The sequence below is a fragment of the Podarcis gaigeae genome (genome assembly GCF_964106915.1).
Source record: "Podarcis gaigeae genome assembly, chromosome: 10".
Taxonomy (NCBI): domain Eukaryota; kingdom Metazoa; phylum Chordata; class Lepidosauria; order Squamata; family Lacertidae; genus Podarcis; species Podarcis gaigeae.
The window spans coordinates 72,507,321-72,751,113 of NC_139686.1; the positions used below are offsets into that span (position 1 = coordinate 72,507,321).

At 43.4% G+C, this 243,793-nt stretch overlaps 2 protein-coding genes and 2 long non-coding RNA genes across 53 annotated transcripts; 2 read left to right on the top strand and 2 right to left on the bottom strand.

Moving 5' to 3' along the window:
• The first annotated feature begins 95,323 nt into the window (after window positions 1–95,323).
• Window positions 95,324–115,849, top strand: LOC310826555 (NADH-cytochrome b5 reductase 3-like). Its single transcript, XM_083701645.1, has 9 exons — window positions 95,324–95,490; window positions 103,974–104,105; window positions 104,747–104,819; window positions 107,522–107,628; window positions 107,936–108,065; window positions 109,626–109,709; window positions 109,829–109,914; window positions 112,092–112,191; window positions 113,798–115,849. Exons 1-9 carry the CDS (start codon window positions 95,470–95,472, stop codon window positions 113,968–113,970), a joined length of 906 nt encoding a protein of 301 aa, XP_083557771.1. The 5' UTR covers window positions 95,324–95,469; the 3' UTR covers window positions 113,971–115,849.
• LOC310826619 lies at window positions 115,595–119,401 on the bottom strand. The gene is made up of 2 exons (XR_014555896.1): window positions 116,050–119,401; window positions 115,595–116,019 (listed from the first exon to the last, which is right to left on the bottom strand). It is a non-coding gene; the product is annotated as an uncharacterized lncRNA (long non-coding RNA).
• A 1,981-nt stretch (window positions 119,402–121,382) lies between these two features.
• PPFIBP1 (PPFIA binding protein 1) lies at window positions 121,383–242,314 on the bottom strand. Of its 50 annotated transcripts, none has more exons than XM_083701353.1 (31): window positions 242,111–242,289; window positions 176,660–176,743; window positions 173,147–173,352; window positions 167,874–167,960; window positions 165,573–165,686; window positions 163,847–163,978; window positions 161,770–161,862; window positions 160,850–160,942; window positions 159,211–159,325; window positions 157,312–157,344; window positions 155,341–155,402; window positions 154,881–154,965; window positions 152,937–153,094; window positions 150,964–151,073; window positions 150,443–150,496; window positions 150,247–150,297; window positions 147,100–147,157; window positions 146,342–146,374; window positions 145,187–145,343; window positions 143,354–143,386; window positions 140,790–140,931; window positions 140,225–140,353; window positions 139,973–140,123; window positions 138,013–138,124; window positions 137,432–137,520; window positions 134,403–134,525; window positions 132,395–132,520; window positions 131,854–132,042; window positions 129,258–129,452; window positions 128,045–128,110; window positions 121,383–124,238 (listed from the first exon to the last, which is right to left on the bottom strand). In XM_083701353.1, exons 2-31 carry the CDS (start codon window positions 176,721–176,723, stop codon window positions 124,152–124,154), a joined length of 3,147 nt encoding a protein of 1,048 aa, XP_083557479.1. In that variant the 5' UTR covers window positions 176,724–176,743; window positions 242,111–242,289; the 3' UTR covers window positions 121,383–124,151. The 50 variants fall into 50 exon arrangements, with proteins under 50 accessions (XP_083557479.1, XP_083557487.1, XP_083557494.1 ...); XM_083701361.1 differs by lacking the exon at window positions 242,111–242,289 and adding an exon at window positions 194,217–194,336 and having other exon boundaries at window positions 146,342–146,371; XM_083701368.1 differs by lacking the exons at window positions 128,045–128,110; window positions 242,111–242,289 and adding exons at window positions 128,613–128,663; window positions 194,217–194,336 and having other exon boundaries at window positions 129,273–129,452.
• Window positions 158,353–158,677, top strand: LOC310826595. The gene is made up of 2 exons (XR_014555873.1): window positions 158,353–158,444; window positions 158,536–158,677. It is a non-coding gene; the product is annotated as an uncharacterized lncRNA (long non-coding RNA).
• Window positions 242,315–243,793: the final 1,479 nt, after the last annotated feature.

Consider the following 243,793-nt stretch of genomic DNA (forward strand, 5'->3'; position numbering starts at 1 on the left):
GTGGCAGCTGTGCAGTATCATGTATGACTTGGTGGTATTCACAGATGCAAGCTGTGCAGAACTGCCAAACGTTGAGAGAGCATGTTTGGTTAGGTGGCTAGCATGTGTTTTGCATTTGTGGGCCTAGCCAGGGAATTGAAATGGAAGAGCAACTGGTTACCATGGAGTGCGTCCTCCAGCTAATCCATTCAGCGGCTACCTTCTCATAAAACATCAATCACGCAGATGCTCTCTCTAGCCGTGAACTGCCATAGCAACAGGATTTCAGCGAAGAGAAATGGGTAGCATGAGTCAGAAAGCCTTGGACCACCGGAAACAAAAAAGAGGCATTGTGCCAATAAGCTGATATAATTGCAGAGCTGCACAACCTGTGGCCCACAAGAATGTTCTGTACCCTGGGAATGGGGGAGAGACTTGGTTTGGTCCCCGTTTTAAAGCAAACCTGCCTAAAAGGCACTTCCGAAACACAGTGGGTGGGATTCCCTTGAGGAACTCCTCCATGGAAGCCCTCCTGCGTCTTTCATTAAATGAGTTCAGAGAACTTGCTTAAGGCACAACATTACCTTCCCAGGTTTGTAAGGGGGTTGAATAGCACAATCCTATGCACAGGAACATAGGAAGCTGCCTTCTACTGAGCCAGCTCATTGGTCCATCTAGTTCAGTATTGTCCACACTGACTGGCAGTGGACCTCCAGGATTTCAGGCAGGGCTTAATTCCATATAAATAAGGTGCTTAGTAGGGATGCAGGTGACGCTGTGGGCTAAACCACAGAGCCTAGGACTCACCGATCAGGTCGGAGGTTCGAATCCCCGTGACGGGGTGAGCTCCCGTTGCTCGGTCCCAGCTCCTGCCAACCTAGCAGTTCGAAAGCACGTCAAAGTGCAAGTAGATAAATAGATACCGCTCCGGTGGGAGGGTAAGCGGTGTTTCCATGTGCTGCTCTGGTTCACCAGAAGTGGCTTAGTCCTGCTGGTCACATGACCCGGAAGCTGCACGCCAGCTCCCTCGGCCAATAAAGCGAGATGAGTGCCGCAACCCCAGAGTCGTCCGTGACTGGACCTAATGGTCAGGGGTCCCTTTTTAAGGTACTTGGGCTGCAGCCTGAACCAGCTGTTCCTTCATGAACATTTAGCTCTATACAAAATATTTTTTTAAATGCAAACAAAAAGCAAGAGGCAATATTCAGAGTTTGACATTTAGAGAAAAGCATTACTCCTTCCATGTCTTTGAGAGAGAAAAAGTGATGAGGATCATTCTGAAGCAAAACATCTTTCTAGCTGGCATACTAGAGTCCTGGCTGCGATGCCTTCATTCCAGTTCATTTGTGTGAGACCTGTAACAAAATGTGGCATCGTGGAGTGCTCCTGTTCCATCAGGCATGCTCCCCCTTCCAGGTTCTTTAATTCAATTCCTCTTCCAACATGGTCACTCCCCTAGTCAACCAGCATTATTGTTGTTGGGTGAGTATGTCTACCCTTGGGGTTGTTTCCGAAGATTGCTTTTGTTCCCCCAAACTTCCTGATACCTCCCTTGGTTGCACGGGTGTGTGTGTGTCTGTGTGTGTGTGTGCTGTTTCGACTACCTAAGTATCCAAACTCATCTCTTCATAATCAGCAATGATACTAGGACCCAGGTGCACGTCATGGTGACCAAACATAGGGTTTTCATTTCGTTTATTCCATGGTTGTCCCTAGGTGGAAGCTGTTCACAAGATGAGGTGCAGGAGCCCCCATAAGAAGGGACACATGGGAGGAGGCGTTCTGTTGCAAGCAGTCAAACCCTATAAAAACCCCTAAGTCTGTCGTAAATAAAACTCAGGACCCGGGAGGAAATAAAGTCCAGCCATTTATTGATCCATCAGGGTATGTTCCGCCAAGTCTCGACCCCCTCCCCGTGGCAAGAGGGGGTATTTATAACTGTTTTACAAAGCACTTTAATTTCATCCAATCATATACATCAGGGGTCAGCAACCCTTTTCAGCTATGGGCCGGTCCACCGTTCCTCAGACCTTGTGGGGGGCCAGACTATATTTGGGGGAATGAACGAATTCCTATGCCCCACAAATAACCCAGAGATGCATTTTAAATAAAAGCACACATTCTACTCATGTAAAAACACACTGATTCCAGGACCGTCCGTGAGCTGGATTTAGAAGGTGATTGGGCTGGATCCGGCCCTCCAGGCCTTAGTTTGCCTACCCATGATATACATCATTACCTCATTCAAGTTGTTAGATACATTTCAGGTGAGTACACTTGCACAATAAGCACTGGCTCTTTCTGCTGACACATCTTTGATTCCCCCCCATGGCCTCCACGTTGTTGCAAAAGCCCCTGTGCTGTATGGGAGCCTGCGTTACCTGTAGCTGTGCTGTGTTTTGTCTTGTAGCAACTTATGTTCTAGCTTTGTGCTATATCTTGTGATTTACGTATTAGCTGTATTTCTGCCCCAATGGGGTGGCGACAATGAACTTGCAGAATCAACAGTTTCTTAAGGCAGCAATTTCTTAAAGTGACAGACTACCATAATTTCTCTATTAGCGGCACACTCAGGGGTTCACAGGGGTACACATATTGTGGCCCTTTGGGCTACCCCCACACTTCCACCCAAGACCCTCCAATTTCAACCCCCACCCGCCCACCACTGCAGACCCCATGACTCATCACTTGCCATTCTGGAGGATCCCACCATTCTTGGGCTCAGAAAGGGCATGGGGGGTTGCTGTGAGGAGGGGAGGCTGGAAAAGACCCCTAATGCACGTGCCACATAAGGTTATTTCAATTCGGCAACGGCTGCACTCTAGACTCCCTGCTCTTTGACACTAGCCAGGAGCCCTCACTGTGGTCAGTGCCAGCTAAAAACTCTTGCTTAGACCAGCCTCCCTGGATACATAAGGCTGGCATGTCTTCTATTACATAATTTTATTTTACAATATTTATTGGTTTTGCTTATATTTTGATTTTTTTTAAGGTTAGCTTTTTTAACTCTGACTTTTAACAATAATTTTAATGTATATTTTATTTTGTGTCAACAGTTTAGCACTTTTTACTATTAAGCGGTATTCCATGAAATAATAAGCAAATACTGTAAAATGTCATTCCACTCTGAGATTTTATCACTTTTGGGTACTTTCATAACCACTCTGTTTGTTCATCACAATTCTCAATTAAAATACTGATTTAAAATAAATCTGAGGAAGTACAGCTTTTCTCACCACTTATCCCAATGCCAGAAGAACCTTTCTATGTGCAACTAAAGCAGAGCCAGCTAAACGCCTATGTGTGTTTCTGTGTGTGGATGGCATGTCTGTGGGCCAACAGAAGTGATATGTAAAATCCTGTCAGCCATTTTCTTACTCCAAGAGCCAGATAAAACTCCATCTGGATATGTAGCAGCTCATGATCCAGTTTTTATTCTCCCTCGCTTTGATGGAGAATCCCTGTGAAGCTGAAAAGCTTAGTACATATTTTAATTAACTTGAGGTGGACCAATGAAAGGAATAGCCTTAATTTTGTTGTTGTTTCTGTCAGCCAGCGGGTCAGAATAGCAAGCCAAGCTGATCAAAAAGAGACTGTTCGAAGCCATCTTTTATGCTTTAAAAGGGATGGGGGAAAGTCACACTTTGTCATGATAATGATTAGAAAGGTGTGAAACTTCTAATTTTCACATAAGGTATTGCTGGTTGAGTGGCAGTTGTCACCTACAATAGGCTCCCAACGGAGTCAATATGAAAGGCAGAAGTGGGAGACCAGAATTTATTAGGAGAACTTCTCGAGAAAGAAATTGGTGTCAATTCCCAGGGAGCAGAGAGAAAGTTCCAAGAGAATATTTTAAACAGATAAGAGACTCCTGTCGTTGATGGCTGGTTTGTTCAAATCAGCGCATGAAACAGAGCTTCACCATCTCCCGCTTCCTGACCTCCTTAGGGTTGCTGACTCACAAGTGCTACAGTCAGACTAGCAGCCACAAGCAGAATCGGGACCCATTTGTGCAAATCTTAAAGCAGGGTGGGGAGCCATTGTTTACTCCAAGGCCACCTTCCCTAGGTGAGGCCAATCCAGGCAACACCAAAGCCTATACATACAGACCCTAGTCTCTCTCATGCAGACTTCGCAAGTACATCTCACTTTGACTCTGGTGTTGGCATCTGCCTGCCTCGAGCATACCTCCCAACATTTCTTAGATGAAATCGGAACAATTTCATCTGAGGAATGTTGGATGGTGTGCTGCCCCTTTCATCTGAGGAATGTTGGATGGTGTGCTGCCCCTTTCATCTGAGGAATGTTGGGATCTAGTCCAGTGGTTCTCAAAGGGTTTGATGTGCCACACTGGTGTGACAAGAGAGGATGGCCAGTGTGATGGGAAGATCCAAGGACAATCGAAGAAACTCAGATCTACAGATGGAGGGTGGTATACAAATTTAATAAAAGTTATTATTAATAATAATTTAAACATTTCAGAGTAGTATAGTATAATATAGTACAGTATCAAAATATTATTATTATTGCAGAATATGGGTAGATTTCTTTTCAAAATTAGAGGAAGACCTATGGTTATTCTTCTACAGTTCTCCATGGCTAGGGCTGCCGAACATCCAGGATTTCAATCCTACCCATGGCATATTGTTGTGAATAGGGATTTTCAACTTTGACAAATATGAAATATCAGAAAGAGAGAGGCTTTTTGTGTTGATGAGCAGATGAGAGCTTGTTTGTTTCAAATTAGATGTAATACAAATGAGATTACCCAGCAAAAGCAAGCTTTCACCACTCACTGAGTTTGTATACAGACCACATGCACTGGGTTCCACCCAGCTTTGGGGGGGCCCGACACATGCACCACAGGTAGGCCTGGTGGCTGCAGGGAGGTTCAACGGGGGCCCCCGCAGGGCACAGAATACTGAGAGGGCCCAGTCCCCTTCTGGAAAATGTTACAGCCTATAAGCCACCCAGAGTGGCTGGGGAAGCCCAGCCAGTTGGGCGGGGTATAAATTAGAGAATTATTATTATTATTATTATCAAGCACTGTTGGGAGTTGTTTCTTTTTCCCCAATGTAATTTTTATCAATAAAACTATATGACGTGGTGTGGGCAAATGTTAATTCAGAAAGTGTGACCCAGAGAAAAAAGTTTGAGAGCCACAGTTCTGTTCCCTCTTATGGGCTGCTTCCGACCACCAACTAGGCCACTCCTAGTCCTGCTCTAGACCAGGCATAGGCAAACTCTGGCCCTCCGAATGTTTGGGACTACAACTCCCATGATCACTAGCTAACAGGACCAGTGGTCAGGGATGATGGGAATTGTAGTCCCAAACATCTGGAGGGCCAGAGTTTCCCTATGCCTGCTCTAGACCCTCACTACAGCTCAACCAAACTGTACCATAGGTTTTGGCCTGCAAACACAATCCGATCTAAATGCACACAGAGGTGCAGATAACTAGAGCATTTGGTAACAAAATTAGGGATTCTAGTTTACTCTCCCCCCCCCTCCTTTCCTGCATTTTTATTCATTCAGTATTGATAGTGACAGTCTGGAATACAGAGCTTTATGCTCTGGTGTTATCACTCACAAATATTTCAACCTATTGATCCACGCCTTAAGAGGTACACTGAAAAGAAATGAACCTTAATAAACAAACAGCCTAAGGAGGCAACATTAAGATACTGGCGCCACCTAGTGCCAAGAAACATAGAGCATTGGTTCCATGAAGGATGGAATATTAGGTGCTTCCATGCCAGGGAGTGAGCAAAATGTTACTGGCACATTTTATTCCCTTGCTTGTTGTCATGGTCTGGTTGGACACAGAGGAATGGTGGGAGGAACTAGCTAGGTGAACCACCAAGGGGAGAAGGCTCAGAGCCCAGGGAGGAGCAGTGGTAGGATGAGGATGAGAGGTCAGAGGGAGAAGAGGAGGTGTCAGAAGCTGAGGAGGCAACATGGCTTAGTGAGTGGGGGGAGTCTGTGGCAGAGAGGAGTCCAGAATCAGAAGCTGAAGCTGAAACAGGAGGAGGGGGGGCAAGTGGCCAACATGAGTCACAGGTGTCTCCACCCCCTGCTGTGACAAACTCCCCTCCCCCGCAAGTCCCAGAGCCAGGAGAGGGATAAAAGGGGAGGAGCAAAGACAGGCTGCACACAGGCACAGTCTCCAACTGCATGCAAGGAATGCTGGTGCGGAGGAGGCATAGACAGCTGTAGGGAGGCAGGGACTTGTAGTCTCGGCAATTGATTTCATGGAGTAGGACCTACAGGGCCTGAGCTCCTGTGCTCATTAGGCTTGAAACTCATCCAAGTCTATGAAGACCATGATTTTGCTAATAAAGAGTTAACTCCAACATTGAACTGTGTGATCGGCTTGCTCTGTGACACTTGTACTGACAATCCTGAGCCTTCCTCCCAAACAACTGCATTTGGGTGATTCCCTGCACCATCATCCAGTCTTTTTTAAAAGTGCTGGTTTATTCACTGCAATTGTCACACAATCCTTGATGGTGTAAATTGACTGCCACAGGTGGAGCAGAGCAACATTCAGTGACTTGTAGCTGATTGATACGGTCTGCAGAAGCAGCTTGCTGGGAGGGGCAGAACCACCAGGCTGTTTTCCTGGAAGAGAGGTCAAAGATGTTTACTGGGAGGAAGGGAGCTGAGTCTGCAGCGAGGTCCATGCAATGCAATTGCACCATGCAAGAGCAACAGATTGGCTCAGCCAGTATGTGTGCACTACCCTGACCTTACTGCCTCCTCCACGACTGGGAAATAGCAGTGACCCATCTGCTGCGAACGTAGTGTAGTGGTTCTGCCCAGCCCAGGGAGACTAAAGAGGCTTCAATTTTTCTGCCTTGCTCTGAGGACACTTGAGAATTCCTTTAGCATTTCAGTCGATGGATGGTTTTGAGCTTACCTTTGTTGCTGCAAGGTAGCTGAGGGTGCTGGCAAGGCGGACATCTTTCCACTCTGCTAGCCTTCCTGGGTGCTTCTCCTTCCTGATGTGGGAGAATTTACCTTACAATGCCTTCCCCTGAGCTTTGATGGATTGCACCTGGCAAAGCTCCAATGTGCAGAGCCACAGGTGGTGAGGTAATTGTAGAAGGAAAGAAAGGACATTAGTACACACACTCGCCTGCCTCAAAACCAAGGTAAGCACATCAAAAACCCTGCACCCAAACCATGACATTTTTCCGGAAATTTCCCCCCTTTGATCATTTTGATTGCATTCCCCCCACTCATTATCTGACAGAGAATGAGTTAAATAAAAAGAGGGAGAGGTTTTTGGCAGAACACCTACTCCAAACCTATGGAAACTTATGCAAGTTGTGTTAAGTCAGACGATTGGTCCATCGAGCTCATTCTTGTCTAATGACTGGCAGTGGCCTCTTGGAGATATCTGGGACCTCCTGTAGTCAAAGGAGATGTTCCACTGCTGAGCTACAGTTGTCCTTAGACAGGACTAAAGGAAGCTGTTTTGCAGTTGGGATTTTAATACACTCAGGGGTGGGGTGGGGGGTGGGGTGGTAGTTTTGTAGCCGGCTGGCAAAAAAGGAGCTTTGGGAAGCCACAAGACTGAGCTGTTGTTTGGGGAATACTGATGCCCTTTGTGGGCACCTCCTTTCACTGGTCTGCACATATTTTCAGAAACAGGTAAAACAAAAACATCACAAGTTCTCTTTCCTCACTTGAGTATTACTGGAAAGTATATCAGAATAAGATTTCTGGAGGATTTGAAATATTTGCTAAAACTAAGTAATGAGCATTAATAATGATCTCAGGAGTCTGAGCCTGGAGTAAAGGCTCCCAAAGAATTGCCAGATTTAACAGCATATATTTGGCTATATTTCCAAGTCATAATTAAAACAGATGAGCATGTATGAAACAGGAGAGAGACATGAATTTAACGCCATCTCCATTCCGCTTGGAACAGTTTCAAACTGCAACTCAGTTTCTCCTGGAGCCAATTATAGGCAGGCCATCTACAGTATATTCCCAGCGCTATTGTTACACATTGCCAAGCTAACACCTAGGCACAAAGAACAAAGCTATGATCACAGTTTTGCAGCTTTCCCCCAGTGATGGGGAGCACCCCTAATTCAAAGCTAGGAATGTAGTGTAGGCAGAATAAAATCTATGAGCTCGTCTCCTCTCCATGGATTCAGTAAGAAGGTGTGTATCTTTGACACAGGGTGCAGTCCTCCTGAGCAGTACAATGGCATTGCGTTTATTCAGTTTCCACGCACACAGTTTCTATATGCTGCACCAACACAATGCCTAATATATGCACATAAGGCAAAAGCAAAAGTATGCTGCCTGTGAGAGGGGGATATGTGGAAGAGAATCACAAGTATTCTATTCTTAGGGCTGATTCACATTTTAGCTGCCTTCTAAGTCCACAAATTACTACAGGAACAGTTTATAATTCTGTCTCATTCTTGGGGAGAACAGGATTCTGGACAAGATAGCACCTTGGTTTGACCCAAACTGACATTTAGTTTTTGTTTCATATTGCATATACTGTATGAGTATACTTGCCTAAATGCAGACAGATAATGTCCTAATGCCAACTTTAAAGATTCAAAGTCAGTAATCCTGCTTAATATATTTACCACCTGAGTTCCACATATTGAAGAGGAATCATTTTCCCCAATGCGATGTTGACTCTTTGTTAACACTGCATGTTACTGAGGCTGCAATTCTGTTCCTATGCACTTGACTTGCAACTAAACCTCACTGAACTCAAGCCTGTATGCCCAGCCTTATGGTCAAGAAATGTGGGAAGGAAAAGAAAGAAAAGATTTCAGGATTCAGAGTTCTGCCCAAAATTTGTTCCTTCTTGGTGTAATTATGAAAACACAGACTATTACTCAGCTCCTGTTTTAACCCAGTTAAATTAAATGTATACCTAATGGAGAATATGACTCTCATAGGAAATTTGGCATTGAAGTGTTTTAAAAGTATGAAGAATTGCAGTACATGGCTGTGAAAATTATCTCCAATGTTAGTCCTACTGAGTTCAGAGTAAGTGTGAACAGAACTTAGCTGTTTCCCACCTTTTGATTCTACTTGATCCCAATCTAAACATCCTGTAGGCTTCCTTAACTCTGTGGAGCATAAAACTTCAAGTAGTTTCCTGGAAGATTTAATCTTCTTCCACTTGAATTATACCAAATGTTACCCACTAGAAGTCCCCATAGCCCAAAGGGATATATTGTTCTTTTCCAGAGCATGAACGTTTTTTTATGCTCTCACATAAAATGAATGTTTGTGATCCTTTCAGGTACCCCCAAAGTCACAGAAAGGTCACTAAATGTCTGGCAGTGATCAAAATCTTCTTCGATGTGTATGGAGGTACATGAAACTTGTTGTTTTTGTACCCCACCCATCTGGCTGGGTTTCCCCAGCCACTCTGGGCAGCTTACAGCACAGTAAAACAGGCATAGGCAAACTCTGGTCCTCCAGATGTTTGGGACTACAATTCCCATCATCCCTAGCTAACAGGACCAGTGGTCAGGGATGATGGGAATTGTAATCCCAAACATCTGGAGGACCGGAGTTTGCCTATGCCTGCTGTAAAGCATCAAATATTGTAAACTTCCCAATACAGGGCTGCCTTCAGATGTGTCAGATATCCCGGACCTTGGCAAACCATTCAATAGTCCTGCTATGTTTTAGTGCTCCATTTTCTCTATAATGTGAAATTGGTGCATGTTATAAATAAGAGTCTGTCTTACCATAAGCATATGGTGTTCTGTACCTGATCTCAAATAAGCACACTAATAATCTCTCCTGGCAGAAATGAAAGCCTGTATTCAATAGTCATTTGAGCAGCATCTATTATTTTTTTTGTCAGTAAGAATAGTCATAACAGAACATAATCCAAAAATAATGCAAAAATATGGAATCAAGTGTGCATTGGCTTGCAGCGGTTACTCTGCAATAATTAATATGTGGGTGATTTTGAACAACTTGTTCCTAGCGTATTCATGCTGTTGGATAGCAATCACCCCCTTTCCATAATTTATTACAGCTTAGAGGTAATGCTAAAAACAGGTTTATTCTGGTTCTGTTATGTTCCTTTTTGACAAGGCACTGTATCTTACTTTGCCTGGTGCCTCCTTCACCCACAATTTCTGTATTATCGCTGACAGTTCAGAGATCTCCTTGACTTGTACGTTAGGAATGACTTTGCTTGCAGAACAAGGTTTTCATGATGATGCTTAGCTGAGAATTCAGGAACACCTAGTGAAGGTTCACAGTCCACTTACTCTTGCATGATGTCATGGAAGTATCATTCACTTACAGGACATTTCCAGGAACTTAAAAACCCTGAAATCACATGTGAGAGCTTAAAGGTTTTGCCCCTGTTTTTGTGAGCATCGGTATAGTAAGCAGCCATGTTGTCAGTTCTTCCCTCATGGCCTTGGCATTCCTTCATTACAAAAGTAGTGGAAGCCAGGTTAAGTGTGATTTCTTTAACTCTGCAGTCTCTTAGGAACATAGGAAGCTGTTTGTCCATCTAGCTCAGCATTGCTACACTGGTTGGCAGCAGCTCTCCAGGATTTCAGAAAGGTCTTCCAGCCCTACCTAGAGGGGGCTAAGGACCCTGGGACCTTTGGCATGCAAAGCAGATGCTCTTTGTCACAACCCTTTCTTTGTTAATTAAATGTGGTTGCCTGCAACTTTAGATTTGTTTTAGGGGCAAGGGATGGGCTTCATGGAAAATTAGATAATCTTCCATATCACTGCAAACATTTTGGATGTTTCTCCTGGCTACTCATATTTTTAAATAATTTCCAGGTGATCTTTGATTATTTTCATTCAATGCTACATCTTATTATTTTCTTTTATTGCTACATCTTAGAGCAGGGAGTGCCTGCTTTGCTGTGCTAATTCAAAGACAATTGCTTTGCAGCAATCCATCGCTAGACAGGGAGAAAGGTTGTGTGTTTGAAGCATATAATTGGTTTGATAGTAATTGTGCGATAGTGATTTTCTCATACAGTGGTACCTTGGTTCTCGAACTGAATCGGTTTCGGGAGTCCGTTCGACTCCTGAAACCATTCAAAAACCAAGCCGTGGCTTCTGATTGGCTGCAGGAGTTTCCTGCACTCAAGAAGAAGCCACATTGGACATTCAGCTTCTGAAAAAAAGTTCGCAAACTGGAACACTGGAGCTGATTTGTTCGACAGCTAAGCCGTTTGAGAGCCAAGGTTCCACTGTATAGGCAACTGACTCAAAGCCCACATTGCTATTTTCTAAAACTCATCAGCTTGTCATTAAATAATGTATTATAAGAAACTGTTTTTATTGCAGAAACAAGTATAAAGCATTAACAAGTATTAAGCAACATCTGAGTAATAAGGCTTTGAAAGGTTTGAGTCATTAACAACAGTATAGCAAAATCCTGACCCAAAGACCTTTTAAAAGAAAATGATGGCATTTTAGCATTGTGGTGATTCCAGTGAAATACCCCACCTATGGCAGTTCTTTTGAGACATTCAGCAGCATGAGCTTGTGCCAATAGACATTGTATGTTGGGTAGGTACAAATACACTGTGTTTTGCAACATAACTGGAGCTGAATATAATCATAACATTCCAGTCATACGAGTTTAATATTCATGCATTCATTCCCAATGCTGCATTGCAGGCAAAAGTTACTATATGAGACATCCTAAGAAAATAAAATGATGGGAGTGATCCAATGCTCTAAGTGTTTACGAAACGTTTCTCAGCACAGCAATATCCCTCCATGTCATTTGGAGAGGGAAATCTCCTCCTCTACCAGGTGAAAGAGAGTAGCTCTCCACACATAGCCTGCTACTGGGGTTCACTTGCTGACAAAGGGTGAGCTAAAAATATATTGACAAAAAATACGTCTCCATCCATCTTAGCTCACTGATGGTCCCTCTCTTGCTCCTGCTGGCAGACTGCTTCAGAAGAGAAAGCAGGCAGGCAGACCTGCAGAGACATCTGACGTTGTTGCAGAACATGCTTCCAGTTCCACCAAATGAACCCAGGATGCTGCCTTCTGTTGTGGCACTCCAAACCATTGGCTAATCTAACCCAGTGCTGTCCATTCTGTCAGCTCTCCCTTTTGGACTACAGGGACCCATTTCTTCTGTGGCTGGGGGAACAGCATCTTAAGCTTTGGGTTAAGAGACAGGAGGGTGTGAAAGCAGCAGCAAACAAACACTTTGTAATAGGGAAGTGAATAGTGATGTGCTAGAGTTGAACGATGCTCTCCTCAGTGAGGTCCTTGCAATGCAGACCCCTCCCATTCATAGTGACGGGCATTTCATAGTGACGGGCATAGAAAAAAATCAGATTTCCATAGTTAGTGAGATCTGCCATTTGGAATGGCTCTGCTGTTTTGAAATTTGCTTCCATGCTTTTCTTTTAATGTTTGCAAAGCATCAAAAGATGTGAAAGAAGGCAGGCATTAAGAGTTATGTATGTTAGGTACATATGCACAGCTGGCACGATGTAGGAGGAGGAGGAAAGAGTTGTTTTTATGAGTCACCAGTTCCACATATATTTATTCCAAAGTGCTTTGATACAATAAATGCTCCATTTCACCCAAGACTTCCCCTCCCCTGTGCATTATGACTTTGCAAGATAAGACTAAAGTTCAGGAGCAAACATCTGGCCCCCAGGCAGAGGCCTGGCCCTTCAGGGCGCGCCTCTTATGGGCTCTGCTCCTCGCCTTCCCTGAGTGCTTTTTGCCTGGCTGGATGAGTTCTTGAACTCTGATAATGCCTCTTGCTTGCCTGGATGTCGCATGTAGAGGGTGTGTGTGTGTGTGTGTGTGTGTGTGTGTGTGTGTGTGTGTAGTTGCCTTTGCCTTTTGCATGGCTAGAATGCAACCTACAGTGCAAAGGTAAGTGTCACTTCCATTGCTCCAACCAGTTTCCCCTTTCATCCAGCCACCACTCATGCTTTCCAGAATCATAGAATGGAATCATAGAATTGCAGAACTGGAAGAGATGTTCCCACCTGGGAATGCAGCTCTTGGATTGAGTGGAATGCCACACCCGTGAGATTTAGGCCTTGTAAGGTTTATGGCTGGCATCTGTCTGTCTTGGGAGATTGTGGAGGAGTCCGCCTTTAGGGGTGAAGTCAAACTGTTGGAAGGTTGCTGCTCCTGCTGTGGCTGTAGAGACCAATACAGGAGGCATGTTTTGTTGCAGCTGCGGTAGATGAGGGGGTCCGGTTGTGCTGCTGCAGATGCACCATGGTGTTTCTTCTTTCTGCACTCCTCCCAGCAGTCATTCCTCCTTTGGTCACTGCTATGAATGCACGACCTGACTGCTTGTCTGCTGGTGCTGCAAGGGATTACCACACAGCGGGGTTGATGTTGCCAACTTTCACGTTTGTATCAAGGAGCTGGTTTGCCAACTGGCCTGGTGCCTGAAGCCAGTTCCCCATAGAGCACCTTCCATTCTGTGGGCATGATCAAGTCAGCACAGACGTTGCTGAACATGTGGAGAGCACCAGGTTGAGAGGCTACGCTGGACATTGAACTTGGGCCTTTGTACGCTGCGCTATACAACCCTCCTCCATTAAGCTAACTTGCTTCTTTTGTTCTTCTGTTCATCTTGTGTGACTGCAGTTAATGCGAGAGAAGATTTAGTACAGAAATTACTACAGTGTTAAAATGTAGCTTTATGTTGGTTTTCTTTTAAAGGCCTAGAAAAAACCTTCAGGTCAGGCCATAGCAATACAGTTGCTAATGGCTCAGACATTAACTGCCACAAAATGCAGGGTTTTATACTTCTTAAAGACTATTTTTAAAAATGCAATTTAAGTTATATGCGTGAAAATGGCAAAGAAGCAACTAAGTGTGGATATGCTAATGAAACATTGGAGCAGTCTGGGGAAATGAGGGCAGAGTCAAAGGTGTTAGCTAGCTTTAATATCATTTGGAGTAATTCCTGAGAAGTCTTAACCAATCTTGGTAAACTCAGTTGTTTTATATTAGAGACAAAAAGGAGGCTCACTTTCACTGAGTGCTGAAAACATTCAAGCATTCAAGGTACCTCCCATGTATCCACACAACAGCCTTGCACAGTAGGCCAGTAGTATTAGGCCCTTGTTACAGTCATTGCTGGGAGAACAATGATGTCTCTAAGAACAAATAGTCTGTGTACACGCCATGCATTTAAAGCACATGGTTTCCTTCAAAGCATTCTGGGAACTATAGTTTATTAAGTGTGCTTGGAATTGTAGCTCTGTGGTGGGTACACTAGAGTTCCCATGATTCTTTGCAGGAAGCCATGTTTTTTTAAATGTATGGTGTCTAGTAGGTTGACTGGGGTCACAGTTGTCCTGAAGACCTCTAGTAGCCCCCATGTTGTGACACTCGTAACTGCTGCAAGAGAGTTTGAAGGTGAGAAGTGCTCTAGTTTTTTAGATTCTGCATCTGGTGTTAATGGTTGCATTTGTATTAAATGCCGCAAGAGGTCCTGCTGTTTCAAGCTTTTGGTTTGTCTGGAAGAAACGCTACCCATTATGACACTTTTGCCAGATGATGCAGGAAATTTATGTGCTAATAAAAGCTCAGTGGGTGAAAGAATGAGACCATCAAATCACAGCACAGGCTTTGGGTATACAAGGCTGCTTTGCACCCAAGGCAGAAAGCAAAAGAAATGAAAATGCACACAACAAAGATGTTCCCATGGCTATTGCTAGGATGGATTTTTAAAAATTAAATTTCTTCAATGCCAAATAATTCCACCAGACCAGTTACTTCAGATACCCTGTAAGAACTTGTTTTTGAGCAACAACCAAAATGGAACCATACCCAGCTTTGGAATTATAGGTCTGTTTTTACACTGGGTGGGTGATGGGAGTAAAGGGATGGGGTTCTTCCACAGCAAGAAAAACTGACCCAACCAGGTAGACTGACTCTTGCCAGCTTCCAAGTCCAGCATAAGAACCAAAAAACCGCATGTGGCAGCCAGAGGGGAGGCTAGCTCAGCTGCAGAGCTGAGCAGAGAGAGACCTTCACTCAACCCAAACCCCACACAGGCTGGCTTAAGGAGGAGTTGGAGTGGTTTGCCAGGCTCCAGTCCTGAACATCCATAGATGCAAACCTCACTGGAAGCATTCTTAATACTTTAGGATCAGAGTGCAAATATGCAAAGGACAGAATTACTTCTGTTTGGAATTGTTCAATATAGAAAACACAGCTATGCTTCTCGTAATCTACTTTTACCGTTGTTCTTTCCCTCTCTGTGTGTTTTGTTTCTTAATATTTATTTTTCTGATTCTGTCACTGTTCTTCCAGTATTTTTCCACTACCAGCATATGAAATCATATGAAAATCATATAATCATAGATTAATTTTGTTTGGAAGCTTTTGGAGTTCAGTGAACATCTGTGTTCACTGTTTTGAAACTTGTCTGAACAGAAATAAGCAAAATTAATTTCTGCATAGAAAATGAAAATAATAGAAAATGAAATGCATAAATTATCTTTAAAAAAACCTACCAAAATGTTTTGGATATCTTTCATAAATAGAGGATTCTTCTTCTTTGGTGCTGTGATTAGTAGCTGAGTAAGATTGTCTTCCATGAATATGGTCTTAATGGTGTGTCCATAAGTGACTGTGGGGACCAATTCCACACGTCCTTCCACAGTGAGGACATAGGTTTCCGGGTGGAAATTGATCACAGTGAGGATTTGCCGAATGTGCCTTCCTCTTAGCTCATTTCTCCCTTTTGTCCTGATTCCATGCTGCTGCTTCTCTAGAAGCACTAGAGGACTATCAATAGAGGAGCTACTCAGTAAATATGCCAAAGCTTGTGACTTCATACACACCATCCATTTAAAGCACACACCCCACCTGTATCCTGGGAACTGTTGTTTGTCGAGGGTGCTGAGGACTGCAGGCCTGTGAGGCGTTCACTATGGTTCCCAGGATTCTTGGGGAGGATGTGCTTTAAATGGATGGTGTGTAAGCAGCCTGTCAGGCCTATGTATTCAGCTACATTAAACAGTAGCCCACTATTATTTCTTTAAAAGCATTGCAAATAGTGCCTATTATATGCACAGGTATCTTTGCAGGAGACTATTAGTTTCAATTTAACATTGTTCTTTCTCTTCCTGCAGTCTAAATGTCAGATGACCTCCCAAAGTTTGAAATTGCATGAACTTCAGAAGGTCAGTTCTCCTGATCTCACTTGCTTGACCTTAAAATCTATGAAGTGTATAAACGACTACATTCCCACCCATCAAATTATGTTCTGCTTTCTTCTTCGGTCAGCAAATTGGAAATCCAGCTCAGCAACTCTGAAGAAAATAAAAGTTCCCCAGCTCCTGAAAGATCACTTGTGTCAGGCTCCCATCCCCAAACACAATGGCTGGCTTTTACTTGTAAATAAGGAAGATTTTTTTAATTATTCAGACTAATACCTGTACAGACTCAGTAGCAAGCACAAGGTCCAGAAGCCAAACTGCCAAGGTTCATGACCAAACAGAAGCTATGATAGAGGACACAGCACTCCTGCCAAACTTTTAAAGAGGAGGGGGCTCAAGCTTACTCACAGGACTCTCTCTCACTACGTCTAATCCCACCTACCAAGGCAGTGCCTGGTTTTGACAACAAGCGTGTGTCCTGCCCTTCAGCCTCCAGCTCCTCCTCCACCACATCCTCCTGTCCAACCTCTCCCTCTGGCTGGTTTAAGTGCTCCCCACGACCTGACAAAGCTCTGCACTTCACCGGAGGGTGAAGCAGCTCTGCTAATCCCTTTCTGACATCTAGAGTCACAAGAGGAGGACCTCTCTCCTCTGACCCTAGATGCCAGTCTTCCAGCCACACTCCATCTGCTCCTTCTTCTTCTTCTTCCTTCTCCTGGTCAGCTTGGAGCTGCTAAACCAGGCCAGATCCTGGTGGAACTGAGGGGCTCATAACACCTTGCTGTAAAGACTGTTTAGGTTCCTGCCAAGTTTCTATTTCAGATGTTTCAACTGGGTTTGGTAAAAAAATCCAGAGTAGCTTTATAGGCTCAGTTTACTCATGAGGAGAGAATACCAAAAACTGGTGATGTGTTTGTCATGTCTGTATGATTACAAATGTCAAGAGGTGCAGGTTCATTTCAGGACAAATAAATAAATGAATCAAATATAAATAGGGCACATTCACACCATACATTTAACACAGTCTTATATTATGTCCCCCCAAGAATCCTGGGAACTGTAATAAAAAAGAAAGAATAAAAAAAAGAATAATACAAATATCTTAACTTTTATCCCATACAGAAAAGGTGTGCCCTCCCAGCTCTCACCTGGGAGCATCCCTTTCTTCCCCCAGCCTCTCACCTGGGAGAGCTCCCCTTCCCTGCCTCTTATACAGGGTCCTTCACCGACAGTCCATCACCATCTGCCTGCAATTGTAACTGAAATACAATAAGAGAGACTATTAGAGGAAATAAGAAGAAAGAGAAAAAGAAAGGCAAAAAATAACAACAGGTAAAAATGACTTCCAGCTACCTATCTGTCAGTTATATAAACAATAATTCTTCAAATTAGTGAAATATTTTATCTATTTTCCCCAAATCATTTTTATTGATTATCTCAATTATAACAAATCAACCACAAATTAAAACAAACTTGATACAATTTTTCCAAAAATCAGCTTCCTGTATTCCATCCTCAATGTGTCCATAATTTCCTCTTCTTCTTGCATTATTTTCCCCAGTTATTTCTAATTCACATTCCATTCCCTATAATTAACCTTATATTACTTTTTTTTGTTATTTTTAATTTATTATCCTTATCCATCAGCTCTCCATTTGCCAATTCCTGCATGTACAATATTTTAACATATCTGATATCTACAAATGAGGTTGCTCATCAAATTGTCAATCCACAATAGATTCTTATTTCTAAAATAAATTTCTTATTTCTAAGAAATTCTTAAAATAAATTTCCTTCCTTTTGTGTCTAAGAAAACCTAATAGTTCACTTTTATTAGATGTCTTTCCAATACTTCTTAACTGCGCAGTCTACTTGGTCCAAGATTCTTCTTGCCAAATCCTCTTTAATTTTCAGTCCATGTATCTCCTCTCTGTTGTCCATTTTAAAATATGAATTTCAAGGATGACCATCTGACTCAATTATCTCACAGGCATCTTCATAACAACAAGCCCATAATATCAGAGAAAGGCAGACCATATTTCCTTGAGAACTTTGACAATTCAAACTTTGATTGCCCTCCATTTAAACTAGAGATGCCATATACCCAGAATTTGCGAGACATCGCCAGGATTTGGCGGTCGGAAACCCAAGCTGATCTCTCCTGCCATTGAAATTTCCAAGTTCACCTATATATGGATAAATCCACTTCTTCCTGGTCGTATTCCACCCTGTTCTCAATGATATTTTCCAATGCTCCAAACTTTAATTTTTGTCTTTAGTTGTTTAATTGTTTTAGCTTCTTTCAGTCACATCAATCTGAGGAGGGATAGGTAGTACCCTCCAAACAAAGCTGCTTGCCACAGAGGGAGTAATTCTTCCAGAGCATTTGGACGCTTATCCCTCTGTATCTCAAGAGGTGTTTAATGACAGGCCGCACCTATTGTAACCCTTCACTTAATTACATCTGTTGGGCGCTCCCGGCAGATGCAGCTGACTGGTTATGGCCTCAACCCGGAAGCCGGGAACTGTAGTTTGTTAATGGTGCTGAGAGTTGTTAGGCAACCCTTAACTAACTACCATTCCCAGAATTCTTTTGGGGAAGCCATCACTGTTAAAATGGTATGAGAGTGCTTTAAATGTATATTGGGAACTGTTGTGGACATTCAGTGCTAAATCATTAGCTCAGATCAGAAACCAAGACAGCCAACATGTCAGCCTAACAGAACCCAACAGTTACCTCAGAGCTGCATATGTCTTCACAATCCATAAAAGAAGGCTCCAAGCAGACATTAACATAAAGGGGCCCTACCATTTCTCTCGTGTCACAGAATCCGACTGGCAGAGCAGGTCGTTCACACATCCAGTGGCATAGCGTGGGTTGTCAGCACCCGGGGCAAGGCAAGTAATTTGCGCCCCCTAACCTGTGGATTTGCGCCCCCTAACCCTAACCCCCAGATGTTGCGCCCGGTGCGGCCGGCCCCCCTGCACGCCCCACGCTACGCCACTGCACACGTCAGAGAGAGAGAGAGAGAGAGAGAGAGAGAGAGAGAGAGAGAGAGACAGAGACGCTTGGCTAACTTGCAGTTAAGTTTCTTTATTAAGGAAAGCAAAACAAAGACCACAGGGAAAGTTCTAAAGGAAAAACTTGCCAAAATGAAACAGTTGTTGGAACTGAGTTGCAGCCCCTCCTTCACTCTCTAGCCCTGTGCACCAGGCCCCTCCCTCTGTGGTCATTTGCTACCAAGGGACTCCCTCTGTGCCCGCCTGCTGGGCAATATGCAGCAGGCACCTTGGTCTAGGAGGGAGGGGAACTGGCAAGCTGTCAGCAGAGAAGCTGTCAGGCCGGCTCTGAGGGAAAGCTGCAGGATCCGCCTCCTCTCTCTCATTGCTGTCAGCGCCTGCATCCAAACTGGAAGCCTCACCACCCTGCCCTGTGCTGGGGCACCTGTCGGCTTCCGTCTCTTCACTATCCCTCAGACACCTTGCTTCTAACACTTCCCAGCTCATCTCTTCCTCTGTACCTTCCCATCAGATGTCAGGGAAATAAACAACTACCTGACTTTTAGAAGACATCTGAAGGCAGCCCTGTCTAGGGAAGTTTTTAATGTTTGACGTCTTGCTGTGTTTAAATTTGTTGGAAGATGCCCAGAGTGGCTAGGGTAACCCAGTCAGATGGGTGGCATATCAACTATTCTTGTTGTTATTATTCTTGTTGTTCTTGTTTTATTTATACCCCTCCCATCTGGCTGGGTTTCCCCAGCCACTCTGGGCAGCTTACAGCACATGTAATTCCCTGTAGGGCTGTTGGTTGAGCCGATTCTACCCCTCTTTCTCATCCCTGACACCTCAAGACTCTGAGCAGTTGTGTCAACACCAAGACCATCCAATTAGTTTACCAAGAGCTTGTTTGTGACTGTTTACACACTCTCAGACTTGGTGTAAAAGGTGATATTGTGGGATTTGATGAGATTGCAGAGGCGATGTGATGAGAAAGGGCTTGTAAATGTCAAAAGCACATTATAGGAGTGGAAAGCCAAAAACTTTCTGGATGAAAATAGAACACCTTTATTGAAAGTGCAGATTTTTGGCATGGCTGTCAGAAACTTTGAAGGATGAAAATGAAACTGCATGTGACACGCAGGCATGCGTACCTTTCCCCAGCTCCCCTGCCTGCCACCAAAAGCAACCTTGGGAGGGATAGGGAGCCTCAGGCCCAGGGGCGAAATGTGGCCCAACCCACCACTCCTCAGGCCACACTCCTGGTCTGCAGCCCTGTTTTGTGCCCTCCCTGAGTGCTTTAGCCTGGCTGGAATGTGTCCTTCAACTGTGTCCATGCTTCTTGCTTGCCTGGAGGAAAGAGGAATGTGAGTGTGAAGCCTGCTGTACAAAAGATATAATTCATACTTGTTGATCTGTCCACTTCTGCCTCTGGCATGTGGCCCCCGGGAAGTTGCACAGAAGGGAAAGGGGCCGTGAGCCTGAAAAATATCCTACATCTTTGATTTAAGCAGAGGATGGGGGCCCACAGAGAGATCACTTAACCATTGCATTAGAAATGATATATTTTTGGCTTCCAGGTGGAAAAATCAAAATTAGAAACAGAACTGTTAGAACTCAAAACTAAGAATTTGTCAAGGATGTTTAACTTGCTGTTGAAATGGAATACTCAGGATGAAACGGTGAAATCTGTCATGATTAAATGGGCACAAGATGTTGGACACAATATTATGTTCGCTGACTGGGAACAGTTGTGGAACACCGGTATGAAATTTACGGCATGTAATGCCTTAAGAGAGAATATTATGAAAATGATTTACAGGTGGTACATGACCCCAGTCAAGCTTGCAAAAATTTATCATTTGCCTGATAATAAATGTTGGAAATGTAAAGAAAATGAAGGCACATTCTTTCACCTTTGGTGGACGTGCCCAAGGATTAAGGCTTTCTGGGAGACAATATATAATGAATTGAAAAAGGTATTTAAATATACCTTCTTGAAGAAACCAGAGGCCTTTCTTCTGGGCATAGTTGACCAATCGGTGTTAAAGAGGGATAGAACTTTCTTTATGTATGCCACAACAGCAGCAAGAATACTTATTGCAAAATATTGGAAGACACAAGATCTACCCACTCTGGAAGAATGGCAGATGAAGGTGATGGATTACATGGAATTGGCGGAAATGACCGGCAGGATCCGAGATCAGGGAGAAGAGTCAGTGGAAGAAGACTGGAAGAAATTTAAAGACTATCTACAGAGACACTGTAAAATTAAAAGCCTTTAGTGTATCTTTCATCTTTGTTGGAAGCCGCCCAGAGTGGCTGGGGAAGCCCAGCCAGATGGGTGGGGTACAAATAATAAATTATTATTATTATTATTATTATTATTATTATTATTATTAATGAATCTTAGAATAATGTTGGATTGAAATTAAGTGGTTTCTAGCTGTAATGGGTTAAAAGAATATGAAAAAATGGGTTTATATACCGGTAAGTAAAAATTCAAGATTGTAATAATTTAAGATGAAAGATTTGGGTAGAATAAAGAGGGGAAGAGATTGCTGAGCTAATATATAGAATTGGAATACAAAAAAGGGAGGTATGAGGAGGTCCGAGAAACAAGTAAATGAAAAATAATATGATGAGAAGATTGATTGTTTTTTTAAAAAATTCTTATTTTGTACTTTTTATTTTTTCTCTCTTTCTTTTCTTTTTCTATTTTGTAATGCAAAAACCCTAATAAAAATAATATCAAAAAAAAGAAATGATATATTTTTACTGAATTTCCAAATGTTTACAAATTAGCTTCAAATTAATTACATTGTTTCCCATTCCCACCTCCACAGTGTTTTTATTAAAACTTTTCTACTTCATTATATATCAAATTCTCACCAATATCCCTCTAGTGCAATTCCTTTATAATTTTTCTTCTGATACTCCTATCTTGAATCCTACCTGCAATTTCATTTGTTTGTAGTGCTTTTCCAGATAATCTAAAAAGGCCTCTATTCTTCTATTAAAAGTTCATCATTCTGATCTCTGAATATTGCTGTCAGCTTTGCCATTTCTGCATAGTCCATAACTTTTAAAAGCCATTCCTCCTTCATTTGAACCTTCTCTTCTTTCCATTTCTGTGCATATACTGTAGAATTCTAGCTGCTATTGTCAAATACATAAATAAGTTTGTCATTTTCTTTGGAATTTCTGTCCCTATTATCCTTATAAGGTCCTTTGGGAATAACCCATTTAAACATCTTATTCATTTCACTACATATCATTATATATCATTTCCCAAAAGCCTTTAGCTTTTTTACACCACATATGAAAGAATTACCCTTCTGTTTGCTTGCATTTCCAACATTTATTTGATACATTTTTAGATATTTTGGCCAATTTATTTGGCATTAGGTACCAACTGTACATAATTTAAAATTGCAGGCAGTAAATTTCATGTCCTTTCCCCATATTTTCCCCCAAGAGACTATGTCAGAAAGGTGTAAGTCACATGTAAAGAGCTCAGTGTTCTGTGCCAAACCAAAGACACACCTAATATTAAATGCTGTCCTTTAATGAGTCTTGAAGGCACACTTCCAGTCCATGCATTTTGTAGAGTCCTTTGTTGAGTGGGAACTTGCCATTGCAAAAATGGCAACATGGACCTACATTTCACAGCTTTCTGGTTTAAAAACAAAGTATTTTGGCACATATAGCACATTAAATAATAAATTAAGATGAGTCACAGCAATAACAAAGGAACAAAATCCCTATAGCAATTCAACTACACAATGCAAATGTTCAGTCTGTGCAGCATATCTACATTCTTAAGAAGGACTTTGCTTCATCTGTGCTTTGTCTTAAGAGCTCATAGGGACTTCACAAAATGTCAGTTGCCAATGATAAGTAAAATATGTGTGGTTGGGGTCAAGGGATATAAAAACACCAGATGCTTTGTATGCATACTCCCATTTGTTGTTACACAGAACTGCTTGTTTTTCCCCTTCCATTTCATCAGCCTCACTAGATCTCACCCACATACAATGTTCATGATCTGGAAAGCCTTTAACATTTACTTGTGGTTCAGCAAATGAGGCAAGTTGGAGGGATATATTTAATCCTGAACAATATTTGTCTACAGTGACTAGCAAAGTTAGACCAAGCTGAAGGATAAATGGTGCAGGCTCCCTAAGCCCCAAACCTGAATTTGTTCTCGTACTCTCCCTCCATGGGGAAATGGAATATGGATAGTGTTGCAATCAGTGCTTTTGGGGGGCTGTACTCACCTCCCTCCCCCCCCCCAGATGCTCAACTGTATGGGGAGATGCAGCATGAGCAAAGTCCCGCTGGAGCCTGGCCGCCACCACGCCCCACGGCTGGCCGGAGTGCACAAATCCTGCTCCCCAAGGAGTGCGAGAGTGGGCGGCACAGCGTTTTCCATGCCATGTACCACATTCTGCTGCTGGCCATGTGTGCCCTGGTTGCCTTGCTGGCAGCGCATGCAATGGTTCTGGGAGGGCAGGCGCAGGAGCCACCAGAGCACCGAAGTCACTAGAGCCATGGTGGTGCCACGGCCAGTGCCAAAATAAGCCCTTAATGGAACACCTTCATGGTGAGTAACGACACCGTTTTTTCCTTGAAAAAAGGCACTGGTTACGATGTTATGAAACTCCACTTACATTTACAGAAAAGACTTTTGAGCATCACACGAGATTCCTGCTTACAAAACAGACTTTAGTGGAGAAATATAGCCAACAGATAAGAGACTGTTATCATGATAAAATTAGCAGCATCATACAAAAGGGAAGAGCATACAAGCTACAAAGCCAAAACTTGATGCATTCATAGGTGAGCTATGGAAGCTGTAGATTTTGCTGCAAGGCTTAATAGACAACTTTGGGGGCTAGTAATTTTACTTTAAAGCTGTTACGAATGTTGGGACTGCTGAAATTAACACGAGAAGTAGGTGGGTGGGTGGTGGGGAATCCCACTGGATCCCTGCCTAGTTCAGAACCTTGTTTTCCACAGTGGACAGCCGTATGCTCCCAAGCAGGGCTCAAAGCCAGCAGCTCCTCTCCCTCTGCTTCTCCCCAGCAGCTGGTATTCACCACGGCCATCTCCTTGTATGCGGCTTTTCCACAGTGAAACCTGCTCAAGGCAGCTGCCCCAAGAAGGACAATCATTTGAAAGTTTGTTTCTTTACTGGCAGAGCATTTAGCTCCTAAAGTGCAAGGGCTGTACACATCACCCTTGCTTGCTAACTAGCTGCCTAGGCAATAGTTCTACAGGCCTGTGCTCTGACCTGGACAGCTGGAGCAACAGTGACCATGCCCCTTTCAGTTTACGCAAGCCCTCTTGTCTGGTGCAGTATGGGTAAGCACCCTACGACTCCCCCTGGGCGAGTCAGTTGCTCCCATCGCTTTAAGCCGCTCCTTGTGCATAGAGAAAGCAGTGGGGAGGATGGGGGAGACTCCAAAGGCACAACTCTCCCTGGGACTGAGGCAGCCTCTCTGCCCCCAGAGACTCCCTGCACCTCTTCTCCTGCCTCCCCCCAATCTCTGGCTGCCCAGTGAATCCCTTCTACCACCACCCCAACACCTGCCTCACAGGTTGTGCAGAACCCCACAAATTGCTGGTCCCTCCCCCTGGATCAGCCTCCTGCCCCACTGCCTCCCCAGCCCACACATTCCCCCCACACATCAGACTCCTGCCTGTCCCTGACAGCAGCTTACAACATTAAAAAATGCATTATTAAATATTAATAAATGATAAACTAATGAAAATATCACAATAAATGGTTGTTGGCCATCTTAACATAATGACTGTGCCTCCTGTGGCTGCAGAGATTGGTAACTTGTAACTGCCGCTTCCAGCGCTGTTTTTGCTGTGTTGGCAGCAGCAAAGTGACCTCTCTGGGGCCTGAGCCCGGGCAGTGTGTATGGAGATCTGGGCTGCCCAGACGATAAGACCTCACTGATGTGGCCCAAAATAATACATTTGGCACCAGCTTGGCTGCAGGAGTCGCCAGCAGGAGGCCTACAAGGCACCATCCAACCATCTTAGGGACTCCACTCCAGATTTGTGTAGGGTTTAATCCTTAGCCCTTGTTTCTCCTGAAAATGTCCCACAAGGCAGAGGGTATGGATTTTTCTTTGGGGTTAACTCAATAAATATACAATACAAATTAAACGATCCCCACATAATTCATCTGAATATCTAGCAATAAAAATACAGTGGTACCTCAGGTTACAGACGCTTCAGGTTACAGATTCTGCTAACCCATAAATAGTACCTCGGGTTAAGAACTTTGCTTCAGGATAAGAACAGAAATCGTGTGGCGGCAGCGGGAGGCCCCATTAGCTAAAGTGGTACCTCACGTTAAGAACAGTTTCAGGTTAAGAACGGACCTCCAGAACGAATTACCACTGAGGTACCACTGTACAAAACCATAATGCATCTCCAGAATAAAATCTTGACCCCCAACAAGAACTCCTAAACAACATCCTGCCCCCCCTCCCCCGTCTGGACTAGCAGCAAGATGGTTTCTGGTCCCTGGACCAGCAATAACAGTAACTTTTGTAGCTACAGATAATGTTTCAGGTGGAAATGTTTGGGACTCTCAGGTAAGATGGTCCCTTGAGCAGTATTCAGGTAGGTACATGCTACCTCCTTTCTTGGTTGTGGTATGGTATATAGCCATAATGACTAGGAGACATTGATAGAAGCCTCACCCTCCATGAATTTGTCTAATCGCCTTTCAAAGCCCCCTAAGTTGGTCCCACATTGTGGTAGCAAATTCCATAAATTAAATGAGAAAGATATTGTTGTGAGTTGGGGGGGCAGCATGACACCTGAGTCCCTTCTAATCCCTGGAGTCCTGTATCCAGAAAGGGTTAAAATCTAATGGAGGATTCATTTGTTAAAGTAGCCAGGTCAGGTTCTCAGTAATGGGCCTAAGGATGGTCTTTAGTCTGACAAAGGAAGTGGCTTTGTGCCAGAGGGCGAATGAGTGGGGCCCCTCCCTCACCTGGCTGGTAGGGAGAAAGACAAAAGCCAGAGGTGTGTGGGCTGGGCTAGAAGCAGGCAGAAGCCAGAGGAATGAGCACCACCCTTGATTTCTGCTGGAACCCAAGGCTGCGACTATGGGAGAAGCAAGATCCTCTGGGGTGTCAATGCTGTGAACTCCACCATCATAGTCTCAGGTTGTATATATTTGTAAATATACCGTAAGTCATAAAGACACCAGTCTCTGCTGTCCTTCATTCCATGGAAGCCAGTCTCTGGGTTAGTGTCTGGAACCCCTGGAATCTCTCACTGCTCAGAGATTGGGGCAGTGTGCAACAATATGTAAGATTTTGTGGAAGGATGCTTATCCTAGGAATATGGAACATGGAAGTAAGCACAGCTAGAAGAATATGGAATGGTGGGAAAATTTAGCTTCAGAATGCCAAAAATAGGGGAATGCAATTAAAAAATAGTATGAAAATATGTTTCAATGATCATGGGTGTCTATGAATTAAGGATTGGGAGCAGAAAGTTTGGAAGTATCTCTTTCCAATCCAAACCAAATATACAGAACATAAGGATTTAAAATAAGGATTTTAAAAAAGAGCAAAATAGTACAAAATATGTGTTTTCAGCAAAAACTTATCTTCAGTGAAATAAAAGAGGCAGAATGCAAGAGAGCCTTCTTCCTAGAATATGCACGCTTGCACAATAAAAATTATTCCCTTGTTCATCATACTTTGTACTGCGCCAAGGTCTGAATACTGAATACATTGTTGTATGGGTCTTCAGATCTGGTTTTAAGACAAAACTTCTGGAAGTGCTGGAAGTTCATAAATTCTTATGCACTAAACCAGCATTTTAGAAGAACAGGCTTCTGCTCCTGAGTCAAAGCAAATCACAAGTGGCCGAGATAAATGACAGGAAACAGGTAAATAAGAATTCTTTTAATTCCTAGCATTTGTGAGAAATGCTCCATCTGCCACTGTGCAGTTAAAGTTATTGGTGTGTGTACACACACACACACCAAAATACATATATATGACAGCAAATACCAGAAATGCTGCAATGTATTCATTAAACCACAAAGAAACTAATTAATATGTATCATTTGAGAGCATGCAGTTCTCTGATGTCTGTGGACATGTGACTGAGAATCTTCTTTAGGAAGAAGAGGTAACTACAGGTATAAACTTTCATTACTTTCTACATGTGGTGATGGACAGGTAAGATTCCTAAACCTAGGATTGTGCTTCCTTGGGTGGAGGACAATACTCCACTTATTAATATCTTAAATTGGCCTTTATCTGCCTATCTTCTCTCTTCATCTCTTCCAATTAAGTCTGCTTGGCACTACTTGGGATTTCATTAGGCTCACAGAACAATCATATCCTCATTCATCTATTCCTTGTGCAAACCCTGAGCATCTTCCAGAGCAGATGCAGATTAAGCACTGAATAGCTATGCATAGCAGACTGTTCTCTACAGCACAGCAGAGGAATTGCAGCCTGAGCCTGCAAAAAAACATTACAGTGTGGACTGCTGTTGCTCAGGATTCTAGTCCCTCCATTTAATTCCCCTGGTTTTTATTTGTGTCACCACCACACCCCAGCACAAAAAGTGAAGCCAGCATTTTATGGGCCCTGAGTGAGCACACTCCTCATTAGGTTGTTTGGGGGAATATATTCCCCCCCCCCTATATTTTGTCCTAAAAAATGTGTGCTTCTGCAATCTTCAGGGTTCCCTCAATCCTACTGATACATGGGTGGTGCTGTTTTGGCTACATGAACGATGGCATTCACAGCCTGAACTCTGTACTGGTCTCCTATCAAAAATCTCATGAGCAGCAGACTTAAAAGACAAGCTTTGCTTCTGGTGAATAAAACAGTGAAGTCTCTCGCGCCACTGCAGTCTTTTCCTTGAAGAACTTCTTTCACTTTCAGTGGCTCTGCTAAGCCAATAAACAAGAACATTTAAAACTCTGAGTTGATCTCATCAGTCTATTTAAATACCAGGCTGCTGAACTTCTTAAACAGACACCAGAGCCGCAGGTGCCAGCTGCCTCATTCACCGCCTCCCCGAGGAGTGTGTTGGCTTCCATTAGCGCAGGCACTACTCAGCCAGCTGGCCATGGAGGGGCATCAGTTGCCCTGGCAGACAGATGAATGAAGGTTGTCATGTATAGGTCACCCACCAAAACAGAGTGAGTAGGAGGGAGAAAGGGATTCAACAGTCTGACAGCAGGCCTTATCATCATCCCATCTGCTTATTGCACTTGCTTTATGTAATATCAGGACAATATCTGAGGATTTATACAGAACAAAACCTACAACAGCAGAACAGCTAAAAAGTAAATACTGTATACTTCTTTTCTTTGGGATCATTTACTTGTATGTCTTCCGAGGATAGTCAGAAATATTGCACACAATGTAAGTCTACACATTCTTCAGCTCAAAATCTTTGGACATATTAGAGATGGGGAACCTGTGCCCTTCAGATGTTGTCAAACTCCCATCATCCCTGACCCTTGACGATGCTGGCCGGGGCAGAAGGGAAATAAAAGTCCAACAATATCTGGAAGATCACAGCTTTCTCATCCCTGGACTAAAATAATGTCATTGGTTGGTCTGTCAAATTTAAGAGTTTCTGTCTATTTAGCCAACCAACGTCACATTGTCAGGTTAGTATGTGTGACTTAGTTTATCTTAATTTCTGTTTTGGTTGGGAAAGGACCGCATTAGCATCACTGGATGGACTTGTCATTACTGATGAATTAGGGTTTATTCTTGCATTACCAGAATGATCTGATTCCAGATTCACTTTGGCCCCAACCCATTCTGTTCATATCATATGCCTTTTACCAACTTTAGCTAGCTCACCAGCTGTCACATTTTTCTGGAGAACACTGATATTATCTGTGCCCAAATTACACCAAGGCAGATTACTGTGATGCTTGGTTGTGGTGAAGCATTTAATGACAGATCAGAAACTCCTATTGGTCCAAAATGTAGCAGCCAAATTATTATATGAAGCAACCACCCCCCAAACCCTGGAACAAATCTACCCAGTTTTGCAAGGTCTGTTTTGCTTGCCTATTCGTTTTGAAGCTCAGTTTAAAATTTTGGTTTTAGCCTTATCTTGACCGAATCTGTTTAGGTCTTTAGTCTTTGGGATTATCTACTCCCACGTGAGTATGTCAACCACTTAATTTCAGTATGAGCAGCTTTGCCCTGAGTCCCATGCTTACAGAAGGTATTTAAGACAAAGCCTTATCAGTGGTGGCATCACAGTTAAGGAGTACGCTCTCCAGGAAGATCTGCCAGGTGCTGTATCTCAGTTTTTGGTAGTTGCTTGCTGAATACTGCTTTTAAAAATTCAGAGTACATTTATTATTTGATCTTAGTTTTCCAATTACAACTCTCTGTTTCTACTTTGGCTGTTGGCTTAGGTTTTATTCTTGTTATTTTTATTGATTTTTTGTATTTTTTAAAAAATACAGTAAGCTGTTTTGTGATAAAATATTATTTATTTCAACATTTTAATTCAACAATTGAGCAATTCATTGGGGTTTTCCATTGGGCTTATTGAAAGCAAGGAGAGTGTTGTAGCATTAGATCATGTGAGATGTATTGGGTTGCAAATCTCAATTTTGAAGGTAGTTGCCTTTGAGTCTTTTCTCCCAAACTAAGTGGAATGAAGATGTAGAATGAAGGGAGAGTAAGCAGGCTGGAATGCAGGCTGTGGAGAGGGAGCTATCTTTGCTTATAGGCCTGTGCTGGACAGCACAAGATGTACAAATATTTTGGATGTATCATTTGATATGTTTTGTTTTATTTTAAAGAGTTATATGAGTAAAAGTTTGAATAATATTTTTATGGGTCTGGACGATTATTTATTCCAAAAGGAGTCAGTTCTTATGCTTCCTGCTTTCTCCCTGGGTCATCAGATCAGTTCCCCCCAGCGCCACTGGGATCTCTTGAAGCAGGATGTTCAAGTGTTAAGGGAGAACAGTTTGGCTTTTTACGACTCTCGAGTGACAATGGCATGCTGGTTCCTGAGGTTTATTCTTCACTAATAACAGTGAAAATGTCACAGGGATAATAAGATGGTAATAGATATCTCAAGGGACTAAAACTAGAAGAACCCAATTTAGTTAAATGCCAACTAGACTTTTAAAAGACATTAAATAAGGCAGCTCATCTCCCTTGCCATACTTGAGTCACCTAAGAGATTAGACTTCTAAAGCTAATGGTAAATATACTTATATTCAGCATCATAAAGGACCAACTGTCATTTAGTGCCCTGCCTAAGGGTAGGATGACCTGGGATCACCACCATCTTTGACAGTCATCTAGAAAGATGCATGCAGGGCTCATGGCTTCAGGTAAGAACTGCCCCTCAAAGCAGAATTTTGTAGCTAATGTGGCTGTTCATGCTCTAGAGAAACACCCAGATAGTTATTTTTTTCTGCCTCTAAATGTGTGAGGGGAAAAGTTTACTAATATTAGAAGTTATATATTTCAAAAAAGTTCATTAAACAATAGAGAAACTCCATCTTTTATATTTTTATTTTTAAGTTTTCCAGTTAAACAATTACACCTTTTTTCCATTCTTATACAGTAAGACTATTTAACTTTCCAACCAGAATTTCATGACATGTCTTATTACATCTTGATTGGCTGCATATACATTAATTCGTTCACCTTATTTCCCACACCTTCGTATCTTTAATATTGTCAACTGTTAGTCACAAAGTTCCCCCTACTTGAAATTTATATTTTAGGTTATATTTTTGTAAATATTCCCCCAAGTACTCCTACTCACTCCTCGTAAACTGAGAAACTCAATTTAACTTAGTTATGAGTGGACGTTAAGTTGTGGTCATTGCATGGTGTCACTTGACTGAGAGTATGCCTTCTATCAGTGGAAGAGGGAATAAAGCCATTTGTGACCATTACCGTACTTCTCTCCAATGAAGCCCCCACACTCAATACAGAGACTGGAGCCAGCCAAAGCAGACATATCTCCCACTTCTCACTAGTCCTATGGAGAGGTGAGGGCTAGCAGCTTTTCCACATCCTGTTGAGTGTGAACACGGTTTTATTTTTTAGGCTTTGATGCAAATTGCTACAATTCCAGTCTTCCATGTAACGTTACCTGATGAAGCCACAGAAATTCACTACAAGCAAATAATTCTGCAGTTTTCCAACTTCTGTTCACCCCCCTGCACATCTTATGCCCACAGCTCTGTATCTTTTGTTCCAATGTGCAGACTGTGAGCTGTAGCTGCACAGAACCAGTGTCTGTATTCAGTTGCTAAGCAACCCCCCAAGAGACCCGATCCCCAAGGTGATTTCTTGTTAGCGTGTATCTGTCCACATCCTTAGCACATTTGCCTAGTTGACAATTTGCTTGACCTGGACAGAAATTTGACAGGGATTCATTAAGAAGCCACCCACACTATGTTTCACCTAATAGGTTAATGAAGCAGAATGGGGCTTCATTGACTTTCATGGGCAGCATCTTGCAGTAAAAATAAGGGATCGATGGCTCATGAATGTAGCAGGAGTTGAAAACAGGCTGCCATGCCTGCCTCTTCTCATTGCAAAGCAAATGCATTCAAGGCGCCACTTGCATTTTACATGACACACAACAGCACCGTCTTTTTTAAATGGTAAACATGCTGTGTGTTGCATAGTTACATGAGTAAGGGCATTTTTCCCACACAGTTGTTTTTCTCTCATCAAATGCTCATTCGTTCTAGAAATGCATTACTATTAGCAATAGTTTTTTGATTTAAAAAATCCAATATAAAAATCACATTTGCAGCTGCAAATAAGTTTTCAAATAATTCTTGCAAATCCACCAAGATAGAAGGAGTGGCAGTATCTGCTTCTGTGGGTCAGTAAGGCTGTCACCTGAAAGGAAACCTCACTGAATTCAGTGGGACTTACTTCTGAGTAAAGTTGCAGGCATGCACTGTATGCAAAATGACGTGAGAAGAGGAAGTTGGTCGGCCCTGTGCATGGAGAACTGTGATGAACAATAAACTGGGACTCTCTAAAATAGCATGCTAGTGAAAGGAAAAATAATCTAAGGCTACTGAATCAGTTCAAATTTGAAAGCAAAGACAGGTCTCCCTGCCTTTATGTGACCTTTATTGACCTTAAAGTGTGCACAATAATACCAGTTGATAAATTAATGTGCAAAATAACAGACAAAAGAAGCTGAAACACCTCATTTTTACAAAAATTGGATCTCTGCTTCGGCAAGCGTATGTCTTAAACATGTCGCATTCCTTTTCATAAAGGCAGAAATATCTTTTGGAATTATAGGGAGGTTTCTTACACTTCTCTCCACATGCTTTTGGGTGTCCTGATGCAGTTAAATCATTTGTAGACAACCTGTTTTTGGGTCAGGATTTCTTACTCAGCAGAGCAATTCTCTTGCCATGACCAATTGTCCAATTGATATCACTGCATCCAAGAATTTGGCAAAACAAATTCATGCCTAAAATGAGCATGATGATTTTATACTCTATGAATTACCGGTATCTGTATCCATTCACCACATTTTAAGTAATGAGTCATTGTTTATTAATTTTTTTATAGTCATACATCATTTTGGTCAGATATGCAAATGGTCAGATATGATATAAGTCCAGGGATTCTGTTGGCTGGATGATCACCAATAAAATTCAATTGTAATTAAAATTATATTTTCAAATTACAGTATTTAGTAATATAAAGGTAAAGGGACCATTAGGTCCAGTTGTGGCCGACTCTGGGGTTGTGGCACTCATCTCATTTTATTGGCTGAGGGAGCCAGCGTACAGCTTCCGGGTCATGTGGCCAGCATGACTAAGCCGCTTCTAGCGAACCAGAGCAGTGCACAGAAACGCCGTTTACCTTCCTGCCAGAGCGATACCTATTTATCTACTTGCACTTGATGTGCTTTCAAACTGCTAGGTGGGCAGGAGATTTAGTAATATACTACTTACAAAATGGCTGCCTACCCAGTCTCAGGATGGGCAGCCCTCAGCAAGTGCCAGTACCACACATTCATTCAGAACTCATCTGAGATTTCCCAGCTTTGGAGAACAAATTATGCATTAAAACGCTTTGTTGAAAGCTCCACTCCTTCCACAATAGATTTTTTAAAAAACACATCTGCTAGACGTGGTGCCTAAAGTGAAGTCTAACGCCTCTCCAACAAGCACTAGGTAATGTGCCATCAAATGGCTGCAATGAATCATCCTAAGAAAAGCATGTTATTCTGCAAGGATTCTCTTCCCACCAGCTTAATATTATCTTGTAGGAAATATAAAAAAATGAGACCCAGTTTGTCTCACAAAAATGAAAAATCTGTTAGAGTAAAGCAAACTCTGAACAGAGCCCTTACACTTAACTCCTGCTAACAGCTCTCTGAGGAGGCATGAATGGTGTCTTCACTGTGTTCCTTTCACTGTCGTGTAAATACATTTTCAGTCAGGTGGGGTTTTATTTTATTATATTTATTACTCACTTTCCTCAAGTCTCGAAATGATTTACAAAAATAAAACACCAAGAGCACAATTCAGATCCTCTTATTCGGATCTAGTCCTCACACTACCACACAACAGTTTAAATAAAGCGAACTGCATCTCTTTGAAGAAGTGTGCATGCACCTGAAAGCTCATACCAATAACTAACTTAGTTGGTCTCTAAGATGCTACTGGAAGGAGGTTTTTTTTTATTTTTATAAAATAGCACAAGTCAACAGAAATAGACTCAGACCCAAAGAAACTTACAATTCTGAATTTTGCTGACTGATCACAGCACTCCCCTTTAGAAATTTTGTTCCTGTTTGAACAGATGTTCAAGTAAAATAAATCTATGCAAACCTGAATAAAAATCTGTAAAATCTGAATGTAAGAGCAAAATAGACTTACAATTCTGAATCTCCCTGAGAAGAAACAGCAAGATGTTTTAATAATGGCCCCCATTATCAGTTACTGCATATAGAAAATTGTACAGTCTCCAAAGTTGTGGAGTTCTGAACACAACAAATAAATCAGTGGTTTAAAAAAAACACCCCAAAACCAAATAAAGCTCACTTTTCACAGCATCAGAGCACAATCCAATACAACATTGTGAAAAGTGAGTTTATGTGGATTTTATAAACCAATGACTTTCAATTAATCAAGGGCTTAATCAAACTAAGTTGTTGTTGTGTGTAGAACAACTTTTGAGTAAAAAGGTGCACCCACAGCCAGCATTGGAAGTCGTGTAAAGTCTGTGCCAGAAGCACCTTAGCAGGAAGGCTGCTCCAAATATGTGGTGTCACCACACAGAAGGCCCTTGATAATTTGGGGGCTTTTTTCATTGAATTGCTGTATATTCTTCTGCAATCATTAAATCATTTTGAATATTTCAAGTGACAAATGGCAGCTTGTTTTAATCATTATTTTTATTTATTTTTATTTTATTTTAAATATTCATGCACCAGGCGGCTTGCAACCTCGTCCTGTGTATCTTTAGGGAGAAATAATTCTCAGTCATTTCAACCAACCAGGCTTGTAAGTAAGTGTGCCTTCAAATCATATTGTTAACCCAGATTTTACTCTCTGCTTAAACATTCAAATAAGCAGATGGCTACATGGCTGGACATTGGCTTAAGAATTCAAGGGCCAAAATCAAATGCTGCCCACTCCTTAAGGCTGAGGTTAAAAGCAAAGGTTATACATAAAATAATTACCAGCCTGACTGGCACTAATTGCTATCCCTATTGGCAGCTTCAGAACAAAGATCCAAAGCAGAATGGACAGGATCAAATGCCCTTTTTACCCTTAGAGATACTATCTGCAAGCGAAAGTTGAGATACTGTGGTGCTGTGAAGTAAGATCATGTGCACTGCTACTCTTTCAGCCTGATAGCAAAATGTCTTGTTTCAGTGCGGTTGTATGGAATTTCCCTTGAAAACAGCCCATAAATCATAATATGCAAGCCCAGAAACAGCCTACGCCTGTTGTGGTGTTCATATTTTAGTAGGGTGGGGTAGTATTTGTATTTTTAATCATATTGCAGGATGAATGCTTTTATTTATTTAACAAAATTTGTGTGCTGCTTCATCGTAAGAAACCTCCAATCCTGAATAAAATATGGGGGTAGGCAGGTAAGCCCCCATCAATGACATGATGCAATGCACACACACTAGCTGAATGGCAATACCCATCAATGTGGGGGGCAGCTCCCTCAAATATTGTATTTTGTGGGCCGAAAGAACCTCAGCCCCTGGGAGTTGGCTCCTCAGCCTCCAATTGTTGAGATTAAATTTAAAATATAGAAGTCAGAAGCATAACAAAGATTCAAAATGTGACCAAAACCAGTCATTAAAAATACACATTTTATAATAAAATTACCGTACATATTGAAATACATGCCAATTTTACATGTCTGGAAAGGCTTGTCTAAACAAAAAGTTTTTTTGGAGGTGCTGAAAACAGGAAAGCGAAGGTGCAGGTGCCTGGCTAATGTCAATGGGCAGGTGCTGCCCCTCTAAATATCAATTCTTTACATGTGAGGAATGGACATGTGTGTGCTAGCTCCTCAGGTCAAGCAGGCAGATGTGGGGTTTTAGTAAATTATGTTCCTTTGTTTTTTTATGCTGTTTTAAACTTCAGTACAGTATTGGCATGTGTTAAGTTGCTTTGAGAACTTTTTATGTAGTAAGCAACAAATGCGGGTAAATAACAATAACAACAATAGCTAGGTTATTAATTGGGCGTGTTAAAAACAGCTCCAGTGCCAGTTCGGAAGGGGTCATGGGGACAACAGTAGTGTTGCCAGTGGCTTTGGGTTTTTTACTTTAAATTTTTTGCCCAGTCTGCCTGACTCCCACCTTCAATTCCCTTCCCTGTCAGGAAGAGAAACAACAACAACAGATCCTTCCCGCTTTGTACACATTCCTCACTTTAGAAATACTTCCTGGTGGTTTATTTTAAAAATGTAAGAAATATGTAACATGAAGATGAAACCTCCTTGTGTGGCATAACTGGACCAATTAAGAATGCACACAACTGCTGCAGCATGCTCCTATTAATACTATGTGTTTTTTGTTCCCTCTTCTTTAGTTTCCTGTTTGTTAAATGATCAAAAATGCAATAAAGTTCTGGAACCATTTTCCCTGTCAGGCACCAGTAACAGAATTTAAAGACCTGAGCAGGGACACAAATGTCGGAGGCAGTAACCAAGCAAGTGTATCTTGCAGGGCATGAAGGAGCCCAGAGGGACAGGGGGGAAGAAGCCAACCCATCAACGTCAAAGAAAAACATTGCATTTTTCAAATAAAACTTCTCTCGAACATTATTTTAACCATTTTCCTTCAGCCCTTTTATGTGTACTTTCTACAGGGGGATGATAGACTGTGTTCAGTCAGATAGACAAATGCACTTTTAAAGATGAATGCATTGAAAATATATCATTCAAAATACCATACTGCAGCTATAATCAACCAGGGGGCCATTTCATTCCTAGGGACTGTTTCAGAGGGACTCAGAAATTGGATATTTTTATGTCTAAGAGTTAAAATGCACACTGAAAAATTTACCTCATAATAGCTGTCAACACTCCAGCAGAGAACAAATCCAGTTAAACGTGTGACAGAATTCAGAAAGTATAGTGGCTTTGTCACACATTGGAATCAGCCTTTGGTTTCAGATGAGGAACGTATGGAATATTTGTCTGAAATCAGGACACGTAAACTGCGGTGACACTGGGGTCAACCCATCATATGGGTTGCTACTGCCCCACTCTATAGCCAAAAAGGCCCCCTGAGCAGCCTTACAAAATTAACCCCCCCCCAAAAAAAACCAGTTCCTGCCCTCAGGCTTCCAATCTAAAAGAAAAAGGGATGGAGAAGTGGGGGCGGGATCACATTTGCTAGAAAATGCACCTAAATGTTTTAAAGCATTATATATCATCATATCACCAACTCCCTTTCCCCCTTTTTTATTTTCATGGACTATATAAGTGAGGTTCCCTTTTTCAAATATTAACAGCCTTTAGACCAGGGAGAAAAATCTCCAGTAACAGTCACGAATGTATATGCTTGCAATACACAAGTCGTTTTTCCTAACATATGTTAAAATGAGTGTGCAAAATTGCTGTGAAAACTGACAATCACATAGGAATGCTGACAAACCCAGAGGAATTTTGTGAATCCAAATTCTCCACCCCTTTTTGGACATCTACCCATGAACGCTGACAATCACATTTAGATGTTGCCAACATTTTGTGACTTGGAAAAAATGGTCTGGGATACAGTGACAGCCCAAGACATCTGTCTGGCTGCCTCTCCACCCGGCACCTTCATGAAGCAACACTTTAAAAAGTCTTGCAGGTATTTCTTACTGGTACACAAAGATACAGGAATGAGCCCTCCCAGACAAATTGACATATAAACCAAGAACCTCCAGAAGTCTAAAAAGTATTTCTGTTTGGTTTGATTTAATTGTTTACGTTAATTATGCAGAATATAACCAATCTCTCTCTCCAGCCCGGCCTATAAATGCCTGTGAAGAATACAATAATGTAGGAATACATGCATAGCTTCGCAAATGAAAGTTCACTGGAACTGCAGCTCATCCCACTGAAAAAAAGGGCTATCCATATCAGTGGTTTTATTTTTAAAGACTTGTTATCATTTATATTATAGCCAAAGTCTGGAACGTATTACTGATGTCTCTAGCCCCTTGTTTGTCTCTGCTTCAATATTTTGCACCTGTTTTCTGTGGTGATTTTGTTCTATGCTTCATTCTGCATTTAAATAAAGTATTAACAGAAAAAGACTTGTGGAACTTTTTTAAAGAGAGACTTGTGGTACAATTCAGACAACAATTTTATCATCTATCCTTGACTAACGGTGGTGCCTAAAGCAGATCACTTCACCCTCATGCACAGCTAGGATAGTCAACATCCATATGTGAACAGTGACACTCATAAGCTTCTAACCTGTGCAGTGTATTTGTCTATCTTCACAGAAAGAAGTCCCATTGAATTCAATGGAGCTTACTCTGATATGTTGGTACATGACTGCAGTTCTACACTAGTCAATTATGGTTGCATTAGGTAACCACAATACTTTCCTGGCTAGTTCTACACAAATAAATGCTCCTGGTTGCTGCAACAAATTCTCCCAAGGCTAGATTTGTGAAAGAATGGTAGAATTAAGAATGCCTGGCTTTCTATTACATGTGGGGCCTGGTGTTCTGTATGAGGGCCCTATTATCCTTATTTGATGTATGGAAAACAGATGTGTCCAATAAAGAACTACTTCGATTCATGCTCACAGTGGCCAAACACTGCAAGTCAGCTGAAAGAGACTTGCAAGACAAACTGGCGCCTCCAGAGCAGGATCATTGCTTTAATAGAATAATTAACAAATATACACAAGCCATAGGGACACGGGTGGCGCTGTGGCTTAAACCGCAGAGCCTAGGACTTGCCGATCAGAAGGTCGGCGGTTCGAATCCCCGCGACGGGGTGAGTGCCCGTTGCTCGGTCCCTGCTCCTGCCAACCTAGCAGTTCGAAAGCACGTCAAAGTGCAAGTAGATAAATAGGTACCACTCCGGTGGGAAGGTAAATGGCGTTTCCGTGCGCTGCTCTGGTTCACCAGAAGCGGCTTTGTCATGCTGGCCACATGACCCGGAAGCTGTATGCCGGCTCCCTCGGCCAATAAAGCGAGATGAGCGCCGCAACCCCAGAGTCGGTCACGACTGGACCTAATGGTCAGGGGTCCCTTTACCTTTACCTTACACAAGTCATATGCAATCCAAAAATGAAGGACAACCTTTCTTTACTGAATACATTAAAGTATAAAGGAACATGATTAGCAACCATCTCATCTCATGGAAACCTTTGGAAAAACAGTCTTGCTTATGAAGGACAATTGTCTGGAATTATAATGCTGTTTTTGAAATACTACTCATGCCTTTCCCCTCATAGCCTTCCTTTCTCTTTCTTGCTTTGATATCTCCTCTTTCTCTTTTTTTCTGTTGTTCTCACTGCTTTTTTGTTAATACATGAAAATGAAAGTAATTATTAAAAAATAGAATTGGTGGGCAGAGTAACCCTAGGCTGCAGGGGGTGAGGATTCTGTGGTGGAGAAACCATTAATTCTGGTCAAAACGTGGAGGGGGTGGATTATCCTTCTGGCCAACTTGTTCACCCATTTGAAATTTTTGCTCTGGTGGGGAATGGGCAGGCCTTTTGATCTGGCAAATCCAGTGCCTTCCCCCAGTCCAGCGCTGACCCCAGCCTCTGAACGCACCATTTCTTGCCCTCTTTTCCTCAGAGCTCCACTGACAGCACAGGAATGGGGGCAGAGCTTTCCGGCCCGGCACTGTGGCAAGCCTCTGCCTGTGGCCCTCCCTCTCCAGCTGCAGAGGGGGAGCTCTGAAGCATCCATTAGCATCTCAGCCCCTCCCTCCCCCAGGAAGCATAGGATTGCTCCCTAAATATTATTATTTTTATTATAACATTAATGTGCATACCACATTTTCCGACTCACCGCACAGTAGGTCAATACTAACTGGCTGCAAAATGTAAGTTGCAAAATTTGCATTCCTCAACTATATCACTAGTGAAGCATTTACACCGTGGCGCTGTGGGTAAAAGCCTCAGCGCCTAGGACTTGCCGATCGAAAGGTCGGCGATTCGAATCCCTGCGGCGTGGTGCGCTCCCGCTGCTCGGTCCCAGCGCCTGCCAACCTAGCAGTTCGAAAGCACCTCCGGGTGCAAGTAGATAAATAGGGACCGCTTACCAAGCGGGAAGGTAAACGGCGTTTCCGTGTGCAGCTCTGGCTCGCCAGAGCAGCGATGTCACGCTGGCCACGTGACCCGGAAGTGTCTTTGGACAGCGCTGGCCCCTGGCCTCTTGAGTGAGATGGGCGCACAACCCCAGAGTCTGGCAAGACTGGCCCGTACGGGCAGGGGTACCTTTACCTTTACCTATTAGTTACAAGCTATGCATCTTTTGCCCTAAAACTTTAGATTTCTGAAAGCAAGCTGTGGAAAGATAGAAGGATGAAGATGGGATATTTAGGCATGGTGGGGAGAATTCAATCTGTGAGGGAAAGGGCCTGAAGAAAAAGAGAAATGGCCATTGTGAGACCAGAATGCTGGACTAGATGGGTCACTGGCCTGATCCAGAAGGCCTTTCTTATGTCCATATCTTCCTGACTGAGCTCCAGACCTGTGATACAGAACTGAAAACAAAACCTGATGAGGCTGCCTTGGACTGTGGAATCCTAGTCATTTATGAGTTTGTTCAATGGACAGGATCCAGCCTTATGGTAGGTATGTGGGGATTTTCAGTGTTTTGTTTTTTCAAGGCAATAAATGAACACTGTATGATAGTTCTCCTCCTCCCATCTCCACCCCCTTTATTCTATCCTTGACCTCAGAGGTTGTTTCCTGGGTGATCGGCTTCAGCTTTTTGTAAGACATAGCCTTGTCCTCTAAAGAAGATGAAGTGTGAGTTATTTAACTCTCATCCTTGTCACTTAAGCTGAGATTGTGATAAATGGAACTAATTGAATTTATTTTAGATTGGAATTGCATCGATTCGGGGGAATCTAAATAGGCCAGATTCAGTTTGGTGAGCCTAATTGGTATCTTGTCAAGTGGGAGAAGTTGTCTGAAAGCTTCTAGAGTTTTACTGTCCGTTAAGAATAAAACAAGACCAGCGCAGGCCAGCCGGGGAAAGAGTAGAAGGAAGGTTTTCCAGCGCGGCTCTGAAGTACCCCCTGGTGGAAGTTCACATAGTTACATGCCACAGCCCGCAGCAGACGTAGCCAGAACGTTTCATTAGCTCTGATTATTAGTATCTGTCTCCTGTTTATACACTCAGGAGGGAAATGTGTAATTATCAATTTATATGTTCAGCGGTTTGATACTTTTGCTGCTTCACAGCTGTGGTACAAACTGTCAGCCTGGTATGCAAGTCTCATAGTACAAAATTGGGCAAATTTAAAATTATGACTCACCCACTCCTGAGATAAGGTATGGTTATAACAATGGGATTTTACTAGCATGGTTTAAAACTGGAAAACCTGGAAAAGGAGACGCAGATTCAGAATAAAGGGGCTAAATGGAAAGAGACAGTTCACTTACACAAAGAATCAGGCAACAGTCAGAGCACAAAATCTCTGCACTCTAGGAAAGAATTAAAAATAGGTTTATTTAAGTTTCCTTGAAGAATTTCTGTTTATGGAACAGCATGCAGAAGAGTGGACAGAATTTCCTTTATTGGACTTGATAAGAATTACTTTATAGAGTACTGTAGTTTTGTGGCATTTATGTTACTGTTTCATGCAGTTTTGCAGTACTTATGCTAACATTTTATACATAGGCTTATATAGCTAATATTCGGGCATTTAAAATGCAAGCAGCTTCTGCTTGGTGACTATGTGTAATAAATTCAATTTTGCTCTTGGCATAGAGGGTTCCCAAAAAGATTGTTCCTTCTGTTGCTGTCTCCATAACAAAATATGAAAGAGACAAGGTTGTCTCAGAGCAGCAACAGTCCTTCTGTGCTCATGAAAATGTATTGGTTTTGCTTACACCTGGGCATATTTGCCACAATACACATGTTGAACTCACACTGGCTTTTTACTCAGTATTACCAGGAATTACTGGCACATTAGCCTGTGTCACCACCACAGTGGGCAAGCGTCAAGGCAGCCTTGCAATTTATTTGAAATCCTCCCACACCTCCCACGCCTTCTCAGATTGCAGTCCACCTTCTGCTTAGAATACTTTGCACACGGAGGATACATTTGCTTCCTGGTGAATGAAAAATAGAACTGAATGGAAATAAATATGAATCAAATGGTTCAACTTTCGTTTGTTACTAAATTAATGTCATAAGTAACAAATGAGTGACTAATGGGTTGTTGTCCATCATTCATTTGGATGATTTATTTCCCCCATGGCAGGAATTAATTTTGGTATCCACTTCTTGGTAGCTTGTGCTGGTCCTGGGGGAGTTACCGTTGGCGTAGTCAAAGTCCGGTCCTGGGTCACTAGCCTGGAAACAGTTCACAAGGAGCGGGGCGAGGTCCGAAGCAGGAAGCCGGGCGGGGACAGGAACACTGGAGGATCAGGTCTGGGTCCGGGCAGGAACAGGTACTCAACAACGACGTTGCTCCCGCAACCTGGGACCGGGCTGACTGGCCTTTATCTTCTCTGAGGCCAGGGGCGGTCCCGGCCCCCAGGAGACCCGCCTCTCTTGGCCTTAAGTCGAGCACTCCTCCTGGGAGAAACCAGTTCCCTCCGCCTCTCTGCCCTGAGCCTCTGCAGTTCAGGAGAGCCTGAAGGGTTACTGGGCCCAGGGGGAGACTCACCTGTAGGCAATGGGCCCTCAACCACCTCTGGAGCCAGAGTGGATTCACCTGGTGCCTGCTCCTGAGGATCCGGGACAGGTGCAGGCGCTTCAGAATCAAGGCCCTGCCCCAGTTCAGCCGGCCCTGGAGGCGGGGACTCCTGTGCAGGCTGGGATTCCTCCGGTTCAGCCTCTGAATCGGATTCCCAGGCCATCACATAGCTACTACTTTATTATCTCAGAATGCCCTAGATCAGGCACGTCCAACTCCCAAGAGACTGCGATCTACTCCTAGTATAAAAAGACTGGCAGTGATCTACCCCTTGCCACTGGAGGGAGGAGGAGCGTGCGTGGGGGGGTGGGGGGTGGATTGCCCAGAGTTCTTCAGCTTTTATCCCACGATTGATAAGGGTCCCATGATCTACCATGATCAGCCTGGGATCTACCAGTAGATCGTGATCTACTGGTTGGACATGCCTGCCCTAGATGGTATGTCATTCCAGAACATTTCAGAGGGGTGGGGGGTGGCAGAGGGGATTGCAGTTTTCATTGGCGACCACCATTTCCCTCAGAATGTCCAGTATTGGAAAAATTGGCCATACTTGGAAAGTGAAAGGGCCGCCTCCAGAAGGCACCCATAAAAATTAACTGTTCCTACAGGTGACAAAAGAAAAAAAGTAACATACATGTTAACTAAATTAATGAATAATGAGAATTTTAAAATAACAAATGGACTAGCAAACAAGAAAAAAAATTCTTGCAAACCCTTGCTGTGCACCCAAAGGGTCTGGAGATAAACAGGCTGTTGGATGGTTCGAGGTGAGGTGCTACAAGACCTCTGCTTAGACTAAATTACTTGGCTTCATTTGAACATCCCCATTATAGAGGGAGCAGCATTGTGACAATAGTCTGCTGCTGCATCTTCATGGTTAGATTATATGAGCTAAAATTCCATAAATGTCCTGAAGACTCTTCAGAAATTGTTGGTAGCAGAAATAGTCCATTAGAGCGGGGATCTGGAAACCACAAAAGGGGCTAGAGCATCATAAACACATACCCAGTAAGTGTCCCAGCAAAACCAGAACACCTTGCTTTTTCTCATCAGAGAACAGCGCCCATATTGGGCGCAGTGATCTTGCATGATTTCATGCCGTGATTTCCCTCCGAAGAAAGCACTTATTTCAGGGCCATGATCTTGTGTGCCATTGTTGTGCGCCATTCCCAAAAAAGTCCTTTTTTCAGTGTATAATTTTGGTGCGAAATCACACAAGATCACAACTCCCCAAATGGCCACAGTGCTCTTGCGAAAAAGATTGGGAAGATGGCATTAAAGAAGATGGTGCCCCGGATGTGTGTTTCTGCTTTGCAAATGTACTGGTTTCGCTCCCCCCCCTCCCAACACACACCTTCCCGCTATTTTCCTGAAGAAAGTGACAAATATAAAACCCAACAACTACACAGACATATAGAATCACAATAAAAGCCACTGGAGTAAATGGAAGCACTTCTGTAGGAAAACAGTCATGGTTGAGGGTGGGGTCTGAATATACCTATTTTAAAAAGAAATTATTTTAATTTATAAAGAATTCCTTTAATTGTTTGTTAATTGCTGTGCTTCAGATGGTTTTTAGAAGGCATTTTCATTATATATTTTCATAAATACTAAAGGATACTCTTATAAGCACTGTGAACAATTTGTAGTGCAGAAGCTTTTTCCTGTAATAAAATAGATCCTCATACCTTTTGAATCTTTCTAATGCTATTTTATGTGTATATCAAGATTGTGTTTGTGGTTCTTCATGAAAGGGAACCAGTCAAGTCTGAAGGAAGATTGGTCAGGAAAAATTGTGCCAGGCGATTTGGTTCATTGTGTCAACAGCTCCATAGTACCCAGTGATATAGTCTGGAATCCTGTACACACTTAGGCAAAGGGACCCCTGACTATTAGGTCCAGTCGCACATGACTCTGGGGTTGCGGCGCTCATCTCGCTTTATTGGCTGAGCGAGCCAGCGTCCAGCTTCTGGGTCATGTGGCCAGCATGACTAAGCCACTTCTGGCGAACCAGAGCAGCACACAGAAACGCCATTTACCTTCCCGGCGGAGCAGTACCTATTTATCTACATGCACTTTGATGTGCTTTCGAACTGCTAGGTTGGCAGCAGCTAGGTTGGCATGGTAGCTCACCCCATTGTGGGGATTCGAACCTCTGACCTTCTGATCGGCAAGCCCTAGGCTCTGTGGTTTAACCCACAGCGCCACCTGTGTCACACTTACCTGGAAGTAAATCCTATTGAACTCAGTGGGGCTTACTTCTGAGTGGACATACATTGGGTTACACTTTAAGGCTGCCACCCTATGGACTCTTTCTCAAGAAGAAACTCATTGAACGCAGTGAGGCTTACAGATTTCATTTACAGGTAAATAGAAATCCGCCGAACTGGCACTTCCCAAACTGATACAGGATTCTGAATGTGGCTAATCTTTGATTTTTTTAAAAAAATATTATTTTTGTGCAAATTTTGCAGTGCTTTTCTCCAGCCAAAAAATATGCACAAAATAATGTGTAAACTAGTGGAAAGTACAAAAATTCACTCTGCTATGGAAATTGCTTGCAAAATATTAGGCAAAAATTGTTCTTTAAGTGATGATGCATTGAAATTTAAATGAGGACCCTGTTGATGTTCTCTACTTCAAAGCAGAGTTTGCTGTCTTTCTTGCACCAACATCCAAAAAGTTCAGACTCAAGGCTGCTTAGAGAAATTGGTTAAAAGCAAAACAAAAAACAGTGCTGCAAATTTCTCAGGGTTGTAGCCAATGTTATTCCTGCTCAAAGTAGACCCATTTAAATTATCAGACATGACTAACTCAGGTCCATTAAGAACATCAGAAAAGCCTGCCGGACCAGGCCCATGAAACATCGCATCCAGCATCCTGTTTATACAGTGGCCAACCAGATGTTATGTCATGAAGCAATGATCCTGTGAGCAAGTATCACTAGGTGGTGCCCCTCAGGAAGGTGGTAACAATTAGTCCCCAAAGTGATGGGGCTGGCTGGTTGCCAGCATTCCCCAGCCCCTATAAATATTCGAGTTAACCTGCCAGGAGAGAGAGACAGAACATGCCATATATTAGACTTGCTCTTTGATGCTCTGTAGCTGGTGCCAGAGAAGAAGCCAATAAGCCTGTAACCCATTAGGTGCCTGTGTGTGAAGGATTAGAAGCTTGGAGGGAGAACTGGGGAAAGTGAGCCGCTCCTTGACAAAGTGAAATGGTTTAATGCACACAGAAATGAAAAATGTATGTGTGGAAATGGCTAAATGTGTGTTGCTAACATGGGTTTCCAAAGTCCTTCGGAAAAACAAGAGTTTTTCCAAAGGACTTTGAACTCTTGCTCTCTAGTAGCTACTGTAACATGTGAGGGTTGTAAGCTGGATTGTGTGAGAAGGTAAAGGTAAAGGTACCCCTGCCCATACGGGCCAGTCATGTCCGACTCTAGGGTTGTGCGCCCATCTCACTTAAGAGGCTGGGGGCCAGCGCTGTCCGGAGACACTTCCGGGTCACGTGGCCAGCGTGACGAAGCTGCTCTGGTGAGCCAGCACCAGCGCAGCACACGGAAACGCCGTTTACCTTCCCGCTAAAAAGCGGTACCTATTTATCTACCTGCACTTAGGGGTGCTTTCAAACTGCTAGGTGGGCAGGAGCTGGGACCGAAAGACGGGAGCTCACCCCGCCGCGGGGATTCGAACCGCCGACCATGCGATCGGCAAGCCCTAGGTGCTGGGGTTTCACCCACAGCGCCACCCGCGTCCCTGTGAGAAGGTACTGGATCGCAATCTCCATTTTGAAAGGAGTTGCCTTTGAGTTTTTGCCTCCCAAACATAATGGAGTGAAGATGCAAATGGAGCCACATCTCTAAATGTCACAGTGAGAACAATGCAAGTAAATGGCTCTCCAAAAGGGAGAGGGAGGGAGGGAGAGGGAGAGGGAGAGGGAGAGAGAGAGAGAGAGAGAGAGAGAGATTTACTTATAAATCTGTTTGGGTTATTTTACATTTTGTAAGATACTGAGCCTGTGCTGGAAAGCACAAGCTATTGTATGGATTTTTTTTGATGCTTTAATTGTTTTAAAGAAAGTTATGCCAGTAAAGGTTTAAATAATATTTCTCTGGGCCTGGACAATGTTTCATTGGCAAAGGAGTCCATTCTTTTGCTTCTAGTCACTTCAAACTGCACAATATTTAATTTTTGCAACACCTGATGCCTCAAAGGGAAGTCCACAAGCACACCATGAACATGACAGCATTCTCCCCACTTGCAGTTTCCAACAACTGGTACCTAAAAACATACCACCTCCAACTGCACATTAATTTCAGTGGATCAACTCCAAGTAGATTTAGTTGGATGCAACCCCTCAGTGCTTAAAACTTCAACATCAGTAGACTAGCAAAAGAGTGAAAGGCTATTGCAGCGGATCTGCCTAGATAAGATTCATTTCCTTAGCCTTTATGTGACACAAAAACAGATGTACTTCTGTCATTGCTCTGACCTCTCTGGCAAGATGAACAGCCTGTCTGATACATTTATTGATCAGAGAAAGGAACACTCCCTGGGAAATAAGCAATAGATGCTGTGCTGGGAAACCAAGGATTTTAACATCTGTCCCATGCAGATGGTAATTAATCTGGAATCTCTAATGCCTGCAGTCAGTTGGTTGTTTGGCAACGTTACTTTCTTAATCCAAGCACACAGATAAACAAATTTATTGGAGTGCTTGGTGGAAAACATTTTATGAATGCATTATCATTGCATATGCAACTCATAAATCAGCAAGATCTCTCCTCTACACTCTTAATTGTGTATATTACTGAAAACATCTCTCATTTTGCTCTCAGCTTAATAGCTTATTTCCCATCTCCCTCATCTAACTCACTTGAATTATAATGTAATGTTCACTGGATCCCAGGATTGCAGATATATTTCTTAATAAAATTATCATAACTGAGCAAGGAAATTCCTCTAGATTTTAACTATCCATCATTTAGGTTACCCATGAATGAATAAATAAGCGTGCAAAGCCCATAGGAGAGAATTGACAAGACCTACCAAATTAATCGGGATGCGGGTGGCGCTGTGGGTAAAACCTCAGCGCCTAGGACCTGCCGATCGCATGGTCGGCGGTTCGATCCCCGTGGCGGGGTGCGCTACCGTCGTTCGGTCCCAGCGCCTGCCAACCTAGCAGTTCGAAAGCACCCCCAGGTGCAAGTAGATAAATAGGGACCGCTTACCAGCGGGAAGGTAAACGGCGTTCCGTGTGCTGCGCTGGCTCGCCAGATGCAGCTTGTCACGCTGGCCACGTGACCCGGAAGTGTCTGCGGGCAGCGCTGGCTCCCGGCCTATAGAGTGAGATGGGCGCACAACCCCAGAGTCAGTCACGACTGGCCCGTACGGGCAGGGGTGTTGTTGTTGTTTAGTCGTTTAGTCGTGTCCGACTCTTCGTGACCCCATGGACCAGAGAACGCCAGGCACCTCTGTCCTCCACTGCCTCCCGCAGTTTGCTCAAACTCATGCTGGTAACCTCAAAAACACTATCCAACCATCTCGTCCTCTGCCGTCCCCTTCTCCTTGTGCCCTCCATCTTTCCCAACATCAGGGTCTTCTCCAGGGAGTCTTCTCTTCTCATGAGGTGGCCAAAGTACTGGAGCCTCAGCTTCACAATCTGTCCTTCCAGTGAGCACTCAGGGTTGATTTCCTTCAGTATGGAGAGGTTTGATCTTCTTGCAGTCCATGGGACTCTCAAGAGTCTCCTCCAGCACCATAATTCAAAAGCATCAATTCTTCGGCGATCAGCCTTCTTTATGGTCCAGCTCTCACTTCCATACATCACTACTGGGAAAACCATAGCTTTAACTATACGAACCTTTGTTGGCAAGGTGATGTCTCTACTTCTCAAGATGCTGTCTAGGCCTGTCATTGCCCTTCTCCCAAGAAGCAGGCGTCTTTTAATTTCGTGGCTGCTGTCACCATCTGGAGTGATCATTGAGCCCAAAAAAGTAAAATCTCTCACTACCTCCATTTCTTCCCCTTCTATTTGCCAGGAGGTGATGGGACCAGTGGCCATGATCTTCGTTTTTTGATGTTGAGCTTCAGACCATATTTTGCGCTCTCCTCTTTCACCCTCATTAAAAGGTTCTTTAATTCCTCCTCACTTTCTGCCATCAAGGTTGTGTCATCTGCATATCTGAGGTTGTTGATATTTCTTCCGGCAATCTTAATTCCGGCTAGGGATTCATCCAGCCCAGCCTTTCGCATGATGAATTCTGCATATAAGTTAAATAAGCAGGGAGACAAAATACAGCCTTGTCGTACTCCTTTCCCAATTTTGAACCAATCAGTTGTTCCATATCCAGTTCTAACTGTAGCTTCTTGTCCCACATAGAGATTTCTCAGGAGACAGATGAGGTGATCTGGCACTCCCATTTCTTTAAGAACTTGCCATAGTTTGCCGTGGTCGACACAGTCAAAAGCTTTTGCATAGTCAATGAAGCAGAAGTAGATGCCTTTCTGGAACTCTCTAGCTTTCTCCATAATCCAGCGCATGTTTGCAATTTGGTCTCTGGTTCCTCTGCCTCTTCTAAATCCAGCTTGCACTTCTGGGAGTTCTCGGTCCACATACTGCTTGAGCCTTCCTTGTAGAATTTTAAGCATAACCTTGCTAGCGTGTGAAATGAGTGCAATTGTGCGGTAGTTGGAGCATTCTTTAGCACTGCCCTTCTTTGGGATTGGGATGTAGACTGATCTTCTCCAATCCTCTGGCCACTGCTGAGTTTTCCAAACTTGCTGGCATATTGAGTGTAGCACCTTAACAGCATCATCTTTTAAAATTTTAAATAGTTCAGCTGGAATACCATCACTTCCACTGGCCTTGTTATTTGCAGTGCTTTCTAAGGCCCATTTGACTTCACTTTCCAGGATGTCTGGCTCAAGGTCAGCAACCACACTACCTGGGGTATACGAGACATCCATTTCTTTCTGGTATAATTCCTCTGTGTATTCTTGCCACCTCTTCTTGATGTCTTCTGCTTCTGTTAGGTCCTTTCCACTTTTGTCCTTTATTGTGGAAATCTTTGTACGAAATGTTCCTTTCATATCTCCAATTTTCTTGAACAGATCTCTGGTTCTTCCCATTCTATTGCTTTCCTCTATTTCTTTGCATTGCTGGTTTAAGAAGGTCTTCTTGTCTCTCCTTGCTATTCTTTGGAAATCTGCATTCAATTTCCTGTATCTTTCACCATCTCCCTCGCATTTTGCTTGCCTTCTCTCCCCCGCTATTTGTAAGGCCTCATTGGACAGCCACTTTGCTTTCTTGCATTTCCTTTTCATTGGGATGGTTTTCGTTGCTGCCTCCTGTATAATGTTACGAGCCTCCATCCATAGTTCTTCAGGCATTCTGTCCACCAAATCTAAATCCTTAAACCTGTTCCTCACTTCCACTGTGTATTCATAAGGGGTTTGACTTAGATTGTATCTTACCGGCCCAGTGGTTTTTCCTACTTTCTTCAGTTTAAGCTTGAATTTTGCTATAAGAAGCTGATGATCTGAGCCACAGTCAGCTCCAGGTCTTGTTTTTGCTGACTGTATAGAGCTTCTCCATCTTTGGCTGCAGAGAATATAATCAATCTGATTTCGATGCTGCCCATCTGGTGATGTCCATGTGTAGAGTCGTCTCTTGTGTTGTTGGAAAAGCGTGTTTGTGATGACCAGCTTGTTCTCTTGACAGAACTCTATTAGCCTTTGCCCTGCTTCGTTTTGATCTCCAAGGCCAAACTTGCCAGTTGTTCCTTTTATCTCTTGACTCCCTACTTTAGCATTCCAATCCCCTATAATGAAAAGAACATCCTTCTTTGGTGTCACTTCTATAAGGTCTTGTAAGTCTTCATAGAATTGGTCAATTTCAGTTTCTTCAGCACCAGTAGTTGGTGCATAAACTTGGATTACTGTGATGTTAAAAGGTCTGCCTTGGATTCGTATCGAGATCATTCTATCATTTTTGAGATTGCATCCCAGTACAGCTTTCGCCACTCTTTTGTTGACTATGAGGGCCACTCCATTTCTTTTATGGGTTTCTTGCCCACAGTAGTAAATATGATGGTCATCCGAACTGAATTCACCCATTCCCGTCCATTTTAGTTCACTGATGCCCAGGATGTCAATATTTATTCTTGCCATCTCATTTTTGACCACCTCCAACTTACCCAGGTTCATGGTTCTTACATTCCAGGTTCCTATGCAATATTTTTCTTTACAGCATTGGACTTTCCTTTCGCTTCCAGGCATATCCGCAACTGAGCGTCCTTTCGGCTTTGGCCCAGCCGCTTCATCAGCTCTGGATCTACTTGTACTTGCCCTCCGCTCTTCCCCAGTAGCATGTTGGACGCCTTCCGACCTGAGGGGCTCATCTTCCAGCGTCATATCTTTTATATGCCTGTTGTCTTTGTCCATGGAGTTTTCTTGGCAGGGATACTGGAGTGGCTTGCCGGTTCCTCCTCCAGGTGGATCACGTTTGGTCAAAACTCTCCACTATGACCTGTTCATCTTGGGTGCCCTGCTCGGCATAGTTCATAGCTTCTCTGAGTTCTTCAAGCCCCTTCGCCACGGCAAGGCAGTGATCCATGAAGGGGACGGGCAGGGGTACCTTTACCTTTACCAAATTAATAATGAGGGGCAAAATCTTCAGAAACACAGTGTAGTGTTTTGCCTTTTAAAATTATGTGTTTTGCCTTTTAAAATACGCCCTGTCATAATTAGACTTCGGTTTCCTCTCCAGGTTCTACAGGTTGGCTGAGGCTCCTGGATGTTTAGCATGTGCTGCAATGCACACAGAAGCCTTTCGAATGTTGCAAAAAAATGTATTTTCAATCCTAGGTTAAAATAGACACATGCACCATCTCTACTGTAACTGAGCCTCCACAGTTAAATACCAATGCAGCACTAAGTTCCTGTTCCATCATTGCAAGGATTTCTACTTCCACAATGGGACTTTCCCCACATACTAAGTGCCCCTAAATCTGTTCTGGGTTCAGGAGGGAAAGCCCCATTCTGCAAGCATATTAACATGAGAAGAGGCTGCTGGATCAAGCCAATGGCCCATCTAGTATAGCCTCTTGTACTCGCAAGGGCCAACCTGGTGCCCATGGGAAGTCCACACACAGACCTTTGCACAGGACCACTCTCCCCTCCTGTGGTTCCCAGGAACTGATATTCAGAAACATTACTGCCTCCAAATGTAATTTATAGGGCTAATGCGAAACCTGCTGAACTCATGCATTTGCCTAATTGGAGAACTGGAGCTTTTTCATACATCCAGCTTGGGCATAAACCCCAAATTGGAGTCTGCTGGTTTGGGAATGGGGAAGAGGATGACAGCAGTGGCAATTTTCACTTCTTTCCACCCCATTCTTTTACATGCTAAAATCACAACCTTTACGATTAAAACCAACTTATTTATATGGATCTACAAACCTGTAAGAACTTTGGGAATTTCATAAATTTGATTAGAGGATTATGTGCATTATCAGGATACAAAATTAATCTCCCAAATTGAGAATGGAGGAACTTTAATATGGATAATATTGCAAAAGGGAAAAAAAATAGATAAACAATACTGGATCCCATTGAAAGACACTCCAGTAAGATACTTTGAAATAAGGATCACACAGATACAGGAAAAGGAACTCGGTGTAACCGTGAAAAACAATAATGAGCTCAGATATTAACGTGACAGCAAAGTGACAATGAGCTCCTCTTTTTTTATTTTTTCTGGAGTACCTGTTGCTCATCAGTCACCTTCATCCTGCCTTAAACCTGTTATTTTGCATGGCTAATGGAGAGCCAGGATTAGCAGGGCCAAGGATCTTTCTCCTCCGTGTGTGACTGCATGTCCTCATTGTGCATGTTTATGCCTCTATTAGGAACTAGATGAAGGTGAAAACACTCCATAATGGAACCACAAATGAGATACAAACCTTGACATTTCCCATTCTGCTGCAGCACTTGCTTTAAAAAAAGCGAGAGAAAACGATTAAGCCATAGAGTAGACTTTCTTCCCCCTTCCTTTGTGTCATTTTTTAATGGAGGGATATTGCTCATCGCGCAAAAGCATTGCAGTGACAGAGCCATTGTGTGCTCAGGTCCTCTCTGCTCCAAAGTACATTACAGAAATACTGTAAAGCATATTCCAAATGGCTAACCTTGTGTCTAGATTTTCACCTTGAATTCAGTTTAGTTTTCCATTCAGACTCAGCATTTAGGAGTATTCACCAAATTTTCTGCTACGGACAGCCCTAAGAGGTGGCATTCTTTCCTTGTGTAATCGTATTTCTCTCAGCCTGAAACTCCCTGAATATTTGTGTCACTGTAGCAAAGACATCTGCTTTAAACTTTTTGAGACTGTACATGCCCTACATCCAAATGCTACTCAATCCAGCTCAGTACTATGTATTTGTGTATATTTGTAGGTGGATAGGGAATCACCTGTACCATGATGTGCATGATTTTCCAGCCCAGTCCAACTGCTGTGGCTGCATATGCACAACCCTGTTTAGGAGCAGAATCAGGTAATAGATTAAGTCCCCCTTCCCCACCCAACTGCTGATTGGTTGGACTTCAGCTCTCTCCCCATCCATGGCAGTAGCCAGGAAGGGCAGGGGGCAGCTGCCTCTCAACCAAGTAAATAAATAAAAATATTTAACTAAAAGTAGAAATTTTAGAAAGATTTTGACAGATATTTCTGAGCACTTGGGTTCAAAAGAAAGTAATTTGAAATAACTGTTGTTGAGACATTTCATTCTGAATTTGCTATACAGAGCCAGAGGATGGCAACAGGTGGGTGTTCTGCCCCCGCTAATGTAAATCCTGGGTACGTCCATGTCCCATCCCTTTAAAAAAGTCTATGTATATGTTAACCTAATGCTCCATGCATGGTTCATGTCATGGCAGCTTCCTTGTGTGAGAGACTGCAGTCAAACATAACTATGCATGACTGCTAGTTAGTGCACAAAGGAGTAAAGGACCACAGAGTTGTATTGCAAGATAGACTCAGCCAAGTCACATCCCTCAGAGTGAAACCCCCCCCCCCCCGCATCATGTAACCAATGAAGGAGGATGTGTGTAAGCTTGTTCCTGAGCTTACAACAAGTGTTTGGAACTATATTCTGTATTTTCTACCCAAGAGTACTTTGCTGGTATCATCCTTAACTGCTGTATGGAACAATGCATGACTGAGACCTTGAATCTGTAAGTAAAGCATCTGTAAGTAAAGCATCCAAATCAGGGCTCCTGTGTTGACAATTTGTGTTGTTATTATTATAATATTATTATTATTCGGTATTATTCAGCAACTGTTATTCAGATGCATACTGCCTCCCACAGTGGAGGTAGAACAGAGCCATCAGGTTGCCCCCCCCCCATTTACCTTAACCCACACAGCCCAAAATGGCTCTCTGGGAACTGTGCCTTCTCCTCCCTGGTCCCCCCCCCCAGTACAGTTTGTCAAAATGGTGGACCCCAGAAAATTGCTTTTATAGGTATGATAAATATACCCAGGGTGCATTCAATGGGTGGAAAGCTTTATGTCAAGGTTTATATACTGCATAACACTGCTGAAGCTAAGTTACCAGGGATATTTTTATTACCGTTCCCAAACAAGCATTTCAAATGAACCACATATTTATTCAAGGAAAGGCCAGGGTCTTTCATTTTGCTTTTGTGATATCTGTAAATAGGAATCTGTGGAGGTCTGATTAAATAAGCCTTAGAGCTCATCTATCTGTCAGCCTGTCATCTGCCTCACCTCTTCTTCTTTTTTTCTTTTCCATCAAAAAAATAAAACCTATTGACTTCAGAACCTGCTGCAACGTCATCTTATAAAAAGTGGTTACTGGATTATAGGTGAATAACGAGACTTTTCCAGGCAGTGTTACAGGCATGAGGTGCCATCTGTGACACAACTGTCATACTAAGACTGCAAGTTGACATAATAATTTTAGACTGAAGTCCTTAAAGAAAGAACTCCAGCCTCACAATCCAACCAAAATGAGTGTCAAGAAACTGTATAGGTCATATTCCTAGTGCGCAAGAAAACAGAACAGCTTCTCACCAAGAAAAGTATTAAGCAAGTGGAATGAAACTCTTGCTTTGCGTTGAAGGACAGCAGCTGAATTCTAATTATGGCTATGGCAGAACTTTTGTTCATGAATCTTTTGGGGGTGGAAGGTCTCCCCCCCCCCCAGCTTATTCACATTTCTGTCCCATGGTTTCCAGGTAAGGTCCCAGAGGTTTTTCTTTTGTCCTGCTGCTCTCCCCAGCAAAACCCACCGTTTACTGCTGAATCACAACCAATATCTGCTGAAAACCCAATTGATGTTTGTTCTGATTCAGCAGTAAACAGCAGGTTATCCCAAGGAAAGCAGGAGGACCCACACTGCAGGGCCCCTAACACAACTTCCAAGGTCTCACAAGGCCTTGGAGATGCTTTCCGAGGTCACGCAAGACCTCAGAACCTGACTTCTGATGCCACCAGAAGGCCAGGGGGCGCATGTGACGTCATGATGTCACACGCAAATTGGCTCCCCTGTTACACAGGCAGCATATTTATGTCACATCATCATATGATGAGAGATTTGGCATTGGCACAAAGTACATCTGAGTGAGGGCAGAAAGCACTTCCCTCACTCTGAACAGCTTTTCTACTGACACCAAATAACATCAGATTTGGCTACATGATGACATCGCAAAGCCAAACCAGAGCAAGGACAATGCTTCCTGGTTTCCCTCTTAATGGGTGAACATCTTTGTCTTGTTTTGCATTCTCATTTCCCATACTCTCCAATATTTCTTTGGTGAAAATAGGGATGGTCCTATTCCATCATCATCTTATTATTATTTATACCCCACCCATCTGACTGGGTTTCCCCAGCAACTCTAGATGGCTTCCAACATATATAAAAACATAGTAAAACATAAAACTTTTAAAAACTTCCCTATAAGGGTTCAGATGTCTTCTAAAGGTTATATAGTTACTTATCTCCTTGGCTCGGGGTCACATAACTCCATACCCTCCAACATTTATCCAATGAAAATAGGGGTTTCCTAAGGAAGAACGGGACATTCCGGGGTCAAATCAGAAAATGGGAAGCCTTCTGTAAATCTGGGCCTGACCCTGAAAAATAGGGACACTTGGAGGGTCTGATTTCCACCTTGGCTACCCAAGACTTGGTGTGAGCTGGTCTGCAAGTTAAACAACAACAGAAAACATAAAATATGTTCGTGGCAGAGCACTGAATAGCATTTGGCCAGAAGTAATAGAAACACTTGCTGGAAATGATTCTGTACAAGAAATGGTTCAATGACATGACAGCCTGACGTTACCAATACATCAGGAGTTTGGCAGGAATAAAGGACTTTGCCTTGCCTGAAGTGTCATGTTGCCTAGTTGCATTACCTTGTGCTATATTGATCACACAGTGTATATCAAACAACACACGGTTGCTATGTTGCATCAATGAGCCACTTGTCACAATGAATATGGCCTTCCATTGAAGCCAGCTAATTACCCATTTGTCCAGTTCTGCTATAAGCAATGGGCAAGGTGTTGTGAGTCTCAAATAGCCAGTGTGTCATAGTGGTTATAGAAGCCTTCTCCAAGCACTGCCTGGGGGTACTAGATTGGTGAAGGTGGATATTGGACTAGCACTGGGGAAACCCAGCATCAAATACTCATCAAGCCATGTGACCTCTTGGCCAGTCACTTTATCTCATGTGTTAGTCTAACCTACCTCAAAGGGTTGTTGTAAGCATAAGTGGTGGGGTGAACTAAGTATGCCACATTGAGTTTTGGAGGTTTTGCTGGATAATAATGTGATCAGTAATAATAATAAATATAAAAATTCAAGGGTCCCACAAACTACCTTGACTGAGACACACACTCTAGACCAAGAAACCAGATTCCTCAGACGAATTTGGAAAATGCGCTAATTTATAAATTTATAAATTTTCCAACTTTGTTTAAAAAGCTGACCACAGCTGTTTGCCTGTTAAAGGCAAGAACTGTGCCCTTCGGGGAACGTAGGAATCAACGTGCTTGTTTTACAATCAGTGGCAAGTAACATCTTCCAGACAAAAGGAAAGCTGAACAGCAGGCGAGCTTAATCTGTGACGTCAAGGCTGCCTCTTTCTCAGCTGCTTTGTGTTTAGACAGTTCCATAATAAGCAAATAAGGTTCCTGCCCAGCAGCTGTTCAAGGCCTGTGGGGAAAGAGAGCGTGGTCTCAGGCTTCCTCCGATTAGGCAGATGTCCCCATAACAGTTGTCACCATAGCCATTAATAGACAATGGTTTAGTCTGTAATTTGAATTACACATGTTTGGAGAGGCACCAGGACAGGAAAGGTCTTCTGAGCAGGAATAATCAAACTCTGGGGGAAACGTGGAAATGAACTGTGCTATAGACAAAATGGCTTCTTCCACCTTTGGCCTCAATGTATCTTGTCTACTAACCTTATTAACTAAGAGCCTGTTGATGTCATTCATGCTTTTTAAAAAGCATGTTTAAATAAGCCACTTTTATTTTGCCAGAAAGACTGCTGGGTGCGCCTCTGACCTGTTCCTGATCTGAAACCACCCCTCCTTCTGCTTCCATTTGCTTCCCTCACAACAGAAAATGGCAGCACCTTCAGCAGAGGTGATCCATTCTGCTTTGCCACTTGAGGCGAAACAGGAATTGCCGCCTTGCCTTGTTTTGCTGCCGCTCCCTCCCCCCCGCCTGCTCCTGCCACCACTGCCCATCCTGCCTCCGCTACACACCCCACCATATCTGCTGACAGCAGAGAAGAAGTGCCATCATCAGCACCAATTTGGGGCAAGATCACACAGCTTTTAGGTGAAATCTTGAACAAAACGGATACAATCTTGCCCCAAATTAGCAGTGTGTCTCTTCCGCTGGCAGAGGTGACGAGGCAGACAATGGGTGTGCTGCCTGAGGGGTTTCTGCCACCTGAGGCAGTGGCCTCACCCTGCCTAATGGCTGGCCCAACTCTGTCTTTCCTATTCAGTTTTAATTCTCCAGATTTCCACATCAGTGTGCAATTTATTTATTTTTTAAAGGCATCGTGATAATTCACCAGCATTTTAGTGTGAATTTTGCTCAATATATATTTAAACTGCAATTTTGCCTAATATACACATTTTTGTATGTCATTTTCACCAATATGTGCATCCCACATACCTGGACACCTACTTAAGCATTTTGCTACAGTAAAATAAAAAACCATTGGGCTTGCAAAGAAAGATTTGGCAGTGGGAGACTTACTTACGGAACTGTTCTGAGGGGGCCATTGCTCATAAATCAGGCCCAGGGTGTTGCGTAATCCATGAGAGAAGCAGCCTTTACACCAGAAATATATTGGCCATGCCAGGGGTAATTAAATTTCACATTTCACACAGTCTATACATTTCTAATGGCATTAATTTAAAGCAGATCAATAGATGCAGAAGAAACTTGCTTAGAGTACTTTAGGAGCTGCTCTTTAAAGTATGACAAATGTCCCTTCTCTCCAGGCTCTCCCTCTTAGGTCACACACAAAAGAACTCGGCTCAGCACTCCCTCCACCTCTGAATGTTAAATATCTAGAAAATGGAACTTTAAACACTGTAAGTCTAAGGAAATGTGTTCTTTTCCTCTTACTCTGTGACCCAAGTCTGCATTCTTTCTCATGCTGAAACTTGTTGGAAAAGCATGATGTAGGGCTATTCTCTGGCTGGTTTGCACAAAATGCTAAACCATGGTTTAGTACACAATGATTTATTTCATTGTCAAAACCCAGACCAGTGGCTTAATCATGGTTTGATAACCACAACTGAACCACACTTGTCAGCCATGAGTTGTTGGTTTATAGGCCTTGGATTAGGTTAACCATGACTTAGTGCTACGTGCAAATGTGGCCCTGTCTTTCTAGAGGGTGAAAACAAGTGAAGAGTCAGTTGTGGGTAGGATTGCCCCCTTGAAATCCAAAATATAGTACATACTACAGTATATCGTACAGGGACATGGGTGGCGCTGTGGTCTAAACCACTGAGCCTCTTGGGCTTGCCGATCGGAAGGTCAGCGGTTCGAATCCCCGCAACGGGGTGAGCTCCCATTGCTCTGTCCCAGCTCCTGCCAACCTAGCAGTTTGAAACCACGTCAAAGTGCAAGTAGATAAATAGGTACTGCTCCGGCGGGAAGGTAAACGGTGTTTCCGTGCACTGCTCTGGTTTCGCCAGAGTCATGCTGGCCACATGACCCAAAAAAACTGTCTGCGGACAAACGCCAGCTCCCTCGGCCTGTAAAGATGAGTGCCACAACCGCAGAGTCATCTGCGACTGGACTTAACTGCCAAGGGTCCTTTACCTTTTTTTTTTTTTTAACAGTATATAGTACCGATTAGACTGGTACAGGGCTAGGCAAAGCCCATTTCGGCTTCTGTAAATTTTATCAACTCCAAGATAATCTACATTTCCAAATATTTTATGTTGACTCTTAATTATTTGAAATATTTATCCAGCCCTGGGCTGGGATATTTATGACCTTTCTCTAGTTATGCGGAGGTACATTTTGCTTTTCTCTAAATTCCCCTACAACAGGAGCCTCCAAATTTGCCTTAATGTTTTTGCTCAGGCAACATTTGTTAGCAACATGAATCCTAGATCAACTTTGCCCACTCAGTGAAGAGTTTCTTCATCAGTGCAACATTCACTCCCATCAGAGTATCCAATGTCGGTGAGGAGGAAATTACACCCAACACACAGCTTGACTAGCAATCTATTACAGAAGTACCATCAGACTCCGTTCTTTCTCCACTCAAGCAAAAGGCTGCCTAGGGAACATCTGACTTCCCAGCAGAGAGGGGAGTGCAAAACAGGTAAAATCAAATCTCTCAAAATAATGTTTAGCCATCTGCAATTTCTCAGTGATGGAAAACAGCCAACAGTGTTGTTAACATTAAGTAGAATATGTCATGCTTAAATTGTTCGGGGGGAAGAAAAAACTATCCAGCCCCTTTAATTACAAAAAAAACCCCACCATAAATTCGCCAGAAATCTAAGATGTGGTTTAAAACAGAATGTGGGAAACAGCAGTGACACTATTATTGCACTGAATCATTTTTATGAAGATATGATAAAGCCATAAAACAAAGAACAAACAAGAAGGCAGTTAACAAAGCAAAGCAGCTCTTAATGTACTTAGCACGACAGTTTTATGAGCGCAATACACCCAAATCGCCATAGCAATAAGAAATCTAATAAATGTAAGTTATACTAAGGCAAAAACGCACCTCGGTCTATAGCTCTCTGAGATTTTCATACAATGTGCCTGGTATAGAATGATACAGTTTTTCTGCTGGAAAAATGGCAGGCATATGGAAAGGCTGCAGTATGTGGGCATTTTACTTGAGATCATAAAAAAAGCTAGGTGGTGCTCACCTTGAAGAAAAGAAGGCAGGCAAAAGCTTTACACATAAAATCACATTCTTTTTTGAAAATCAGACAAAAAGACTGCCTTCCTAGCACAGTAAGTGCCCCAAAGGACTGTTATTGCTGACCTGCCAGCTGGCCACCAAGTATAAGCCTCGTGGGTTCCATTTTGAACTCCATATTTGAACAGCATATGCAACTTGCTTCCACAACCTTCAGCGATGACTAATCTACCCCAAGTAGATGAGGGTACCTCAAAAGCATCCTAGTCTGTTGACTATCTCTCTAGGGATGACAGTATCAAAACATTCTCAATTCATGGAGCAAGGCTATGTACGTTTCTGTTGATCTATCCCTTTGATCTGGGAGGCTTTCTCAGACTTCTCTTTAATATCCATAGACATGAAGGCCTCGTTTGAACATAACATGAAACCAGTTTAATGTCACGTTACGTACCACCCCCAGTCTCCAAGAGCTGTGAGGTTCCAGGGGTTCCAGACACGCTTTACCCAGAGTCTGTGCTTCCTTTTGGAAAATGAGACACAGCATATATGATCTGAGCCTATGATGGAGCACTATGCTTCAAGAGGTTCCGGTTTCCTCCATAGCCATAGCTGCCTTGGATTTAAGCAGACCCCATGTTATGTACTAAGCTTGGATGCTAGAACAATAGGCAAGTAGGATCCTAGAATGCAACAACTGATTGGCTTGCAGCAGCAGCCCAGTCAGACCCCAGGAGGAAGCTGGTTGGTAGGATCGTAGAATGCAACAACTGATTGGCCTGCAGTAGCAGTCCAATCAGGCTCCAGGAGGGAAGCAGAATCAGCCAATCAGACGGGACTCATTGTGTAAAGAATGTATATAAAAGCCTGAGGTTTGGGGGGGAAATTCAATCACTGTAATAAAGAGCATGAAATCACTGCAGGACTCTTTTGAGTATATTTCACCCCAAGCATTGCTTTTAAATGTTTCTCTCTGACTCTCTCTCCAGCCCACTCCACACTAAGTCTGTTGCATAAAACCTTACTCTCCCTCACTAATCTAAGCTCTGGCCTTTTCTAACATGGAAAAGCTCCATTCCTTTGATCCTTTGTTGTGCTGACAGATCATACCCCCCATCACCTCCAAGAAAATTAGTCTGACTTGGGGCTGCCATATTTTGAAGAGCTAAAAAAGAAGGCACATTTGCAGACTTCTGCTTTTAACTATGGATCCCTATGACAACTCTACCCATGAAAAAGAGGGCATGTCCTGGGAAAAGAGGACATATGGCAACCCTAGTAAACACAATTACTAGGGTTGCCATATGTCGTTGATTTTCTGGGATCTGCTATTACAGTGGTACTTCAGTTTAAGAACAGTCCAGTTTAAGAACAATTTGGTTTATAAACACCGCAAAACCAGAAATAGTGTCCTGGTTTGAAAACTACCTCAGTCTAAGAATGGAATCCGAACGTGGAAGGGCACCGCCAGTGGGAGGCCTCTTTAGGGAAAGCGCACCTCGGTTTAAGAACGGTTTTTGTTTAAGAACGGACTTCCAGAATGGATTAAGTTTGTAAACCAAGGTACCACTGTATTATTATTATTTATTGAATTTAAATATTGCCCTATACCCAGAGGTCTCAGAGTGCTTCACAGAACAGGGTGTGTCTAGACACTTCTAGAAATGTCTTGGCTTAATTAGCTTTTCACACATGTTAATTCCAGAGAATTAAAAACATCTAACATGCAGCTCAAATACACATGGGTCCTGATTAGATTCTAACACAAGGGAGTCAGATACACAGTTTTAACACACAAGCCTTCATTAAACTCTAGCACATAGTGGTTCTAGAAGTTTAGGGGAAGTCTAGCTGAGGCTCCAATACTTTGGCCACCTCATGAGAAGAGAAGACTCCCTGGAAAAGACCCTGATGTTGGGAAAGATGGAGGGCACAAGGAGAAGGGGACGACAGAGGAGGAGATGGTTGGATAGTGTTCTCGAAGCTACCAGCATGAGTTTGACCAAACTGTGGGAGGCAGTGGAAGACAGGAGCGCCGGGCGTGCTCTGGTCCATGGGGTCACGAAGAGTCGGACACGACTAAACGACTAAACAACAAGGACCCACAAGCTCATTAACAATAAGAAAACCAGAAGGGTCTGCTGGATCAGGCCAATGGCCTATCAAGTCCAGCATCCTATTCTCACAAGGGCAAACCTGATGCTTATGGGAAGAATGCAGTTAGGACTGAGCGCAAGAGCACTCTCCCATACTGTGGTTTCCAGCTACTGATAGTTTAGCATTATCTGTTTCCCCCTCTGGCATGGCCTTGAGAAGGAGATCAGAAACTTACACAGATAATTAAAAAGTAAAAGTTTCCCGTCTGCTACTCGTGGCCATGAATGATTGCTTGGGCATTTTTATTGTACTGTATAGCATTTTTCTTTATGCCTGATATACAGTGACCCATTTCAGAGATCTATGAGAACAGCTCCCTTTAAATGCTCAGAACACTGCAGTGTTGTGAGTTTGGTGTTTTGTGCTTTTTTGCGGAGAATGTTGACAGCTTCTTCTGAGCAGTGCTTTGTGAGGGCCAAATGCACCAAGGGTTTAACTTTGCTTGATTCTGGTCTAATTTACACAGGGAGCAAATTTGGCCAGATGTGATTAAAAACTGAACAAAATGCAAAGGAATCAAGGGAAATCAAGAATATTCAATGGATTCCTGATGCGGGTGTATCACTTTATATCCTTGAGGGCTTATTACTGATGCACACTTTTTGTTTGAAACTGAAAGATGTTCAGGATTCAGTAATGTAAAACAAAGAAGGAACCATACCATGAAGGATTATAAAAATTATCATATATATTAATCTTATGCAGTTCTAGAGACTTCTGCCAACGTCGTAAGCTGGTTAAGTAACTGTTCTCTCTTTCCCCATCAAATGAGAAATATTTTAGGCTTCACTGATTGTGAGGATCTCAAGTTGCAAGATGTTCTGCCGTATTCACATTATTCTCACATTTCATCTAGCAGTCTGGTATTCTTGAGGGATGGAACTGGGATAATAGCATCAAAAAGTGCTGCCAGCAGCAGCCCAAAATCTGTTTGCGACAGTTGCTGTGACCAGCTAATCAATCTCAAGCTGAAATCAGCCATATACCGGTATTTTCCCCAATTACCCTGAAAAATAGAAAAACTAAATCCCCACTCACCAGAGAGCCAACAAGGCATCACAAGAGAACCAGCCATTCCTAACAAGAAGTCAGAGACTTTATTGTTACAAATGATACTGACATGTCACTTCTAAACACGTTTACCAGGAGGTGGGGTGGAGGACCCCTACTGATTTTTGTGTTATTTAGAGCCAATCCACGTGCTTGGAAAAAGAATGGAACAGAGCCTTCCTGGAATGCCTGACCCAAGAATGGGAACAGGGCAGCAGTGACTGGCAGCCATTAGAACTGGTAGGGTGGAAGGCAAGGAGTCCAACAGCAGGTGGCGCCAGAGCCAATGAGAGGCAGAGTCAACTACTCCAAGATTCGCCCCCATCCTCCTCTTGGTGAAGTTCTACTCTTCTCCAGTAACAGAAGCAGAGCTAGGAAGCAGGGAAACTCCTCTCTCCTAGCCTTCCTTTTCTCTCTAGAAATTCACAGCTCTAATGCTGCTGTTAACCCTTGCGGAGCCAACCAGCAGGAACCTCTTGGCTGCTCCAAGCAGAGAGCAACGAGAGGCACTCAGCTGGCAGGGTATGCATTAACTGGGGGGGGGGGCTCTGCCCCCTCAAATATTTTATTCAGGGGGGGGGATGAAGGGTGCTCAGCCCCTAGGAGATGGTGTCTATGGTGAGAGCCTTAACCTTGTGCTGTATACAGTGGCATAGTGGGGGGGCGGTTGAGGGGGCAGTTGCCCCGGGCACATTTTTTGGAGGGGGACGACTAGGTGCCGCCAAAACAGACTCCTACCAGAGTCTGGCTCTGGCATGTGAGGGTGCTGCCAAGGCAGCTTCCTCACCCCCAGCCGCAGCTCTGCTCCCAGGTTAGGTCTGAGCTGGGGGCGGAGTGGAGGAGAGTCAGTGGCAGAGCCATCACTCCTCTCCTTGGCTGAGCTGCTGAGGGGGCGGAGTGGAGGGCCTGGCAGCAGCTTCTCTGCCTCTTGGTGCTCCCAGGCACTGGTGGAGGAAGGGGTGGGTGCGGTCCACCCGGGTGTCATCCCTGAAGGGGGTGACATCGCCGCCCCACCCCCCTGGGACACTAGCCCCGCCCCCAGGTGTACCACTCTGGGTGCTGGAGCAGCTTGTTCCGCCTCTGCTCCCAGGTCAGGTGTAGAGGAGAGTAGGGGGCAGCGCTGTCACCCCTCTCCTCTGCTGGGCTCCACGCCCTGCCCCTCTTGGGGTGCACCCTGGGTGGTAGACACCTACACTCCACCACTGACTGTATACAATGTCATTGAATGATGGTGTTAATCTGTGTTTGGGTGTCTGTGTTTCAGGGAGCTCCAATGATCTTGCCTCAGTTTTGCTGGTTGTGGGGAGAGTGAGGTATAGTTTCAGTGGAGGGGATGACTACCATCTTGGAGGTCTAGATGTCTGGTCTCAGTCTCCCTTCTCAACGTCTCTGCTCCTCCAGATGTTTCTGGTCGTTCATCCACTGGGCTCCTGTGTACTGTGTACTGTCTAAGGTACTCAGTGGGATAGATCTCTGGCCTCGTTGAGCACACGTAGGAGAACTCTGGTGACAGGAACTATGGAAAGAGGCCACTTTATAAAAAAATACTGTCCTAAGGGCACAGATTGAAATAACAGGTTGCTACCAGACATAGTCTCAGAACTAAGTTACACTGGGGTTGGTAGTGTGGCTGGGATTTCAGGATCATAGGGATGTGGGTGGCGCTGTGGGTTAAACCACAGAGCCTAGGACTTGCTGATCAGAAGGTCAGCTGTTCGAATCCCTGTGACGGGGTGAGCTCCCGTTGCTCGGTCCCTGCTCCTGCCAACCTAGCAGTTCGAAAGCACGTCAAAGTGCAAGTAGATAAATAGGTACCGCTCCGGCGGAAAGGTAAACGGCGTTTCCGTGTGCTGCTCTGGTTCGCCAGATGCGGCTTAGTTATGCTGGCCACATGACCGGAAGCTGTACGCCGGCTCCCTCGGCCAATAAAGCAAGATGAGCGCCGCAACCCCAGAGTTGGTCATGAAAGGACCTAATGGTCAGGGGTCCCTTTACCTTTACCAGACATAGTCTCAGAACTAAGTTACACTGGGGTTGGTAGTGTGGCTGGGATTTGAGGATCATAGGAGTGTTCCGCTCAGCAGATTTAAGTTTGTAATGAAAATGATTAATTAAAGAAGATATTACAAACAAGTTAAGTAGCAGCTGATCATCTGCCAGCATTTATACAAATCCATTCTCCTCAATTAATAAGGTTTTTTTTAGCTCTTTCTATAAAGTTAGCCATGTTAAATTCTGGGATGATATTTGAAGGTTCATTATTCGAGAAAGAAGCAATGACTCAAAACTGCAGAAATGTGGCTGCAATTCTAAATCAAGCAATTTAGCCAAGTGGGAATAAGGGGAAGGTAGCAGCTCCTGACTATAAAGTAATTACACTAAAGTTTAAGGGAAGCATCGTAGCAAAAGGTTAAAGCTCACTAAAAAGTGCTATTTTTCTAGAAAAAGAGGTGCCGGAACTCACCATGAACATCTCTCTTATCGCTTATAATGGCAAAAGTGCCCACCTGAGAGGGGACGGAACTGAGTTCCGGTGAGTTCTGGCTGGAAAAAAGCCCAGGTGCAAACTATTTCATATTCTCCACACTAGTGAATATTGACATATATAGTCTTCATTTCAGAAACAGGAATGGTCAGTTTTCACATTAGAGGTCAGAAATGATAAAATTGGTCTGCTAGAAGCACAGACTCAGATTTTGTTGGTGGTGAAGATGCTTTACCTTTCATAGTGCATCTGATTGCACATGGGTGATCTGCTTATAGACGTGAGAAGGAAAGCAAACTCTGCACAGTTCAACACACCCACCCTACCCCCATTATAAAGGGGACAGGATTGTGCTGGGAAACAATAACATTAAAACACTCTTCCAAATAACAGTGGGCTGTAGCTAACACTGGGTGAGCAGCATTCCCTTCACACAGTGAGACTTCCCCCATTTCTCCTCTCCTCATGCCACCCCCATATCTGTCCCAGAGGCTCCCCTCACGCTCTGGAGCAGATTTTGAAGGGGGGGGGGGCTGCATGGAAAAAGAGGAGAAGTTCTGTTCAGCAAACGGAAGTCTCTTGAGCAAGTGAAATGGCAATGTTGAATACATCATACTACCAATGAAAATATAACACCACAACTGGAAAAATATATTAACCCAGAATCAGGCTTTTTTCTAGAAAAATAGGTGCTGGTACTCACCATGAAGTTGTTACAGTAAATGTCACACTTTTGACAACTACATAAAGGGGGTGCCGGTAGTGCCTTGAGTACCCCCTAAAAAAAGGCACTCCCCAGAATCAATATAACCTTATTTTAAAAGTTCATACCAAAGACAAACAACTTCTGTATTCCCAAAGATTCTCTGTGACAAGTGTCCTGATCCCATTAAAGGTGCTAAGCTTTGGTTTGGGGGGAAAGTTTGTGCCCATTAGTAAAGGTAAAAGGTAAAGGTATGGTGCCCATTTGTAGGGGCATCCTAGTAATGACACTGAAATGTTTTGGCATAATTATCATGGCATTATAATCATGGGATGAATACATTAGCGTGGCTAGGCCAGGGCAGTGTATGCAAGCTCAAATACAATTCTAACATGAAATTACCGTATTTTTTACACCATAACACTCACTTTTTTCCTCCTAGAAAGTAAGGGGAAATGTCTGTGCGTGTTATGGAGCGAATGCCTGCGGGTGGCGGGGGGGGGGATCTGCTGCAGTCGTAAGCAGAGGATCTATGGTTCCCCCTTCCTTCCCTCCATGGTTACAAAGCATGGATCCACATGGATCCTCAGGATTTTTGCATTGGGCTACTCCAAACTCACTGTCAGATCACATGTCTGTGGCCACAGCATGAACCACAAAAATCATATATCCACTATTTCGTTTAGAATATTTTTTTTCTTGTTTCCCTCCTCTAAAAACTACGTGCGTGTTATGGTCTGGTGCGTGTTATAGAGCAAAAAATACGGTAGTTTCTATTTCCTTATGAGGGAGTCTGTGCTTGATGGGCCAGGTCCCAGCCAGCAGGAGGCTAGTTGGCGATTCCCTGTTGAATGCGTGCTTTAACAAAGCCATTCAAAATCTCTCCAGAATATATAAAACAGCTGCTCATTTTGTTGGACTCTAAAGATTTATAGATGCTGTACAGATGCACTTTTAATTCCTCTTTACAGTTATAGAGCTCCATTATTTGCATATCTTTCTTAGACCCCTGGGGTATGTCGGAAAAAGCGGGTTGAGAGTGTCACTGACTTATATCATGCAGTTAACACTTAGAGACAGAGGGATGAGAATTGTCTAATTTGCCTCCAGCAGTGTTTAAATTAGATTCCAGATGGAAATCTCTGATTCCCACTTTAAAGACCTGCTAGCAGTAATCTAGGTCAGATGGGATGAATCCCACAAATCAATATTTAAAACAAATTTTGTAGGTGTTATTCAAGATGAGAAAAAGCACAAAGTCTTGATTGCAGACAGAAGCCTTTACTTAGGATGAACAGCATTTTACTCCCTATATATAATTTCATTATGATTACTGTAAAAAGAGGACAAAACAGGCAAGGTGATATAACATTTATTCACCCAAGCCTCTGAACTAGGTCTAATTCTTCCTTGGAATGGTCCCAGACAGGGTCTGAGTTTTCTGTTACATGCATTTGGCACGTGAGCTTCCACATATTCCTGTTTAGTTCATTCCTAATATTCACTGTTCTGTTTGCCGTCTACATCAGATGCTGGAGTTTCATGGAATATATCTGGGCTCTGCGTGTCTTTTGTCCCTCCTCTCCACCTGTGCCCTCCAAAACCTGCATAAAGGTGTCTGTGCACACCAGTGGCGTAGCGTGGGGGGTGCCAGGGGTGCCGGCCGCACCGGGCGCAACATCTGGGGGGGCGCAAGTCCAGAGGGAAGGGACAAGTTCCTTCCTCCGCCGGGCTCCCCGCCACCACCGCCAGCCTTGCGCCCTAGCGCGCGCGCGCCTGCCGCCGCCGCTGCGGCTGCGCTCCACTCACCATCCCCTCGGCCCAGCCACAGGCGGCTGCTGCTTCTGCCGACTGGGAGGGAGGAGCCAAACCCTCCGAGAGGAAGCCGGCGGGCGGGCGAGGGTCTCCCAGCGGAAGGGGGCGCCGCTGGCTCCGGCTCTCAGTGCAAGCCTCAGCCGCAGGGGGGCGGGGGCGGCGGGCGAGGACGGAGCGCGGCTGGAAGCCCCCGGACCACGCTGGGGGGAGGAGAGGCGCTCGCCAAGCCCGGATCTGGAGCGCCTCGGAGCGCCCAAGGAGAGGAGAGGGCGGGGAGGCGCCCGAGGGGAGGGGGCTTCGGCTGCCTCGGCCCGCGGGGGCTCCGCAAATAATAAATTTAATAAATTCCTGCTGAGCCTTAAGGGGGGGGTCCTTGGTTCCTTCACTCGCCCCCAGCCTCAATGGCGTAGCGTGGGGGGTGCAGGGGGGCCGGCCGCAACATCTGGGGGGGCGCGCTCACATTCGAGTGCTAAAATCCAGGGGTTAGGGGGCGCAAATTACTTGCCTTGCCCCGGGTGCTGACAACCCATGCTACGCCACTGGTGCACACAGAACCTGCCTATTAAAAACTAATAAAAACTAATAAACTAATAAAAAGAATCCCAGGAAGAGTAAGTGTTTCCAGCCTCACCCAACCAGGTACCATGTACCACAACAGGCAAAATGGAGGCTTAGGCTTTTAGTAGGTTGTTAATATTAACCTCCTATCTATATCTATCTATCTAATACTGAGTCTTGCAGAAGGGTGAGTGTAAGTGTGATAAAGGGGTATTGTGCAAAACCTCTGGAGTATGTATATAATTTTTTTAATGCCTGATATAAATATTGTTACAAAAGTTGGGTGCCTCGCCCACTTCTGCAGACACACTAATCCTCACGCTGCTCCTGGGCACCCTCTTCCACTAGGGGAAATCCCACATGAGCCAGCTATTCCCCTGGTGATGTTGGTGTTTTCCTCCATTGAAGAAGGCACCATTTCCCCTGGCACACAGGAAACCACTGTCTTCTCCTTGGGGACTCACGAAACTGCTGCCTTTTCTGTAGATGCTGGCTTCTCCTCCAACTCTTCAAGGAACAGTTTCCAAATCAGAAGGACCCCTCTTCTCCCCTCTTTCTGGTACCCCCACAGGCCCTGGTTCCTCAGGCAGGGTCCCTGACACCTCCATTTTCTCCTTTTTCTTCCACTGCTGGCTCCGGTCTTGGAGTCACACTTCGCTCCCCAAGGAAATCTCTTGCTCTGATAACCCACTTTGGTTTTGGTTCATCAGTTCTGTTGAAAAGCTGTCTCAGCTGTTTGTACAATTGCAGGAGCTGCTCCAGCCTTTGGTTACTTCACTGCCTGTGCTCCTCCCTTGCCTGCTTCTGGTGCTACTCCAGCATCAACATGGACTGCTCCAACGTTGCTGCTGTTTCGCCCTCCATTTTCAACTTCAGGCACACGTTGCTCCTAGTCCTTCTCTCCAGGAAACACAGATCCCACTCTGACACCAGTGATTAAAAGTTGGGTGCTTCCCCCTTTCTCTTCTCTGCAGAGCAGAGGCAAAAGCCCATGGGGTTCCAGGCACTCACCCAGGGCCTGTGTTCCTTTGGAGAATAGAGACACGGCAGAGACTGTTGTAGCTTTAAGAAATAGGGTTTATTCACCTATTTATACATTCAGTCTGCATGGAGCCCAGGTCTTACAGGATTGTCATTTCAAGAGGGGCTTGTAATTATTATTATTATTATTATTATTATTATTATTATTAATTTCTACCCTGCACATCTGGCTAGGTTTCCCCAGAGTGGCTGGGTGTTCAACAGAACATAAAAAAGAATAAAACTGCAAGCATTAAAAAACTTCCCACAGCAGTGCAGCCCTGGAGTCCTACAGGCAGCTTGCCCAAGGTTCCAGGCTCTCTTCACAGCAGTCCTTGCTCAAAACTCTCCTTTCCTGTCAACTCACACCCAGTTACCCTGGCAACCTCCCAAACACCTATCTCTGTTCGCACCACAGGGTAGTGGTGAGGGCAGTTCTCCTGCATTGCCAATGGTCCAGGTCATTTTGCATAGGCTAGCCCTCTGCAGCTTGTATTTCTCCATTCACAACCTAAACCATCAAAATCACACCATTTATTAATGTATAGGGTTTAGGGGGTCTCCCCAGTCTGTAACACAATATATATCATAATTGCCATCTCCTAGGCAATCCTCTACATTTACTGTGGAGTGAGACCTTGGGATAGTATCTCCCTCAATGCATATATGTATGCCTTGGGCCTGTGGCAATAAGTGGAAATAACCTTCTTTCCTTTGGTACAGGGGCTGCTGGCGATGAAATGGTGATGATGTTGTGCTCAGGTGTCCTCAACAGATATCAGACATCTACTATAGTGCATGCAATCCATATGAAATTAAGCATGCCTAAATCCCACTGGTAAGCACTTAAATTCCAGTTAATCCCATGCAATGAGTTTTTGATATTCATGTTAAAGATGCTTTAGTAATCAAAGTACCTTGACAGCATGCAAGTAGAATATGGTGTACGGTCATAGCCGATAGGAATTTGTTTCATATTGGACTTCAAAATTAGAGCATAAAGCCCTCCATCATCTCTACATACATAGTAAGCATTAAGATGGTCGGGGAAAGTGTTGGTAGTCTCCCTCAGAGCAGCGTATTCAACAGCAGCCACAGGGGCCATTATTTCTCTTGAAGACAACAGCAATGTCAGAATAAATCAGCCAGTTTCTGACTGAGAGAAGCAGGATAAGCAAATAAGACAGAAAGGGGAGGGACTTAAGAAAAGTGCAGGGCCAGGAAGAGTAAAGTTTGTTTACAATTAATGCTCGTCATAGTGACGAGCCCTTTGTTAGTAATCTAATAGTTCAAATGTCAGAAGAGTAGTGGTGTTAAATATGGAGTAGCAGATTTACAGAATATACAGAAATTCCCTTCTGTATATGGGAATGGTCCTTTTTGAGCCTGTAGATGCAGCTGAACAGCAATCTTCTGGGATGAAGAGGAAAGCGTGTGGACCCTTGCTCTAAAGAAAACACAATACTAGCACCTTGAGGCTGCATGCATGAATTACTTTTCCTGAAGTTGTTCCTTCTTTATGCCTTGGGCGCAGTGGCAGAGTAAGCCCTGACGGTACCAGGGGCGTGTGTGTGCGTGTCAGCTTGTGCTGCCCCATGGAGTGGGGCATGCGGGGGCAGGGCATGCCACCAGGGTTGCATCTCTCCCCAGAGCCCCCCACCTGGAGGGTGGCGTGGTGTGCGTGTGCTGGCCCCACGCTGCCCCAAAAATCAGACTGCCTCACTCTCAAGCTCCCTCTTGCTGGAGGGCATCTGAGAGGGAGGTGGTGGGCAGAGGCCCTACACTGTCTGAAAAAGCAGCACGGGGGCTGCAGGGAGGGTGCCCAAGCCGCTGCGTCAATCCCAGACGCCCTCCAGCTGAAGGGCGCCTGGGAGATGTGGTGATTCGGACGTGCTGCTTTTGGGCACAGTGCGCCTGGACACCAGTGTGCTATCCCCAAAGGTAAGTGCCGCCAGGGACCCCCCACCTGCCCCCTTCCTACGCTACTGCTTGGACACTTAGTGTTCCTTTGTCTCGAGAATAAAAATGGAGATTTATGCATTTGATACGTTGGTTTTAAGGAGAATAAAACTGTAGGCAAACTACTGCTGTCAGCCTGTTAACTTATGGATAATGGAAAGTGATTGTTTTCTTGGGAGCATCTTTTAGAAGATGCATGGTGAAAGGGTTGGAAGCCTAGCAGTGTTCCTCTGAAGGGGTGCCCATTCTTTGAAAATCTACCTCAGGGAGCTAGAGACTTGCTTTTATGCGGCTTTGTTCACTGGTTTCCCTCAGAAACAGCAATTTGCATGAGAAAATGACACCGCTCTTATCTTTTTAATTAAAGTGTGTAATGCATCAGTGGCTGGCTAAAAACAAGCACCACAGTCATCAGCTTCACAGCCACACATAACATGTGGAACGAAACACCAGGCCTTCTGCTCTAGACTGCATGAAGCAAAGCATTGGAGAGCTGGATTTAGCATGCCCAAAGTCGGAGGAATATTTTTGGCCTGCACCTCCTCAGTCTCCTCAAATGCCACCAACTTCTGCCTACACAGAAATCTCCCAATATGCTCAGTAGGCCTCGTCCAAAAAAAATCACTGAAATCTAAGGAGAATAAGATGATATGTCTGTTTGTGTGGAGGGCATATTTCTGCTTGAATATGTAGACTTTGCTCTGGGTACCAAAGCTCATGGCTATGAGGAGGAAGACCTCATTGGTGGAGGTGCCAGGGAACTCCTTGAGACATAGCTGTCAACTTTTCCCTTTTCCTGTGAGGAATCCTATTCGAAATAAGGGAACTTACCTTAAAAAAAGGAAAACATTGACAGCTATGCACTGAGAGAGGCTCATCTGGCTTGCTCTTCTTATATGTTTTCGGCAGCCTGTGGTGGGTTTTTTGTGGGGAAAGGGGGGTGAAAATCTGAAATATCCATTATTTGGTGCATGTATTGATATAGTGATACTTGTGTACATGGCAATTTCCAAAGAAAGGTTCTGGGAAATGATTTATAATGAATTGAAAAAAATGTTGAAATACACCTTTGTTAAAAAACCAGAAACTTTTCTGCTACGAATACTAAGAAATGACATAAAAAAGAAGGATGAGAAGTTGTTTTTATATGCAGTAACAGCGGCAAGAATTTTGGTGGCACAAAAATGGAAACAGGAAGAAATCCCAACGAAAGAAGAATGGAGAATGAAGTTGATGGAATACGCAGAACTAGACAAGCTTACGGGGAAAATTCGGAACCGGCGAGACCAGAGATTTACCGAGGACTGGAATAAATTTACAGAGTATATTAAGAATATATGTGAAGCTCAATTAACATTTGTAGGTTTTCAAGAAGCTCTGTGATAATAATGGAAAGAAATGTTGTTTTATAATAATTGTTAAGATTAATTTGGTTAAAAAAACAACAATACAGATGCAAGAAATGTGAACAATTGTGAAAACATGAAAATTTCCAGAAAGGCTGAAGGAAGTCTGAAAGTGGAAAGATTAGAATTGGATGTATAATTCAAATGGAATGTTTTTCATTTATTGTTAAATTTGAAAATTTTATAAATAAAAAATTTAAAAAAAATTCCAAAGAAAGGTCTGACAGTTCCAAGAAGAGGAAGGAAATAGAGGCAAGGTCATCAGGGGATGAGTTTCAACTGCACATACTTCAGTTTATCTGCAGTAGGCCTATGCAGGCGTGTAGCGTGTGCTGCTGGTGCCTGGGGTGGGCGCATGCCCCCAGTTGCAGGGGGTTAACGGAGCCTGTGCTTAGCCCTTGCCATGGACACCCTGCCCACCAGAGCTTAGTGGGGCTGAATTGTGCCCCTGCTCACCCGCAGCCCCCCACACACTGCCCTGCCAGCCCCCCACTGCTTTGCGATTCTGAAGGGCTGCATGAAGAGGATGCACGATCCTGTTGCACCATCCTCACTGTCCGGATCCCCTGGCCCACCAGGCAGACAGACAGTGTGCCAAGATGAAGTTCCAAGCAAAGTCCAAAGATCAGGAGACGCAGTCCAGAGTCAGTCCAAGTAAGCCAAGGTAGAAGTTCAGCAGTCAAGATATAGTCTGGAAACAATCCCAAAGTAGAATCCCAGGCAAGGTCCCTCTGCTGCCGTCTGACACTGTGCCTGCTGATTGCAGCACCTGGGCTTGATGAGGCCTGTGACCCTCACCTGCTCTCAGCTTGCCTCCTTTGTCACCTCACCTCATCTGGCCTGCCTCTGCTTCCTGGAGTGCCCCGGCCATCTTGTCACCCAGTGAGTGCTTCCTACATCAACCTCCCCTTTCCCATCCCTAGTTTGCTCCCATGTGACCCACTCCCAGCTGCACCCCTCACCAGAATCCTCTTCCTCCTCTTCCTTGTCGCCAAAGTCCTACCGGTTCATGACACTCACGCAGCCCTGCAGCATCATAAAGTGGCGTGGGGCAAGCGGGACAGTGTGAGTGTGCCCCTTGGGTGTATTTTTGTTGTGCCCGCCAAGGGCCACAGGTGGACAGGGGCACAGCAGTGCAGGGCTGACAGGGTGGCAAGGAGCAAAATGCATCCCCCAATGCTCCCTGGGCCACCGCCCCTCTGGCCCTCCCCATGCAGTGCCCCTTTCCCCATATCCCCCAGGTCTTTGGTGCTACAACTTCCATCTGCTCCAGCCAGCACTCCACTCTTCTTTCTTCCCTTAAATGGAGGCCACCAGGTCTGTGACGATGGAGTGGTTCCAAAAGCTTCCCAGAAAAAGTGAGTTGTGGAGAGGAATTTGAAGGAAGTAAAAGAGATGGTGGCAACCTGTGAAGTGTAAGGAGCAGAAATGGAGAAAGGGGAGGGGAGAGATGTTTAAGGGAGCAGAGAGCCTTCAGGCTGCTGAGGAAGGTGAAACTGGACATGCTTAGACCACAGGTGTGTTAGGAGCAGAGAGATGAGATAAAAGGCAGAACTGAAAGTATTGATGAGAAATGCATGATGATGTTGCTGACAATTGTTCAGATGTCTATTGCATTTTAGTGACTGTTTTAACAGTCGCTTGGACATGATGCTTACGTGGTGGTGGGTGGGGCCAGAGGCAAAAGTGGCGAGAGCAATGAATGTCAATTTCGCCTTTGCACAGAGGGCTACTTATGTCATAAGTGGACTGTGGTCTATTTTTCCTCTCCTCACCTAAAGGGGAAAACCATCAAATACCAGCATTCCCAACAGGTAACCTTTGATGCAGATAATGTTTAACAAAGCAGCCTAAGGTGCACTTGATTTTTTTTAATAAAAAAAAAACACTGTCAAGAATAAAGAGATTATCTTTCAGCACAGTTTACAGCACCATATGGTGACTAAACAAGTGGGAAGAATTGATGCTTAATATGCAGGTCTACTGATTTATGCTTACCAACCTCCTGTGGAAAATTACAGTTCCTTTCATTAAAAAACTCATTACTTTCAGAAGGATGTGTTTGCAGACAAAAGTTACATTGACAGTGTACTGTGACAATATATTAATGGTCTGTAAACTACTACAGTAGAGGCAAACGGTGAGATCCATCTTGTTCTGTCCCATTAACTCCCGGTGCCAGGAGTACTGTTCAAAGCAAGTGCAAAAGGTTTTTTTTTAATAAAAAATTTCACTTAATTAATGTCATGCAATCAGGGGGTAAATTTAAGCCACGGGTCAGCCTCAAAGTCTGTTTCTGAAGCCTGGACTCTAAACTCGAACGTGAAGAAGAGGAGGCTTCATAACCTATGAACACTGATGTCCATTGGGGCCTTACTTCTTGACATACCCAAAATAACAATAGCAAAGAAATAAGTACGGTAGTACTGCAGTATAATAGTCCTGTCGCACACCACCCCAATCTCCAAGTGGTGCGAGATTCCAGGGCTTCCAGGTGTTTACCCAGGGTTCATGTTTCTTTTCGAATGAGGGACAGCGCAGGCTGTAGTGACTTTGTGATATGGTTCATTTACAAATACATACCACCTGAGCCTCTGATGGAGGGGTTCGCAGCATTGACACCCCAAGAGGGCCTTGCTTCTTCCAAAGCCACAAGTTTGGATTCATACAGAAATCAAGCTTTCCAGCCTGATACTTCTTTGCTTTCCACTTCTATAACTCAACTCTCAACTCTGGCCTTTCCTTTTAACTAGCAGCCTGTTGCCATATGGTGCTGAACCACTTTCTTTGCTCCCTTAATGGCCCATTATCTAGGCCATTATCTAGGCCTCCAGCTGTTTTGGGACTACAACTCCCATCATCCCTAGCTAACAGGACCAGCGGTCAGGGATGGTGGGAATTGTAGTCCCAAAACAGCTGGAGAGCCATGTTTGGCCATCACTGATCTAGGCTGTCACCTCAACAGGAAGCTAGCCTGGCTATTCCAGGAATTAGAAGGGGGTCCAGGCATTAGGAGGGTCTAATAAAACTCACAACAGTACAGTAGTATAGCAGTGGTGATAGTTTTATAAATTTAGTTCTGGTCCCAGAGTCTAAATTTAGCCTGCATAGGAAAATTACAGAGGAAGAAGAGAGGCAATGGAAACAATAGAGAAATGGGAGGTGTAAGTGACAATGTGAGCAAATGGAGTTTATGCAAATGTAGGCCTAATTGTGATGGTGGTTATGCTACAACGATAAAGGAAAAGATGGGATCTGAGGAGGGATTTAAAGAAAGAGTGGAAAGATCTGACCATGCAGGAGTTCTGGGCATGAGGACATGACAGCAAGGGAAAATGGAAAAGTTGTCCACTAGATTGAGGGAGATCAACCTGTCACCATGGCCACGTTGTTTCTGAGGAGTAGAAAACATACGTCTTTTTCTAATGTCGGACATGGATGACCTTGATGTTGTGCTCTATCATAAATGGCTGAGGTAATTTGCATCTTTTCATGGTGGTTCAAATGGATTCTCGTGTTTTATGTGGCTGTGGGTGCAGGGGTTGTTTTACTGAATATATTTATATGTTGCCTTTCTTGGAGCTGATACAGCTTACAGAACTGCAAAAAAACACTGTAAATATGCATTTATTTATTTATTAAATCTGTATACAGTGGTACCTCGGTCTTCAAACGTAATCTGTTCCGGAAGACCGTTCAACTTCCAAAACATTCAAAAACCAAAGCATGCATTTCAGGAAGCATTTATGTCCCGAAAGCTTTTTTTTTTGTAAATAATTTTTATTAATTTTCCATTAAAAACATTCCAATTAATCACATATCAAATCATCAAACAGAAAGAAAAAGGGAGAGAGAGAAGGCCAAATTACATTCCAATTTATTAAATTTCAAATGGATTTCCCATGTGCTGGACCTCTGAAGAAATTATGTCACATAGTTATATTTCTGCTTTCTTCTTGTTGTTCTCTTAATTTCCAAATTCCGATCTTAAACTCTCAAAATCTCTCAGTCACTGGTATGCGATTCTCAGTCATGTTAGACAAGCATATATCCATTCATATACCAGGTACAGTTTAATTTATGTTTTTTGTTCATTGTAAATTTCTCAGCGCAGCTCCTAGTCCATCTTCTGGTCTCCCAATCTGGGCTGTTGTCCAAGCCTACTTTGTCTGAAGTCTAATGACGCAATGAACTCCCACATTGTTTGACATACTGTTCAAAAGTTTATGTAGCAATGAAAGCCATAGGATATAATTCACAGTTAGAAATCATTTGGCGATTAATCAGGTTTTCCAGGATCCACGCATATCTCCTCCCTCTGGGCCCTAGAGGGTGCTGCTATACACCAGCTTCACCTTCTCTTTCGCCTTTCATAATAAAGAAAAACATGCAAACAAAGGCACTATATATTGCGAAGTATTTCCCAAATTATAGTCGGACAGTTTGCAGTCCAACAGATGTATCCCACTCCCTTAAAGAAAGGAGGGATTCGCTTTTCCCCCTTCAGCGTCACAACTAACAAACGCCATTTTGTCCACTCCTTTATCTTTTGTCAAGTCCAATTAAAACATCAAACAGGGGCTGCGCAGCTAAGTAGCTAATTGTTGATAGAGGTCCACCTGTACTCCATTTAAAAAAATAGTTCTTTCTTAGTGAGGTTCGGCATATAAAAGCAAATGTCGATATAAGAGAGGAACATATCGATAACCTCCGTAAATCAAAACACCACTATGAGAATCTATTGACGTCCAAAGCTTGGGCTCCAGTGACTGTGCAGTTCAGCAGATTGTTTCTTTTATCTCCTTCAGTCCAGAACATGCCTTTTTTTAGTCCAAATCTTGTTTATTTTTAGAAAACAGGTGTTCCTGCTCGAGAGATTGACTCCGGAGAGATCCCAGTCTTCCATGCCAGGCTCGGCACCCAGGGTCCTCTGCCCCCACATCTTGTTGTGGGTGACAGATAAGGGACGGTCTGTGGGTGAGACAGCCCTCTCCTACCCTGGAGGGGTTGGCTGTACGAATTACCCTCATATTAGCCCTGAATTTCTGGTATGACTGGGGGTCCAATCTCATGGGAGGCAGCCATTTTCCTTGGCAGGAAACAGGAAGTCCACGTCTGGAAAACTCAGTACAGTAGCAATGTGGCACGTTCAGCTTCCAAAAAGTGTTTGAAAATCGAAACAGTTCCTTCCAGGTTTTTAGAATTCGAAAGCTGAAATGTTCAACTTCTGGGACAATTGAAAACCAAGGTACCACTGTACCATCTGAAGGGAGTGGCTCCCAGGGTTCTCTCTAGCTCTGTGAGCTTCAGCTCCTATCATGTGTCTATCTAGCAAACATGCCCTATTGGTTTGACTACCTTGTAAATATCTCACAAAAATCCTCTTGGTGGTCAGTTATGGTTAAGTGATTGGGAAGTAGAAGCAGTGGCATAGTGGGAGAAGCATGAGATTTGTAGTTTCAGGCTTGTGAGTTTGAAAGAGTCCTACACTGCAGGAAGTTGGACTAGATGACCCTTGAGGTCCCTTCCAACTCTACAATTCTATTCTCCTACTTGTAATGGAGTTTTGCTAAGGTGTTAACCTGGAGGTTGCACTGTGTGTGGATTGCTAACAAAAAAATGATTTTATTTGCAGGCGTCTAGTGGGGGCAGGATAAATAGCTATGTCTTCTGTTGTTAGTTGATGTATTCATCAAACTTTTCAATAACTGTTACTGACTCAGAAATGACAAACAGATGTACTGTTGAAGACATTTTTATTATTCTGCACCTAGATATTATTCCTGAAAATAAATAAAAATATGCAAAAACAGAAAAAAGTGTGCCATCTGCCAAGGTGTTTCTCTGTGTGCCTTTTCCATCAAAAGACAATCTGCAAGCGGGAGGCCATATCAGCCAAGGCATCTTGGTTAAGGAATGCCTTCCTCAAAGGGGTCTGCCTGACCCCAATGCTGCAGCTACAGATCTCTATCCAGCTAGGAATATACACTTAAATCTGCTGCTGTGCTTTGGTACCCTGATCTGAATCAGGATGTAAACCTAGATAGGACAAGGTAATTTATTTGGGCATAGCTGAGTGTGAAAGCCTGCTGTAATCTGGGGGCTGTCGTGTGGTATATAGGCCATTATTGTATGGCAGATTGTATGGCAAACCAGGTGTTTGACAGCCCTTTTTGGAGTCCTGAGCAAAACAGGAGAGTCTCTGGTAGGCAGCAGGACATAGCTAGTGCAGTAATCTAGGCTTTTGGCAAATTGAAAGTTCTGCAGGCCTGATCTAGTGCTTCCATTCTAAAACTTTATAATTACAGGATTAATATCAAATCCAAAGTTGTTGTTGTTTTTTAAAAAATAGTCAACAAATGTTGATAAAATATCAAGTAAAACCACTTGGTCCCGCTGGAAAACACAAAGATAATTAAGCGTGCTGTTGTCAATTTTCTAGGGAAGAAAGTTACTGATCTCAAGAGATGTCTTTGGCAGTTATTTTTCATCATCTAAGAAAAATTACACAGGAATAAATATATTACTGAGCATATTCATATTTTAGGCATTAATTATCATCAATACAGAAAGGCAACAGTTTCCAATTACAATGCAAATACACACCAAAAGCGTTCTCTACTGATTCCGATCTGCAAAGTTAGTTCTTAACTTTGCAGCTCAGGTTTTACTTTTCATAAAAGACATTCCCCAAAGTATCTTAAATCAGAACAACCCTGAACCTTCTGGCAGTTATTCTGCAAATACTGTTAAGTGAGCATTATAATATTCTGAAGCCATCTTGTCTCCATCCAGTACAAACACATTTCAAGGTTTGTTTTTCTAGCTAATGTGAAACAGCAAAATAATAAATGTGTTTTGCTACATGTATTGTGGGAACTAGAAACATCAAGGAAAGTTGACAATGGCCTAAATTTGGCAATGGCTATCACAAACAGGTTTTTAGCATAACATTGCTGTTGTTGTTTTTTGTATTTTTAATGATAAACTAACATGCAACAGGAATGATATCCCTGATGCTTAGGACAAACCACAGTGAATGGCAAGTCCACTTACCTTAGACAGGTGACATTGAGCCTAGCCCAAGCCACAGCCATGGGGACTGCAGCCTGCCTGCAGCCTGACCAATTGTAGGCAGGCACAGGTGCAAGACATGCTTGGAGGGTGGACCCAACCAGCCATAGATGCTGCATGCGTCCGTTCTCGGGAGATGTGGTCTACCCTTAGATGCACTCCTAGCAGGTGGGCTGGAGTGGGAAACCGCTGTATCCTGTGCCTAAGCCAAACCATTCACATCTGTAATCAATAAAGTTGCAGCCTATTTAATCCCAATTTATATGTTGTCGTCTTGTCTGGTTATTCATTGCTTCAGGAGCAAGGGGCTCATGGAGTCTTGGCATGCAATGAGCATCACTGCCTGCTTGTGATTAGACTACGGTAGATGTACTTTGGTCTAATCCAACAAAGCAATGCTTGTATTCTTTAGAATATAACAAAGTTGCTTCTTTTAAAAGGAGAGATTGGTTCTTGAGTTACATGGCCTTTAAGCATAGGAAAATTGAAAGTTGCCTTATTCTTGTGCTAAGCTGCCATTGGTCCATCTAGCACAGTATTGGTGAAACTGACTGGCAGTGGGTCTCCAAGTGAACAGCTGGGGAAGATTCCCAGCCCTACCAGGAGAGGCCAGTGACTGACACTGGGACCTTCTGAATGCAAGGCATTTGCTCTGCCAATATGTAGAGTGAGCGGTGGTTCCTTCCCTAATCATAGTCTCTTTCATGTGGCTAAAACAGGCATTCGGCTGGCTGTTTCGTACAATATATATTTAGTACATGTGAGGAAAATTATATGGAGTTATTCATTAACCTATTGCCCATTATCCTATTGCCAATTACAGATAATCTGTTTGCTGGAAGAGAAATGATATGACCATTCACAGATTGAATTCTATGAGCTTTCCCCAACAGAGGGTTTAATATTGTTGTTGGGAGAAAATAGAACGTAGCAACAGAGATGCCATAAAGATGTAGGTCATGGATGTGATACTCTGTTGCCAGCAGTCGTTTGATAATGGTTAGTTAATGGCTTATTAACTTTCATGTGCCATCTTCATAGGTTCATTGGACTATGAGAAAGCTCTCACAATGCAGCTCCTCTTGGAACTATTCTGTGGCTAAAATTCCAGGCCAGTTTTCCAGCAAAACATTGATATCACTAGCCTCCAGATTAGGTGGTTAGTTGGCTGTAGCCTGTGAGAGATGGTAGCAGCTGTGGTGTTCTTTGAGATGTATCCAAATATCGATCCGATGAAGCACTGAAAATGGGAAAACAGGCTGTCCTGTAGCCCAAGCGGGCAACTGAGTTGAGGAAAAATGTTATTACATGGAATAGGATTCTGTTGTTTGGGTCAGTTATCTCTGGTCTCAATGTGACTTACCTGTACTGATGAGTGGTGTCTAGAAAAAGAGTCATAAATACCAAATTTTTCGTAGACACAAAAACATATTCGACTTGTAGGTTTGGTTGAGTGTTTGTTCTCGGATCAAAGCAACAAGCTAGGCTTGAGAAAAAGGAGGTTTTATAATGTGAAAATTAAGAGCTTGCACTGTAATGAACAGCATAGTAGATTAAATGAAATCTGCTTCAACATTTCACAGATAAAACCAGAAATTCACATGCATGCTTGTAAAAAAGCAACCCTTTTCTCACACCAAGGATCACTGCTCTCCCCACCTGACGCATTATTGTACCTTGCTGAAGGCTCGTCTCTGCTTGATGTACACTATATGCGTTAACTCAGGCACTGACCACTGAATCAGGTCTATTAGTAGGCTGACCAGAATGGCCTAGAATTATGTACAGTAGATACTGATAGATTGCAGCCCTCATAATCCCTGGCAACTGGTTATGATGAGAGGAGCTGGAGTCCAATAACATCTGGAGGGCCACACATGCCCCATCCCTGGTAGAATCATAGAATTGTAGAGTTGGAAGGGACAATGAGGACCATCTAGTGCCACCCCCGCAGTGCAGAGATATTTCGCCTAACGTGAGGTTCAAACCGACGCCCTTGAGATTAAGACTCTCATGCTGTTCCATCTGAGCTCTGGAAGAAGAAAATGATGACTGCCAAGAGATATCTGCCACAGCAAAAAGAAGAAAAGAAAACAAGTGAAACAAAACTAATGTGAATGCAATTAACGAATAATGAAACAAATGTGATTTTAATCAATGAGGTATTTTTTGAGCAATACAAAATGAAGCATGATACCGCCAAATAAGTCTTGCGCTCCTATTAGTGATTAACTTTGTAAAAGAGCTCCTTATACTTTTAAAATAATGGAATAATATGTATAATAGGCCTGATAAGTATAGTAGCAGAATCAGTTACTTCATTGTTTATGTGTAGAAGCAGGATCTTTAGCAACCAAATACTGTTGATATGTGCAATGTATGTGCCAGATATCCAGGACTTCCCCTGCATGCAAAGACAGACTCTGGCAGATTGTGGGTCAAGAAGGCAGTTTCTGATGTAGAGGGAAGTGAGGGGCAGGTGGAGTTGTCAACCTGGGAAGGTAGCCCTTTCAGGAGAAGAAAAACTCTCCTCCTAAACCTCTGCTGCCTTCAGGAGATCTTTGGGAGAGAAAAAGGCTGAGTAAACCCTACACAAATCTGGAGGGGAGTTCCTAAAATGGTTGAATGGTGCCTTGCATGCCTCCTTCCAGCAACTCCTGCAGCCAAGCTGGTGCCAACTGTATTGCTCTGCTTTCCTTTGGACCACATCAGGAAGGTCGAGAGGGGGGTCTTATCGTCTGGGCAGCCTAGGAGCCCCATACACACTGCCCAGGATTGCACCCTGAAAGGTCACTTGGGTGCTGCTAACACAGCAGTTTGACTTCACCTTGGAAGCGTGCTCCATTGTCTCTCAAGACAGATATATGCCAGCATATGTTCATGTGTTAAGGGTTGCATTAACAAAGGGGTAATTGGCTCAACTCCTAAGAATAATAACCTTGTTCCAATCAAACAGTACAGCTCTGACTGTGTCCTTACATATCCAAATATGAGTCACTCCATTTCTTCAATGTATATTTAACAATGACATAAAATAAGCTAGACAATAGTTCACACTGATTTAATATCTTTCTTGTGCCAGCCATTTCTATAAAAATTTAATGGGTGAATACAAAATGAAATAGTTTAATGTATTCTAGAGAATGCAGACAACTCTGTAAACAATTTTTGGGGGGAGGCACTGTAACAGGCACTGCCAGCAGCATATACAAACTTTATTAAAACAATATATTATTTTAGGATTATGAAAATAGAAGACTAAGGAGTCATATCACTATTTTATTGGCTAGCAGTTTTGAAATGTTCATTGTAAAGTGAAGCAGCAGAAGGTCAATGGGATTAAATTCTATAAATTTTCTTTGCCTTCAGCCTTTACCAAAAATTTTAAAGTCTGCTTGAAAAAGCTAGTGTGATAGAAATAACATATTTCCCTGTTCTGAGCTCCATGCAACCACTGGGAATGGTCATAGCCAAAGAAAAAGGGATGGCTAACCCTTAAGATCAAAATAAGGCAAAGATCTGCGCCAGAAAAACCAAACAGAGGTATTGCAGTCCCTGATGTGGCACAGATGGGGAGCTCCCATGATATCAAAAATTGCCCTCAGCTTTGAAAACACAGAGTGACATTCTTCACCCCGCTAGGACCCTGGACCACTACAACTGTGGTTACCACCAACCATCAAAAACAATCAATAGCTATTTAAACAAGCATCTCCTAGAAACATAGCTGTCACAGATTTGAAAATAAGGGACCAGCAGCCTCGAAAATAAGGGATCAGCAGGCAAAATAAGGGATTTTAGTCAACCAGCTGAAATACGAAGTTAAAGGGGCCCAGATAATTTGGGAGAGCAGCGCCGGTTTTTAGCCCTTCGTTTCTAGAGGTTTCTGCTCAAGACACCAGCTGATGAAACACTGCAATTAAATAACTACAAGCAGCAACCACTTTTCGTGCAAAACGAAGTCCAAGCTATGAAGATGCTGCTGCAGTTCTGTATGTTTTCTCTCGTGCTCCATCTGCAGCTCTCAGTTCCATCAGGAGGGGGGGGAGGAAGAGGGGGGGAAATAGTGCCCAAAGTAAACCCGCAGATCAGACCATCTATGCTACAAATCTGTGGGAGAAGCGCTTGTGGTTCTTCCTCCGCTTTCCCCCAATATGGTTAGCCCTTGGAACACCTGCCCGCGCCTCTGCCTCCTCCTCCTCTCTCTGAACTGCTTTCTCTATGGTTGCCCTCGCTCTCCTCTCAAGGCTCCTCAGTCCCGGTGGGGAGGGGCTCCCGGGGGCCGAGGCTGGTGAGAGGAGGCTGGAGGGGGGCGGGCTGGGCAGCCAAGCAACACAGTTGGATCCTCCCTCCTCCCTGGCCGGCAGGGAGGGAGGGAGAGGAGCTGCTTCCTTTGAAACCCGGGAAATTTAAGGGACATCATCAATCCGGGACAGCAGCGGGACACGGCGCTGGGATAAGGGAGTTTCCCGCCAAATAAGGGACAGTTGATAGCTATGCCTAGAAACCAGTGCTTACAGCCCCAGCCAGTATAGCCAATAATCAGGGATGATGGGAGTTGTAGTCCACCAACATCTGCAGGTCCCTCTTCCCTGCTTTGCATGTGTACTCACTTGCTTAATTATTCTCTTACTTTGTTGACTCACTTTGCTGGTTTACCATGCACCTCTTTACATGTCTACTCAGAAGTAAGCCCTTGGAAAACATGTACAGAACTGCAGCCTCAGCAGTCATAGCTAACAAAAAAAAGGTACCTGTGAAAACAACTTTTCTTTTGATGGGCCTTTGAACTGTACCCATTGGCAGTATTTTCCTTTCCTCTTCTGAGGTGTGTGGTGCAGTTTGTACCTGAAGAAAGTGAAGATTCTATGTGTTGAGAGAAAAACAGTTTTTTCCTCCCTGGAAGTTTCCAATCAGCAATGCTTTTGAAATATACTCATTACAAATGAGCAAACAGACTGTGCTATACAGTAATCCAAGCAAAGTTCATCCATTTGGCACATTCAAAATGGCTGAGTGGTTCAAATGGATTGTGCACTTCGTTTCAATTTTCAGACCTTTATCTCTGTCCTCATCCTGAGGAATCCTATGCAGAGCCTGGATAGCTCAGTTGGTTAGACCATGGTGCTGATAACACCAAGGTTGCAGGTTCGATCCCTGTATGGACCAGCTGCATATTCCTGCATTGCAGGGGGTTGGACTAGATGATCCTCAGGGTCCCTTCCAACTCTACAGTTCTATGATTCTATGATTCTAGGTTTCCTTGGAAGAAAGCAATGCCCCCCCCCCCGCCCCGTGGAGCTTGCTTGTTCCCTTGACTCCAGAAATTCCAAAGTCCAACAGCCACTTTTTAAGAGACATTTGAGGGGGAGGGGCAGAATGCTCTTGAGATGCTTTGGGTGTGGTGGTGCCAAATGCTTTCCTCAACTTGTCATCTATCTGCTCCAAATCTCTACTCCAGTTTGAATGCCTCCCTCTCCACACCATAGTATTCGAAATGTATACCATCCAACATTTCTCCGATGAAAATAGGGACATTCTATTCAATAGTAATAATAATAATTTTTATTACTCTGGGTGGCTTCCAACATATATAAAAACATTAAAAAATTAAGCATTATTAAAACTTCCCTATACAGGGCTGCCTTCAAATGTCTTCTAAATGTTGTATAGTTACCTAACGCCTTGGCTTGGTGATTGCATAACTCCATACCCCTCAACATTTCTCTGATGAAAATAGGGACATCCTAAGGAAAAGTGGGACATTCCGTGATCAAATCAGAAACTGGGATGGCTTCTGTAAATCCGGAACTGTCCCTTGACAATAGGGACCCTTGGAGAGCCTGAAAATGCCGGTTAAGCAGCAGCCCTTCTCCCCACACCTATAGCAAATCCACCACTCCAAATCCCTCCCTCCCAAGACTGCTCTAGGAAAAGAAGTGGCCAGACTCCTAATACAGACATGAGCCTAGAATGTGCCGTGCTGCCTTCTAGTTTTGCAACGCCACATAGCCAACTGGGAAAAAGAAGTGTTACAGTTCTTGCTCTGAATTGTTAATTAATTGGACAAACCTTGAGGAAGTTTAAACAATGTGAGTCAGATGAGAAGTGAAGTGACATCCTTCCTAGTGGCACATTGCTTGTCCAATCAAATATTGTTTAATGAATATTAAGTGATCTCACTTAATTGGTCTATAATTAGGGTGGACATCTATAAATCCTTTGTTCTGAAACATTTACAACAAAAATTTAAGGCTAGTTTGAAAACTGGATTATGTACAGTGGTACCTTGGATTACATACGCTTCAGGTTACATATGCTTCAAGTTACAGACTCCGCTAACCCAGAAATAGTGCTTCAGGTTAAGAACTTTGCTCCAGGATGAGAACAGAAATCGTGTGGCAGCAGCAGGAGGCCCCATTAGCTAAAGTGGTGCTTCAGGTTAAGAACAGTTTCAGGTTAAAAACGGACCTCCGGAACAAATTAAGTACTTAACCCGAGGTACCACTGTATTAGTACCCGATCTACAGTTTTTATACCTGCTATGATAAAACCATTTCTAGATATAGGTTACTACTTGGTTAGACAGAAATCTTATGGGTTAGAGTCCACTGGCTTATTTTACTTCCTCTGGCATCAAAATTTCTAGTTACTACATATTACATATTACAGTGGTACCTCGGGTTACATACGCTTCAGGTTACATACGCTTCAGGTTGCAGACTCCACCAACCCAGAAATAGTTTCTTGGGTTAAGAACTTTGCTTCAGGATGAGAACAGAAATCGTGCTCCGGCAGCGCAGCGGCAGCAGGAGGCCCCATTAGCTAAAGTGGAGCTTCAGGTTAAGAACAGTTTCAGGTTAAGAACGGACCTCCGGAATGAATTAAGTACTTAACCCGAGGTACCACTGTGTGTGTGTGTATATATATATATATATATATATATATATATATATAGCATAATAATAGCAATCATATTGAAATTAATCTTAAATACTATTATGATGATAAAGCTATAGTAAGCCCACAATTTACATGCATTTAACTTGTGCACATTCAGCTTTATGTGCTTGGCAAAAAGAGAGACAGACGGGGGGGGGGGGTTGAAAAGGGGGGCGAGGGGCAGGCATTTTGGTGGGGAAACTTTGGTAATTGCACCATTGAGCTCAGTATGTTTTGGTTATATGCAATTTTGACTTTAGGCACGATCTCCTGAAGGTCGTCTTCTTTGGCGATCCCTCGTAGCTAAGTAAGATTGCCTTCCATAAACACGTAAGTTGCAGGCTTACTGTATATTATTTACATATGTAGGGTTAAGATTATTTTGGTTTAGAGCTTTATATAGAAAGTTTTTTATATAGAAAGTTTATTGGTAAGGAGTAATTGTTTAACATCTTTTTACATTCAAAAAGCTGATCAGCATCACTTACAAAGTTTTAAATTGTAGGTCTGTCATGTGGTTCCATTGAAAACTATTTTTATATTATTGGGAAATAAGTGACATCTAGTGGTGATTCATATGACTGAAAATGTTTTTAAAAGGCACTTCACAATGGCCATACTCAACAGGTGGGCCAGTCCACCTCCTCTTGCTGTTGCAGCCTCTGCCCATTCACTGGTCAAGTGTGGAGAGATCCGTAGAGGACCCCCCTCCCCCTTCTCCTAAGTCTGGCCATTAAGGAGGAGGCATATCAAAGGCAGATGACTCCAGGGGTTGGCTTGAACAGAAGTAGCATGAATTTTGGTGCCTGGCAATACTGACTTTAACAGGAGGGCTGCAGGTGGTTGTATGTCTGTATAATTGGCATTTTACATTGTGCCCAAAAAATATAGTTCTGGGAGTGAAGACACAAGCAGTGAGCTGGTTCACGAGTCAGAACAGCAGACTATCACTGCAAGGGGAGGGAGGAATCCTTTCCCTGACCTGTAAGTGACAGAAGCTTGCCCTATAAGCAGCTTGTAAGTCAGGAGGGGGGAACCTCAGACCAACAGAACAAATATGGCCTCCACTGGGCCCATGAGCCCATTTTCAGAAAGCTTGAAGGAGAAATGCAAGGGCGGGGGCATGTGAAAGCACATTGTTAACTTTTCCGCATAAGGATGTTTACAAAGGACTGTGGGAAAGCCCCATGGTTCACCTTGAACTCCCAGATATCATGAAGAAACGCTTTCTTTTATCTGTCCCAAATCTTCCAGCATTCAGCTTTGTTGAAATGTCCATGTGTTAAGTTGTGAGTTGACATAGCCGACGACCAGCGATTTCTCCAAATAGCTCTTTATTTCGTAAGCTGGAATAGAACTAACTGCAAACAGCTCAGCCGGCCTGCTTTTATAGGCAGCCGGCTGTCAACATTGTAACAACAGCCCAGAGTTCCCGCCTAAAATAACTGACGCGGACCTGAGGGAAAACTATCTACAGACCTGAGGGAAAACTATATACAGTATCCCCCTGCTGGCCCAGGGTGAAACTTCACTACATAACACCCCTCCCCACCGAGATAAGGCGTTAGTTACAATCGTAATGGTTTCCTTATATACAGCACTACGCGTAATGGTTCAATTAGGCACAAAAGCATATTGGTTACATTTCCCATACTTAGACCAACAGTGATACATGTCCAACAACATAGTCCTTTAAATAAGTTGGGCGCTTGGAAACTCTGCCAGACCGCCGGGGACTGGTAGCCAAGTCCGGAGAGCCACACAGTTCTTGCTGAGGCTGTGGTGCGACCCTAGGTGGCGTTGGAACCAAATCCCCTGGATCCGCTGCTGTGGGTGAAGCCTCCGCAAGTGGAGTGGTCTGAGTCTGTGGTAAGTCTGGCAGACCCTCTGAAGCGGCTTGGTTCGGCTCCACGCTGGCAGTTTGCGAGGGAGGTGTAGGTGGGGCCTCGCCATCTGTACGTGTCTCTTCTGGAGCCGCAAGCGCAGTTGGGGGCACCTCGGTAGTGTCCAAGTCCCCAACCCTGCGCCTAAGCTGGTCTATGTGCCGTCGCCACAAGCGTCCGTCTTCGAGTGCCACCTGGTACGAGCAAGGTCCAGTGACTCCCACTACTGTGGCTGGCACCCAAGGAATGTCCCCCACATACTTCCGGGCAAAGACCTGGTTTCCTGGGACAAATGACCATGGCGCGTTGGCACAGCCTGGGGGTTCAGCCACGGCAAAGTCCGGGTGCAGCCGGTCGAGCGGTGACCTGAGGCGGCGGCCCATAAGCAGTTCAGCAGGACTCCTCCCTGTGGCCGCATGAGGGGTGATGTGTTGCACGAACAAGTATTTGGCGACCCGCTCATGCCAGTCTCCCCGGTCCAGGCGCGCCAGTGCCTCTTTTGCCGAGCGTACCATTCTTTCCGCTTGCCCGTTGCTGGATGGATGAAAGGGTGCCGTTAGGGCATGGCGGATGCCCAGTCCCAAAAGATACCGCTCAAACGTGCCAGACGTGAACTGTGGTCCATTGTCAGAGACAAGGACATCAGGACACCCATGCGTTGCAAACAGGCCTCGCAGCACCCGGATGACAGCTTCGGTAGTGGTGGAGGGCATCAGGGCGACCTCCAGCCATTTGGAATAGGCGTCCACCACTACCATAAAGGTCCAGCCGTGAAAGGGGCCAGCCAGATCAATGTGCACCCTCGACCAGGGTGTCTTTGGCGTCTCCCAGGTGTGTCCCTTAGCTGCCGGTGGTGCAGGCCTCGACTCTTGGCACGCTTGACAGGCGGACACCCAGGCAGTGATGGCATCGTCCATATTAGGCCACCAGACGTAACACCGAGCCAACGCCTTCATTTTGACAATTCCCGGGTGGCCAACGTGCAGAGCCTCCAGGACGCGCTGACGGAGTCCCTGGGGAATCACGACGCGGTCTCCCCACAGCAGACAGCCGCGATGAGCTGAGAGTTCATGTTGTCTGGTTGCGAAGGGCTGGAACTCCGATGCAAAAGGCCCTTGTGGCCACCCCCTCCACACCCAGTTGAGCACCCGGCTGATGGTGTGATCCTGGGCAGACGCGGAGGCCACAGTGGCAGCTGATACAGGCGCTGCCGGAAGATCCTCAGTCAGAAGGAGCGATGAAGCTAGAGCCGGGTCTTCCACAAATGCTGGAAGAGGGCAACGGCTGAGGGCGTCGGCATGGCCCATCGATTTCCCCGGGCGATGGATGAGCCGGTAGTGGTAGGCAGCCAGGAAAACAGTCCATCGCAGCATGTGTGGCGAGAGGACCGGTGGAGTTGGACGATCACCGGCGAGGAGGCCCAGGAGTGGCTTGTGGTCAGTGATGAGGTCAAAAGTCCTGCCATAGAGGTATTCATGGAACCTCTTCACTCCAGCCACAAGTGCCAATGCATCCTTGTCGAGCTGGCTGTAATTCCGTTCCGTCGGAGATAGTGTCCTGGAAAAGTAGGCGAGTGGTGCTTCTCTTCCATCTGGAAAACGGTGACTAAGGACAGCACCGATGCCAAAAGGTGAGGCGTCGCAGGCAAGGACCAGCGGCCTGGATTCACTGTACTGTACCAGCACACTGTCTGATGAAAGGAGAGCCTTGACCGCGTTGAAGGCCGCCGTCTCCCGATGACCCCAGGCCCAAGGCGTCTTTGTACTAAGGAGTCGGTGAAGAGGCTCAGCCACTGTGGCTTTGTGGGGCAGGAACATGTTATAAAAGTTCAGCAGCCCCAGGAATGCCTGCAACTCCGTCTTGTTCTTTGGGGTGGGGGCCTGCTGGATAGCGCGGATCTTGGATGTGGTCGGGTGAAGGCCGGAGGCATCGATAAGATAGGCCAGGAACTCTACCTGTGGAACGGCGATCTGGCACTTCTCCCTCTTTACCTTGAGCCCGGCCTCTTGGAACCTGGTCAGCACGGCACGGAGGCGCTCGAACAGCTGCTGGTGTGAGTCTGCAGACACCAAGACGTCATCAAAATATGGTACCACGCCCGGAAGCCCTTGCAGGAGACGCTCCATAAGGCTTTGGAAGATGCCAGGAGCCACACTCACCCCAAACTGCAACCGGCGGCAACGGAATGCCCCCCGGTGGGTGACGATCGTCTGGGCTTCAGCAGTGGCATCATCGACTGGCAGTTGTTGGTAGGCTTGGGCAAGGTCCAGCTTAGCGAAGACCTTACCCTCACCCAGGGAATGCAGCAGGTGTTGGACAACAGGAACCGGATAAGCGTGCTGCTGAAGTGCCTTGTTGATCGTGCACTTGTAGTCAGCGCAGATTCTCACCGACCCATCTGGCTTGACAGGCGTGACGATGGGGGTTTCCCACTTGGCGTGGTCAACCGGCTCCAAAACTCCTTGGGCAATCAGTTTGTCCAGTTGTTCGTCCACCTTAGCCTTGAGAGCAAAGGGAACCCGGCGTGGCTTTAGCTTGATGGGGGCGACTTGTGGATCAAGGCTAAAGGAGATGGGCGTACCTGTATATTGCCCCAAGGTGCCGTCAAAAACCTCGGCAAAGTCTTTGACCAGACCCTCAGTCTCTGCGTTAGAGATGCAGTTGATGCCGGTGACTTCCAGGCCGAGGGCATCAAACCAGTCTAGCCCTAGGAGGCTTGGCCGCTGACCTTCGACCACCACCAACCGGAGCAGGCCCGAAAAATCCTTGAAGGCAATCCGGAACCGGCCAACGCCTACCACGGGAATGTCGTTTCCCTGGTAGTCTCTCAGGTGTACGCGGTGAGAGTCGAGTTGCCTTTTGGACACTCTGGGTACCAGTCTTTTGATGGTGCTCCACGACACAATGGACAGGGCAGACCCGGTGTCAATCTCCATGTCACATGGAGCTCCTTCAATGAGCACCGTGACGTTCAGCTTGCGTCGCGTAGGCGAGTCGGTTTGGCCAATCGTGGTTGCAGACGGGCAGCGGCAGTTGGTGAGAGCGAAACAACTTTCCTTGGCAGACTGGAGTGAAGGCTTGGACTTGCGAGTCGATGAAGGGGGGGTGTCAGACGGAGCCGATCGGCAGACCTTAGCGATGTGGCCCCTTCTGGAACACTTCCTACAGATGGCGTCTCTGAATCGACACTTGGCACGGGAATGGTTGCCTCCGCAGCCGGCACATTCCGGTTGGCCCTTGGACTTCTGTTGGAACTTCCTGTGCTCCCGCTTTGTCTGGTGCATGTCATCGCCTTCACTGGAGGATGCCTCATCACTGCTGGCCTCTTCATGATGCACCGGAACTGGCTCCCTAGCAAGACGCTGGCTGCTGGACTTGCGGATCTCCTGGGCGGAGCGTTCAGCAGCTTCTGAGGCCACAGCCTCCTCAATGGCTTTCTGCAGCGTGAGGTCTGGCTTGGCGAGGAGACGCCGTTGCAGATGGATGTCCCGGACCCCGCAGACGATTCGATCCATCAGGGCATCGTCTAAGTCTCGGAACTCACAGTGCATTGCAGCCTGTCGCAGGGCGGTGGTGTAGTTGTTGATTGACTCCCCCTCTGCCAGGTTCCGGTGGTAGAACGCATGGCGGGCAGCAATCTTGGACGGCTTTGGTGCGTAGTGGTTGCGGAGCTTCTCTTGGATCGTGTCCCATGGTGTTGCCTGGACTGCTTCGGGCGCAACCAATGCTCGGGCCGTCTCAAACGCCTCAGGCCCACAGAGGCTGAGGAATAGGCCCCGCTTACGATCCTTTGATACTGCTGTCAGCTCGTTGGCTTGGAGGTAGCAGTCGAACCGAGCGAGGTAGGAATCCCATGATTCAGAGGCTGGCGCAAACGGCGGTAGAGGCACAAGTGAAGCCATGATTCCGATGCCGGCGTGAAGGGCGATGGATGGAACACAGTGCTCTAGCCAGAACAGTCAGCTCTGAATTGGTTCTGTCCAGTGATTTCGCTCAGTGATTTCGCTCTGTGATTCAGCTCAGTGATTCAGCTCAGTTCAGAGGCTGGCCGCATCTGGCTGTGCTCTGATGTCCATCTATCCCATCCTCGTCGCCAGTGTTAAGTTGTGGGTTGACATAGCCGACGACCAGCGATTTCTCCAAATAGCTCTTTATTTCGTAAGCTGGAATAGAACTGACTGCAAACAGCTCAGCCGGCCTGCTTTTATAGGCAGCCGGCTGTCAACATTGTAACAACAACAGCCCAGAGTTCCCGCCTAAAATAACTGACGCGGACCTGAGGGAAAACTATCTACAGACCTGAGTGAAAACTATATACAGTATCCCCCTGCTGGCCCAGGGTGAAACTTCACTACATAACACCATGAGTTTTAGTGTTACGAGACAGGAAGAAAACCTTTTCTTTAGCTACGTCATGCATAGATTTGTTTTTTAATGTGAATGTTTTTAGCAGTTCTTATTTTTATACTTGTAAGGTGCTTGGAGCCTGTCAGGGAAATAAGTAATATAATACAGTATATGTATACATCCTTGTCGCTTGAGGCTCAGGTTGCCTCAGTGCCCTAGAGTGCCTTCCATTAGCTTCAGCTGCATCTGTATCTGCACAGGGACAGCCCAACTTCTGTTGCCTATGCTCTGGTAAGCTCTAGGTCAGACTACTGAAACGCATTATATGTGGGGCTGCCTCTGAATATGGTTCGAAACTTCTGCTGGTGCAGAATTCAGCGGCCAGGTTGCTCTCTGGGGCAAGATGGTTTGAGCATATTATACCGATCCTGGTCCATCTGCACCTGCAACCAATTAGTTTCCGGGCCCAGTCAAAGTGCTGATTTTGGCTTATAAAGCCTTCAATGGCTCAGAACCGAATACCTCAAGGACCACCTCTTTCCATATGCACCTGCCTGGACCCTGTGAGCATCCTCTGAGACGCTCCTTTGTGTGCCTCCTCCACATGAGGTCTGGAGGGTGGCAACAGGAGAACAGGCCTTTTCTGTGGTGGCCCCCCACTTGTGGAATGCTCTCCCCAGGGAGGTTTGTCTGGCACCTTTAGGTGCCAGATAAAAGCGTTCTTCTTTAGCTGGGCCTTTGGCTGATTAACATTCTACCACATTTTTATGTGTTGTGGGGGAGGTGGGGTTATTGGTTTGTTTTTGTTCTTGTTTTATGTACTTTGTGTTCTCATTTTGTACATTTATGTTGTATAATATAAAGATGTTGTATTATGTTGTATTATATTATATTATATTTATATTTATATGAATATACATATAACAACTTTCAGGAAGAGAGTGGCACTTATTTCTGAGTGAAACATTGCAAAAAATTGAGGCGCGCACTGATGTCTCTGATTCAGGTAAAGGTAAAGGGACCCCTGACCATTAGGTCCAGTCTGGGACCATTAGGTCTGACTCTGGGGTTGTGGTGCTCATCTCGCTTTATTGGCCGAGGGAGCCGGCGTACAGCTTCCGGGTCATGTGGCCAGCATGACTAAGCTGCTTCTGGCGAACCAGAGCAGCGCACGGAAACGCCGTTTACCTTCCCGCCGGAGCGGTACCTATTTATCTACTTGCACTGGCATGCTTTCGAACTGCTAGGTTGGCAGGAGCTGGAACCAAGCAGCGGGAGCTCACCCCGTCGTGGGGATTCAAACCGCGGACCTTCTGATCGGCAAGTCCTAGGCTCTGTGGTTTAACCCATAGCGCCGCCTAATTCAGGTAAAGGTAAAGGTAAAGGTACCCCTGCCCGTACGGGCCAGTCATGACAGACTCTGGGGTTGTGCGCCCATCTCACTCAAGAGGCCGGGGGCCAGCGCTGTCCGGAGACACTTCCGGGTCACGTGGCCAGTGTGACATCGCTGCTCTGGCGAGCCAGAGCCGCACACGGAAACGCCGTTTACCTTCCCGCTGGTAAGCGGTCCCTATTTATCTACTTGCACCCGGAGGTGCTTTCGAACTGCTAGGTTGGCAGGCGCTGGGAACGAGCAGCGGGAGCACACCCCGCCACAGGGATTCGAACCGCCGACCTTTCGATCGGCAAGTCCTAGGCGCTGAGGCTTTAACCCACAGCGCCACCTGCGTCCCTATACTAATTCAGGTAGCGGACTCCAATTCCCAGCAGCCCCTGGTAAGCGGGCACGCCCTCACGCCCTCCCTCCCTCCCTCCCTCTCTTCTTTCCATTGGTAAGGAGCTCCCTCTGGCTCCTCCACAAATCAAGGCGCAGTCGGTATCCAAACCCCGCCCGCCGCTTCTTCCCAGCGAGTCAGGCTGTGAGATCCTTGTGATGGACGGGCCTCCGAGGCAAATGAGCGCGCGAAGGGGGAGGAGCGTGCGGGGGCGTGCGGGCGAGAGGTTGGTTTCCTGGCTGCGCTCTTTGCCCGCTGCGTTGCATCTGGTGGCTGAGGCGGCGGGACCCCGGAGGAAGCCATGGGGGCCTATCTGAGCACCGTAAGTACCCGGCCGGCTCCCTCCGGGGGTCTTCCTCCTGCGCCTCCGCGCCTTGCAAAGCGCTGCTCCCCGGGGACCGGCCCAGGCAGGCAGGGGGCGCCCTCTGCAAATGGCAGCCCGGGGCTGTGCAGGTTCCCGTTGCGGAGGCTCAGCGCGTTTTGCAAGGGGCTCGCCTGGGCGCCTTGCACGGAGAGCAAGCCGGAGGGCAGCACCTTCCTTTCCTGCACCTTTCTCAGATAGTCAGAAGGCCCTGCTTGGAGGTTGCTGCGCGTTTGCAAGGGGGGCGGAGGGAGGGAGGGAGAGACCCCCCGCGCGTGCACCTCGTGAGTGCATTAGGAAAGAGAAAAAAATAGTTGGGGGGGGGGAGAGATCGAGATCGAGAGCAGACTGGTATGCAGAGAGAGGCCTATTCTATCAGCTGCTTCGAAGCTGGCAGGGCGGGGTTTGTGACTCATCGTGCTTTGACAACTCATAGGAAAAACACTCCAGACTTTCCTGGCGATCACCATACTGGAATAGAAAAGGCTTTTTGCCTTCTCTCTTGCTGCTATCCATCCATCAGCAACGGATGGTTTTTAAAGTTATTTATAGAGCTTTGAATTATTATTTTTTTAAAAGGGGGTGTGCCCAATGTACTTTGATGTGTATATATACACATCATAATGCTGACAGTATATTTTGCATTATTACATTTTGGTGAGAGGCAGTTAAGAGAACATTATGTACCCCAGCAGCCTGATCTAAAGAAAAAATGTTTAAGATCAATAGCCTGATTCAGTACATGTTTAGTAACTCTTGGCAAGTTGTGTTTTACTCCCAAGTAAATCTTCATTGAGTCAGTAGTGATGTAGTAGCACTTACTCTTGAGGAAATATGCGTAATGTAGGGCTGCACATCTTGCTGGTTTTTAATAGCTCTTTAGCCATTATCTTATTTACATTCAGTGGATTTTTTTTACGCATAATTGGTGCCTTTGGAATGAGAGCATAACAGAAGGCTAACTATCTTGCTTACAAAAGCACTGCAGTCCTTGGAGAAAAGTGGTGGAGCACATGTTTTGCAGGTGGTGCAACCCCTGGTAGGCCTTGGGCAGCAGGATTAGGACAGACCTTGATGAAATGCAGAGATTTGCCAAGAGTCAGGCTATGGAGCAAGTTGGACCAAGATCAGAGGCATCTTATCTCTTACCTCCTGAAGAAGCAATATACTGTACAGGAATGGCACAAATGGTGGCTTGGGACCCGGCCACACTCTCTTCATCCACCTGCAGATCTCTGAGGTTCCTGCTCACCAAGAGGATTATCAAGAAGTGCCAGGCTCCATCCATTGCCCAGAGAACTGCATGCTCCCATACAGTTTTGTATTATTGCAACTTGTAAATCATATTGAGGATTATTCGGTCAGAAGGCAGAGTATTAACCTTCACAATTCAGAGAAGGAAAAGTTACCATCACAGTTCACAGTAATGGGGTTTAATAACTGATCTCAGGGGTTGTTTGTGCATCAGCTCCAGGGCAGATATTTTTTGGTCATTTTTGATGGGGTTGTTCCTGGAACACCCTGTTTTGGGGAGCATCAACACAGTGCTGGTCATGAAGGTTTCTGCTGGCATAATGGGGAGGCCACAGCCTATAGAATGGGAGACCCATGGCATCCTAGAGACTCTCAGCCCACCCTACCAGGGAGCATAGGATTACTTATGTATTCCTTTAATTAACTGAAATTAAACATTTACCAGATCTTCAGTATAGGTACTTGATAGGTGATCAACGTGGCACCCATCACTTCCAGCCAGCTCGGCCAATGGTCAGGTGTAAGGTCCAGCAACACCCAAAGGTTGCCACATTGCTTTGCCTGTACAGTATCATACCACAAGCAAATTATTTTCTGAGAAATAAACTGCTGTAGCTCCTCAGCCATCACCAGTTAATATTTGTCCTCAATTATTAAAATTAAGACTGAACGCTCCATAGAACAAATGGGCACTTATATATAAGTACAGTAATTCTCTTTGCTTCGAATCTGCCTGGGTCTCTCTATGCTAGAAACTGAGTTATCATTATTTACATCTCTCGTAAACATTTTCTGTGTCTTTTGAAGTTCTACAAAACAGAACTTAACACCACCGCTTAAAACTTGGTTGAAGAGATGGGTGGTGTCTGGAGAAATTTAATTGGGTACTTCTGTATTGTTTAACTTTCCAATATATATTGTGAGACCACAGCGTTTTCATGAGAGTTATAAATCCTTGTGTAGCCTACTTGCAGTGGATATAATATAGCAGGTTTCCTCAGCCTCGGCCCTCCAGTTGTTTTTGGGCCTACAATTCCCATGATCCCTAGCTAGCAGGACCAGTGGACAGGGATGATGGGAATTGTAGTCTCAAAACATCTGGAGGGCCGAGGCTGAGGAAGCCTGTAATGCAGAGTTCAGAGGGAGCACCATTTATGCGGTTCGAAGTTTTCCATCCCACATGTGGGGGGCTTAGGCTTCAGGCAGCCCCCCAAGGGCCCAGCGAACTTGGCAGGTGAGCAGGAAGGGGCCCGTAGCTTAGGGGGCTGGATGGCAATTTTTTTTGCCTGCCTTGCTCCATATGCTACCCCAAAGGCCACCAGCCCAGAGCTTAGAGTCTAACTCTCTGGGCTCTTGAGTGGTTCAGAGAAGCTTGCTGAACTTTGCAGCTGATACAGATAAATTCCTATTCAGTTTGTTTTAAAAAGCTAAAGTAGATCACACAATTGTATAAAATGAGAGGGGCACCAAAACAAGAAGTTGCAATATATATGTGTTGTACCTCAGGACTGTGGGGATAGTCCTCCTCTTTGAGGAGTGGCACCTTCATGAAAGGGAAGTGTGTCTTCTTGATGGGCTACGGTTCTGGGTTCCTCAAGAAAGCTACACCCCCCCCCCCCACTTGGTCCCCTTCCCTTCCCATCACCTCTGTTGTTCATCTTTCCTTTCCTTTTTTTCTACTCCTGGCTTCCAGATTTCTCCTCCTCCTCTCCTTGTATCTTTCTGCTTCCTCTCCCTTCCAAGTTCAGTCGCAGCTACTCTTGGATTTTTCTGTTGATTCTACCAGCAGCTCTCACTTTCGTTCCTATCTACGTTTGAAATAGCATTTCAGCCTGATTCAGGAAGTGACTTATTCAAGGCAGCGAGATGGTTGTTTCTGCCTTCTTGTAGTTGTTTATGTCTCCCTTTGCCCTGTTTCACTCCATTTTTCTACTTCCCTTTTCTCTGTTCATTAACTTGTCAGTAGTGGAAGAAAGTGAAAGAGAAAAGCAGCTGAGAAGAGGGCAAGAGAGGGGGAGATCACTGCTCCTTCCAGTCTCTTTTCTTAACCCCCACTGTGGTCTTTGCTGTCTACCTTGGCTACACTCTCTGGCATGTCCAGCAGCTGAACAGCAGCATTTTAAAACCTCCTGGTTTTGTGACTACGGTATGTCCCACTGTTCTCTGGCCACTTCCAGCCAGCCAGTTCCTTACCCCTTCGCCCCAGCGTTTTCCAAAGGACTGTGCTCCGGGGCAGCTGAGCATGCTTAGCCTCCATTGCTATGTGTTGGGGAAACCCAGCCAGATGGGCGGGGTATAAATAATAAATTATTATTATTATTATTATTATTATTATTATTATTATTATTTGCCCCATTAGTTTTGATCTTTAGTTAGCATTTTGCTTGTACTTCTGCAAACCTTGGGGTTTTCCTGAGACATTCCTCTTGTTTCTTGGTGACTGTTTTGACTTTCTCTCATATCTTTATGTATCTCTGTCGGTAACCTTTGCCTCCTCAAATCTGCCTGAGCTCCCTGTTCACCTTTGATGTCCCCTTGAGTATTGATGGCTCTGTATGAGGACTACATTACACTGAAAATAAGTGCGTCCTTTTTGTAATCAGTTGGATGTAGAGAAGGAAAGAAAAATATAAAGAATATATCAGTTATGCATGCTAGATATTAGCCACATGTTTGTAGGAGAAAGGGTTCCATTGCAGAAGTGACTTGGGAGGGTTGCATCAGTTTGATACATTTGCAAGACATGGTCTATTGCAGTTGGCTTGACAGGATGAACTTGCTGTTTTCGTAGCAGGCATTGTTGGCATCTTCTTCCCACCATTCCCTCTGGCCAGTCTGACTGAATTCCTCAGAGGGCTAAATCTGAATGTGCTGCATGCTGCTTGGCCGCACCCTAAAGCTGGAGGCAATAATCCTTAGCTGACCAAGGTCCTGGTTGAAAGCTTTAAGAACAGAATGCTAACTGCTCTGCGTTTGTTTCTTAAGAAGACTAAATTCCCAGGGAAGGGAGAGAAGCCATATCGCTTTTTCTTCCTTGACAATAATATTCTGATGTTTGAAATGTTGAATGTCTTCCAGGAAACTGATGCAAATACTGTGTGTGCGTGTGTGTTTTGGCTTCCTTCACTGGTTCTTGGTCTGGAAACTTCAGCTGGTGGGAATGTGTTGCTTGTTCTTTTAACTGAATCTCATGAGGATCTTAAACAAACCGATTCCATGTAGCAAAACACACATGCCCTCTTCATTCATAAAATAGATAATATAGTAGCAGTGCTTGAAATTCACACAATTATGTTTTATTTATGTTTGTTTGAAGTATTTGTCATCCAGCATCCACTCAAGAATCCCAGGGTGGTTTTTAAGCAACTCGTTTATGTGTTGTAAGTTATGTTGTTTTATGTGTGGCAAATAATAGCATTAAAAATTAACAATGAAGAAAACTAGCAAATCAACCTATATGAAATTAATAATAATTGCTATAAACCATGAATAACAGTAGTTATTAATTCATGTTCAATAAATAATAGTGGCCTTAAATTCCTTCAGGGCACGGCTCGTCCTTTCAGGAGATTTATGGTTCCTGTCTTTTTTCCTCTCTCCCTCCCAACCCCACAAAAAAGTAAAAGGTAACGTGAAAACATGTGTCATATTTCCCACACTTGGAAGCAGCTGCCAATGAAATGAGATAGGGAAACTTGGAAGTGCCGTGATACCATATCACACATTTCACTTGCTAGACACAATGAAGGGGCTTGGGGAGAAACATATTTAGAATTGCTGCCATTTGTAGCAGCCATGCAGCTCATGCAACAGTTTGTTGTACTCTTAGACGTTCCAGTAGGATCTTAAGATGTTAACCATGCCTTGGTTGTCACGCAGGCTGCAGTGCTAATCCAGTGGCAATGGCTGCTTTCCCTGTCTTATGTTTGAGAGCCTCTGAACAAGAGGATAAACCAGCAAGAAAGGGTAAAAAAAGTCATTGGCCATTCAAAGTTGACAAAACAAAATGGCTCCCCTGGCTTAAAATTAGATGGTAAAGACAGATGAAGACGCTGTAGTGTTGGCTCTAGTGGGGCAGCCTGGAAAAGGTAAGACTGGAAGAGGATAGAAAAGCAGTGCCAACTCCACTAGCCTGAGAAGTGGTTGGCCCAGCCTCTGAGACCATGATGATATGTTGGGGGTGGGGTGGTAATAGTTTCTGGCAGTATAGCCTAGTGGGTACTGGATTGGAGCCCCAAAATGGATGCCATGTCTGTTGCCTAAACTCCCTGCAGGAAAGGATTAGAATAAAAGTAATAACATTTAAATTGTATCTGGTTTTCTGGGAGAGACAGGCTCTAGTCTAGTGGGTCACAAACATAGGGTAGTTCACTAGTATTATGCGCAAACGCACCATGTCAACAAGACTGTAGTCAGAATTTTGAGAGAGAGCTCTCAACTTGTCTTTTTCAATGGGGCATTCGGAATAAGAGTGTTTTTATGTTCTCCTTAAGAACCGCCTTCATTAGTGATTAATTAACATTAGTGCTAGCCCTGGGAATATCTGATGTTGCGGCTAGAGGAAATTGATTTTTTTATTGCTTCAGCACCATCAAATGGTGCTCTGGATAAAATACATGTCTGACTTGGTGGAATTAATTTCAGCTTATGTACCCTGATGAGTACAGGGTAGAATAATAGAATTGTAGAGTTGGAAGGTACCCCAAGGGTCATCCAGTCCAACCCTCTGGAGTACTGTACTTGCAAGTTAGGTGTCTCTCTACATCCTCTCTACATCCGTGCCCAGCAGAGCTAGTGAAATCTAGCCTGGCGAAGAGAGGAGGGTTGAGCAGTCCAGGGGGTGGTGAGCGCTTCATTGCATAAGGGGTAGTTGCTGCCACCATAAAGGTGGGGCAGGGGGAACGGCTCTGGACCTAGTAGATTTTAACATCTATCACCCAGTTGCAGATACCTTCTTTTAGGGGAAGGTGATTGAGGGGGTCATGGGAGAATAACTTCAAGCATGTCTGGATAGGATCTGGCTGACGAGAACAGGGCTTTGAATGTGGTGATTCCAAGGTCCTGTCTTCAACGCTGCACCCACAGTTAAAATAATCTTATAAAAAATAAATTGGGCCACTTGAAACCGTATTGGTCCCACACCAGGGCAGATATAGAAGAGAAGAAAATTATCTTCTATTAGATGAAGTGGGAGAATGAAATATTGCAAGATACTGAACTTCAGGGTCATTGTTTAGAAATGTTTTGGGTTGTTTTTTTAGGAATACTAAATTACAGTAAGATAGACTGTGTGTTTCTAAATCTGCAGCACCTTTAAACAAATCATTCCATGAAGTTTGTCTCTTGTATGTGGGGATATTCTCTAGTCCCTTTCCTTTCTCTCCTTTCATGATGACAGATTATCTCTCCTGCCCCTCGGCAGTATCTTATAAGGAATTATAAACCACTAAAGTCAACCATGCAGTTAGATAAGTTGCCATCATGTATAATATTCAAGAGTCACTCAGCCAAATCTGATAAAGAGCTTCCCTTGGAATGAAGAGTGGACAGCAGTTGGAGCAGTCCAGCCGCTCTAGGCTCCAAGTCCAGATCTCACCCTGAGCAACGCCTGCTAGCCCTCAATGGCAGGGTCAGCCCAGCCATGAGGCAAGGTGAGGCAGCCATCTCAAGTGGCAGAATCCATAGGGGCAGCAGATCCTGATGTGTATCTTTATTCCCCTTTGTGCCTGATGTAGATCTTCACTCACGCTTCTTCCCTGGTGGGGAGGTGGGAATCATTCTGTGGTTCATCTCAGGTGCTGAAATGTCTTGGGCCAGCCATGAGCAATTGCGGCAGGGCATGGTCAGTCCACCTGAGCAGATGGAGATACAGTCTTGACCACTGTGCATTTTTCCCTCAGAGTGGCCTTCTTATAAAACTGGTTACTGAATTATGGATAATAATGAACAGCTTGTTACATGATGCACAGGTATCTTACACTTGATATTCATACAACTTAGCATATACCCACAGATGCCCTCCTTGTGTGCATTGCTGTAAGTTAGATACTGTGATCGAGTCACATGCAGCTTCACTTCTCATCCTGTATGAGCTGTATTCTATTATTATTATTATTGTTTATTAAATTCATCCAAGTTATTTTTAATTGCATCCTTTTGTATTATGCAAGTCCATAATGTTTGTTTGTGCTTAAGAAGTTTTGATAATTTCTAGACCCTTGGCTCTGATTCTGGCTCAGAAAAGCAAAAGTCCTAGTTAACACAAACAAGACCTGTGTTTGACATATTTACATCATGGCTGCATAATTACATCCACCATTTGTTTTTTAAGGCAAACTGCTGGTTCATAGCCCATAAATGTTGGCTAATAGTTAGGAAATCTATGTGTGTGAAGTATCAGTTAGGAAGATATGCAGCATGCACACACATTGCGCCACAGGGAGGGATCAGGTGTGGATGTATGTGAAAAACAAGGGCTGGTAGTTGGGAATAATCAAACAGCTATGAATTAGCAGAATGTACCTTGGGATTTGGTGTGCGGTGGTGGATCGCCTGTTTGCTTCCATTTGTGCTAGCATTTTCATTTTCATTCCCTCTCCCTCTCAATGTATATAGGTAGGTATGTAGGGAGATAGGTATTCGTAAATAAAGCAAATATCTTAAAATGCCATAAATCTCCTATGTGCTCTTGGCCAGCTAAACCCAGGCACCTGTTAGAAGTAGGAAACTTGCAGAACAAATTACATTTGTGTGTGTTGTTAGCATCATAATATTTACCAGAATGTTTGAGTGTGAGCTGGGAAATCCCCTTGGCCACAAGTTCACTACGTGGCTTTATATATCGCTCCATTTTTCATGTTCCAAATATTGGCACAACTCATGGGGTTATTGCAAGGGTTTGTGGAGGAATGGATGTGAAGCACAGGACTCTAAAAGCCACTTACCTTTACAGTACAGAGATACTATATTTTACTTCATCCCTCAGGAAAATAAAGATTACTTGAACTGTTGTTTTAAAAGGAAAATTATAATATATTTAATATCTTATGTATTGCTTTGTGATACTATGCTACTAATGTGATGTTACTTGCTATTTTATTTTTTATTTTGCTCATGAATGTTTACTGGCGTGGGCTGTTCATATTTAGAGTCATGGTAGTGATACTGTCCTTTCCCTTTCTGTGTTGCAGTTGGGAAGAGTTGCGCTCTCTCCAGTATACTTCGTGATCAGCTTGATCATGAGAATTTTCTCTAAGCCTCTGCCTCCCATTACCCTGGAGAATCCTGATGTGAAATATGCCCTGCGACTGATTGACAAAGAGGTAATAGTCACCATAGCTCAATTTTCCCTCTTCTCCCCCTGCCAAGTTAAGATAGAGAACAAAATGTACCAGGATTCCCAAACAATCCATGGAAAACCAAAGTGTGTGTCTCCCACTCTCCTTATAAGCATGCATGTTTATTTTCTAAGCGAACAGGCAGTTCTGAAACATGGCTTGGTGCTGTCATCTAAACCACTGAGCATCTTGGGCTTGCTGATCAGAAGGTCAGCAGTTTGAATCTGCGTGACGGGGTGAGCTCCTTTTGCTCTGTCCCAGCTCCTGCCAACCCAGCAGTTCAAGAGCACATCAGTGCAATTAGATAAATAGGTACTGCTGTAGTGAGAAGGTAAATGGTGTTTCCATGCGCTCTGGCTTCCATCACGGTGTCCCGTTGCGCCAGAAGCGGTTTAGTCCTGCTGGCCACATGACCCAGAAAGCTTCTATTGACAACCCAGATCCCTTGGCCTGAAGTGAGATGAGCGCCACACCCCACTGACAAGTTTGACTGGACTTGACCATCCAGGGATCCTTTACCTTTACCTCTTAGCTTGATTATAAATTTATGTGGTAGAAGAATGTATAATACTCAAGCATTTGCGCTTCCCTTCAAAGCACTGACTTGCCTGCTGTTCCTTTTTCAGGAGATTAGTCATGACACAAGAAAATTCCGTTTTGCCTTGCCATCCCCAGAACACATTCTAGGCCTTCCTGTTGGTATGTTTTTATTTGAAGAAAATGAACACTTTTTGCAGTGCAGCTGCATCTATCTGTCTGTTTGTCGGGGGGGGGGGGTTGTGTGTGGTGGAGGAATAGAATGGGAACCCAAGACATTTGGTTGAACTGTGGGGCTTTGAAAGGAAAGAGCCTTATGAGCAGCCCACCCACCCTCTCCTGTACTAAGCCTGTGGCTACGGTTCTCCACTGGCAGGAGTAAAGCTCAGGGGGAAAGTATTTATGATCTTTTAAAATTGTCACAGCACCCAGAAATACTGCTGCACCACTGAGCTAGATCTGGATCTGGTCAGTACATGCATGGAACATCTCCTGGGAGCTCATGGCTTTAGTTTCAATATGAAAGGAGAAAAAGTCAGAAGGCAATGCCAACAAGTGCAAAAAGAGTAGCTTTCAACATTCCTGATTCTTCATGGATCAATTTTTTTCTCCTGGAGAAATTGAGTCTTTATACATTTAGCTAATCGGAAAAATGCCCCCACCTTGCTCTTGGGACACAAGTGGTGGCAAAGGCAGAATGGTACTGTGGCATCCATTGTCTTCACACAGCTGGTTTAAGGACTTGATGAGTTGGTTTACTATAGCCCCTCTGTCTCTGGTTGCAACACAATTTCTTTTCCTTCTCTGGTGTTGGGATGATTTGTCCAGGAGAACAGTTGTACTGTTCATCCACCTCTCTTACCACCTGGGAGCAAGTTCTAACATCTGGGCTTGCAGAAAGCAAAAGTATCACAACAAAGCCACATGTTAGTATAACTTGTTAATATTGCCCACAGATCAACCATGAGAATAGGTATGGCCATATAGATAGTACTTTGTGTTATTGATGTGTAGTATGACCATGGGGAAAATTACCCATTCTGAATACCATAAAACAAGAAGAGTCAACTGTTGGTCCACAGGTCACATTCTGTTTAGTTGATACTCCTGAGGACCTTGGGAAAGTGTTGGAAGAGCCAGAGAATAGTCTCAAGGTACATACCGTAAATTTCGCTCCATAACACGCAGTTTTTTTCTCCTAGAAAGTAAGGGAAAATGTCTGTGCGTGTTATGGAGCGAATGCCTACAGATGGCGGGGGAATTTGCTGCAGTCGTGAGCAGTCTGTGGCTCGCTTTGAAACAGCAAAGCGGGTGTAAGCGGCTCCTGTCAGCTAGCGGAGCCGGGGAGGAGGGAGAGAAGCAGAGCGGGAGTTGGCTGCTTTAAAACAACACCTGCTCTCTGTCCCTGCCTGCAGTTTTTTGCTGTCCGATTTTGGATTGGCCACTGTAGGGGCTGTGTGTGTGTGTCTGTGTGTGTGTGTGCTTGAGCTATCGTTCTCCTCCTCCTGCTTCCCCTTCACTCTCCCTGCGCCCCTGCGACTTTAGAATTGACACTCTGTGTGTGTGTGAGGGCTCCTTCTCTTGCTTCCCGTTCACTCTCCCAGCGCCCCTGCGCGGCCCTGCGACTTTAGGATTGACACTGTGTGTCTGTGTGTGTGTGAGGCATCGTTCTCCTTCTCTTGCTTCCCGTTCACTCTCCCTGCGCCCCTGCGACTTTAGGATTGACACTGTGTGTCTGTGTGTGTGTGTGAGGGCTCCTTCTCCTTCTCTTGCTTCCGTTCACTCTCCCTGCGCCCCTGCGACTTTAGGATTGACACTGTGTGTGTGTGAGGGCTCCTTCTCCTTCTCTTGCCTCCATTCACTCTCCCTGCGCTCTCCCAGCGCCCTGCGACTTTAGGGCCAGTTCTCTCTCTGTGTGTGTGTGTGTTTTGACCTCACTGCGCTTCTTGGGGGAGAGTGTTGGTCGCAATTTTTCTTGATTTGTCTCAGAGTGGATACTATCGTGGTTTTCTTGCCGGGGAGGAGGGAGAGAAGCAGAGCCTGCTTGTTTTAAAGGAGCAAAGCCGGAGAGGAGCCTCTCCTGCATTATTCGCAGCATCCTTCTCCACACCCCCCACATGTGCTCCTTGTCCCTTGAGTGTTTTTCCTTCCCTCCCCACTTAAAACGTGGTTACAAAGCACGGATCCACATGGATCCTCAGGATTTTTGTATTGGGCTACCCCAAACTCACTGTCAGATCACATGTCTGTGGCCACAGCATGAACCACAAAAATCATACATCCACTGTTTCATTTAGAATATTTTTTTCTTGTTTTCCTCCTCTAAAAACTGCATGCGTGTTATGGTCAGGTGCATGTTATAGAGCGAAAAATACGGTAGTTTAGTTCTTGTGCCTTGTACACACCTGGGTAGGAGACCCCCTTGGGGCTCAGTGCAGATGTGGGCCACTCTGGTAGCACAAACCTATACATGTCTACCGAGAAGTAAGACCCATTGAGTTCAGTGGGACTTAACTCCCAGGTAAGCAAGTGTAGGATTGCAGCCTGAATTCCTGAATTCTGTGTGTAGGAAAGAAGTACAATAAATTCTTGAGCTGGCTTTATACTGTAAATGTTAAATTGAAAATGTGGAGAGGGTGAGTTGGGAAAACTTTAGTTTTGGGTCATTTTTTAAGAAAAATGAAGCTCTACAGATGCATTTGCTGATTTGATCTAGAATGGCCATAACGTAACATAGCATTCTGGGAGAGCGTAGAGTGGTACCAAGTATGCTAAAGGGATGCCAGTATCAAGGGGAATGTAAGCATGTTCTTCAGTCTCTTCAAAATATGATGTATTTTTAAAACTTACTAATTTACCTCTAGGGCAGCACATCTACCTCTCTGCAAGAATCGATGGGAATCTGGTGATCAGGCCCTACACACCAGTCACCAGCGATGATGACAAAGGTTATGTGGATCTTGTTGTGAAGGTAATGGCTGTTGAGAATGATCGCTTCAGGGCAATAAAGCAACAAAATTTGAAGTATCTCGTGACCCTCTGTGAAGTTTTCAGTCTGATTTGAAACCCTCACGGATGGCCCCTATACAGCCATATGCTTGCAGTGTGGTGGTGAAACTCTGTTGATAATTAGTCTGGATTTGCAAAGGGTGTGAAGTGAGACATGTTTCTTATCCTTGCATTGCCCACATAGAAAATCTGAAACTAATCTGATATATACACTACTATTGTTTTTTGTTTTAAAGCTATCATTTTTCTATTCTCTCTCTTTTAAATAGATATATTTCAAAGGAGTTCACCCAAAATTCCCTGATGGAGGGAAGATGTCTCAGTACCTGGAAAACCTAAAAATAAATGACACGATTGAGTTTCGTGGACCCAGTGGACTGCTTGTCTACAAGGGGAAAGGCAAGACTGGTTTTTATAGGAAACATCTCGTTCCTTATATTCCATGGGCTACCCACATGTTGCACTTCTGATGTTGTTGGAACTCCAACTCCCATTATCCCTGACCATTGGCAAAGCTGGCTGAGACAGATGAAAGCTAAGAGTCATGCAGTATCTTGCTGGCTGGCCCGGCTCTATCCTATTCATAGCTTTCTCTTAAGTGGAATAAGACACCAGTTGCTTTCTTAAGGAAAGCCGGCAAAACAATAAACAAGCTTTTAAAAGAAAAGGAAAAACCGAACACTTTGTGCTAGCAGCAGAGTAAATTGGATAATTTGGTCAGATGGAAAGAAAGTGAGAGGGTCTCCTACATGATGGAAGATGTGCAGAATAGGGTCGTGTGGGGTGTGTGCTGCAGGTGCCGTTTGTTACAGACTTCTACCTCCCCTGCAGGAGTACACACTGGAGCCCTTTTGATAATCTAAATGGGACCAATGTGCATATAATGGCACACAGCAATACTTCAGTCATTACTTTAGTCATTCTGAACAGGGATTAAGAACATCTACTTCCTAAATCAAAGCAGAGTTACCACAGAAACTCTGGTTGCTTTCAGATAACTGAAGCACAATTTAGTGCTCGTGTGCTGTGGTGTCTTGAGCTCAAATGTGTCTCCTCCCCTTGCTTGCTTGCAAGGAAAGAACTTGCCAGCCGTAGCAGACGCTATGCAACCAGTTTCCTGGTATTATTACAAGCCGTGATGTTGTTGGCATCTGCCTGTCTTGGGAGACAATGGAGTGCGCCTCCGCAGGCAAAGTAAAACATTAGCAGCCCTGAAGTGACCTCCCAGGGTGCAAGCCTGGGCAGTGTGTCGGGGGGTCCTGGGCTGCCCAGACAACAAGACCTCCTTCTTGGCCTTGCTGATGTGGTCCAAAGGAAAGCAGCAATATGTTTGGCACCAGCTTGGCTGCAGGAATGGCCGGAAGGAGGCTCGCAAGGAGCCGTCTTTCATATTCTTGCACATGGAGGGGGAGAGAGTGCATGGGCCCAGCTCCTGCTACAGCACGTTCTCTCAATGCGAAACCCAGGTAGCACTGTGCCTTCATGCAGTCTCTCTAGTAGAAAGGTGCAGGGATTTCAGTAGTAAGTAACCCACCACAAGAATTGTGGATTCTAATGGGAATTCTAGCAGCCGCCTTCACTCTTCCTGTCACCCTGCCTTTTCTTGCAGAGGAGCACTGGATGGGGCTTAGGTAATGAATTGGTTGGCAGCTCTCAAGATAGCATTTTCCCTAGCTTATGTTTATTTTCTCACAGAGGGCAGCAGAGGGTCTCTCCCTGTTCTGCTGAGGCAACGGGGTCTCTAGATGTTGTTAGACTCCCGCTCCCATCATCCCTGGCCATTGAGTGTGCTCACTGGTGCTGATGGGAGTTTCTGTGTTAGCAGCATTGGAGGGCCACAGGTTGCACATCTCTAGGACAAGGTTTTATTCCTCCAGTCTCCTAGTTAAGGGTGGGGAAATTGTGGCTCTTATCAACTTCTGCTTCTAGCCATAAAACCACTGTTTGATGTTTCCACAGGCGTATTTGCTATTCGTCCTGAAAAGAAATCTGAACCGGTTCTTAAACATGTCAAATATGTGGGGATGATAGCAGGTGGAACAGGTACAAAATAGATTGTTTGCTGTCTTTTGTGTATTGAGTTTGTTTGTGTTCTCTAAGAGGTGGCTTTCTTTGTTTGACTCTGCTGTGGCTGGTGTTCCCTCCCCCCCCTTTCTCTAAAGGAATTACCCCCATGTTGCAGCTCATTCGGGCTATCATGAAGGATGAAGAGGATCCCACCACTTGCCATTTACTCTTTGCTAACCAGGTAAATAGACGTCTCTATTTTTATTTTTTGTGGATGTTAATCTGAAGGAAAGGCAGGATTTTGGCAGGGCTCAGAAAAGCAAGGTGGTGGTGTTTTTTTAAAGGGACATATTCATTGATGTTCAGTGCAATCCTACACGTTTACTCAAGAACATATTCTATATTTTACATAGGACTTTACTCCCACATAAGTGTGCATAAACTTGCAGCCTTATATCCCCCCTTTTTGTACTGCTCAGAGCAGCTTGCCTTGGGTTCCCACAGTGTTCCATCAAAGGAGGTTTCTGGACTCCTCCTTGGCTTCAGCAGTAGAACTGGGTCATGTTCCTTCAGACCATCCCATGAGCCAGGAGTGGGAACCTTTGGCCCTCAGGATATTGCCAAACTGTAAGCAAAACTAGTGACAATGGGAATGGTACTTCAGTAATATCTGGAGGTCCAAAGGTCCTAGATAAACATTGAGTTTCCAGACCTTGTTGGCCTTACAACTCTTGGCCAGTAGATGTGATGATGGTAGTTGAAGTGCAGCAACATCTGGGAACACAAAGTTGGGGAAGCCTGCTCTAGACCAGGTGGAGAACCTCAAGCCCAGGTGCTAAACATGCTCCTCCAGGCCTCTCTGTTGGCCCTGGGACTGTGCCCAGGCTGCATTCTCTCCATAGGCCACATCATTTGCTAGTGGCGCCATTTCACATCTTCAAATGCTTTTGCCTGGATGGAATGTGCTCTTGAACTGTGAAAAGAGGCCTTGCCTGAGTGGAGAGAGGTTCACAGAAATCTCAGCCTACCATGCAGAGGTAAAAGTTGCACTCATTGCTCCACCCAGTCTTCACTCAGACCCCACCCAACGTGGCCACGGCCCACAGAAGGCTGCCCACAAGACAGGGTTGCCCTTGGACTGAAAATTATTTTCTACCCCTGCCTTAGATCCTGGGATCTTTTGTATCCTTGCTGACGTGAAGAGACTGAATCTAGTTGTGATCTGTGGTGTTTTCATACTCAGTTGTGCTTGATGTCTGTATTGGGATGATATATCAAGCTACACGTGTTGTTAGTCCATCTTAAATCTTTTTTACACCAAAATAAAAGTAGCCGCAACACTAAGTAAGTGTGCCCTTAAATTGCAACCTACCCCCAATAAATTTATCTTAATTTAGTTTTCTCCACAGGGTGATTTACCGATTTAAATCCTGTAACGTAACCTTCATTGATTTTTAATAACGTGCTTCTGTACCTCCAAGATTCCTTCTGCATTATTTACCCTCCATTGTGACATCTGCCTTGAGATAATCTCATCCAAGAATAGCTTTCTTTTGATAGAGACAGCTCCAGAAATAGGTGTCTTCTCCCAGCAACAACAGGTGCAGATGAGTCTTTCCTTGCAACCCTAAATATAGTCCTTTGTTTTGTGCCAAATTCCTTTGGATGGGTAATATTGCTCCCTTTCATAAGGCAGTTGCTCTAGTCACTTGATCATTTGGGTTGCTCTTTTTTCTGCACTTTTTCCAGCTCTACAAAATATACACGTACTGTATACAGATGTGCACATCTATATTCTATTGCCCAGCTGCAAAAGATAGTGGCGCTGGGATGGGAAGAAACCATGTGATATTTATGCTTCTTTTCTGTAAGGAGTTCCTGTCCCCTCAGAATGACTTGTCATCATTAGCCTTCCCTGCATTCCTTCTGGCTAGCTAGAGGAGGCCTGTCCAAGTCACAGTGCACCAAGCTGAAGGGAGCCCACCAGGCAGAAACCAAAGCCTTCGTGGAGCTGCCTTGTGTCTGGTGTGACAAGAGCCTTAACAGATGAAGCCTGAAGAAGTGTCCCTTATGGTGCTTTGAGAAAGTGGAGGGTTATGGGCAGGGCTGAACATCACTATATAATTTCTTCCGACTTCTGGCATTATCAAACCATGATATCAAAGTCGATGGCATGCATCACAACTAGACCTGTTTGGTTATTCCTTGCTACCGAGAGTCCAGTCAGACCTCAAACCATAGCCTCATGGAAAAGTGCGGTGAGATGACAGCTTTCTAATTTACGCCTGTTACTGTACTTCCTTCTTCATTTACTGGTTTGGGAGTGGCTTTTACCTAGTCTTTTAAAAAAGTTTGTACAGTGGACAGCACAGAGCTACAAAAAAAACCCCTGTTGCTCCTTTTTTTTTTCTTGGACAGACTGAGAATGACATCCTGCTACGCCCAGAACTTGAGGAAGTGCAGGCTCAACATTCAAACCGATTTAAACTGTGGTACACGTTGGATAGAGCACCTGAAAGTAAGTCCCTTATTCCATTATGGTTATTATCATCTTAGTTGTCCAACTAAAAATATGTTTGTATCTTTGCAAATGTATGTATTGTACAAGTACACCTGTTAAGTGAGCCAGGATTGGTGGTGGCTCGGTGTTGAGTGCATGCAAGAAAACTCCAGTTTGCTGTGACAAATGCCAGGAAAAAAACGGACTTCTGTGGAAAATGTCTTCCAACTGTAATCACAGAATTGTAAGCTGGAAGGGACCCAGAGGGTCATCTAGTCCAGGCCTCTGCAATGCAGGAATCCTGCCCACAGCTGTCCCTGGGTGGACGTGAACCACCAGCCTTCTGGTTAACAGCCAGATGCCCTGACCCATTGCACCACGTGAAGACGATTGGAAATTCATGATGTAATAGAGATGAGTCAATGTTTGTGACTAACGACCTTTTTAAAGTTAGTTGACAATAACTCCTGAATATGTGAAGAGGCTCATTAGAAATGGTTTTTGGGTAAAATGAAATTTCTGTCTGCAGTGTTGGACTCATTCACACATGCTTACTATCACCTGGTTCACAAAATACAGTGAGCCCAAACTATGGCTTACTACTTTGCTCCTACTGAGACAAGAACAAATATTGACTAGTGAGGAGAGAGCTTACTCATGAACTGCTCAGACAACAGCTCAGTTAAACCTTGGCTTAACTCAGTGTCGTGTGTGAATCAGCCATTCTGTTCTTCAGCACCAGCAGTGGACTTTCTCCGCATTGACTTTGTCTGGGAATTAAAATCTTCATCAGAAGCCCTTCTCTGGTATGCCCTCCCCTGGTAGCAACTACAGAAAGGGCCTCTTTACTGGGGCACAGGATTTCCTCCGTGGGTGTGCTCACCTGATTCCTTATTCATCATTTTAGGGACTAGACAAAATTTACCCTCTTAGGCTTTTAATGGCATTTAATTTTAATAATAATAATAATAATAATAATAATAATAATAATAATAATAATAATAAATTTTATTTATATCCCACCCTCCCCAGCCGAAGCCGGACTCAGGGAGGCTAACAACAATAAAACAATACAACAGTACAACACAACACTCTAAAATCATTCATTATAAAATTAATTCAGATCAAACTTCCTGACAGTAAGAAGAACTTCCTGACAGTAAGAGCTGTTCGACAGTGCAATTTGCTGCCAAGGAGTGTGGTGGAGTCTCCTTCTTTGGAGGTCTTTAAGCAGAGGCTTGACAACCATATGTCAGGAGTGCTCTGATGGTGTTTCCTGCTTGGCAGGGGGTTGGACTCGATGGCCCTTGTGGTCTCTTCCAACTCTATGATTCTATGATTCAAACCAATGGCAACCATTGGGCCAGAGCTCCGAGAAGATTCCCAAAGGAGGGAGTCAGGCTGTGCCCTGGCCAAGGCATTGTATTTGTTCTTACTGTCCAATTCTTGTTGTTTTAGCGTATTTGATTTTTAATCACCTTGAAGCTTTTTTTTTTTTTTTTTTGACAGCAGAATAAAAATCCATGAATACAAAATGTATATATGCATTTATTTTCTTTGGTGTCTATAGATACTGCAGTCTCATTTTTAACAGATAACTTGGATTGTGGTCTTTCCTAATTAGGTTGGGATTACAGCCAAGGATTTGTGAACGAAGACATGATCAGGGACCACATGCCCCCGCCCCAAGAAGACGTTCTCATCCTGATGTGTGGGCCCCCTCCAATGATTCAGTATGCTTGCATTCCCAATCTGGATAAATTGGGATATTCCAAAGAGATGAGATTTGCGTACTAAAGGGGAATGGAGGCACAATAAAATCAGAATGTGTAAGTGGGGGAAACAATGGATGGAAGTGCAGGGAACAAGGCAGTAAAAGTGCATGGGGCATAGAGGTGTGAAGCTGCGTTCAGAGAGATGCCAAACTCTCTATACAAGTTTGGTGTCTCCTTATTAGTGACACGCTGAAAATTCTGTAATGGATATCTGTGTTGTATATGGTATCTTTAGCTTCGCTATGCTTAACAAATCTGTTGTAAGGCCACCGGATTAACTCTTTCACAATAGATAGGCAAAATGTAGCCGGCCTCTTGCCTCACCAAAGAGTTTCTTACTGATACAACATGCGTGCGTGATATGCAACTGTCAAGCACGCTTATGTGAAGGAAGAGTTTTCTTGTCATGAAGCTATACAATGAGCAGTTTAAGCATAGCTGTATTAAATACACACTGATCAATAATTGAAATTTCATTATTGCCTTTATTTGAAGATTGGTGGTTTAGCCAGTTTGGGGGTGGGGAGTGTTGCTTAGTTAATGAAAATACATTATAAAATACAAAATACAGAAACCTCTGTATATTGAGAACACAGATCTGACTTATTGTCTCACTACAGAGCAACGTCTTCCTTAAGTTTTTCTTGCTAATCATTCCCAAGTAAAGCTTTGTACACAAGTGTTCCTTAAAATGCTTCCAACCTTCTTTAGTAGTGAAGTGTGTAAAACAGCCCAGTGCTAAACACATTTCCATGGGAATAAGTCCCACTGGTTTTTTTTTAAATGGTATTTGTTTTTGGGATGTCGGTCACCTTTGGAATGCTGTGGGACATCGGACAATTACTTAAAGCGCTAAGTGTGTGTCGTATACATCTTCTTAAACTGTAAGCTTTACAACTGCCAGATGAAGACTTCTACAGATTCCTGAGAGATGTGCGTAATACCTATTAACTGCAGAGGTATCGTGTGCATTTTAACTAATCTTTTTATATAGATCTTTTTATAAGTTGCTAAATAGCGTTGTTAAATAAATTAAAATTCTGTGGCCAGATTTCCCCCAAAATTAATTGCACTGTGTATGAACATGTGTGTGTGATGAGGTCTCGCATTCCCGAATGAGTAAGTTCTAGTCTCTTCCAGACGTCCTTTTTCTTATCTGCATGGGGTACTATCCCACTGGGACATTGGGATAAAAAGCCACATTGAAATGAAGGGAAAACTCTTTTGGCACATTAAAACTAGAACTGCAGCTTAGCACCCCTCCCTGTGCCTGTGTAATGAGTGTTTGCGGTTTCTCCTTCCACCTAGAGAGAGCAGGCTCCTGAGTCTGAGCATGCTTCTCTCCTGTCCTGTATGCTGATTCTGAGGCTCTTCTATATCTTGCCCTGAAGCATCCTGTGGGTTCAGCTGATCAATTCCAGGACTCCTGCGTGGCAGTACCACACTTGCCCTTATTGGGAGTGTTTTGAGGAACAAAAGTAAGCCACTACATATATTTGCTGAAATCTTTTGAGAAGGGAGTGGGAGGGGTTGCAGCCTGATGGAATGCTAGTCAGGTGTGCACAACTTAGGACCTGGAAAATGCTAGTGGAAGAGACTGAAGATAGATAGAACAAAACACTAGAATGGTTTTACTTCTGTATGTGCTAAATTCCTTGATTGAAACAACTCTTGCGGCAGAAAATAAGCAAAGTCCATGTAACTATCTTTTTGCTTAATATTTTTGTATATCACTGTGGGCAAAAGGAACCTTAACTTTTTAATAAATGTATTATTTGAGGTGTTGAACAACTCTGGCTCGCCTCACACAAACTGTTCTGTAGGACACATCCTACCTGTTCAGCTATTAAATTTTCCAACTGCGACGTGGTAGAAATAAAACTTTTTTTGCTTATCGTTTACTTATTTCATGGATGTCATCTTACCTTAATGTTGGACTAAATGTTTAAAAAAAACAAACCAAAGGTGAAATAAATATTCTCTGACATGGCTCACAAAAGAGAACGCAAAACAATAATAATAATTTATTATTTCTACCCCGCCCATCCGGCTGGGTTTCCTCCTGGGTTTCCTGTTTCTGGGGAAACAGTTGAAATGGCACTGTATCCAGCAGAGCCAGAAAGATAAAATAATAGAAGAGTTGGAAGGGACCATGGGGGTCATCTAGTCCAATCCCTGGCAAGGCATCGAGTTCACGACCCTGAGATTAAGAGTCCCATGCTCTACCAACCAAGCTAAGTCAAGAAGTCAAACATATTAATACTGCAATGATGGGAGATTAATTCAGCAACAGCAGGAGACACCAAGGTTGCACGTGAACCATCCTAATGAAAAGCTCTAGAGAATTCAGCTTGCACAGACCTTGGTTGACCTAATAAACAGTAAGTCAGATGAACAGACCTTTGTGCAGTATAATTAACAGCAGGCATTGTAGACCAAATGGAGCTACTCAGAAGGCAATTATCCTATTTCAATTATATAAAGCTCTTTCAAGCACATTTTCTTAATAATCCTTAACTACTACAAAGTACGCCAATGTGATTACCTCTGTATTACTACTAGCTAGATCATTGGGGGGGGGGGGGTTGGGAACAAGTTACTGAAGTCTCTCCAGTCTGTCCAACTATAAGCAGTTAGTCCATCTGCACACATTATTTCTGTTCCAGGGGGTTCTGAATCATACACCCTCCCTTTGATAGATATATGATGAATGGGAGTTGAGGTACCAAAAATCCTACCTTAAAAAACATGCTCTTCCATGCAATGGGGACTGGGTGTATTTATAAATTGGAAAATGTCTGGTCTGGCAGCCTCTTGCCTGTGGTCCTTGCCCCATCTTGCAAATAGCTACAAATATCCTTTAGACCACGTGTACATGACTAAGAAGTTCCCAACAAGGGGACACAAATTCCATTCACAACAATATTAACAGCTCCTACATTCACTCCTCCATCTGCCTGCAGGGATAATGGCAGGATCAGCTGAGTCAAGCAGGATCCATTTCCTACTCCCACCTCCCCCTTTTTATAGCCTTTAGAGCAGAGGAAATGTTTTGCCAGTGTGCACCAGGCTAGCTAAAAATGGCTCTCTTCCTGGTCATCTGATATTTCTAGGTAAGCAGTGCAGCTTAACAGCTGCCATTTATATATTAATTTGGCCTATTACTGTGTGCAGCTGTTGACTTGCACCATGATTTGGCTTAACCAGCGAGGAAACCTGACAACAGGATTGAAACTGTCTTGCCTGTTGCAGTTACGTGCAATAGGATGATGAAATCAAAATCAAAATTTGCAGGGAGCAGATCATCATTTTCTCAGTCCCAGTTCCTTGTATACAAATAAAAAAGCATATAAGAAGCCACAGAGCAGTTATAAAACACTCATCACACAAGGTTTGTTATATAAAAAAAGGAACATAAACAAAAGTAGTTTTGAGGTGTGCTTTTTTAAACCCTCTTGCTTCACGAGTGTCAACCATGAAGAAAATGAATGAGGGGATTAAACCATTTCATTAGTCCCGCATGCCGATGGTAAATCAGACACTTGGAGTATTTAAAAAGAGGCTATCAGAGGTTTGCCATATGCAAAGAATATCCAAGAACTGTCCTGTGGCCTTGGTGGAATTAACAGCCCCCCCCCCCCAACCACCTCGTGAGCAAAAGGGGTTGACGGCCAGCAGGCCACCATAAAGTTACCCCCTAACCTGGACTGTAGCCCGATGGGCTGCATTTACTAGGAACACCTGTTCCACTGATTTTCTATCACAGTATCACATCTTACTGATACAGGAAACCTGGACCAGGGATAACATCATTAAATGGATACCTCTCCTTTACATTTGGAGCTGAACTGGGGAAGAGGCATCGCAGAGCAAAAGGGGAATTAGGGATCCCACAAGATGATCAAACCTCTCCATTCTGAAGGAAATCAGCCCTGAGTGCTCACTGGAAGGACAGATCCTGAAGCTGAGGCTCCAATACTTGGGCCACCTCATGAGAAGAGAAGACTCCCTGGAAAAGACCCTGATGCTGGCAAAGATGGAGGGCACAAGGAGAAGGGGACAACAGAGGACGAAATGGTTGAACAGTGTTCTCGAAGCTACCAGCATGAGTTTGACCAAACTGTGGGAGGCAGTGGAAGACAGGAGTGCCTGGCGTGCTCTGATCCATGGGGTCACGAAGAGTCGGACACGACTAAACAACAGTTTCTAACAACATCAGCTCCACACCAAGGCCCCTCCCTTCACTTAAGACATACACCATGGCTACTCTGTTCCATCTTAACAAGCAGGCTCTGTTAATTATCACTGAAAGATGTTAGTAGAGTGCACACACAAGTTTACCAGAAAATTTTCATTTAGGGTATCTGTGGCTAGGTGGGATTTGCTTTGTGGATCTTCAAAGCCAAGATACTCTTTTAGCTTTTGAGACACATAGACCCCTTCTTGTCTAAAAACATCTCATAGAACCAGGACAGCAGCCTTATTCTCTTGGGTTGTTTCCTGTGATACTTTTTGGCCCATCTTCTTGTCAAGGGTGGAGCTTTCACTCAAGATGCCCTCAAAGTAGTATATTTTTCCAGGCTAACATAGAAGTGGTATTTCCCCATTGTTTTACAGCAAAAAATTCACTATACACAAAACCCTGCCATGCAAATTACTCATAGCTTTCTGAGTGCCAGCACAAAACTGGGTGTCCCCTGCTCCACCTCAGCTAACAGAAAGCAGTTGAATGGGCTGGGTCATTTTCATTTCTGAAGTGCCATTACTTTCTTTCCATTTTCCATTCCTTTGTTGCTAACATTGGCAGTGGAAAATTTACCATACCCTAGTGCTTAGAAGTCCAAACTAGGGAGGGTGGAAGAATATGACTGTTTCAAAGCAGCCATCCACTTTTCTGTTGTGAGGGTAGTTCCATTTCATTGGGCTGGCCTGTCAAACACACAATGCTTTATTCAAATCAGAACGCTTAAGATCACCAGAAGTTATTTAAAGCTTTATTGTTTGCAATTTTACACAGTTACTTGGGTGTAAACCCTGAGAAATCAGTTGGACTTCCTTTTGGAAGATTTCAAAACTAGGGTGGCAAGAAACATCTGAGTTAAAGACTACTACACTGACGTTTGGGACGCGGGTGGTGCTGTGGGTTAAACCACTGAGCCTAGGGCTTGCTGATCAGAAGGTTGGCGGTTCGAATCCCCGAGACGGGGTGAGCTTCCGTTGCTCGGTCCCTGCTCCTGCCAACCTAGCAGTTCGAAAGCACCTCAAAGTGCAAGTAGATAAATAGGTACTGCTCCAGCGGGAAGGTAAACGGCATTTCCATGCGCTGCTCTGGTTTCGCCAGAAGCGGCTTAGTCATGCTGGCCACATGACTCGGAAGCTGTATGCCGGCTCCCTCGGCCAATAAAGCGAGATGAGCGCCGCAACCCCAGAGTCGGTCACGACTGGACCTAACAGTCAGGGGTCCCTTTACCTTTACCTTTACACTGACGTCTACCAATTTATACTGTTTAAGACAAACAATTCCATGACCTTTGCTTCAATCCATAGCAATTCCGAGAGTGATTGGGCTACCATAAGATGAATCAGAAACTAATGTCCCGGCTATGCAACACACAGTATGCACAATAAATCCAATATGGCTGAACTATCCACATCTGTGATGTTGCTTATTTTATGCTAGCAAAAACAGATGACACAAAATATGCAGCTGAATCCCCACTGTTCCTTTACCACACCAACGTATTACATGTCTCTGTGTGTGCACATCTATTTTAAAAAACTTATACAAAAAGGAAGATAGATGTGTGTGCACATCTATTTTAAAAAACTTATACAAAAAGGAAGATACAAAATGAACAAACATATTTAGCCTAACAACAACAAGAAGCCTAAGGGTGTAAAAAGAGTTAATGACTATTTAAGTGTTGTATCCAACAAATTTGCCCTGTACAGGCAAAGACTTCCACTTGTGCAACAGGAATTTCCCCTCCCTCTCTGCCCTCCCCCATAATCTGGCCCAGAGGGTTGGGGAGGGGGGATCCTCAGAACTGATTTGGTGGCATGTATTGGGGCAGGATGAACAAAAGCCATTATCTAAATAGGTACCGTATTTTTCGCCCTATAGGACGCACTTTTTCCCCTCCAAAAATGAAGGGGAAATGTATGTGTGTCCTATGGGACGAATGCAGGCTTTCGCTGAAAGGCTTCAGGAAGCTCTGTGCAACCCTCGGGAGACCAGCACGACTTTGCGCCGGTCTTCCGAGGGCTGCGCAGAGCTGCCTGCAGCCCCGGGCTTCGCGCAGCTCTGCACAGCCCTAGGAAACCCGGCACGAAGTTGCGCTGGGCTCCCGAGGACTGCGCAGAGCTGCCTGCATTCTGAAGCCTGGGGCGCGACTTCCCGCCGGGCTCCCTAGGCTTGCGGATAGCAGGCTGTTCTCGGGGGTGGGGTTAGGGGAAGCTCAGGCTTCCCCTGCGCCAACCCCGCGCCTGGGGGGGGGGGGAAATAAAACTTTTTCTTTATTTCCCCCCCAAAAAAACTAGGTGCATCCTATGGGGCGAAAAATACGGTACTTGCATCAGATAAATTCATTACTTAGCTTCACTATACCTATTCCTGTTAGTAACAATACCAACAAGAGCACAATAGCTATGTGATGCAGGACTAGTGCACTTGTCACCCATCCACGTTCCAGTCATTTCCTCACAGTAAGAGGAAGTGTCCTTTCCTGTGGTGTAACTCACAATACACCATGGCCACACAGGCCTTGTTTACATTTATATAATCGTGGAAGTGCACCCCTCCTGCCGTGTGGGCCAAACAAGCCATGCTATGGAAAACTGGACGTTTTTTATTCAAACAAACCCATTGAAATAAACTGGAAATGAGGAAGCTTAAAAGGAAGCAACTGAGACATCACCAGCTAGTTAAAGCAGCTTGCTAGAGCATGTTATAAACGCCAGCCAGTGATAACCAGTGGACAAATACACTGAATGAATGAGTTAAGATAGCACTGGACCATTCACAAAGCTTTTCCACAAGCTAAGCTTTTTTAAAATTGAGGCTCCTGTCTAAGCAATATATAGAGGGCAATATATATAGAGATTTCAAAGAGGGCTTCTGCACCCCACATATTGATTTCCTGGCCCAGATCTACACAACTTTCACAGGCACAGAGGTCTCTGTTAGCAAATATTTCTCTAGTTAGTGTTCAATGTGAGCGTTCCACTGCATATTTGCTGATTTGCACCATCAATTAAATTATCAGAAAGGGTCAGTTGCACATAACTTCTTGGGGGTCTGGACAAGAGAAAGCTTTAGAAAGCTTTGTGCTGCATAAAAACGACAAAAGGCTGATCTTTACAGTTAAGGGCAAAAAGGGGTTATTGAAAACCTTGTATATAACTTTTGCAAAGAAAAGATTATATTCCAGAATCTTTTTTACTTCTCTCAACAGGTATTTATTTATCTAGCATGGCAATACATATGTTTATGCTGACTACTTTGTACACACACATCCAAATAAAATATCATTTATAGCACCCATTTATGCTAACTGCTTGGCTGAATCATGAGTGTTTTATATTATTCTTCCCTCCCTCAATCCCGTAGAAATAATAAAAGAATATTCTTCTAACCAGCAAAATGATGATGATGATGTTCATCCAACTTCCATTTACATCAGCGTTAAGAAATGAGAAGTTGATGTTGCTCATATGTGCAAGTTAGTGTTTAATTCACTTAATGTTTGTGCATTTGCACTCGCCCTTCTTTGATTCTCTAGTCACAATTTTACCCCTTGTATTTTATTGCGACCAGTGTGTGCCATTATACAAGGTTTGCAGTGTTTTTTTATACAAATGTGAGGCTGCTGGCAGGTGATCTCCTTAATTCATAAATACATTTATTCACAATTAATGACAAAGTAATTGTTCTACCAGGCATGCTATCTGCATTTATTCAAAAGAGCCCAGACACCAAGGTGGCCATGAACAAATTTGTGGAGTCCATGTTATTAAGGACAGTCAGTCCACACCTGTATATACTGTATTGGCAAATCTCTTTGGATTAAACAGATACCACAATCTGATAAAAATTTTGACAACTGTAAATAAATGTGTGAGAAGAAGTGCATACTTCCAAGGATCAGCACTGGTTTATGAAATCAAACTGAGGGCCAGTCTATACATGCAAATAAGTTACATGATAGAGGGTTCTATTTTATCATACAATCACTTGCTTGAATGTCCCCCATGGTGGTTGTTTTTAAAAAAAGATTCCTTGCAAACAAAAAGCTAGCATGTCAGGAAGCAGGCAAGGCCAATCTGCACATTCAGCTATATATTGTTGTACAGTTTTCAACAACAGCTCATAACAGCTGAGCACACACCAAACACCCAACTTTAAAACTCCTGCAAAGGTCTCTGGATTACTATTTTCAAACTTTTGAAGTACTGAATTTGAAAAGAATTGCTTACATTGTAGATGTCAGACAACATCTCTGAATGTTTGCCCCATCATCATTTTATGCAGTTACTAAATTAGTCGTACTATTTCAGGGTGATGGTGAACTGGAAAGAGAGAGACACTCACACACACAACACAAGAGTCAGGTGTATTCTGCTGAAAGCATCAGCAACCATTTTTTGACCGGCTAATCTGAATTTTACAAGTTTTTAAAAAGTCAATACAAGTTGTGTTTTACAAAAAACCAAGTACTATATAAATATCTGTCAATATGTTATATTATGGTCAAATATACTTAAAAGGCAAGATTCCATATCTGAATTCAATACTGTAAAATAAAGTGAATTCGCTAATGCTCCTTTTGGTATAAATTTAAAGAACACTTCCATTGCTGCATCAAGTGAGAGAGAGAAAATGGATCTTTCCAAAGGCTGTTCCTCAGTCTCAAAATTTTAAAATGTTATTAAAATCCTATTTTAATGCTGGAAAAGGGAGAGTTCAGAGATTTTTCTTAATGATGAAAAAAATCTCAATTTTTATAACTCATTCCTAATGTAAGAATGGAGGCATCACTTGTGGGGGGGGGGGAGGCACAAGTCATTTATACGATCAGTCTGACTTCTCCAGTAACCAGCTGGTTTTCAAACTGGAATTCCTCTCTTTTAAAAAAAAGTAATCAACTTACACTACAATATAAAATTCTGATTTGTATGTACTCAATACATTTTTTTCTTTTAATAAAAATTGTATAAAAATAAGACAAGATGATTCTGATTTTGTGGATTATATGAGCACTGGTTTAGCCACCAGTGAATACTCTAGTTATTTACTTTTGAGCAATTTGTTCAAACAGGAAACCAGGATTTCCAGGATTAGTTTTTTTGCCCTGCTGAAATATATACAATGGATGCCAATTCCAGAGGTCTCTAGTTGAATGTTTTTCTTTTCTTCTTGTATTACTTGAAGAAAAGTATGAACAGAGCTTTCTTTAAGGCGGCACGTGCCCGTCTGCTGCACAGCTCCCTCTTTCCCCCTGACACCACCTCGCCAGCGCCGCTTGCCCACCCACCCGCACCTTTGCCGCTTCCTTCTCCGCCACCTCCTCCCGAGGCTGCAGGCATGGCTCCCGGAGGTGCTTTGGCACAATGCTTACTATCGCCAAAGTGCCTTCCAGGAAGGTGCCTGGCAAACATAAAAAGGTCGCCCCGGAGTAGAGGTGCTTTGGCACAACCTTTTTACAATTGGGAAGCACCTTCCTAGAAGGCGCTCTGGCTCCAGCCTTGGGAAGAAGTGGCCAAGGAGGAAGGGAGAGAGTGGGTGGGTGGGTGGGTGGGTGGGTGGGTGGCGGTGGAGAGGGGGCATAGGACATACCGGCACCTATATTTCTTTTTTTAAAAAAAAACACTGAGTAAGAGAAATACAGATATATGATATGGCACAGCTCTGTGAAGGAACATTACAGCAGCAGAGTCATATTAAATATGATACTTGAAACATGTCACAAGTTTCAATACGAGAAAAAATATACACAGGAGGAAAATATACATATTTCCCCCACTGGTGTGGATCTTATGGCAACTTTAGAATTGGCAACTCTTCTTATTGTCTCCCAGGAAAATATCACTTCTAACAAACAGAAGCAAAAGCGACCTTCAGTTACATGATGTGGTGTCTCCATCGCATCTAACAGTGGCACTCTGAGGACTATCAGAAAGCAGAAGCGTCCAACGCCGACACTGTCACACATTTGAATCCTCATCAGTTATGCTGGCACTAGGGGAGCAAGTAGCAAAGTCTTTGAACATTTCATCTTCTTTTAACATGTACTGGAAACAGAAGAAAGGCAAGAATTGGGGAACATTGACTGAAACTCAAGAGCCAAAAAACATCAATGGATTGCACATCTAGCAGCAGGCAGACAAGAGGGCACCGTTCTCTGAGGGCAATGAGGGAGACCTGGGTTACATGACAAACTGAAAGCACGTGCTCTGCGTGGACAGTCTCAGGCAACAGCAGGGAGAAGGTCCCAGACAAAAGGGGTGTTGCCAAAGAGACAAACAACCTAGATCAGTGGTGTCCAAAGAGGGCCAGATTTGATGAAGTGAAGGGCAGTGAGGACCGACCAAAGGGCCAACCAAAGTTATTGACAGTTATTGACCTTTTTTTTTTAGGATTGAAGCTGTTGTTTTTTTCCTGATTTTACCCCAAAGTCATTGATCTTTTTTTAGGATTGAAGAGATGGAACAATGGTTTGGTGCAGTCAAAGTATAGTGGACAATTGTGGACTACAGTGGTACCTCGGGTTACGAACTTAATTCATTTCGGAGGTCTGTTCTTAACCCAAAACTGTTCTTAACCTGAGGCACTCTTTTGCTAATGGGGCCTCCCGCTGCTACTGCACCGCTGGCATGCAATTTCCGTTCCAATCCTGGGGCAAAGTTCAGAACCGCAAACTTCCAGGTTAGCGGAGTTTGTAACCCGAAGCATCTGTAACCTGAGGTACCACTGTAAATGGATCAATTATTTGTATAGAAGACAAAATCATGAAGGTGCTGAGAAGTGTGTCACAAAGCTTAAGCAGCCTCAAAGAATTCTGAAGGTTTCACTGGGGAAAGCTATGACTCACACCAATTTAAATTTGCAGTGAATATTTGCCCCACCAGTGCATTATATACTGTGTGTGTGTGTGTGTGTGTGTGTGTGTGTGTGTGTGTGTGTGTATTCAGTGATGGAACTTGGCAGGATGTGGTTTTTGATGACAAGTACAGATGCTACACAGAAGCACAAAGAAGAGAACACTGAGAAGTATGAGTTCTCCAACAGCCTTGGCTCTCCCTTTCCTAAAAAGGACACTTCTGTACCTCAAAGAACTAGTGGAATGCCTTAAGATACAGAAATGGATAATCAGCACCTTAAGGGTAAAGGATGTCTGCTATATATCTGAATAAGTATGGTTATTAGCCAGCACTAAGCTGGTACTAACGGGGCTTTATCTGGGGATGATCATCTTGCTGCATTTTATTCTTAAATATTTTAGATTATGAACCGGTCTGAGAGAAACTCATAGCACAAACATGTGGATTTCCACAGAGGTGGTGGCCATTGCACTCCTCCTTGAGCCTAAACTCAGGCTCAATGTCTGTTCCATTCCAGACAAACCATGTGCTGTATATCCAAGAACAAACCTTGGTTACAGGTCATGGTTTGTCTAGAGAGGGGCAAACTACAAACGCAGGTCTGAACAACAAGCTAAGCCAAACTATGACTTGGCTTGCAGCAGTGCCACAGCAGCTGCAGAACCAGAGGAAGAGCAAAGCGGCAGTGATCTCCTCCCCAGGAGTCTTCATGCGTTTGCACTAAGCAGTTGTTTATCCTAGTGTTATGCAGTAACCAGTTTACAATCTTTTTTTGAAATATATATATATATATATATATATATATATGCTTTCGTAGATTTTCACGGGTACAGGAATGCAGGTTTTGGTGTCCTCGGGTGTCTTCCCGTGTAAAAGTTGGGGTGTCTAGGCGACGTTTCGACGAGGTCTCACTCGTCATCTTCAGGCTGGTGCTTTCGGCTTGCTAAAGTCTTTGTGTCTTGACCTCTTGAACTTTGTGAAGAGTTTTCCTGAGAAGATGGCTGTATTGCACTTAGTTGTGCTTTGGCTTGGCTTCGTGTATAGGGGCGAGCTGTGGTTTTGTGGCTTGTGTCAGCCAGATCTGTGTAGGGATTGCAGGGGGGTGCAGCATCCGGAGGTGCCACCATGGATTGGCTACTGGATGGTGTCAGTAATTCATCTGTGGAGAGGGTCTGGGTTTGGGTCTGGTGTGGTTGATTGGTGTTGGCGTTCTGTGTGCCTCTGGATCTGGTGTCAGTTTTTGTGGGGAGGGCTAATTTCCAGATGTCTGGCAAGCGGGATGTGTCGTCACGCTTGTTCATGTTGTGAGGGTGTTTCTCTATCTCGATGGCTTCCATGATTATTCTCTTGTGGTGATGTTCCGTGTTAAAGAGCAATTTGGAATCTGCAAAATTAATTTTGTGTCCTGTTTCTTTCATGTGTTGGAAAAGAGAGGAAGTTTTTTCTTCTTTTTTGACGGCATTCTTGTGTTCTGCGATACGTGCATTTATTCGTCTGTTTGTTTGTCCAATGTACGTGGCTGGGCAGACTTTGCAGGGTATTTCATAGATCCCTTGGTTTTCCAACTGGATTTTATCCTTGGGGTTTCTGAGGATATTGGCTATTTTTTGGTTGGTGCAAAAGGCTGTTTTGATATTGTGTTTATGGAGGATTTTGCTAATTTTATCTGTAGTGCCCTTGATATAAGGAAGGAGGGCCATGCCATTGTTTTCTTCTGTGTCTTGGTTTTTGGGGGGTGTTTCCTTTTGGATTAGCTTCGTAATCCTGTTTTGCTGGTATCCATTGGCAATTAACACATTTGAGAGATTCTGTAACTCAGTTGTCAAGTGGTCTTTGTCAGCCAGGCGTTTGGTTCTGGAGATGAGAGTCTTGGCTACGGAGTTTATTTGTGCAGGGTGGTGGTGTGATTGTGCATGTAAGTAGCGGTTGGTGTGTGTTTTTTTCTGGTAGATAGTGTGTCCTAGGGAGCCATCAGGTTTTTTGTAGATTAGGACGTCAAGGAAGGGAAGTTGGTTGTTGGCTTCTATTTCCATAGTGAATTGTATTTTGGGGTGTAAGTTGTTGAGATGTGTGAGGAAGCTATCCAGTTTTTCCTTCCCGTGTGGCCAAATTACAAAGGTGTCGTCAACATATCTGAGCCAAAGTTTGGGTTTGTGTTCTGACTTGTCTAAAGCATTGGTTTAGACACTCAAGGTATCTCTCAAGTAATTAAGGAACAAAAGAAGAAAAGGCACACTAGCCTGGGAACTTCCTCTCTGCCCAGAACATTGGAGGCTAGACACCACACCCCCTCTACAGTATTTATAGGAACTCAAACATTGAGATCCCGCTCTGTTCCAGTAACAAGAAGCCGAAAGCACCAGCCTGAAGATGACGAGTGAGACCTCGTCGAAACGTCGCCTAGACACCCCAACTTTTACACGGGAAGACACCCGAGGACACCAAAACCTGCATTCCTGTACCCGTGAAAATCTACGAAAGCATATATATATATATATATATATGTTAGCATGCACTGAGCTTTGGGGTGGGACAGATACATAAAATGGAAATAAATCATTTTCACTGGGCATATGCTTTTGTGATACATTAATAATGACATGAATGAAGGCTGCTTTGAAATTGTCTGCTTATACACTTCTTATTTCTCATATTCTGGAACCAAACTCAGGAAAGTCTCTTTACTGTGGATGGACTGTGCGTCTACATGTCCATCTGACAGCATACTCCAGCATGCATCATTGCAAAGCATTCTGGTGTGTACTCCTGACTGAGATGCAGTTTTTCCAACTTGGCTGGGCACCATTAGACTCTATGCTAAATGGATTGTTCAAAGGAGATTGTTCAAAAATCAGTCTATCACTAAGATGCAATCTCCAAGCCACCAACTGAACACCTTTGCCATGTACCCTACCACTGAGAATCTCTGTATTGGTCCTAAAGTAAGACTAGCAACATTTTAGGGTGTGTCCATTATATTAATTATAAGGGCTTACAGTCAAATTGTTGATGCCTTCAGAAAATGCCCCTATTTGCCTCACGGTACCTTCTGAATCTTCCATCTACAAGAAAGAAATAGTTAAGGTAATAATTCATGTAAATTCTTCCCTTTTCATACAAGTGTATTAACACATACAAATACAACATTAGGCTATAGCAGAACCCTAGAAAGGAACTAGTCAGTTGAACACTTTATTGTAATGTAGGCAATGTTTGGATAAGGAGGTGAGGCTAAGAGAAGACTCTGGGAGAGTGTGCAGAGTACCAGCATCAGCCTAGTTGGTAGCTCAGCTGCATCAGCCAACTCCACAGTCTCTGCTCCTATTGGAGAAACCAGATAGTTGAACACAAGTTTATGGCCTTGCCTTTGACCGCTCAAATGTTAAACAAACAAAGAACTCAACAGATGCAGCAGCAGCAGCAGTGCAGGCCAACAAGGAAGACAGAGACCAAGAAAATACTGTACCTAGTTGTTTAATAATTTCACATTAAGAGCACCCCACAAAAAAACTTAGGCAGAAGCAAGCACTGATAAGGGAAGAGAAACCATCTGCACCACAGTACCTTTTATAAGCTTTGAGGGAGAGACGGGCAGCTGAAGAAAAGAGATGACTGCTGCAAGGGGAGGAAGGCTAAGTGTCAGAATGTCATGAGCAAGAGGTGAGCAGGAAAATGCCACAAAGGTTGAAGGTGGAGCTTGAGGAACTGCATAGGGGGGAAGGGCATGCAAGTTCAACTAGAGGATGAGCCAACCTGAGAGGAAGTATGGTGATGTGGACAGAATATAGGACTAGGACTGGAAAGACCTGGCTTCAAATTGCTGCTCAGCCATAAAGTTCTCTGGGTTGCCTCAAACCACTCAGTCTCTGTCACAGTTGTTATGAGGGTAAAATGGAACACTTCCCCCACAAAAAATGCACACACCCCTGTGGTCGTTAGCAAAATGAGAGACCATTAATGTAAAGAAAAAACTCTCAATTACGCCAATAATTCTAACTGTGGAGAAGGCTGAAATTCAGGTTTCTCCTGTTGGTTGATAGCTAAAATCTAGATGCCCCTAAAGAAGCCCTGAACTGGTTTATCAAGGGTTAGATAACAGTTTTTAAGTACTAGTACATTACAAGACTGCTAAACACAAACTGCAGAATATGAAACTATCAGGAGGAGGGGGAGCACATGCATACGGAAAAACCAATTGTTTCAACTTACTGCAACAACCATTACCTGCTCCAGTCTGTCCAGATCGTCCTCATCATACACTCTGATATCTAAAGCAGGCTTCATCCCTTTCTTTGATCCCATTCCGGATGCCTGTCCCAAATCCATCGAACAAACATACTCTTCCCCATCTTCCTGCTTCTTCTTCCTTAAATTTCCAAAATTACTAAAAGCAAGTTTCTTTGGCTGAAAAATACAGACCAAAAAAACTGCTATGAAGTCAACAACCATATAATTTATTTTCCTGATGACATATCTGAAATCTTTTAAAATCTATAATAAAGGCACCAAAACAATCAAGAATTCTTCAAACATATATTCTCGCAGAAAGCTAGTTGGAAAAATTGGAGCAAGATTTCCACATAAAACAGAATATAGGATAAAAAATAATAATCTATCATGTTAATTAAGAAGATCCATATTTGACAATTTTGGTTTTGTGTGTGTGTGTAATTCACTGTTTGTATGTTTATTTTTATTTGTACTTATGCTCAAATATCTGAGCTTATGAAACTTCAAAAAAAGAGGTTTTTTCCCCAAAGGAGGTTACAAAAATGTTTGATGAAAACTAATTTAATAATCTGTATTTGTAAAATGAGGCTTGTAAAAAGCCTATTGACTGTTTTCTGCATGGGGTCCTATCTGCCTCTGGCCTCCCAGGAGAAGCTACTTAAAGAGGTGGTTGCTGTTTTTCTTTCATGGACAATGATGCACCACCTTTGACTAACGCAGCAGATGGGCTACTAAAGATTTTTTTAAATAGGTTACTTACTTCTGTAAACTTCTTTTTATCTTTCACTTTTCAGTGAAATTTGAACTACCTGACAAACCTTGCAAGCACCATTGAGACATTTTTTAAAAAATGCATTGCAAGAGGCCGACAGAATTCATATCAGTAATTTTTATAGTGAATAATGTAAGCCGATATCAAAGGCCTATAAAACACACTCTTAAGTGGCATGAATAACCTGCTATGAAAGAAAGAAAGAAAGAAAGAAAGAAAGAAAGAAAGAAAGAAAGAAAGAAAGAAAGAAAGGTATAAAAAATAAAATAACTGTTAACGTAGTTTTGTAGAGAGGATATGTGGCAATGACATATATAAGAATTACTGTCTATGCTTTACCATGCAGCACCTCTCTACGAGTTATAAAACTGTAGCACTGGAAGGGACCACAAGGGTCACCTGAGATTGAGAGTCTTATTCTCTACCAGTTGAGCTACCCCCTGTTCAGAGATTAAATCAAGCCAAGCCAAGTTCTTTATCACTCAACTCATTTTCTATTAGCCTCTTAAAAAGCACAACAACAACAACAACAACAAGTTTATTAAATTTGTGAGGTCCATGCCTTTACACAAAATACCATAAAACATTGTTAAAAGATAGACAATCAAATTATAAAAATAAGCTAAAATTCATGCCATGCTGTCCCAGCAAGGAAACTACCCCAAAACCCCCACCATTCAGGAAAGAAGATACAGCAACAGGTTAGGAGAGCAATGGGAGGGACCTCACCATTTCATCCAGGAACCATACCCTAGTTTTCATAGCCTTCACCACAAAGACTGCTACCACGTGAGAAATCCGTGGATCAGCGTCCACCAGTAAAAACTTTACTTGGTCCTCAGAGTTGACTATTGATTTGGGAATAGTTTGTAACATCGCATCCCTGAAGGCCGAATAGATGGGACAATACAACATGTAATGTGTGAGATCCTCTTTGGTTCTCATATGACAAGGACATATACGCTCCTCTACTGGGATTTTTGCATATCTGCCTGACAGATAGGCCGTAGGAATGGTTTGAAAACGGGCCATGGTGAAGGCTCTCTGAAGGGTGGGATTGGTGATATTCGCCAAGTAATTGGCGCAGGTTTTGACTGTTTTCAGTCGGGGAAACCAGTGGGAGGACCCTGGGTTCTGTATTTTTGTGATATCTAACAGAGCGTCTCTCTCCAGGATCCATTCCCGAACTTTGTCCGGGCTCCACAGTTTGAGGATATTAAACTCCGGTAGGGTGTATCTAACCAGGATCTCAGATAGGTTTTGACGCCAAGTGGTGTTCTTTTGAAGAGATACAAAGGCTTGTTTGGCCAATAAGGTGTTTGAAGTGTTTGCAAGGTTGATGTAAAATCGCAGGAATCTTAAGTGGGCCCTGGCAGACACAGAGAGTAGTCCAACCTCCACCCTCAAGAAAGCTGCTGGGGTTCCTTGAGGAAGGCCTAGATCCTCTTGAGATAATAATTTTGCAAAATTTCAAGCCGTTCCAACAGCCTCTGGTTCCACCCCCAGAGTTCTATCCCATATAACATCTGGGGAATAGCTTTCCCAACAAAAGCTCTTAATGCCGGGATCACCAATTGTCCTCCCCGGGTATGGAAGAAACTAAGCAGGACACCAATTGTTCTTCGTGTTAGGATGGTTACAGCCTTAAAGTGGGCTAGCCAACTAGACGTAGCCTGGAATGTAACACCCAGATATTTTAAAAAAGGGCACTGTTCAAAAAGCACAACAATAGGAGGTAACACTCCTGACTAACATGCAAGTCTGTTCCATGTGAGAGTAGCGCTTCCAAGGCTCTGGCCATACCTTCACTTTGGCTGTAGCTGTTAAAAGGACATAATCTGGAGATTCCATGGCCTCACGCTTTTGCTGCTGGGCCTCTTGACCAATCAGCAAATTAAAATGGGTTGCCAAGTGCCGCCTCAGGAGGGTCTTGTTGGGTGGGATGTTCAGCAGCTGAGCCATGGTCTCTACATTGAAACGAGGCTCCAAAACCTGCGGAGCAAAACCAGCATTTCAGAACTAAGATTTGTATTACATTTTGATTAAGCAATTTCCCCAACCATTCTAAAGATCTGAACCACTAAGAAAGGTATGAAAGGCATGAGTTGGTGGGTGGTTTGTTTGTTTTTTTTTGGGGAGGGGGGTTGGGGGACGACAACAACAAGGCCTGAATATTTACAAAATACCTATGACACAATTGCCATGACTTTTAGAAAACCCTACCTAGGAACAAACAAAAAAACTGGAAACAAAAACAGGCATGACATTTCTCTTATAGCACGATTAGATTATTTATTTACTGCCTGTGTCTGAAAAAGAAATATAAAATGCCACACACTCTTACCATTAGCCCTCCATGAACGCCACTCCCTCTCAAATTAGGAGCATATTCTGCAAGGTCAACTGACCGCAACCACTCCATCACCCGATGATTGGTCCACTGTGAAACCTCTGATGGTGTGATGTTATTCTATCAATAAGAACCACATTTAATTTAGAAACAATGCACTGCTTTTAGTTCTTTTTCTTTTAGTTCTGCAGTTAATCCAGCCTCCACTTTTCTTATTTCAATTGACCTTTCTGCCCCAAAATGCTCAGAGCCAAGCTAGATCAAGATCAGATGATGAGCTGTACCTGCAAAATGTGTTATGGGTTAAAGGTGTTGTACTGGCTGCTTGTAGGCTATTAATCCCAAGTCAAGGTGTTGACTAACATACTCTGCCTTCAATAATTTGGGACCCAAATTCCCGAAGGAGCACCCCCAGCCTGTCTATTAATATCAGGAGGAGAGTCCCTCCTTGTGGGTCAGCAGTGGCCAAGGACAGAGCCTTAGCAGAGGTAGTGCTTGAGCTGCCAGCTCCCTCCCTCCTGGGGTACGACTGGTGTCTACGTTGTTCATCTTCTGGTGCCAATTGAGGACCTATTCATCCAAGCCTTTGTGCGTGGCGATATGGTATAACAACCCTGTTTCTGCAGTCCTAGGGTACAGAAATAGGTTTTTTAAAGCCCCTGGTGGCCTGAAAGATGCCGATGTAGCGTTACATGTGTTGTGCTGGACTGACATAAATGATGTACCTAATAAAGTTACTATGGAACACCTTCATATAAGAGATGGGATTAATGTGAAACTGCAATTCATATCTGCGCTGAGCCATTCTTCCGCCTCCAAACCGAACAATCCTGTATTTATTTATTTATAAATAATATTTTTATTGGGTTTTCTGCAAAGGTAACAAAATCACAACAAAACAAGAAAGCAAACACTAACAAATACTACAACAAACTAAAAATAAAGGGGGGGGGAGAAGAAAAAAGTTTGCATCAAAACAATAAAATCCATAAAATGGGATTATCTCAATCTCATGACTTCCCTTCTCCCCTGGTTCCTTAAAATTCTTTTTAAACTACATATCATTTCTATTCCAAATTTCTATTTTAACGTCAAATTTCTTGTACCATCTCTAAAACTACAAGTATTTTTAAATTCCTGCTATTTAAGATGTTTGCAATACTTCTGTAAATATATAATAACCATTTCTCATTCTTTTTTAAATTTTGAACAATCCTGTATTTATGACTCATGTTGATCATATGCAGTGCTATTTTTTTTGCTGGAACTCACCATGAATGCCTCCCTTGTTTTCTTATAATGACAATGGCGCCTATCAAAGAGGGGCCGGAACTGAGTTCTGGTGAGTTCCAGCTAAAAAAGCCCTGATCATATGACTTCGTGTGTGTGTGTGTGTGTGTGTGTGTGTGTGTGTGTGTGTGTGTGTGTGTAAAATAAGGGGCTTTTAAATTTCACCCACTTACTTCCCACATCTTTCAAATGGACTCTCCTGCATTAAATAAATTGTAAAGAAAACAAATCTCCAGGCACAAAGACAATTAGAACAACATGGAGAAACCTGGAATTCCTCATGCAGTGGTCTAGTTCCCCACCTTCACTTTCAAGTCTGGCAGTCCATAAAGGGCTTATCATGGGACATTAGCAGCAGCAGCAACCACCAAAGCGCTAATATCACATTCATATTTTCATAGAAATACTAGTGAGCAAATACTTTGCAGAAAGAAACACCAAAGGAGGCAAACTAAATCTTGATCTCAGTTCTAGAGGTTTAAAACATAATAAGCAATAAGAATATGAATCCATACAATGAAGCTGACAGTCAGTGATCAATGTATGGCCTGCTAAAGAAAGGAAGGGATCAAGAGTCAAAGTAGGACAAAGTATTTTAGGCAAGAAAATGAAAGGAAACACACAAGCACTGCCTGTCAGAACAAACATTGCAATGAATCAATGAGATGTGTAAGTAAGTAAGTTAGTTAAGGAAGTAAGTAGAAGTGGTCACCTCATCCGATGGTCTCCTGCGCAGACAGTTGGGCTCAAAGTTATTTATTCTTAGAACTTGAATGGCACGTTTGATGCTAAGGTGGTGGAGGACACTCACAACTTTCAAAGACAGTAAGTCATCCTGCATAGGTGATGTGGGGATGGGACGGGACACATAAACGAGATCAAGAACAATAAATGAGACCAAGAAGACTGAAGAGTCGGATACCAACATGAATGCTGTCCTTAGGATTCCCCTGAGGGTATAAGAACATTAAACCACTTCTGTGGGGTTAGGCAAAGGGCCTATTCAGACCAGCATCCTGTTCTCACAGTGGCCTACCAGAAGCCCAGCGGAAGCCTGCAAGCAGGACTGAAAGCAACATAACTTTTCTCACTTGATATTCCCACCAGCCTGCAACTGTAGAGGCAATATTCAGCTTCATTGCCTGGCACTGGGTTAGGAGGGAAAACGACTCACTATCCATTTTCTCCACATGATGCCTAATCTAATACACCTCTATCATGTCATCCTCTTACTTGCCTTTTTAAAAACTCAAACAAGTAAGATTACACTATACTACTACTACTACTACTACTACTAATAATAATAATAATAATCTGTACCTCGTCCATCGGACTGGGCTGCCCCAGCCACTTGGCGGCTTCCAACATACCGTATTTTTCACCCTATAGGATGCACTTTTCCCCCTCCAAAAATGAAGGGGAAATGTGTGTGCGTCCTATGGAGTGAATGCAGGCTTCAGGAAGCTATCCGCAAGCCTTGGGAGCCCAGCGCGACTTCCCGCCGGGCTCCCAAGGCTTGCGGACAGCAGCCTGCAGCCCAAACCCGGGGAGCGCACCCCGGGCTTCGGGCAGCTCTCCGCAAGCCTTGGGAGCTCAGCGCGACTTCCTGCCGGGCTCCCAAGGCTTGCGGATGGCAGCCTGCGGACTTTTCTAGGAGATGGGGAATCTGGTCTCCTTAACATCTGATGGGAGGGCATTCCACAGGGTGGGCGCCACTACTGGGAAGGCCCTCTGCCTGGTTCACAGTGAGGAAACCACCAGAAGGCCTTTGGAGCTGGACCTCAGTGTCTGAGCTGAATGACAGGGTGGAGACGCTCCTTCAGGTATACTGGGCCGAGGCCATTTAGGGCTTTAAAGGTCAGCACCAACACTTTTAATTGTGCTCAGAAACGTACTGAGCCATTGTAGGTCTTTCAAGACCAGTGTTATATGGTCTCAGCAGCTGCTCCCAGTCACCAGTCTAGCTGCTGCACTCTGGATTAGTTGTAGTTTCTGAGTCACCTTCAAAGGTAGCCCCACGTAGAGCGCATTGCAGTAGTCCAAGTGGAAGATAACTAGGGCATGCACCACTCTGGTGAGACAGTTTGCAGGCAGTTAGGGTCTCAGCCTGGGTAACAGATGGAGCTCAGAATTGACCTGCACTCAGAATTGACCTGCACCTGGGCTCAGAATTGACCTGCACCTCCATGGACAGCTGTGAGTCCAAAATGACTCCCAGGCTGCGCAACTAGACCTTCAGGAGTACAGTTACTCCATTCAGGACCAGGATGTCCCTCAAACCATCCACCCTGTCCCCCAGAAACAATACTTCTGCCTTGTCAAGATTCAACCTCAATCCGTTGACTGCCTTCCATCCTCCAATTGCCTCCACACACTCACACAGGACATTCACCACCTTCACTGGTTTCAATTTAAGAGAGAGGTAGAGCTGGGTATCATCCGCATACTGATGAACACCCAGCCCAAGACCCCTGATAATCTTTCCCACCAGCTTCATATAGATGTTAAAAAGCATGGGAGAGAGGATGGAGCCCTAAGGCACCCTGCAAATGTGCACACTCTTACCCCAACACCAGTTTTTGGACACGGCCCTTGAGGAAGGAGTGGAACCACTGCCTAATAATGCCCCCAGCTCCCAACCTACCTAGATGATTCAGCAGTATACCATGACCAATGGTATCAAAAGCCACTGAGAGATCCAGCACAACCAGGAAACATGTATGGATTAAATTCCCCCCACATAAACCTTCTTTGTGCACCTCTTCTGTTCAAAGAGTAGGAATTCTTTCACTATAGACAGTGAAAGAAAAATCCTAGGATACTTTTGTATTTATTTTTTACTTATTTCATTTTCTAATATTTACATCTTGCCTTTCTTCCATCATGAAACCAAAGGTGGCATGCATGTGGTACCATTGACTGCCCATCCAAAAATGACCAGGACCCAGGCTTGCTCTAGCCTCGCTCATGTGGTGGGGCTTTTGTATCCTCAGAGCATAGCCTGGTGAAAAGCCAGTGCTGTATGCTCTTGTTTTGAAAACATTTGTGATCAACCCCTGAAAAACTCCTACTGAAAGCACACCTAATGCTGGTCACTTCTGTTCTTGTGCATGGAGCCCGCTGTTCAGACTGGTGCTCTACCATGCGTGTATGGACAGAGGCATAACATGCTGCTTGCAGTCAGTTTATTCCAACAGCAGATTATACACAGCAGTTCAGCTGCGTCATTAAAAGACGGTGTTACCACTACAATTAAAAGATTATTCTGTACGCTCCCAGTACTGATTATGACTATTTATACAAAGACAGTGATATTCATGGAACTATACATGCAGAGAAAAATTTGGACAGATACCTGTCCATGCAGCATTAATTCAAACTTTGACAGTGGAGAGAGAATGGAGGGAGGGAAGAAATAAGAGTTATGAGAGATGAATGTGAGCAAATGCAGCTCCTTGTGCTTGGAGGTCACTGCAGGTGAGAATGATGATTGCAGGATTCGGCAAGGGACTTATGGAAAAGGTGGGCTTTGAAGAGAGGGGATGGATAGAACAGGTACCAACTGGGCACATTTCCACAAATAACAGGAAACATGGAAGAATGGGAGGAATTACTTTATGATAGCAGGAGAACTTTTGATGGGGTGGAGGATTAGGATACACGTGTTTCAGTGGAGAAGGAAGTCAAAATTATGGTACTCTGAATGATAAAAATGACAGGAAGAAAAGGACACTTGCTTACAATAGTCATATAATGAAGCATGCGGCCATCAACCTTTCCTTCATCGAACTGGGTCTTATACTGGGGTAGTCCAATATCATCCAACCACCCTGAAAATAAAAAGATACAGTCACTACGCATTGATTTGTGGCAATCTGAAGGCAGGCTTTTTCAGTGGTGGTCCCAGTGCTGCAGAATGCCCTCCCTGTTGGAATATGAGAGACCCCCATCTGTATTGGCATTCCAGTGGCTCTTGAAGCCACACTTGTTCAATGCGATTGTTTTATGATGTATTTTAAATATGCAAGAATTTAATAATTGATTTTCCACTTGTAAATTGCAAATTTGCTTAACTAAGTATTTCAGCTTTTTCTTGGACAGAATGTGTGTTACTTAGGTGCACAAGTACACTCTACCTTTTGTTTTCCACAGAAACTACCCACAAACCTGCCTAGAAGGAAACTTAAAACAAAGCAGGCACAATGCTACCCTGTGAGCTGCAAAGTGCACACAAGGCTTCCTTGCACGTGGCTGGGGGACGTACCCAGGCAAACTCTTCACTGCCTGAGGGTGAAATGGCAAAAAAAGTAAGAAGACATTACTTGTAACCCAGTTGTAATCCAGTTTTCCATGGTTGTTCTCTTCTTCTGATCCTAATGCCTGAAGAGCGAGCTGAAGTTTTTTCCGGTGCAATGGATGCTTTATTCCAAGTTCCTACATGTGGGACAAAAACCAGCTTGCATTTAAAAGATACTTGTATTTGCTGCTAAAACCTCAGTGGAGATAATGGGAAACCTTGTTGAGTGTCTTTACTTTACTTTACTTTACTTTACTTTACTTTACTTTACTTTACGTGACAGTTGCCCATTTACTTTTACCCTCCTGCAGACCACAATGGAGGGGAAAGAAAACTTCCCTCACCCAAAAGTGGGGGTTAACTGCCACCTCCCATCCTGGCCACAGCAAACAGCCTTTAGTGGGGCAACCACTACAGCCAAGGAATCTTCCTCTCCAACACCAGAGGATTGCCCTGCTAATTTCTCTACCCATTCTTGTTTGACTATTTTTTTTCTATAATAAAAATGTATTTTGTTTCCACTGCAAAGGAGCCTGAATGTCTTGTAGCTCCAGTGTTATAAACTCAACTATATAAGGGAGGTGTCAAGTGACTTCTTAAACCAAGTTGGCCGTCACCAAACCAGAATGTCCAGTTGCCATTTGGGGGCAAGACGGCTCTCAAGTCTTATTTTTCAAATGACGGACTGATTGTGATTAATTCTCAGTTAAACATCTGGCTGGTTCAGATGACCACCTTGAGCTAGGTTAAGAGCTTTGAGAACTTGAAGAAAAGTCCCTTGATCCAGGGACAGTCCACATACATATTGGCCTATTCCGACCTCTTTTTCTTAATGGTGACACGGACCACTCATAACGCAGCAATATTCTTCACAACTGTGAGCAGAGTAGTGGGATGAGGTAAGTGAAGACAAGCGATAACAATTAGCTATAACATTTTCCATGGTTCCTGCTCAGGCTGCACAGAAGAAGCATTTTAGTTCCTGAAATTCTTTCTGATTGTGCAGGTAAAATATAACGGATAGAATTCTACAGGATGTGGTCTTAGTGTGTGAACACAGTCCAGAGCCAAGGATCCACAGACATGCAGCTCCAGGTGGAGGTGATGTGAGGCACCATCCTGGTACCCAGGCATCTTCACTTGGTCGCAAGTGGCTAACAGCCCAGAGAAAAATGTGCCTGATGCCTAGGGAATTTTGAACACTGAGTACCTCCCATTCACATGTGATTGGAGCAATTGGTCATATTGGTTCTTTTAAAGATGCAAGCATGGACCAAAAAGATTTATTGAAAAGCAAATGGAGCAGGGAGACCAGGAATGGCTCCTCCATAAGGTCTGGTCCAGTGAAACCAAGTGAAGCTGGGGGGAAAGCACACGCTCGTGGTGGGGACAAAAAGTGAGAGGCATACGTGCTTTGCAACCAATTTGTCACCAATTTCACAGTGCCTTTGCACAGAACCCAAATGGACTGGGGCTGCAACACTCAGGCTAGGGCTTTTCAGTAGCAGTGTTGCAATGACAGAAAACTCTCTTCAAGGAAGCTTGCAGGTGGCCATGCTACTGCTCAGTTTCGTATGGCTAGTGATAATTGTTTGTTCCAGGCATTTTAAAAGCGTGAGGGTGCATTGGAACAATCTGCATATTGTTGCTATTCTTACATTTTAATGTTTTTTAAAAATTGCATTCCAATCATTCTTGTACAAAACCTTGAGCGTTTCTATAGAAAAGTGATGTATCCATTTTTTGTTTTTCAACAAAATGCAGCTTTGAAAAAGCAGTCCACATCCATTGCACTGCATTTTCTCATAGCCCAGGCTGCTGTCACTGGCTGATAGTACACCAGTATACCTATCCAGGATGGTTTCCTTCTGTTAAACAAATACTTTAGCGCCCCATTTAACATACACAATTGGGTGATTTGACACAATGCTGTAATTGCCACTCAAAATGCATATGCAAGAAACAAGAAACATGTGGATCCTTACCTTTTCTAAATCAGTCTGAGAAGCTTGCAACAGAGTCTGACCAGAAAGTATCCAGTGTTTGCCATGACCTATGTAAGAACCCAAGCCCTGTTCATGAAGCCAGTTGCAAACTTGCTCCTTTGTCCATTTAGCAAACGGCATGTCCAATTCACTAAAATTGAGAATGTTAGAGAAGCGTGACACATTTAAAGCATTTTCCTCCAAGTGCATGCATACACATAATCTAAAAATTTAGAAGTATTTGTGTCTTACTTATTGGTTTGTCCAAGATCTCTCGACCAGCCTAATCTTGGTCCTGCTGTTGCTCTTATTCCTCCTCTTTTGAACTCAGTCTCTGTCATGTCATCTGGATTAAATGTGGTAGACTGGCTTCTCCTGAGTCTAAGCAAAGGCCAAGATAAGGGAAAGCCATTAAAAGAAGTATACAATTTGCAGTATGAAGAGTGTAAGAAGAGCCATCTAGGACAGCTTCCTGTCTGCCACAGACACCAACCAGAAAGGGTGAAAAGCTCACCTGCAGCACTTAAAGCACTGTAAAGGTAAAAGGTAAAGGACCCCTGGATGGTTAAGTCCAGTCAAAGGAAACTATGGGGTTGTGGCGTTTGACCACAGACAGCTTTCTGGATCATGACTAAACTGCTTCTGACGCAACGGAACACTGTGACGGAAGCCAGAGCGCACAGAAGGGGGCAGGCAATCCATCCCTAAGCGTAGTTAAGAAAAGCCCCAGCATCGTATTCACCTCAGCCTCAGAGCGGAACTCTGGATTGGCATGCTCTACTTAACAGCATAATGAATTGAGTCATCTCCCAGTTACCTTCCAAACAACTTCTTGATTCCTCTTGCTTTCTTTTTGGAGTCAGGAGAAGGTGGAGTCAGAGGCCCGTCTGCTGCACCTTTTGGTCGAGGCGGCAAGCCAGCCAAATCGAAGTGGTCTGCAAATCCTTTTTCTGTCTCAGCTATTAAATAAAAGAAAATCTCAATTAATAGTATGTCAGTCTGTAGTTCTTCAACTGGATTACCTTAAGTTTCCATTTCTAATTTTTGAAACAACCTTGGCTAAAAAGTCACATGAATGGAAAGAAAGGTAATTTAATTGTGTGCTCCTTTACTTGGCATTTAAAGTATCATTCAATTAAAGATCTTCTTAATAAACTAATACTGATTATTGTCTCTGCTATGACTGATCTTTATCCCATCACCCTTTATTACAAAAGTATACAATACACTAACTATAGCCCTAAGGCAAACACATGGTAAAAATTTGTATAGCTTCCTGTGACTGTCTGGAAGGCAAAGGCTTCTAGCAATTGTGTTGACAGCCCTTCGTGTATCTGATAAAAGTCCAGGAATAAGGAAATATAGTGAATACGGTTAGGTGATCATCAGCAATTAATAATGTAACACTAGATGTGCAAGAGATTGATACAGTGCAACTGTAAAAAAACAAAAACAAAAAAGCATACCGGCTTTTAGACCTGATGTGGGGAATTCATGGCCCTCCAGATGTTGCTGAACAACTCGCTGTCATCCCTGGCCATGGACTATCCTTGCTGGGGGGTACATGGGAGTTGTACTTCAGCAGCATCTGGAGGATGAAAACTTCCCCACACCTACCTTAGGGGAAAACCCACTTTAGGAAGAAGCTGGAAACATTTTTGTTTTTATAGGATTTGAAATGTCTACTTTCTGTTGCTATTTTGATTTTATAAATTGTATCTGAAGAAGTGTATCTGAAGAAGTGTGCATGCACACGAAAGCTCATACCAAGAACTGACTTAGTTGGTCTTTAAGGTGCTACTGGAAGGAATTTTTTTTTGTTTTGATTTTATAAAATGTGTCTGCTGCTTTTAGACTACATAGTTCTAACTTGTATTTTGCATTGATCTTGATCATTTTTAACTGTAGTGATCACATTTTTGTTTCTTTGCAGTAAGCCACTCTGGATGCTCTATGAACAGAAAAAGGGTTTAAAAACATTAACACTAATAACTCCTCATTGACATTTATGTTGCTCTAGCTAGCATCAGCGAAGCCAATAAAGTCATCCAGGACTGGAACTATTTCTGAAGCTGCTGACAATCCCCCTACTACTGAGCAAATAATTTACAAAAGATAATTAACATTTAGGATTGGGCGAACAGCTTATTTACATACATTTGTTTATTTTTTTAAAAAAGCTAAGGATATATCAGCAGTGCAATGCTTCAGCAGAGATGTGCCAGCAAATGCCATACAAATTGGGATAGAAAACAACAAACCAACAAAATGCCAAGTTCCTCTTTTCACGTTACACAATATCAAACCCAGGTTTGCCAGTAGAAGGGCACTCACCAGAGAGCCACAGCACTAACTCCCAAATGACCACACATGTATGATATGTGTGTTTGCAAACACACTTGTCCTCACCTCAAGCTCATAGTTTACCATTTTACATGGGACTATTAGCTGCATAGCTAAACATATATGCGTGAACTCTCTCTACAAGAAGCTTAAAAAGAATGCTCAAAAGCAATGACAAGAATGCTACCATATAAAATTATTCAAAATAGTAAACAGTAATGGCCAAAAATGAATTATAATGCATTTATTTTCAAGTTAGCCAGAGCAGCTATGGAAACACTATGACTGTTTGAAAGAAAAAGTCATTGATACCTGAGATAAGCTATATAGATAAGTCAAGCAGGCTGCTTGGATTATGTGAATGGAGGCCATGTTACGTTGTGAATATACTTCACTGTTTTGATTCTTTAAAACCTGGAATTCTTACAGTGGGTTCTAAATATACTGGTAGGAAGCAAGTTCCATTGATTTCTTTGCCCCATGTTGCCTTCTCATTTGTTATACTACAGCAACATGGTATCCTCCAGATGCTGTGGGCTGAAACTCCCCACAGCCCCACCCAACAAGGCCAACAGTGAGGGCTGATGGGAGCTGGAATCTGACAACATCTGGAGGGCATCAGCTGGGGTAAGCTGCACAAGAGTCTGCAACCATCCCTGTGGGAGGAAAGGAACAAATAAACTGGTCTCAAGGAATACTTGGACTTGCTCTTCTTTTTATATACCACAACTTGGGGCATGATGCCTGAAGCATCTCATCTCCTTCATGCCAAAGTTGCCTCTAGGAAAAAACACATTTAGTCCCTCTTACGTCAGAAAGATGCTGCGATTCATTTGGTCTGGATTTTCTCAAACACTTTTCTATGGCAGTTCTTGTTAGTATAGGCCATTACAACTAAACAATGCAGCCAGATTTTAGTAGTGTGCATGAGCGGCAAAGAAATGGATGAACGTTCCAGTACAGAGGTCTGCATGGCCGTGGCTGAGCAATAGCAGCTCTCAGAACATGGCGCCAATCATGCATGCAGGTCTACTATACCTAAGGTGGGTGCACTTGCACTTCGACTGCGATCTTCAGACATCCAAATAACGCACATAACCACACGCAGCACAAGGGGGAGGAACATACCCGGGGCAACAAGATAAGACAAATCAAAACATGACAATGGCAAGACAAGGGAAGAAGAATTCCCCCCCAAAACGATGCATGCATAACACAGAGAGCTAACACACAAATAGGCCAAATGAGAATTAGCACTTATTCCATTGCTCAAACCAAACAATTCAGGAAGAGTTTTGAGATCTACAAAAACAGAACAATGTGCAACAATTACCTTCCCACTACTTCACATTTAAATATTTCCTTGCACGGTTCTTAAATATCTCTTTCCAATATGATTTGTTTGCCGCTATTTGCAGTGGAAAGGCTGCATTACTAGCACATACTGGCATTTGCCTCTGGCAGGCTAGGAACAAATGTTTCCTGGTTCTGCTGGATCTCTCAGCGGCTTTTAATACCATCAACCATGACATCCTTCTGGACCGTCTTGAGGGGCTGGGAGCTGGGGGCACTGTTATACAGTGGTTCCGCTCCTTCCTCCTGAGCCGTGTTCAGAAAGTGCTGGTGGGGGATGAGTGTTCAGACCCCTGGGCTCTCACTTGTGGGGGCCCCAGGACTCCATCCTCTCCCCCATGCTTTTTAACATCTATATGAAGCTGCTGGGAGAGATCATCAGGGGGTTTGGGCTGGGTGTTCACCAGTATGCGGATGATACCCAGCTCTTCCTCTCTTTTAACTCAGAACCAGTGAAAGAGGTGGATGTCCTTGTATGAGTGTCTGGAGGCATTTGGAGGACGGATGCCAGTCAATGGATTGAGGCTGAATCCTGACAAGACAAAAGTACTGTTTCTGGGGACAAAGGAATGGCAGTTGTGGGGGACACCCAGGTCCTGAATGGATTAACTGTGCTCCTGAAGGACCAGGTACACAGCCTGGGAGACATTTTGGATTCACAGCTGTCCAAAGAGGGGCAGGTTAATTCTATATCCAGTGTGGCTGTCTACCAGCTCCATCTGGTACGCAGGCTGAGACCCTACCTGCCTGCACACTGTCTCGCTAGGGTGGTACATGCTCTGGTTATTTCCTGCTTGAACTACTGCAATGTGCTCTACATGGGGCTACCTTTGAAGGTGACAGCTAGACTGATAACTGAGAGCAGGCATCAGGACGTATAATGCTGGCCCTAAAAGACCTACATTGGCTCCCAGTATGTTTCTGAGCACAATTAAAAGTGTTGGTGCTGAACATTAAAGCCCTAAACGGCCTCGGCCCAGTATACCTGAAGGAGCGTCTCCTTCAGCTCAGACACTGAGATCCACTCTGGCGGTTTCCTCACTGCAAGAAGTAAAGCAACAGGGAACCAGGAAGAAGGCCTTATTGGTAGTGGCACCCACCCTGTGGGGCACCCTCTCATCAGACATCAAGGATATAAGTACAACCTTTAGAAGACATCTGAAAGTAACCCTGTATAGAGAGGTTTTTAATGTTTAATACTTTATTATATTTTTATATATGCTGGAAGCTGCCCAGAGTGGCTGGGACAACCCAGTCAGATTGGCACAGTACAAACAAATTGTTGTTGTTGTTACCACACAACATACCCAATTACCACAGAGAATTTACAAGAGTGCAGGAGAATACATGCTTTACTTGCCCATTGTTCTGCGAAAGAACTGGAATCCATAGCATTTAAAATTTTGTTTCATCTTCTTGTTCATACGTCTGCATCTCCCCATGAAATATGCCAGCGGAGAATATCTCCCCCTAGTTGAAATATAGATAGTGGAAAAACTCTGCCTTTACTGAACCTACCCAAGTTAGGTGCACTTGCTGTCCTTTTGCTGCTTTTGATCTTGAAAAAGCCTCGCCCAAAAGAAGACCGGCCCTTCCGAGTCCCAAAGGCATCTTCTTCACCTGGGGATTTGGGAGGGAGGGTTCCATATTTGCTACTCTCCATCGATGCTTTGCTCTGTTTGTTCAGGAAAAGAAAAGTTAAAAATTTGCCATTGTACTCAAGCGTTCAGCAACACATGTGATAAATTAGTGCTTGCAGCTGGGTAGCATACGAAGTAGCCTTATGTTGAATCAGGCCATTGGTCCATCTAGTTCAATACTGTCTACCTTGATTGCCAGCAGCTCTCCTGGATTTCAGGCAGGGGTTTCTCCCTACCTGGAGATGCCTGGGATTAAACATGCAACTTTCTATATGCAAAGCAGATGCTGTACCACTGAGCTACAGCCCTGCAATAGGTTGTACTTGCAAATTACGGAGTGATATCATCTGTTAAAAACTATTTTGAATAATTTTAAAAGGCAAATTGATTCATAAAAATGTAAGTCTTTAGAAGAGGGGTTGCTAATCTGCAGGTGTTGTTGGATCCCAACTTCCATCAGCCCCAGCTAAAATGGTCAACACTCAGGGGTGAAGGGAGCAGTAGTTTAGCAATATCTGAGGGCCACAGGTTAGCTGTCCCTGCTTTTAAAAAAATTAGTAAGCAGGAGTAAGAGATACGTCTACTAGGCTTAAGATCTCCATTCCCCACCCTCGTTCTGTGTATGTTCAGAAGGCACAAGCACACAACTCAAAGAAAAAAGGCATTGTATACTCTGGTGTTCAGCATGTGCTTTTTACCAGCATGCTGATACTGTGGTAAAGGGGAGGAGGTGCTACCAGGATGCTACAGTAATTTGGAGTCAATGACTGTTTTCTATCACCCAAGGCTTCATAAACTATATGAAACAGTGAAAGAACAGCAGTTTTGGTGTAAAGATCCTGGTTCACATTAGGCCAAAATTGACCACTGCACCAGAACTGGGAAACTCTGGCTTAATATTGATGAACAAGCCAAGAAAATGAGCAAGGATATAATCTAATTCCATCTGCTTCATCAGGACTTAGGTGAGTGCAACTTTCTCTGGATTGCGCCTGCAATTTCTTCTTTAACCCACAGCACAGAGAAACATTACCTTTTCCTGCTTCTGCACAGACTCTTTGTCCTGCTAGGGAAAAGTTTGAAGCATTAAACACTTTAAATAAACTTTGATTCAATGCATCCAATTAATTTCAACTAAAACATGTTAGTCTACTTACAACATTTACCAGAGTGTATTAATTTGGCTGCATACAGGGCAGCCTATAAAAGCATTTTAAAGGTTTCAGAAACTCCTTATTTGAACAAAACTGAACTGCAATTATTAGAAAAGGGTAAGATAATATTTTCTTTGAGAGAGCCTTTGAACAGAGTCTAAGTAATAAGGATTTATTGAACAAATGGATATATACATCCAAAGGAACATACAGCCCCGCTTCTTTCCCCATGATTTGAGATCAGACAAAAAGAGCTTCTTTTACATATGCAAGTCATCATGTGTGAGCTACACCCCAGAGGAAAGAACTGAACGAGAGGGAAAGACAGATGATATTCAACTCAATAGTTGTGCTAGTCCAAGGATTAGCACCAGTGCAATTAGGTTTTCCCTTTCTCCTTCCTGTGTGCCCCACCTCATCGCCAAATCTGCTCCAAAGGTTGGGGGGGGTGGAGTCAGAACAGATATAGGGGGAAGATATGAGGAGGAAAAGGGGCAAGTATTAGTTGCACAAAAAGAAACTCTTGAACTGATGGAACATTTTGCTTAGTGCTATGCTGAATACAACCTACAAGTTGGGTCAGCATTTTTAAGAAACAGCTAACGGTTAATTTAAACAAAGACATAGGCCTACGTACATCAGAGACTTCTTTCTTCAAGTTTCCAAGACTGCTAGATTTTTGCAGAGCTGAAGTTCTAGAATCACAGGAAAAGAAGAAAAGAAAAATAAGTAACGGATCTTGCATCCTGAACACAATCTTTTAATAATAATAAAGGTTAAAGCAAGATGCAACTTTATTTAAACAGAGGAAAGGGGGAAGAAAGGGCAAGTTAAAGCAAATTTTGTCTCCCTCTCAACTATAGTGATACCTATATGAATCTGAATGGTTATACAGTCGTACCTTGAAAGTCGAATGGAATCCGTTCTGGAAGTCCATTGGACTTCCAAAATGCTCAAAAACCAAACTGCAGCTTCTGATTGGCTGCAGAAAGCTCCTGCAGCCAATCAGAAGCTGTGGAAGCTCCACTGGACGTTTGGGTTCCAAAAGAATGTTCGAAAACCGAAACACTCACTTCTGGGTTTGCAGCGTCCAGGATCCAAAACGTCAGAGTTCCAGAATGTTTGGGATCTAAGGAATGACTGTAATACCATTTCATTGACCACTACCAGTAGATTATACCAGAAAATGACTTCTAGACCAAGAAACACCATGGTTCAAATCTTATTTTTTGCACAAACTGAGTAGATAGCTATAGACCTATTATCTCGCTTACCATCCATCTGCAAAAATGAGGATATTAAGGGCTGAACTTTACATGACAAGAAAAACATGTGGTTTTCTACTCCCACATATTATTTATTGAAGATGCACGCTGTACCCCTCCAAGACAATTTTAATCATTTCCCCCAAAACTGAAATAAACCTGGCTGGGAGCAGCCTTTGAAGGTGATAATAGGCATGGGAAGGGTTAAGAAACCCTCAGTCCCAGTTCACAATAAAGAAATTCACATGAAAATCTTTCCTAATAACTTTGAATGTAATTTTGCCTAATATTCAGTGCACATTTTTGCAAGCAATTCTCACTAATATACACATTCCCCCTTAATATATGCATTTTTGTAAAAACATTTTCAGTTTGAGAACTGCATTGCAAAATTCAGGGAAGTGTGAATTCCAAAGAATTGCTGGGTTTTGATTCACATATTGTTGCAGATTGTGGGATGAATTAGGTAGGTGTACATTAAAATGCACACTGAACCAAATTTCTTTCCCAACACTAACTTGCAGTGATATGTACACACACACAGCATTAAACACAAATTTCCCATTTTTCAAGCTACATGCTGATAATTTATACACCCAAAACATCAAATTGCATGCTATTTTTCAGATTGAGGGTATGAAGGCATCCAAAAATGTAGCTGTTCAATGTTTCAGACATGCGGTCAATGAGCATGCTTTTCTGTTCTGCATTTCATGTACTTTAGAAGCCATAGCGTCATTCAAAAAGTAAACCACCATTTCATTGATTACAGAGGCTGAAGAAATGTATTCAGAATTGCAACCTAAGTATAATACACATGCTTGAAACCCAGAAAATTGTGTACTTAGCTAATGCAATTGCTTTTTTCAGCCTCTCTTCTCCCCACTGCTATGACATTTGTGCACTTTCCAAGTAACTTAGACCTACAATCCTACACATACCTATTTAGGAGCAAGTCCTGCTGAAAATAGTGCAACTTACTTCCGAGTAATTGTGCACTCTTAATTATGTAGCAGCAGAATTGGATTAATCCTGATGTGGGCCATTTTAACTTTTCTGCAAGAGCACCAGCTCAATTCAAACATGATCTGTGATAACCAGGTCTCCAAATACTGTATTTTTCGCCCTATAGGATGCACTTTTCCCCCTCCAAAAATGAAGGGGAAATGTGTGTGCGTCCTATGGGGCGAATGCAGGCTTTCGCTGAAGCCTGGAGAGCGAGAGGGGTCGGTGCGCACTGACCCCTCTCACTCTCCAGGCTTCAGGAAGCTCTCCGCAAGCCTCTCCGCAAGACTTCCCGCCGGGCTCCCAAGGCTTGCGGATGGCAGCCTGCGGACTTTTCAGGGAGGTGGGGGAATTCCCCCATCTCCTAGAAAAGACAATAGAAGCCGTGCAGCCCCTTTAAAGAGCGTGCGGGTTCTGCGGGAGGTGGGGAATACTCCCAGAGCTTGTCGGGGCTGCTGGGGGAAGGCTTGCGGATAGCAGCCTGTTCTGGGGGCTGGGGTCGGGGGAAGCTCGGGCTTCCCCTGCCCCAGCCCCGTACCTGGGGGGGGAATAGTTATTTTCTTTATCCCCCCCCCAAAAAAAAACTAGGTGCGCCCTATGGGCCGGTGTGCCCTATAGGACAAAAAATACGGTATATCGGCCAGCTCAAAATCAGAACTGCTGATCTGGTTTTAGTTTCCATCTGTTCTGCACTCCAGCCTGTAGGGGTAGTGACCTCCAGAGATGTAACTACAATTTGTCAATTCAGATATCACACTAAAGCTGTAGTAAAATCTCCTTTCACCATGGTTTGCTTTCAGGGCTGGTTCAAATGGTAGTTAAAGAGTCTAATATTTGGCTCATCACACAAAAGGGGTGAATGAATGGGCTTGTTTGTGTGGGAACAAGCAGACCCAATCCCACAGCTGATTTCCATATCTCAGGAATGGATGGTAGAATTCAGGCCTAACTGCACAGGCCACAATGTAGACACTCCATTCCCCCTTGAATGTGCAGGTCCAGCAAGCAGGCCTCATGCACCTCCATGGGATGGGGCCTTCAAGTAACATCTAAACTAGCCCTCTCTTTCGCATCTCCCTAGTGCTGTATTTAGTAACCATTAAGATTTCCCTCCAGAGCAAGTTATTATGATTTCAGCCTCTGTCAAATGCATTCTGAAGGAAATAAAAGTCCACCAAATGCCACTGAAGTACCACTTACTAACCGCAAACTGCCAAAAGGCACAAATTGTTCAGTACAATATTCTTTTCATACTGTCCACTTCTGCTCCGATTCTTTACTAAGAGAGTCTAGTAAGAATATTATACTGAAGTAGTCAGTGCAGAACTTTTGTGTTAGAAATTCTGTTATAAAAAAAGTACACCCCAATTCAGCAAAGCATTTAACTAAGTCATTAAATTATGCATGGGTGATAATGATTAAGAATTTGGGCATACTAGCAGTCCACTATGCCAGCCAATTTCTCCTTTGTCTTAATGCAAAAGGCAACCACATATACTTTAGGAATATATTACAAAATTCTGTAAATTCCTGGTGCTATATAGCTTGTTTGAAGGCGCTTCATACTGCAATAGAAATGGAAAACTGAACTAGATTAAAACAGCAAGCATCAGGGTGAGGGAAGGAAGCAAGAAACAATATAAACAAAGTATCACATTAAATTGTTCTCAGCTTTTAAAATATCTCTGTGCACAATTACAAAATACTTACAATTTTGTGTCGCCTAGCTGTGTTTCCATAGGTGCCATCGGTGTGTGTTTTTCACTGTAAAAAGCAACAAGTTAGAACATGGTGAATTTAAGGCATCTACTAAAAATATGCCCTCTCATAAGGGTCCGCTTGGGTTACTGGGCACAAAAATAGCTTTTCGGCTCCCCCTCTTGCGTGCTGGTGCAGAGAGCAGGCTCTGGGAGTGCTGGGGAGTCTCTCTCTGCCCTTCCCCTGCTGGCTGCAGAACGGCTCCAAGGGTTTGGGTATATGTGATTTTCATGTATATGCAGAACACTTGGAACCAAAATCCCCATGTAAGATGTGTTCGTAATTTACTCCATTTTGCCATTTCATTGTCTTAACAACCTTCCATTTTTGGAAAACCTACCACCACCACCACCACACTGTTGCTGAAGCTGTAGACCTTAATCTGTTTTATCAAACAGACATTATGTCATTATTCAGCACATTTTTATCACAACTGGCTTTCTTTCTTTCTTTTTCGGGTAAAGTATCCATACCTGGCATCACTTGCAATAACTTTATCAGTTGATTCTGTTGAACGTCTGGATGTTGGTGAAAAAGAAGGAATGGGAACTTGCAAGACACTAGTATGGATCTGTGGTGAATTCTACAAGGGGGGAAAGCACATTAGCACTCCCGTGAGAAGGCAGCAGAGATACACATTAGGCACACAATACACTCAAGGCTCAACAGCCTGAAGCCTTCACATTTTATCATTCAGGTTCATCATACAGCCTACACTTGATAGTCATAGATCCTCATATCCAATTTATCTATACAGTCGTTGGAAAATACAACTGGAGCAAGACCTCCAACATGAAATGTTACCTATTGCACAAAGCAGAATACAAACAAGGCATACAACTCTTTCGCACCATCCAGAACGCACTCTGAGATCACCTGAGCACTCATCTTAACATTCGCACATAATTCTGACGTTACACCCATCGGTCTACAAGGCAAATGCTTTAAACTTCGTAGTATCAAATCCTCCTTAATTCTATTGTAACATTTGCCATGTCCTATTAGACAAAGCAAAAAGGTAGATTTTAAATCCTCCATTTAAAGAAATTTCCTCAAGTTATGCTACAAACTGCTTTTTGGGTGGGGGACCTTTTTAAGAGTGCTTGCCATGCAACATAGAATGCTACTATTTAAGAAACCGAAGTCAGAAATCCCTTCTCTTTTCTTTTTAATGTGAGCCATGGCAGTGGGGTGCTGGGGGGGGGGGGCTTCTAGACCCAAAAAGTGACACATGAACTTTTATTTATGAGCAACAACAAATATAGCTAAGGTAAGGCAGGCAGCCTCTTGAAAATCAATTGGCACATGAATTTTTAAAATCCTCTTTTTTTTGTTTTTAGGTGATGAATGCATATGTTGCAGCAGCCTCTGTCTTAGCAGTGGTATCCTTTTCTGCGATGGACTATGATAGCTCCAGATACTTCCATTTTAATAACTACTTGTATTTTAAATTAACCAACCACTTAAAAAAGATCTGCCTTGTGATAAATCAGGTACCTTTTTAATTAATGTTATTCATCAACTTAATATTGCAGTCCTCCTCTAAATTGGTTCATGAGATCCAATCCTATGCAATTTTTGCACTACTGTGTCCAAAGGAGCTTACTCCTAGTCAAGTGCACAGAGAATTGCAGCCTTAAGTCCTGTGACACTTTCGTAATATAAATCATGGCTTACTAAACCAGGAGAGGGCTGTGGAATCATTTGCTCTCTTTCCCCATCCCCACTCACACTCCAGTTTCCCTCCCAAGTTTCCCGTTGTGGTTAATGGAGATGGTGGGGGATGGGGAATCTGAACATTTGATCCAGTTTACTCTTTGTTCGGGTGGCGCTGTAGGTTAAACCACAGAGCCTAGGGCTTGCTGATCAGAAGGTCGGCGGTTCGAATCCCCGCGACGGGGTGAGCTCCCGTTGCTCGGTCCCTGCTCCTGCCAACCTAGCAGTTTGAAAGCACAAAGTGCAAGTAGATAAATAGGTACCACTCAGGCGGGAAGGTAAACGGCGTTTACCCTGCTCTGGTTTGCCAGAAGCGGCTTAGTCATGCTGGCCACATGACCCGGAAGCTGTATGCCGGCTCCCTTGGCCAATAAAGCAAGATGAGCGCCGCAACCCCAGAGCTGGCCACTACTGGACATAATGGTCAGGGGTCCCTTTACCTTTTACCTTACTCTTTGTTGCTGACAATGGTTAATGCTAGATCTACACTGTCACTAAACGTAGCAATAAAAATAATTTAATCCACAAATCATCATGTAGCTATTTCACCTCAAAATCACAAGACCCAGAAAGGGAATATATCTATGTAACAAGGGAAACTGTACTAAGTTAAGCCTTACATTTAAGTCTTTTACAAGTACAAAGTTTAATTTCTAACAACAGCTGGGACACCAATTAAGTTTACAAGAAAGCAAATCTAGAAGCAGGGAGCGAAATATTAAAGAAATACCTTTTCAGGAGTTTGTGTTCCAAACTCTTCGTAGTTTGGAGAGCCTTCTCCTGGTGTAGGGGATGGACTTTTCTCATATTCGTTTAGAATCTGTTCATCTGACAAAGTCATTGAAAGAGATCCTGGGTTTGTAGACTCCTCACATTCCCCATCCTTTCCTAACACCACAGAAGAGAAATTCTATATGAATATTCTCACTCTGAACACAGACCTAGCAATACTCAGGCTGACATTCTAGTCTAGGGATTATGGTTTTGTAACTAAAACAATTGCTGAACATGCATCGGTGCTTAAAAGCTAAATCCAATTCCAAGGGATGCGTGATATATTGATTTCTTCCTTTGGGCACCTGCACACACAATGCAATTGTGCAGCTGCTGACACACAAGGACTGTGATCCTAACAGGCAACTGCAAACATATCTACTCAAAACTAATTCCATCTTGAGTTGAATGGGGCTCATCTTCCAGGTGAGCAGGTACAGGAGTGCAGCCTAAGTGTGATAAAAATAGAGGCAATCAGGGGAAATGGTCATGCCAATGGTTTTCCTAACTGCACTTGGGTAGACTAGCTCAAGGGAAGAAATCAACAACAGACTCCCTGTTTTGATATAGATGACATTATTTCAGCCTGGAAGGCCTTTCATATGTGAATGTATTTGCCGTTTCCAAGAATGTGCCAGACCACATGCAAGTGATAATGGACCCTGGTCTAGAAGCCTATGGGAAGGGATTGCTAGGAGCTTCCACTGTAAAGCACAAGCAAGTTAATTCCATATCAAACAGAAAGAACTAGGGAAAGAAACACGTATGACAAGGGAAGAAATAAAGGCAGGAGATTGCTATTCTACAGCGGAGACCAGGATATGATGAAGCAAGCAGCACACAGAAAAACGCTGTAAGGAATGCTGCAAAGCATTTCAGACCTCAAAGGATAAATCTATCTACAGTTCAGCCTTAATGATCCCCTACAAAATGCCTGCAAACAGTGAAAGTGATGATTCTTTGGGGAATGGCCATGGTTTCATCATGTAAAGTTTTACATTTTACATTTGAAAAGTTTTATATGTACATTTTTGCATTTTGGTAATATCGCAAGTTGCTTTTCTCTAACGAGATTCCCTAAAAAGTTGAGGGTTCGTTTGTCAAGGCACAAATTCAAAACCTTGTTTGAACATTTCAGCTGAATCATCTGTCAAACACCATGAGGGTTTTGGTCTCATCATCTTTCTCTACTTGAGCTATCCCCATTGCAGAAAATGAATGAGGGTAATAATTAATTGGAAATGGAGAATGGCAATCAATTACGGAAGAAGTTGAGTAAGAAAAAAGACATTCAACTAACTCACTCAATCCCACAAAAACCAATTGCATCTCATCCTGCTGCTGCACTTCCAAATTAAAGTTTGTAAACCCCACTCTGCCAATCAGCATTTGTCATACAGATTACAAAAATGAAAGGTTGTGGATTGCTCCAGCTGTAATAAACAGCAGGTGATTGCTTTGAATACAAGTGGCTGTGACTAGGAAGGGCATCCAGACCCACAGAACACTTTAGGCACCATACACAAAAGTTAAGCATTTTAAAGTGTCATTGTATTTAAATGGGAGAGGCAATTAAGCACTGTTCTTAGTCTTCCCATTACAATTAACAGAACTTGACCAATTAATTTTCAATGAAATGTGCCATTAGTGTTTTCAGATTAAACCATTAGCCCCAAATAAATGACTATCCTGAGATGCTAACAGGCAACTGAAGAATCCTTGAGTATCCAGATCTACCGGTTCTTTTTTGGAATGATTTATGTCTTCTGCATGTAAACAAACCTAAACTTGAGAGGTTACTTGGCCATTTCATTGAAAACAGAATGGTGTTACTCAGTTAAGGAGAACAAACATATGGTAAAACATTGTAAAACGACCCATGTTAAAGCTCTTGAAGTACCTTTTTTGACCTGAGCCAGTATCACCATGTCCTGCACTTTCTTATATCGATTGAGAGACTGTCGAAGCTCCTCAATCTTCCGATCCTGGAGAAAGAGAGACTCTTATCTGTTGCAATTAAGATTGGTCTTTTGCTTCCATGCACTTCTAGGGAACATTGGATAACACCACAATTTCAAAAAATAAAAAATAAAAATGGTGGTGGCAAACAATGGGCAATTGTGAGTTAAGAAATCCAAGGTGTTAGACAAAGAATACTTCAGAATCCCTCGCACTAATCAAGCAAAGTCCCACTTGTTGTATTGCACTCTTAAACTTTGCCATTTTCATTTTGGGGAATTGTTATTGATTCTTACCCCTTAATAAGGGCCATAATTTGTGCTCCCATCTTATTGATTCCCTGCAGAAGCCACAAGTTCAACTGAATAAACAAATGTGAAAACTAAAGAACATTCCGGTACCTTTTCTTCATTTGCTGCCATTAGAGATTCTACAGCTTTCTTCATTTTCTGCACCTCAATATCTAAAACACAGAAACAACCAAAAGTCAACTGAAGTGCAAGCAGAAAGCTAAAAAGAACCATTTTTAAAAAGCAAACTCTAAAGTTTACAATGTGTCAGAAGCAATCACTTCCTCTTCATTTTAGAACAATCTAAACATTTCAAAAAGAAGAAAGCAAATCAAACACAGTTCTTATGGAGCAAGTTATAAGTGACTTACCTTCATAACTTTTCACAAAGATCAGTAAACATCATATCTCACACACCTATTATGTTTTAAGAGTGTCTAAAGCACACAAACATTGTTTCTGCACTCCTGGCAACATAACCTTGAAAAGCGAATCATTTCCCCCTCCATATTCAAGCGCCTCAGGTGACAGTAGCCTGCCACCCAACATGACCATGGCTGATCTGACTAAATACTTTCTTATTCTTGGGCACTACAATGCTAAAATTCTATAAAAATGCAATGCAACACTTGCCCTAGATCTCTCTCTTAAATTATTAGATGTTATAAACAAGTTCTTAGAGATTAAACCAATTATAATAACATGAAATGCAACAATATTTCATTGTGCCAGCAGCCAAGCATTCCTTTGAGATACCAATAAGTTCAACAAGAGCAATGGAATTAGGCCGTTGATGGTAATGATAAAAGAAACTGATGGCATTGTGATGCTTAGCCGTAAGTAAGAATGGTTGTAAAAATGAGAGAATCATGATGGGATGGAATATATATATCTGCTGTGATGAAAAGTCATGCTAAAATGTATAGTTGCAGCACAAATATAAAAAGAGGTTAAAACTTGAGTTCATTATAAACTCTGCTTCATCCTTTATCCTCATTAACAATGAACATTCATACCATTCAGAGTTATAAATTAGAAAAATGTATTACATATCACTCCCTGATTAAAACCTTACAATCTTTTAATTTCCTACTAAATATCAGCTGGGTTAAAACTTATTTCCCTTATATCAGTTGCAATTCATTCAGAATTTCCTATGTTCTCTCCAAAACACTCAAGTATCAGTGGAGCAAAGCTGAATATCATTGTATTCCATGGTCACAATCCAATTGCAACTTGGCTCAGGCGCAACACCAAACCATGGTCTGGTATTACATGACGAAGTTCTGTGCTCCCTTCTCCCTCCCACATCTCATGTGTAAGAGGTGTACTTTCCAACTTTCCAACTCTACAATTCTATTCTATGTGCTCCAGTTTAGTTCCTCATTGCCAATTTAGTAGCAAATCATAGGTTCTAGTTACATGCAAAGTAGAAAAGCTATAGTTTGTGCACAAATGACATTCAAACTATGGTTTGCACAAAGAATAGTTTGCCCTGTTTGGGTGTTTTTTCATTAAATCAGTAGTGAGAGAAAGCACTGGAACACGCAAGCACAGGGTTCATTCATGCAATGCCAGATCATGGTTCTGCATTAGGTATGAAACTAACCACAAAGTTAGCCTGCTGAAACCAATGTCTCTTGACAGCATCCTTAATTCTGAGTGGCCTTACAGCCCAATTGCTTTTCCTCTTACGAGGGTACCAAAAATAGAAAGATATAAAATAAACCAGAAAGAAAATAGATTGTTCCTGTGAGAATAGAATATATAGATATAGCCTACGCTGAGATTAATCCTGGCAAATAGATTAAAATAGAAGGTTGTTTATTAAATATTTAGTTTATTTCTTAGGCAAGAAATCAATAGATCAAATGCTTTCTAATCTGAAACAAAAAAATGGAAGATTTAAAATGCAAGATTTCATTTTACTCTTTCCATTTTGATTTCCATTGAAAATGAGGATGGAAGATGAAGCAGTCTAACAGCATTTTGTTAAAATTGTTTTATATGGCACATGCAGAAAGCTGTACTGGAAAAGTGTGTCAAATGTAAGTTCTTGTGGAAAGACACCAAAAACCTTACTTTTGTCTTTGAGCTTCTTTTTACAATTTTCATCTGTGCAGGAAAACCCATTGAATTTGAAGTTAGATGGAGTTTATACGCATTAAAGCAATTTCAACAGTAATGAAAATAAAGTCATACATAGTACAGTTCTTATTCATGATTCATATAATAAAGTAGTGTTTGAACTGCATCTCCTCACAATTTTCATAAAAGTGACTCTAGGTTTTGTATCTTATTGCACAAATCTCTTCACAGATGGAAGAATTCAGCACATTTTTACATACATCCCCATCCCTATTTTGAACTTGCCAAGATACAACTATTTATAATAATTACTATGGTAATCTTTTTATTTATTTATTTTTTATATTTGCAAACCATCTTTCCTTTTGAATGCTTATATCCCAGTGGTCTCCCATCCACATACTTATGACATCCATGCTGCCGTAGCCTCACCGTTAATTAATTTTTGAAATATATTGTTTTAGAATCTGTCACTGACACACGATAATACCCAGGATCTCTCAATACTGCTCAACTTGGGATTTGTTTACATAATAACTTATCCTCAGATGGCAAAGCTGTATGGATTTCAGTGTCCCTTTGAGACATTTTTATTTCAGTGAGCATTTTAGGAAGGTTAATTTTTATCTGCTCGCTCTTAAAACTCTGCTGTTCTGTCTATGATATATGTTATTCTGTATTTTATTTTGTTTTAAATCACTTTGAGAGCAATGATTATAGGACAGTCATCAGTATTTAAAATAAATAAATAAGCTCTATTTTCTCTCATGATTGTATTTTACTCTATCCAGGAATTCATCCCAATCTGAACATGTGAACATATCTTTTATTCCTAGTAATACATCCTAGAGGATAGTAATTCCCTAGAGTAATTTTGCAGATCCACGATCATTTAAACATTTAAACCACTCATGACAAATAAAGCAGTCCTATGTGGAAATAAAATGCAGACCATGGAGAAATGAATTTAAATATATGTTAATTGTTGCTTTGTTATGTTGCTAAGCAACAGGATAGCAGCAGCATCCTACAAAGAGAAGCAGTTATACATTGTCCTGCCAGCATTCAGCCAACTGAAATCTCAAATATGCTACTATCTTAGCCATGCAGAAGTCAACATTCTCCAGGTTTGTTCACTCATTACTTTCCAGAAATAAATTTTAACCTAGTTTGAGTCTTGTGCACCTGTACGTAACCTTTCCCTTTTACTACAAACAGAAAGCAACGACCAGGCCACCTATAGCTTACCGTGTTTATTGGAGACTAGTATTTCCCTGAGAACCTGACCCATCCATGGAAAAAAACCAGGTCCCAGGGAGATGCCATGTGCAAGTGAAGATGGTATGACCCAGTCTGTTTATTACTTTTTCTATGAAGGGTGTCTTTTAAAACGCATATGGGTTGAGATTTGAGAAGTGGCAGCTTCTGGGATAGCTCAGTTGGTAGAGCATGAGACTCTCAATCTCAGGGCTGTGGGTTTGAGCCCCACGTTGGGCAAGATGTTCCTGCATTGCAGGCAGCTGGACTAGATGACCCTCAGGGTCCCTTCCAACACTACAATTCTAATTCTTCCTGCAATTAAACAGCAGAACACAGTCTCAAGCAACATGCATACATCTAGGGTTGCCATACATCCGAGGGTAAATTCAAAAAAATCAGCAGAATGTCTGGTTTTTTGCCAACAGAACAAGGAAGTGTGTGTTCGATTTCCCAAAAAAAACTCAATCAACAACTTTTGTGTCTGGATTTTCACTTCTGAAATACGGTGACCCTAATGCACCAACCTATGTCTGTAGGTTTAACTGAGCCTTTTTCTAGAACAGACAAGTCATAAACCACAGACCACAGTAGATACACCATGGCTTTAGGGAGCCTCGATGCCAGTTGCCTTACCTCTGTCATTTATGTCCACCCCATCTCCTTTCACCTGGTGAGCCAGTCTCTCTTGCAACTGTTTTATCTCAGCTTCCTTCTGTTCTAATTTATCTTTTAATGATGACAGTTCTTCCTGCGCAAACAGAAAATCAACACATCTGTTTAAAAACTGGCTTTGTGTTTTAAAAGGTGGTCCTAAACTAAAATTAATCATTTAAGTTAGAGATGGTCTTCAGATTAAAATTCATTTTAGAAATCTAAAATAATAATAATTGAAATTAATAATTTATACCCCTCCCCTCTGGCTGGTTTTCCCCAGCCACTCGGGGTAGCTTCCAGCAGAATATTATTATTACTAATAATAATAAAAAGTGATAAAACATCAAACATTAAAAACTTCCCTAAACAGGGCTGCCTTCAGATGTCTTCTAAAAGTCAGATAGTCATTTATTTCCTTGACATCTGGTGGGAGGGCATTCCACAGGGCCCTCATCAAACCTTTTACAGTCTTTACAACAAACAATTTCTCCCTGCGTCACAAAATGCATGGGCAGCCTGCCTCCCAATCATAGCAATCCCATCTCCAATTTAAATGTTTAATTATGTCTTCATTTGATTTTGAAAAGTGACACTAAAAGGATTTTATTCACCTTTTAGACATGCATGAAACACTTTCTCCAAGTGTTGCATTAAGCAGTCCTAAGCATGTATACCTCTGAAATGAGAGCCACTTACTCCCAGGTAAGTGTGCACTGGATTTCAGCCTTAATGCGGTAAACCAAAAAACAACTTGAGGCATGCTCATAGCATAAAATCTAATTTAACAGTGCAGTGAAATAATGTATGTATGATCTTTTGGGTAGATGGAAGAGGGAAGAATACATATGAAACAGCCAGGTACTATGAAAAGATATGGAGATTTCTTGTAAGAACAAACCCCATGTATTACTCAGGCCATAAATAGTTTTATCCACACACAAAACTGGCAACTGTAACACAGGAAGCAGCCTTATTATTGGGTCAGACCAGTTCTGCTGACACTGGCTGGCAGCTGCTCTCTGGGGCTTCAAACCAAAGACTTTTGCAGCCCTACTTGGAGGCACCAGAGATGGAACTGTGGGCCTCCTACCAACAAAGCATATACTTTACCACTGAGCTAAGACCATTCTCCTTCCCACCAAGTGCTGAACAGGAAACTCCACATATGTGCGTGTGTATATGGCTATGGGTACGTGTATTCGTATCCATATCTACAATACTGTCTTATATTAGTATTATACCACTTTCACCCAGTACTGCTTCCCCAGTACACCCTAGGAGAAGGGAAATAAAGGCAATTCCAAGGGTTCTCTGAGAAGACAGAAGTGCTAAACCTCTTTAAGTCTTTAGTGTAGACATGCCCACTATCAATGAATGATCTAGTCAACACATTCATGTTATTGAAGCCGTGGTTAAAAATTCATCCTGGGCACTGCCCTCATTACAGACCCAAATGAAAACTGTTTTTAAAAAAGCAAATGTGCAGGAAAAACAGTTATCTTTTGAAGAGCACACACAAACTCCAACAACAAGGCAGAAACACAAAATGGAACACAGGGTCACAAAACGCTGTGGTAAAGAAATGATTTGAAAACCAGGCCCAACCAATCTACCACACCTTTAACATTTGGCATTTTTGTTCCATCCGCTGCTTTTCATACTGCATCTGGCCCACTTTGATTTTCATGCTAGAAAGTTTGGCCATTAAAGACTGGTAATAGAGACAGAGGAGTGAAAGAGAAGTAAAGACAGAAAAGAAACAAGGCTAAAAATGATCCCCCGTGAAACACATTTAAGTCCAAATAAACCAGAGTGGATTTCATGAAACTTTCTTCCAGTTTGTCAAAGGATTCTTACATAAGCTGTGCAATGGGTTCTCTATGAGATAAATACAGAAGGATCACCCTTGGGACTGCTGGCGTGGCTCAAAAATACACTACAACCATGCATGTTGGGGCTGCCATGATGCTACTTCCTATCTGGATGCACCAGCTCATACGAACATCACCTGTATGTGATCCCAGATGCAGAAGTGACTTGCTGCATGGGGGGGAGCAGCTACGCCAGCTTCCTGGCAGTGGGCTGCTGTTGCTATCCAGAAGGGGCAAAGTAGCAGGAAGGTCCACATGGCGAAAATGCAATTCAGAAGCGCCTGAGTTGGCTCTGCTGGTTCATCTGCACTACTCCAGCCTTCCTGCCACCTCACCTCACCTCATCCGACCTTGGCTGCTCTCCCTGCCAGCAAGAAACAGCAGTCCCTCTTCCAGGACGATACCACAGTGACTCCACCCTGCCTGACAAGCAGATTCTGCCTGGATTTACAACCCTGCACACCTCTAAGGCTACAGTTTGTGGGCTGCCACATCAGTGAACCACCCCTTTACAAAATGCCTACAAATATCAAAGTATAATAAAGTATGGTGTCAAGCAGTATTGGTGCCCCCGTGATTCTTCTTTCAAAGGCAGACAACCCTCTTATGTAAGTTCGGGTTTTGAAAACAGGCTTTCAACCTCTCACACACAGCTCACATTACTTACTTTGGTAGATTTAAGCTTTTTCTCATACTGAAGTCTCTCGCTGTCCATTTCTCCTACTTTTAGCCGCAATTCATTAATTTCTTGCATCAAGCCCTATTTAAAAAGTATAAGGTGGGAAAAGTAATTGTTATTTTAAACTGAAAATTCATGGGAGGGTAAGGCAAAGCAGTTGGAATCCTCTTTCTAACAGTTCTTACTGGCACTGAAAGAGATCAAAGTTGAATGAGACAGAAATGTTCAAGCAGGCCAACTTTAGTGAATACACACACACGTGTGACCATGTGTGCACACCCTGTGGCACGTAGACACACACACACACACACCCTCAGGCTACTCAAGAGCCTTGTTTTCCAAATGTAGTAAGTTACTAAGTTAAAAAAAGATAAAGGTAAAGGACCCCTGGATGGTTAAGTCCAGTCAAAGGAGACTATGGGGTGCGGCACTCATCTCGCTTCAGGCCAAGGGAGCCAGCGTTTGTCCACAGACAGTTTTCTGGTTCATGTGGCCAGCATGACTAAACCTCTTCGGCAGCATTTGCTTGCCTGGGATAGCTCAGTCATGAGACTCTTAATCTCGGGTTTGAGCCCCACATTGGGCAAAAGACGGCTGCATTGCAGGGGGTTTGACTAAATGACCCTTCCAACTTTACACTTCTATGAATCTATGAACCTAAACCTCATTATTTCAGAGACCTGTGGGGGTGGGAGTGTGGGAACTCCTGGCAGACAAAAATTATTCACAGAAGTACTTAATTTATGAAGTTCATGGACACCTGATGTGCCAACAGCCGTAACTTTATATAACTTTGAATCTAAAAGACAAATTCGGTTAGGAGAGGTCTATGGCTGCTATTGGCTATGATGACTAACTGTTCAGAGGCAGGATCCCTCTGGGTACCAATTTCCAGGAAGAGGGAGAAACATTCTTCATGCCCTCCCTAGAAGCATCTGGTTAGCCGCTGTAAAAAGCAGGCCTGCTAGAGAAGACCTAGGATTCGTGCACTTGCAGTTTTCTGTTTCCCAGAGTGAGCAACCAGATACTTCTAGAGAGCAGACAAGAAGGGCATGAAAAAATCCTCTATCTTGTAATGGATAAAAGTACTTTTGTAAGAGAATCTGAACAATCTTGTCTATTACAAGCTACATGAATTCCTTTGTACAAGCTTCCAAGCAAACTGCTGTTGTACCTTTTACTATTTCTGATTATTCCAATTTCTTTTCTTGATACTTATTTATTACACTCTGTTATTCTGGACCACATTCAACATAAGAGGGACTGTATGAAAAATTCCAGTACTTTAACTTAAATGACTGATCAGGCTGAGTCCTGGCCCCAAATGCTTCAACTGAACCTCCGGTTTTTGTGATTTGCATGGGACCAGCAGCTCACAATGCGGAACTGGGCGGAACAGGTGGACAACAGTTGCTCTGGCAGGTCACAAGTTGTGCATGTATTTTTGTGATGGCCAACGCCAGTGGTCTTCAACCAATGTGCCATGCCATGCTGGGGTGCCCTGAATGTTGGTCAGGGGTGCCACTGGCAACACCGGCTTCTGTCTCTCTTTCCTCCCTCCCTCCTCTGAAGCCCCCTCACATCTCTGCCTCCCAAAGGTTTACATAGCTGTTTATTGCAGCAGCCCTGGCTATAGGCTCCGCAGGCGAAGGGTGCCTCTGGAAGGCGCCTCTGTTTGGGAGGAGGGCAGCTCAGAGACCAGGGACAGCAGCAGCATCTGCCTGGAGGACTCCCAAGGAGAGGGGAGGGGCAATGAGGCTGAGGAAACACTCCACAAGGGAGGGTGTTTGGAAAAGGGTGAGAGGCTCCCAGGCAGGCAAGGGATGACCTAACTGGGCTCCTGAGTCCCACAGGGATGACGCAGAAAAAAATGTGGTTAGTTAAGGGAGCTGTGGACTCAAAAAGGTTGAAAACCTCTGGTCTAAGCAAATCCTAAATGACTAGTTTAATTTTTAACAGTAAAAAGGATATAAAAATATCACTCCTCCACCACAAATATCAAAACAAACTTTTGTTTGAGGAATTACAAGATACAAAAGTTTCAGCCATGAGGAATCTACCTTACCTCTGTGTCTCTGTATCTGTCTTCATAATCAAGTCGATCCTTTTCCACAGCTGTCAGCTTGAGCTTCAAGTTGGAAACTTCTGCCATAAGGTCCAGCTTTTGAGTTTCGAGGGATGTTCTGCTTAAGAGCTCCTGATAAGAAGAGTTGATTCATTTGAGAGCTATTCGTTGGATTTTCATATCACCATAAACATAGCCCTCCAAGTTCAAAACAAGAAAAAACCTACGGCAACAGCACACTCCTAAGTATATCTACTCAGAAGTCAGTCCTACTGAATTTAATGGGCTTACTGTCAGTTGTGTGGCATTAGAACTGCAGACCAAGCAAACCAAAATAGCTTCCTGAAAGGAAATTTAGTCAGTGACAACTATTCCTACGATGAGATAAGGAGTTTTTAGTTTACTGGCCAGTAAGCAAATGGGACATTGCTCCTATGCTAATCCTATGGGGATTTCAGCAGGTGCAACTTGTTAACCGTGGGTGTTGATGGATTTATTGCATTTTAACACATTTATTTTATTGATAATATTTAGAATTTTGAAGGGCAGTAGTGTTTTAAATAGACAAATAAATAAAATCATAGCCTGCAGGAATAAAATGTGCACTGGTAAAAATCCTTCTTCAGAACTTCTAAAGACCCTACATCCCACTTTGCATCTAGTCACAATGCAGGTCTAATGTGTGAGTGAATGCAGAGCCAGTGTGGTGTAGTGGTTAAGAGCAGTGGACTCGTAATCTGGTGAATCTCAATTCCCTGCTCCTCCACATGCAGCTGCTGGGTGACCTTGGGCCAGTCTCACTTCTCTGAAGTCTCTCAGCCTCACTCACCTCACAGAGTGTTTGTTGTGGGGGAGGAAGGGAAAAGAGAATGTTAGCCACTTTGAGACTCCTTAGGGTAGTGATAAAGCGGGATATCAAATCCAAACTCCAAATACTTGCCATTTTATTCTTTTTTTAAAATATTTATTGCAGTTTTCAAACAATACAGCAAACCTCACACTCAAAACCAAAATAAAAAAGAATAGAAGAAAAACACCATCACAATCAATCAAGCAAGCAAAAACAGAAAAATACAACACAAGACATCAAAAACAGAAAAACAAGAAAGTAGACCTAAAAAGAAACATATATATCCAGTTTCTTACCCATTCTTTTCATATCCTTCTTTCCTGACTTCCTCACATCTCCCTTTTCTGTGTTCCCTTTTTACACAATCATATTCAGCAATGCCTAACCTTTTTTCAAATCTTATTCTGTATTATACCTTTCAACTATTATGTCTCCAATTTTTCCCTTATAACCTTTTGTTTAAGTTTGACATAATTTTATTCTAACTTTTCATCCTTATTTCTCATAAAACATTTTTACATATTCCTTTCAGCTACGTCACTAATGCCATATTGTCTTTATATCCTGCATCATTTTAACATTCAAATAATTAGCAATGTTTTTGCAGATAGTCTTTAAATTTCTTCCAGTCCTCTTCCGTTTGCTCTTCTCCCATGTCTCGGATTCTGCCAGTCATTTCCACTTGCCATTTTATTCAAACTGGTTCACAATTTGAATAGTTTTAGGGCAGGAAAGCCCCATTTCCACTTCCTTTTACATTTTAAATAGACCCATTAACAAAAGCAACATAATAATTAATACTGAAATAGCTGCAAAAAAGCAACAAAGAGAGATAGAAAAACCAACTTTTTAAAAAATTCCTATTTCCATCAATACCTGCTGCAGCATTTCTTCTGTGGCATTCAGCTTCTCTCTGTGTTCTTCTAGGCAGAGCTCCAGATCTCTTATCTTTTCTCCTTGAGCATCTACCTGGTCAGTAAGGACACTCACCTGCACAAAAACAGGATACACAGATCTATCAATGCACCTCATTTCTAGGTAGGACATTTCCATCTGGAGTTACATAACTAACAAACAAACAAAAAGATGATGATGGGTATGTTTTATATTTCTGATTATCCGAACAACCACCAACTATGATCAGGGCAGACCTACAAACCACTATTGATAAGACAAATTTATAGGAATGGCAAAGGACAATCAGAGGACGTCAGGACTAAACTTTCCATCCACATACATAACCAGTTCCCTTAGGAGACAGAATTTTCCTACAGACTTGAGTTAACTTGTTCTGATAAACTTAAGTCTAATCTAAAAAACTTTTTACTTTCCTCTATTAGAACCACCTATTTATTCTTGTTCTGTGCTTCTGTTGTTTAGCCAGTAGCTAATCTGCAAAAATAACCTATCCTTGTTTGCATTACTGCAAAGTTTATTTAGGAGGTTTTGGTGAGGAATGTTGTCAAAGGCTACATGGAAGCCCAAATATGCAACATCTGCTGGACTATCTCTTTTCAGATGCTTGTTGAGACTCTCGAAGTTCTGCAAAAGGAAGGGCGACTTTAGTGAATACACACACACACACGTGTGACCATGTGTGCACACCCTGTGGCACGTAGACACACACACACTCACACAATAAAGAGAATCTCCAGATCACTGAAAGAGATCAAAGTTGAATGAGACAGAAATGTTCAAGCAGGCCAACTTTTGGACTTCCTATTGCAGAAGCTATGCTGATTCTTCCTCAGCAAGGCTTTTTCTTCTATGTAGTTAATATTTTTAGCTTGAAGAGTCCTTTCCACCAATAGTACTTTCCCCTAATAAAGCAGGTTTCATTTACTAAAGACAGAACAGGGGCACAAAAGTTACCACAGCAATTCTTACCATATAACTAAACATGATTATATTCACCCTTCCAGCAAATTTCTCCATGAGGGTTAAGGGGGAGACAATACTTAATTCACAAACAAATATACCCTGCCACTGGAGGCTCCACTAAGAATACAGTTTGTAAACATTAAATGGACATGGGAACAGCATGCACAGTCATACTGACACATGGGAAATGTGTCACGATGAACTGCATCATCATCATCATCATCATCATTATTATTATTATTATTTCACTTTATCTTGCCCAGAAAAAGCCAAAGCAGCTTACAAAGAAACAGAGACAGACAAAAGCCCTATACAGATACATTAAAACAAGAGGAAAAAGAAACACAGTTGTACCTTGGTTTTCTAACAGCTTAGTTCACTAACATTTTGGCTCCCAAACACTGCAAACCCAGAAGTGACTGTTCTGGTTTGCGAACTATTTTTGGAAGCCAAACATCTGACTGGACCTCCTGCAGCCAATCAGAAGCCGTGCTTTGGTTTCCAAACGTTTTGGAAGGTAGACTGTACATTAAAAACATCACACCCACTTTTAAAAGACTACGGTTAGAGGCCAAAGGCCTGGTTGTAGAGGAAAGTTTTTGCCAGGTGCCTAAAGATAAGTAATGAAGGCATCAGACAAGCTTCCCTACAGTGGCTCCACAAGCGAAGAGCCACCAGAGAAAAGACCTGTTTCTGTGTTGTCACTCTCTTGACCTCGCGTGGACCAGGCACACGATGAAGGCTGTCAGATGACGATATGAGGAGTGGTGATCCTTTAGGGATTGCGGTTTGATGCTTTCTAGCTCAAAACCAGCACTTTGAACTGGGACTGCAAACTAACTGGCAACCAGTGCAGTTGGGCCAGGATCAGTGTTATATGCTCAAGCCATCTTGCCTGTGAGCAACCTGGCCACCAATTTATGTACCAGCTGAAGTTTCTGAACCATCTTCAGAGGCAGCCCTATGTATAACATGTTGCAGTGATCTAACCTAGAGATTATCGAAGCATAAACAAGAGAAGGGAAGCTCTCCTTGGCAAACAAGGGTGCAGCTGGGCCACCAGCCAAAGCTGATGGCAGCTGAGAAATGTGGGATTTTTTCCTCAAGAAAAATTCCCTTTCTTCTTCCTTTCAAGAACATTTTCTCTATGCCTTGATCCCTGCACATCTGATACAATTTTAAGGAGGGGAGGATATAAACTTGACTGTGAACCCACAGTCAATAGTGATCAAATGGACATCAAATGCTCTATTCTTCAAAGAAACAAAGAAGGAACAAACTTGGAAAAGAACTTACTTGAAGTACAAGAGATTCCTTGTCATTTTCCAAACGCGCAAGCCGCTCTTGATACACATCTCCATTTGTGGATATATGTCCGTTGGTCTGGAAAACAAAATAAGGGACACACTGGTCTGCTGTTAAGACTGTTCCATCAGAATGACTCAAATTATAGAACTAAGTAAAATTCCAGGTGAGTGCAACAAATGCTTCAGGATACAGCACCAATGCTACACACACACACACACACACACACTGCATTATCCTATGTGAAAAGGAGCACCCAAAGGCTGATAATGCCATACCCACAAACATTTCAATGATCTAAAAAGCAACAGGGTGATTATGTCATGCCCCTAAATCAAAAACTAAGAGGAAGCTAAATGCTGGATGACACATTTAAAAAAAACAAAAAACAAAACATATGCCAATGCTTCCCAACAAATTAGAAATAATTAGTGTGAGACTAGCCCTAGACAGTAGAGTTTTTGTATGTTGCCTATTCAAATGTATTCTTCCATTGAGCTAAAGATAAGAATACACGATTCTCCCCCCAGTTTTATTTCCATCTATCCAGAGTGTGTGAATTGAGATTTGTAGTTGAGCAGGTTCCAGACTGGGTCTCCCTAGTCTGGTGAAGAAACATTGCCAAAATTCACAATTAGTTGGGTTGGTACCTGAATCTGTCCAGCTCGTAATGAGTTACTAGGAGATGGGAGTCTTGATTCATGGAAGACCGATAAAAGATACTGTACTGCAAAGGTTACATCCCCATCTTATGCACAGGCTTGGATCAGTTGGAACCCTTGCCTGAGAAGTGTGTTATGAAGATAGTCTGCTCACACAAGAGCAGGATCCTACATATGATTCTGAAAATTAGAAATTTCAGCCTGAATCTTAAGAAATTTAACCATTTGTGATTAAATAATACATTTTCCTTGTTGAATGGGAATGGAATTTTATTCACTGTGAAGCACATTTTTATATGTACAAGCAACATCTAAGTGCAAGTGAGGTCATTTCCTAGTCTTTGAAACGCTGAAATATAATGAATGAGACTGGGGAGGCCTGAAGCAATAAATATATAATTCAGCACCAGAAGGTTGGAGGGGATCTTGAAAATGAGAAGTGAGAAACTCGCCTCCTATGACCCAAATTCATTTCTTGCACATTCAGCATTTCCAAAAATGGCTGCAAGGCAAAGAAATGCAGCTGAGCAGCAAGACAAAATAAAATAATAATAATTTTAAAACTTCTGAAGCAAATCAAATTGATACAAACAAACAAAGGCTGCCCGAAGGCATGACAGGGGAATATATTGTTAAATTGATAATCATCATACTGTGTTTTTTGCTCTGCAGCTCAATGCTCTACATCTCTTGTTGAAAACGTGTGAAGTTCAATCTAGGTATTTTATTGCTAAACCACACTTAAATTCACGCTAAATTGGATTAAAAGCAAATTTAAGTCCAGGCTGAACTGCCCCTACAAGCCTGCTAAACTCCTCAAATTTTATTTCTCCCATTTTTACAATAAAGGAAACCAGTGAAAGAAAAAAACAACCAGTGTGTGATCTCCCCTCTCCCATGGGCCCTTCCTTTTAAATGGTTTATCTGTATCAACGATGGTATATCAATGCACTCTACATAATTGCATGCATGTTTGCATCCTATAAGCTTCACATCCTATAAGTTTGAGAAGATTCTGAGCTGCGGTTGCACAGACACCTGTCTTCCAGCAGGTGGCATCTTAAGGCTAATGAAAAGCATATCTATTAAGTATTTGCAAAATTCCACTTTGAAAAAGCACCCTTCATGTTTATTGCCACTCAGGATTTGTTCCACATTTGCAAGGAATCCATATTTCAGTGTAGCAGAACCCAGCACTCCCTCTCCACTGGCTCTACTGTTTTTGGTGCCTGCAATAATTTTGGAACTGAACTGAAGCCGAGGCTGGGAAAGGAAGACGATTCTCAATAACAAGTAGTCCTTACCAAGGGGAAGAGGAGACTGACATGCTCTGCAAAGGACTTGGTTTGCCCTCAGAGGAGCATGAGCTGTAAAAATAGTTACAGGTCTCACAAATCGTGCAGCAAGCTGTCTTAGTCCGGGGGGGGGGGGGGGATCCAAGCAGCAACAGCAGTGTATTATATTTGGGTGCTTCCAGACTCTTGTTAATTTCAAGTGGGACTCAATCACATGCTAGAAAATTCAGGGCTATAGGAGATGGGTCATGCGCAACAAACTCACTTCCCCCAAAGACTGCATTTTGCCATGAGGAAAGTGATGGGGAAATGGCGGTGGAAAGTTTTGAATAACGCTGCAAACCAGTCGGGATGAACGCTCAATAAAAGGTCATCTGGGGAAATGCCCTTTATTAGGGCCAAAGAGAAGAATCACAAAGTAGGGAGCAAGCTTTTTTGCAATCTCTGGAAGTTGTCTTCAGTCTGGATGTTAAATAACTTGAAAAGCAAAGGGAAGGAAGAGTAAAATACCCTACTTGGCCTGCCCAAATGCCCAAGTCTGTTGTTTGTGATAGTCTTAAAGTGGAATGGAGGAGGGAGGAGGAGTTTTGCAGATATAGTCAGATTAGACCATGCCTGCTGCAACAATCTCCAGTCCCAGCAAGGCAGACTGGGGCAGAGAAACAATGGAGACTTGCCTTTCAAACTAGAATGTGATGTATCTAACATTATGGACGGTGCATTTTTTAAGTGCTTCAGAGAATTTCCACACTCTGTCATCAAGGGCTTGGGGAGGAATATCTCTATTCAGTAAGTAACACACACTACTCACTTTTGGCTTTTATTGACTTTAAATGATGCAACGTAACTTCTAACCTAGCTTATTTCTCATAAATATTGGAACATCAAACCAGCCCTTCAACAAAACAAAACACAAAAACCCCACTGTTTTTATTGATCCTAGTTGCATCAGTTTATTGCTCAATCATTAAATGACCACCACTATGTTCAAATAGGAACCAAATAATTAACTACCTTTCATAATTGTGCTAAATTCTTAGAACTGCCTAATCATATATAGCGTATTTTTCTGTGTATAAGACACCCCCATGTATAAGGTGCCCCCTATTTTGGGGGACTCCAAATTAAGAGAACACCCCTAAGCACTACCCGTGTATAAGACGAGCCCCAATTTTAAACCCTTTTTTAATATAAAAAAAACCACCTCATCTTATACATGGAAAAATACGGTATTGTTTGTTGTTGAATTACATTCACATTGTTTCTTTGCCCTCATTTAACACTAACTATGTCACTAGTAATGGGAATGGTCTCACTGTATCTTGCACACTGTTGCTCCATTATGAAACAAACAGGCTCCTCTTCTCAACAAATTTATTCTCCAGCTGCTCTTCTTCTTCAGTTAACTTAATATAAGCTATTTCCCAGATTCTTTTTAAACAAGCTACTACTATTGTAGGAGGTTCTAGCTTTTTTTCCATTTTTGGCAAATGGCCAAATGTTGGCAGATTCATTGCCATTTCTAGATCTTGGGATACCAGCCTTTTAAGATAGCCAAATAATGCAATTAAAGGACCTTCTGGTAGTTAACATCCAATTTTGTTGTTGTTGTTATTATTATTATTATTATTATTATTATTATTATTATTATTATATCCAATGACTTTTTTATTATTTCTGTCAAGACTGCATTCCAGTATTCTACCATATTTGGACCTGTCCGAAGAATATGTTGTGCATGGATTGCCAATGTGTTGCTCGTAGGCACACTTGCACCCTGTGGCTTTCCATGGAACCCACAGGGTTCCATCAACCCCCCTGCCCTTCTTCCATACACTGAAAAAAGCCTTCTTTTTTTACACTGAAAAGATGTCGTTCCCCCATCAAGTTATCACATGAGTAACTTACGCTGTGAGTTATTCACCATATTTCACAAAGACCAACGTGAGCTGGAATCTTAAGGTACAATATAAAATTTAGGGTAATAAGAACAGCCACAAGGCAGATTGAATCAATTGAACCAAGATTGGCGCATGAATTCTTAAAAATATCCAACAGTTTTACCAGGAGTCTGGGCTTTGCTAGGGTTGCCATATTCCAAAGAGCAATAAGAGAACACATTTGTAGGTGGGCCAGGATAGAGGGGGGAGGGAGAAAAACAGTAGTAATAGTTTCTGTGCAGGTGTATTGAAATATTTAAATGACATATTGAAAATGAAAATGACATACCCTCGAGCATTTTGAGAGAGAAATTCAAGGCACCTCCCCATCCCGTATCTCCATCGCTCACCCCCCCCCCCACCCTGCCCTCAGTGGCAAAGCTTCATGCTCTGGCACCGGGGGGGGGGCAGAGAGCAGGCAGGGTTGGGTGGCGCACGTCCTGGGGGCGGGGCACCCAGCATGAGTGGGGGGGCAGCCGCGATGGAACCCTGCCGGGATTGCACTGCGGGACGCTCCCCCCGCACTCCTCTTCCTCCGCCAGAGCCTCCCCTCTCTTACCTTCCATTTTACTTTGTTTAGCGAGCAGCCATTACACACATAAAAACAACAACAATCATACTGCTAATAATCGTGGTTTACATTTCTACTCTATTTCTACCCCCTTTATTACACAAATTTGTAAAGCCTTATCAAGAAATCTGGATGTTCTAACAGATTATATATGCCTCTCTACAACAGACTTGGCCTCCTGCTCTCGAGACGCTGTGTCTCCAGGCAGAGGCACTGCCAGGTCCAGCACGGCCCCCAAAAGGCCATGGCAGGCCTGGCAGCCACTGGAACCACCACAAAGCCTGGACCAGCCCTGGAAGGCTGCATGAGGCCTCACCACTGCAAGTCCTAGAGCAGGCCTGGTAATAATGGTACAGAAAATAAAAAGCCGGACGTTCTGCAAAATATTAAAAATCAGTGTGGATGGTGATTTTACCTTTGCAAAAGAGGACAAGTCTGGGAAAATCTGGACATTAGGCAACCCTAGCTTCACACCTTCAAATCAGAAAAATTTGAAAAAGCATGCGGCATTGTTTTTCAAAACAGGGATGAAGACAAAAATAAAGTGCATATAATGTATTCTGTATCATTGTGAAAGGAACACAGAAAGGAAGCAACCTGACAAAACAGCCTAAGGGAATCAAGCAAAAATGCAGCGTGGCAATGTGGGGCTTTGATATGCATTTAGCAGCACTGCAGTATTTGACAATCATTAAGCAGTGCACATTAAGATCAAACACGGAAGCGGTGCACATACATACCCACACTGTATGACTACATACATTGTATTTGCCAATAATCCATGCAAATGCCTTACCATTTGGCTCTGCAACCATTCCATCAAAATCTCTGCTGTCGAATCTGGGACTTGACACCGCAATCCTTCTTTTTCATCCGCTTCCATCATCTCCAGTAAGCCACGCAAATCCTCCACCAGATGCAGCGCTCGCAGGCTCCCCATGAATGGAGAAGTCGGGGACTGGCAGTCAAATATGCCATTCGAATATTCCAGAGCCTTGGAACCTAGACAGCACAAATATTTAAACACTTAACTACAGCACATGTGCATGTGTGGGGCGGAGGAGAGGGAAACAGAGTGAAAATAATGAAATAGCTGCTACAAAAATGGAGGTTAAAAATCAACCCAAATTGGCGAGCATATTGCCTGATGAAAGGTGTGACCAATGTTGTAGTGACATGAAGAAAATATTCAGCTGTTTGTTTATGTATTTCTGAACTTTGTATACTACGTTTCTTCCAAGGTCTTAAGGAAGAACATAGGTTATCCCATTTTTTCCCTCTTCACCCTTTATGAGCAGGGTTGAGGGAATGTAACTCGCTCAAAAGTTACCTTGAGCACTTCAAGGCTTCGTCGGGATTCAGACCCAGATTTTTCAGGTATCTCTGCTGCAATACATGAGTTCTGTGTCCTGTGTACTACCGTTGATTTATACAAGCTTGCAGTTTTGAATAATTGCACATTAAACCCTACAAACCAGATTATGTGGGTGACTAATTTACAGTATACAAATGAATTATGACAGTTAGTTTACTGCATAGTGGTGTAGACAGGTCTGCCTAAACCTGAAGTCACCTTGTAAAGTGTTATGAAAATTGCTCTTATGCTATATATCCATTCCAGGCCTCTGGTCTTGCTGCTTGCAGGGCAGCCTTTGCAACATATATGGTTTAATTAATGCCTCAATAGCAGCCATTAACTGAGCTTTAACACTACAGTCACACAGAAGACATCAGCTGTGACCTCAACTATTCTGAAGAACAGAATTTTTGAGGTATCACAGTATGTTGTGTGGATGCAAGGGAATCCTTTAACTATTAGTGCTAGGGGAGAGAAGGCAATGGAAAGCTGTGAACTGTGCTTTAGGCAGCAAAGGCTACAGCTTTTGCAGGGAGCGAAGTTTGAGCATCTGTGCTCCGAAGCCTGATGCCCAGGAAGCAAGAGAAGAGAGCAAGCCCAGGTGACTACACATGGAACCATTTCTGCGTGAAGGCCAGCTTTAAATTGCCACAGGCCTCTTTGCAGCAAGCTGTTTGTGTGGACCACAGACCTCCAAAAGCACAGGCTTCTGCACTCATTTTTTGGTGCCAGTTGAAAACCCATCTCTTCCCTCCAGCCAGGATTAACACAGTACAATGGGTTAAGCATTTCAAATTTGAAATGAATTTACTCTTTAATTGACTGGTTTTGCCTAGTTTTTCATTTGAATGTGCCCTAATCCATAATTGCTTACCATGAAAGGGAAGATATAAATCTTACAAATAGAGTATTTATCTTTCTATCATATTTATATCCTGCCCTAAGTAACTCTCATAGGGCATCTGTTCGGAAAGTGAGGCTGAAAGATATAATGAAGATCCCAGGTCACACAATGACTTCCATGGCTGAGTGGGAATCTGGACCAAGGTCTCTTTTGTCCAAGTTCAGGCCATCTACTTCACTAGCATATATGCATGCCAATAACTAAGAGGTAATTCAGCTAAAGGAGGTGTTGAACTTCTTTTGAAAGTTCACTGAGCTGTCTTTCGACGATCCTCTGCTCTGGCTCCTCACCATATTAACCCGTGTATAAAATGACCTCCAATTTATCATTAATTTTTTATAAAGGAAAATGGTTGTCTTATACATGGCAAAATACGGTATTTAGAGGAAGAGCACAGGTTATTCTTTCTCATTTTGTGGATTTTATTTATTGCAACATCTCATGAGGTGCTATATTATGCAAGGTATCCACCTTGCTGGTTCAGGCCTGGGTCCAACAGGGTCCAGAAAAACAAGAGTCAGGGGTCTCTGGGAAACTCGCATGATAGCAACATACCTTCCCTGTTCTCTCTCACATCTGCAGTTCAGGGGTAATAATAGTAAATAATAATAATCTGCTCCTGAACACAGAAGCTCTGTTTTACTATCAAGACTGATAGGATTAGACAAATTCACAGGAGCTAAGCCTCCCTCATAAATAAATAAATAAATAAATAAATAAATAAATAAATAAATAAATACCATTATTTTCCCATGTATAAGACTATGTTTTTTTCCTTAAAAAATAATCTCAAAAATTAGGAGGCGTCTTATACTCTGGGCCATCTCCCCCATTTTCTTAATTCTGAGTCCCCAAAAATAGGGGGCGTCTTATACATGGGTGTGTCTTATAGATGGAAAAATACAGTAATAAAGCCACATAAGTTTGAGTATTGATATAAGTTAGTATTTTTCAAGTACTTCACTGACAAAATGTAGTCCTTTTTCTACACCATAGTGTTGATAATTTGGATATTTTATTCATATTCCTTTGATTGCCATATCAAGGTCAGTTTGGAGACAATAACCTTTAAGGAAACGCAAATGCAATTGTAAGTAGAAATATGCTATATTCACATCTGTTGGACACATGTATTTATGATGCAAATCCTTAGAAAATCTATATGACTGAAGTGAGATGGATGGGAGGAAATAATATGCTATTATCCATTTCAGAAAGTATTTTGCAAGGGAAATAACATCACTAATCTGGAAACTCGGCACCTTCATGTCTTCTGCACCCACTCAGAATACTTTTCTAGTTTAAACAGCTGTTTGCACAGCTTGGCTTGGCATGAAATCAAACCAAAATGCTAGTGTGCCTGGCCGGAAGATCCCTTCCCCTGGGGATATAATTCAGAACTGAGTAAGAGAGACAGTGCAGTTGAGACCTAGTTCTCACAAATAGCTGATGAGGTGATCCAACTGTTATTGGGCTGTGCTACTTTAGATGGGGGGGGGGGGAATGTGAACCATCAATGGGAACATGCCCAAAACCTAGTACATAAAGGTAATGCAGGCCTACCCTTCTTATATGCTGATTTCTTATGAGTAGGTAATGTTTATCTCCACGAAAAAGCTGTTCAACAGTGCAATTCCCCCACCTGCCATCTCTGCCATAGTCCAGGCACAATTTTACCACTTCATCCCCTTTTCTGTGCTAACATAATCCAGGTTGCTCCTGGTGGCCCTTCTCCCTTTGATAACCTCCAACACGCACAACACTTTAACCTATATTTGGGGAAAACATTCCTCCCTCAAATGAACAGACTGCAACAGTAGGAGCCACACCACCTGACAGCTTTGAAAAGCAGGTGGTGAGGGTGAAGCAGAGAGCTTCAAGCAAGTTAATGGTTTGGTTTGAATGAATTTGCGAAGAGAAGTTTCGGTTTGATTTTTTGAAGAGAGAAATTCACCATGCTCAGTGTCTTCCTACTCCAGAACACATCCCCTCCAGGAGCAAAAGGGCAATCAAGCAGATTAAAAGAAAACATTGGGTTAATGTTCTACCTGCAATAATGCCATCCATCTGTTCCAAAGCGGCAGCCAGCATCTCACTTGCATCACTCATCATTTTCTGGATTCTGCAAATACCTGAAGTAATGAAGCGACAATGTTAAACATGTTTTTCAACCCTTCAGAAGCCACAACTAAATTAAGCAATCTGCAAACGATCATAGAATCAGAGTTGGAAGGGACCCCAAGGGTCATCTAGTCCAACTCCTTTCTTCACTTCAGCATTTGCAGAACAGGATTTTGTTCCCAACAATGTCCACAGGTGCACGTCACCCAGGCCTGCTTTAGGCAAGGCTGGGTTGGTTGGGAACCTTGCGTTTGTGTGGGGAGGGAGATTGCATTCCTGCAGAATGCCTAGTTCCAACAGCATGCACAGTTATAGCCTGTCTGGTTTGGAGAACATCTGTTCCCTTCTAAAGCTGGCAGATGAAAAGTTAGCTCACAGGAGAACTGAGGTCTTAACAAACCCTCAAAAACCACATATTCTGCAGTTGTGTCCTGCTAGCTACAATGGGATTTATAAAGAGAACAACAAGGTTTATAGCTTCAGCTCATAACCAGCTGCAAAAATTGCAATTGTTGTAAAACTGAACCAGCACACACAAGTTGCGATTCTGGCAGCACGCCAGGGGCATGTGGTGGGTCACCAAGTGCTGCCTCCCTGGGACTGCAAAATCAGAGAAACTGTCAAATACTTGGTAAACCAAAGAAAATGGCTGGATGGCTTCATGTGGACTGCAGGTCACCAGCTGCATAGGCTCTACACAACAGAGGCCCCCAATGCTCTCCCCAAGAGCTGTTCTCATTATGTTTTAGGGTTTTATGCAAGATACCACACATTTACCAGCCACAAGCTTGGAGCTGACAGGTTGTAAAATGTAAGCAGTTTATTTCTGTTAGTGGCTTTTGCTAATCATGCAGAACCATTTTTCTTCTTTAAAAATGCATAGGTTGCCACAAACTACCACAACATGATGTGATAAACACATTTTTTTTTAAAAAAAGATGCTTTTATTGTATTATTACTTGTTGTTAGCCATTCGAGGCTCCTTTGAGAAGAAGGGAAAGATATAAATTTAATAAATAAAACAAGAGAGTTTGGAGCCTGCTGTTTGCCGACCAATCAGGGTCTTGTTGCTGGCCTCCATATATGAGCTGAAACATACATTATTAGAAAGGCAAGTGGTACAGCTTTTTGCTTGTGGCCACTTCAAACGAGATCAAACATTGAAATGTCCTCCTGCAAATCAAACAAAACTAGCATGTTATGGAAAGGGCTAGCGCAGGTTTGGCGGAGGGGGTTGGCGTCATTTTTTCCTTTGAAGGTTTACTTTAAATTGCACCCCCATAACATAAGAAATCAATCAAATCTCCCACCTAAGTGAAATACTAGCATCCAACAACAGATGCACAAGCAATTTCATGTAATGTATTTTGGCGCTTCAACATTCTATTCTATATGCCCCCTGCACATCCTTATTTTCCACGTCCCCAAGAACACATCACAATCCAGCCTCTTCCATTCACACCCTTATCCTTCCCTGCTTCTCATCTGCCATGTGCCAGACTCCAGGCACCTACGTATTCCGAGTGGCGGAAAATCTGGTCCTGAACGGGCACCATGTTCAATAGACTACATCAGTGCTGGCACAGACAAAGACACAAAAGAAGATTTAAGCAGCAGCTCCACCGTTGCTTGCAAGGCCACTCAAACACACAGAAGCTTAACAGACCAGAGGCAGCAACCAGAAAGTGCCATGCTAAAGTTCAACTCTCTTGCAGCTTCATTCATAAAGCTTAAATGGAGGATTAACCCTCCCCCTTGTATTTGCAGCCGCTGAACGTTGCTTAATCCCTCAGTTTACATTCTCACTTTTTAGAATTTATTCTAACACCTTGTGAAGTGCAGCAAGAAGCAGACATCTCAGTTACCAAGGAGACGGGGCGGGATCAAGCTAGCATCTGTGCAAATGACAATGCCATTTCACAAACTGTGTTTGCTGGCACCTCTAAACAAAATTGATGCCTTGATGGGGCATCGATTTAATAATTTAGGATTGATTTTGGGAGTTTAGCCAGCTGTAAATTCATATGGTAGACAGTCGCAATCAAAATTATTGAAAATTTACAGACTTTCAGCTGTTTGCAATGAGCAAATCAAACAAAGCAATTGAAATTGTTCAACACAACAGATGCTTCATTTTCCCAAATTCAGCTGAAAATACAATTTATACTGGCTTCTCCTGTCTCACTATTATTCAACCCCCTGAATAGAATCTGTAACAACAGCACAAATACAACAGGTTTTTTCTTAAACACACCTGATGTAACCAATCAAGGGCTTAATTAGTTGCACCAGGTGCGCTTCAGCTGCAACACACGAAATACCTGAACTGACTAGGGGTTTGCTGAGTGTCAAATTTGGCTGCATGGTAGAAATATAAGTAGGTCAAGAGAATGGTCCAAGAAGGTAAGAGAAGAGATTATTGCCCTTCACAAACAAGGCGAAGGATACAAAAAGATAGCAAAGGCACTGAATGTTCCTAGACACACTGTTGGAAGCATAGTTTGCAAGTTCAAAGCTAAACTACCTGGACGGGGCAGAAAAAAGAAGCTATCTGAGGCAGCAACCAGATTTCTGAGAGGGCAGGCTGGGGGGAAACCCTCAAGTGACTGCAAAAGAGCTGCAGCAAGACATGGTGGCAGTGGGCACTGAGGTTTCAGTGAACACAGTAAAGCACAGACTAAAACACACATGCTTTCCATGCCAGAACTCCAAGACGTACACCAGTAGTGACCCCAAAGCACAAGAAAAGTCAACTCCAATATACTCAAAATCATATAAATAAGCTGCAGAGTTTTGGGATTCTGTTCTGTGGAGCAACGAAACAAAATCGGAACTTTTCGGCTCCTTGGATCAGTGCTATGTCTGCAGGAAGAAGAATGCTGCGTACTCTGAAGAGAACACTCTGCCTGCAGTGAAGCATGGTGGTGGCGGCTTGGTGATGCTCTGGGGCTGCTTTGCATCCTCCAGCCTGTGGAAGGCAGGCTGGATTCATTGAAGTATCATGAAATCCTAGGAGGATTGTGAAGAAGCTGAGGCTTCGGTGTCACTGGACGACGATCCCAAGCAGACCTCAAATTTCACCAAGGTTTGGTTGCAGAAATAGTCCTGGAAGGTTCTACAGTGGCCATCACAGTCACCTGACTTGAACCCCACAGAAAATCTTTGGTGTGAGGAGGAATGGGCTCAGATTCCTCAGGAATGCTGCTGGAAGCTGCTATCTGGCTATGGATCTCGTTTACAGCAGTCATAGCAGCCCAAGGCTGCTCTACTAAATACTAAAGATGCTTGCCATGGAGAGGCTGAATAATAGTGAGACTGGACAAGCCAGTATAATTTGCAGTTTCAGCTGAATTTGGGGAAACCACCTGAAGCACCTGTTGTGTTGGGCTATTTCATTATTATTATTCTAATTCTTTTCAAAATTTCAAAAAAAAAATCTTTTTTAAAAACACACACACATACAGTGGTGCCTCGGATTAAGTACTTAATTCGTTCCAGAGGTCCATTCTTAACCTGAAACTGTTCTTAACCTGAAGCACCACTTTAGCTAATGGGGCCTCCTGCTGCTGCCACGCCGCAATTTCTGTTCTCATCCTGAAGCAAAGTTCTTAACCCAAGGTACTATTTCTGAGTCTGTAACCTGAAGCGTATGTAACCCGAGGTACCACTGTATACATATACACACAGGCATATACACTTATTTTAAGAAAACCATATTCATATCAATACCTTTATGAGGTTCCCTGAACCCCAGGACTTCCTCCCACCCTCACCCTGGCTTCCAGAATTCTTCCCCTTTTAACTGCCTCTAATTACTTTATCTAACTTTGTTATACTATTGTTATCCTTTGTTAATTTAAACTACAAGCGTTATGTGAATCCTGCTAATGTTTTTAAACTCTCATAGTGTTCTTTAATGTATTCAATAAAGTTATACCATTTTTTTCAGTTCCTTGTAAATCCTTTCCCAGAAGGGCTCAGCTATTTTACATGTCCACCACATATGGTGGAATGTATCCTCCTTAACTTTACACTTCCAACATATGTTGGTTCTGTTCTTACACATTTTTGCAAGTCTTGTAGGAGTCAGATACCATCTATACATAATTTTCATAATATGTTCTTTTAATGGACAGCAAGCAGTAAATTTTTGATCTTTATTCCATAACTTTTCCCATGAGGTAATTTGTATGTTATGTCCCACATCTTTTGCCCAATGAATCATTACAGATCTTACTTCCTCATCTTTTGTTTCCCACTCCAGCACCAATTTATATATTTTTGACAGAATTTTTTCATTATTTTCCAGCAGTTCTCTCTGCAATCTTGAAAGTTCTTTACCAAAACCAGCTCCTTTATCCAGCCTAAAAATATCATTTAATTGATTATATTGGTTTGAGCTATTTAAATTGCTTTTGTTTGATTTTCTCACTGCAAACAGCTGAAAGTCTGTAAATTTTGATTATAAACCTGATTTGCAATGGGGCTTGAATAATTTTGGTTGCAACTGTCATCCTTCGTAACAGTGAATGGAATACTGGGCCAGCAAGATCTAGATGCGTCTGAAGATTAGTTATCTGGGGTCTGAAATACTGGGGGTTGGAGAGAGAAAGAAGTGTCTTCTCCACTCCCTGTGAAATGTTCCAGGTACAGAATTTTGGTAGCTTCATTTTTTTATGAAGCAGGAGAAGGATACGGATACAATTCTATACTCTGCTGTACAGGGCACTGGAAAACTTATATAGCTGAGATACCGTAAATTACTAAGGATTATGCCTGGTACATAGTAGCCTTGGTGACAGAACATTTACTGTAAATGCAGATACAGCATAAAGCTAAAGCAGCAGGTTCAGGCTGGGAGATATATCTGGCACGTCCTCGCTTCCACTTCCTTAATGAAGGTCAACGCCATAAAACTAACGGAAGCTAGCCATCAAAGTGTTATGTGTCATCTGCAGCCCAAGTAGCCTGAGCCTATAGATCCACTCCAGTTGCATCAGCAAAAACAGTGTCCTCTCCCTGTCAAAGTGCTTTACATTTATCCTCACCATAACTCTGCAAGAAAGGTCATCCTTTTTTTTGCTTTACAGACAGGCAACAGGAGGTAGCAATTTTAATAATATATTTTTTTAATTATATCCCGCCCATCTGGCTGGGTTTCCCCAGCCACTCTGGGTGGCTTACAGCATATATAAAAACACAGCAAAACATCAAACATTAAAAAACAAAATATCCTATACAAGAAACAAACAAACCAATAAATCAATAGAAACAAACAACAACAACAATAAAAACAACAATAAACAGTTAGCAGTTATTTTAATTTGGGTATAACTGTAACCCCCAACTAAACATTTAACCAACACCAACCTGACAAAAACAAAACAGAGCAACCAAAATTAGAACTGTTTTAGCCTGTTGCCCGAAGTCAAGAGTGGTTCCAGCAATGTCCCTCCAGCCTCCCAGGGCCTTTTAGCTGTTCAAGGTTAGTCTGCCCCCTGCCTCTAACTTCTGGACAGAGACACCTTAGCCACGCCTGCTCTACAAAGTACTGTACATGGACCTGTTTGGAGAGCCCTAGAGAGAGACTGAAATATGGGCCTTGGAACATAGCCTTCTCTCACTTGCCCTCTGCCCCACTCTCCTCCCAGCAGCAATTGGGAAAGAACCCACATCAGATAAGTCCCCTCCAGGCATTTCCAAGTGAAAAGTGTTCCTTGTGTAGAAGGTGGTACTGGGAATTCAAATTCTGCATGATTCACTTCTGATACAAAAGGCAAGAGAACCTGTCCATTTGGAAGCAAGATAATGGTCTAAACTGAAGTCATTTGCTTTTGTGAATACACAGGTAAAATCTTAACATTATGGGTTATTGTTATTTTATTTCAGGCAGCTAGGCAGCTACATGTGCAGAGAGTATGCAGTCACAAGCTTTAAAAATTAGTTCATTGAAAGATGCCCCATCAATCTTTCTAAAGGAAAGCAGGCTTGAGCATGAACAGTAACCTCTGATTGACAGAGGAGAAAGTTCCTGACATACGCCTCTTTCAGTAACCTACTTTCTGAAGTTAGGGAAGCTAAATCTTGAAAAGCAAACAGTAATCTACATGAATGAACTGCACAGGCTAAAAAAAGAGCAGCCAGATCAAAGAGTTGTAAAATTCCACAAGCAGCAGCTTCTTGGGGCATGAAGGCCACATTTGCAATCTCCCTGAAATTGGCATAATAGACCCCTTCGCTCTCTGATCCCATGTGAACAATAAAGAGCCATCATTTCAGGGACCAAAAATAGACAGATGTTAGATACAGACTCATTCATTCAATACAGCTGTTAACAGTTTGATTTCAAAATTTGTCTATCCCTACAACAGGAACCACCACTAATACCTTTCCTTCTTTATTCAATTCGAGTTCAACACAGACCACAGGACTCACATCCAATAAGAAGTTCAACTGATAAAAATAAAAAGATATTATTTATACCCCGTCCATCTGACTGGGTTGCCCAAGCCACTCTGGGCAGCTTTCATCATATATAAAAACACAGTAAAACATTAAACCTTAAAAAGCTTCCCTATACAGGACTGCCTTCAGGTGTTTCTAAATGTTATATAATTTCTCATCTCTTTAACATCTGATGGGATGGCATTCCACAGGGCGGGCGCCACTACCAAGAAGGCCCTCTTGAGACTTCCTGCATGGTGGGCAGGAGTCAGATGTTGGGTCCAGTGCCAAAACCAATACTACTCACAATCTGTAACCAATAAAAGTTGTGGCCTTTTCCTAAAATACTGGTGTCCATGTGTTTTATTCATCAAAGGAGGGGGTGCGGGGCCTTGACACGCAATTACTCATCTCCTTAACATCTGATGGGAGCGCATTCCACAGGACGGGTGCCACTACCAAGAAGGCCCTCTGCCTGGTTCCCTGTAGCTTCACTTCTCGCTGTGTGGAACCTGCCAGAAGTTCCTCGGTACTGGATCTCAGTGTCCAGGCTAACAATGGGGGTGGAGACACTTCTTCAGGTATACAGGACCAAGGCCGTTTAGGCCTTTAAAGATCAGCACCAACACTTTAAATTGTGCCCGGAAACATACTGGGAGCCAATGTAGGTCTTTCAAGACCGGTGTTATGTGGCCTTGGTGGCCACTCCCAGTCACCAAACTAGCTGTCACATTCTGGATTAATTGCAGTTTCCGAGTCACCTTCAAAGGTAGCCCCATGTAGAGTGCATGCAGTAGTCCAGGCGGGAGATAACCAGAGCTTGCACCACTCTGGCGAGACAGTCTGCGGGCAGGGAGGGTCTCAGCCTGCGTACCAAGTGGAGCTGGTAGACAGCTGCCCTGGACACAGAATTGACCTGCACCTCCATGGACAGCTGTGAGTCCAAAATGACTCCTAGGCTGTGTACCTGGTCCTTCAGGGGCACAGTTACCCTATTCAGGACCACGGAGTCCCCCACACCTGCCCGTTCCCTGTCCCCCAGCAACAATACTTCTGTCTTGTCCCATTCAACTTCAATCCGTTAGCCACCACCCATCCTCCAACCACCTCCAGACACTCACACAGGACCTTCACTGCCTTCGCTGTATCCGGTTTAAAAGAGAGGTAGAGCTGGGTATCATCCGCATACTGGTGAACACCCAGCCCAAACCCCCTGATGATCTCTCCCAGTGGCTTCATATAGATGTTAAAAAGCATGGGAGAGAGGATGGAGCCCTAAGGCACCCCACAACTGAGCACACTCATCCCCCAACACCACTTTCTGGACATGGCCCTGGAGAAAGGAACAGAACCACTGTATAACAATGCCCCCAGTTCCCAACCGCCCATGACGGTCCAGAAGGATACCATGATTATGGTTTGGTTCGTAATCCTTCTTCCTAGTGAGGTGTATAAGCAGCCATCTACTGTCATCTATTTCAGTTTTTCTGTAAACTTTATTCAGAATTTAAAGAATCTTTATGCTGCTCTTCAATTAAAATATTTTCAGATGAGCAGCCCCAAAAAACTTTACCTCTCATTGGCACAAGAACTACTGATGCTGGGAAAAGCCTTCTTTTATTTTGGCATGGTTCGTGTTCCAGATATGTCCAAATTGTGATTCATGCTGAGATGCAAGGGGCATCCTCCTCAGAGTGAGGATAAATATGTTGGTACTGGGAGCTACTGGATGATTCAGCCAAAAGCACAATTCAGACACTGAGTCTAACTGGGAAAAGGCACAGCCAGAGCAGTATATCAAGCAGAGGCACAACAGCCAGACATGGGAGCCTTTCATCATTTAATTCATTTCTTTTTCACAGAACACTAGCATATATCCTGGAGGTGCACAGTTTGGAAATGACAGACCTTTTTAAATCTGGAATGAGCAGCACAGAATAAAAAAAGAATTAGAGTATGCTTTAGTATCAGCTTGCATCCAGGAGTTCCATGCTCTGCACAGCAAACAGGGAAAGAATGCAACCTCCTCAATGCATTTTTTAAACAGGCAGATTAGAGTAGGGGCTGGAACAGCCAGGTACAGAGTGCTGGAAAAAACATTTCTCCCACATTAGTCAGTGCTTTGACACAACACAATAAGAAACAACAGACTGTCACGGGGGGGGGGGGGGTTCACATGCAACTCAAATGCACTCTATGGTACAAGATGCAATAAAACAGTTTCAAAAGGGGGAAACATATTTGCAAGAACTGAGAACAGATGCTTTTTAACAAGTGGAAACCTGTTCAGTAAAAACGATGTAATGATAGTATCCCTCAAATCCATTTAATATGCGCACACTGTGAACAGACATGTTCTTGTACTAATAGGGCAAATAAAGTCAGCAAATTGTGGGGAGTCAGATTTTTAGTAGGCTTATGCTATTTTCATCAGCAGTAGAGAAGATTTAAAGGGGGGGAGACATTGGTACAAGTACACACATAAACAGGAAACACCTGGCTTGAGAGCAGTACATGTGAAAAGGATCTAGGAGTCTTGGTTGACCACAAACTTGACATGAGCCAACAGTGTGACGCGGCAGCTAAAAAAGCCAATGCAATTCTGGGCTGCATCAATAGGAGTATAGCATCTAGATCAAGGGAAGTAATAGTGCCACTGTATTCTGCTCTGGTCAGACCTCACCTGGAGTACTGTGTCCAGTGTTGGGCACCACAGTTCAAGAAGGACACTGACAAACTGGAACGTGTCCAGAGGAGGGCAACCAAAATGGCCAAAGGCCTGGAAACGATGCCTTATGGGGAATGGCTAAGAGAGCTGGGCATGTTTAGCCTGGAGATGAGGAGGTTAAGGGGTGATATGATAGCCATGTTCAAATATATAAAAGGATGTCACATAGAGGAGAGAGAAAGGTTGTTTTCTGCTGCTCCAGAGAAGCGGACACGGAGCAATGGATCCAAACTGCAAGAAAGAAGATTCCACCTAAACATTAGGAAGAACTTCCTGACAGTAAGAGCTGTTCGACAGTGGAATTTGCTGCCAAGGAGTGTGGTTGAGCCTCCTTCTTTGGAGGTCTTTAAGCAGAGGCTTGACAACCATATGTCAGGAGTGCTCTGATGGTATTTCCAGCTTGGCAGGGGGTTGGACTCGATGGCCCTTGTGGTCTCTTCCAACTCTATGATTCTATGAAATCCTTCAGCACAAAAAATGTCCCGACATGAGTAAAGAGCATCAATAAGTTCATATGCCACAGTTCATATGCATTTTTCAAATTGCCACAGTTCATATGCATTTTTCAAATTGCTTTGAAGGACCATTTCAAACAGACATTCACTCTTACTTTCCCAAAACAACACAGACAAATAATCCATGCCAATTCCTGCACTCATCACTGAACACCTTGTTTGGCTTAACAATTCATCAAGGCTAGACAGCAAAAGCCAATTTCAAGCCAAAGTAAATTTCCATTATCAGTCAAGAACTACTTTATCAGCTATTGACATTCCAGTTGTGTTGCGTACCTACACATGTGGCCATTTCTTAGAGAAGCTTCATTTCTACATGATAAATCAAAACCCTTCTTGGCTAAATGTATGTACTCTGAAACAAATATTTGTGAAGAAAAAGAACAAAAATTCCTGCAACAAACAGCATTGCTTTACACACATAGGATGGAAATATTTCCCTGCACAAAGATTACAGCAGTCTGCTAAGAGCCGTGCCTCAAATATGGACTTTAGAACGCAATCAGAAAGGTTTAAACAAATTGTATAGTTTGTCGCTGTGCTGTAGAGGGAAGTGTGGGGCAGAAGAGCCCATCTAGGAGAAGGAAAACTCTGCTTCTAGACATCAATCTGGAGTGCAATCCCAAAGACTGTTGGATGGAACCTTGTACGCCTCCTTCCAGGAACTCCTGCAGCCAAGCAGGTGCCAAAAGTCTGCTTTCCTTTGGACCACATCAGCAAGGCTGAGAGGGGACTCTTGTCATCCGGGCAGCCCAGGACCTCCAGACACACAGCCCAGACTTGTGCCCCAGGAACTGCTGCTAACACAGCGATTAGACTTCACCCCCAGAGGCACACTCCACTGTCTCTCAATACAGATGGATGCCAACAATAGTCTACCCTGTTTCACCACATCTGTGCCATCCACCGAGTCACCACTCGTTCTTCTTTGCTACACAGCCCCTGCATTCTAGTTAAGGGTGGAAAGAAGGGAGAATTGTGCCAGAAAGGAGATAATTCTGGACAAGGCTCCCCAATACACTTGCTGCCAAAAATTAAGTTTCACCCCTTAAAATGAGACACCCTATTGTACCAAGGAGTCCTGAACCATTTGAGTCTCCTGCTCCCAGGAAGCCTGAAGTTATTTAATTCAGTTTATGAGAACTGGGCCTAAAAAGAAGAGCAACTAATCAAAATGATATTCCAGCTTTCAAATGTCAAAGAAGAAAGGAAGATACTGTAAGCAGTTTGTGCCATTTTTTCAATCCTGCAGCAAAACCAAACCACAGATGCCAAGCAATTCAACCAACCTTTTAATGAGAGAGTGAACATTTTATATTATAGAAAGCCCATGCACATGAAAATATAGCAAGACATTCTTAACATTCTTAGGTGAATTCTAATACCTGTTTAGCTATTTTGCATATCTCTTGCAGGACTGCTGTCCAGAACGGTTGGATTTTAGGGCATTCCCACCACATGTGGAGGTATGTGAGTGTGGAGGCGCAGCCTCTACAATATCTAGGTGAGGTTTCTGGGCGTAGCGGAGCTAGCTTCCGTGATGTTAAGTACCACCTGTAGGTGAGATGAAGCCCTCTTTCTAGTCAGATGGACTGTGCTGGATCCTACATACTGATCTCTCTGTGATCCGTATTTGGTGAAGGAAGAAAGGGAGGGAAAGTATAACCTTTTATCACTTCTTGGCCACGGTGTCAGCAAGCTGACTTTCAGAAGTTAAAATTACCCTCAGTTAAAACTATAAATTGTGTCTGCTGTAATTAGAAATTGAATACTTAAGTTTGGTTGAGAATGTTATTTTATTTAACTTTTAAGTTTACTGTTTCTCCTTTCCCAAAGAAAAATGAGTACCATCTGAAAGATAAAAGGTAAAGGTAAAGGTACCCCTGCCCGTACGGGCCAGTCTTGACAGACTCTGGGGTTGTGCGCCCATCTCACTTAAGAGGCCAGGGGCCAGCGCTGTCCGGAGACACTTCCGGGTCACGTGGCCAGCGTGACAAAGCTGCATCTGGCGAGCCAGAGCTGCACACGGAAACGCCGTTTACCTTCCCGCTGGTAAGCGGTCCCTATTTATCTACTTGCACCCGGAGGTGCTTTCGAACTGCTAGGTTGGCAGGCGCTGGGACCGAGCAGCGGGAGCGCACCCCGCCGCAGGGATTCGAACCGCCGACCTTTCAATCGGCAAGTCCTAGGCGCTGAGGCTTTAACCCACAGCGCCACCTGCGTCCCCCTATCTGAAAGATAGCATATCTCAAATGGATTTAAGATAACTCTATGAAGACTCTCCAACAGCTACAAAAAACCCCTGGTGTTTACTCATTTACATTCTTTTGAACTTAATCTGGTCACCTCCACACAAACCTCACCATTTGGATAAATATACTTTAGATATTTCATTGCTTAATTATGCAGCAAAACATTCCTACTGCTTATATTATTTATGCATTGAAAATCAATATACCCATTTTTCTGAGACATTCCACTTGGATCAGCAGATCTAGAGGGAGGGGGAAACAATCAAACCATTCATTTATGGATCTCCAGCTGCTAATGTAAGCAAGGAAATGCTGCACATTCCCCTAGTATGGTATTGACACAGTCATGAGGCTATGAAACAAACGAGCAGATCATGCGAGCATCTTTCAGAGAGCTCTTCCAAAAGGAAAAGAATCAATTGCCTCTCCAACGTATTAGCAAAACACTAACATCTTTTACTATACACTTTGACAAAACTTAAGACAAAGGCTACCATAGAACCATAGAAAGTAACTGGGGATGCAGGTGGCACTGTGGTCTAAACCACTGAGCCTTGGGCTTGCTGATCGGAAGGTCAGCTGTTCAAATCTGTGCAATGGGGTGAGCTCCCATTGCTCTGTCCCAGCTTTTGCCAACCTAGCAATTCAAAAGCACACCAGTGCAAGTAGATAAATAGGTGGGAAGGTAAACGGCATTTCTGTGCACTCTGGCACTTGTCACGGTGTCCTGTTGTGCCAGAAGCGGTTTAGTCATGCTGGCCACATGACCCAGAAAGCAGTCTGTGGACAAATGCCAGCTCCCTCGGCCTGAATGCAAGATGAGTGCCACACTCCACAGTCGCCTTTGGCTGGACTTCACTGTCCAGGGGTTCTTTACCTTTTCTTTTTTTAACCTTTACTTGAGATGGAATGTACCTGTGACCAGATTTATATCATCATCATATTTTCAAGTCTTTCTGGGCTTGTGCTTCACAGCCACACACCCCGAAGAAAAAAGTACCAGCAGACTTGGGGTTAACCATGAATGGTGATAAATGTAGAAAGAACCATCTCATTTAAAAAAGGAGAGCTGTCCACACACATAAAGAAATTAACCGCTGGTTGATAGCTCAGTTGGTAGCACATGAGAGTCTTAATCTCACAGTCATGGGCTTGAGCCCCACACTGGGCAAAGGATTCCTCCATTGGGGGGTTGGACTAGATGACCCTCGTGTTCCCTTCCAATTCTATGATTCTACTTCATTAACTGTACATTTGAGATGGCAAAATTCTATGAAGTATAGCTGGATCAGCACAGTCCAACATGCCTTTTTTCGCAGCCCTCAGCAACATGTGATGTCGCCGTCGTCCTTGCAGCCCCCACACTGCCTTTGGGTCCTCCAGCCTCCTTCCCAAAACCTAGTTAGCGCTTTCCCAGATTTGGGGAGGAGGCAAGGGGGCTCCAGGATCCTGCCAGAGCTGCACACCCCCTTCCCAAAGCCTGATGCCTTGCTCTGCTACCTTTGAAAAGGCGGCACAAGGGCTGGGGCCGGTGTCAAATTTTGGCCCCACTCCCACCCCAATTATTATTATCATCATCATCATTATTATTACCCCGCCCATCTGGCTGAGTTTCCCCAGCCATGCGACAAGGCAGTGTGTGCCCCCCCTTGGTATGAAATGTTGTTTGGCCCTGGGCTAGAGCTAGGCACACGTGTGTTGAACCCCTGCAAAAACAAAGAAACAAACACAAAGAGAACCCAAACTCACATACAGTCCAATGATGACTGAGCATGTAAGGGTAGGCACAAAATGGTGAGTGCCAGTGGACAGGAAAACACTGTGTTTGTGGATGAGACAGAATGGGTTGAGCCCTGAAGGGAAGCACTTTTCTTGCAGGGTCCCAGTTGCATATACTAACAATGATCACAATTATCTGAATGACAGTCCTTACAGGACCATTCACACAAAAGAGGGAGGTTTCAGGAGAAGACGAGGTTTGCAGCAGTATTTTGGGGGAGGGGGGGAATCCAGGGGAGATTTTTCCCCTCACCTAAAAAAAAGCACTGCAATGTGAACTGATCATGCTCAGTGGGCACAGAATGCTGCCTCACTGCTGGAGGAAAGCAGGGCAAGGCAGGAAGAAAATAATCTCAGAAGCTGACAAGTTTTCGGCCACCATTAAACCCCGCCATTCCACTGTACAGAATTTTAGAACAACAACTAGAAAACACAAAAGCAAACAGCTGTGGCTTGAAAGAAAACTGAAAAGTCTGCTTGGTGTTTGTCAACCTTCCCCGTCCTGTTGCCCAGAAGTAACACAGGGAGCAAGGCAAAGTCTTCCCAAATATACCTGCCAGGGCCTGTAACACTGGAAGCACAGGGCATTTGCCACTTTTCACTCATCTTGACAGAAAAATTACACACAGCAGCTTGCGGCATTTTCACTAGACAAGGAGAAATTCTGTTTTGTTTAAATATATACTGTTTGTTTGGCACCTCAACGACCTAGGTGCTTTTCCAAAATACAACAAGAAACCAATTTGTGCCCAAAGCTGCCTACGGCCAACTTCAAAACATGGTGTTGGAGCAGTTTTTCTTGCTCCTCAGTTTTTGTAACAGGCAGATCTTCTTGTTTTGCCAGCTCTACCCGCAATCAATCTTCTTGTCCTCTGGCACCAGAGGGAAGATTTACACCCAATCTGCTGGGCTTCCCAGAGATTTGTGCCAGCAGAATGCTGCTGCAAATCTCCAGTGCCCCATTAGTCCAATGGGCTTCCGTCAAATGAAGAAAGCCCACTGTTGCAAGAGATACACACACCAAGGATCACGCCCCAAAGCCGTAATGCTGACAGGGATTTCCGACTGTCACCTTCATCTGAAATATACACAGCTTCTCCTCTCACACACATTTTTATCTCTTCATTCTGTCTCTCCAAGGAGCTGAAGGTGCCAGATGTGAAAGTTACCCCATTTTGCCCTCACAGCATTCTATGAGTTTTCTTCAGGTAAAGCAGAGATCGGCACCTGTGACCCTCTAGGTGTTGTTGGACTCCAATCCCCATTACCCAGTGCGACCAATGGGATAATGGGAGTTGTAGTTCCCCACTAAGGGATTGTGATTTGTCCACCACCACCCAGTATGCTTCACAGCTAAACAGAGATTTCAACCCAAGTCTAGCTAGCTGAGAATCATCACCACTCTGTTAATACCTGCTTCACATCGATGCAACAGAAACTAAAATCTCCAGTTTAAGTCTGAATGTCAAAACTATGCTCTACAGGGAAGGGTGATACAACCCTTTCTATAAATTAGCAGTGGCTGCAGAATTTCTGATTGCAATTTATTCTAGCAGCTGATGCTTCTACATCTCTTATTAGATGCTCATTAGAATCATAGAATTGCAAAGTTGGAAAGGACCCTGCAGGTATCCCATAAGGGAATAAACCTGCAACTTTGGAGTTTTCAGCACCACACTCTAAAAAACAGAGCTATTTAAGACACAGAGACTGATTAACTTTCAGAAACTATATACATTTGATTCTACACTGTGCAGGCAGTTACTCAAGTAAGAATTTGTACCCTGGTGCAAACAATGGCATTTGGGTCAATATTTATTTCATCAACTATGCTGAATACTAAGAACAATGTTTTTCAAAGTAATAAAGTTAAGTATGTGGCGGGAGAAACAGTTAAGATACCAGAAGAACCTCAACAATGTAAAAAAGGAAAAGGAATATGTTCAACTGTCCATGACAGGCGTGAAACAAGATGTGATTTGTTTTATCTGACCAAAACAAGGAAGTAGCTTTATTTGCAAATGCAACTGAAATTCCTTATCAAACTGAGATATGGGTTCACTTCTTTTGAATAGAAACAGCTTTGTTTCTCTTCAGCAGAAGAAACCCTCAACTGGACTATACCAGTATGCTCTCCAGTACCTCCTATGCTGCCTGTGAAAAGTCTGAATAAATATTCCCTTTATAAAAAATCCAGTTTGCTCTTCCTGCTCAGTTCCTATCTGAACTGGCTCACCCTCTCCTACATTGTAAACATGCCCACATTTCGCTGGATATCAGGAGTGGCTGTCCTGATATCCTCCTCCATTTTTTTCTGAGCACAGGAAAAGTGCTCTCTGGGAGCAAGCAAAGTGGCAACTGGTATAGGTGACTTTTTCAAATGAGTGGAGGCTCCTTTGTATTATGCCACACCTATCCTAAGAGCCATGCTGGATCAGGCCAAGGCCTGTTTCCACAGCATCCGCTGAAAACATCATTTCAGTGGCCAACCAGATACCCCTGGGAAGCCCATAAGCAGAACCCACTTGTACCTGGTATTCAGGGCATGGTGCCTCCAGCAGCACCCATGGCTAGGAGCCACTGATAACCCGACCCTCTATGAATCTGAAAATTCTGTTTTCAAGCCACTCAAGTTGGTGATCATCATTACATCATGTGCAAGGAAATTTTACAGGTTAACTATGTGTGAGCATGGAATACGGTGTAAAGTTGTGGTCGTTGCACCTCAAAAAAGGATACTGTAGAGAGAAAATTCAGAAATGGAAAACCTAAGCGACTGAGGGGCTGGAACAACTTCCTTATGAGGAAAGATTACTACAGCTTGGGCTTTCTGGTTTAGGGAAAAGGTTAAGGGGGATATGATAGTGGTGTATAAGATTGTGCAGGGGTGGCATATACCGTTTTGCCTCTTGAGGTAAAATAGGAACCCCCCCCCCCACTGCCCCCCAATGAAGGTGACAGTTGGAAGCTTCAGAGAAGACAAAAGCAACTTTGAGGTGCAACGACCAGAACTTTACACCGTATTTCAAGTTTGGGGTCACCATAGTTTTGCATAATGAAATTATGATATTGCCAAGTTTATTTTCAATCCTTGCCCTGGAATGGAATTCACATTTTTCATGCTGTCACACACTGGATCACTACATTCACATGTCTTTTAGTTAAAATAATTTTATGAGGATTGCCTCTCTTTTGACTCAAAAAGGCATGTGACCGTAACAGAACGCCTCCCAAGTTACTGGAATAACACCATCATAATCATTGGGCTCACTGCCAGGTGAACTCATAACAAAACACTCATCTACACAGTACATAAGAACTTAGGAGCTTGAGAATTGCCTTGATGGATCAGTTCAGAAGTCTTGCAAGACACTCTTGAGAAGCTCATACAAAAGTCAGGATACCATTTTTCTCTCTCCTTTATACCTTTTCTGCTTCACAAATATTTCACACTGGAATTCTATCTTTAGAGTCAATATTATTTAAGACTCAGAAATAGAATTGTTTTTTAGTGGTGCTTATATTTAGTTCTTAAATGCTCTGTACTTAGTTTCCATGGATAAAATTACAACATTGATGTGAGCTTTCAACTCTCCCCTACTCAGACATCATGGTGGTGAACAGGCGGGGGGGACGGGACGGGACAGGAGGCAGCATCTAACTATTCTATTCTTAGGTTTACAGAATGAAGTGAAAAGGCTACTCATAAGAGTATTGACACCCTAGCAGTTCCAAAAGTATAATAGGGTATTTCCAGATATCTCACCTCTCCTTTCAAAGAATAAAAGATTTCTTTCCATGGCGACTGTGGCGTTTGCCCCTAGGATGTGTCAATGAAAGGGTTAAAATGGGTGTGATGTGATTGGCCAGTGAGAATGCAAGGGGGGAGTAAAAGACCGAGTGGGAGGTTTTGAAAATCAGCTGAGGTCTGGGGGTTGACAGTTGAGGCTTGTCAGTTGGGAGTTGAGGCCTGGGGGTTGGAGAAGGAAGAGGGTGGAGTTGTATTGCGAGAGAGGGAGAGGAATTGTTAGGGAGTTAGATAGAAAGTTGGGAGTAATTCAGTTTGAAGTTGTAGGGACTAAGATTTAAGAAACTGACAAGAGAAAAATAAACTGACACCATACGCTTATTCCTGCACTTAAAAATAAACTTGATTATTTGTTTACGTTAACAACTGTCTGGACTTGATGTGTCCCCGTGAGAAGCGGGGTGGTGGCAGCAAAGAAAGCAACCGCAGTGGTGGCACAGGGTCCATAGACCGTCAAACGTCCGGGGGCCCTGTGTGATCGCCACAGCGACATTTTCCCTGGCCTAGCCAAGCATGGGGGGGGGGGGAGTTTCCTCGCTGAGCAAGTGATTCACATCTCAGCCATACATGAGCAGTTGATCACACCACACACACCCCCCCAGTTGAAAAACTCATGTCAGGAAAGGAGGAAAAGAGGCCATTTTCAAAGCTACACATAAAAGACATAAATTACTGAGGGAAAAGGTTGGGGGGGTATTTTCTTTTGTAGTTTATTCTTGCTGTTTGTAAAATATAAAAAGTGATGTTATTCATTTTGCAACAAACAAACAACACCCCCCCCCAAAAAAAAAACTGAGGAAGAAAGTCAGCTCGGAGCAGAAGTCAGAAGCAAAATTTAATAATGACTAAATATAGCCTCTAGATGTTGTTGGAATTACACCTCTCCTCAGTCACAACCAGCGTGTCCAATGCTCAGGGATGGTGGGAGTTTGAGTCCAGCAGCACATAGAGGGCACTCGGGTCTCTTGTCCGTGGTTTATACATTCAGAGCTTATTCACACTTCCCTTTCCTTTGCTCTTTCCAGGCACAGTATGTGCTTTAAAACGCCAAGTCCGAGCAGCCTATTTTGCAATGGAGCTTTCCCCACAAAAACCTGCTCTTTAAAGCTCAGTCTGAGCAAATGGCAATCCACGGATAACCTGACTTGATATTTGTTCCACCTGAGTGCTAAAGTGAGGGTTTTCAAGGAGAAAGCTCCAGGACAAAACAAAAACAAAACCCAGCACTCGGACACAGAGCTTTAAGTGTGGACCTGTGCCTGAAAAGAGCAGGGCAAAAGGTTAAGTGTCAGTGGTGGCAGCTGAACTGGGAATGAGGGCAAGAATTTATTGTGGCCTGAGGTTCCTCATTTGCAGGATGCACAGGACACAGAAGCTGTGAGAGACAGAACAGCAGGGAGAAAGAGGAGCAGCTCCAGATACCTGCCGCATTATAGAGCGTGTCATTAAGGGGGTTAAACTTAATTTTCACAAATTTCTTCAGTGAGGAGTCTTAAAAATATGTTTTTGGCTGTGAAGAATCAAAATCTGCAATTATTTTTGTGACTGGACAGCATTTAGCTGGGTAAGTCTATATTTGATTAAGAAGCACATAAACTGCTTTCAGAAAACCAAACAATTTCAATATTTCCTTCTGACAATGACAGTTAATGCTTAATAATAATAATAATAATAATAATAAAATATCAATATAAAGCAACTACAAGTACTTGGCACTCACTTTTAATTATTTCTGTGCAATTTTACACACATTTTACTTACCAAGCAATCTAAATATTAATTTAATCAAAATATATTTTAAATTCCCAAGTAATATTACAACTTTTTATTAGCACCCCTCATTTCTTGGAATATGGAAGTTGAAAAACTCAACACATTCTGTGGACCATAAAGACTTCTGTACAAAAATGTCAGTCATCACATTTGCACACTACCAGGGCACCAAAGAACTCAGGCAATGTAAGTGTCTGCATGGTGTACTGAGAGGGATGTGGGCCTCATTAGTCGCCATCTATTGCAGTGAGTTGCTCAACTGCTGAGACTGCTAGACCACCGGTGGCGGAAAACTCATTCTGAACTGGACCAGACACAGGTTAGAGTTCAACGTTGAGCCTACCAAGTGGTGATAGTGATGGTGAATAGGACCTTCTTCACCACCTCTATTGCATCTGCAGAAAACAGCAGCAGGAGACTCTTTCAGGTGGTTCGTAGTTTAACAAAACCACCTTCACCATCGGAGCCTGGTAAGGACCCCAGGATCTCCTGCAATGATTTTGCAAAGCTTTTTTTGCAGATAAAGGGCCATGTCCAGAAAGTGTTGTTGGGGGATGAGTGTTCAGACCCCATGGCCCTCACTTGTGGGGTGCCACAGGGTTCCGTCCTCTCCCCCATGCTTTTTAACATCTATATAAAGCCGCTGGGAGAGATCATCAGGAGGTTTGGGCTGGGTGTTCACCAGTATGCGGATGATACCCAGCTCTTCCTCTCTTTTAAATCAGAACCAGTGAAGGCAGTGACAAGAAATACTGGGATGGGGGGGTGGAATAACAACTCCTAGCAGTGATTGATTTATAACGCAGAACACAACTACTTTATAATATGATCATGGGCCATCCAAAAAGTATAAAACAATGCAGCTATGAATATGGAACATTCCCAAAATATAATTATAAAGGACAACTAGAATTGTCCTCAGTATCATTTGATGCTATTTCCTCTTTTGAAAAGATCTCTATCCATATTCTGCAAATAAAAAATTTTTTTTGATACTATACTATGCTATACTATATTACACACTCTGAACTGTTTAAATGTTTCTTTCCTTGTCCTTGCATCTAGCCACCACGCTTGCCATCCTCTCCTGCCACACAGCATGGCATGCCACACGTTTTGAGAACCACTGTTCTAACCAAAAGGAATGTTACATGTCAGTCAACTGAACCTTATGAAAAGTTTATTTATAAATGAAGAACTGTTTCTTTAATAATGCCTTTTCTGCAGTCCTAATCAGCAAACTTTCTTGCTGCAGTTTCAAAAGTCAAGCACACCCACTGTTTTCATGGTGCATTTTAATGAAATATCACTACATTATTTGGCTTAAAGGCAAAATTAGCCTTCTCTAATGAGATAATCTTAAGCAGCTTTTGATGAAACAACATAGCTTAGCATTCTTCACATTTGTCTTTGTGCCCTACCTCCCTACTTTAACTTTACTTTTTGAAGACCATTGGGTGGACTCAAAGATGGGTAAAGGCACCCAGTGGGGAGGTGGGGGCACTTCTTGTAAAACCAGAATGTTAAAGATGGCATTCATTAAAATGCTAACAAAAATAATTCAAGCTAAAATCAGTTTAGCCTCCTCTTCCCTATAAACCTAGAGGATCAGTTTCCACTGAAATGGAGTCTGAGCAGATATTCAATGGCATTCTGACATTTATGCTGATATGCAAAAGCTTCTAAAATGTCATTTTTGATGCCAGCTAAATAAAAAGCTGCTTAAATAAAATTAAATGACCTACATTGTTGCACACTACATCTGAAATACTGACTTTTCTCCCCAACAATTAGTCAAGAGTGGACTGGCCTTAACTCAACAGAGACCCAGACAGAGACTCATGCCTACCACAAACACAATGGCACAGAAATTTGCCAGGTAACCACTGCTTTGAATAAAAGGGGCTGACATCAAGAGCCTGAAAGGCTGTCTCCCTTTTCTTTTTTTGGAGCTTACCAAAATAAGAGGTGCCATGTTTTGCAATCCAAGGAAAATGTAAAAACAGTTTGCAAACCCACTTCTATCTCCAGTTGCAAAATTGCAGATTGGAGCTAGTTAGCAAACACAACGATGCACACATTCAAGAGCTCAGCACAGTTACCTCCAAATATTAAAGAGGAGAAGACAGAGACAGGCTCCACAAGCCACAGTTTGGATACAGAAGAAGTGAGAGAAAGACAATACATATAAACAGAAATGGGAAGACAGGGACAGATTCTAAAGAAACATTAATATGGATCCTATGTTGCAGATTGGAGGTTTAAAGATGTCATGTGTTTAAATGTATAATTATTGCTGGTAGGAACCAGAATATTCCAAAAGCAGAATTTAACTGCCATAATGTATTAGGATAGACTCGTTCATACAATGCAGAGATAATATTAGTTACTTCACACTTGTAGCCTTTGCCGGAACTCCTGCTGTTTCTGCATGCATGTGCATTGCTGCTGTCACTGTGCATTCACACATGGTCCTTTGGAATCTGTAAATGTTCTGTGAAATAAAAGGTCACACACAAGTTTGCTGGCCTGAAGCCATTCCACCTTGCTGTGAGTCTCTCAGATCTCACCAAATCAAGAAACATCAGTCTGAAGTTGGGTTTGAATGAGAAACCTTCAGCACTGTTGCTGTGGATACAGACAACATGTCTGCTGTGCCTCGGGCACTTCCATTGGTTTTCTGTCAGTTTGGGGTTTAAGTCCCAGCATTAAAAATATCACATAGAAATACTCTAAAAGAGATGCTAGCTAGAAAAAGCCTATTTGTCTTTCTGTGATTACGTTGGATCAACATTTGCTTCAATAAGTGTTTTTCTTGCTCCATATATCCCAAGCCAAAGGCTTGTCTAGTATCTATACACTCACAAATATTGCCCTTTCCTGATCTGGCCTAACAATATCCAGAAGGAGACTGGCCCTTAGGGAACATTTGTTTTTCCAAAGGGTTTGATGCTCAGAGGGGAAAGAAGGAGGATCATAAATCTGCAGTTCTACTTCTACCCAAATGGGCAACAAGCTCAACACTCTGGAAAGCAAGCCTGGTGGAACAAATGAACATGGTGGAAGCAAGGAGAGGGCTCTGGTGAACCCCAAAGACTTGGAAGAGGACTTCCGGTTCCAGTAGCGAGCATGGAAAGTCGCTCCCTTGAGCTCTCCAGAGTCTGGGGGGCTCTGGTGGAGATAATTGGGAACAGTGGGCGCGAGCATTCCACTTAATCTCTCCAATTAAGTCGGGGGGCCAAAGTGAACCCGCAGAAACCTGTTAATGCCTGCTTTGGTCTTAGATGGAGTTAGAAGACTTCACCAAGAAAAGAGGGGCAGGGGGCTGAGTTTCACCATGACTCCGTTCTTGAGAATGTCTCAATCAATAACCGAGTTTGCTACAGATCTCCTTTAATTTTGGACAATTTGGATAAGTGAAAAGGGAACCCAGCCAACTTGATGCCATCAAAAGCTGCTGGAGACTATTTGACTGTAAATTGCAGGTTTGGAAAGATGTTAATTTCTCCTACAATGGGGCTGTGGAAGAGGGCGAGGATAGACGGTTTCTACATATCATTTTCATCGCAAGGGTTCTCTGCAACTACCCTTCTCCAAGGAACGTAACTGTAAGAATTCAAGAAGAGTGGACCTTAAATGTAAGTTAACTTTGCTAGCTAAAAATTGATGGATCCTGTAGTGTGGGCAAATGAATTGTTGGGTGTTGGGTGGGCAAATCTACCTGGCTAAGCAGGGAGGAAAGGGTTATTTAAATAAAAATGTTTTTGAGGGATTATTCCCCATTCTCCCCAGATTCATGGAACAAAAAAAAGGAACAAAGACTGTGGGTTAAAGTTAGATTTAAAGATGACGGGCCAAAGCATTTGGAAAGAGAAAGTGAAGCAGTGTTTGAATCCCAGACTGCTGTAACTTTATAAAATTGAATATATCTGGCAAAGAAGAATGAATCTGGAACTGCGAAGGACAGAAGATGGCTTGTATGGAGTTGGCTTTGTGCAGAGGAGAGGAATGTATTTAGGATAATGTAGAGTTGCCATATTTCAAAAAGTGAAAATCAAGACACAAAAGTCCCCCCCCCCCCCAATGAAGTTTTAAGCTATTTTTTAGGGAAATCACCAAAAAACCAAACACTTCCGATTTTCATGGGAATAATGTTCACTTCCCGCACCTGGTATAAGGATAGAGTCAGCACGGACAGAGCAGACACCAGACACCAAAGCCTGGGAACCTGATATCACCAAGGATTGTTTTGCTGCGTAACAATGAGGATCTGGAGATCCTATGGGTTGCTGGTGTGTGGGGAGCAGGAATGCAATACTGCGGTTGAAGATGTATTGTTTACCATCATCAAGTCAGACTTTTGTGCACGTAAAATGGCAGGAGGAATAAGATGTATTTGTGGAATACTGATTTATTACTACAGTCGTACCCTGGTTTTCAAATTTTTTTTAAATATAATTTTTATTAACAAACCAATCAAATCACATTAGTTCCAAATTACAAAGCCACCATTTTTTAAAATTTTGTTGGGGGTACCCATGCTTCGAGCTCAGAAAGGGATCCAAACATCTCTCTTGCTGCTGCTTTGATGTTATAGTTCTATCCAATCTTCTCTTTGTTATTTTCCTCATTTTCTTGTTGTTGTCATATATTCCTTTCTTTGTGACCTCTGACAGTCTCCACAAGCAGGTTGAAAACAGACGTTGTTTATCCTGTGTGGATTTTCCATTCCTCCAAGAGCCATAATTCATACAGACGGACGCCATTTCCACACTTCCGAACAAAACCTTCTTAAAGTCTGCCCATTAAATCCTTGGTCCATGAGGTCATGAAGAGTCGGACACGACTAAACGACTAAACAACAACAACGTCACACTGAGTAGCAAGTAAGTGAGGGAAGAGAAACATCAAGGAAGCAGAGTGGGAAGTCAGCTTTTAAATTTGTATTAAATTTGAATTAATTTGATGATAATTTGTTAAATTTTTTGAAAAGCAATAAAAAATAATTGCCAAAAGGCCCAGAAGAGGTGGTGAATAAGAGAAATGGGGAACGAAGCCAATAAAGTCATACAAGAAAATGTCACAGGATCAGAGGAGAGACAAACGAAGTCCATAATGCAGCCTGTGCAAACTAGCCGGGGATGTTAGAAGACTCTTGGTGAGAAGCAGAAGGGCGGGCAAAAGGGATTTCCAAGAGTTCCAGGCAGGCCGGCCCAGCAAATGCTGGAGGCTGGCTCTGGGTTGAGCTGCTTACGCTACTGAACAAAAACAAATGGCCTTTGCCTTTGCGATTACAGTAGGCAGAAGGCTTAGGACCAGGCAAACATGTTTGAAAAGCTTGATGAATTCCAGAGCTGTATCTGAAGCTGTGAAATATAATTTCGGTTTTTACTATTTGCATTTTCTGCTTGGGGCACCAAAACATATTGCCCAACTGATCCACGAGCCTTTGCTTATCAAAAACTTTTATCTTGGTACAGGAGCAATTAGCCATCATTCTTGAGGCTACAAATGCAAGAGGAACACAGTTGTGTTGCAAGGAACAGTGATCTAAAATAGCAAGTAGCTTGCATAGCTAGGATTCTATGCAAACAAGGGCTGCTTATTTAAGCTACAAAACATGTATGGTGGTGATGCCCCAGCTCTGGAATACAGTCCTTCTGGAAGCATGGATGGCCATGCGACTGTTCAGAGTTCACTGTTTAATGCTGAGCTTTCCAAACATTAGTGTGTCAGCTGCAGTGTATAGATATGTTGTGTGAACGCTCCCCGTGCTCCTTATGGTGCTGGAAAGGGGTTAGTTAAACCTCCGGTTTGCTAGTAAAACTGAATTACTATGTCACAAAATGATGCATGTCTAAAAAGTGTATCACTAATATGAAAAGCCTGGAAAGCATTGGTTTAATAGAAATTTGTCCCTCCCTCCCCAACCCCAACTCTTGGTGGCTATGGCAAGACTAGTTTCTGAGGACTTGCTGGTTTTATTAGTTATATTGCTGATATTTTACTATTACTTTAACGGTATTCTGTGATTTATAATGTTGTGGCTTATTTCTTATGCCAACCGTGACAAAAAGCAGTAAATAAACACATTAAAAATATTAATAAAATGATAAACTTTCAAAATGTTTTCTGATAACATTTGACTATGAACCGTAATTCATCAACTTTGAGATACTCTAGTCATACTCACTCCATCTCCACCCACTACATGTGGGTATTTGGAGAGAAAAACGGGGACTATTACTGTTCTATCCCAATTCCCATTACTGGATAAATGCCTGAGATAATGTAGAACAGTCTCCATAGCTGATTGTACTCCCACCCTTTTAAAAGTGTGGATAAAATCTGTCTACTTCATAGTAGACTTCATACTTCATAAAAACTTCATAAAAACTGATTTATTAAGACATAAACACAATTGCAATTAACTATTATTTCAAAATTCCATTACAGTTGAATTTGTAGAAAGCCTATGTACAGAGAAAACACCACTGTGTTTAGTCCTTTTGTGGGGGCGGGGGTGTTGCTAGATGAATTGTTTCAGAATGGGTAAAGATTACCATCTGAGAATGAAATTGCTGCTGGAGTGATGAAACTCCCTTTGTGAAACGTAATCTGTTTAGCAAATGTGGAATGAGGGTGTAGGAGTGGAAACTGCTTCTTGCTTCTTAAAATCTGTTTGGGCTCCTTCCCATAGTGCTCTCCAAATAGCACATCTTCATTATGTCTTTCTCAAGCTGTCACATTTCTGTCAAAATATGCTGTATGATTAACTTGCTATTTCTGGGCAATCCCAGTTCCAAGTGTGGTGGAGAGGGAGGATTGTTTGCATATAGATGAATGGTCTAGAAATGTAAACCCTAACAGCCGGTTTTCAGGTGCTGGGCTGAAGTATTTAGGCTGCAGTCCTTATCTACGCTTACATGGGAGTGAAAGACCCCTGAACAAAAGTAGGACTTGTTTGCATAGCATCAGATGCCACAACTCATTTAGTCTGTTGCCCTGTGTTAGGACTGGCCAAGATCCTGTGGGAAGCTTTGTACTACTAGTTATCAGCCACCAACTATTAGAAACTTGACCAATTCTATTTGTTGCCTATCTGCACTTCTAATACACAAGGGAGGTTCATGCACAAGGGAGCATCATGCACATACAGAGATCTTCCACGTGAGGGGTTATCCCAGATCATCCAGGATCCCCCTTGCACAAACAGATTGTATGCATGCACACTTGTTATGTGTGAAGAGCTAATTTTCCCTGACGCAGAGACATGCATTTTTACAGGGCTGCTTGTTTCTTCAAACTGAAGAGCATTCACCAGAGCTGAAACACTCTGGTATATCTTCCCAACAGAAACTGGTCCTGTGAAAGCTGCACCCTAAACTGGTTCATATTCATAGAATCATAGAATCATAGAGTTGGAAGAGACCACAAGGGCCATCGAGTCCAACCCCCTGCCAAGCAGGAAACACCATCAGAGCACTCCTGACATATGGTTGTCAAGCCTCTGCTTAAAGACCTCCAAAGAAGGAGACTCCACCACACTCCTTGGCAGCAAATTCCACTGTCGAACAGCTCTTACTGTCAGGAAGTTCTTCCTAATGTTTAGGTGGAATCTTCTTTCTTGTAGTTTGGATCCATTGCTCCGTGTCCGCTTCTCTGGAGCAGCAGAAAACAACCTTCCTCCCTCCTCTATGTGACATCCTTTTATATATTTGAACATGGCTATCATATCACCCCTTAACCTCCTCTTCTCCAGGCCTTTGACCATTTTGGTTGCCCTCCTCTGGACATATTCAAGCCTAGTCTCACAATTAAACTACACAGAAGATCCATAACGAGCCATGTGAATTTCTGTGGGAATACACAACACACACCACAGATTCCAGATTCCAAAGAATATCAATTTTGCTTTTTTAAACACCATTTTCTAAACCTTGTGGCTGAAGACCAGCTGGGAAGTTCATGTCCCAGACACGCTGAAATCTCAGCACTGAAAGAGAAGGATGAATGGAGCTGGGAATGGAACCATGTTCACCGCATAGCACACTGCCCCTCTCAACAACAGACCAGTCAGAACAGTAAAAAGCAAATTTCAAAGAAGAAAAAATACACAACTGTGCTGAATTTGTAAGACTCAGAAAGGTTATAAGACTCAGCTTGTCTAGTGCAGCATGTAAATGCTGCAAATAACTATCCACTGTAGAAATGAGGGCTGACAATAATCTGACCCATTATGGACACTGGCTCTTGAAACCTTACAAATTACAGGGGTCGTTTGGCCTTCACAATGAAACCTGCCTCCAAATTCAATGCACATATTCATGCAATCCAGACCTGCAAGAAAAGCAAAGAAGAATCTACGTTCTGCAAGGAAACATGATGATCAAATTCTCAACATATTTGTCTTTTATTCTCTAGGATTCACAATGACACCCCTAAAGCAGCAGCACAATCAAAACAAATCATTAAAAGAACTCTTAGCCTTGTTAAAGCAAGAAAGTGCATAAAAAGCACCCTGGTGGATCAGGCCAAAGGCCCAGCTAATCCAGCACTCTGTTGTCACAGCAGCCAACCAGAACCCCATGGGAAGGCATGAGAATGTATTTGGTTTTCCCTCTTTGTACTATTGCTGACTCTTAACACTGAACCAACTCATGGCTACAGCTCCTGGTTTGTTGGAAACCCTTGAGTCTGGGCTTCTAAACCAGGCATAGGCAAACTCGGCCCTCCAGATGTTTTGGGACCACAACTCCCATCATCTCTAGCTAACAGGACCAGTAGTCAGGGATGATGGAAAGTGTAGTCTAAAAAACATCTGGAGGGGCGAGTTTGCCTATGCCTGTTCTAAACCATGGCTTAGCTCCCAGTAGGATGGCAGCAGCCAGAGTGGGAGGAGAAGCAAAGCGGCCACAATTTTCTAACTGTGCACCATCATGTGTGCTTGGTTGCACCAGCCCCTAGCACTATGTGAACCAGGCCACTGTGAATTTAAACCTGACTTCCATTACACATAATGTAGATTAAATTAGCAGAGAAAGGTTACAAATGAAAAGGAAATGCCGCTACAACAGCAGGAATCACAGTCATGAATTATCACCAGAGTCTAACCCTGTTTTGACGAATCCCTCCTAGACAAGTCAGTTAACAACTGCTGCCCAGTCGGAGAACTTACAAACTACTATGCAATTTAGCTGCAGTGATTAATTACTTAATGGTGGCTGAGCATTTTACAGATACAGTGTGCCAGGCAGCTGGCAAATACCATTAGTCAATGGTGAAATGAGATGTCTTCTCTCCCCCACATGGAAGGCAGGAATCATAAACCAAGAGATGTCCCCTCCCCTTCTTCTGCAGAAAAAGAAGTGGGAGATTTAGCAACAGAGCACACAATAATTGCCTTGCTGAGGAAGATGGTGCTGGTCATGGCCATGTGAAATTTATGGGATTAAGCATCCAAGGGAATAAAAATCCTCGCATTACCCAAATGGGTTTCTGCTTGCCAGCGTAATCTTGTGTAAACACACAGAAATGGATTTGTCACGGCCAGAGAACAAACTGCTCCCTTACAAAAAAAGGTTAAAAGGTAAAGGATCCCTGGACAGTTACGTCCAGTCAAAGGCGACTATGAGGTGTGGCGCTCATGTCGCTTTACACAGCAATGAAGAGACATTATTTCCATCACTGTAAATGAAGCAGCTACTGAATGAAACAAATGGATATTATTTTTCAGAAGATAAAAGAAATGCTCAGAGGACAGCTCCATCAACATAGCTATTAGTAAATTGAACCTCCATGACTAAAGGCAGTAAAAATGTGCAGTACCAGAAACTGGGGATAAAGCCTGTGAGCCTCTCAAAGGCAGCTGTCTGGGCACACAAAATGCAAGATGAAACAAACCCCTAGCCTGATCTAGAAGGGCTCTTAATGGTACGGTTTTTGGGGGTGGGGGGTTAAAAACAAAGTCATGTGTGTGCTCCCTCATCACTCATAAGCAAAGACTTCCAATGACCACTTTTATTTCCAAAATGGACATGCAAGAAGACACACAATAAACTTCTTGTTTGTACACATGAAACTGCTTTATACAATATTGTCTAACTATTTGCCCATCTGGCTCAGTATTATGTAAACTGGGTTAGCACTGACTCTCTGTGCTCACCTCCTGGGACTAAGGGCTCATCCACATTTGTCCTACCACATTCTCCTGGGAAAACCTTCTCTCTACCACTCTCTACCATTGTCAGAGCAAATGACAATCGGGTGTTCCATGGATGGACTTTTTCTGATTCTCTCTCTCTCTCTCTCTCTCTCTCTCTCTCTCTCTGCGCCATCACATGCATGGAAGCACTGCCCATTGAGTCCAGTGAGGCTGAGGCAAGCTGGGCTTCTCCACTGTTAAAGTCTCCCTACAAATATATAAAACTGAAATGTAAGGGAGAAGCTTGTGCTAGAACTCTCCTTACTGTTACATATTTTTCTATATGCAGAGGTTTTATTTTTATTTTTAAAGGACGGGGATGTGTCTAATCATGCAATTGCCTTCCTATAATCTGAAATGATACAGACCAGGGACACTTCACCACACAATAAGCCACTTAGCAAGCAATACTCTAGATAAAGTGAGGCAGAGATACCACCATAAATATTACAACCAACAATTTAGCACACACACTAGATATAAAGGAACATGTCTTCCCTGCATCACGCATTACAAATTCTCAGAGGAAAACAAGGGTGGTATTCAACCAATGTTTACTCAGAGTAGACAGATGAAAATTAAAGAACATGTTTAAGACAGGCCTATTAATTTCAATAGGTCTACTGTACAGGCCTATTAATTTCAATAGGTCTACTACTCTGAGTAAAACACTGCTGAATATCAACCCATGTTCCTAGAAATATAGACAAGAGATTATTGTCTGACACTGAAACAACATTAAAGTAGCTGCAAGGTGAGCCTCTCTAGGAAGGACACTCCAGAAGTGAGGTGCCACCTGCTTTATCTCAGCTTTCAGGGGCATACTTTACATCAGCCAATAAAGATTAGCTGACTAGTGGATGGGATTGCACTCAGGCATAATCCATCTGTGCACACACGCATCACCATAACCTGGAAATAACTGAAAAGGGGGTGGGGCTGTCATGGTTTACACACGGGGGGGGGGGGTCAGGAACACATACAACCCCCGCGCAAAACGGTTGTTGCCTGTACAGAGCTTTTAAAGTTATGTGCTATAAAACAAGAGTAGTCCATGCTAAATGGTGCAGAATATGTGCACATTAAGCTCTTTTGTCCTACATCAATCTGAGGAGTGGGCTATGTGTCTTGTTTGCTCATTTACCACCAGAAGTCCTCCCCCTGTGGGAGCTACTCAATTAAACAAAAAGGCAAACAAAACAGAGACCTGTATCCGTTTGCAACTCTTGCTCAGGGACAGCATCTCTCTGGGAACACAGAATACCCTCTTGAGGAGATGATGCCTAATGAAACAGGGATGTTGACCATTCATCACAGCTGATGATGAGCAGAGAAATACAAAGGAGAGGTGGAGATAATAGAACAGACTACTCAAGGTGCAAGGGCAAGACAATCCTGATGTTCACCTGAACTGTAACTATGCAGCTGTTCAGGGCAAGCTGATCCACATATACAGTTTGATACCAAGCCCGGTGGTGGGAGGAAGCATGAAGGACAGAAATGTTGAAACCATTTGGGGCTGACTCATGTATTATCACTGGAGTGTGGGAACCACTGCTAGGTGTTCAAGTTCTAAGCCACACTAGTAATATCTGTGCACAATGACAATGTGGACTGGGCAAATTGTGTGGCAATATGAAGCATGCTTTTGGAAGAAGTCACATTATTTACCGTATTTTTCGCTCTATAACACGCACCTGACCATAACACGCACATCGTTTTTAGAGGAGGAAAACAAGGGGGGGGGGAATTCTGAATGAAACAGTGGATGTATCATTTTTGTGCTTCATGCTGTGGCCACAGACATGTGATCTGATGGTGAATTTGGGGTGACCCAATGCAAAAATCCTGAGAATCCCTGTAGATCCATGCTTTGTAACCACGTTTTTGCACCATTGCAGCCCCAGGCAACAGTGGGTGTGTGATTTTTTGGGGGCAGGCTGTAGCCATGGACATGCTATGTGATCTGATGGTGAATTTGGGGTGACCCAATGCAAAGATCCTGACGATCCATGAGGATCCATGCTTTTTAACCACATTTTTGCACCATTGCAGCCCTAGGCAACAGTGGGTGCGTGATTTGGGGGGGGGCAGGCTGTAGCCATGGACATGCTATGTGATCTGACGGTGAATTTGGGGTGACCCAATGCAAAGATCCTGAGGATCCATGTGGATCCATGCTTTTTAACCATATTTTAAGTGGGGAGGGAAGGAAAAACACAGAAGGGACAAGGAGCAGGAGAGGGGTGTGCAGAGAAGCAGCTGGCTAAGAATGCAGGAGAGGGGTATAACCGGAGGGAGGGAGGAAAGGAAGGCAAAAGTTTTCCCTCACCTACCCACCCAAGCCAGCCAGCTCGCATGCTCTCTCTCTCTCTTTTTCTCTCTCTCTTTTCTCTCTCTCTCTCTCTCTCTCTCTCTCTCTCTCTCTCCCTCCTGCATGTTTTCAGCAGCTTTCCCCTCTGCTTGCCTGGAGGGGAGGGGCTTTCCCTGCTCTTTGTTCCATTTGAGCAAACACAGCAAGGAAACAGAGGAGGGTGGGCAGTAAGACCCCGAGGCAGAATGCAGGAAAGCAGCCGCTTCCTCTTTTCAGGTTTCCCTTCTCCGAGAAGCGCGATTTGATTTTTGCCTGATTTTTTTTTTGCCATTTGCCTCCAGGGACCACACATTCGCTCAATAACACGCACAGACATTTCCCCTTCCTTTTTAGGAGAAAAAATCTGCATGTTATAGAGGGAAAAATACAGTATCTGCATCACGTGGTTCCTATTTCTAAATGCTTACTGGCTGGATGCAGAAGAATGGCAGGAGGTACCAGAAGGCCCAAAGGAAGGAGGCTCAGAGCCCAGAGAAAAGTGGTGGGACAGCAATGAGGGGTCACAGGGAGAAGAGAGAGAAGACCTGGAGGAGGAGGTGTTGGAAGCTGAAGAGGTAACAGGATTTAGAGAGCACGGAGAATCTGTGGCAGAGAGATGTCTGGAAGCAGAAGAGGAAGAGAGGAATCAGGCTGGTAAAGAGGCCAGGGCGCCCCCCCCCCAATCCTGTGACAAGTTCCCCACCAGTCTGGTCTCCCAGGTCTAGGAGTGGTATGAAGCAGAGAGAGCAAAGACAGGCGTGTCGGCGTAGTCTCAGATTGCTTGGGGGGGTTACCCCTGAGGAGAGGAGACTTAGGCAGTGTGGGGATGCAGGGACCTTCAGTCTCCACAACTGCCTCAGAGGAGCAAGACCTACTGAAACGTTTCTCTGCTCATTCATCTCGCTTTTTTGGTTGTTTTTGTTTGCAGGCGGAGAGAGAGAGATGAAATGCAAGTATGTACAGAGAAGACAGTAAGTAATTATGAATGAATCATCTGCACCAGCCAACCATACTATTTGGTTTAGAAAGTAATTATACCACAAGGCAAAAATTAAATACTTTGCAACCAGCCCTTGACCTTCTTCATACTACCTTGCATTCCTGGATTTGCCTGTTTTGTACTAGACTAAATAAGAAGATAATGGTAACTTGCAGCTTAGATTTGGTAGGCACTGGAGAATGTTTTGGGACATGCCAGACATGTTTTTAAAAGTGGCGGGCAGGGTTTACTTGGACAGAAATGGAAGCAGACGGCTGGCGTCTTTCATACTAATCAAAAAGTTGCCAAGCAGCTTTAAATGGATCCCCAGGGAAAGCCGACAGGAGCTGGGCAGCATCCAGTTCAGAATGAACCACCCCGAGGAAACAAAAGTGAAAATGTTTTCTGCTCATCCAAATGAGAACAGGGTAGAACTATGCAATGAGTGTACAGTAAGACATGATAGACAGTAAGATGGGCCAAATGGCTTCAGATAAAGGCAAGCACCAGAGACATTCGGACAGGGACACTAAGACTCTTAATTTCACACTGTGCAGAAGATTTCTGCTTTGCATTACCTTTGTGGTCCCTTCCAACTCTACAATTCTATTATTCTAAGTGTTAATATACCAATGCTAAAGGTGTTCAAGGCAAAGTGGTGAGAGTTGTTTAGCTTGGTTTTAACAGGAACACAAAGATCTAGTGGGCAGAACAGAAACTTGATGGACTGGAGTGGAATATGCCCCTTCTTTAAGTTTACAAATTCTATCCTTCTAGCCATACAAAGATCAAATGCAGTCAAACAGACCAAAGCAAAGGCCTGAAAAATGAGCAACCACTACATTTATTGTTTTTAAACGTCTTTAGTCTTATTTGCTATGTAGCAACAGGATAGTGCTCCAAGTTGTACTCTCCTTTGGATGACCTTCGTCAGAATGCTGGCATACAGACTGGGCACAAATGGTCTAAACATGAGGAAATATTTCAACAATCCTACGGGTTTTAGCAAGATAGATTTAAGGATATATTTAACTCACTCAGGGAAAGCAAGCAGACTCTTAAAACTGCGCATCTTTGGCATGATCTTAGAAATAGTCTAGCATCAAAAGGTGAATTATGGCATTACTGTATATGTCCTAGAATTTGAAGAGGTCACTCAAAGCAGGACATAATATTAAAGTAGTATCAATGCCACCCACCAACTTACAACAAGAACAAGAACAAGGCGGCACTATAGAGCAGGAACAGAGGTTTCTGACCCGGGGGTGGAGAGTAAAATGGCCAAAGATTTCGTCTACAAACTCAGATGCTGCACCATTTAATTTTTGTGTCTGATTAAGGAGGAGTAGAACAGCCTGTAATTGGGCCATGAGGCATACTTGGAGGAAAAATGTTTTAAATAGCATGGGATGAAAATTAATGAACCTGGAAGCTCTGGCTGTGCCATTAGCCATCTGGAACAAATGCACATGTTTCTCAAGAAAGGTGTTGCTACCAACCAATTCTGCTGGTCCCAAATAATATAGGGAATGATGCCAACTTTTACCGAAGCAGCATTTGCTCATGGAAAAGAAATACTGATTCCATAGCAAAATCACACTACAGTAGATGCCCCTCCTATGATAAGGCATGCACACATAAAAACAGTACTATTCCTTTATCTGTAAAGGGGGAGGGGAATGAGAGTAAGCACATTTTCTTACATAGACTGTTTAAAGTAAACAGGGTCATGCTAGAAGCGAAAGTAAGAATTGTTACCGTATTGGCCCGAATATAAGCCACTTCCCCCCCCCCAAATATAAGTGCAGCTTATATTTGTGACCTGATGCCACTGGCAAAGCAGCGCAGCTCCCTGCCCCCCGGAAGCAGCTCGGGAGCGTGGGGGAATAGTACCCGTACTCAGGTATTGTCATTTTTTCTCCCCCCCTCCCCCTTGAATTTTAAAGGTGCGGCTTATTTGCAGGTGCGGCTTATCTGCGGGTGCGACTTATATCCGGACCAATATGATACATATCCTAGAAGAAATAATACAATGGAGTAAAACCCAATTAACATGGAAATGAGTGCTAAACTTCCTCTAGATCTGCAAAGTATAAACAATGGAAATTATCAGGTAAGAAAACATCAGAAAAATGTTGTTTGAATGCAACCTAGCTCTCATTCACCACCCTAAACTAGTCATGTATAGAAGGTCCACACCATTTGCCACAGGTAGGCAGGCAAAAAAAAAGGCAGTGCCCAGAGCCCCAGCCTTAACAACACAGGCTGATTCAATTCTGAGTCAGAATGAAGTGTGCTACTACTGAAGCAACCACCATATATTGTCATTCCTTAGGGATAGGTCTATCGAGTACCATCATCCTACAGTCAGTAGCACTCAATTTGTGGTTTCAGGGTGTGAATTTAACAAGAGGAAATGACTCTATGAACTGTAAGAGATATCAACTTGAACCAAACTTTGTATTATAGCTGCATTACCTGCAAAAGGTAGAAAAGGCAAAAGATCTCAGTGTTTGTTTCCCGTGAAAGAACTCAAATAGCGGGGAAACCCAGCCAAATGGGCGGGGTATAGATAATAAAATTTTTGTTGTTGTTGTTGTTGTTGTTGTTGTTTCAAAGGAATGAATAGGAACAGAGCAAGCAAATCTATATTCAGGTGGTAAACTGAGAGAGAAGGCTTCAGTAACAGGGCTGTAATTCTTTAAAGCAGTACAGTACACTTATATTTTCCTTGCTGCATCAGACAAAGTGAGTACCTCGTCTAGCATTCCACTGAATCTTTAGATAGTAACTTTTTGACTGAATTTGCAAGAATTTCACTTGAAGTATCCCAGGGAGCTTCTATGTTCCAACTTCACATGTGAATAGGTCTGGGCAGACAGCCATGACAGCTTCACTCCGTAGTATATCTCTAGTGAAACTGTCAGCACTCTTGAGTCCCTCTGCCTCTAGTGCCCAGTGCGCTGAGGGAGAAACAAACTAGCCAGGAGCTGGAGGCAAAGGGACTCAGTGGCGGTGGTTTCACCAGCGATATACTGTACTGCTGAGTGTTACTGCCATGGCGCTCTGCCCCAACAGAGGGAGAATCAAGCTGAATCGAAGAGCTTGTTCCTCCCTCCGCTTCTTTAAACTGCTTGGCTGAGGAGCGCACTGCTGCCCTCGTCTCAGCCAAGCAGTTTTATGGAGCCCCAAACCCGCCACCTGCTTGCACGAGCCAGCGGCAGGATGGGGGCTCTGTTAAAGTTCTCTCCCTCCCCAGCTGAGAGAGCCCTGACCCTGCCTGGCTGCCTCCTCCGGGAGGGTGAGCTGTGCCTTTCCTCCCAGAAAGACAGAGCCCACCCTCCCAGTGGAAGGCAGCCAGGCGGTGTAGGGGCTATTTGATGGCGCTGATGGGCCCAGCGCTCGCCAGCAGCCCCTCTCCGCAAGGCGTTTGCACCCTGCACCTTGCGGACTTCGCCCAGAAGGGTGGACCGCCTCATTCTTCCTGGGGTGAACAACCCCCCACCAGAGGAAAGAGACAGTGCACCTGCACAGGCAAAGGCGAAGGCAGTCAAATGCACGGAGCCTGACAGGTTCCATGCACTTGGCTACTGCCACTTCGTCCATCTTTGGGGAGTGAGGTCGCTTGCCCGCCTGCCGCATGCCAGTGAAGGCAGAGGGAGCTTGGCCAAGGAGCCCCAAGGTCCTTGCTGCTCCATGCGAGCGGCAGGGGACTCAGGGCTGGCTCTGCTGGGGGCAGGAGCCTTTCCGCCCCCCGACCCCCAGCTGAACAGCAGGCTGGGGCCAGCTGTATTGGCCACAGCTCGGAAGATGCTGAGTAAAAGCACCTCAGCGCCCACAATGAGAGCAGTGGCAGTTTCACCCAGCATCTTGCCAGCTGGGGCCAATGCAGCTTTTTTCAACATTGCAGTATATCCCCAAACGGTGATGTTTGGCTGGTGATACACGTTGAAGACCCAACATTGTCCAGCCCTACACATGACCAAGGCACCATTCTCATGACCTTTATAAACATAGCTGTTGACATGATGCAGCAGTTGCGACTGACCAATCTTGTTTATACAGAGTGAGCAAAACCACATCTTACTTAATAGATGTGGATTGAGCCAAGCTGGCAGTGAATCCAGTTGGACCATAAATTAAATTGGACCATGAATACAAAACATCCTGTAAAGATGGCTGCATCAGGCCCACATCAAGCATTAGAGCAGGCATAGGCAAACTCGGCCCTCCAGATGTTTTGGAACTACAACTCCCTTCATCCCTAGCTAACAGAACCAGTGGTCAGGGATGATGGGAAGTGTAGTCTCAAAACATTTGGAGGGCTGAGTTTGCCTATGCCTGCATTAGAGTATGCCCTAAGGGAAGCTTCCCGTGTTACTATTTCAAGACGCAGAGGCGCTCCTTTCAGAATGATAAACACAAGTAACTAATCCAAGAGTGACATATGAACAGTAGAGTTGCATCAGACCACAGCATTCTGGTTATAGGTGCATGCTGCTCTGTAGAGTATTTTGTAAGAGCTGCAGGTTGGAACTATGCCAAACTTCCTTCTTACTAATTAGGAATACCTTCATTGCCACTAACTTTTTGCCACAGTTCAGAATTATTTGGAAATAAGGCTTTGGGGGTTTGTCCAGTGTCTAGAGCAGGGGTCAGCAACCTTTTTCAGCTATGGGCCGGTCCGCCATCCCTCAGTCCATGTGGTGGGCCAGACTATATGGGGGGGGGTGAACGAATTCCTATGCCCCACAAATAGCCCAGAGGTGCATTTTAAATAAAAAGACACATTCTACTCATGTAAAAACACGCTGATTCCCGCACCGTCCACAGGCCAAATTGAGAAGGCGATTGGGCTGCATCCGGCCCCCGGGCCTTAGGTTGCCTACCCCTGGGTCTAGCGCTTTATTTTCTCATTTCTATATAGAATGGCCATGAATCACTCCCACTTACAGCTAAACTGAAATCTCTGCAGAACCCAAGTTAAAAGGAATATGTTTTAAGTTTAAGCACAACAAAGTTATGAAGGAATGGTTGGTTAAGGAAAAGTGGCTTCGAAAATTCTCAGTTGCTGGATAAAGTTCTTCCACAAGAAAAACAAACACTCCTACCCCTTCCTATGCATAGTAATCTCATGGTAGAAATATGCCAGCTTTTAGAACCTAAATCAACAACTACATTTCTTTCTGATAAGCAAACAGCAGGACTGTGGTTGTATACTGCGGCTGCCTATATACATGCAATGCCTGAGACTGTGAAGTGGGAAAGATCCAGATCAAACCTCTGCTTCAGAACTACAATCACTAGGGAGCTTTAGGAAGGCAAGCCAGTGTTCTCTGGGCCCCAGTGCAGATGGTGTTGATCCACATTACAGAGTTGTAAAGATGACAGAGATAAATGGGTATATGCTGAACATACATGAAGTGCTGTATGAACACAAAGCATTGTCATAACAAACTTGTGTGTATCTATCTCCTGTTTCCACACAGGCTGGGCCTTTACCTATGGCTGCTGTGGGATTGTCAAAGCATGAGCTTTCACATCCTGATTATTTATCAAGGGGAACTGTGAGTAACAGAGCAATCCAGGGCTTCCACTGCTGCTTGAAAAGCTAAAACAAAAACAAAGGGGGGTGATTTTTGTTTAAGTGCTATTCTTCATTATCTAAATTATAGGACATTCCAATGACATAAAAATACAACCAGCTTGATAGACTTACTTCTGAGTAGACATGTATAGAATTGTGCTGCTAGCCTGAACACAACCCTCTGTCTGCTAAAAGATATGGGTGGCCAAAGCCGTGCTTCAGTCCTCACTGGCACAAGGATCTGAGTGGTGAGAGTATCTGACAGACAACTCAAGTTAGATTTGCCTTCCTTCCCTTCAAATAAAGCTATTCCAAGCACACAGTTGTGTGTGGCTGCTTGTAAAAGGATGCACATGAAAAAGGCTAGAAATACATTTTTAAAGACTGTCTGAATATAACCTTTTTCCAGAATCCATTTAAATGGATAATAATCTGCTGCTATCATTCTCTTCAGAAAGGCATGAGGTCAAGCTTGCGCATTCCTAGACTTGCAGGCTCTATCCAGTAATGGTAGTTGTAGGAGGCCAGATTTTTTGGCACATAAAGATGACAGAAGCAGGCTACAACCCTAGTTCCTACAATTCCCATTCACCTCACAATCCACCGAGTCAAGAGAAACAAGGACTAGATGCAACAGGATTTGGAGGGGGAAGATTGAGGTTCAGAATTCTCGCTCCATTGTGAAGCAAACAGGAAAACACTGGGCACACCACTGCCTACGAGAAAAACCTCTCACAAGGTTTCGTGAGCATAATGGAACAAGGATACAATGCAACACTCAGGTTAGAGCAGGGCATTGTCAGAAACTCAGATATATATGCTACTGTAATTGCCAAATAGCACCTTAAACCTGGATTGCAGTCGCCACAACAGAATGTCTAGGCACCAATCCCTCCCCCGCAAGGGAAGTTGATGTTGTTGTTAGTCATTTCATTTCTATTCCACATTATATTTTAAAGGAAAAAATCTCAAAGTAGTTTACAACACATTAAATCATCATATAAAACAATGCATTATAAATTCAAGCTTTAAGAAAAATATTTCAAATACTTCTCTAAGTGACATTTTGCTTTCCCATATTTATTTACCTACTTAATTTATATAGCTGCCCCATAGCAGAAGTACTCTAGGAAGCCAGTGGGGTGTAGTGGTTAGAGTCTCAGAGTAGGACCTGGGAGATCATGAAGTTCACTGGGTGACCTTGGAGTCAGTCACAGCCTCTTAACCTCCCTCACTAAGAAGTCACGTGAGCCATGCACTCCTTGGAGAAAAAGGTGGGAGATAAATGCACTCAACATTTCTCTTGCCATGAGGCTTGACTGCTTGTACAAGGCTTTGAAATTCGACAGAAAGCTTCCTGTGGCCCCATGGCTACAGCTTGCCTATCCTTGGAGTACAGTGTGGAAGAAGTGAAACAGGAGCTTCAAACACAAATTTTTACATGCCGTGCAAGCCAAAGAATAAAGCAAGCATTTGGTGAAGATCCCAAAGACATCTCAACATGAATCCTATCCCAACATGAACACAGTTACATGCTTGGTGTGAATTCAGGAAAAGCAAGCCATGGTAGCTAAGTGGGTCCTCGGCATTTAGAGGCCATGTGTTGCAAAGAACAAGGGATATGTGTTGCATTCTTAAGAGGAATTATGCTGACAAACACAACAATGAACAAGATGTCCTTGGTCTGAGCCAGCAGCACTCATGCTCTTAAGGGAATCACCAAGGAGACACCAGCTGACCACAAAAATCTAGGATTGGGGCGCTACCCCACCATATTGGCCATTAGGCACCAAGTGTGAACATAGCAAAGCAGGACATGGAAAGAGGATGAGCAAACACACAAATATATTTTGCAGACAGGAACTATGGGAGTGGCATGATGCATTATTTTTAAACACCAAAGGTCAGGAGAGATGCAAGAGCTCTGTCAGATAAAAGGGCCTAAATTAGCTCTGTATGTCTCTTTAGCTCCTTGGAATAGCCATTAGATCACATCACTTCATCTTCCAGTCTAGCTGAGGTCAAGCCACGTTTAATTCATTATTTTGTGGTTGCAGCAGAAGATGGTTGAAAAGCATTCCTTATTTCAATTCAAGATACGTTTTTCTTCTTAAGTAAGTAACAAGCTTTTAACGTAGTAAGCAAATTGTTCCCCTAACCAGATCTGTACTCTCAAAGGCAAGGAAAAACAAACAGAAAACAGGAAGACCACAAATAGCAGAATATTGGGAGGGAGGATTATATTCTAAGTTATAAAGGAAATATTTTCAAGTAATAAAGGAAACATCAAGGACTGTAGTTTCTATTTACTGTGGTCCAATGTGGATATTAAAGGAAAGCCACATGAATCCCATTACTTTTAGACTATTTATAATGACTTACTGCTTGAACTTTTGACTAGTTTGATAGTTCCAATAAATCGAAAAGATGCTCAAAGAGAGTTCCTCTAAGGGGAGGGGGGATCACCTAAATGGATTTCCTGAGAGGGCTGCACAAATACCATTCTTGCTCTGCATCATGTAGCCAAAAGATTCTGTGCTTTCTAGGGTGCACACTCCATTCACACAGGGAAATGAAGCAGACTAATAAGCCAGCCAGCATTTTCTGTGCGTTGACCATGCACACAACAATCTATGCCCAAGAAGCCTCTGCCATGAAGCAGAACCCAGGAGTCTCTTCGCAAAAGGGCAGCAGCTTTGCAGCACAGCCCAGGCTGCTTCTAATTCCAGGTTCAGCCTTGCTCATCTCTATATATGACCGGCTTAAGACTCTGGAGAGCCATTGCCTGACATAAGACAATTCTGGCAGCTTCCTGTGCTCCCATCATAAAAATAGTTCCTCCACCGTAGATAGGTGTTGACGCTGACGGCAAAAGCAAGGAAGACCCACTGACTCTGTCCAAACTGCACTGAAAGAGGAACAAATATCAGTTAAGTAGCAAGCCCATACATCTCTCCCAGCAAACAGTCTGTGCAATTAACAATCCAAAAACTATGACAAAAATGCAAGCAGGTGACAGCTTGCTGTGTTTGCAGACCAGAATGTTTCACCATCTGTGGTGAGGGGGGCGGGGGAATTTTTCAAGCCTGTGGGCAGTAGCTACTCTGAATGCAGGCCGTACAGCAGTACCAAGACAAATTCCCACGTCCTTTTTTATTACATTTATATACCTCCTTTCCTTCAAAGTGGTGTACGTGGCTCTCCCCTCCCCACTTTATCCTCCCCACAACCTTGTGAGATACAATAGGTTAGGCTGAAAGATTGAGCCTGGCCCAAGCTGACAAATTCACCTCCCTGACCGCCACACTGGCCTTCACTGACTTTGCCATCTTACCTGCCCAAAATGCCTGCTATGTTTCTACCGACAATTTAACTGTAGGATCCATACTTAGCAGATTACTACCACTGGCTAAGTCATCAATATGAGAGAAACACAGCAGGAGAAAATACAGCATGGAGTTCAGAATGACTGCTTCAATCCTCCAGATCTAAAACCATTGAGAAGCTTTGTAAATTGCTGCCTGACCGTTCTCTGATATTTTACCACTACATTTAGTTTTGTTCTTAATTAAATAATCTGGCAACAACAACTACATTTTATATCCAACCCTTCAACTTTCAAGTGAACAGGGTGGCCAACAGCAAAGCAAAGCTGACAGGTCAATATGAAATTATTTTCTATGAAATACAAGCAGAAATACAAATACACATTATGTCACTCTTCTTATGCTTCAATAATAATAATAATAATAATAATAATAATAATAATTTATTATTAATACCCGACCCATCTGACTGGGTTTCCCCAGCCACTCTGGGCGGCTTCCAACAGTAGTCCATCAAACATTAAAAGCTTCCCTAAACAGGGCTGCCTTCAGATGTCTTCTAAAGGTCTGGCAGTTGTTGTTCTCTTTGTCATCTGGTGGGAGGGCATTCCACAGGGTGGGTACCACTACCAAGAAGGCCCCTGCTTGGTTCCCTGTAGCTTGGCTTCTCGCAGTGAGAGAACTGCCAGAAGGCCCTCGGTGCTGGACCTCAGGGTCCGGGTAGAATGATGGGGGTGGAGACACTCCTTCAGATATACTGAAGAGCTGATGGGACAAAGAGGTCTTCAGCTGCTGTTTGAAGACATGTAAGGGGGCTGTGGGTAAAAGCCTCAGCGCCGATGGCTTGCCGATCGAAAGGTCGGCGGTTCGAATCCCCGCGGCGGGGTGCGCTCCCGTTGCTCGGTCCCAGCGCCTGCCAACCTAGCAGTTCGAAAGCACCCTTGGGTGCAAGTAGGTAAATAGGGACCGCTTTCTAGCGGGAAGGTAAACGGCGTTTCCGTGTGCAGCTCTGGCTCGCCAGAGCAGCGATGTCACGCTGGCCACGTGACCCGGAAGTGTCTTCGGACAGCGCTGGCCCCTGGCCTCTTGAGTGAGATGGGCGCACAACCCCAGAGTCTGGCAAGACTGGCCCGTACGGGCAGGGGTACCTTTACCTTTACCTTTTTTAAGGGGGGGACAGACTGATCTTAATAAGGAGGGAGTTCCGGTTTCCAGTTCTGAGCAATGGCAGTGGCTCTCTCACGTCGGAGAGAGGCTCAGACGAAGGAGAAGAGAACGTTAAATCATTCCCCGAAACCTCCGAAGGTACAGGGGAGCAGGCTGACCTGTGGTCACCTCACTGACTCGCTCCCACATGGGTCACTACGGGGGTGGGCGGTGTTGAGTCTCTAGCACCTTCGCCATGATGCAAACCCTCCTGACTGCCATCAAAAGCAGAGGTTCTCCTAATGATTGGCTGGTAATTGGCATTAAGTAAAGGAGATGTGGACACCAGAACTGTAGACCATCCAGCTGCATTGAAGTGAGGTTTGAAATCTGGAGAAGATTTTATTCTGTGTTGGTAGTGGTGGATGGAGGAGAGGGGGGCTCTCCGCTATGTTTTATATTATGGAAGTTCTTAAGTTTATGATTTGGCAACCCTCTCCAAATACAAGATTTAAAGAGATACATAGTAAATCAAACCATCCTCTGATGGTGTTTCCTGCTTGGCAGGGGGTTGGACTCGATGGCCCTTGTGGTCTCTTCCAACTCTATGATTCTATGATTCACTTGTAACTTTGATATTTAAAAGAAGACTTAAAGCAGTGTGGGTGGGGAGCCTGGCTGTTTCGATGGATGTCGTTGGAGACTAGAGCTTATTCCTCCCCCTCCTTAAAAAAAGAGACAATGGACTTGAACATAAGTTGTATCTCAACCTCTCGTCAATAGGAATGACATTGGCCAAAGGTGCTGCTAGCAGAGGGACTCAAAAGCAGTAGTGGTTTCACCAGCGATATATTGCTAAGTGAAACTGCCATCCCACTCTGCATAACCAGGTTGAAATTTGGAAAAATCAATAAAAATAATTGACACACTGAATAAGGATAAAGTTCCAATAGGGCACCCATCCTGTGTGGCAGTAACACACAAAGGGCCTTGTCTTGTAGATCTTAAATCACTGGTTTCCTGGTACTGAGGAAGGCATTCTTCCTTCAAGTACTTGGGTCTTAAGCCATACACAACACAGAGCCACACATGCATATTTACATGCACTTGAAGATGCAAACATTATCAGCATTTCCAGCTGTAATTGGCAAGCCAGGGAAAAGCAGGCTTTCGGCACTCCTAGCCACTGAAGCCACACTGACAGTACGGAATCCTGGCTACACCCATGAGCAGCAGTACCACCACTACAAAGAAGTACAAGCCTCTTTCGTCTTCAAACTGTAGGTCATGATATATAATGGGCAGAGTGTTGAACTGGGACCAGAAAGAAATAGGTTCAAAAAACCACATAGCCAAGAAGCTTACTAAGCAAGTTTTGCTCACACTAGAAAACACTACGAAAGCTTTCATAAGCTGCACAGAAGAAATACAAAAGCAGTAAAAATAAATATAGCGAGCATTGCCGCTCTAAGCATACATTAATCTCCACACATACACACAAAAGAAAAACATATTCTAGAAATAATGAGTTCAATGTCACAAGCTACATTTTTCATTAACTTCTCTGCTTAGCTGAAGTCCTCTTAAAAAATTTACATTAATAAAAAATATTTTGCATAAACATTTCTACCAAGTAAATTAAATCAATTTGCTTTAAGGAAATGCGCTATGTATTTGTTGAGGACCAGCCCCCCTTTGACCAGAAGGTCTCATAGCAACATACATACAATAGTTAACATGCAAAGGACAGAGGAATCAAGTTCTTGATGCATTTATCAGGATTAATATACACTCACATTCATATGAATTAAACAGGTGCTTATAAAAAGACAAACAAAGCCTACATATATGAAAATCTAAAATGAGAATAAAAATTTCACAGGGAGTCTTCAAACATTTTAATTCACGCATATCTTTAAAATGTTTTGTGTTTATAACCCCCCCACACACACACACACAAAATAAAAAATACAAAGTGCAAATGACGTTTAACAAATCATTTGTGGGATTGGCTGTGGTACCCAGTCAAAGGCGCCAGCGTTTCCTGCTGTGTAATGTGTGAAACGGCCCTCCAATGGCCATTTAAACAGTGAAAATGGGGACACGGGCAAAAGAGAAAATAACTGGAGTCAGAATTTTAAATTAGAGGAGAAACAATGCAAATTTAACTCCAGAATCAAAACCTGAAATGTTCCCAAGGGCCGTTTCTCTCAATATATATGAGAGAAGAAGAAAAAGCCTGCACTGCTTTGGTTGCTAGCTACAACCTACTCACTCGTCTTGCAATAATCCCACAGACTTCAAATAGAGTGCTTTGGAGAAAGCAGTTAGTGGATGGCAGCCAAAAACAACGCTACTGCAGTTATTTTGGAATATTTACCCTACACTGTGAGGCAAGCTATGTGGGTTAAGCCCATTTTTATTTGTTCTAAAAGGTAAACACTTACTAAAAATAAATACCTTAAACAGAAATGAAGGGCAATAACTATTCAAAACCTAAGTTGCTTAGGACACAACCTCTGTCCATCCACAAAGTAGCTGGTAGTTTTCTATGGTGTTGCCAAAAGCGGCTGACATTGTTTAGCTACCAGAAGAACAAAATGGAATCACAGTGTAACATTGGATCCCATGCCAAGTAACATCTGTACACACCATCAGGGATTCCCTATAAAAGACATCTTGTTTGGACTACATTATCCTTTCACATTTTATCATGATTCATTCTACTGTTAATTCAAACATAAAGTTTATGATCATCAAACAGAGCTGTCTCTCCGCTCTCACTACTACCATACAGTACACAAAGGAAATGTTTGCAGTGAGAAAAATAGACATCTATGCAGGCGACAGGCTTTACTTAGGACTATTTCGCTCCTATCCTATTTGCACATAAAGAAACAGATACCTGGAAGAAGAGGAGCATGGTTATATTAGCCCAAAATTATTATGGGTGAATACAGATACCATTTTGTACGCCCATCATCTGGAATGCTATGCCAAGCATTAACAATGCAGTTGCTTTGGGTTTTGACATTATTTTGAAAATGGTTTTTGGAGATAGGTTTGATGAAAAGAAATTTAATAGACACACGTGTGGTGAGAATTCCACTGCACCCTTGTTTTTAAAAAATCATCTGCTCTGTGAAAAGACCACATGATTCAGCTCCACAAGGTCACAGGTTCTCTTCCCACCCTTTTCCTGTTAAACTGCAAGCAAACATGATAAGACAGGGCTCAAGAGCCACAGAATTTTATTCAGCAACTGATCTCTATGAACTATTGCTCAGTGAGCTTTAAAAGTATAGCTGACGCACTGTGAAGTAATTGCAAGCAACCAGCCAGAGCAATTCCCTAAAGCCTAAAAGGCTAAATTAACTGAAGGATTCCTGTGAAGCATCACAGTGTCTCTGGGCTGCTTCTTGTTGCATAAGCTTTGCCGCGTGATCCTGGCTGCTAGCAGATGGCCCCCAAAACTTCTCCAGCATCACGCTGTCAATTAAACAGTGACACTAGTTATATTTACAAGCCAGTTTCCAGGGGTAGGGGGGAAAGATCTGTCAAATCCTCTCTTAAGGCTGATGCCCCTTGACAGAATCATTATAGATGAAACAAAAAAAAATTCCTTCCAGTAGCACCTTAAAGACCAACTAAGTTAGTTCTTGGTATGAGCTTTCGTGTGCATGCACACTTCTTCAGATACACCTGAAGTATCTGAAGAAGTGTGCATGCACACGAAAGCTCATACAAAGAACTAACTTAGTTGGTCTTTAAGGTGCTACTGGAAGGAATTTTGTTTTGTTTTGACTATGGCAGACCAACACGGCTACCTATCTGTAACTGTCATTATAGATGGTTTGTTTTTTCCAATTTCTGTGTGCCCTTGTAACTTACTACACGAAACTTGCTTGATGTTTTTATTCACACAGTGGTCAGTTCATAGCATCTATCTGCAGGCTTCTCTTACAAGTCAATGCAAGCCAAAGTGTCTATTAAATTATTGAAAGGCCTGGTCACACATCGTATTAAACCACAGTTCAAAACAAACAACAGTTTAATGGGAATGTGCAAGCTGCTCAGATGTTCTCTGCTCCTCCCCCACTCCAAGAACCAAGCTTATGACAAACCATGAGTGGTAACTAAGGTTTGTTCTTGGCTCATAGCTAATGGCCTGTTTGGAGAGACACGAGCCCAGGTTCAGACATTATGACCAACCAGAATATGGCTTGTTTCCTGGCAACAGCAGGACAGGTGGAGCTGTTGAGCAAGACAGCATTGCAGCAGCAGTCTGGGCAATGAGTTAAACCAAAGTTTGCTTTTAGCTATGGTTTAATGTGATGTGCAAACTCACCCAGCACGACTAGTCTCTTTCAGATCTCATCTCTACAATGATCACACTTAGGAGGAAACCCCCTTCTCTCAACTGCACATCTGTACTATGGGGATTAACATTGACCTACCTTGCAGAGTTGTTGTGAGGATAACTGAGATAAGGTACTGATGACCAACAATGGTGCAGATTCAATTAATAGCACAGATATTGTAGCCCCCTTGTCTCAGTCAATTATCCCAAACCAAACTGACTTTGATTCTGACAAAAATATTTATTAGTGGCCAGATGCACAATGTCAGATGTTTGAAAATGCATGTGCTACAAAAAGCAAAGGACAGCACCTGCATTTAGAAATCATTCAGTTGTACATGCAATTTTTGCCCATGGGTCCTAAACACAAGGATACCCAAGACAATGGAGCAGAAAACACTCTGGGTAAAAAGGACAGGCTGAAACACATTGAAGCAGGGATGAGGAACCCATGGTGGTGCTCCAGAAGTTGTTGGACTCCCTTAGCCCAAGCTAGTATAGCCAGTGCTCAGGGATAATGGTAGCTGTAGTCCAACAACATCTGGAGAGCAACAGGTTCCCCAATCCCACCTAAAGTATCAATCCACTAAAAGATTAACAAGATACACACCTCTTTATTTCTTTACATAACTTAAGTTCAGCACAAGTTCCAACTACAAATTACAGTAAATCAAGACTGACATTACCCAAGATGAATAGCTTCCAACCACTTAGGCCAGTGTTTCCCAAACTCGGGTCTCCAGCGGTTTTTGGACTACAACTCCCATCATCCCTAGCTAGCAGAACCGGTGGTCAGGAATGATGGGAACTGTATTCCAAAAACAGCTGGAGACCCAAGTTTGGGAAACACTGACTTAGGCAAAGACATTATAATATATAGTAGGAGTGTGGTTCTTTCTCTGCCCTTCACTCTTAATAGCATAGGTAACATGGTAACTTGGTTAGCTAGGGCTTTTCCCAGACTATTTGCAAAACTATATGATAAAGATGCAAAGTCTTCTGCCCTGCTTTTCAAGCTGTAAACATGTCCAAAAGACAAAGGCGTGTGTGCAGACTGGCAATTCAAGCATATGTGCTTTGGGGAACTTGCAGGCAAAGCTACTGTAAATACCATGCTTTGGGCTACCGATTCATGCTGTTGAACTTTCATTTAGTATTGCATTGCATTTGCACTGTTTATTAACAACCTCCACCCATAAAATCATTTTAAAAAAAACAAAAAACAACAACAACTGAACAAATACTGCCCTCAAGTAGAACTGTGCTACCCAAACGAAGGACTGGAATTCCCTGTGAGTAAATGAAGGCAAGCTGTCGCTCAAGTGGATTTTCCTCCAGTTATGGTCTATTTCACAGCTGCTGTAATGCCCAACAGCTGAAATGTTTAAATCTGATTTTTATATTAGCAGCACTCAGTCAGAGTTGTTTTGAGACACAGGCGTGAGTGGTTTGCTCTCAAGGGGATCTCATCACAATAAAAGTAATTGCAAGAATCTTTCTTATTTCTACACCAGGCAAGCAGTTTCAAGCTAACCATAATTGCCTTTCATTTCAACCAGTCTCAGCTTTAAAGGAATAACTCAGAATTAGATCTGTTGTACAAATTAAACACTACTCGCATGCTGGGAAATGTTTGGACAGGAATAATACAATCAGCCTGAAGCAAACTGGCAGGATTCTATATGTACTCCAAGGCACAAAGGAGAGTTTGAAGGTCCAGCTTTGCTCAGAACAGCAGTCTATCGGGGTAAGTGACCAACAGTCATTCTTTGACTATTCAAACACACTTTTTCATACAAAAAAAAGAAAAAGAAAATTGTTTGCAAAAGTGAATGTTTTCAGGACCAGGAAAAAACAGTAAAGCATATGTAAGTCTGTACAAATGAAGCTGTTTCAAATATGGTTGTATTTCTAAACTACAATTATAGACTTTGTTATATTCTTATTTTAAAAGGCACAATACATGTCCATATATATTGGGTGGTATTCAACTAAGTTTTACTTAGAGTAGCCCCAGTGAAATTAAACAACATGACTAAGCTAGGCCCATTGATTTCAGTAAGTCTCCTCTGAGTAAAACTTAGTTGAATACCACCCACTATGTTCTGCTGTGGTCATCTTGAGAACTATGCTGCATCAAGTATTTATGGTCTGCATAACAAATAAACAGAGCTGAAAATATGGGGCTAAAGTACATAGGACAAGATTCTTAATTTATTGCATACCCATTTTCTAGGGTTCACAATGTCTCGTGCTATATTCATAATGCAGCAGTCCTACCCACCCCTGGATCTTCTCTCCTGACATGGAAGCCCATAGCTGCATTGCATGCCTGAGTCACTCTAAGGGCTTCTGAAGTACCAAGTGACAAGCATATATTTGCCCCAGCCTTCTTCTCAAGCACAGATGTGGCGAGCGATCATTCCAGCAGTTGCACTGCGTCTGAAGGGCCTTCAATCTGCAGGGACGATCTACCACTCCCAGCCCCAACTATACTTAAGAAGAGAACAGAGATGATTCTTTTCTGTGCTGTGCTGCTTTCTCAGCTGCCAAAAGCAGGACCAGCCCAGGACATTTTGGCATTTGAGGCAAACCACAAAATGGTGCATGCACACCCCAGACAGGGAAGAAGGAGAGGGTGAAGCTCTACATCAGGAACAAGGAGAAGAATGAAAATCTACACACAATGAGTTCCTTGGAGCAGTGTTAGAAAGTGGGATGGGAAAGCCAGGAGCCATGTGGCTCCTGGGACCTAGGTTGTGGGCACCAAAACAAAAAAAAAAATTGCTTCCCCGCTACCAGACCAAGCAGCCCCGTAGCAAAAAAATAAATAAAAAATGCTGCTGGGTGAATTGGGGGTCTGAACTCTACCCCACCAAGGCAGCACAACAGCAAAAAAACTTTTCCTGCCAGGTGATTCACGGGGTCTGCAGGGTAGCAAAATAGTTGATTTCCTCGGCAGCAGCAAAAAACAAATACGAGTCTTTAGCTGCTGCACTACTGGGTAAATCATCTGTTTTGCAGGGTAGTGTGGTAGCAAAAGACAAGTCTGCCCTGCCCAGTGCCACCAGGCACTGAATCACATGGCCAGGGAGGTAGAGATGCTAGGTGCCAAAGGCAGCACCTGGACATCTCCATCCAGTTGCAAAAGGCTGATTGCCAATCACAAAATGCAACTGGTGCCGGCTAATTTTGAACCGTGCCTTGGAGGCCGGACTTGCTGCCCTCTGTATACTGCCACCCAAGGCAGTCACCTCACCTTGCCTCATGGAAGGGCCAGCCCTGGCCCCAAGCACCTTGAAAGTGCAGAGGTTTGTTCCTGACCCAGCACCACATTTCAGTTGTTCCTCTCGACCCTTTGCTAAAATCATGAAGCAGGTTTGCTTTTCCGAATAAAAATATTTTTTAAGCATTCATCTCACAACAATCCCCACAGAAGAGCAAAAAGCAATTGAGTTATCTCTGTTGAACGAAGCTACTTAAAGTAAGGGGTTTACAAAACCATTCTTGGAAATAGAAGCCAATTGTATTATCTCTTATCTTGAGGATAAGCCCAGGGCAAAATCACATTGCAAGACAACTAGGGCAAAATCCATTTATGCTACTAGCTATGAGACAGTGAACACATGCCTGCTCTTTGTTATTACAGCAATATCTAAACTGCAAAAATTGCAACACTTTTTAACATCTTTGTACTTACAGGACCCAAAGAAAGAAGAAAGATTTTAGTAGTTTGTTTTAATGCAAAGCATTCACACATGAAAATGTGTGAGTGAGAGGTAGACAGAAATACATTAAGAGAAGAAGAAATGTTGTGAGCATCAGCACACCTTTTCAGTCCTATTCTCCTCATAAGGCTTGACTGGAGTTGGTCAGAGCTAGGCTGCCATTGTCTGCTCCAAAAAATGGGTCCTGTTCTTCCACAGCTTCCAATGCAGTCATGAATACAGTCATGCAGAGTCTTCCATCCCAGCATTACAACAGGACAGGCCACATCACAAAACAAAGGATGCCTATGAATACCCATCCTAAAGGTATTTTCTTGAATCACCTTTAGTTTTCAGTGGAGCCTAACAGCAAAGTAATTCAACTGTAAGCCACCTTCTCAAATAGTCTCATCAGAATATTTAAGGCCCAGCATATACCTCTGAATATACAAGACTGGAAGAATCATAGCTGTCAACTTACAGATTTGAAAATAAGGGACCAGCAGCCTTGAAAATAAGGGACCTGCAGCCTCACCTGTTCCAGACACTCCAGTCTTCCTGTCCTCCTGCAATCTGGTCAAACTCATGCTGGTAGCTTCGAGAACATTGTCCAACCAACTTTGTAACCAGAGGTTCAACTGAATAGAATCTGAATCACATGCACCACAAGGCCTATGCTGCCTCAACTTAAGATGGCTCCCCAGCCTGGCTTTGCACTGCAAAGTTTGCAGCAGCACGTGCAACAAAATGGCATCCAGCATTCAAAAAACCCCTCAGCTTGCATTAATTAGCCACACACAAGGCATGCAAGCTCCACCCCCCAGTCGTTCTTAGACTTCTTATTGGGTGAGCAACAGGGCAGGGAGGGAGGGAGAGGAGCTGCTTCCTTTGAAATTTAAGGGACATCATTTAAGGGACATTTAAGGGACATCCATCAATAAGGGACAGCAGCGGGACATGGCGCTGGAATAAGGAACTGTCCCTTCAAATAAGGGACACTTGACAGCTATGGGAAGAATCCTGCCAATGATAACTGAGGTCTTCCACTGCTGGTCTTTCACATCACAGAACTTGGGTGTACATTTTGACCTGTTTCTGTAAACCAGCTGATCCTAAGTGGTCCCCTCCATATTAACGTTTGTAGCTGCCTTTTACCAAGTTGGAAGATTAGTCCATTCAACCTAGTAATGTCAGCTATAACTGGGAGCAGCTCTCCACAACCATAAGCAAAGATATTTCCCAATCATGCTATCAGACATCCTTGCAACTGTAAAAAGGCCAGGGATGGCTCCTCAGGCCTTCTGTGTACAAAAGCTAAGCATTCCCCCACCGCCAGTGTGGTATAACGGTCAGTGTGTCAAATGCCCACTGAGCCAAGTTCACTGGGTGACCTTGGGCCAGCCACTGTCTCAGTTCATCATATTTCACAAGGCTGTTTCGAGGATAAAATGCGGAGGCAAGAACCATGTACACCAGGCACCTCCAACCTGCAGCCCTCCAGATGTTTTGGCCTACAACTCCCATGATCCCTAGCTAACAGTAACAGTGGTCAGGGATGAGGGGAATTGTAGTCCAAAACATCTGGAGGGCTGAAGGTTGTGGATGCCTGATGTACACCTTTCTTGCGTTCCTTGGAGAAAAGGGGGGCCTCCTTGAAGTAAGTATTGTAGAGGCAGAACCATACAACCATCTGCACTTCAAACCAACATATTTAACTTTAATTTCTTTCTACACAAAACCTTATAAAGATTCTCCTGTTAAAAATCTGAGACATCTTCATAGTGCTGTTCTACTTAGCTGGGAACCACAATAGTGAGACATTTAATCTCATTCAGCTATGTACTGTAAACTAGTATCAAGTGGCCAAAACACACTGGTATTTAACTAGCACTAGCATTTAACAGTGGTACCTTGGGTTATAGACACTTCAGGTTACAGACTCCGCTAACCCAGAAATAGTACCTCGGGTTAAGAACTTTGCTTCAGGATGAGAACAGAAATCGTACTCTGGCGGCACGGCAGCAGCAAGGAGCCCCATTAGCTAAAGTGGTCTTCAGGTTAAGAACAGTTTCAGGTTAAGAACGGACCTCCAGAACGGATTAAGTACTTAACCCAAGGTACCACTGTAATCATGTTCAGCATGTCTACACCAATGCTGCACTGGTGCTTATTATTATTAACATATACATTATGAAACCATGAGCTGCATTTCCAAACTCTCAAGGACAGATGCCAAGGAGCCATAACTTTGTGGCACATGTCCATAACATTTGGACTCTGCACACTGTTAACACCAGTCGTAGCCCTGACTAACACAACTGCTCCATAAAGCATGGAGCATGCCCCTGGCTTTCTGGGCAATCAGATCACATATTCCACTTCACAGGATGATTTGCCAAGTATTACAGGATTTTATTAAATACAGACAAACCTTTTGCATGAACAAGGAAGCGATAAGGCATATAGCTGTGATCTGTTTTACATGAAGCATGTCTTTTCAGGACAGTTAACCTCATAGCTCCTGTTTCCCTTGGACAATTATCAGAAATGTTACTTGAAATCTGAAGCCCTTTGGCACCCATTCTTTTCAATCAACAGCCAAAGAAACAAATGGAACATCTGGGAAGGTACAAGTGTGAGAAAAAGACTATATGCCCACAGAGGAACAATGCACAGCACAAGGAGACAACCACAAAATTCATCTGGATGGCAAGACTCATTTATGGAAAATTCCAACACACAGACACAAAATAGAACATGACAGCAGCTATGATCACTTTTTCCCTTACAATTTGGAAAAAGAAATATAATTTAGACAGCCACCCTCCCTCGACTGAGACAAAACCAAAAAATACCAGTCAGCTTGCTCATCTGGTTAAGAACGAAGAGGCAACTTCACAACATCACAAGGAGTTTTCACAGCTGAATTCCCTTTGCAGGGTATGCCATTAAACTAGTCAAATGGGCCTGCACTGGAAAAGTAACTGAAGAAAGAGGACTGTGAACATTATCAGCAGTGTAGATGGGAAAACACACCCACGTCCACCACCATCCAATCTTCAAATTAGAGGTAACCTGCTGGCGAACACAGTTCAACATGGTAAGGCACCTGGGTGAAATTTCAACCAATTCTAATTACACACAAACAAAAGGTTGAAACAAATTTCAACCAATTCTAATTACACACAAACAAAAGCCATGATACTACTGTAGATTTTCACTCTTAACGACATAAATGGATATTTGTTTGTTTTCATTTTATTCTCACAAAACCCCTGTGAGGCAGGTCGGGCTGAAAGAGAGGCTGGTGGAAGACTGTCCAGGGGGCGGGGAGGAATTTTGAACCCTAGCTCAACTCCAGCACTCTCTGAATGCATCACGCGGATGTCATAAACATGATGTGAATTCTGGTGCATCATCCAAGCACTGTTTCCACATCAATTACCGGTAAGTGTTAGGGCTGCAATCCTACACTTGTGTGGAAGAAATGCCCACTCAATAACACTGGCACTTACTTCCAAGGCTCTAATTTATAAAGTCCAACGAACTTAATAAAAATGGGGGGGGGGGACTTCTACTTTATTTATTTCAGGTCCACTTCTAATCTAGCCACAGGCTTCTCACAAGGCTAATTGGCTGGACAGTAATCCTCCGTTTAAGCACCCATTAATATGGGTTAATACTTATTCTGCTCATTACCTTAGGAAGCAGGTATTGTTTATGAAGGACTGTGAAGATGAGCGTTGACAAATGAGGCCTCTAGTTCACAAAGTGGTTTTTTCCCAGTTGCTTATATATATTCAAATAGTTTCAGATCATTCTATTCATTATGATTCTAGGTAAAAGTGTTCACAGTGAATTTTACCATTGTACAGTAGGCTAGCATCTGCACACACCAACACTTCCCTCTCTATCCTCCATCCAGGCAAGCAAAGGGCATCATCAGAGTTCAAGATCACATTCCAACCAGGCAAAAACACTCAAGGAGGGTACAAAGCAAGGCTGGAGAAAGGTGTGCCCCCAGAAAGTCCCAACAGCCAAACAGAGAGTCCGGAAGGGCTGTACTTGGCTAGGAAGCAGAGGGCTGGAGTGATGGGAAAGCCAGTATGGTGTAAACACATGGGCAAAGCCAAATGAGTTTCCCGTCGGTGTGCCTGCACCACACTAACCTCCCTGCTGCATCACCCATTCCCCTCTTTCTTCTTGGGAAGCAGCACTGAGTCAGCTCTCAGGAGGCAAGATGAGCACTGCCAGCCCACCTCACCATCTGCTACTGAGTGCAGTTTGATGTAGGAATCCCAAGTTCAAATCCACAGCAATCCTCTTTGTGGTTTGGCGTTGGGCAAGCCACTGGTCATACAAAAGCCTTCACACATTTAAACCCAACATGGAGGAATTGTGGGACTGCATGGGCTAGCCTCCCCCTCAACACTGACTTGCCCACCAACAAGGCCTCACCACACACACATATGGAATTTTACATGTGTTCTTCCAACACATGCATAGTGCTCCTTCTCAGGCTCACAGTAGGGCCAACATAACCCTGTAAACCCCCTCAACATGTTAGAAAAATTCATAATGTCAGCTAAAAGGTAAAACATAATGAATACTTTAAAATAAGATTGACAAACTGTTGTGCAGTCCCATGTAAAGCTAAAGTACACATCATACAGGCAAAGCCCGCAAAATCAAACATAATCTTTATATTTTATGTTTTTAAAGAAATTAAATATATTGACGTATACTACTTTTGAGATACCAGAGAGGTAACACCTTTTAAAGAGCTATCTTTAGGAAGGGAAACAAATGCACTGAATATCATTTAACAATGTGTAAACCATTTGCACCATGATTATCAGATTACTACAGTGGTGCCCCGCAAGACGAACGCCTCGCAAGACGAAAAACCCGCTAGACGAAAGGGTTTTCCGTTTTGGAGGCGCTTCGCAAAACGAAATCCCCTATGGGGTTGCTTCGCAAGACGAAAAAAATCTTGCATCCCCCGCGGGTTTTTTTCGCTTTTTTCGCCCTTTTCTTAAGCCGCTAAGCCGCTTATCAGCTGTTCTGCTGATAAGCCGCTTAACAGCTGATCGCTGGAAGCCGCTTGACAGCTGTAGCGCTAATCTGCTAAGCTGTCAATGGGCTTGCTTCGCAAGACAAAAAAACCGCTATACGAAGAGCCTCACGGAACGGATTAATTTCGTCTTGCGAGGCACCACTGTACTTAAAAAAGGTATCTTCATGTTCCGATACACCTAAAGCTGACCCCTAATAGTACAGAGGCATGACTGGTACAACTTGTGGGGTAAGCACACTACTACTGCAATCTGCACCATCATGGCAACGCAAAACACAGCTTCCACCACTACATGCATCATCGTCCCACAAAAGTCACAAATTCCATTTCCCCACAAGCACAACAAACTTTTGCACTGGGCCCAAGTACACAGGCCAGCCAAAGTAAATAATGAGCACTTCTTGTGTTGAAGATCCCTAAACATTTTCAAACCAGCAGTTTTGGTCAGGGCTGTTTCCCTTTCAGAAGGCTTCTTAATATTCACTGCTTCCAAAATATTGCTACAGGGGATTACACACACCCAAGATCTTCTGGACACTCCCAGCAACACTGAGACCCCCTTTCCCAGGAACTCTCATCTGGGTTGTAATTTGGTGAAGATAAGAAACAGCAGGAGCACTTTCAAGTAGCAGGAGAGAGACTCTCTTATTTGGCCATACTCCAGTGAAAACAGGGCAAGGCCCTGCTCTGCCAATCCAGAAGATTCGGGGAGGGGATGGCAAAGAACACCAAAAAAACCCAAACAACTGGATAATAAGCAAGTCAACCTTAAGTAGGCCCTATATATAGAGGGCACACCATTACATTCTAGCTGCTCAAATGCAGAAAGATTCAAACTACGATGTGTAACCTACAATGCAGTTAAAAAAGAGCGGAATCAGGGGCAGAGAGCAGAAGGGGAAGGCATCATTCACATGCACCACTGCTGTCTGTAAATCCTTGTGATATACAGGCCCTCCCACCCCACATACATTCCAGCTGCCATGGTTAGGCTGGTAAATGATACTCCTTCCCTCTGCTCACATTTCACTCAAGGCCAATCATAGCGCAAGTAACTTAGCAAGAAGCCATTTGTTTTGCATCCCTCATTTGCCTCATAAACAAAGAGGCCCCAGGAGATATCCCTTTGACACCTTGAAAGTAATCCTCGCTTTCCCACAGGGGGTGTGGGAATGATCACATTCCAATTTCATAAAACTGTAGGACAGAACTAGGTCACCCAGTAATTGTGTAGCCTTAAAGGGGCAGCCGAGTTTGGATTTCACTTTGAAGTCTGAAAATGAGGTCAACATCACAGGAAGGGGTGGGGGTGGGAAGAAAAGGCAGTCTTGAGGGGACATCTCCTCTTCTGACATGCATACCATCCATATGAGAACCTCATGCTGTGGCCCTCATTCCTGAAGGATTTATAAATAAACGCAGAGACTGTACAAACCTACATAGCTGGGAGCTTTACGGATCGAGTCTGACATTGTGAGCATTTCACACAGGGCTCCAGTTTTCCCCCCAAGGTGCTGCCCTAACACGCATCAGGCTATTTCCTTTAACATCTCCTTCTGCGTAACCAGTGCCTCCCGGCTGGAAGAGGTGGGGAGAACACACACAGGTTTCCAAATTGTGTTCAACTTCTGGTCGGTCCTTGAAAATACATTCAGGGTTTCCTCAGTAAGATCAGGCAGACAACTTGCGCCCCACTGCCAGCTTTCTCCTGCAGTGTCCACCCCAGGAGCACATGGGGACCTTCAAGGATGCGCTCTCAGGTGATATAGGGCAACGGTGAGGCCTACAACTGGTGCCCTGCATGAAGCGACTCGCATTGTGCTCTGTACGTGTCCCTGGATCCATTACAACATGCAAGCCCAATCCGTAGAGATTCCTCAGTAGGCAAGGGTTTCCTAAAAGAAGGTTTGAGAACCCCTGAACCTAAAAAAATGTAGTGTCTCAGATAATATTTCTGAAGGCAGCAGCCGCCTCACTCTCTTGGTTTCATCAGGAACTTGGAGCATTATGAGTGAAATCCTAGTGGCATTTGTGTTGACGGCTGAGGCGACAATCTTTTGAAGTTGTAAGTCCTGGATGCTTAACGGGCAGGTCCATTGGCAGATACCAAGAACAAAACAGAAATTGCTGAGAAGTGGTATGATGGGTTAGCAAATTTTCAGGGTTAAGAATTCACTGGCAGTTTTTCAATGAAGTGTAGTTCTGAAACCAGAAATTAGATGATTCCCTCTGTTTAGCTGGTATATGCGACAATCTTGGCCATGTGTATACTTAAAACTTGCAACACAATCTCTGAAATCAGACTTGTTTCATATAGTTTATAGGACTGTAAGACATAGAAAACTGCTAAGATTTTAAATGCATCCTTAATAGCTGTGGAACAATTAGACCAAAATAGATGAGCATCAGTTCTCAAATGTGCCAACATGTAAGAATCAGTCATTTCAACAAACCAGTGCTGAAAGTTAGCTTCTGTAGAAGAAATCAAGCAAACCTTTGAACTGCAAATATGTTTAATGAGGAAGGAAATGCCATAGACTAACCTCTAGGCTCCTTCTTCAGGTTTAACAGGAGTTAAATACATAACAGAATGTGTTCTAGGACTTAGACGCTGAAATGGAGAATGATGTTCACCCTGCTGACACTAAACCATACTAAGGATGAGACACTGACCTGAAAGTGTGGCATATTTCAGTGAAGGATAAATACTGGTGGAGCATATTAGTTAATCGCATGAACTATGTAAGCAGGGAAGTATTTGGTTCAAATATCAGTTCTACCACAATCAACCTGGATAACCTTTAGCAAAGCCACCAACACCATCTCCTACATATGCATCAGACCATGCACTAAATGACTGTATAATGTATTTCAGTATTTGTCACAGAGACAGGAAAAATATAGTTGTCCTTGTACAATAAGGTGGAAAGCAAGCAGCATAACCCCAGCCATTTATGAAATAATTTGGTAACTAACATACTACAGTGGACGCTCGGGTTGCGAACGTGATCCGTGCGGGATGCACGTTTGCAACCCGCATCTGTGTGTCTGCGGGTTGCGATTCGGCGCTTCTGTGCATGCGCAACTGCCAAAACCTGGAAGTAACCCGTTCCGGTACTTCTGGGTTTCGGCAGTCCGTAAACCCAAAAAAACCACAACCTGAAGGGTCTGTAACCCGAGGTATGACTGTACAGTTAAACAAATTAGGAAAACCTTAATTTAAACATGTGCCATTTCCTTATTGGCCTAAAGCAGTTATTTTCTACATGAGAAAATAATTTTAAATGTCACATAAATTCTGTAATTTTTCAGAACCCCAAAGCTGTGTATAAAAGCAAAACTCAATATACACTTGGATCCAGCTGTAATGCAAGGAAGCCAATATTCTAGTTGGCTGCCATGTTTACCAATGTCATGTTGTCAACAAGGCAGTAAATGCAGGGGGGGTGTTATTGGGTTGTCATTATTTTATGGTTTTATATTTTGATTTTATTCTGTGACCCATCCTGAGACCTCCAGGAATAGGGCAGTATATAAATTCAATCACTCAATAAGGTCTGGACTGTATCACTTAAGAAGACTACAGATGGGGATTCACATAATGGGATTCTCTGCCAAGCAAAACATGCCCGACATGTGGAAAAGTCGGAGTATTAGGATACAATCCCCAAGATGCAAGTCTTAAGACTGCCTTAGTAAGAACTAGTTCTCAAATATGCAAAGTTGCAAAGTTGCCATTCAGCCTTCACCAGTAATTCATTTGCCCTCAGCCGTCTGAGGAGGGTGTTACAACCATATCTCCCAAACAAAAAACCTGAAAAGCAACATAGGAAACCTGAAACATACGAAAACTGAACCTTCCACAAGTATAAAAATCCTCTTCTAGAACTGGCAGTCACTTACGACTGTAACTGTGCCCCTTCCCATCCAGTAAGAGTGAGAAAATGTTGGGGTTTTGGAAGAAGTGACTCTCACTGCCCTGGGAAGGAAACGAACCATCCAAGCAGGCCCCCGTCATGGGAAGGGGGGGTGACACCTTTGGGGTCCTTGTTCCCTCAAATGTATCTTACACAAAATTGCAGCTTTTGTTTACCAATATAAAGGGGAGGAGGGGTGCTGCCAGTATTTCACTCCCAAACCTCCAGTAACAAAGAAAACTGCTCCTGGCTTGCAAGAAGTGTACAAAGTGATAAATTTTTGCTGTTCACCAACTTGGGGCGGTCTAGAAATGTTTTTATAAACAAATGGGCACACTTTTTTTTTGTTTAAATTGTTAAAGGAATTTGGCAACTTCACACTTCTTTAAACAGGGCCTACATTTCATAAAATATTCACTTTCACACCCCCAGTTCCCCCACATCTCCAGTTGTGGGCTTGTTCCATTGTCATGGACTACGGAACAGCTGCTGACAGCAATACTGAAACCAGTATGGATGAAGTAGAAGCAGAAGGCGCCCAAAGAGAGCCTACACCTCTCAAAATAATTGTCCTGCTTAAATAACTTTCTCCTTAAAAAGCCCAAGCTCTCCAGGTGAGAGACTAACCAGCCAGTCAGCAGACTTGAGCCAACTGTTCTGTTTTGAGCTACTGAAGTAAAATCCCATCTTTTCCACCACCCTGGCACTTCCCATTTTCATTGACCATCTGCCCTACTCACCAAACGTCCTGTGGGCTTCAGAATCAGCAGTCCCACCTTGAGCACCATGCCCGAGAAGTGCTAGACTACGGTCTCTAGGGTCTCCCAAACACTCACTACTTTTCCTGGTGCTTATGGCTGCAGGGTATAAGGAATGCTAGCAGAGTGCAAGGGCGGCCCGGGGGTGGGGGGAGCATGCATTTGTGTCCAAATAAGCACTTGCACCACGCACAGGCAAATGCCCATCTTTACGCATCCAGGGTCAGTTTATCTCCCACGGTAACAGCACCCTGAATTCTTCAGCTTTTCCCTATATATGGAGAGAAACATTCACTTACATGTGCAAAGCAAAGGAGACCACAATTCACATGGCAGTTCCGTGTGTTTCTGAAAAGCAGCTCTATTTGCACAGCTCCATCCTTGCTCACACTAGAGTGTAACTATACACTGTATATTTAAAAGTGTGAAAATATTACAGTACATCAAGGCTTTTTGACTTCAGGTATATTTGACTGTTCAGAATATCTGCACTTATGAGCGCCTTTGTTGTGGCACTGAAGTTTCAGGAAGAGAGATATTTATTTTGCTGATCACTTATGCCCTTCTGCATGTTCTACAACCAACAGTTCGCAGTGCATATTTTACTGTCAAAACCTTGAACGAGGCTAAAGGAAAAAGAACTAGCAATGCTGACTGCGCCATAAATCCTTAAAAATTGTCTACAGATTAAAAACATGAGGTAAATTTGAATCAGTCACTCCCCATAAATATGGTTTAGAAAACTGCTTTAAGCTATCCTTTAGAATCAGAAAAGCTACTTATGAAGAACACTGCATACCACACAGGCATTCTGCCATTTATTCAGCTCTTCAAAAACAGCTTGGGGTTGCCAGCCTGTTTTGGCCCCCATCTCTTCTGCACACATTACTGAAAACAGATAATCTCTTAAAATGCCATCCAAGAGTCCACTCTGGTACCAAGAGAATAGGAAAGAAAGAAGATGTGGCTCTTCAGCTGGCAAGGCAGGACCCACCAATGGCATTTCAGCTTCACGCACTTGGCAAAAAAATAATAAAATAAAAGGGGGCAGGCACAATCCCCAGAACATAGCATCTGCCTAAATTCCGGACTTACTTTATACTTAGTATTTATGGATTCTTTTTCTTAAAAGTACTTCCAGTTCTCGTCAACTTCAGCATCAAGACACAGGGGACGAATCTTAGAATCATAGCACTGCCAGTTGGAAGGGACCATGAGGGCCATCTAGTCCAACCCCCCGGCAATGGGGGAATCTTTCTCCCAACATGGGGCTCAAGCCTGCAACCCTGAGATTAAGAGTCTCCTGCTTTACTGATGGAGCTATACCGCTTTCAAACACACCAAGACACTTTATATATATTATCCCCATTATCTTTATAATATGAGGTAGGCTACCTCTACAGTGGTACCTCAGGTTACAGACGATTCAGGTTACAGATTCTGCTAACCCAGAAATATTACCTCGGGTTAAGAACTTTGCTTTTCTGAGAACAGAAATTGTGCTCTGGCGGCATGGCAGCAGCGGGAGGCCCCATTAGCTAAAGTGGTGCTTCAGGTTGAGAACAGTTTCAGGTTAAGAATGGACCTCTGGAATGAATTAAGTACTTAACCCGAGGTACCACTGTACTTCTATATTGAAGGGGTCGTGATGTCCTAATGGCCGTGAAGAAACTTGAAATAGCTCACACTTTTAGCCACAAGACACAGCCCCAGATGTAGTGCTCAGTGAAAATGCCACCACACCATCAGCAGGTGTTACGTTAATGTGCAACATATTAGTCACAAGTCAAACCATGATGAGAATAAGAATTTGATCAAACCACCCTGGAGACCAACCCCAAAGCCATTCTAAATTATTCCATTCCCTCCTCCCACTCCATGGCGAGATACTGACTGACCACCTCGTCCTCTGCTTATCCACAGCAGCTCATCTCCTCTCAAGCTGGTTCATAACAGGCTTTCATGTTATCAGGAACCTGACAAGGCCCAGCTTTAACAACTCTCTGGTCTATTACTACTCCTTATGAGCTACCACTCTACATGCGAGGGGCATTCACACATTTGGGAGTCCTCGTGTCTAAGGATGCTATTCTTAGTTGCCCTGTGTGGAGTGACTGTCTGAAACAGAACAGTATGATTTTATTGCTTTGGCTCGTTGTTACTGCATTAGGCTTTTTACCATTTTAATGTTGTGCATGTTATCTGGTTGATTTTATCAGGTACTACACGCTGCATTCTGAAACAAAGTATATTAAATAAATGAATGAACTATTATTTGTATTAATAAACTTGTTAGCCTGGAGTCTCAACAAAAAGATAAATCTGCCTTGCACAGGATACCACCATGCCTATTTCACTGCAAACCACTCAGAATCCCTACTACAGCTGCACAGGATTGCCTCTATCCATCACAACAAAGCTTTATTTTTCAGTTCTCTGGGCTTCGCTGCTCTTTCTTAGAGCCAAGATTCTCAAATGGAAGTTGCAAGTCACTTGTAGGTAGGACAGACAAACGTTGGGCCTGCAAAAGTGATCTGAAGACCAGTGTCCTTTCTCTCTTTGAAGCCGGGGTGAGGCTTCAAATGCAGCAGATAACGGAAGGAACTGCTCAGTTCCTGTCTTTTGGGTCAATCTGGAGCAAACAAGCAGACCGTGTTGCCAGGAAAGAGAGGACAGCAAAAGGAGTCTCTATTTTCCAACTCCACAGAATTCATATGCATCAACACTTCTATGGGCAACAACCTACACACAACCCCCAACGAAACAGATGGTTAATACAGGCCTGGTTTGGGGAGAGGGAGGGTACAATTCAGAAGAGGGATCACTGTATTTTTCACTCCATAAGACGCACCTGACCATAAGACGCACCTAGTTTTTGGAGGGGAAATGCAAGGAAAGCAATATTCTTTAAAGGGAGCGCTGAGCAGAGCCTGTATGCATCCCAGGCTCTGCTCAGCACTCCCTTCCACGGGCCACGTGGAGCAAGTTGGGGGCTTTTCCCTGAGGAGGGAGAAGGGCAGCCCATCAGTGACGGAGAGTCTTTCTGGCAAAAAATGATTTAAATCAAGTCTTACTGACTAGTAATTTAAATCGTGATTTAAATTGATTTGATTTAAATCAAATCCACCCTGCTGGGATCCAAGTCACTGGGAATGAACAGCTTCTCAAAACTGTATTTTGCACAAGTGTAAAAGCGTGCAAGTGTTATAGGATTTCACCACAGTTTACACACACAAAGACATATGCTGCATACATCCCAGAGCAGAGGTTAAAGACACCAAACTGAACCAACAACCCAACAAGCAGAAGCTTCAAAGTGAAGCTTCAGTCAGTCTTTATTTTACTCTCTCCAAACTTTCCTCAGATGGTGCCGCCCAACATTTTTACTGGTCAAAAGAAGGTGGGTTTGTTTTGCTCCCGTGAATAAGCAAACGGCAGATGTCTAGCTGGAATATATGGCAGCTTCCAGTTTCACAGGCAGGAAGAGAAATAAAGAACTCTGTGTTCGCAGGAGCCCTTGCTCCCAACTGGGCAGAGACAGCAGAAATCTGACAGGCTTTTAAAGCAGCAGAAAACATAACAATATTAAAAACACAAAGTAAGTACCTATTGGACAGAACAACCTCTCCCAAAATAACCCTTATCCCAAATTAATGAAACCATGACTTTTTAATTCAATTAAACTGCAGTTATCGAGCCATTCACACACTGCTGAAGCCAAAACAAAAATCAATGAGGCTGATCCAAAAGGAATCTGGAAAGTTCACTTCCACTAGCCTTGAAACTGCACTACAAGTATGGGGTGTGATTAGGCATGTTGGTTTTTAAAAAGCTACCAACTTAAATTAAACCTCAAGCAAATTTTTATTGGCACCAACAGACCGGACTAATAAACTTCTTCCCTCTAGTCTAGTGAAACATAGAACCTTAGCCTGGGAGACATTAAGCCAGCAGCCCAAAATATTCTCTCAAGCGCGACAAGGTTTTCACAATATCCTGCTAGATCCCCACCACTGCAAGATCACCTTTTCCATTTAGCACCAGTGTGAACATAAAAGTAGGCCGTTCTTCCCAAGTTTAGGAGGAGGTCTTGAGCATATACCTTCCTTAAAATCTCTTTCCCCCCTTTACCAAATCTCATCCATTTTCATTTTTAATATATTTCCCCGTGCTTTCATCTACATGATTTTCCACAAACACACACACACTGCATTCATTGCCCAATCATCACAGGTTTGAGAAAAGACTCCAATTTCCTTGGCGTCTGATCAACCTGTTTGGATTCTAACCTGCAGATTGGCTCCCCCTCCCTCCCCCCTTCCAGGGAGCTGGTTTAAATAAAGCCCCCCTTACCGATCCCACCCCAGGCTTCAAGTTTACATTTCTCCACCCTTCGCAGGACTCGCTCCTTCCCCCCCCCCTTCGGAAGATCAGCCCCCATTCAGGACCCAACTCGGCGCTTCCTGCCGATGGCCAACAAGTGGGGAGGGGGCACCTGGCAGCCAAGACCCGGAGGGGGGGGGATAGAGTGTTCCAGGATGAGAGAGAGAGAAAGGGAGGAATTTGGCAGCATCCCCGAAGCAGCCTGTCCAGAGAGCGGCCGCGCTTGCAAGCCAGGAAAAGCAGGCGAGCTCCTCCTGCACACGAGGAGACCCACGGACTTACCCAAGTCGGAAGCGGACCGGGACTTTCAGCAAAGAAAAGGCCTCGCCCCTCTGGCCAACTTTACAAAGCCATCCCTCGCTCTCTCGCTCTCCTTCTCCCCGAGCTCCTTCCGCCTGGCGCCCCGCAGGATCCCGGCCGGAGAAGCGAGCCAGGCGGAGACCCACGTCACTCCCTTCCCCAGGCTCCTCCCGCTCCCGCCCCCGCAAAGGGAGGAAAGTCCGGAGAGCCCGCCCCCGCCAACCGGGGATTGGAGAGGGAGGACGTCACTCGCGGGAAGGGGGCGGGGCTGGGGCTGGCCCGCCTCCCCATCGACATTCCAGGATCCCGGGAAGGGGGGGGGGAGAGGCGGCGCGGGGAGTGAACAGCGCGCAGCGAATCACGCGGGGGGTTTGTCGCGAATGCAAAGTGCAAACGGGGATCTTTACTACCAGTGCAAAGTGAAAACTGGTTTTAGAGTTTTTCCATTTTGAAAATCATTTTCCCCTCGTAATTTCCGAAACTGCGTGCTCTCGAGGCGGGTGGGGAGAAGAGCCCCAGGACTTTCAGCAACTGGGAAAAAACTGTGTCGTCCTGGAAGAAATCTGCCTGCTCCAGGCCATGCTGGGGGGGGAATTGGAATAAGGTTGCATTTTAACAGCCTCCCCGCCGTTTGGCCCATTCCTTCGCCCTCGCGCTCCGCTTGCAAGGCTTGCTCTTCGCAGTCCGGAACTGAAATTAACTTCAGTCTGGTTTTACAATGGACGTTATTCACGCAGCAGCAACAGCAAACACCAGCCAGTCGCGCAGCCAAATTCTGAATGAATTGCAATTCAACTCAGGGACTGTCGCGAAATCATTCAGTTTAGGGACTGTTGCTAAATCATCTTTTGTGTGTGTTTTAGGATTGGGGAATCAAAACAAAAGCTTCTCAAACTAATTTTAAAAGGTCTGGCCTGAGACAGGACTTATAGAATCAAACAACTGTGGAATTAGAAGGGACCCCAGGGGTCATCTAGTCCAACCCCTCAATGCAGGAATCTCAGCTAAAGCATCCATGACAGATGGCCACCCAACCTTTGCTTAAATGCCTCCAATGAAGGAGATTCTGCAACCATTCCACTGCCAAACAACTTACTGTCAGAAAGTTATTCCTGATCTTTAGTTGGAATCTCCTTTCTAGTAACTTGAAGCCATTGGTTCAAGTCCTAACATCCAGAGTTGGAAAAAATCAAGCTTGTTCCCTCTTCCAGCCCTTGAGATATCTGAAGATGGCTATCCTATCTCCTCTCATTCTCCTCTTTTCCAGGCTAAACAGACCCAGCTTCTTCCTTCGTTTCTCATAACACCAACAACCTTCTAGTAACACAAAACCCAGACCTTAGTAGACATACACCCAGGCAAGCAAAATGCACTATACTGTACAGTGGCACATTATAACCAGGCAAAAGCCCTCAAGGAGAACCAGCGAGAGGCTTGGTCTAGGGCTGTAGTGTCCAAACTTTTTTCAAAGAGGGCCAGATTTGATGAAGTGAAGGGCCGTGAGGGCCGGCCAAGGGGCCAACCAAAGTTGTTAAGCTTTTTTTAGGATTGTACCCCAGGAAATAAACTGCCACAGTGGCCGGATTAGGCCACCGAAACAGACTTTGGACATGCCAAAGAGTCCAAGAGCTAAACAGACTGACCTCGAGGGCCACATGTGACCTT

Excerpts from the sequence above, each read along its gene's own strand:
- PPFIBP1 (XM_083701350.1), bottom strand. The coding sequence starts at position 194,250 with ATGGAAAGAAATCTTTTATTCTTTGAAAGGAGAG. Across the intron at positions 150,298-150,442 it reads CAGCTAGGCGACACAAAATT|TATGAAGCGCCTTCAAACAA; the intron begins GTAAGTATTTTG and ends TTTCTATTGCAG. Across the intron at positions 124,239-128,044 it reads AAGGCATCAACAATTTGACT|TACATGTTAAAAGAAGATGA; the intron begins GTAAGCCCTTAT and ends TTCTGTTTCCAG.
- LOC310826555 (XM_083701645.1), top strand. The coding sequence starts at position 95,470 with ATGGGGGCCTATCTGAGCACC. Across the intron at positions 107,629-107,935 it reads ATGTGGATCTTGTTGTGAAG|ATATATTTCAAAGGAGTTCA; the intron begins GTAATGGCTGTT and ends TCTTTTAAATAG. Across the intron at positions 112,192-113,797 it reads GTTGGATAGAGCACCTGAAA|GTTGGGATTACAGCCAAGGA; the intron begins GTAAGTCCCTTA and ends TTTCCTAATTAG.